Source organism: Verticillium nonalfalfae (genome assembly GCF_003724135.2).
Source record: "Verticillium nonalfalfae strain VnAa140/NRRL 66861 chromosome Unknown scaffold_31, whole genome shotgun sequence".
In the NCBI taxonomy this organism is placed as follows: Eukaryota; Fungi; Ascomycota; class Sordariomycetes; order Glomerellales; family Plectosphaerellaceae; genus Verticillium; species Verticillium nonalfalfae.
The window spans coordinates 1-261,054 of NW_021167256.1; the positions used below are offsets into that span (position 1 = coordinate 1).

At 55.0% G+C, this 261,054-nt stretch overlaps 89 protein-coding genes across 89 annotated transcripts; 42 read left to right on the top strand and 47 right to left on the bottom strand.

Annotated features, from left to right (window-relative positions):
• Positions 1–2,038: 2,038 nt before the first annotated feature.
• Positions 2,039–4,673, top strand: D7B24_005195 (uncharacterized protein; the record flags this gene model as incomplete). Its single annotated transcript, XM_028639354.1, has 2 exons — positions 2,039–2,347; positions 2,460–4,673. 2 exons carry the CDS (start codon positions 2,039–2,041, stop codon positions 4,671–4,673), a joined length of 2,523 nt encoding a protein of 840 aa, XP_028496208.1.
• Positions 4,674–4,861: 188 nt separating this feature from the next.
• Positions 4,862–5,884, bottom strand: D7B24_005196 (uncharacterized protein; the record flags this gene model as incomplete). Its single annotated transcript, XM_028639355.1, has 2 exons — positions 4,862–5,661; positions 5,782–5,884. 2 exons carry the CDS (start codon positions 5,882–5,884, stop codon positions 4,862–4,864), a joined length of 903 nt encoding a protein of 300 aa, XP_028496209.1.
• Positions 5,885–6,973: 1,089 nt separating this feature from the next.
• Positions 6,974–10,556, top strand: D7B24_005197 (uncharacterized protein; the record flags this gene model as incomplete). The annotated part of the gene is made up of 5 exons (XM_028639356.1): positions 6,974–6,997; positions 7,130–8,747; positions 8,799–9,181; positions 9,261–10,394; positions 10,479–10,556. 5 exons carry the CDS (start codon positions 6,974–6,976, stop codon positions 10,554–10,556), a joined length of 3,237 nt encoding a protein of 1,078 aa, XP_028496210.1.
• A 630-nt stretch (positions 10,557–11,186) lies between these two features.
• D7B24_005198 (uncharacterized protein) lies at positions 11,187–12,260 on the bottom strand (the record flags this gene model as incomplete). The annotated part of the gene is made up of 2 exons (XM_028639357.1): positions 11,187–11,942; positions 11,991–12,260. The coding sequence occupies 2 exons, from the start codon at positions 12,258–12,260 to the stop codon at positions 11,187–11,189; spliced, it is 1,026 nt and encodes a 341-aa protein (XP_028496211.1).
• Positions 12,261–13,300: 1,040 nt separating this feature from the next.
• Positions 13,301–15,150, bottom strand: D7B24_005199 (uncharacterized protein; the record flags this gene model as incomplete). Its single annotated transcript, XM_028639358.1, has 4 exons — positions 13,301–13,927; positions 13,981–14,454; positions 14,509–14,823; positions 14,875–15,150. 4 exons carry the CDS (start codon positions 15,148–15,150, stop codon positions 13,301–13,303), a joined length of 1,692 nt encoding a protein of 563 aa, XP_028496212.1.
• Positions 15,151–24,509: 9,359 nt separating this feature from the next.
• On the top strand, positions 24,510–25,990 carry D7B24_005200 (uncharacterized protein; the record flags this gene model as incomplete). The annotated part of the gene is made up of 5 exons (XM_028639359.1): positions 24,510–24,713; positions 24,778–25,009; positions 25,270–25,387; positions 25,440–25,535; positions 25,588–25,990. 5 exons carry the CDS (start codon positions 24,510–24,512, stop codon positions 25,988–25,990), a joined length of 1,053 nt encoding a protein of 350 aa, XP_028496213.1.
• Positions 25,991–26,960: 970 nt separating this feature from the next.
• Positions 26,961–28,463, bottom strand: D7B24_005201 (uncharacterized protein; the record flags this gene model as incomplete). The annotated part of the gene is made up of 2 exons (XM_028639360.1): positions 26,961–28,199; positions 28,260–28,463. The coding sequence occupies 2 exons, from the start codon at positions 28,461–28,463 to the stop codon at positions 26,961–26,963; spliced, it is 1,443 nt and encodes a 480-aa protein (XP_028496214.1).
• Positions 28,464–31,468: 3,005 nt separating this feature from the next.
• D7B24_005202 (uncharacterized protein) lies at positions 31,469–33,340 on the top strand (the record flags this gene model as incomplete). Its single annotated transcript, XM_028639361.1, has 4 exons — positions 31,469–32,326; positions 32,377–32,610; positions 32,673–32,969; positions 33,029–33,340. The coding sequence occupies 4 exons, from the start codon at positions 31,469–31,471 to the stop codon at positions 33,338–33,340; spliced, it is 1,701 nt and encodes a 566-aa protein (XP_028496215.1).
• A 205-nt stretch (positions 33,341–33,545) lies between these two features.
• On the bottom strand, positions 33,546–35,388 carry D7B24_005203 (uncharacterized protein; the record flags this gene model as incomplete). The annotated part of the gene is made up of 5 exons (XM_028639362.1): positions 33,546–34,524; positions 34,582–34,642; positions 34,698–34,772; positions 34,826–35,104; positions 35,175–35,388. 5 exons carry the CDS (start codon positions 35,386–35,388, stop codon positions 33,546–33,548), a joined length of 1,608 nt encoding a protein of 535 aa, XP_028496216.1.
• A 1,810-nt stretch (positions 35,389–37,198) lies between these two features.
• Positions 37,199–39,413, bottom strand: D7B24_005204 (uncharacterized protein; the record flags this gene model as incomplete). The annotated part of the gene is made up of 3 exons (XM_028639363.1): positions 37,199–37,398; positions 37,466–37,655; positions 37,725–39,413. 3 exons carry the CDS (start codon positions 39,411–39,413, stop codon positions 37,199–37,201), a joined length of 2,079 nt encoding a protein of 692 aa, XP_028496217.1.
• Positions 39,414–40,599: 1,186 nt separating this feature from the next.
• D7B24_005205 (uncharacterized protein) lies at positions 40,600–42,003 on the bottom strand (the record flags this gene model as incomplete). Its single annotated transcript, XM_028639364.1, has 2 exons — positions 40,600–40,795; positions 40,874–42,003. The coding sequence occupies 2 exons, from the start codon at positions 42,001–42,003 to the stop codon at positions 40,600–40,602; spliced, it is 1,326 nt and encodes a 441-aa protein (XP_028496218.1).
• A 610-nt stretch (positions 42,004–42,613) lies between these two features.
• On the top strand, positions 42,614–43,293 carry D7B24_005206 (uncharacterized protein; the record flags this gene model as incomplete). Its single annotated transcript, XM_028639365.1, has 2 exons — positions 42,614–42,833; positions 42,905–43,293. The coding sequence occupies 2 exons, from the start codon at positions 42,614–42,616 to the stop codon at positions 43,291–43,293; spliced, it is 609 nt and encodes a 202-aa protein (XP_028496219.1).
• Positions 43,294–43,557: 264 nt separating this feature from the next.
• On the bottom strand, positions 43,558–44,874 carry D7B24_005207 (uncharacterized protein; the record flags this gene model as incomplete). The annotated part of the gene is made up of 1 exon (XM_028639366.1): positions 43,558–44,874. The coding sequence occupies one exon, from the start codon at positions 44,872–44,874 to the stop codon at positions 43,558–43,560; it is 1,317 nt and encodes a 438-aa protein (XP_028496220.1).
• A 5,196-nt stretch (positions 44,875–50,070) lies between these two features.
• Positions 50,071–56,048, top strand: D7B24_005208 (uncharacterized protein; the record flags this gene model as incomplete). The annotated part of the gene is made up of 8 exons (XM_028639367.1): positions 50,071–50,102; positions 50,272–50,344; positions 50,422–50,630; positions 50,692–50,828; positions 50,888–51,051; positions 51,118–51,604; positions 53,035–55,147; positions 55,619–56,048. 8 exons carry the CDS (start codon positions 50,071–50,073, stop codon positions 56,046–56,048), a joined length of 3,645 nt encoding a protein of 1,214 aa, XP_028496221.1.
• Positions 56,049–57,054: 1,006 nt separating this feature from the next.
• On the top strand, positions 57,055–57,948 carry MET8 (Bifunctional dehydrogenase and ferrochelatase; the record flags this gene model as incomplete). Its single annotated transcript, XM_028639368.1, has 3 exons — positions 57,055–57,156; positions 57,224–57,705; positions 57,753–57,948. The coding sequence occupies 3 exons, from the start codon at positions 57,055–57,057 to the stop codon at positions 57,946–57,948; spliced, it is 780 nt and encodes a 259-aa protein (XP_028496222.1).
• A 787-nt stretch (positions 57,949–58,735) lies between these two features.
• On the top strand, positions 58,736–60,872 carry PEP7 (carboxypeptidase Y-deficient; the record flags this gene model as incomplete). The annotated part of the gene is made up of 4 exons (XM_028639369.1): positions 58,736–59,011; positions 59,065–59,806; positions 59,900–59,935; positions 59,992–60,872. The coding sequence occupies 4 exons, from the start codon at positions 58,736–58,738 to the stop codon at positions 60,870–60,872; spliced, it is 1,935 nt and encodes a 644-aa protein (XP_028496223.1).
• Positions 60,873–61,931: 1,059 nt separating this feature from the next.
• On the bottom strand, positions 61,932–64,544 carry SWI6 (transcriptional regulator swi6; the record flags this gene model as incomplete). Its single annotated transcript, XM_028639370.1, has 3 exons — positions 61,932–62,548; positions 62,603–64,307; positions 64,401–64,544. 3 exons carry the CDS (start codon positions 64,542–64,544, stop codon positions 61,932–61,934), a joined length of 2,466 nt encoding a protein of 821 aa, XP_028496224.1.
• Positions 64,545–65,792: 1,248 nt separating this feature from the next.
• D7B24_005212 (uncharacterized protein) lies at positions 65,793–66,980 on the top strand (the record flags this gene model as incomplete). The annotated part of the gene is made up of 1 exon (XM_028639371.1): positions 65,793–66,980. One exon carries the CDS (start codon positions 65,793–65,795, stop codon positions 66,978–66,980), a length of 1,188 nt encoding a protein of 395 aa, XP_028496225.1.
• A 48-nt stretch (positions 66,981–67,028) lies between these two features.
• On the bottom strand, positions 67,029–67,641 carry D7B24_005213 (uncharacterized protein; the record flags this gene model as incomplete). The annotated part of the gene is made up of 2 exons (XM_028639372.1): positions 67,029–67,558; positions 67,605–67,641. 2 exons carry the CDS (start codon positions 67,639–67,641, stop codon positions 67,029–67,031), a joined length of 567 nt encoding a protein of 188 aa, XP_028496226.1.
• Positions 67,642–68,420: 779 nt separating this feature from the next.
• Positions 68,421–69,914, top strand: D7B24_005214 (uncharacterized protein; the record flags this gene model as incomplete). The annotated part of the gene is made up of 1 exon (XM_028639373.1): positions 68,421–69,914. The coding sequence occupies one exon, from the start codon at positions 68,421–68,423 to the stop codon at positions 69,912–69,914; it is 1,494 nt and encodes a 497-aa protein (XP_028496227.1).
• A 144-nt stretch (positions 69,915–70,058) lies between these two features.
• Positions 70,059–70,367, bottom strand: D7B24_005215 (uncharacterized protein; the record flags this gene model as incomplete). The annotated part of the gene is made up of 2 exons (XM_028639374.1): positions 70,059–70,195; positions 70,253–70,367. 2 exons carry the CDS (start codon positions 70,365–70,367, stop codon positions 70,059–70,061), a joined length of 252 nt encoding a protein of 83 aa, XP_028496228.1.
• Positions 70,368–71,964: 1,597 nt separating this feature from the next.
• On the top strand, positions 71,965–74,431 carry D7B24_005216 (uncharacterized protein; the record flags this gene model as incomplete). Its single annotated transcript, XM_028639375.1, has 3 exons — positions 71,965–72,567; positions 72,620–74,275; positions 74,363–74,431. 3 exons carry the CDS (start codon positions 71,965–71,967, stop codon positions 74,429–74,431), a joined length of 2,328 nt encoding a protein of 775 aa, XP_028496229.1.
• Positions 74,432–75,847: 1,416 nt separating this feature from the next.
• Positions 75,848–76,957, top strand: D7B24_005217 (uncharacterized protein; the record flags this gene model as incomplete). Its single annotated transcript, XM_028639376.1, has 3 exons — positions 75,848–76,367; positions 76,429–76,471; positions 76,525–76,957. The coding sequence occupies 3 exons, from the start codon at positions 75,848–75,850 to the stop codon at positions 76,955–76,957; spliced, it is 996 nt and encodes a 331-aa protein (XP_028496230.1).
• Positions 76,958–77,611: 654 nt separating this feature from the next.
• On the top strand, positions 77,612–79,202 carry D7B24_005218 (uncharacterized protein; the record flags this gene model as incomplete). Its single annotated transcript, XM_028639377.1, has 5 exons — positions 77,612–77,656; positions 77,729–77,849; positions 77,956–78,646; positions 78,702–78,903; positions 78,981–79,202. 5 exons carry the CDS (start codon positions 77,612–77,614, stop codon positions 79,200–79,202), a joined length of 1,281 nt encoding a protein of 426 aa, XP_028496231.1.
• A 73-nt stretch (positions 79,203–79,275) lies between these two features.
• Positions 79,276–80,709, bottom strand: D7B24_005219 (uncharacterized protein; the record flags this gene model as incomplete). The annotated part of the gene is made up of 1 exon (XM_028639378.1): positions 79,276–80,709. The coding sequence occupies one exon, from the start codon at positions 80,707–80,709 to the stop codon at positions 79,276–79,278; it is 1,434 nt and encodes a 477-aa protein (XP_028496232.1).
• A 511-nt stretch (positions 80,710–81,220) lies between these two features.
• D7B24_005220 (uncharacterized protein) lies at positions 81,221–81,520 on the bottom strand (the record flags this gene model as incomplete). Its single annotated transcript, XM_028639379.1, has 1 exon — positions 81,221–81,520. One exon carries the CDS (start codon positions 81,518–81,520, stop codon positions 81,221–81,223), a length of 300 nt encoding a protein of 99 aa, XP_028496233.1.
• Positions 81,521–83,621: 2,101 nt separating this feature from the next.
• On the bottom strand, positions 83,622–87,666 carry D7B24_005221 (uncharacterized protein; the record flags this gene model as incomplete). The annotated part of the gene is made up of 5 exons (XM_028639380.1): positions 83,622–86,422; positions 86,492–86,708; positions 86,831–86,959; positions 87,038–87,416; positions 87,587–87,666. 5 exons carry the CDS (start codon positions 87,664–87,666, stop codon positions 83,622–83,624), a joined length of 3,606 nt encoding a protein of 1,201 aa, XP_028496234.1.
• A 491-nt stretch (positions 87,667–88,157) lies between these two features.
• On the bottom strand, positions 88,158–89,018 carry D7B24_005222 (uncharacterized protein; the record flags this gene model as incomplete). The annotated part of the gene is made up of 3 exons (XM_028639381.1): positions 88,158–88,364; positions 88,426–88,692; positions 88,749–89,018. The coding sequence occupies 3 exons, from the start codon at positions 89,016–89,018 to the stop codon at positions 88,158–88,160; spliced, it is 744 nt and encodes a 247-aa protein (XP_028496235.1).
• Positions 89,019–90,324: 1,306 nt separating this feature from the next.
• Positions 90,325–91,095, top strand: D7B24_005223 (uncharacterized protein; the record flags this gene model as incomplete). The annotated part of the gene is made up of 1 exon (XM_028639382.1): positions 90,325–91,095. The coding sequence occupies one exon, from the start codon at positions 90,325–90,327 to the stop codon at positions 91,093–91,095; it is 771 nt and encodes a 256-aa protein (XP_028496236.1).
• A 901-nt stretch (positions 91,096–91,996) lies between these two features.
• On the top strand, positions 91,997–93,117 carry NMRAL1 (NmrA-like domain-containing protein 1; the record flags this gene model as incomplete). Its single annotated transcript, XM_028639383.1, has 3 exons — positions 91,997–92,170; positions 92,222–92,359; positions 92,428–93,117. The coding sequence occupies 3 exons, from the start codon at positions 91,997–91,999 to the stop codon at positions 93,115–93,117; spliced, it is 1,002 nt and encodes a 333-aa protein (XP_028496237.1).
• Positions 93,118–93,208: 91 nt separating this feature from the next.
• On the bottom strand, positions 93,209–95,173 carry D7B24_005225 (uncharacterized protein; the record flags this gene model as incomplete). Its single annotated transcript, XM_028639384.1, has 4 exons — positions 93,209–94,140; positions 94,195–94,537; positions 94,593–94,863; positions 94,926–95,173. The coding sequence occupies 4 exons, from the start codon at positions 95,171–95,173 to the stop codon at positions 93,209–93,211; spliced, it is 1,794 nt and encodes a 597-aa protein (XP_028496238.1).
• A 936-nt stretch (positions 95,174–96,109) lies between these two features.
• On the bottom strand, positions 96,110–96,935 carry D7B24_005226 (uncharacterized protein; the record flags this gene model as incomplete). Its single annotated transcript, XM_028639385.1, has 3 exons — positions 96,110–96,364; positions 96,448–96,516; positions 96,570–96,935. The coding sequence occupies 3 exons, from the start codon at positions 96,933–96,935 to the stop codon at positions 96,110–96,112; spliced, it is 690 nt and encodes a 229-aa protein (XP_028496239.1).
• Positions 96,936–98,272: 1,337 nt separating this feature from the next.
• D7B24_005227 (uncharacterized protein) lies at positions 98,273–100,213 on the bottom strand (the record flags this gene model as incomplete). The annotated part of the gene is made up of 5 exons (XM_028639386.1): positions 98,273–98,719; positions 98,772–99,220; positions 99,277–99,382; positions 99,429–99,818; positions 99,875–100,213. The coding sequence occupies 5 exons, from the start codon at positions 100,211–100,213 to the stop codon at positions 98,273–98,275; spliced, it is 1,731 nt and encodes a 576-aa protein (XP_028496240.1).
• A 1,578-nt stretch (positions 100,214–101,791) lies between these two features.
• Positions 101,792–103,042, top strand: D7B24_005228 (uncharacterized protein; the record flags this gene model as incomplete). The annotated part of the gene is made up of 1 exon (XM_028639387.1): positions 101,792–103,042. The coding sequence occupies one exon, from the start codon at positions 101,792–101,794 to the stop codon at positions 103,040–103,042; it is 1,251 nt and encodes a 416-aa protein (XP_028496241.1).
• A 1,110-nt stretch (positions 103,043–104,152) lies between these two features.
• On the top strand, positions 104,153–106,190 carry D7B24_005229 (uncharacterized protein; the record flags this gene model as incomplete). The annotated part of the gene is made up of 2 exons (XM_028639388.1): positions 104,153–104,509; positions 104,562–106,190. The coding sequence occupies 2 exons, from the start codon at positions 104,153–104,155 to the stop codon at positions 106,188–106,190; spliced, it is 1,986 nt and encodes a 661-aa protein (XP_028496242.1).
• A 191-nt stretch (positions 106,191–106,381) lies between these two features.
• On the bottom strand, positions 106,382–109,015 carry D7B24_005230 (uncharacterized protein; the record flags this gene model as incomplete). The annotated part of the gene is made up of 3 exons (XM_028639389.1): positions 106,382–108,766; positions 108,843–108,914; positions 108,962–109,015. 3 exons carry the CDS (start codon positions 109,013–109,015, stop codon positions 106,382–106,384), a joined length of 2,511 nt encoding a protein of 836 aa, XP_028496243.1.
• A 698-nt stretch (positions 109,016–109,713) lies between these two features.
• Positions 109,714–111,173, bottom strand: D7B24_005231 (uncharacterized protein; the record flags this gene model as incomplete). The annotated part of the gene is made up of 4 exons (XM_028639390.1): positions 109,714–110,017; positions 110,131–110,318; positions 110,404–110,804; positions 110,873–111,173. The coding sequence occupies 4 exons, from the start codon at positions 111,171–111,173 to the stop codon at positions 109,714–109,716; spliced, it is 1,194 nt and encodes a 397-aa protein (XP_028496244.1).
• An 816-nt stretch (positions 111,174–111,989) lies between these two features.
• Positions 111,990–113,622, bottom strand: D7B24_005232 (uncharacterized protein; the record flags this gene model as incomplete). Its single annotated transcript, XM_028639391.1, has 4 exons — positions 111,990–112,028; positions 112,085–112,549; positions 112,602–113,345; positions 113,464–113,622. The coding sequence occupies 4 exons, from the start codon at positions 113,620–113,622 to the stop codon at positions 111,990–111,992; spliced, it is 1,407 nt and encodes a 468-aa protein (XP_028496245.1).
• A 927-nt stretch (positions 113,623–114,549) lies between these two features.
• Positions 114,550–117,022, top strand: D7B24_005233 (uncharacterized protein; the record flags this gene model as incomplete). The annotated part of the gene is made up of 2 exons (XM_028639392.1): positions 114,550–115,668; positions 115,718–117,022. The coding sequence occupies 2 exons, from the start codon at positions 114,550–114,552 to the stop codon at positions 117,020–117,022; spliced, it is 2,424 nt and encodes an 807-aa protein (XP_028496246.1).
• Positions 117,023–118,214: 1,192 nt separating this feature from the next.
• D7B24_005234 (uncharacterized protein) lies at positions 118,215–120,587 on the top strand (the record flags this gene model as incomplete). The annotated part of the gene is made up of 1 exon (XM_028639393.1): positions 118,215–120,587. The coding sequence occupies one exon, from the start codon at positions 118,215–118,217 to the stop codon at positions 120,585–120,587; it is 2,373 nt and encodes a 790-aa protein (XP_028496247.1).
• A 2,590-nt stretch (positions 120,588–123,177) lies between these two features.
• On the bottom strand, positions 123,178–124,953 carry D7B24_005235 (uncharacterized protein; the record flags this gene model as incomplete). The annotated part of the gene is made up of 3 exons (XM_028639394.1): positions 123,178–123,828; positions 124,071–124,673; positions 124,732–124,953. 3 exons carry the CDS (start codon positions 124,951–124,953, stop codon positions 123,178–123,180), a joined length of 1,476 nt encoding a protein of 491 aa, XP_028496248.1.
• Positions 124,954–125,949: 996 nt separating this feature from the next.
• On the top strand, positions 125,950–127,165 carry D7B24_005236 (uncharacterized protein; the record flags this gene model as incomplete). Its single annotated transcript, XM_028639395.1, has 2 exons — positions 125,950–126,664; positions 126,717–127,165. The coding sequence occupies 2 exons, from the start codon at positions 125,950–125,952 to the stop codon at positions 127,163–127,165; spliced, it is 1,164 nt and encodes a 387-aa protein (XP_028496249.1).
• A 125-nt stretch (positions 127,166–127,290) lies between these two features.
• On the bottom strand, positions 127,291–128,684 carry D7B24_005237 (uncharacterized protein; the record flags this gene model as incomplete). Its single annotated transcript, XM_028639396.1, has 3 exons — positions 127,291–128,232; positions 128,303–128,437; positions 128,511–128,684. The coding sequence occupies 3 exons, from the start codon at positions 128,682–128,684 to the stop codon at positions 127,291–127,293; spliced, it is 1,251 nt and encodes a 416-aa protein (XP_028496250.1).
• A 1,121-nt stretch (positions 128,685–129,805) lies between these two features.
• Positions 129,806–130,336, bottom strand: D7B24_005238 (uncharacterized protein; the record flags this gene model as incomplete). Its single annotated transcript, XM_028639397.1, has 1 exon — positions 129,806–130,336. One exon carries the CDS (start codon positions 130,334–130,336, stop codon positions 129,806–129,808), a length of 531 nt encoding a protein of 176 aa, XP_028496251.1.
• Positions 130,337–132,512: 2,176 nt separating this feature from the next.
• On the top strand, positions 132,513–134,896 carry ST1 (Solute carrier 26; the record flags this gene model as incomplete). The annotated part of the gene is made up of 2 exons (XM_028639398.1): positions 132,513–134,141; positions 134,192–134,896. 2 exons carry the CDS (start codon positions 132,513–132,515, stop codon positions 134,894–134,896), a joined length of 2,334 nt encoding a protein of 777 aa, XP_028496252.1.
• Positions 134,897–135,283: 387 nt separating this feature from the next.
• Positions 135,284–136,714, bottom strand: D7B24_005240 (uncharacterized protein; the record flags this gene model as incomplete). The annotated part of the gene is made up of 3 exons (XM_028639399.1): positions 135,284–136,288; positions 136,388–136,568; positions 136,656–136,714. The coding sequence occupies 3 exons, from the start codon at positions 136,712–136,714 to the stop codon at positions 135,284–135,286; spliced, it is 1,245 nt and encodes a 414-aa protein (XP_028496253.1).
• Positions 136,715–137,504: 790 nt separating this feature from the next.
• D7B24_005241 (uncharacterized protein) lies at positions 137,505–138,551 on the bottom strand (the record flags this gene model as incomplete). Its single annotated transcript, XM_028639400.1, has 2 exons — positions 137,505–137,841; positions 137,917–138,551. The coding sequence occupies 2 exons, from the start codon at positions 138,549–138,551 to the stop codon at positions 137,505–137,507; spliced, it is 972 nt and encodes a 323-aa protein (XP_028496254.1).
• Positions 138,552–140,057: 1,506 nt separating this feature from the next.
• On the top strand, positions 140,058–143,873 carry D7B24_005242 (uncharacterized protein; the record flags this gene model as incomplete). The annotated part of the gene is made up of 1 exon (XM_028639401.1): positions 140,058–143,873. The coding sequence occupies one exon, from the start codon at positions 140,058–140,060 to the stop codon at positions 143,871–143,873; it is 3,816 nt and encodes a 1,271-aa protein (XP_028496255.1).
• A 249-nt stretch (positions 143,874–144,122) lies between these two features.
• Positions 144,123–144,413, bottom strand: D7B24_005243 (uncharacterized protein; the record flags this gene model as incomplete). The annotated part of the gene is made up of 1 exon (XM_028639402.1): positions 144,123–144,413. The coding sequence occupies one exon, from the start codon at positions 144,411–144,413 to the stop codon at positions 144,123–144,125; it is 291 nt and encodes a 96-aa protein (XP_028496256.1).
• A 2,805-nt stretch (positions 144,414–147,218) lies between these two features.
• D7B24_005244 (uncharacterized protein) lies at positions 147,219–149,559 on the bottom strand (the record flags this gene model as incomplete). Its single annotated transcript, XM_028639403.1, has 3 exons — positions 147,219–149,209; positions 149,264–149,447; positions 149,512–149,559. The coding sequence occupies 3 exons, from the start codon at positions 149,557–149,559 to the stop codon at positions 147,219–147,221; spliced, it is 2,223 nt and encodes a 740-aa protein (XP_028496257.1).
• Positions 149,560–155,294: 5,735 nt separating this feature from the next.
• D7B24_005245 (uncharacterized protein) lies at positions 155,295–155,519 on the bottom strand (the record flags this gene model as incomplete). Its single annotated transcript, XM_028639404.1, has 2 exons — positions 155,295–155,424; positions 155,479–155,519. The coding sequence occupies 2 exons, from the start codon at positions 155,517–155,519 to the stop codon at positions 155,295–155,297; spliced, it is 171 nt and encodes a 56-aa protein (XP_028496258.1).
• Positions 155,520–163,776: 8,257 nt separating this feature from the next.
• D7B24_005246 (uncharacterized protein) lies at positions 163,777–166,579 on the top strand (the record flags this gene model as incomplete). The annotated part of the gene is made up of 5 exons (XM_028639405.1): positions 163,777–163,902; positions 163,959–164,281; positions 164,506–164,648; positions 165,697–166,271; positions 166,460–166,579. 5 exons carry the CDS (start codon positions 163,777–163,779, stop codon positions 166,577–166,579), a joined length of 1,287 nt encoding a protein of 428 aa, XP_028496259.1.
• Positions 166,580–170,375: 3,796 nt separating this feature from the next.
• D7B24_005247 (uncharacterized protein) lies at positions 170,376–171,776 on the top strand (the record flags this gene model as incomplete). The annotated part of the gene is made up of 1 exon (XM_028639406.1): positions 170,376–171,776. One exon carries the CDS (start codon positions 170,376–170,378, stop codon positions 171,774–171,776), a length of 1,401 nt encoding a protein of 466 aa, XP_028496260.1.
• Positions 171,777–172,406: 630 nt separating this feature from the next.
• SSC1 (Hsp70 ATPase ssc1) lies at positions 172,407–174,435 on the bottom strand (the record flags this gene model as incomplete). Its single annotated transcript, XM_028639407.1, has 2 exons — positions 172,407–174,112; positions 174,168–174,435. 2 exons carry the CDS (start codon positions 174,433–174,435, stop codon positions 172,407–172,409), a joined length of 1,974 nt encoding a protein of 657 aa, XP_028496261.1.
• Positions 174,436–176,503: 2,068 nt separating this feature from the next.
• D7B24_005249 (uncharacterized protein) lies at positions 176,504–180,613 on the top strand (the record flags this gene model as incomplete). Its single annotated transcript, XM_028639408.1, has 3 exons — positions 176,504–176,860; positions 176,949–180,016; positions 180,076–180,613. The coding sequence occupies 3 exons, from the start codon at positions 176,504–176,506 to the stop codon at positions 180,611–180,613; spliced, it is 3,963 nt and encodes a 1,320-aa protein (XP_028496262.1).
• Positions 180,614–181,230: 617 nt separating this feature from the next.
• Positions 181,231–182,475, bottom strand: MDH1 (Malate dehydrogenase, cytoplasmic; the record flags this gene model as incomplete). Its single annotated transcript, XM_028639409.1, has 3 exons — positions 181,231–182,069; positions 182,135–182,252; positions 182,425–182,475. 3 exons carry the CDS (start codon positions 182,473–182,475, stop codon positions 181,231–181,233), a joined length of 1,008 nt encoding a protein of 335 aa, XP_028496263.1.
• Positions 182,476–183,011: 536 nt separating this feature from the next.
• On the top strand, positions 183,012–184,619 carry D7B24_005251 (uncharacterized protein; the record flags this gene model as incomplete). The annotated part of the gene is made up of 1 exon (XM_028639410.1): positions 183,012–184,619. One exon carries the CDS (start codon positions 183,012–183,014, stop codon positions 184,617–184,619), a length of 1,608 nt encoding a protein of 535 aa, XP_028496264.1.
• A 1,308-nt stretch (positions 184,620–185,927) lies between these two features.
• D7B24_005252 (uncharacterized protein) lies at positions 185,928–187,701 on the top strand (the record flags this gene model as incomplete). The annotated part of the gene is made up of 2 exons (XM_028639411.1): positions 185,928–186,623; positions 186,673–187,701. The coding sequence occupies 2 exons, from the start codon at positions 185,928–185,930 to the stop codon at positions 187,699–187,701; spliced, it is 1,725 nt and encodes a 574-aa protein (XP_028496265.1).
• Positions 187,702–188,174: 473 nt separating this feature from the next.
• On the bottom strand, positions 188,175–188,879 carry D7B24_005253 (uncharacterized protein; the record flags this gene model as incomplete). Its single annotated transcript, XM_028639412.1, has 1 exon — positions 188,175–188,879. One exon carries the CDS (start codon positions 188,877–188,879, stop codon positions 188,175–188,177), a length of 705 nt encoding a protein of 234 aa, XP_028496266.1.
• A 1,050-nt stretch (positions 188,880–189,929) lies between these two features.
• CEL3A (glycoside hydrolase 3) lies at positions 189,930–192,247 on the bottom strand (the record flags this gene model as incomplete). Its single annotated transcript, XM_028639413.1, has 2 exons — positions 189,930–190,381; positions 190,459–192,247. 2 exons carry the CDS (start codon positions 192,245–192,247, stop codon positions 189,930–189,932), a joined length of 2,241 nt encoding a protein of 746 aa, XP_028496267.1.
• Positions 192,248–194,026: 1,779 nt separating this feature from the next.
• On the top strand, positions 194,027–195,395 carry D7B24_005255 (uncharacterized protein; the record flags this gene model as incomplete). Its single annotated transcript, XM_028639414.1, has 2 exons — positions 194,027–194,132; positions 194,182–195,395. The coding sequence occupies 2 exons, from the start codon at positions 194,027–194,029 to the stop codon at positions 195,393–195,395; spliced, it is 1,320 nt and encodes a 439-aa protein (XP_028496268.1).
• Positions 195,396–195,905: 510 nt separating this feature from the next.
• Positions 195,906–197,290, bottom strand: D7B24_005256 (uncharacterized protein; the record flags this gene model as incomplete). Its single annotated transcript, XM_028639415.1, has 2 exons — positions 195,906–196,111; positions 196,162–197,290. The coding sequence occupies 2 exons, from the start codon at positions 197,288–197,290 to the stop codon at positions 195,906–195,908; spliced, it is 1,335 nt and encodes a 444-aa protein (XP_028496269.1).
• Positions 197,291–200,038: 2,748 nt separating this feature from the next.
• Positions 200,039–201,518, top strand: D7B24_005257 (uncharacterized protein; the record flags this gene model as incomplete). Its single annotated transcript, XM_028639416.1, has 2 exons — positions 200,039–200,410; positions 200,514–201,518. The coding sequence occupies 2 exons, from the start codon at positions 200,039–200,041 to the stop codon at positions 201,516–201,518; spliced, it is 1,377 nt and encodes a 458-aa protein (XP_028496270.1).
• A 693-nt stretch (positions 201,519–202,211) lies between these two features.
• D7B24_005258 (uncharacterized protein) lies at positions 202,212–203,174 on the bottom strand (the record flags this gene model as incomplete). Its single annotated transcript, XM_028639417.1, has 5 exons — positions 202,212–202,242; positions 202,296–202,726; positions 202,786–202,847; positions 202,900–202,909; positions 203,076–203,174. The coding sequence occupies 5 exons, from the start codon at positions 203,172–203,174 to the stop codon at positions 202,212–202,214; spliced, it is 633 nt and encodes a 210-aa protein (XP_028496271.1).
• A 329-nt stretch (positions 203,175–203,503) lies between these two features.
• Positions 203,504–204,602, bottom strand: MIA40 (Oxidoreductase; the record flags this gene model as incomplete). Its single annotated transcript, XM_028639418.1, has 3 exons — positions 203,504–203,921; positions 203,971–204,346; positions 204,398–204,602. The coding sequence occupies 3 exons, from the start codon at positions 204,600–204,602 to the stop codon at positions 203,504–203,506; spliced, it is 999 nt and encodes a 332-aa protein (XP_028496272.1).
• Positions 204,603–205,544: 942 nt separating this feature from the next.
• TPK1 (cAMP-dependent protein kinase subunit) lies at positions 205,545–205,880 on the top strand (the record flags this gene model as incomplete). Its single annotated transcript, XM_028639419.1, has 1 exon — positions 205,545–205,880. The coding sequence occupies one exon, from the start codon at positions 205,545–205,547 to the stop codon at positions 205,878–205,880; it is 336 nt and encodes a 111-aa protein (XP_028496273.1).
• Positions 205,881–205,982: 102 nt separating this feature from the next.
• BOS1 (protein transport protein bos1) lies at positions 205,983–206,879 on the bottom strand (the record flags this gene model as incomplete). The annotated part of the gene is made up of 2 exons (XM_028639420.1): positions 205,983–206,744; positions 206,814–206,879. The coding sequence occupies 2 exons, from the start codon at positions 206,877–206,879 to the stop codon at positions 205,983–205,985; spliced, it is 828 nt and encodes a 275-aa protein (XP_028496274.1).
• A 684-nt stretch (positions 206,880–207,563) lies between these two features.
• D7B24_005262 (uncharacterized protein) lies at positions 207,564–208,688 on the bottom strand (the record flags this gene model as incomplete). Its single annotated transcript, XM_028639421.1, has 1 exon — positions 207,564–208,688. The coding sequence occupies one exon, from the start codon at positions 208,686–208,688 to the stop codon at positions 207,564–207,566; it is 1,125 nt and encodes a 374-aa protein (XP_028496275.1).
• A 1,829-nt stretch (positions 208,689–210,517) lies between these two features.
• D7B24_005263 (uncharacterized protein) lies at positions 210,518–211,507 on the top strand (the record flags this gene model as incomplete). Its single annotated transcript, XM_028639422.1, has 2 exons — positions 210,518–210,610; positions 210,662–211,507. The coding sequence occupies 2 exons, from the start codon at positions 210,518–210,520 to the stop codon at positions 211,505–211,507; spliced, it is 939 nt and encodes a 312-aa protein (XP_028496276.1).
• Positions 211,508–212,300: 793 nt separating this feature from the next.
• XYL1_4 (NAD(P)H-dependent D-xylose reductase (XR)) lies at positions 212,301–213,391 on the top strand (the record flags this gene model as incomplete). Its single annotated transcript, XM_028639423.1, has 2 exons — positions 212,301–213,209; positions 213,263–213,391. 2 exons carry the CDS (start codon positions 212,301–212,303, stop codon positions 213,389–213,391), a joined length of 1,038 nt encoding a protein of 345 aa, XP_028496277.1.
• Positions 213,392–215,262: 1,871 nt separating this feature from the next.
• Positions 215,263–215,678, top strand: D7B24_005265 (uncharacterized protein; the record flags this gene model as incomplete). Its single annotated transcript, XM_028639424.1, has 3 exons — positions 215,263–215,322; positions 215,377–215,590; positions 215,650–215,678. 3 exons carry the CDS (start codon positions 215,263–215,265, stop codon positions 215,676–215,678), a joined length of 303 nt encoding a protein of 100 aa, XP_028496278.1.
• Positions 215,679–216,377: 699 nt separating this feature from the next.
• On the top strand, positions 216,378–217,664 carry D7B24_005266 (uncharacterized protein; the record flags this gene model as incomplete). The annotated part of the gene is made up of 1 exon (XM_028639425.1): positions 216,378–217,664. One exon carries the CDS (start codon positions 216,378–216,380, stop codon positions 217,662–217,664), a length of 1,287 nt encoding a protein of 428 aa, XP_028496279.1.
• Positions 217,665–219,483: 1,819 nt separating this feature from the next.
• D7B24_005267 (uncharacterized protein) lies at positions 219,484–220,435 on the top strand (the record flags this gene model as incomplete). Its single annotated transcript, XM_028639426.1, has 4 exons — positions 219,484–219,613; positions 219,668–219,776; positions 219,826–220,169; positions 220,233–220,435. The coding sequence occupies 4 exons, from the start codon at positions 219,484–219,486 to the stop codon at positions 220,433–220,435; spliced, it is 786 nt and encodes a 261-aa protein (XP_028496280.1).
• A 686-nt stretch (positions 220,436–221,121) lies between these two features.
• Positions 221,122–222,864, top strand: D7B24_005268 (uncharacterized protein; the record flags this gene model as incomplete). Its single annotated transcript, XM_028639427.1, has 1 exon — positions 221,122–222,864. The coding sequence occupies one exon, from the start codon at positions 221,122–221,124 to the stop codon at positions 222,862–222,864; it is 1,743 nt and encodes a 580-aa protein (XP_028496281.1).
• A 699-nt stretch (positions 222,865–223,563) lies between these two features.
• Positions 223,564–225,641, top strand: D7B24_005269 (uncharacterized protein; the record flags this gene model as incomplete). The annotated part of the gene is made up of 7 exons (XM_028639428.1): positions 223,564–223,817; positions 223,866–224,233; positions 224,290–224,380; positions 224,435–224,715; positions 224,778–225,161; positions 225,212–225,456; positions 225,615–225,641. The coding sequence occupies 7 exons, from the start codon at positions 223,564–223,566 to the stop codon at positions 225,639–225,641; spliced, it is 1,650 nt and encodes a 549-aa protein (XP_028496282.1).
• A 1,049-nt stretch (positions 225,642–226,690) lies between these two features.
• D7B24_005270 (uncharacterized protein) lies at positions 226,691–227,976 on the bottom strand (the record flags this gene model as incomplete). The annotated part of the gene is made up of 6 exons (XM_028639429.1): positions 226,691–226,714; positions 226,762–226,889; positions 226,939–227,276; positions 227,324–227,595; positions 227,648–227,807; positions 227,870–227,976. The coding sequence occupies 6 exons, from the start codon at positions 227,974–227,976 to the stop codon at positions 226,691–226,693; spliced, it is 1,029 nt and encodes a 342-aa protein (XP_028496283.1).
• A 936-nt stretch (positions 227,977–228,912) lies between these two features.
• D7B24_005271 (uncharacterized protein) lies at positions 228,913–230,252 on the top strand (the record flags this gene model as incomplete). Its single annotated transcript, XM_028639430.1, has 4 exons — positions 228,913–229,073; positions 229,133–229,317; positions 229,369–229,753; positions 229,823–230,252. 4 exons carry the CDS (start codon positions 228,913–228,915, stop codon positions 230,250–230,252), a joined length of 1,161 nt encoding a protein of 386 aa, XP_028496284.1.
• Positions 230,253–230,365: 113 nt separating this feature from the next.
• Positions 230,366–232,147, bottom strand: D7B24_005272 (uncharacterized protein; the record flags this gene model as incomplete). Its single annotated transcript, XM_028639431.1, has 5 exons — positions 230,366–230,372; positions 230,448–230,539; positions 230,688–231,396; positions 231,480–231,659; positions 231,834–232,147. 5 exons carry the CDS (start codon positions 232,145–232,147, stop codon positions 230,366–230,368), a joined length of 1,302 nt encoding a protein of 433 aa, XP_028496285.1.
• Positions 232,148–234,798: 2,651 nt separating this feature from the next.
• On the bottom strand, positions 234,799–235,908 carry D7B24_005273 (uncharacterized protein; the record flags this gene model as incomplete). The annotated part of the gene is made up of 1 exon (XM_028639432.1): positions 234,799–235,908. One exon carries the CDS (start codon positions 235,906–235,908, stop codon positions 234,799–234,801), a length of 1,110 nt encoding a protein of 369 aa, XP_028496286.1.
• A 2,688-nt stretch (positions 235,909–238,596) lies between these two features.
• D7B24_005274 (uncharacterized protein) lies at positions 238,597–240,008 on the top strand (the record flags this gene model as incomplete). The annotated part of the gene is made up of 5 exons (XM_028639433.1): positions 238,597–238,749; positions 238,806–239,262; positions 239,316–239,622; positions 239,672–239,751; positions 239,800–240,008. 5 exons carry the CDS (start codon positions 238,597–238,599, stop codon positions 240,006–240,008), a joined length of 1,206 nt encoding a protein of 401 aa, XP_028496287.1.
• A 1,102-nt stretch (positions 240,009–241,110) lies between these two features.
• On the bottom strand, positions 241,111–242,038 carry D7B24_005275 (uncharacterized protein; the record flags this gene model as incomplete). The annotated part of the gene is made up of 3 exons (XM_028639434.1): positions 241,111–241,505; positions 241,556–241,949; positions 241,997–242,038. 3 exons carry the CDS (start codon positions 242,036–242,038, stop codon positions 241,111–241,113), a joined length of 831 nt encoding a protein of 276 aa, XP_028496288.1.
• Positions 242,039–242,403: 365 nt separating this feature from the next.
• On the bottom strand, positions 242,404–243,407 carry D7B24_005276 (uncharacterized protein; the record flags this gene model as incomplete). The annotated part of the gene is made up of 3 exons (XM_028639435.1): positions 242,404–243,054; positions 243,104–243,273; positions 243,389–243,407. 3 exons carry the CDS (start codon positions 243,405–243,407, stop codon positions 242,404–242,406), a joined length of 840 nt encoding a protein of 279 aa, XP_028496289.1.
• A 1,140-nt stretch (positions 243,408–244,547) lies between these two features.
• D7B24_005277 (uncharacterized protein) lies at positions 244,548–246,275 on the top strand (the record flags this gene model as incomplete). The annotated part of the gene is made up of 4 exons (XM_028639436.1): positions 244,548–244,682; positions 244,741–244,811; positions 244,861–244,974; positions 245,027–246,275. 4 exons carry the CDS (start codon positions 244,548–244,550, stop codon positions 246,273–246,275), a joined length of 1,569 nt encoding a protein of 522 aa, XP_028496290.1.
• Positions 246,276–246,969: 694 nt separating this feature from the next.
• On the bottom strand, positions 246,970–248,689 carry D7B24_005278 (uncharacterized protein; the record flags this gene model as incomplete). Its single annotated transcript, XM_028639437.1, has 2 exons — positions 246,970–247,061; positions 247,120–248,689. 2 exons carry the CDS (start codon positions 248,687–248,689, stop codon positions 246,970–246,972), a joined length of 1,662 nt encoding a protein of 553 aa, XP_028496291.1.
• A 1,700-nt stretch (positions 248,690–250,389) lies between these two features.
• On the bottom strand, positions 250,390–251,910 carry D7B24_005279 (uncharacterized protein; the record flags this gene model as incomplete). Its single annotated transcript, XM_028639438.1, has 1 exon — positions 250,390–251,910. One exon carries the CDS (start codon positions 251,908–251,910, stop codon positions 250,390–250,392), a length of 1,521 nt encoding a protein of 506 aa, XP_028496292.1.
• Positions 251,911–252,243: 333 nt separating this feature from the next.
• On the bottom strand, positions 252,244–253,123 carry D7B24_005280 (uncharacterized protein; the record flags this gene model as incomplete). The annotated part of the gene is made up of 2 exons (XM_028639439.1): positions 252,244–252,810; positions 252,875–253,123. The coding sequence occupies 2 exons, from the start codon at positions 253,121–253,123 to the stop codon at positions 252,244–252,246; spliced, it is 816 nt and encodes a 271-aa protein (XP_028496293.1).
• Positions 253,124–254,005: 882 nt separating this feature from the next.
• On the top strand, positions 254,006–254,922 carry D7B24_005281 (uncharacterized protein; the record flags this gene model as incomplete). The annotated part of the gene is made up of 2 exons (XM_028639440.1): positions 254,006–254,382; positions 254,439–254,922. 2 exons carry the CDS (start codon positions 254,006–254,008, stop codon positions 254,920–254,922), a joined length of 861 nt encoding a protein of 286 aa, XP_028496294.1.
• A 1,033-nt stretch (positions 254,923–255,955) lies between these two features.
• On the bottom strand, positions 255,956–256,849 carry D7B24_005282 (uncharacterized protein; the record flags this gene model as incomplete). The annotated part of the gene is made up of 2 exons (XM_028639441.1): positions 255,956–256,285; positions 256,340–256,849. The coding sequence occupies 2 exons, from the start codon at positions 256,847–256,849 to the stop codon at positions 255,956–255,958; spliced, it is 840 nt and encodes a 279-aa protein (XP_028496295.1).
• Positions 256,850–258,346: 1,497 nt separating this feature from the next.
• Positions 258,347–258,624, top strand: D7B24_005283 (uncharacterized protein; the record flags this gene model as incomplete). The annotated part of the gene is made up of 1 exon (XM_028639442.1): positions 258,347–258,624. A coding segment is annotated over one exon (278 nt), but the record flags the coding sequence as incomplete, so codon positions are not given.
• Positions 258,625–261,054: the final 2,430 nt, after the last annotated feature.

Here is a 261,054-nt window from a genome sequence, read left to right on the forward strand (position 1 = left end):
GGGGGGGGCGATAGACGGCCGTTCGTTGGTGGCCAGTCGTGGAGAACGACTCGCCTGGTCGCGTCCTGGTGGGGTGGTGGCCACCAGCGAGTGGGTGCGGGGCCTGGGCGGACGCCGAGGCAGCCTCGCAGGGCAAGATGAATTTGATCCAGTGGACGGGATCGTCGGGGCTCGGGAGGGGGGACAGAGCACACAGGCCGCCAGAGGGATGCAGATCCGGCCGGGACGGACAAAACAGTGCGTGACGCGGCAGCGATCTTTCATTGTTTTGCTTTCCCTGATCGTCAAGGCATCTCGATCCTAATTTTGATCCGGGGGGCTTGGGTGCCATAAGGACGTGGTGTGCTGTACACAGCGGGCGCGCGCTGGAAAGGCGAGGGTGAGATGCTGCGTTGGTGCTGATGCTGTCGGGAAAGGAGCTGATGCTGTCGGGAAAGGAGGGGTGGACCGCGTCAGCCCTTGGCGACAGATGACACAAGGAAGAACATGGAGACATTCGTGGCCACGCTGCGTGAAGCGCCTGCTGGCGATGAGAACGGCCTGCCGTCCGTGAAATCGGTGGTGCACATGTCTTCCCACTCCAAAACAGCCAGTGTCCAGCCAAGGATGACAGTGAGCGCACAGCTTACGCAGCGAACACCAGACATGGCAGTGATGAGCAGAATCTGATACCGCCCTTCTGTGGGCTGGATGGAGAAAAACAACGGGCCAGCCAGATTAGTGTTACTGCAACGGTGCAGTGAATCAGGATTAAGGTCACAGAAAATCCTGGTCATCGGAAAGGGTCCGGGTCGATAGCATGGCTCTAGACCACCTAAAAGCAACGTTGGGGAGAACGGAGCTAATGACAGGTCATCAGAAAGAGGGAAGCGGAGCGTGGACAATAGGGGGGCCGTGGTTGCACCCACCGCTAACAGCAGCGAGTCACGAGCCCGAGTGGCTGCTGCTGGCTGTATTTTGTGTCCCCCCCTCCTTCCAGCGCAGCGAGCCAACGGCCTTTCTTGGTTGTGGTTGGCTGCACTACCTAGGGTCAAGTGCCGCCCTTTCCTTGCCTTTTGTAGGGAAGTGTGGCTGCCACGCCTGATTGACGCTTCTCTCTCGGACCACCGACAGGTATTATCTCGGGTACCAGATAGCACAGCGGACCTCCCACTAAGTAAGTACCTGGGTACCGACAGCATCTTAATTAGGCGGGCACCTCAAGGTAAAATACGTTAAGGTACCTTTTAAGGTACGTAGGTAGGTAGGACAAGCATTCAGGAGGTGGAGACCCGGTGTTTCGACCAAGCTGTCGCCGACATCCACCCACCCTTTTGTTCTCCATCCACGCCTGCTCCTGCCCTCTATCCCCGCCGAGAAGCCGTCTCTCCGAATCATCCTGCTCCCTTCTCTGCTTGGCAGGCCCAAAAGCCCCTTACTCCGGCAGCCACTACCCTGTTCCTGGTACCTTCCCCCATCCATGAAGCCAAGGGACGCCAGGGAAGTCACCTGCAGCCTGTCTTGGCCATGATGCCCCCCGGTCTGCATGTGCTTGGTCTGTTAAATGTTCTTCTCTGCCCTACCACGCAGCGAAACTTTGATCTACCCATCTTCGACTTCGGAGGGAACGGCCAGCCTTTTTCTTTGCCCTTGTTTATTGTCCGTCGGGATCCTCTCGAATCTGTCATTTTTGTTCTTTCTTTCGTTCTTCTCGCGGCTCGTGTGACAACCTGCCAGCTGTTCTGTTTTTCCCGTCTGTACATCCGGACAGCGCATCTCTTGCCGGGCGAAACCGACCGATACCAAGCAGCGAACTTGGTCTGATGAAGGCGGTGCACACTTTCTCTTCGCGGGCAACCCGATATTCCCGAATGCCACATTGACGACACTTTCCATTGATCAAAGACGTTCTTTAATTTATACAGCTCCTCGCATCACGGACAGAACGTGCGGTCGACCCCGCCCGAATACAAGCACCTACACCCGACGTAGTCACCCCTCTCTCTTTCTCCCACGCTCGCAAGCCACAAACGGAACCGTCCGAGACAATCCGCACGACATGGCATCCAACTCCAGTTGGCCCCGCGTGGCCACTGTTCTGTTCTCCGCCGTTTTCCTCAGCACAATCTTCCTCAACAGCATCTTCTCTGTTGACCCCTACCGCTGCGGCGCCCTCATTGGCGATGGTCAGTGGATCGACCCTGTTGATGCCAACGGCACCCGCCGTCCCTTCAACACCTGGCAGCCAGATGGATGCATGATGCGCAAGTACACGAGCGATGACATCCACCGCTGCATGGAGGGCCGGCACATGGTCTTTTCTGGCGACTCGACCACCCGTCAGGTCTTCTGGGGTATGGCCCGTCTGGTATGTCTAGCTAGTCCTCTCCTGCCGCCGCAAACCTTCCAGCGACTGTCGCTCGAGCTATTTCTCCAGCGGCCATGCGTAAACCCATCTTGCTTTTTTCTGACGTGACCAGCTCGACAGGGAACTGGCGAACAAGACTCGCAGAGAGTCGGCAACACATGCTGCCTATGACATGAAGTTTGGCGGCATCCGGATGCGCCAGATTTGGAACCCCTTCATGGACCTCGACAAGGACGGCGTTGAGCTGAAGAAGGAGCTCGAACTTTTCCGCCACGAGCGCGAGAACCCTGTCCCCGTTTCGGAGCAAAAGGCAGCCGCCTTGACCATGATCGGCTTCGGCAGCTGGTGGGCTCTTCGTTACTTCGAGGAGGAGTCCCTGCAACAGTTCAGCTCGGCCATCGACAACGTGACTGCTATATTGCGCCAGCAGGACTACCCCGAATTCGGCAAACGCCCCATGATCCCCGGTGATGGCATCGGCAACGAGGTCTTCATCGCGCCCATCGCCCCTCCCTACTATGACGATCTTCCCAGCAAGCGCAAGGGCCCCAAGGGTCTTCACGTCGGTGAGGTGGAATCGATGGACGAGTACCTCGACAGCGTCCGCGATGAACGCAGCCTCAACCTGCTCTGGGCGTTCCCCGCCCTCTCCCGCACCGAACCCGCCGCCATGGTCGACCGTCACGAGACGGGCTTCCATGTGATTGACTCGGTCGCCGAGACCAAGGCCACCATTCTGCTCAACGCCCGCTGCAACGCCAAACTCGATGCCATGGATGGCTACCCCCACAACAGGACCTGCTGCACCAACTACGGCGGTCCTTCATTGGTCCAGCTCATGTTCCTGTTCTTCGGCACCTGCTATGTCATTGCATGCGTCGTCTATGAGACCTACGGCATCCTTAAGGCGCGCGTCGGCCGCCGTGCCCCCTTCGACATGGAGACGGGCCTGTTCGTGACGGCTCTGTTAGCCTGCTACCACGCCGACCGCACACAGTTCCTCGCCAAGGCCTCGAAAATGTTCGTGTACGATGAGTTCACCGTCATGACCGCCATTTGTGTCCTCGTTTTCCTCTTCACCATCCGCCGCTCCAGGGCTGCTCCTCAGCCTGACACCATTGCTCCGCAGAAGGCCCTCGAGGTCAACGTTCTCCTTCCTCGGGACCAGACGGAGGAGTGGAAGGGCTGGATGCAGGCCGCCATTCTCGTGTACCACTGGACCGGCGCCTCCAAGGATCTCGGCATTTACATCTTCATCCGTCTGCTCGTAGCCTCGTATCTTTTCCAGACCGGCTACGGTCATACCATCTTCTTCCTGAAGAAGAAGGATTTCGGCTTCAAGCGCATCGCAGCTACCATGTTGCGCCTGAACCTGCTCAGCTGCGCTCTTCCTTACGTCATGGGCACGGACTACATGTTCTACTACTTTGCTCCACTTGTCAGTTTCTGGTTCATGGTGGTTTACAGCACTCTCGCCATCGGCCGCCAGCACAACGACAATCTGGGCGCGCTGCTCGGGAAAATCGTCATCTCTGCCCTCATCACATATCTCGGCATGATGAAATCGCCCGTTCCCGAATGGAGCTTCACTGCACTTCGTCTACTCTGCAACATCAAGTGGAATCTTCACGAGTGGACGTTCCGTGTGGGCCTCGACGCCTTCATCGTGTTCGTCGGCATGCTGACCGCCATTGCACACGTCCGCTACCCGAACGCATGTGCCTGGGCATTAAGCTCGTATGTTGGCGCTGTCGGTGGTCTCGTCGCCATGTATGGCTACTACCACGCTTGTGGGGAATATTTCCCGACCAAAGAAATCTACAACTCTTGGCATCCATACATCTCTTGGATTCCCATCCTCAGTTTCATTGCCGTCCGCAACATGCCCGGACCCGCTCAGTTTTTCACCTCGAGCGCAGCGGCGTGGTTGGGCAGGTGCTCGCTTGAGACCTTTACGCTGCAGTTCCATCTCTTCCTCGCGGCAGATACCAAGGGCGTGCTCCGTCTGGGCATGTTCTCTGGCGACAGCACACTATTCAACGACAGGTGGCGAGACCTCGTCTTCATCGTGCCCATCTTCCTGTGGGTCAGCAGTCGCCTAGCCGAAGCTACCGGAGCGTTGGTGAAGCTGGTGACGGATGGCACTGTCGGCCAGGAGGCGGAGAATGAGTCGGAAAAGCTGTGGAGCGTCAACTCCAAGTTTGACGAGCTCGTCCTGGCCCGGGTGCGGCCTTTGATGCCGGCCATGCACACGTGGGCGAATGACCTGCGGGTGCGCGTGGCGATGATGTTTGGTGTCATGTGGGTGCTTAACCTGCTTAGTTGAGCTGGGTCGGGTTAGGTCAGCAACATGATGGGTTTGCAGGGTGAAATTGATTTGAAGCGTGGAGCGTGGACATGTCTATCTTACATGGCAGTGTTTGTCATCAAGGTGTATTATACAATATAGGCTACATAATGAACTTCTTACCATTTCATTGTCATGATGCGCTATGCAGTCGTATGGCGGGTGGCCTAGGCCGCCTCCGCTGATGTTGTCTTGTGCCCGGCTGACTTCTCCCCGACGCTCAGTCCGTCAACACCAGCCGCCATGCCGGCAAACGGGCACGTTGGTGCACTGCCAGCACTCGCACTCACACTCGCGCTCGACGGCCTTGGCAACCTTGACGGAGATCCCTGCGCATGACCATCGGAGGCGCCCTCGTCCCCCTCGTCATCGCTTCCGTCTAGAATCTTCTTGCCGTTCAGATACCCCTCCCTCTCAATGACAATCTCCTCGTCACCCGGCGGTCGAAACTCGTCACCGTCCCGCACGTGCCACTTGGCCATGAGATCGTTCTGGATCCAGATGACCTTGCCGAGCGCCTTGACGAGGGCCATCTTGCGCGGCAGGGCCAGGCGCGGGTGCGACAGGATGGCCTCGGTCATGACGTCCTGGATGAAGGCGAGGCAGACGCCGAGGTGGACGTACTCGACGTGCAGCGGATGGGCGCGGCCGAGCCCGACGTGCATCATGCCGACCTTGTCGAGGTAGGCCCAGAAGTCGAGGCGCGAGGGGTCGGAGCAGAGCTTGGCGAGGTAGGCGCGGAGAAAGTGCTTCCTGTGCAGGATCTGGGGCGAGTCTTCCGAGAGCCGCTCGGCCGCTGCGGACGCGGCGTCTTCTGCGGGCAGGGGCCCCGAGTAGGAGGTCGACCGCGTCGTGAAGGCGCGCGCTGTGATGTCGTATTGCAGCAGCTTCTTGTAGACTATGTTGACGATGGCTGGGATCAGGGCCTTGATGTATTTTGCGCCCGAGGTCAGGGCTTCGATGTCCTCTGCCGGGGGGGGGCGTGTCAGCTTGTTCTACTTCTACTTCTACTTCCTCTTCTCTTTTCCGCAAGAGGCTGCAGCTCAGAGGTGAGGGGCGTAAAGGGGGGTCAGGATGTGGGACGTACTGCTGCTGAAGTCGAGAAAGGAGTGCAGGTAGCGGATGCGGGCTTCGAGATTCGTGTAGAGGTCTTCGCGGTCGACGTGGACGATCAAACGGGAGGGCGCCATCTTGGCCGGCATCTTGGAGTCTCTTCCTTTGTGTTGAGTGATGGCCTGCTTCTCGATATTGATCTCTTCTGCGTTGCCGGCTTGATCAATCGCGGAATTCGGAGGTGCGTTGTTTCAGCCAGTAGGTAAGGACGCGCTGAGCAATGCTGCTGTTTGCCCGGCAGAGGCGCGCGGGCAGTGTATTTGAGCCATGGCTTCCCGTCAAGCGACGTCACCGAGATGAGAAATATCGAGTGGGCTATTGGGCATCCGTCTGCGGAAAGTGTGAGCTGATGGTGAGCGAAGACCGCATGGCACGAGGTCGTGGTGAGGATGGGCTGATGGTGGGGCGATGAGGCGATGGTGCGCGCCCCTCGGGTGCGTCCGTGAGAATGGTGACATGGGTATCAGGGTTGACGCGCCGTTACGTCGCCAGCAGTAGGAATCTGGTCTTCATTAGGACACTGATCTTGGTCCACGTGAGCAGCATCCCTTCTGTTGTGATTAATGGCCCTATGTAGCTACCTGGTTTCCACACATCATCCAGAGTGTAGCAGGCCCTTTCATAATTGAGCGACTTCCAATACCACCCGAGAAGTAAGAATCGGGGCACTCTGCAAGGATGAGCTAACCAACCTTGCATCTCTGTGACTGAAGAACCAGGTCCCCAAAGTCGTGAGCATGGATGGTGGACTCTTAAGCTGAGGAGAAGAAGCTAAAACGGTTCTTGTCAACGGGCGGCAGGAACTCAGCTATCAAGCGCTTTGAAAGGCCATGACTGGTTGGTATGATGCATGCCATCACGCATCTGTGACTGGCCAGAGTAAGGCCGCAGCCAGAGGCAGAGACAGTGACAGAGTGAATTAGGTAGTCAATGATAATGGACCAGCTAAAACTGCGGTGATCTTGTGTCTACGTTTCTGAATGCATCAGCTGGATCGGACTAGTGGACTCACCGCCTATCGGGATCTGGCTGCATTGCCTGCGCGAGGCGGTAGCCTGGCCGCGGATATCCTCATCGGGCAAGCCTTCCCCTCGCCATGGCGATGTGGCGCATGCTCAAGGCAGATTTCCAGTCGTGTACGCGTGGGATTGGTGGCCTTACCTACGATGTTGTCCCTCTGGAACCGCCGAGTCAACATTGGTCCCAAGTTCCTATGATCTGTATTTAATTAAAAAGCAAGTCCTATGGATGATGAAGCAAGTCGCTTTCTCAAATGCACAGTCAATCTTATGCAGCATAGCCGCGACCATCAACTTCTATAGGTGGTTCCCCAAACCCGGCTGGCCTACAACACGATCAGGATGGCTTCAATCGGGAAGATCAATTTTTCTGGTGCCTCCTTCACGAATGAGAACACGGTAGCTCTAGTGAACCTGAACGTCGACGTTTGCTTCTGGCGCTGTGACCCATCGCCCGAGTTCGTCCCAGTCGGTTCGGCGTTGACCGTCAAGAGAAGGGTGGAAGCAGAGAGCGGATCCATCCACAGAACGGCCTGCAAACTCGGCTTTCTCTTCAATGAGGTGATTCCTGATACGCCAAATCTCATCAAAGCATACGGCAAACGCGTGTCGGAGATTCTCGCGCTCCCCAAAGTCAACCCTCAGGGCACGGATGAAGACGGACCATTCCGACCGTTCATCGGCGCTGACTGCACGTCGATTTGGGCTGCTGCCACATCGGGATCTCCATCCATTGGCGTTTTGCTTCTCGCATGCATGCTGGCCGATGCTTGGGATGCCAAAACCGCCATCTCGATCTGGGTGGAGCTTATCGACGAGCGAAAGGAGCAAATCCAGGCCCAGCAGAAAGACAATAAGATGTTGAGTCTGCAGACGCTGGCGGCGGCAAGGCAGGAATTCGCCCGGGCAGAGCTGGCTTCCTGGGACGCGAGCGTGAGGTCCTGGATCAGAAGGGCTGGTGAGTCGATGGCGTCCAAACGGGTTCAGTTCGCCCTCATATCCAATAATCTCACAATCCCGTACCCCAGGGGCGGGTCGACCTACGGCACGGTCATCTTGACGTGGACGCGCGCGATGGAAGTTCTCGAGAAACTTTTGTGCAACATCCCTCAGCAGGCTTGCGATCGAGCCGTCATCCGGGGCATTTCTGCTTGGCATCTTTACCCGGAAATGATTGTTTTTCAGGAAAAGGCGACCAAGGTGTCTTTTCAAGACGGGCTGTTTCCCAGCTCGGGAGTACTCAGCCTTGGGTTGGAATACAACGGCACGCCCTCCGACAATTATCTCCGATGGTCACTGGCTCTGTCTCACTTGCGCTATTATGGCGCGCCAGTTGCTGTTCGGAGCGACGAGGAGATGCAGAATCGGATAACTATGCCCCAGCTGTGGCTTGTGACAATTGGAGCCATCTTTCGTGAGTGGAACGTACTGTATGGACAGTTCGAGGTAAGTCTGCTTTGGTTCCAGGAACTGGGCAGAACGCTTAGCCGAGGCCTGGTTCAGCTGAGTCGGTTAAGGCCAAGAGACGGAAAGGATGACCGGTTGTCCTGGCTTCTTCGTCTCTGTTCAGCTGTGACTGACATCGGCGAGGGTGAGCAAAACCTCGTCAAGTACGGCTGGAGAAGGGGTGCGAACTTTCTCGGAAAAAGCGGACCTCATGGAAGTGATGAGATTCAATATACGGCAGCAGCGCCATATTTTGGACTCAACAATCCGCATATCATGAGAGCTCTGAGCCATTCTACGGATATTGATTCCGCTATTGACTACCTGCGCCACATCAGCTCCCTTCTTCAGCTCGAAGGTGACGAGGCCATCGTAGCATATTACCATGGGACTCACAGAGAGTATGCGACTACGAGCCCCATTGAAGAACATCTTGTCAAATCCTACCCATCAGTAGAGAACTGTGGATGGGTGGGTAAGCGCCATGTCACATGGCTATTTGACATCAGGCAGTCTGATGACGCAGATGTCGCCTCTCCTCAAAAGCATTATTTACAGGAACGACGCCAGTTCATCGAATCTAGGGGCGAGATTTGCAGAATCATCGTTCAGGAAAATGACACAATCCTGTCGACAGCCAACACCGGATCCAACATTGAGATAAGTCTTGACGCACTGTTCTCTGAACGTGCAGAGTTCCTCGGCTTATACCCGTTGGGATCTTCTGCCTATCATGATTTTGGGCTGTGGGTGCGAGCTGAGAAGCACGCAGCTTGCACCCTGGCTTTGGAGCGCGAGCTGCGCCGTCTTCAACTCAACCAAGTTGAATCACTAGCAGAGAGCATTTCATGGCTCAAGAACAGCGTGTCTGCAGACAAGGTTTACAGGTATCTAGTCACGTCTCTTGTGGTGAGTCTCTAACCCGAGCTCTGAAAGAGCCAGAAGTCCATCTTTCCAAGACTCACCAATGATATTTCGACGTTTGTAGGAGTCGCCGGGGGACATAAGCGCTCGTCTATACGCTCGTCGCCACACCAAAGCTCGCATCAGCAGCCAAAGCTTGAAGCGAAAACAACCTCATTCGACTGGCTCGATCGATGAAAAAATAGCATGGACGCCAACAAACAAACGTGCGATCGACTACGTGTTGCAGTCAGAACACGGTGATCTCGATGCATCTTACGATCCGTCTGGGTGCTTCTCCGTGATCACAGTTGCTTCTCGCGTCTCACCGCTGTGGACTCTTTCTCTGCAAATCCTCGAGGTTGCGAGCCACGTTTATGAAGCTCTTCCCCGAGCTACTGTCTCCCTTCGAATACTGGAACAAGAGTTGCTGAAGGCTCTTTGGCTGCCTCCGCGCATGAAAGCCGCCCGCGACTCCGCGCATGATTCTTACAGGGCTATGCGCCACCCCGCTTCTTACATGGATGAGATGAAGCGCGCCAACATGTTTGCTTGTGTGGCCATGTTCGAGTCTGGCCGCTTCAATATTGAGCCCGGCCAGTTGGCCGAGGTGGTCGCTTTATGCTCGGAGGATTCTATTTTCGTATCAGAGATACTCCTTTCGGATCCCAGCGACGTGTCGCGGCAGCTCGGAATCAGACACCTGGTGGGCAATGTAGGCCATGCGGGCATGGTCTTCATGGTATCCCCGAGAGAACCTCGAATACGGCCGCCAGGTTTTGACGCATCCAAGGTGGCGCACCTTGAATATGATGGCGTGGAGGTCAACACGTTTGAAGGAACGTCTCTACACCTGTCTTTCACCACGTGGAAGATTCCACTAGATTGGGAGTGCACTGGAGAAATCGACCAAGAAATCTTCCTGCTCGAATCGGTTGTTTCTGTCCAGCACCAGGGCGCGTGGGTCGCCGATATTGATGTCCTGGGCATCGAGACCGATCGTCCGGACATCATCTCGTTTCCCTGCGATTGCCCAAGGAATTTCAATGCGTCCTCCCGGAATCAGAGTACCGTATCGATCAAGTCCTGGGATGAATTTCTCGATCCACCACCTTGCATTGGTGTACTGCAGACGAAGCGCAATTGGGTGGCTCGTCTGGCCGCGGTTTCCATCTTGATCCAACAGGGCAATGGACACGCAGCACTGATACTGGATGACGTGCAAGGGAGCGTTTGCTGGGAATGTCTACGTGAGCATTACGCATATCCTGAATCGCATTGGCCTCAGCGGATCATTCTATAGCCCTCGGACGGCCTCCTTGGCGAGCCTCTCACGGCTGAGTTTGAAACTTCCAGCGTTGACATCCGCAACAAGGTTTAATCATACAACGTGCCTAGACTACCTGTTTGACGTTTACGGCGCATGGACTAAAATTATCGTGTCTCTTCAAGGTTAATCATTTGCATTGATCGCGCCGGCTCTTCAGCTCCGGCGGGCTGCAACGATGGCATGAGTGACAGGAGGCACTTACGGAGCTACGGGCTTGGGATACGAGAGGAAGTATATAAGAGCTGCGGAGGGCCCTATCAAATGACCGCGGATATCCCCTCCGGAAGACCTCTTCACTCTTCTCACCCTCACGCTCCGGCAATGAGATATTCCATACTTGCATATAGCCTTCTTAAACGGACGACGGAGTGTGGCGGCGCGGGCGCCTTTTTGCCTATATAGGATTTACAGTGGCGTTGAATGATTCATCATCATCATCAATGAGATATTCTGTTCCGAACAAAGACATGAGATCCGCACTTCATCGTGACAGCAGCACCTCCCTCAACAATTTGATTCCTTCGATGGAGCGTTCAGGGAACATCTCAACAGATGGAACGAAAAGGAGGGAGCAGTACAATGGAGTAAGGTACTATTCTATATACCCTTCACGGCATCTCACCTCTCGCCATGGAGTAAGGCGCATCCTCCATCAAAATCGAGCCCTGGGCCGTCAAAGCCTCACGACTCAAACTCAGCATTCACACACGACCCCCCCTCCACACAAGCCTCATACAAACTCATCCACCCCCTCCCTCCGCAAATCTGCGCCCCGTCTCCCGCGCAAGGAAGCCGACACCCCGCCAGGCTCGCGGCCGTCGTCCCAGGCACCCTCGTCTCCGCCAGCGTGTTCCCGCACCAGCACTCACGACGGTACTCGGACCCGGCAAACCGGAACCCACGGCCCCGGCAGAACGCAACGCAGACCTCGTTCGTCAGCCCATCGTCCGCGTGCAGCGCCCCGCCGAGCGTCCGCCCAAGGCCGTCGCCCGCGGGGCCCTCTTCGGGCGCACACCCGACGAACCGCCAGCCCAGGGCCGTCACGTCCCGGAAGGGAGCCGGCGCCGCCGTGGCGGACGGGACGACCGGGGGACCGGCAGTCGTCGTCGTCGTCGTCGTTGTAATTGTTGTAATTGTTGTCGGCGCGGGCTGCGGGGGCGGCACGTCGCGCGTGAGGGCCAGGACGACGGGGATGCACGGACGGGAGGGGTCGTGGGCCGGGTTCTGCGGCGGCGAGTAGCGGAACTCGTGCCTGTTGCCCGAGGCGAGGCGGACGCAGATGTGACCGCCTGGAGGGGACGTCTGGCGGCCCGTGAAGGCGAGTTCGATCTGCGGGGCGGTCGTGTCGGGGTTGCAGGCGTGGGTGGGCTCGAAGATGGCGCGAGGGTCGCCGCGCTGCGTGGTGAAGAGCTTGGTCGTGTTGTCCCAGGCGGTGTACTGGGTTCATTAGAGCAAGACGTCAACTAGGACAGGTCAGGAACGCACCTCGCCATTGATGACGGCAAAGAGAGGCCCCAATTCGAGAACGCCGGCGTCGAGGGTCAGCGTCGTCGCGGGAACGCCGGCGGGGTTGAGATAGAGATGTTTGTCGCCGCCGCCGGCATCCCAAAGATAGAGGTAGCGGTTGTGGATTTCGGGAAACGCCGGGTTCTGAACCTGGATACCAAAGGGCTCGGTGATGGTTGAGGCGAGGGGCGTGGTTGGCAGTGTGCACTGCGCAGCCACCGCAGCGGCGAAGAGGAGGAGGGACAGCATTGGAGGCGTGGAAGCAGGTGACAATGTTCACCGATGGCCTTGTTGCGGAGGCGTTGGGAACCGGACGAAGAATACTTTGAGAGCTTTATGTAACAGTCTTGAGACCCGCTGAGAGGGACATCTCCAGCTCTTATATCCCCGTTTCGTCCCGCCGACATGCCTATGGTGCCGGATCTGCGGCCCTCCCATGGAAAACACTTCAGCCCGCACTTGTTCTGCATGGATTCGGCAGGCGTCAGCAAACTACTGCACAAACATCCTGATTCCAATCTTCTCACCTCCCGTAATCATCCTCAACCGCAGTGCTACCCCTCATCCTAAGCAGTGAGAATATTGGAATACGAGGAAAGGTATTCTACCCGTCCTGCGCCAGGAGGCCGTGATTAATATGGCCTGACGCATCTCAGCCTCGGCGGGGTGTGGCCCGCCAGGGGAGCGGCCCAATGGCGGCGGCATGCCGCGTCTTGGCGCAGGAGGGGGTGCAGAAAGCTGGCGGGGTTGACGCCGTGCCGTCCTGCAGCAGGATGAGCTGTGGTGCTGGGAGGGCGGTCTGAGGTTGCATTCTTACGAGAACCCTGCATGGCGTAGGCTCGCGGGGTTTGTCGGTGATTCTGAGGAGTTGCCTGACAGGAAAGCATCTGAAAATGAGCTCACCAAGTCCTCGTTTGGTGGTGGATATGAGGACAAATTTTGTTCGACTTCAATGCTTTCTAACGCCCAACGTGGATGGAAACTTCATCAGGACAACTGCATACAATTGCATTACTGGACATCCTTGACATATCGTATTCATTATTCATTACACTATTGACAGTATGGATTAGCCATAAACATGCCCTGACAATCCAAGGTGTTGTAGCATGGGTGATATCCAACGTTCATTTTCATGTTTCCCATGATACATTTCAAAGAGCCTCGCACTCGGCGGTTGGAAGATACACGATGGACGAAACACTGGCAGTATCGCCAGGTCCGCTAATCACCTTAGGATACTCATCCCCGGATACCGAAGCGGACATCTCAGTCGCCATTTCGACCGTCTAAGCCGTTGTGGGGGCCGCGGTAGGCAGGCACGAGCACGCCGAGCTGACACGCGAGATGACATTGGTAGGGCACGCCTTCTGGGCGTATTCGGGGACAGCGGTGACCTGGGCGTTCCAGCCATCGAGGAAGCCGGCGCAGAACTCCTGGCTCTCTTCGAGACGGCCCTTGACCGAGCTGGAGCGGAGGGCACGAAGACAGTTGTCGGCGTTGCAGCTCTTGGGCTTGCACCTCTCGCGCTTGGTCAGCTTGGCGAGGAAGGCGCCGCGCTCGATCGTGTTGATGAAGATATAGCCCGAGTCGAATTGCGCGTAAGAGGCCCAGGTACCCGAATATTGAACGATACCACCACCGGGCTCGTTGTCATCCTCAGGGTAGATGTCGAGGAAAGCAACTTCGCAGACCGAGTCACCAGTGGGGTCCTCAGGCACGGAGCTGACATCGTAGACGCGGACACCAGCACCATAGTTGGACTGGAAGTTCAGGCCGTCGCGGATGTACTGGTTGTGGTCGATGCCGCGGACCGCAGCCTTGTACAGGCCGGTCTGCTTGGGGTGTTCGAGATCGCGGATGTCGAAGATGTAAGTGACAGGGTAGCCGTCAGCAGCGGGGCCAGCACTCTCTTCCTGTAAATGGGTCAGCACGGAGTCTTGAGAAAGAAGAGTGAAGATGAAAGTACCTCGTCAATCTCGTCGTCAAGGAACAGGTACTCCTGGTTGTTCACATCCAGAACCCAACCCTGGTGGGTGTAGGTCGCGCCCTCGTACGAGGTGATGGAGATGATCTTGGAGTTTGCCTTGTCGGTGACGTCGTAGATGGTGAGGGTGTCCTCGTTGTAGCCGTAGCAGATGTCGCGGCCCTCGTACTTCTTGTGGGGACCACGGTAGATGAGGCAGTGGGCGTCGTGGACGTAGCCGTCCTCGCCGTTGCAACCAAGCCTTGTGGGCTTGAATGGGTCGGTCAGGTCGAAGAAGATGAGACCGGCCTTGCAGGTGCCGTTGCGGGGCGCGGCGCCCACAGCGACACCGTAGTTCGCCTCTTCGTTGATCACGACGTTGTGGCTGCGGCCCACGGGGAGGTCGGCGAAGTGACCTGTGAGATCTTTCTCGTTGGAGAAGCGCACGGGGGCGTCGGCGGCCTTGATGGTGAGGAGCTGTGTCTGTCAGTACGATACTGCTCTAGAGGGTGTATCGGGCTAGAAGCCTACCTTCCGCATGTCGAAGATCTGGATGCCGTGACCCTCAAGCTCGGATCCGATGAGCATGTAGTTCTTGTACGAGCGAATCTCCTTCCACAGAGAGCGGGGGCCGGTGGGGGCATATGACGGCAGGAAGCCGAGGTGAAGGAGACGACCCTCGGGGAGAACCTCGAGGAAGGCGGCGCCATCGTACATGCCGCTCGTGACGAATTCACGGCCAGACTCGGGGTCGGTCCAACCCCAGGCGGAGGAGCCGGTGCGGAAGGAAGCGTCCGAGTTGGGCGATCCAAGCTCGCTGTGGTTGATGAAGTCGTACAGGTCGATCTGCCATTGTCAGCACGTGTGAACAGATAGAAGAAAAGAGCAGAGACTCACGTTCTTGCACTTGAACTTGTGCAGAGGGTCACCCTTGATGGCCTCGGCGTAGCCATTGACACACTTGGTGTAGTTGAGGCGGGGCCACTTGGAAGACTGCAGCAGACCGGCCTCAAACTCGGCGGTCCAGTGGGCCATCTTCTTGGCCATCATCTGCTCGTGGATGACGCCTGAGTCGTAGAGCTCGGCGGCCAGCTCCTCGTTCTTGGGCAGCTCCTTGGCCATGACGGCCGAGCTGGCGGCCAGAGCCGCGCTGGCGAGGGTGTTGAAGCGCATAGCTTGTAGTAGATGACCAGAGGAGGGAGCGGGAGGTGTCGGGGGACGGGAAAGGGCAGGGAAAGGGAATCCGATGGCCTGGGAGCGGGCAATGGCTTGAGGCTAGAGGAGGAGAGCAAGAGAGGCTGTCCATAGCTGAGGGGGGGCTGCGAAGGGTGTATTTATGTTTTGTTCAGGCAAGTGATGCCCCTGCTACTCTTGTCGCAATTGCCCCCGAATGGCCCTTCCCGAACCAACCTACCCCAGCTAGATAGCTCGAGAGGTAGCAACGATGACCATGGCAGACACCTGTGTGACCAGCAACCAGGGAGGGGCAAGCGCCAGCTGGGAGCAGCATGCTCGCGAACCGGCAGGCGCCACTCACATGAAGGATTTCCGTAGTATCCAGTTCCACCTGCCTTCGATGGAACCCAATGCCACCAGACTGCATCGGAAGGGGTCTGGATCGCTCGCCGTGTTCGCGTTGACTTGTGGTGCTCAGAACGATGCCCCGACCGAGATGCTGGGCGCAAGTCTCGCCCCGTCGTGTTCACTATTGCGTGATAGCCACCACTAAGCAACGGCCCCATGTGTAACGCGGTTTACCCACCAAGCCGTTGTGCGGGTGGCTGCCGTAACGGGAAGGACAGTAATGGCTTGGCATGACGATGACTGGTGCCCCCTGCTTAGGCCCATCAGGGTCATTTGCAGCCCATTGAATCTCTGTCCGCCAACCAGCGATACGATATAGGCCTGACGGCTGATTACGACCCCAGCCGGGCCTTACAGCTTGCCCGATCGACAGAGCGCCATCATTGCGGAGAGGGGGGAGCTAGAATCAATGTGGAAGCTCGAGAAGAACGAGCCGGGGCCCATTTGTGAGGGGCAAAATCCAGTGCCGTGTTGCCGAGACGTTTTTCTTCTTCTTCAGACGAACTGGCGCGATGCTGATTCTCACGAATGTCGGTCTCGCCATCGACGATTGGATAGCTGGTCTGAGGTCTTCGTCGGACGGGCCGGACAAAGACTGCAGTGTAGCGACTACAGTGTAGCGACTGCAGTGAAAGCAAGGTAGACGCCAGCGCGGAGATCCCAAACCTTGATGGAAAGCTCGTGGCGGAACCCGAGCAGCAAAACAGGCGCAAGGACCAACGGCTCTGTTGGTGGCGTCCTCTCAGGCGAGTCAGACGACGCGTTAAGGTTTGGCTGCCCCGAAATTGAGAGCCACACTGGTCGCGCTAGCTGTGACTGTATTCTTGAGCTTATTGTTACCTTCCTCTTGTTCCATGAGTTCGTCCTCTGACAAGCGCGACGCGAAATTCCTCTGCTCAACGAAGAATCTTGATCCGTTGAAGGAGCCATTTGATGCCAAGACGACTAAATACCGTGGATGCGGCTCCCGATCGCCCGTCAAGCTTGCTTGCCGTCTTGGCTACATCCTTTGGGTCCTTGGCAACTCCCTTGTTCTACTGTCCAGGCACTGCTCCACTCCTGGCACAGGACTGTGTATCTGCTACATAGCGGGGTCTTGTTCGATGCCTCGTGTCATTGGAATCTCATGACCGTCGAGCTGAAACGCCGCGTCGGGGACATAACAGTGGACAACAAGATGCGTCTAACTTCCGTTGAGGTTGTCAAATGCAAAGATGGAGAGTCTCAGGATCACAAGCCACCAAGCCAAGAATTGGACTCCAATGCGTGAGCCAATACGTGAGCGGGCGTGCCTTGCAGAAGATTCAAGATCGCACTCTTCTTGGCAGTCCTAGTTGCAGAGAGGTTGAGAAGGTATTTGTGTGCATGATTGGGGCTAAAATTTGGGACTGGAAACTGGAACATGCTCTTTCCGCACCGACGTACTCGCTCTAGGCAGCCCCTACCACACAGCAATGCCATGGACACAGAACGGTGATTTTGCCAACAGCCAATGAAGGCGACGCGATGCCCCTGGTACGAATCATGATGTTTTCAAAGGCTGTTCCTATTATTTAAGACAATGTCGCTGGAATACCACCATCCTTGACATAGGATTTCTATTCAACATCGCAAGAAACGCCTACTCATGACTCAGGAAATAGCCCCGAGCCTATGGCTGAACGAGACCGACAGCACCTGGAGGCCAAGAGGGCTCGTGATGAACGGATCATTATATGATTGATACCCAGGTATTTTGCTTGACCGCCGATACTAACCGTTGTCACGTGCCGAGCTGCCAGTTTGGATCTCCAACAACACCAGCCGACGGGTCGAGTTTTCCCCCCAGACTACGTACGTCCTTCACGTCATGCTCATCAGCGCAACAAGGATGATCCCGCAGGAGCAATATCAACGGTCACTGAAACAACATCTTGATCGAAGAAGACTTGATTCCGGATCGCAACAAACTCAATAGCGACAGACCGATTTCTAAAGTCAGCCATGAATGCCACTCTCGAGGAGCTAGGATGACCCTAGCGAAGAACCCACCTCTTCCTCTCGGCCACACCAACAATCAGTCTCACACATGGATGGTCCATCGACCGATCATAGCCCGCCGGGCCCGGGTCAGTGTTGGTCTCGTACCATATACATTTCACCCGGATAAGTGCTTTTTCAAGTACATCAGGGCATGACGCGAGAGACTATTGGAAGGACTGGTCGCAGATCAAACTTGACGGGAAGAAAGAGTGGGCGTACTGGGGGAAGAAGACGGTGTACACCAGCGATATTCACATGATTTAGGCATTGATCCAACCAATTCCTGCCTTCTCCTTTCATTCATTCCCATTCGGAGTACCTAGGTTTACTTTGGCGCTGCGAAAATAACCATTCAAGTCTCCCATGCCAAGGGATGTCCATCCAGGATAAAGAGCCCGAATTAGGTTTGCCCAGCTGTTGTAAGCCCAGTTCTGCAACATACAGTAATCGGCTCTTGGTCCTGTTCAGACCTACACTCAGTATCATTGAACGGTACACGGAAACGGTGCCAAGTGCCCAGTCCAAGTGATACTGCCCCACATAGATTCTACGACGACTGCCATAGCGCTGCAACATGCCGATGATAGGTCGATGAGGGGTTGATTGGTCGATACAGACTGTGACTTCTACAACATCCTCTGATCAGTCTATGGCTATAATGATTCAACCACAAATTCCAGCACAGAGTCCCGATAGCTGCTTGGAGAGCGAATGCGAGTAATTTGGAATGTCACTTTCTTTGAGCTTATACGTGAAAACTCACTTATGCTTTAACTAGCGCTGCCGCCTAACTAAATATACTTAAATTAAATAGTTAAATAGTAAAATAAATAGCCCCTATAGATCCTACTAAATAGCTAAATATAGGCCTATATTATAGTTTAGATTTACTAAATAGCTAAATATCTATATAAGGTCGGAATATATATATATTCCGACCTTAGTACCCTTAAAAAAAATATTAAGTTCTTAATCGTAAATAGAAGTTTACGATTAGAAATATAAACGCTTAGAACGGGATTCGAACCTATTATCTCTAGATATATATCTAGAGATCCTATTAATTAAGCTATAAATACCTCTTTTAGAAATAGTTCTATTAACTTAGTATTATAAAGTCTAAGACTAGCTTCCTTAAGAATACGAGACTTTTTAAATCGGAATTCGTATATATATAAATATAGGTATAAGTATAAATACTTCTATTAACGTTACTCGACTCTTACTTAATTAACTTACTTATATTACTATTAAAAGAGCTTTTATAGCCCTTAAATTATTATTAACGCTTCTATTATCGTTAATATATCCTTTACTTTATTTAAAGTACGTCCGACCTCCTTAATCCTCGCTTAGTTCGCTAAATTAACCTCCCTCCCTCTAAGCGACTCTAAGCTCCTAATTATAATATAGCGTAAACGTTACTTTACTCTTAACTCCTTAATATCTAAGAAAGGCTTAAGAGGGTATATAAGCTAGATTAAAGATTATAGTACTTTTATAATAGAGTTTATAAGATCTACGAATATATTAAGAGAGAGCTTCTAAATATATTATTATTACGATAAGAGGCGAGAAGAATTAACGTTATTTAGAGCTTCTATAATAACCTCTATAACTAACTATTTAAGGAAGAAGTATAAAATATTCGAAAAATCCTCTAAAGAGTATAGCTCTCTAAGTTTATTAGATATACCTTTAATAAGACTTTTTTATATTCGCCCCCTCGTTATCTTAAAGAATTAAACGAATACCTTTAAAGAGCTTATTTTTAGCTTTATTATTATAATAAATTAAGCTTTTAACGTCTTTAGTAATCCTTTCTTATAATAGTTAATATAAAACTTAAATCTTAATATCTTTAAAAGCTTTCTTTAAAATTAAATAAATATAAAAATAAAGTTTAATATATTATTTATATAAAAGAAGAAATAAATATAAATAAAACTATAATATTCGATCTTAAATATATATATTATATATAATTATTAGATTTCCTTAAATCGTTTTATTATCTTTATAATATTTATTTATTTTATTAATTAAGCTAAAAAGTAATAATAATACCTCCTCTCCTTTAAAGAGTAGATAAATATTTATATAAATAGGAATATAGTAAATATCCTTCTTAAGATTATTTAGGACTAAGATTTTATTAATTATTTAAATATTTTAATATTTAATAATACTATAATAAACGATATTTATAATTAAAAGCTCTTTTAATCTCTTAATCCTTTATTAAGCTTTAAAGATACTATTAAATAGTAAATATATTATTTTAGTTATATCTTTAACTTAATTAATTATATATTCTTTTATAAAGAGGATAATAAAGTATTTAAATAAGAATCCTAATCCCTTAAAGAAGTAAAAGATCTTAATAATATCTTATAATATTAATAGAAAAAAAGCTTTATTAGAAAGCTTTATAATATTATTAAATAGATTAGATTTTCGCTTTAATATAGCGAATACTTTAAACGTTTTATAATAAAGGAGGATCTTAGTAAAAAAGAGATTCTCCTCTATTAATAATTTTCTAAAGAATTCTAATTTATCTTTAATAATAAGATATAATAGAATTTAATATATTTTATAATTAAATATACTTTTTAGAAGAAGAGTAATATTTAATATTTCCTCGCTAAGAATTAGCTTAAAGCTAATCTTTATAAATAAATTCCTTTAATTAATTATCTTTTATTAAAAGACTAATATCTTTTAATAAAGATTTAAATTATATTCGAACTTCTCTATTAATAAACGATATAAATATAAAGATAAATTAAATAAAGGAGTTATAAAGTTTTATAAGAGATTTTTATTAAAATAGAATTTATCCTCGAAAGGATAAAAAATTAAAAGGCTTTCTTTAATAATTTAAATTAAAATAATTAATAATAGATAAATTATTTATACTAGGTCCCGCTTAAATATAATTATCGACTTTAGAATTAATATTTTAAATTACTTCTATTTAATTAAGCCCTCTTTAACTATATTTATCCTAAATATATAGAAGTTCTTTAATATTTCGAGGCTTTATTAGAAGATTTACGCTAATACTTCCGCCTCTTAATTATTAATATTTAATAGAAGCTTAACGAATATTATATAAAGCTTAGCGAATCTTTATTATATATAATTATTATAATTCTATACCTTAAGCTTAGAATTTAATAGCTTAAAGTATAATAAGTAAACTCTAAGTAATTAATATAGGTTTATAAAGTAAAAGAAGGTATATATTAATAATAAGATTATTAATATCGTTAATCCCCTTTATCTAATACTCCGTCTCTTAGCTAAGAGCTAAGAGACTTCGAAATCTTATACTCTCTATAAACTATAATATTAATTATAAGCTTTAACGATTAAATATATAATAGGTATTAAAGAATACTAATAGCCGATTTAGAACTTAATATCTATCTTCGCTTTAATCTCTTAAAAGCTTTAGATATTAAGGATCTTATTCTATAATAGATTAATTAATAGGAGACTTATTTTATAATTAATAAATTCGCCCTCGATATCTTTATAATATTAATAATATTAATAGACTATAAGAGGGTATTTAGCCTCTCGAAGCTAACTTTAACTTTATAAAGGATAAAGATAGCCTTAGAGACCTTTAAAAAGCTATAGTATATTAATAACTAGCTTCGTCGGGGTACTATTATATTAAGCGAATAGTATTTCAGCTTATAGAGCGGCTAAGGGGCTTAATATTACGGAACCTAGCTAATACGTAGGGCTAGACTATCGCGAGAGCTTTATTTCGATTAAAGGGCTTAATACTACGGAACTTAGCTAATATATAGGGCTAGACTATCGCGAGAGCTTTATTTCGACGTTAAATCGAATTAAATACTTATAAATACGACTAAATAGTTAAATCTACTAGTTTTAGTAGTTTAAATAGTTAAATATACCCCCTATATTTAACTTATTTAGTCGGGTAGCAGCGCCATCGTCGATATTCTGGCTAGCAGGCGTATGGCGAGCGTCTGCACCGGCCCTATATCTCACGGCATCAAATGCGCCTACTTACTCGCGTGAGGTATTGCTTTTTAATTAGTCTCTCTCGAGGACGGGAAGAGCTGCCAACAGGAGCACGGAGTCTGGACGTCGATGTCCGGATATAGTGACCTGGTGACCTGTCAATTGGAGATAGAGAACGGCATCCTCGCCTATCATGCCGGTGCCGCCGATCACTAGAACACTCATGTTTGTGGTGTTTTGCGTTTGACCAGGGAAAGGCTATATGTCATTGGGAATGGCACAACTTGATAAGTGAGGACCAGCGGCACTTCGTACTCATACTCGAACTCGCAGCATTCACAAGCCTGCCTATCCCGACAAACTTTGCTTTTGAAAACATCCCTAAGTAACCATTCTACCAGGGTTTCGAGCTTTTGACGCTATACGAGACAATGTGATTGTTAACGTACCTAGATACCTGGTTAAATCTTAACCAGCGCCATGACGTGGTAGTGAATGAGCCCTGTATCCAGAGCGCCCTTAGGTACCCCACCCCCTAAAACTTGTCTTCACCTCGTCGGTACCCTCACCAATCAACACGGATAGCTAAAAGCCAACTTGCCCTTGATTATTCTCCTTTGGGGCATTTCAACATTGTGTCATGCCGAACCGTACTTCTCGCATCTTCTCCAGTGATCTTACCGCAGCAAAAAAAATAAAAAATAGTAAACATTACGGCCTTCTACCAAGGTCAGATCGTCTATCATCAACTGTATCCTACCTACCATGCCTACTATCTGTGCAGTGCTCAGACGGATGATGCATGTTGCTCGACTGCTGACTGCTTCCTCTCCTTCCAAGCTTTTAATAGCCAAACTACACCTTTCTGAAAGAAAGCAGCAACAAATAGACATTGAGCAGTTATTGGAATATCTTTCAGGCCACCCGCCAATCCGTCGTTGGCGAAGTTGATACACATGTGCATGACTGTCATGGTGAGTATGGCATTCTGCAGATTTGGGCCGAGCTTGTCAAAGTGGGCGCGCTGCAACGCGACAGCAAAGATGACAGTGAATATGGCGAGTCCTACGAGAAAATACGGCGTGGTCGGGAAGAGAAATGGGCCATAGAAGCCGCGGAGGATGGCAGTCATCTTGCCGTTCTCTTGACGCGATGTACAGTGGTTAGTAATGGATCGCAACTCGCTGGATGCAATCGGAGGAGCTCTGTCACTGACCTTCATCATCTCTTTCCTTGTAGGAACCGATCGGGGGATACGCCAGGAATAGGAGAACTACAACCATCAGGTTTGTCAACCCTGTGCGTAGATCTCTCCAGTTTGCCAGTCTTGTCCCATGGCTCCCCCGATCCCCTCGATTGGGCGCTGAAGGAGTCCCAGGAGTGAACGAAACGTGCTGGATCAGCGACTCTCGTTCATCCGGGTGGATGGGAGATGCTGTCGTCGCGTGCATTTGTAAAGCCTTGACCGGTGATATGGTTGATGTTTGTTGGATCCCATTCACCCAGCCTGCAGCGGTCGGTGGTGGGGTAAGGTGTGTTGGAGCTGGTATTGTGACAGTGCGGCTCTCATCATGGGCCAGCTGAGATAAAACTGTGCCTCACTCGTCACTTTCCGTGGTAATGCCGGGGTGCCAACGCCTTCAGCTGGGTTAACCCCCCGGAATAGCCAAGCTCAAAACGCCCTCGACAACCGTGATTGACATTTTGTAGGCTGTCTTGAACCACCAGACACCTCGATCTTGAAATTCTTCAAACCAATCTCTTAAAACGCACACGCTCACACGACCCGTCTGCTGATGCAGCGAAGTCGCGGCACCGGAAGTCTATTGTGCCCGCCTCCCTTTGACGAGTATTTACCCCGTTCAAAACTACCGATTAGGCTTCCTTCTTTCCAAACGTATTCGTTGCTGTTCCAGCGATCAACCCACCGGCATCGGGTCCCTGAAATAGTCCACGTCGTCATTCCATACTCTAATTTGAGTACTCGCAGAGACGGATCACACCGGATGATCTGTCATGAGTGGCACGACTAATACAATTGCACTGGCCACACGATATGCCGTACATCAGCGACGTAGGTCAGCCTATACTGGAATAATCGCATTCATTCATCGTTGACACGCTACGAGCGGGAAGCTCGTCGGTGAAGAACAACAGAATATCGAGTGGCCTTTTGCTCAGCGAAATAGAAGTGGAAGAAACTCTGGTTAGAACATGATCCCTCACGAATAAAGTTCAGCGCTCTGGGTACGAGCTACAACCGATCAGCAAGTGCCTCGTTATGGGGGGAACAAACAACAACCGGCCGTCGAGTCCTCAACGCCCTCGTCATCCATACCGTTATCCTAGGAACATCTCAGTAGGCGACATGTTATTGCCATGCTGGTTGGGAGAACCCTGTAGACAGTACCTTCCCAACCGGCCACCCCCACGGGTGGCATGTCGCAAGATTGTGATGAAGAGAGCTTGTCTGCATTAGTGCTGCCTGAATTGGAACCACGGCCGAACGTGCCGTCACCGGCCCAGTTCCGGGGTCTAGGGGTCGAACTTGCGACCGGCGTTCGCTGCCCCTGGTGCCTGCAGTTCGTTTCTTGGCTTTTCAATCCTTCCTGGGCACTTCCGGGGACTGCATGTTCACCGTCACAGCCGTACCAAGCCTGAGACGACATCAAAATTGACCGGCATATGTGCAGGGTTCGCAGCAGAACTGTCTTCAAGTGTGCCGTCAGGAACCATTTGCCCACTTGTCGCGCCACCAGCGACGGATTTGTAGCTGTCATGTGAATCACATTGAGCACTGTCCCTGATCTGAGGAGACTTCCTTTCGTATACCAATTCGACAAACGGTCCCCATGAGATTGACTTTTCGCTCGACATGATCTTCTGTCCTTCTTAGTACGCGCAGTACCCTCGCAGCAATGTCAGCATCAGGTCCGCCGTCAGGGCCTTCTCAGGCACCAATCGACCCAGCAAGAGCGGCAGAGAGCAACACGGCTCGCATTGTCAGCATTGTCACAGTATTTCATGTCCTTGCTTTGACGACGATCGCATTACGCATCTACGCACGAGTATGGGTCATTCGGAGTCCTGGAGCAGATGACTGGGTTATGCTTCTTTGTGCTGTAAGTAGTTTCGCTCAGTTGTGAAGTCCATAGTTGAACTCGTTGTCTGACTCGCGAGTTGAAGGTCTGCGCTATGGGAGGCTGGAGCATCTTCATCATACAGGCACATTACGGACTTGGAAAACACCAGGATACGATTGAAACGCCCGACTTCAAGATTTTCCAGCATGCTGGTTTCTGGCAATCCATCATCTCGGCCGCTGGGGCTCTGATGTGGCTCAAGATATCCATTGCCCTGAACTTGTTGCGACTCAGTCAAAACAAGTGGTATACTTGGTCTCTGTGGGCCACGATCGGTGGGTATTCGTCAACTCTAATGCTAGGTTTCTTCGACTAATTGCTTTGATTGATAGGTTTGACGGCTATATATTGCATTGGAGGCATGTTTCCCTTCTTTCTACGATGCCGACCGATGGCAGGCTTTTGGGACAAGAGCCTCAAACCCGATTGCTACGACATTCAATTATTCATCACCTTTGGAATCATAAATACTGGTCAGTACGCATTCAAGTCGGCGCAAAGAGTGGACAGATGAACTGGTCTGACTTTTTCATAGCATTCAACATCTTCACTGATGTGGTATTGGCGACTCTTCCCATCCCCATTATCTGGAACCTTCAGATGAAGCGACGAGTCCGTCTCTCCGTCATTGCCATTCTCAGTTTAGGTTACTTGTGAGTTTCAAGGGGTCCGATTGGCCGTAATGGCCTTTGCTAACGATATCAGTGCGGTCGCAATGGGAGTCGTGAAGGCCATTTATCAAATCGCCTACGGGTCTAATCCTGACAAGACGTTCGAGCAAAGTGTTCAATTCTGGGGATTGTAAGGCGTCCGATATCCAGCCCTCTTATTCCCGTTTCTGACATCTACCTAGCCTTCAGCTCCAATTGGGCATTATCGCGGCTTGTGCACCAGCCCTCAAACCGCTCGTAAGCCGTTTCCTCAAGCTCTCCACGGCTGGAGACCACCGATATCCCTCAGGCCGCTCCCAGGCCCCGGGGAGCATCGGTCTGCAGACGATAGGCGGTTCAGGGCCCGCGCGACGCCACACAAGAAAACCCAGCTTCGAATCAGACGAGAGGGTCAGTGGGGGCAGTGACGGCGGCAGTCTGGGCGGCGCGGGCTCCAAGGGGCAGAACGAGATCTCTGTACAGGGAGCATTCTACAAGCATGGCGAAGGGGGCAGCGAAGAGAGGATCCTGGAGGATCAATTGGGGTGTATGGGGCCGCAGCGGGTAAAAGGGATTATGCGGACCACTGAGGTGATCGTCCAGTAATCAAGTCTTTCTCCTCGACGAACAAGCCCTGGTCGTCCAAGGCCAGGGGTGGGGATGGGGAAAGTGATGTGACATAGGGAGGTCTTGGTGCGCGGGATGTGGACTGGGAACTTTCTCGAGGCGTTTTCACCCTCGCGTTATACTCCGCTGACTAAAAATCCTGAAGAACATGTTGAAGGCCGGGGTCAGGCCTGCCAAGAGTTGTGGTAGTCAAGGCATGAACAGCTTGAGTCGATACGACCTGTTCCCGGCCTCTTTTCTTCTCGGAGGCTCTAGAATCTCGATTCGGATTTTTGAACAAGCGTTGTTACGAGCAGGGCGAACGTCCCGCGTCCAACTCAAGAAACGGATGTCAGTCGACTTTGTCAGGATAGAGATGGGTAGTATTGGTGGTGGCGCGCGTCCACGGCGGTCCCCCCCTCTTCCGAGTATTGGAGGATCGAGACTCTGTAGCGCAAGCACTGTGATCAAATGGTTAAAAGCCCCACCACCGCCACTTCCGAAGCCAGTAGGCTCGGCACCGGGCCGTGGTGATTCGATCTGCAAGAATCGTCAGGGGTCGGGGAAAACGGCGCGACAAGGTGGCGACGGACCCCGGTATCGACTTGTGCTAAGGGGGACGCAACCTGGCCAGGGCTCTTGAAGCCGAAGGCTGTGAGATATTCCACCGAGGTAGCGAGAATGGGGCCATTGAACAATTGCTTGTCGATGGAGAACAGACAGTACACAAGGGGGGGATTTTGTTCCGTAGTCCGCTGGGTCGCATGACTTCCCCTTCAGGACATGATTCCCGACGGCGAATTTGATAAATGAGTAGGTAAGATGGGGTTCCGAGCACCGTGGCATGACAGGATCCCATGCGCAGTAGCTTGCATGGTGGTTTACGGATTGGTTCTACCACATATGAGGATATCAGTGGCGCATGGTACAATTAATCTATTTCGTCCATGTCTAAAGGCAAGCTATCTCATCACTCAAGGCTGGCAACCAGCTTGGGGAGCAGATACTGATTGTTGTACTCCCAGAGAATGGTCGTGAACTGCGCAGACCAGGCACCACCTGTATAGAAAGTGGATGAACGGCCTTGCAAACCGTACTTCCTCGTGATGAATCCGTCCCGCAGCGTATCAGATGCGACATGGAGGTGCATGGCGCCATGGTCAGACCACGCCGCAAGCTGCAGGGTCTGGTTACCGATCGCTGGGATAGTCTCGGCCTCAGCAAGCGTCCGAAAGGCGCGCTTGACCATGCGCTGGGCCTCACAGCTGTCGGTTGAGGCTTCACCGGTGACTAGAACGCGGAAGTTTTCGCCGCCCATGTAGTCAAAGCGACCGACAAAGGGATTCACAGGCAGCTCGAGCCAGTGGTTGGGAACTGCGGCTGCAGGCGTGTTGGTCAGAGAGCCGCTGACGGGAAGTGATGAGTGCTTCGCGATGCCGACGTAGACAGTTGACCACTCCCACTCAGAGAAGACACCGCGCTCCTCTTCGTCAATTTCGATGCCGCGGAGGTTGGCGATAGTCGGCTCGAAAGAGATGAGCAGTCGCTTTGCGCGGATCACCGTGTCGCGCGACGAGCCACGGGTCCGCACACGCAACGTCACGCCGTCATCGGTACGTTGGGACTCGACAACGGTGCTCGAGTACAGTACGTCATTGTCCAGAAGCGCAGCAATGTTGTCATAGAGCTCCTGGTTCCGGCGAGAACTAGGAACCCATGAGCCCGCGAGGCCGACGAAGCTTCGGGCGATCGGAGCACCAAAAGCCTGCATCACATACAACGTGGAGATGTCTGCCATGTCACCCATACCGAGCCCAGTGACTTGGAATATGCGAGGTACAGCGGCCTCAAGGCCGTACTTGGTGACGAAGGCAGAAAAGGGAAGCACCAGGTCCTCGGGGACATTGCCAGCTGTGGGGAAGTTTGCATATGACGGCAAGATCATGTGCTCGTACTTTTCGCAGACCTCAAGGTACTTTCGGAGAGCCGCAGTCGTATCGGCAGCGGCAGGAAGGACGTATCCGCCTTGAACCTCGCCAGAGTTGAAGTTGGCATAGGTGGTTGTGAGAGGTACGCGAGTAGGAGGACTCAACGAGACGTTGAAACGAGCGAAGAAGTCTTCTGCGCCGGGATACTCTGTATAAGAGTTCACACCAAAATCGTATGGTACCTCGGTGTCCGGGTCGATGTAGGTCGCAACATGTCCTCCCTGAAGAGAGACCAGTTAGCCCAATTATCGATGAAGATAAACCAGAATGCGTCAAATTACCAATTGGGCCTTCTTTTCGACAACAATGACACTTTTACCGTAATCTTCACGTAGTCTGACGGCAGCATGCGCGCCGGACGCGCCTCCTCCCAGGACGACAACATCTTTTTCGATGACATTGTCCGGTAGAGCTGCTGCAGAGACGAGTGTCACACTGGCAAACACACTGCGCAGCGTGGTGGACAAGGACGGGAATAAAGACATGCTGGGTAATGACTGAACCGGCAACAGTCGACCAAAGGGATAACGAGAGTAGACAGGCTGGACTAGAAGCTGCCTTCCTGACGTCGCCCATAGAGGATTTTGCCGCGGGCCATGGTGCCTTTTATTCGGCCATCTCAAGATCCCAGGGACCAGGGAGCAATCCTCAGGTGAGATAACGTGCAGCAGGTGGTATGCTGGGCTGCTGCACCCACTTCGTCGGACTCCAAGACGACGGGGCATTAGCGCCAACCCCTCGTGCAGGAGAAAAGTGGTCTGCTGCCGGATGGAGACAGGGGTTCGCTACCAGGATGCCGTACGAATCCTGCGCATACGCTTGGCGGCACGCGTCTAGCGATGGATGAAATCAGTTGATGGTCTTGTCGACGCCACCGATATTCGAAAGCTCGGCAGTTCGGATGAAGGGTGACTGATGGTGCCCATTCTGCCTCGTAGGTGCTTGAAGTCAACCGCAATGGTGGAGTTCCTCAACCCCATGAGCAAATCTGAATAGCGTGGTTGAAACTGCAGACGGCGCATGCATGCCACTTCTATCCTGTTCCTTGTACATCAATGCCATGTCGACCATATCGGTGCCTTTCGTCTGCTCTGCCTTGTGGAGACCCAATCTGTTCGGCTGTAGGATACGTGTCCGATCCTGCTCCGTCCAAGCCGACGTTGACGACGTAGCCGAGTCGGTCGATGACAAGTTGTAGCGGTACAAGGTTCCGGGAGGCAGAATAATCAGGCGGCTTCGTTCTTACAAACACTTGCTAATACGCGTTACGCAGTGGCAAAACAGTCGTGGTAGGTGGCCGCTTACTTCGTACTTTGGACTTAATGCGCACACTTGTTCAGCGAACGATGATTTCGATTTTCAGGTTGGAGCCGACACATCGAGAAGTACTGTATAGACATTTTCAGGCATGACGTGCGCCGTCAGACGATGAGACGATGACTGTAGAGATCCTCCTTGCGATCAGTGTCTGCGATTCACGGGCGCCATGTCGAGTGGATTTCGTAGCCCTCAGTCAAATCGACACCAGTGATCGTTCCAAAACTTTGTCCCTCAGGTCCGTACATCGAGATCTTGTGGCGCTCTATCAATAAACTTGTGATATATTAGCGATATCGCTATAAACAGTATGTAAACCATCGTGCTGCGATGCGTCGTTGCCTTGTTGCTACTGCTGCCACCTCCGAGCCGGTATGGACGAATATCCCTCAGGTAAACCAAAGGCCAATCCAGATCGAGCGGCCCTGTCAGGTTCCTGTGGCAGCCGCGCAATTGGGGGCGAGATTTCACAACACTTGAAGTGTCGATTGTGATGGTACGTTTTGCGACATCGTTGTTCGGGCCACGCTTTGGACTTGTAAGGTCATTCGAGCGCCCAGCACGGGTCACAAGGTTTTGCTACGCTTACGGGAGGCAGAGAGGTCAATCTGACCCAGAGGTGGCCTTGAGATCATTTTTAGATGGTGATAGGTTTCGAAAGCCGTTTTGCGACCATGTGGGAATACAAACTCCTCGCATTGATGCTGTCTATGGTCAAACAAACGGGAAGAGGTAACAGAAGGAACAGATTAAGAGCATACGCGGTCCGCGCCACAGATGCGTGCTGGCCTTGGCGTCACGAGACATGACGGCTATGATGGACGAGGAGCAAGGTTGAAGCACTGTATCCAGGAGGTTGTCCAGGAAAGAAAAGAAGGAAACAGTTGTCGACACCATGTAGTTGGGACTGAATCATGATAAGGAATGATAATGTGATTTGCAGCAGGGGAAAGGTGGAAATGGTGGGCCTACGTCTATCCGCATAGACCCTCGCCGTCTAATGACTCGTGACATCCCTAGCACTCGTCACATGCCAAAAGGGTGAGGGTCTGTGATGTTCAGGCTCCCACAATGGAGCAGTCCGCCTACGTCGAGACGTGATACCCGTGACCTTTCTTCTCAACCTCTCGTCAGCATTCTGCTGGAACATCAATACGTTTAGGGGAGAATTTTCTATTCACATTCCAAGATCGAAACAGGACATGTCTCGTCGTGGATGGCCCCTCCTGTGTCGGTGGTGTCGGTGTTCAGCTGGGTTCAGCTCAGGCCAATCCAGCAGGGCGCATTTTACGACATGTCTTGACAATAGGCCGCTTTTGAAAGATTCGCTGCACCATACTGTCAGATGTTTGTTCCATTCACGTGGCATTCGTGAGACGCCATTTCTAGGCAAGGGATGACCTAAGGCCTCGCAGGTCATTTCAGTCCGACGCCGACATTATCCCTGGCTGATTCTGGTCAAGGCATATCCTGAACTACCTACCATTTGCAATACGATTACTCTACATGTTTCTCAGCTCGTGTCTCTTCAAACGTTGTGGCGCCATGCTTCGCCTACCAGCATTATCATGGCTTCAGCAGCTCACCAGTCATCGGGTTCCCGGGGGCGCAGTGTGCCTGGCCAGGCCCCGTCAACCATGTTAGCACATGGGATGGACGCCTCCGATTGATTTAAGCTTATTCGTTGGGCAACACCCAGCCAATATACGAGCCCATTTGTGTCTGGTTCAGCGTTGCTTGGAACAGCCACGGCCTGTTTCGGTGGCTCCATTTCCCCCAAGTCTAGGGTCCAAGTCATTTTTGAGCTTAGCTCTCCGCCGGCGTGACCTCAGCCGCAGTCTAGATGCACAGCTCACAGCAGAATGGCCCAGCTTCGCCCAAGCGCAGCGACTGCTCATTCGACGCCACCTCGCCTAGTATTTGACCTGACCGTTTATGACATGCGTGTAGGTGACGATGGCGTCGCGGGTCAATGGCTTTCCGGAGGCTGCGAACTAAGCTCTATCCCAATGTCAAAGCCCATCATCACAGGCCTCCCAGAGGAAGATTACCAGTCGCAAGGCTTGCTATAAGTGAGCCTGAACACCCCCATGAAAGCTGTACTGATAGCCTGTGTTCCAGTTACGACTACTTCAACACAAACTATTCGACCCCCTCGGTGTAAGGTACAATCATGAGGCTCCCAATCACTTCAGCTGTGTACTTGGCTGTTCTTTTGGGTTCGCGCATTGTCGTGGCCCAGTCTGAGGATCCTGGCGCCGCTGTCAGCACCATTACAGATACCACCACCAGTCCTGCGGAGCCTTCTACCACTCCTGATTCTGGTACTACTCCCTCTGTCACTGATGGTGACACCCCAGATCCTGAAGTGACACCCACGGAGACCGAAATCACCGATCCGACAGTTCCTGTAGTGTCCGAACCTACGGTGACAGAGTCTACGATATTTGAGCCTGCAGTATCGAGTATCTTGTCTGGCAGCCTCGACGGTGTATCAGCCAGCACAACAGACGATGCCTCGTCCGCCAGCGAATCGTCAGGGTCCATCTCGCCCAGCGCCTCAGCATCCGCCTCTCCTGACGAAGGAATGGACATTACGGCAGTAGAGTTGACCGAAGGCGAAGAGTCTACACTCGAAACACCACCGGATGTCACCACACCCGAAGAGCATGAGTCAGAGCTCGTGGAGAATCTACCCGAAGTGCCCATGACAGAAGAAGACGCCAGAGACGTCGCTGTTTTGGAAACAGTCATGTTTGACTACTTTGTCGAGAATGCGCCTGCTCCAGGCGACGTCGGAAAGCTTGAAATTCCCGAGGCGATTTCGCAGTGTGAAGTGGCCTTGACAAAGAGAAGCGTCTGGGCTTCGGGTGCTGAGGCCCCTCAAGACTTATCGTCTCGGTCTCTTCGAGGAGGCTGGGACCAGTGTCGATACGTCTCGTCTCTGCAGTTCGACGTATACGTTAACTACATCAAGGAATCATACGATGCCGTGAGGCCCAATACGCTTGCGGACAGAATCGACGGTAGCGTAAGTGGCAGCATGGCTCAAACGCATGAAACTTATGCTGACGTATACAGATTACATTCCTCAACTCCGTCTATGAACCTCTCGGAATTACCTTTAACCTCAAAGACAAACAATTCTGGCGCCCTCCGCAGACGGGCGATAACAGCGACTGGTCCGAAATCAACAAGCTCGAGGACAGACTTCTGCGATGGCAGCGAAATACCCGTGCTGGAAACAAGATGTCGCTCAATATCTGGCTGGTGAACACACTCAAGAGCGCTGATGGAAAGAGGAGCCTGAACGGGGTGAGTCCAATCCTCTTGTGCACACTGTCCCCCAAACGAGTATTCTCACTGACGATTCGCAGTATGCCACACACCCTGTCAGCTTGAAGGATTCGAACAAAGCCTTCCGTGACGGCGTGGTGATGAAGGAGGGACGCATGCAAAATAGTTACGCGCCGACTCTTGTTCACGAGGTGGGCCACTGGCTCGGCTTGCAGCACACCTTTGGAACAAAAGTCGCAAAGGCGGCGGACGATTGCCAGGCAGACGACGGTCTTCTGGACTCGACGCAGACGAGGGGTGCTCCGGATGCCATTTACGAGTGCTCCCAGATTCCTTGCGACGGAGACACTCCTCAAGACATCTCCAACTACATGAGCGTGAGCGATGCCATTTGAAAGACAAGATTGACAAGCTCTGACTAACGCGCCGGATTTAGTATTCATCCTGTCGAGGCCGGGTTCCCGCGGAAGGTCTCACCACGGACCAAAAGTCGGCCATTTTTGCACGCACGATGAAGTTCCGCAGGTCCAACTCTGCGGGCGAATGTGTGGCTGAGGATCCCGATCCGAATGCCCTTCAGAAGCGCTCTTCGATGCAAGACCTTCTCAATGGCAAATGCCCTAACATCACTGCCGAGGCCGAGCGAATCATCAACGAGAAAGTTAGCGTCGCCTCTGGACGTATGGCTACATCCAACTGGGCATGGGCTTTCGTCACTGTTGCGAGCTTTATGGCACTTGCTTTGTAAACCGCACAAGTATTGTCTTGTTGCACCGGTACTCCCATGGGTGGCGTATGCCACGTTGTGGTCTGAATGTCATGGTTGGAATACTGAAGCGGGATGGAAGTGTGAATATGATCACATGATTAATTATTGGGTTTAAATGCTATTTCATCTTGTACAAGGCGTGGGCAAGCTTGTAAGCCCGTGAAAGATTACAGAGCCTCTGCGCTTACTCGCGAATTCCGACAACATTGCCGACCTCGTCAACAGAAACCGTGGTCTTCTTGGTGGACTCCTTGCGGGGGTTGGGAGCCTCGAAGACGACCTTGAGCTCCTCAAGCGTCTTGCCAGCGGTCTCGACGAAGAAGAAGAAGATGATGACCATCTCAACGCAGATCCAGGCAATGTAGACGATGTACAGCTTCCAGCCAATCTTCTCCATGCCGACAGAGATACCATAGCTGTTGACCATGATGGCGATGTTGAGGAATAGGAAGTTGAGACCGGAGCCACGAGCACGGGTGCGGTTCTCGAGGCACTCGACCGAGTACAGGGTCTGGAGAGGAGTGAAACCCCAGGCGAAGCAGATGCCGAAGAGATAGATTGACACAATGACGCCGTAGGACAGGTCAGGGGTCTTCTCCGAGGAGGCGGTGAAGGCGGTGAGGAGGATGTACGAGATGAGACCACCGGTGAGACCAGCCAACATCATCTTGCGACGGCCGAGCTTGTCGAGGAGAGAGGCACCGTAGATGGCGGCGATCATGGAGAAGATGGGGTTGATGGCGTTGAGGAGGAGCTGGGTGTCGGTGTTGGTGATGCCGGCCTGCTTGATCATCTCAGGCATGAAGTAGCTGACGACGTTGTTACCGGACCACTGGCCAATGAAGGACATGGCGATGACCATGAAGAGACGGTAGCGCGCGGCGCGGGTGTTGACAAGCTCGCGGTAGTCCCACCACGGGTTCTCGTCCTTGGTCAGCTTGTTGTCCTCGACGATTTCGTGGTACTGGAGCTGCACGACGGGGGCGTTGGCGTTGCCATCACCGTGGTACTTGGCGAGAATGGCGAGGGCCTCTTCGGCACGGTCGTGAGAGATCAACCAACGAGGAGACTCGGGGAAGAAGAGAATGAGCGCCATGACGACACCGGGGAGACCGGCCTGGATGACGGTGGGGGTGCGCCAAGCCCAGGAGTTGTCGAGATGACTGGATTCTGTTAGCTACAGTTCTTCGTGATGCGAAGTGGAAATCAGGAATGCTTACAGGTTGGAGCCGTAGGTGGTCCAGCCAGCCAGAATGTTTCCGAGCCACCAGAAGTTGTTGTCTGTACCAAGTCAGAACATTGCGAAGAAAACAGAGATGAATGCATGCCAACTTACACATGCCAGCCATGAAACCTCTGTAGGCCGGGTGAGCGAGCTCGACGGTGTAGGCAGGACCAGCAGCTGAAGCGACTATTGGCGAGTCAGTATTGGGCTCAAGAGTGACATGGGCGAGTAGTACTTACTCGAAGCGCCGAAGCCGAGAACAAACCTGCCGCCAATGAACATGCCGAGGGAGGTGGCAGGAGTTTGGATGGCAGTTCCAACGAGCACGATAGCACAGCCGACAAAGATACAGATACGACGACCGTAGCCGTCAGCGAGCCAACCGCAGAAGGGGAAGGCCACAACCTGGCCGACGTTGTAGATCATGAAGACAATACCGGTCGTGGAACCGGCACCCGTGAGGCCGAAGCTCTCCTGGTATTGGGGCATGGCGTTGATGGCGCCCATGAGGGAACTGTCTGTTGGAGGCAGAGTTAGCGAAAATGTGTGTGACGTCGGGCTCACGATCTTTGGGGGGAAGTGTCGTACCGAAGCCGTTCATGGTCGAGACAAGGTAACCAATGCCCATGATCATGTACAGACGGATCATGTTCGCGCTCCAGATGTTGGGCTTCTGCTCGGCCATGGCGGCGGCCAGGGCGACGGAGGTCGCGTTGACCTCAGTCACCTTGCCGACGCCCTCCTTGCCGGCGAAGGGCTCCTCATGCTCATAGTGAGGCTTCGTCTCTTCGTGAGTCGCCATGTTGCTAAGTGGACGGTGCTGCTGCTCTGGAACCGACTGCTTGGGACCGGGTGAGGAGCAAGGTCCATCAATTCGTTCAAATCTGGGGATGTCGATCACCTCTTATACACAGCAGCAACGAAGACTGGGGCGGACCGTCTGTCGGGCATCGCTCCGAGCTGCATGTCAGAGAAAACGTGGGATTCCCCAACTCCATCCCCAGTTCCGGAGGGGTCTGCGGGGATGGTTGGAGTTTGTCTGGAGGGGAAATCATTGTCCCCTGGCTCTGTTTGGTGGTCCCTTGAATCTTGCCCCCCTCCTTCTTCTCGCCCACGGGGCACACGGAGCCGCCAAGCACACTGGTTGGTGTCCTGGGGTTGGCTAGATCGTTGGGGCAGCCGGGTCTAGCCCTCTTCGTCCCTAGACTCGGGTCTTCATTTCTTGCTGTGTCTGAAGTTGGTCCTAGCATCGCAATTCACTGACTCGGAGCCGAGTGCCGGGTCTCGTAGTCTGAACGCTCGTGGAGGATGTGGGTGGGCTGACCTGGAGCGTCTTTTTTTCTTCCTCCCTTTGGTGCAGCATGGCCCAATCTCACGAACTGGAGACCAGAGCGGAGAATAACACACAGGAAAAAGGTCGAGCTGGACCCCCTTGCACGCAGCGATTTGGGTTTGAGTTTGTCATGTGTAGCAATAATTGTTCCTTACAGCCAAGCTGGGGTCAGTTGCCTGATTAGCGACACACTTTTGCTATCAATGACGATGCATCGCGGGACAACGCCCAGGAGCGGGAGGATTGCCGGTCCGGGCAGGTGGCTGCGCCGCATCGGTCTGGCATGCAGAAGCTTGATCGGGAGGCGGCGCGGCTCAAACAGCAGCAGAACGCTGATGTTTAGCAGCCAAGAACAAGAACATCTCAGAAGGACACAAGCTAGACTCGATTGTGTGCAAGTGGGCTGCTGGTGCTGCTGAACGGGGATGTCAGTGCCGAGGCAACCCACATACACGAGTCAGCCAGGGGGTAAAAATCTCCGCCCTGGCTGGTCATAGACCGGCTGTTGCCGCTTCTTGAGTACCAAGAGCCTGTGTTGGAGGCCATGGCCCTGCTTCTGAGAGCCAGGTGAGCGGCCAGTATCCCGCTGCTATCCCGCCACGTTGTGGGGGCACCACTGTACAAGCTCGTCCAGACCTGGAGACGGTTTCGCGGGGACTCCCCATGGGCGTGCGTTGCTGTGCAAACATTGGCTGGCACCGGGCGCGGAGAAAATATCGCATCTCGGTGTGCGGCCGGCCGAGCTGCACGTTGGTGCGGCCTCTGGCGTGCGCCTCAAGTTATGGCTTTCATTTCTGGCGTCAAGGCATTGGGCGCCATGTGGCTCACCAGTCATGTCAACTTTCTGTGCTGTCTAATGTGGCCAGGGGAACCTATGTTGGGCTGGCGGCGCTGCCCTTGAATCGCACACGATGTGGCACTTATCTCCGAAGCGAACGGGTCCTCCGATGGAAGGTGGACAATTGAGCGCAGTGCCGACGGTAATTAGTGCAATCAAGTTTTTTCTGAATCTCTTTACTTGCTCACGCTACATCAAATCATGTACAAGAAATCCTTAGTCCGCCCTCGTGCATCTCCGAATCCGTCTCTGCTGCATCAATGGTCACCCACCACGTGTGAGACCATGGCCCACATGCCCCAACAATGGGCTTGTCATGTCCTTTCTCGATCGATCCTTATTCCCAAACAAGCTCGAACCAGCTGGACACGACGGAGTTTCCCAGAGACTGCACGGCCCGGTCTCTCTTGGCAGTCATTCCAGACCACCGCCTGTCGTTGCTCAGACAGCTGCTGTTGGGGCAGCCGGTGCAGTAGCAGCATCTTCAGGCACGAAGAAAGCCCACTCGCCGTTCACGTCAGCGACCGTCAGTTTCAGATCATCATTGTCGGCTTCGAGAGTTCCAATGGTTTCGTCAATGACAAACGTGTTGGTCTGAGTGTTGAGACGGCCAGCACGACCGCGACTGAGGTTGAGAGGGTCTGAGTGGTACAGCATCAGCACGTGGAGGCTAAGCGCTATGAATATTTGACAAGGAGAGAGACTCACTGTTGGGGTTGATGACAAACTCAACCTCGGCCTTGGTGAGGCCGGTGGTAACCTCGGGAGCAGTCACCTGGTAGGAGACATTCTCGAGGGCCCTGAAGCCCGCAGGTGCCGCGGGAGGGTTGGCGTTTGTCGTGACCGTCACCGTGACAGCCTTCGATGACTGGACGCCAAACTCGAAGCGGCCGTTGCTCTATAAGGGCTTGTTAGTCTCGAAACTGGATTTTGCCTGATGGTCAAGGTCTTAGCAGTGTGGACTTACACCGGCAGGGAAGAAGGTTTCGGTGTCCACGTTGGCAGCGATAGAAACAGGAACACCGTACTCGCCGCGCAGGTCGGCATCTTTGGTGTCAACCCTGTCGTTGGCGTCGTTGTCGGTGAGATCAGCAGCGCTGTCGTTGTCGGTATTGTTGCCAGCGGCCTGGCGCTTGCGCATGGCCTCGCGACGCTTGGTGATAGATCGCTTGCTCTTCTTGGTGGCGGGCCTGGCAGGCGCTGGCGCAGGAGCCTGCCTGTTGTCATCGGTCAGGTCGCCGTCAGTGGCGCTGCCATCATTTTCCGTGAGGCTGTTGACGCCGTCAGTCTGGTCACCGTCGGTGTCACTGACAGGGTTGCCAGCCGCCTGGCGCTTGCGGTTGAGCCTGCGCTCAGCGGCGGCGAGCGCTCTCTTGGAGTTGGACCTGCGGGCAGCAGGCCTCGCAGGTGCAGGGGCAGCGGGCTGTCTGTTGTCGTCGGTCAGGTCACCGTCGGTGGCGCTGTTGTTGTTGTTGTCGGTGGCGCCGTCAGTGACACCGTCAGTTGCGTTGCCATCGGTATCGGTGAGAGCACCACCCTGACCGGGAGCCGGGGCAGCAGCCTGCGCCTTACGGGCGAATTTGCGGTGCCTAGCGGCCAGCGCCCGCTTAGACTTGGTAGACCTGGCGGGCGCGGGAGCAGGAGCGGGCGCGGCCCTGTTGTCGTCGGTCAGGTCACCGTCGGTAAGATCATTTTCGGTGGCCGAGGCAACGCCATCAGTGGCATCGCCGTCAGTATCGGTCAGAGCACCACCTCGACCGGCTCCTTGGCCGGGAGCTGCGGCCTGGCGGCTGACCTTGCCATGTTGCGCAGCGAGAGCGCGCTTGGTGTGGGTGGACCGCCTGGCCGGAGCAGGTGCCGGAGCGGGCGCTGGGGCGGGAACTGGGGCGGGAGCCGGCGCCGGCGCCTGGCGGTTATCATCCGTCAGGTCGCCGTCGGTGGCATCATTATCAGTGAGATCGTTGTCAGTGGCCGAGTTGGCGCCGTCAGTGGCATCATTGTCGGTATCAGTGAGATTGCCTTGGCCAGCACCCTGAGTAGGGGCGGGAGCGGCAGCTTGAGCCATGCGAGCCACCCTCCGCTGCGCAGCGGCGAGGGCACGCTTGGAGTCGGCTCGCCTGGCGGGCCTAGCAGGCGCCGGGGCCGGCCTGTTGTCATCAGTCAGATCGCCATCAGTGGCACTGTTGTCTGTGACACCATCCGTGACACCGTCGGTGGCATTTCCGTCGGTATCTGTGGCGTTGCCTTGGCCAGGAGCCGCGCCAGCCTGGGCCTTGCGGCGGCTGACCCTGCGAGAGGAAAGATGGGTGCGCGAGCGCTTGGACTTAGTGACATAACGCTTGCGCTGGACAGGGGCGGGGGCCTGTCTGTTGTCGTCAGTCAGATCGTTGTCCGTGGCATTGCCGTCGGTGGCGTTGCCGTCGGTAGCATCGCCGTCGGTATCGGTCTGGTTGCCGCCACGGCCAGCGCCCTGGCCTGGCGTCTGACCAGGTGCTTGACCGGGAGCCTGCCCAGGGGCGCCGACTGCCTGGGCCATGCGGCTGACCTTGCGGTCGTTGGAGGAAGAGACAGATCGCTCGGAAGATTTCGAGGACGTAGGAAGGGCGTTGATGGCAGAAAGCTGGGCGGCCAGCACGACGACGGAGGAGAACTTCATGGTGAAAGATACGAAAAGTTGGATAGAGAGTCTACTCTGTGTATGAATTGAAAAACTGTCAAAGTTTGGAAGGGACTGAAAGTGGCGCCTGGAAATGAATGGCTGAAGTAACGTGAGAAAAAGATTGAGAAGTAGAGACTTGTAAAGCGGAAGTGATGCTGATGATGGAGAAACAACAACCACAATGAATATAGCGACAGCCAGCACCATTAAATACAATCATTCGTGATCGATCAAATGGTCGCGTGCTTCGCTCCCGCAACTGAAGCCCGAAGGCTCCGTAGGGGTCCGCCAAGGCTGAGTTGAAACTCGCATAGAGCTAAACGTTGAGATGAAACCAAGTCAGGCGCGGGACGATCATGTCGCTTTCCCCACAGTTTCAGACGACGTAGGCGACATGTGTATATTTAGCAACTAGACACCCTATCACGAGTCATCACCATGGCATGTCATCTGTAGATACCCAATCCGAGACCAAGGTGGCAGTGTCCACTTTGGATGGCCTACCCGTCCGCACCCATAAGGACCATTATCATCTGAACTCATCTCTCGCAGCATTACCTCATCGGAGGATAGATCGAACAGTTTGAGACACCGACTTGAGGCACACCTCGTCCGTTCTTTCATCCCAAAACCATCTGTTCAGCCTATTCGTCGTGTCCAACCGTCTGGTCGTCGGCGATCGCGAAGACGTACAACTTTGGGATGCTACCAGCCTCATCAGTTGCTCTCAGACGTGTTCGTCGAGTCAGCTCAGTAATCAATACAATACAGGCTGCGCCTCTTTAGATCTGTGCCTTGGTTGTAGTTTATCAACTAGTTCGTTGGCATAGCCATGATTCACGAGCCCCCGCATCAAATGCCTCATATCGATATCGCTAGGGTTACCGGCCGGAGAAGCTGGGTTCGTGGACGAACTCGGTGTCTGCAGACGTTGATCAAACAACCTTATGACCATTTAACACATTCCGTCTACCGGTGTACCCCGGTTCACCCGTGAGAGAGCCTACTAAAGTCCCCTGAATGCATACGTCAATGCAACGAGACGGAGAAGAGAAGGGATCCGGTGTATTGGAACCCCGTACCCACCAAATCGCTCAAGGCTACGTATCGTTCGACAAGGATGCATTTACGTCAGAGCTCGCAGGCAATGGGATGGTACGTTCCGACACGATTCACGGTCATGTTACAGCCTCTCTTGCTCCTCTCGTGACAGGTGCCGTAGAGCCGGTCCACCTCGACTCCCATCGCCCGCCATGACGAGCTTGCTCTGGCCAGGCTCAGCCGCCCTCAACGTCCATTTCGCGCGGACCTCCGCAGAGGCTTTTGCCTCGAAGCAGTCGGCAATCTGCTTGCCAATCACAGGCAAGAATTTGAAAGCGCTAGATTTAGGTCATTAGCAATATATCTGTATGCCCAGTGGGGCGGCGGCGCGTTGCGAAAGATCAACATAGACTTACTGTCCTGAGCCACCGGTAGCAATAAACAGGCCCTCTATCTCTGGGTGATCGTCCACAACGAAATTGCCCTCGGGTGTGTCATTATACCAGCATAATCTCGTCTTAATAAAAGGTCTCTCTGCATAAGCTGGCGCCAAGATGCGCAGGCCCTCGCGTGGACCTTCTTCGGCATCTTCCGGGATAAAATCGGCGCTGGCGTTGCAGCTGTTCGTCTTTGGGATGGATACAAGCCTCTCCCCGCTCACGCGGTCACCCTGCGCTGGGAGCTCGGTGGCGTAGCCAAAACCATGTCTCACAACCTTGAGTATGTGCGTGTCTGGCGTGGGGGGGAACGTGAAGACTCCCGAGTCCATGTTGATGATGACAGGTGTGCGCTCCATCGCTGCTGCTTCTTCAGGCGTCAACTGGATAAAGGCGACGGGCTGTCCTGAACCGCGGACAGCGTGTTCGAGGCCATCGACCAGACCGTTGGTCCAGGCGCCGGCCGCCAGCACGACGCGAGATGCCTTGAACGTCGCGCCGCTGGCCACTTGGACGCCGACAACTCGCTTGCCCGAATCATCCCGCAACAGCTCTGTCACGGTGCCGTGTTGGCCAGTGATGAACGAGACGCCAGCCGAACTGGCGCGCACGGCGAGTGCCCTGATGCTGGCTGCCGCGTCAGCCCAGCCGCCTTGGGTGTTATGGGCAGCGTTCAGGCCCGTGAGGTCAGCAGTAGCGCCAGGATAAGCGGACCTGATGGCGGCGTTTGTTTCATCTGACCCCCAAATGTCGACCTTGACGGATCCCGCCGACGTGTCCCTCGCCTTGACGAAGTAGGGATTCCCATCGTCGGCGGCAAGCATGACGAAACCACTCTGGTGGTAGAAGGGTGAGAAATCGGGCTCGCGCCATTCCCGAATCGCATCGCGCGCGAGTGACTCGTAGAAAGGATCGGCATACTCGCTGCGAATGATGCGCGAGATGTCGACGCTGCTGCCGTCCGGAACCGGGGGCAGATGGCGGTCGAGGACGGTGACGCTCTCGTAGCCGCGACGGGCCTTCAGCTCATAGGCAAGGCTGAGGCCGAAGACGCCGGCGCCGATGATGAGTACATCCTCTTGCGGAGATGGTGGGCGGAACGCGGGCATGACTGCGGGGTGTTCGGGGACAGACCGGGGGGTGGCGGGGCTTGAGGTGTTGGGGACGCTCCTGTTATCCAGAGAATTATGTGAAGCAAATTGCGCCCTTCGACTGAATTAAGCCAGTCTTTCATTCGCGAACCTTTTCTTGACCCATTGGTTTGCTGAAAATCGATTCGTGGGCGGGGAACCTTCGGCGTCTCGGCATGAGATGAGTCAAGTTGGTGGAGGAAGCCGTCTGGGAACCCCACGATTCGCTGCTCGGCTAAGGGTATATAGACCTACGTCTGTAGGAACGCCGATTGAAAATTCACTTCAAAGCTTCAAGTGAAGGCTCGAATATCCTGTACATCTAGAGATCAATGGGCCTGACATTGGGAAGGGCGAAAGGGGTGTAGTCCCCATCCGAAGTACATCAAGGTCTCGGTTTACGAGCCAAGGCCGAAGTTCGCATCATGACGAAAGTTCCTCTTATGCGGGGTCCAATCCTTCAACGAGATCAGCAGACAACCACTCCAAAGGGGATCATGGACAGAAGAAACACGATGTCGTAGCAACGTTCTTCACGCTTGAGCGCAATTCATAGCAGCTCGTTCCGAACAGCCGCGCGACCGAGGCCATGGCAGCGCTGAGCTCACAACCAGAACAATACCACATCAAGCCCACGGCGCACTGCCCAAACAACGTGCTGCCCGTTCTTGTCTATCGCGACGTGCTGCCTCGACCCCACAACGAGGCGACGACGAGCGAAGCGCTTGAAAAACATGGCTGGGAGAAGCGCGGCACGTTCGGCACAATCATCATCAAGCATTTCCACCCGAACACGCACGAATGCTACGGTCCGTTGCCCATGTCGAGCTGCACGCTGGCCAGTATCTGTAGTCACGCGAATCCTAACATGCCACCATAGGTGTCTTTCAAGGCAGCTCGGAGCTCGTCTTTGGCGCAGGCGGAGCTGACGATCCGGCCGCAGGCGTGACGTGTCGAGTTCACCCCGGCGACGTCATTGTCGTGCCGGCCGGGGTTGCTCATGCTTCGGTGCCGACTGTCGGGAAGGCGAAAGTCAAGTGGGATCTCGACGGAGACGAGCTGCATTACCAGTACATCGGTGTGTACCCCAGGGACGGCCCGATTTGGAAGGTTGAGTACGGAAAGGAAGAGGTCTCTCAGAATGACCCCTTGATCGAGGAGATCGCATTGGTCGACATTCCTGCCGACGACCCTATCAGCGGACCAGACGGACCCCTGTGCCAGATCTGGAGGGCTGCGAGGCAAGGAAAGTGTTCAGAGACGTTCTAGTCCTCGATCAGTCAGGCGAAGGGTTGGATGCCATCAGCCACTTTGCGAAGCGAATAACACAACCCACAAGATATGTCTAGACAGATCCAACCCTTTTTTATGCAAAGCGGCGGTGATACTACTGCCCAAAAGAAGAAATATCACCAACCTTCACAATCAACAGAACCAGATATTCAAAATAGCATTGCATACTCCACAACTCCTTCGGCTTTCCCAGGGTATCATAAGCCGCCCTTCATCATTCCGTCGTCACATCATAGCTCCTTAGGCTGCTCTGTCCACCAAATCAGACACCAGTGTCCACACCGCGCGGGACGCGGTAAGCATTGAAGAATCGTCCTCCCCGGAGCCCGTCGCGAAAATCTTGATTCGGTTCTCCGACAAGGCAAAGCCACCACAGGCGATCTTCGTGATCCGAACGCTCGGGTGAAAGAGGTCAATGGCCAGGTGCTTGTCAAAGTACTCAGCCGTGGCCTCGATAAATGGCTGCCTGACCACGCCAGCTTCCCGGTCCTCCCCATCGCGCCATGACCAACCCTCCTCACTGCTGCCGCCTGCCAGTTTACTTCGCTTGCGGGAGTCGTTCTCCCAGCTTTGAGACGCGCGCTTCCTCTTTGACCCAACGCCTCGTGATTCGCCGACCTGGACGAATCGGCCAAGGTCTGAGGGCGGAATGATAATATCGACTGACTTGATACCGAGACTCTCGACGGCGGGAGCCGAGCCTTCGAGCGCTGCGACAGGCTCTGTGGGCGGCGTCGTGAAGAATCCCAGCGTCAGCACGAGGTCCTTGGCCAGAGGACCTTGGGTCGGGAGTCCTGCCTGCTTAATCCATCGCTCCCACGACGCAACGAGGGTTTTCGTTCCCAGGCGCAGGGGACTGATGCGACAATCAAACGTCCTCGCGAGAAAGTCCGTAACAAAAGCTTTCATCGGCGTCGGCATGCGAAGAAGCAGCAGCGGAAGGTGAATGAATCGCCCTTGCTCAGCTTCCGTGTTCTTATCTATCCCAAGCCAGCCGGGCATGGCCGCGCCGTTGCGCCCATGAAATACATCTTCGGAAGCCCGGCCTTTGCCCTCGAGCCGAGGCAACATGATGGCCGTGCAGAGGGCATTCTCGTACCGCATCTCGATGCAAAGTCCTCTTGTCCCCGTCGAACCTACGCCGCCGCCCGCGCGCTCGAATATGGCGTCACTGCTGAGATCACGGCTTGCCGGCCGGTGTGTGTCGTCCGGCTCGTGCCTCAGCAGCGCACCTGCTTCGAACCACCGCATGACGACGCGCTCGAGGGAGCCTGCGCGTCCAAGCGATGTATCGCTGCCTTCCAGGCCGACCTGGACACCCCGCACAACATCGCCTACGAGAGTGTCGCGTAGCCTCAGAGCGAGATCGTTCAGCCTGTTTGGCGAAAGAGGCTCTTCGCCAACGTAGAGGGGCGAGCTGCGATAGGTTGAGAAGGATGTGTTGAAGAACGGGGGTGGAGGATCATGTAGCTCTTCATTTGGGTCACTGGTAGGCGGCGTCGAGACTGTCGTAGGGACATTCGCGCCCGAGGGGCGTTTGCGCCTCCGAGGCGGCATAGTCGAAGGTCTTGCGAGGATGCTCAGAACGCGATCGGTAGTCGAGGCAGAAAGCAACGTAAGAAAGACCCTTCGTTTCCCAGGCCCAGCAGTGGTATGAGTCGTGAAGCAGTGTTGAGATCGAACAGTGGGATTTTTGTATGGAGATTGGCGTCGCGCAGGTAGTTAGATTCACAGTAAGTGAAGGCGTTGTTCCGTCCGTTGACGAAGGCGGTTGTTGTTTGGAGAGCCGAGTCGCGATTGCACGAAACGCGTCACAGGCGAGAAGCAACATGCCAGCTGGCGCCAGGCTCTCTGCGAACCTGCCAGGTTCCCCTCCCCCGCATTCTCCAGAGATGCACGTCACCGCTACCACCACCATGAGGATCATCAATCACTTTCAGCCCATTGATTGAGCAAGTCGCACAGTCTTCTTCTGGTGAAACTCGGAAACATGGCGACTTTGTTTGTCAATAGCTTCGCTAGTTGCAAAGGCAGCAGCACCAGTTGCCTTAACCTCCTTACCAATACTTGAGCTCCACTGCTCACACAAGATGCCGGTTCACCGACTGTGTATATCTCCTGCTGTAGGTGGAGCTAACTGTTCTCGAGTCTTCCCCAAAAGCGAGACTCATCCCATTGGGTTTGACGATCCCTTATCATTTGTGCTCCTCCATCATATTATGGCCTTGTTTGCTTCCAGACATAGCAGGCCTTGACGTCGGCCCTGACGACAATCCTTTCTGAGCACTAGATGGACGAAAAGGCTGCTTCTGATTGAGAAATGTAAAGAATGGCAGACAGAGAGATATCCATACCCGGACGCGAGCCAACGAAGCCTGGCATGAAGACACCCCATCGCCACGAGGCTCACACCATTCGTGGAGAAGATCGTTGACTATGCTGAGGCTTCCCGCAACGATGATCCCAATATTCCAATGTCTGGACACGCGTGGCGCCAAGCGCTATTCTCCCAGAAATTCAGAGGAGAAGGCGCTATTCGATGTACCTTTCAATAAAGACAAACCCGAGGGAGCACGGCCAAGCCGCTCTGCTTCCCCTAAAATGACGACCGTGATGCGATTTCTCGGTCACGTTAATAATCAGAAACCCATGTGGCGCTCATTTTGGATGAGCATGTGGGCTGGTCCTGAAAGGCGTGATGAGTTGTCATAGGTCCAGTACATCATTCTGATCTGCCAGACTTTGAGCGCTCGGCATTCAGTTGGTTTAGATGAAGCTAGGTGAAGACACGGGAGCTAATGCCAGCTCGAGGGCGCGTATATTGCAAGTCATCGCGTGTGGGCTCTCTACCGTAACATCCTTCTGTGTGTGAAAACTCCAAGGTGCCATGTTCGATACGAACACAGCTGCTCAGCCAATGCTCACGTCAGACTCGTAAGGAAGCTTCGTATATGGACCCGTCGAGCGACACATGTACTGGCTGGTGCCGGGAACATGGATCTTTACAAGCACCTTAATGGCTCGCTTTATTTGCAATACGTACGATACGTGCAGCATCAGAACCCGAGCTGCACAGGAAGCGAGGTAGATCCGGCTAAAACTTTCTTTGACGGTCCGGAATTAGAAAAACTCAGGAGGGAAACAAGTCACTGCGGAGGCTTATCACCACAAAGAAAGCATCTGGATGTGACTTCATGGTCCCGAAATCCTGGCATCCCGGCAATAAACTTCGTGATGTGGGAACAGACCTTTGAGATGAAAGACTGGGCTTTTCCACTTGCGGCATGCTCGTCAACGGGTTGCATCGTTGAAGCATGGCCAAAGGTGGATCAGATTGCCATCGCTTGCGTGGTGGAGTTCAGAATACAATAAGGTAGGCTGAGCTTGTGCACCACGGAACTCTGTTCGTCGCGTCGTACCGGCACAAGGCTGGCGACTACGGAGAATGGCACGGGGAGGCCATCATTCCTGGGCGTGATCGCTGCAATCACTGGAGAAGCACACCAAGTCTCGTGTGTGCTCCACGCAACATGGTCACTGAATGCGAGAAATACAAGGAGGGATTACATGACGTCTTTCGACCAGGTTGTAAGCGAGGACCAGGCCACGAAGAGTGTCCGTTGTCGGACCGGATCTTTGTTTTTGATTGACTTTGCGATGGAGTCCTTCTAGGCATTAAAAACATCGCTAGTCATATAAGTGGTGGACTCGAGAAGCACTCGTACTGCCTCGTGAGCGCGGCGGGCAGTGTCATCTTTTACCTCACTATACTATTGCCTCGACGCTGTGATGGAATCTGAAAACATGCTGAGCATCCGATTCAAACTTCATCCGGAGATGCAAGAAGAGATACGTGACTAGGGCCTTCCCGCTGGCACACGTTGCATTGCCGATAGGCGGTCCAAGACAAGACCGTCTGATGAGGAAACGGTCGTCTGCGATGCTGCATGAAAAAAACGTGGCATCTGATGCTTCACGGTCATGGGTCACTACTTATGCGCCTCAGGTAGAGCAAAGTAGGCTGACAGTGGTCAGTTCTTGGGGGTGGGGTTCTCGTTTCTTTGACAAGGCTCCTGGATCGAGAACAAAGAGACAGGTGTCGTCGAGTAGCGATTGGCTCTCTTCCATATCTACTACCGAAGGCGATCAATGGATGACGTTTTCACCGGACCAGGTGTCGTCTTAGAAAGGAGGCTCGAATGACTGGATCATTCCTCAGGGGGCGTTTTCTGATATTGTCTTCGTAATCACCTCAAGTGCAGTCGTTGGATCAGCTGGAGTTCCTATCGCGGGACACACCCGCCAGTCACAATTCGAAGCAAACAAGAGAGACGCCGTCCAATCTGTCCCCAGATAAAGCGCTCCATACGGAGAAGGTGAAGCTCGGAAGATGGTTGTGGTGGTAATCGCGGCGATAAGCTGAAGAAGGTCAAGGGGGGCAGACCGAGGGTATTCCTGACAGTGGAGGCGAAGTATTGGGGATACTGAGACCAAGCCACGAGTAAAGCACGCGATAGGCATGAATCGTTCGAGGCATTCTGTCTGCGACACCATCTACACTCCAGCTGATGTTCCGCGACCTCAAATCGCGGCTCGCTAACTCTAGCCAATGGCCAGGCGTTCGCTGGCTGGGATCAAGTGAAGGTGGTGTGTTGACTCAAACTTGAGCTCCAGGCCCCCAACTGACATGAAGACTCGCCACGTGGAAAAGGTGACCCTGGTTATCGCCGGCTTGCTACACCTCTTGACCCTCAAACCAATGGTGGCCTTCAACTGCTTCGTCCCTGAGGGCTCATGTCTTGGGTGCCAGGATGAGCTTGCAGCGGAGATTAGTAGATATGTCGGAGGTGAGATTGGAGGCTGGCATCCGAGACTCGAGCCAGAGTCTTGGGATCGATTCCTCTCGTTGCCTGCCCGGTGTAGGGGCTATTGAGCGCCACCGAGCAGGGGCACTGTAAATCACTGCATGTCATGGAGACTTACATGGTCTGCATCGGCCTGCCATCACGAGACCTCTTCAAGCTGGTTCCGCAGCTGTCGGGGCATGGGAAGGTCGAGTCTCGTCCCCTTGCTTTGTCACGAACAAAGCCTCGACCTTCCAGCGTGCCGTGTCACCTCCGACACGAACACCTTCAGCCTTGAGAGTCTGGGCATGGGGACTCAACGCCGTCTCAATTGGGTTTCAGGGTAGGCCTGCAGCGAGTCTCCTGCTACTTAGGGTGCATCCTGCGAACTGCAACCTGCAGACTCTCTTTTGGGAATTATCGAACCCGCCGCTATTGGATGTTCATCCCGCGATACAACTTTGGCAGCCATCAACGAGTGCTGAGGCGGCAATCACGAAGACACGGCTTCGTGTAATGCGTCAGCTGGTTCTACCGGCCTGGGCCTATTTCTCGCTGCTCAGGGGGGGTGGCGTCATGCCAGACGACTTGTCAAGGGGAGGCGCCCTTTGCAATGGGTACACTCTGGCGTCGTTTCTGGGGCCGAGCGTGCATTTGGCTTTGGCCTAGTCAGGATCAGGCTGTGATCCGCCTCATGCTCGACTCATGCCCGTTAGACGCGATTCAGGGTCCCGCAGCAACCAGCCTTGGCCCGCTCCTCCCTCCTCGCCCCTTTATCAATCAATCGATCGAGCAGCCCTTCCCCAGCTTGACTACAGCGCCGAAACTCAAAGGTAGTGCTGCTGGAGCCGGCTAGATCTGGGCCCAGCTTGCAGAGGGGTCGCATCCATGATGCTTCAGGGAGGGTGCCTGGCAATGGGTTCTCACGACCACTTGGTGTTGTTTGTTCCTCTTGCTTGCGCATCTTATATTCTTCGTTGCATTTTCTGTGAGAAGGTTCCAATCGATTCTTTGATTAATGATGATAAGCGTTGCAAAGCACCCGAGAACTGCCAAAAGTCCTCCTAACGGCCGCCGATCATGCCACGACCTCGGCGCGGCGTGCCGTCACATGCGCCGTCTCTGGCCGCTCCCTGGTTGCTGTCCAGTGGCGTCCCATAGCGTCACAACTAAAGCAGGGGGTCCTTATTCTCGAACAAATGCTACTCTTCCAGAGGACGCCTATCACTGGTCAGTATGTCTCGGCATGTCGTGTTTGCCGACGACGAGCATGGGCGAGGATCGTCTCTCTCCAAACAGGAGCTCAGCAGAACATGGGCGCACAGCACGCCCACACGTGGCAATTCCTTCTCACCATGCATATGCGACCCGGGCCATGTCACAGTCTTTGCACAGGCGTCCCTTCGATGGAACGTCGAAAGAAAGCCACCGGGCCCTGGTCGCCGGATCGAGGCTACCGCTGAGGGCCGCCTTCACGGGTATTGGCAGAGATGGAAGGGTCGTCGGAGCCTCTCCAAAGGGCCGTGAAAGACCTTGGGTTGGCTAAGCCAGGTTCAGTCTTAATCCCCGCTCAGTCTACGACCAGTCCACCCCACTCCCCTATTCCCACCCACCACCAACCCACCCGTCAGTCCGGACGTGCTCATGGCCTAACGGGTAGTCCATTTCATAAAGATGGAGGGGGCACCAGTGTCGCTCGCGGTCAGATGCTGACGCGCCGTTGCTTCGAGTTTCTCGTCTCGTCCAAGATCTACACAACCAGCTTTTCTTGCCTCCTCCGCCAAAGAGTGTGTGCGATTGTCGTCTTTCCGTCTGGGTCCCGATCCTTGCTGGACCTGACGATTGAACGGTTAAGAAAAGGTGTCGATTGAGCAAAGCTGCCCGCTGGCAGGCTGTCTTTCTTCCCGCCATGTCGCACCTCGCTGTGGAAACATGGACGTGGTATGGCTTGACGTGGCTCGTGGTGATAGCCAGAATGTGGGTTCAATATTCCCCTCCCCCAGATTCCTGACTCTAGATCCCCCCATACCCTCTGCAATTGCACCCACTTCGTGTGACATCTGACGATAGCTTTCTGTTACTTCATCGGAATCTAACATGCGTGGTCCAGGCTTTCACGCAGGTTGCTGCAGGGTTCATTCAAGAAGCTGCAGGCCGACGATGCCCTCATGATGTTTGCCATGGTGAGTGCCTCGACCCCCGGAAAATCCCGCCTCTCCACATCATCCATGAGATGGTCCAGGACTGACCTCAATTGAAGCTCTGCGACACTGTATTGATCGTGGGCATGAACATTATCGCACGCACCAACAGTAACCTGATCGCACCTGGTACTGACCTCAATTTCACTGCCGAAGACATCGCCGAGCGCGAGTCTGGCTCGAAATGGGTCCTCGTCGTTGAACAGATGCAGTGCGCCGTCATCTGGTCGGTAAAGGGCTGCTTCCTCATCATGTACAACCGCTTGACGTTCGTGTCCCCTTTGCTCCAGAATTCGCCTTGGTCCGATACTTACTCGTGTTGCCTACAGCATGAGTCTTAAACAGAACCTGGCAGTCAAAATTGTTGCCGGCTATGTCGCCGTTGGCTTCATCGTCATGGAAATCCTCTATTTTGGTGTCTGGTGCAGACCATTCACCCAGTACTGGGCTGTCCCCCCGGACAACAGTCAGTCTATTCCACCCTTCGCCATCGCGTTCGATGATCATCCTAACATGAGCTTTCAGTTCAATGCTCGGCTGCCACGAATCACCTTATCACCAACGCCGTCATCAACATTTCGTCGGATGTCATGATCATTCTGATCCCGATGCCGTTGTTCCTCCAGTCCCAGATTCCCCAGAAGAAGAAGATGATCCTGTGCGGCGTCTTCGCCCTAGGTGCCTTCACTGTGAGTGAAATCCTCAGTCTCGCACTTTCTCCGTTATCAGTTGACTGATCAAACCCTCCGTAACAGATTCTCTCGGCCATTCTCAACAAATATTACAGTTTCAACGAACCCTTCGGCTCGGCCTGGACGTTCTGGTACATTCGCGAGTCCTCCACCGCCCTCATCGTCGCCAACTTGCCCATGACCTGGACAATTCTCCGACGTCTCTTCCACCTCAAGTCCTTCAACGGCAAGTCGTCGAACCAACGCTCTGGCTATCCTTCTTCAACATCGCACTTCCGCTCGATGGCCTACAGCCGCAACCCTCAATCCACGATACGCGGCGGCGATCACGACCTCGACCCATCTGCGAGCGAGGAACAGATCAACGGCGGATTCGGCGGCATCCCCCTCAAGATCTACCAACAACATAAGGTGGAAGTGACTTCTCATGAAGTGGGCCCACACGATGGGCGCCGTTCGTCCGACGGCTCTCTTCGGGAAGGCGTGACGGTCACTGTCACGACAGGCCACAGATCGGATCACGATACCCGAGACTTGGAAACCTCGTCCAGTACGTCGACTGTTGGGATTGTCAAGGCGTCACGAGGAATCTAGGAGGATGTTTATGTAGGAAGAATAATGCGGATGGACATGAGCTAAGGCTTCAAGATACCCCCCCCCCTGATTTGTGTCAAACATGGTGACGTGACGTCTTATGTGAGCGGCATCAAGTCTTCAATCGACTCGTTCCAGGTGTCGGACGAGAAAAGCCGCGCTGGGCGGAGTGCCAAAACCCTCCACATGATGAATAGTACTGGATGCTCTGCCCCAGCGACGGGACTATGGTAAGGCAGCGGCTCCATTTACCACAAAGTGGCACAAAGTGGGCGTCTGCGGACACACGAAAATGGGTGCTGCAATCAAATGTGATCGAGGCCTACCTGAAAGTGCCAAGGTCTACCTGGAGGTTCACCCAAGCGACAAAGACTTAGCTCCAAGCCACCAACATGTGTACGCTTTCTTCGCTTTCATAGCATTCAGGTGTCAAGTCTGAGACTAGGCCTTTGACCACCTGAGATTGTTTGTTGTTCAAGATCCCATGCATAGCTCGATCTCGATGTGGACTTGAATGCATAGCCTGGAATTCCCTGCTTTGTTTTTGTGCTCGAATTCTTTATCGTAGACAGCGAACTGCCTCAGGTGGCTGATGATCAAGGTTCAATCATAATCTAGATGGCGGTGACCGTTCCTCTCGCCCTTTCATTTATGCAAATGTCCTGTCCAAAGTCCTTGAATTCTTGTCACAGCAGCCGAAATTGTTGGTTGATGGGAGGCTGCAGAATTATTAGCCACGGTCGTACTGTACCCTCCTTGTTAACAACAACAACGGTGACAACGACGGCGAAAAGGTTTCGATCTTGCAGTCACTCCTACCAGCTCCAGTTGCAAGTACAAGTTTGTCTTCAAGCATCTCCGGTCAGTACTCAGCCTCTTGTCACCACTATGAACTATTGGACTGAACATCGTTCCGCAGGCGCACGATTCTGTCAACAAGCTATCTCTTCAATCAACCACTCCTTCCTCGTCCGAACTCCGTGACAGCTTCACCGAGGCTATCCGAAAAGCAGTCCAAATTCCTCCACTCTGGTTGATTATAGTAGCAAGAATTACGCGCGGCTGAATTCTTCACAATGTCCGAGAAGTCAGACCATTCCGAGATCGGTTCTCCGGTTTGGGGGGCAACAACTGAGCCAGTCTGGCTTGGAGAACGTTCTCGTCAGCCGCGTGAAAAGATAGACGACGCCGTATGGGGGTCGCAAGAGCTGAATGAGTTGCTAAAACGTGACAGTCATGTTTCTGTCCCCCTCGACGAAAACCTGAAGCATCCGGACGAACTTGAGGTTATTCACAAATATTACTTGACAGGGATGGGATATGGCCCTGGCACGATGTTTCCATCACCTCTCAATCACCGACCTCTTAATGGCACACACTCCTTAGGCAATATTTGTGACGAAGCCAAGTGTGTCAGCGAGGAAATCTTTCGCGAGTGGAAGATCCTCCGGGGCAGAATACATGACAAGGAACATAATGCGGTTCTCACCAACGCTTTGGCGCACTTGTTCGAACATAGCCCCCTGGATGCCCGGCACCTGTTCTTTGACAAGTGCTGGAAGAAAACACAGCAGTACTTTCTGAAGTGCGATCCGGGGAGCACAACGCCACTCCCCATTGCTCGCCTCGCCAGGCAGGATGTGGCAAACATGGTTGCCGAGGCCAAGGGTGTTGCAACTGTTGGGGGGTACCCGTACACTGAGGCAGGGATAGAACTATGTGCCGCTATCAGAGGCATGCGGTTCAAGATGCGGGAAACCAATACCATTGAGTCCCTGCGCTACCTGAACAGCATGCGCCTGGTCTACGAATTGTTCTTTGACTTACTGGCCCCCTTGCTCTGCCAGAAGAACCTGAACGATCCGGGCATGCTGGCAGCTTTCCTTGTGTCTCGTGCTGAAGACCACCCGGCAGCCTTTGCGAGGGCAGACTTTCGACAAATGTACGTCGGTCTCGCCAATCGATGGTTTTCGCCTTTTGCATGCTTTCTAGGGACAGAAATGAGTCTCGATGAGCCTGACTTGACCACCAATGCCTCTGGCGCCGGGAAAGAAGATTGGAAATTAGAGGCTACGCAGCTTAAAGAACACACTCAAACCTATGGAAGGCTATTCGATTTCTCTGCGCAATACTGGAGATCTAATGGTCATGCGGAGTGGGCACCCATTGGAGCAAAGTACACAAGGCTGAAAATGACTCCTGTCACTGGTGGAAACGACACAAAACGTCAAGAGTTCCTAGAGACTGCGGGTGAGGTTGAAAGGCGTCTCAACAAAAAGCTTTGCAATGCTCGGTCAAGAGAAGCCGCGTCGAAGATCGAGAGTGACAAAGCCGGGCGCACCTACTCCTTTCTCGATGGCTTCGCGGTCCTGTCAGCACAAAACTACATGCTTCACTTCCTCAATGTTGTTTGCTTCGATGCCATAATGAAATGGAGTAACCATGCGGAGCAATCGCCAGGCCAACTATCCTGGATCACTGAAGATTTGGCACAGTACCGAGAACTTCAGATGAGAGAACGATGTACTGGGACGGACAAGCCTTGGGCCGACCTTGGCCTGCATCTGGGCGATCCTCGCGGCATCTCTTCTGAGCAGGCTAGATACCAGCCTTATACCAAACCCCACCGCGGAAGTGATTCAACAGGGGCCAAGCCGTTGGTCATACCGAGCCTTGAGGCGCAGCGCCTAGAAAGCATCACCATGTTCCAGGAACTGATGAAAGACAGCTCAACATTCAAAACTATGTTCAAGATCGAGCTTGAGCATCATCATGGGTGGATCCGCGACAAGAAAGATCAAGTTCTAGAGAACCTTGACAAAGCCTCAAACATGCCGCAAGCTGTCGTGACGGAAGTGACTTTAGACATCATCGAGCGCGTTTTTCGAAGAAGGATTCTCGATGTAGAGCTCTTCCATTTCGTTCACGAGCAATACAATCGCTTTACGGAGAGTCCAGCCTCTTTGTCGGCTTCGGACTGGCTCTTCCTTCAGGTCCACGCCCGCGAGTTTGCGAGTCACTACTGGCATGATCTTTCTCGTCGCGGTATTTGGCATGCTCATCCCAGATGGAGGCAGTGTTTCCGCAGGAGCACGAAATTCAGAAGCATCGCCAACGGACTGCCCCAGTACCTTCTACCCGTCGGCATGGAAACGCAAGATCAGCAAAAGTGGTTCGTGCTCAACGACGATAGTGCCAACGCAGATGAGGAGCTCAAACAGCTGTTCAACCTTACTGGTCACCTCATGCATCGTTTCGTGACACAAAAGGAAGCAGCGTCATTTGTTGGACTGGGCAATCTTCTCGATACGCTGACGCCTCTGCTTCCCCGGCTGAGGCAACATGAGTTCATATCTGATTACGTCTTCAAGACCATTGAAAACCTCAATATTTGCGTCCAGATGGTGAAACAGCTCGACTTACACCGCGACGGCGAGCGGGATCTTCGACCTTACTTGGACAGCGGGCCTGGCCAGAGCTCTGAGCCACCCCGATCAGCGTTGCTGAAAAGCCTATCGACTGTACTAGGCGAAGTCTTCCCAAGGGCATCACACTATACCAGGCATCAAGCATTGAAGTCTCTCAGTCCTTTACTGCATGGAAAATCACCAAGTGAACGAGATGCGTCCAGAACCATTCGGGGCATCTGGTATGCATTTGTAGCTCGAATTGCCGGCTATGATACCAAACGAGAAGACGCTGTCTCTCTTGATGATGCTCCGCATACTAAGCTTGACCCTAAGAACAGACAGGAAAGTCTAGTAGGACCGGGCTTGATGGAGCATTGGGGAATCATTATTCAGGACCGGACGGACCAGCTTGAGACCCTTTCGAGCTCACCAAGCTCACACAAGTCAACACCACCGGAGCCGCAGACACCGCCCCCACGCGTTGAGCTTAGAACGACAACATCCCCAGCTCATCACCCACCAGGCTGGGTACCAGGGCAGAATACGAACCCACGCCCTAGGCTGCCTCAGGAAGCTGCTGCACCTGTCGTAGCTGAACCCCCACCTGTGCCAGCCGAACCGCTCCCGCCCCTGGCGCCCGACACCTGGCGGATATTTGATAACATTTTCGGTGGCTATGAGAACTACAGCATGTCGCAGTTGGTACAGGCTTTCAAGGCCATAGGATGGAGAGTGGAGCAGAGCGAAAATGGTCTCAATTTCCTGTGGTCTCCGGAGTGTCGGCTTCCCGCACCCGTCAACAGCATGGCAATGCAGATCCATCCGTACAAGCACAAGAAGCCGACAGCAAAGGTCCAGTCGGAGGCATGGAAGTCTGGCAACAGGAACCGGTTCGAAGAGCGCGGTGTCTCCCAGCAATCTCTCCAGACTCATTACAGCGGTTGTCCGGGCTGGCATCGGCCGAAGTATGATTTGGAGCCTGCGACATGAGTCAGTGGGGTCGAAGGTGTTGTATGACGAGGCGTGCAATTCACGTCGCTTAAACGATCGACAGCAGTTGATGCATTGAGTTTACGGCAATCGAACTCTGTTCCACGCAAATGAGCTGACATTCGCCGCGCTAACGCCATAAGGCCATTGTTAAGTGTACAACAGAGGCAGGCTACCGTGGGAACTCGGCGTAGGTACCTTCGGTCCGACGAGATCGGCAAAATTAGCCCGACATTATGTTATTTCTGACGCCGTGAACCCTGGTTATATCCCGCGCAGGTGGTTGATCGTCACAACCAAGGGATTCACCGGTGTCAAGGAACTGCCGAGTGTGACGGTGACGAGATGAGGATGCAGCGAAGGTCATGGCCTTGCAGGACAGTGATATTGAAGGCCACATACTATTTGATCACGCACTGGGGTGAGCGGATACATGAGTTGAGCAAAGAAGTGCTGGGACAAGTGCTGTGTACAATAAAACCGAGCCGCGACGTGTCCAGGATGGGAAAGCGGTTACTGCAATCAAGTCCCGTAGCGGTACCCGGCTCCATAATGTCAGAAGGGGTGACAGCGACACAATGTACGCAGCTTCAGCACACCAGACTCGGGGGAGGTTCATCACCATGGATGTCTTCGAGGTAAACCATCTCAACATAGGTAGGTCATAGACCGCGGTCGCGAGGTTACCTTCCGAGACTTGAGTCTCAGAATTGAGGTATATACTAGAGAAGTGCTCGCGACAAAAGCATCCTCCAAGGCATTCGGTAACATTCCTGAGATACCTTCGAAGGGGTAAGTAAAATCGTAAGAGGTGAGGTCGCTTCTCTGCGCGAACTACCTTACATAAGGTTAGGTGGGTCATACTGCACGTGACAGATGACATATCAATTCTATGCGCCATGACGCAGCCCTCTATCGGGGTGCTTTGAATGCCGCCCCGAAAGCGGCCTCGTTCGGCGGTCCAAAATTTGGGCCGCTCTTGCGATCGCCCACGTAACAGCATACGATGGCCGCATCGACAAAGTTCCCCGAAGTACAGGGCGGCGGTAGTCTGATTCTTGCCTGGCAGGTCAAGAACAAGAATGTCCTCGTTGTCGGCGGCGGCGAGGTGCGCCCACCCCCCCTCTAACCAGCGTATGGGCTTATCACCCTGCTAACATGGTGGTTCTCGTTAGGTCGCCGCAGGACGCATCCTCAACGTCCTGAACGCCGATGCCAAAGTCACATTGGTATGCCCTGCCTCGGGCCTCAACCCCGAAGTAGCCTACCGTGTCGAGCAAGGCCAAGTCACCCACATCGATCGCGTGTTCGAATCCAGCGACCTCGATGGAGCCGATATGGTCATGACGGCCATCGACGACCCTGCAGCATCGACTGTGATCTGGAAGCTCTGCAAGGAGCGCAAGATTCCCGCCAATATTGCAGATGTCCCGCCTGAATGCGACTTTTACTTCGGCAGCGTCCACCGCGATGGGCCTCTCCAGATCATGGTCAGCACGAACGGCAAGGGCCCTAGGTTGGCCGCCATTATTCGGAAGCAGATTGCGAAATCCCTGCCCAAGAATGCAGGCAATGCCATTGAGGCGATCGGGCAGCTGCGTCAGAAGCTGAGAAAGATTGCCCCGAACCCAGAGGCAAGCCCGAAGAGGATGGGATGGTATGTGGTGCCCTGCCCACTATGATGGTCTATCTAACAGCTGCCAGGATGATCAAAGTTAGCAATGCCTATGGCTGGGAAGACATCTGCGATTTCACGGATGAGGACATGGAGAACCTACTTACCTACTACGCGGACAACAAGGTCCCTACAGTGGATGATCTCCAGGCCATGCGGCGCCATCCTGAGCCATCCAAAATCGACATATTCGACGGATCTTTTGGCTTTTGCGTCGGAGCATGATGGGATGCAGGTGATAATTGCTTCCGGATGTGCTGCGGTGCCAGTATAGCTGTGCAGGAGTCAGGAGCTGGGAAAGGCGTTTTACACGTACAACTTTGAAGAAGATAGAGGGGAGAATGGTTTTGCAATCCAACATCGAAGACTATCACCATTGGAATACCGTCTGTTCTTGGCGCATACTAACAAACGCGAGGCATGCTAGCAGACACTGCAAAGAAATGAAGGAACGCTTGGGCAGCATGGTGGAGCAGTCACAGCATGGCATTTGTCAATTGTATGCACCCAACCCAACAACGAAGCCAGTCTCATCAGGGACAAGGCCATGTGATTTCTCGAACGTTGTTCCACAACGTACCTAGGTGAGCGCGGGAAATGCAGTGAACAACTGGTTGGAGGGGTTCAGCACGTGGGAGGAGGATTGTCGAGGCCAATATGCACCAAAACGATTTTACCCCTCAGACCCACACTCTTCCTCCAACCCAGAACCCACAGCTCGGCGGTAGGCAGCCAGGATGGTGGAGAGGCCATCGTAGCCAAGACCCCGAGAGACCACGAGTGCTCTCCATCGACAGCCCCGCCTGGTCGTCCTTGTTTGTCACCGACAGGCCAGCTTCGCAACTGCGACATACATCCACATAAAAAGCCCCTTAGCCTCCCGTTGCTACCGACTGATTGAGCGGAGGCAACGATAACCAGGCACTCTTCCGAAGCCGCCGTCAGACACAATCAGCAGTGCCTCATGATCTCCTAGCACGATATCACGGCCAGCCTCTCCCCAGTCTTCGCCATGTCCGGCCGAAAGCTGGGAGGTGGCCGCGTCCTGGGCAGCGGCAAAGGCCTGGCGCCGCCCACAGCCTCCGCCGTCCGCCAGCGTGCCTCGAGCCCCTTCGCGCCTTCAGAGAGCACCGTTTCCATCACATCGGCGTCCACCTCGCCGCCCGTTTCCAGCCCCGCTCCCGACTTTGCCGCACAAGACCTGACGTCCAACATCAGCCTTGGCGGGCCTTCAAAATCGGGGGGCAACAGCTCCAAGCTGGTCTGCCCAATATGTGAGGAAGAGATGGTACGCCTCGGCAACGTGAAACCTCCGACGTGGACGCGCTGACCGGATGCCAGATGACTTTGTTGCAGCTGAATCGACACATCGACGATGCACACCAGGAGCTGGCCGAGGTCGAGCAGGATGAAGTGAGAACATGGTTCGACAAGCAGGTCACCAAGGCGAAGCGATTTCAGCCTTTATCCATCATCAACCAAAAGTTGCGCGGCCTCGAGGTCTTCGAATCCAACGAAACCCTGCCTGTTGCTCCCGTCTCCGGCCCCCGAACACAGGTTGAGCAGCCGATCGATCCCGATGAGCTCATTACAAGATCGCATTGGCAGCGCCAGACTATGAATGACCGTTGCACCGACCCGCTTTGTGGCAAGAACCTCGGAGCTGTCAACGGGAGCATCAACTGCCGACACTGCGGACGCTTGTTTTGCGAAGAACACACAATGTACCAGATGAAGCTCTCGAGAGCTGCAAAGCACGAGCCGGTGCGAGGATACTGGGCAAGAGTTTGTGAGACTTGCTACAAGTCGCGCGAGGGATACAACGACCACAACGGCGTTCTCATCGACCACACAAGCGCATTCACCGAACTCCGGCGGAAGAGAGTCGAGAGGCAGAACTTGGAGGTCGCCAGGCTGGAAAAACGGCTGACAAAGCTGACGATGTTGCTCGCGAATCCGCCAGAAGAAGTGGCTACACACAACGGCGCGTTATCGGTAGCCAGCTTGACAGGGCAGAGGAACCCAAGAAAGTTGCTTGAACAAACAGTGGTGACCTGGGAGGACGATGCGTCGGTGCCGAGCTGTCCGTTCTGTCAACAGGATTTTGGGTCATGGACGTTCAGGAGGCACCACTGCCGGATCTGCGGCCGGGTTGTTTGCGCTGATCCCCAGACAGGCTGCTCAACGCTGGTCGGATTGAACGTGGCTAGTCGTATGTCTCGTCATGCATGCTGCCGAACGAAGCAAGATGAACTGACTTGATTCTAGATCTAAAATCTGCCACAGAAAAGCTATCAGCCGCTACCGATCAGCTCAGCATCGATGTCCGCATGTGTCGCGACTGCAACCACACCATCTTCTCCAAACGCGACTTTGACGCAGCCTTGGCGTCCAAACCGCCTGATCAACGCGCTTACGAGACCCTTCGGCAGTTCGAGCGCGGCATTCGTCAGATCATGCCCATCTTCCAGCGGACACTTCTTGCACTGCAACCCGAAGGAAGCAACGCCTCGGGCGAACACCCGCCCCCGACACACGCGCAGATCCAGGAGGCCTCCAAGATCCGCAAACGGCTCACCGACGCTTTTACGAAATACGACACGGCCGCACGCCGCCTCCGCGACCTCAAGACTACCTCCAAGATGCAGCTTCGGCTCCAAAACGCGATCTACGCCGCGGCGTCGACTTTTTTGCACACGCACATGCTCACGCTGAAATCAGTCCCGCAGATCCTCCGCTCTCGCTCCTCCCAGAGCTCGCAGTCTCGCCTCTTGACACTGCAGCAACAGAATCTGAATGGATCATCGTCGTCGCTGAGCCAGCTCTCTTCTTCCTCGCCACTGCGCAACGGCGAGGCCGTCGACACGTCAGAGACGGGCAGTCAGGCCGGCAGCGAGGCGAGCACGCAGGTCTCGGCCCTCGAAACGGAAGAGAAGGATCTGCGCGAGAGGCTGGTCGTGCTCGAGGAGCAGCGGTTCATGGTCAAGGAGATGATCGACAATGCCAGGGGGTCGAGGCGGTTCGAGGAGGTCAGCGCCCTGACGCGCAATATCGAGGAGTTGGACTCGGAAATCGAGGACGTGAGGAGCCGGGTTGGAGATGTGGAGGAGAGGTGGCAAGGGCTTTACGCTGGTGGTATTGCTGCCTGAGGGGTGACGCGCCGGAAGCTTCGAGACGCAAAGGGAGGGAGCGTGACGTTTTATGATTCGTGTTTATAGCATTGCAAGGCGTCGAGGAGCCGGTTCCATTTCTTCTTTTTGAATACTCGCAGTTGTGTTGGTTGAAGCAGGAGTTAAGATAGGGTTGGAAGAGTGATGTATTGAACAACGCGCGCCAGTCTCTGAAGCTAGGGCTCAGTTGCAGCCGCGTTCACATCTTGCATGTGAAGCGTCCAAGTTTCTGCATCGTGGCCACGTAGCGTCGGTCACGGGCGTGCTATACAGAATGCGGCGTGATGGTTCTTGTGCTGCTATGACCGTCCTGAGGAAAGTTTGTGCCTGGCTGGGATCGGCGTCAGCGGCCTATCTCCTTGACAGGGATGGCAGTTGGCAACTGAATGAATCCTTTACCACCCATCACATCTTTGATGGGAAGATATGAGGCCATGCGGAAAACCAACAGTAGACCTTTTGGCGCCTTGAATAAAAATATCCATATCAACTCTGTTCACAGTAGGGAAGAAGCTGGAGAGCTGTAAAATTACTCAGCGAGGGCCAACTGGACAGTTCTGACGATTCTGTCCCCTTGCAGCTCATCTCCAGGTCCTGGTCCATGGCTTCATGACGCCTGATGGACAGATTGATTAACCCCCCTTAAGGAACGACACCACACTGCTTGCGCAGGGAGGAACGTGGCACTGAAAGGTTTCAAGGCGAGCAGCGGCGGGCCCAGTAGCAAACTGCGTCATAGAATGAAATAGTGCATTCACCAAGATCACCGTATAGGCATCTACCGATAGGTATCATAAAAAGAAAAACAGAAAAAAGACTCATCCACCCGTCTCGGACGTGCTTTCCGCCCAATGATCCATCCAAAACGCCACCAGAAAAACAATCAAACAAGATACATCGCCGAGCCGCCTTTCACGCAAGGCGTATATACGTTCACGCTGTCGTCTTTCGTCCCCGGCTGTAGGCCACTATTGGCCGTGGCTGCTTCACCAGGTCCTTCCACTCCACAATGTCGGCCGTCTCGGTCTTGGGGCCCTTCTAGGACACACCGTTCTCGACACCGCCGAGGAACCTCCTGACCCGGCCAATTTCGAGCTCGCCCTTTTCGCTCTCGACGGCCCTCAGCAGGCCGTCGACCATGGCGTCCACCTCGCCTTCGGGCACGCCCGTGCACATGGCTACGACGCGGCGGTACTTGACTTCGACGTCTCGACTCCGCCCCTTTAACGCAAGGGCCATCTTCCGCAGCCCGTCCCTGCGGTTCTCCACGGCCTTGGATCGCGCCTTGAGCGTCGCTCCGGGCGGCAGAAGGCCGGCAGCGCCATCAGCGCCGCTCTCGCTGGCGGCCTCAAGGACGGCGGCCAGCTCGGTCTCCCATGCTCCGGATGCGAGGGCGTCGGGACGGCCCTGGCGCTTTTGCTCTTGCATGAGACGGACCTGCTCATCCTCGCGTGCGTGTGACAGGTTGGCAACCTTTTGACGAGCGAGCTGCTGCTTCTTATGCGTCTGCTGGAGGGTCTCGAGGGTGCGGCGGGCGTCGGCGAGCTGAGTCGTCGAGGTGCGGAGGACCGCATGGAGCGAGTCGATACTGGCCTGCTTGGACTTGATCTCCGCTTGAAATGTGCTCGAGGTTTCATGAAGGAGATGTGTTATTGCTTGAATGAATTAGTCTTGACCCTCACAGGCTTGCATCAGGGCAGGGCACTCACAGGAGATGATCTCATCACTGCTCTCGCGGGACTTCTGACTGCTGGGCGCAGCGCCGTTCTTTTCTGTGTTCGCGTCGCCATTCGTACCGTTGATATTGTCTTCTGCGGCGTCACCACCAATGCCAAAGTCGAGAGGCCGTAAACCAGCCTTGTTAGCGATGTGCGGATCTGCGTGAACTTCCAGAAGTTGAGAGATGATGCTTCGGTTGCCGATACGCGCCGCAATATTCAGAGCCGTATCGCCCGAGTTGTCTTGCACGTTGACAACCTCCATCATGAAGCGGCCGATGCCCATCTTTTGCTGCTGAGACTGCGAGCCCGACGTGCCACCTTCGGCATCGCGGCCTTTGGCTGCGGCGTCTGAAAGCGTTGCCCTGCCTTGGCTGCCTTGGCGTACGACCCATTCCAGTAAGCTCTCGAGATAGTAGCGGCTGGCTGCGTTTCGCCCTTTCACGGCGCTTGTCATGGCGATGTGGTGTAGCGCAGTGCGTCCCTTTGCGTCCCGAACCTCAATGGTCGAACCGAGAACCTCGAGCAAGTCGGGGAAGGATCCAAGGTCCATCGAATTCGTCACGACACAGGCCCGCATGAGAGCCGTCTCACCTGCTGCATTCACGCGGAAAGGGCTAGCGCCGTAGCTCAACAACGTCTTCAGGAGATGCATGCGAGACAGCGTAGCTGCCCAATGCAGAGCAGTGTGGCACTGCTGGTCGATGGGCATGTCGAGCTCGGCCGGGGTAAAGGATCGTAGCATTTCATGCTTGTTCTGGTCCGATGCGGCCGCATCCATGAAGAGACCCATGAGCATGCTTCGTTTTTGTTCCGCATCGGGGGAGACCTCGAAAGGCAGGGGTGACAAGGGGCTATAGCCGTCGTGTGGTTGCGCATTACTGACGGCTTGTGAGTAGATGAAGGACTCGTTAGGTTCTGTTGGTGAGCCGGGAAAGTTCTCTTGGAGCATGTCCATGTTGGAATGTGTGTAGCCAAAGCTGTCGGCCGGGGTCATTGTGACTCGCTGTCGCTTCCTTGGCGGCTCTGCGCTCGGTTCGGGAAAAGGCTGTGTCTGTTGGGACGACATTTGCGAGTTCGCCTGCTGACCATAATCGGAGGCGAAGCTCTGTTGCGAGTTGCCGGGGAAATCGTCTGCGTTCTGCATTGAGCTCTGGCGACTAAAACTCGGAGCGCGTGTCGGGCCATTGCGACTCCTGGGCCCCGGCGATTCGAAGCGTGCTTTGCTGATAGCAGCCACGGCATGCGATGCGGTGCTGGAAATGTTTTTGAAGAAGGTGCCGCTGAGACCGTTGCCCCTGGCCTCGTTGCCGAGGTTGTACATGCGCTTGCGCTGGGCGGCCATGGCCTGCTCCTTTGTCGGAGTGTTGATGTCGCCGCGACCCGCGATACCGCCGTCCTGGCCCATGTCGTAGGTCAGCAGCGGGCGAAGAATCTCCTCGACGCCATATTGGCGGCAGACCTCGACGGCTCGCTCAAACTTGATCCATGTACCCTGGTATTTGCCGTAGCCGCCCTGGACCTTTTCGTGCTCGCCGGTCTGGATCTCTTTCTCGAGAATCTTGGTGCGCTTTCCCTTTTCGACGCCGGCGACCTTGAGAATCTGGGTGGCATTGAGCCAGCTGTCGTTGCGCCGGCGCATCACGGCAACACCTTGGACCTCCATTTCGTACACGTCGACGCCAGAGTAGACGGCCTTTCGTATATGTTAGTCAATCAAGGGAAAAAAAAAAAGAGCCCGCGATCCAGGAAAGGGACATAAAAGGAGCGTTCTTGCGAGGAGACATACAGAGTAGATCTGGTGGTCGGCCGCGGCCATCTTGGAGCCACCGTCGTAAGGGCGGTACCCTGATGATGCCAGGCCCGGCTGGGATTGTTGGCTCATGGTGAAGGATTGCTGTGAGGAGGGTCTCGATTGAGATGCTGCCTGCATCGTGAACGAAGACAAGGCCAACCTTGCGGTGTCAGTGGGAAATGGCAATTACGAAGATCGGACCGGTCGCGACGTTGCTCAGGTTTGGGGGGGGGGGGGTCGAGGGGGTGCGGCGTCTAATCGTTGGAGGGATTGGCTGTGAGGGGGGCGCGAAGGGCGATAGCCCAGCCCAGGGGGTTCGAGTGTGACGTGCGTGGGGAGTTGGAGGAAGAAGGAGCGGATAGCGCCGTCGGAGGCTGCAGGATAGGGATAGCGGAGGTTTTGGGGATATCGCGACAGGTGATGTAGATGGTGGCGGACAATCGGATTGTCGTCGAGAACACAGTCGTGAATGGGGAGAAATCGTCTCTCCGAATGAATTCGCAAGACAGGAGGGAGAGAGGCAGCAGAAGAAGCCGGGAGCCTCTTGGAATCGTCGGGTGCGTCGCGCGGCAGCAGTTCGGATGCGAGTCGAGGCGAAAGGGGAAAGGTACCCGGGTTGGCGTCAGCTACATTATCGTCCCTTGGCGGAAGATCAGCGCATGGAGCCACTGTGCGTGTGTGTACGTGAGTATGCTGGGTGCCGCGCAGGGGTGGAGATGTTCGTCGGAGTGAGTTGAGGCTGTCGGTGAAGGCGGCGTTGCTGAGGGGGAGGAAATGATGCAAGGTTGTTTCGTGGCCGTCGTCAATTCTGGATTCTGGAGCCGGGGTCTGGCCGAGAAACGAGACGTAGATGTGGTAGACGGGGGGATGGATGGAGATGGGGTCTATGGAGCTGGACGCGTGAGTTTGGCCAGAAGAGGAATTTCAATTAACCCAAGACGTGTCGGTTTCGCGAGTTTGCGTGTCTCGAGCGTGTTGAGGGCGTGTCCTTTCGCGTCAGGGACGTGCCCTGGTGACCCTTCAGGGAGCGAGCACCTACCCTACTGCCTACACATCGTACTGCCTAGGCACCTACACATCGTACCTTACAAGGTACCTTAGGTAGGTACCTCACCTGTAGACGTGCTGCCGTGCAGCGTCCCAGACGTGCTTGCAGTGGGCACGTGCATGTGCACAAATGTCTTGCTTTAGGCCCCACTCAAGCTGCTTGTGCGCCTTCAGGGGACTTATGCAGGGCGGCAGCATTTTGATCTAGACGCCTGCTGTCCAGCTCCATTTCAACACTCGATCGGTTTGCCTGGTTTGCGAACGAACGTGTCTTGGTGACACCTTCGATGACCACACCCACATGATTTGGGCTCCTTGAGCTCCTTTTACACCGGCAACATGTCTCGACTGCCCCTCTCTCGACCGGTGCCTCCTCTACATCTCTACCGACACCTCCTCCGCGAGACCTCATACCTTCCCGAACTATGCAGACCGTACGTGTACCACCGTATCCGGGACCGCTTCCGATCTTCGAAAAGCTACTTGAAAAGCTTGAGATGGACAGGCAAACCAAACGATACCCTCGAAACAGCCGCCTGCGAAGCCAGACGCCGCACCAAGGCCGCTTTATGGGAAGGTGAGAGGCACCTTCGACGACTTCGTGCCGCCAACGCCGGCGATGTTGCTCGCATGCAGCGCATCCTCCGCCTGGCCTTCGGGCGCCTTGGCAAGCGGCGCCGCGAACTGATGGCCGACCTTCTCCACCAAGATCCGCCCTCGGACACGGCCGCGCTCGAGGCACGCCTCAGCAAGCTGGACCTCGCCCAAAACACGACCGACAAGTCCGCGAGCAGGGAGAAAGAGCCGCCCCTGAAGCCGCGAACGCCTGACCACTGGGATACCGAAAATCTTCTCGTCTATCTTCGATCGCAAAAACGCCACCAAGATCACACCACACCTGCAACCTGGCCGAAGAGTCCCCTGACCAATCTAAACCCAGAGCGAGACCTCGACACGCTCAAGACCATCCTTGGCCGGCCCATGCCAGAGAGGAGACTCCGCATCCGAAGAGAGAAGTGGTGGAAACACGCGGCTGACAGAGTCATGCCACCTCTAGCGAAAGCGGAGTGGGATACTCTGGCCCAGGCCGCCCTTGGAAACCTACCTGTCGACCAGTACAAACCCCTGCCGCGGCGCCCTTTGGCGCACTCCAGGACACCGGAATTCAAGCCTGCACAAAAGAGTTGGAACTGGACGCCCTATGCTGACAGGCCCGCATCCTTGGTGGAGAGGCCACGGGCCGTCACGAATGTCAGGTTGGTCGACGAGCCAGAAGTAGGACCGTACGGCGGAGACCTGGAGAGCCGAATCCGACCCCTGTCCAGTAGGCAGCTCCGGAGGCAATACAGGCAGATTTACGAATCTTCTTCATTCGCCGAACAACATCCGACTACGTTGAAAAAGTCGATCCAATGGGGCACACGCGGCCAACCTCCTGTCGCCACACCAGCTCAGCTTCAGCGCTACATCAACTCGACAGAGGTCACAGAGCCTGACCGAGACGTCAAGAAGAAGGCCAAAGCATGAGGCACAATACCAAGGCGTCTCAATTTACGAATGACATTATTTTCCCTGCTACTGCGCTCCCAGCCCGGCGAGGCGGGGCAGGGTGTCGCCGTCCACGCGCATGGTGACCCATTCATCCATCGACTGCGCACCGATGCTCCTGTAGAACTGGATGCTCGGTTCGTTCCATTTGAGCACGCACCACTCGAGACGGGCGCCGCCCGTTTCCACGACCTCCTGCGCCAGCGCCGAGAGCAACTTCTTGCCGTACCCCTTGCCGCGCTCCGTCTGGCGGACGTAGAGGTCCTCGAGCCAGATGCCGTGGCGCGCACGCCAGGTGCTGTAGCTGTAGAAGTATAGCGCCATGCCTACGGGCGTGTTGGACTCGTCGAAGGCGAGCAGGCAGCGCGCCGGTCGCGCGGGGGTCGTCAAGTCGGCGCCTCCCGGAGCGGACAGCTTGGAGTCACTGGGCGCAAAGGCAATTGTGCTGGCGAGGGTCTCTTCTGTGGCCTGCACCGCGGAGAGCTCCTTCTCGTAGTCGGCCAGCTCTTTGATGAGCTCCAGGATTGTGGAGACATCTGTCCAGGTCAGTGCGTGGTCTGTAGAGATACAGAGTAGCTTGATTCAAGGTCAAGGCACACATACCTTCACGACGAGCGTGGCGGATGGTGCAGGGCGACATGGTGGTGGAGGGGTGGCTTGATGAGGGTAGACGGTTTTTGTGTGAATAGGAAGATCAAGCTCTTGAGGAGAGCTTCAAACCAATGCTTTATACACCAGAAATTTGTGCTAGACTGACTTCGGCGAACGGAAGGGCGACACGAAGGGCGACGCGAAGGGCGTTGTTCATGACATTTCAGGTGGGACGACTGGCAGAATTACCCCACATTGGACCCCTCGGCGCTGACCGCTTTCCACCCTGACGATCACCATGTCGGCTTATTGTGAGTGCCGCTCGTTCGTGAGTCTTCGGATTCTTTCTTCGTGATTCTCGGTCATTCTGCAACACGCGACAGTCATGTCTTCCATTCATGCACGGCTGTTCAGTCTCTGGGCCACACAGGGCTCCGTGTCCATTCAACGAGCTTGGTATCGATTGTCGCCACATTCACACGATTCAATCTCTGTGAGCTGCCCATGGCGCAACGTATTGAATTCTGAACGGACCCGTCCCGACTTCGTAACTATTCCTGCCCACACCTCTTATATCGAATTCAGATCGAAAGCTGCTTCGATTGTTGCCGACACAATGGCATTGGTATACCCAGCTATGGCTTGTGGAAGCCTCGGGGCGTCTGCTACCGAACTACGCTCTTGCACAGGTTCATGATCAAGATCAGATGCCCAAATCGTGGAACTTATTCACCCCTTTCACATACGTATATATAGGTTGAGTCGCTTTTCCAGTGTTGGCGTGCGTAAATCGAGCAATATCGCAAACGACGTCGACTCTTTTCCACCATGGTCGATTTCACCGTTCCCGTGTACGAGAAGCTGGCTTCTTGGAACCAGAATGCTCCTCGCGAATACATTAGCGCTTGCCTTTGTTTCCCTTACGACAGCGTCCATCCTCGCTCCGGGGTCATGCAACACCTCCAGGCCGCCGTGTCTCGATTACAGAAAAAGCAACCAATCATTGCCTCAGAGATTCATCTATATAGACAGTCCGGGATGTTGTATCTGACGTATAACCCTCCGAATTGTTTCGAAACCGAGTCCTCAGTGGTCACCGTAGAGGAGCGTCCTGTTGATTCTCTGGGTGATGATTTCCCTCGTGCCTACCAAGAACTGCGAGATCTACAGTGGCCACCGGGGTTTTTCTTGGACAAGCACCGCGTTCTTGGGCTGGGCGACCTCAGCAGCTTCCCTCGTGCCAGGGCCTTTCGCCTGCAGGTCACCTTTTTGGAGGACGGTTTGCTTCTGTGGATGCATCTCCACCACTCCATTGGTGATGCCGCATGCCTAAGTGCCGTCCTGGTCAGCATCGCTGCGGAAACCTGCGGGGTCCACGACTCACTGTCCCCGCCCATGACGCCCTTCCAGCCAGCGAAATTGACAGCTTCTATCGCGCCTGACATTTCCTGGCCTGATCTGGCCACCTCGTGCCCCGAGCTCGGCCTCTTTCCAGAGAACACGCCCTTCGACAGAGTCGCCACAGCTCTGCCTCGGCTCAACCCCCCTACCCCGGCCGCCCGGCCTCACACGAGCGCCATATTCGTGATCAAGGTCGACGTGCTGAAGAATATCGGTGAGATGATCCGCCTCGTGAGCCATGCGGATGCACCCCCCTCGGTCTTCGTCGTCTTGTCGGCCCTGACGTGGGCCTACATCACTCGTGCGCGGTACAAGCACGAAGTGGCATATACCATGGCCACGCCCGAGGTCGCGACGCTGGGTCTGATCAGGCAATGGCGACAACATGCCTTCCAGGAAGAGGCGGCACCATACTTCGGCAATGCGTCAGCAGACGTGATTACAAGGGTTCCGCGAGATGTCCTTCTCGGGCTTTCCGGACACCCTAGCGCGCCCGGCGGTCTGCCGGCTTGGGTACCTGCCGTGACGGAATCGATACAGGTGGCCTGTAAACACGTAGATGAGCCCTTTGTTGCCGTGAGAACGGCCATGATGGACAGGGCAGTAAGAGAGGGGAGGGTCTTGGGACGCACGACCTCCCCCATCTACGCTGGCGATCTCGAGATGGACTCATGGCGGAACTTAGGGGCGCACGCCCGGTGGGGGATTCCTGGGGTAGGTGTTTCCGAAGCTGATCGGGTGCGCATCGTAGCTGGGAACGCGGACGGTGGTAAAGGGGCGCTCGTTCTGCCAGCGAAGCACGACGCGGAGTATCTTGAGCTCTTGGTGACCCTTGCCGAAGGGTCGATGAAGGAACTGACGGCGTGCCAGGAATGGATGACCCTCGTAGACAGGGTGATCAGGGCAAACGGGCAAACTTGAACTTTGTTCATCCAGGTGATGTCACGCAATTATTAGGCAGGTGCACTATTAGGTCAGACTGTCGACAACAGGCTATCGGAAATAAAATGGCATCATTACACCCAGTATCTGAACAACAACGGGATTCTCTTCCGAGAGAAGTGTTTAAACGACGCGGCTGCCCTCCAATGCATCGGCCGCGCTCTTACTGCGTGGGCCGTCCTCCTTGCCGTAGTGGTTGTCAGGTCCGCCGAGCTCCTCGATCGCCTTTCTGCTGTTCTCCTTGGACTCCTCGCTCGTGTCTACCCTTGTCAGTGGGCGATTCCCCGTAAGCTGAGCTAGGACCTATGTCCACGTACTGGGGTTGGAGAGGTTGGCCTTGTGGCCAGATATTTTATTGGAGATGTCTTCCTTGCCCTGACCCAACTCCTGCATGTCGTTGGAGATGACGGACTTGGCACCGGCGGCAGACATTGTAAATAGATGTTTGAGGAGAGGTTTTGTGAATGGTATTGTGAGTGTTCAGAGTTGTAGATTGATTTGCAAGGAATTTGTGCTGTAGAGCAGAATCCCAGGCTCATATACCTTCGCCAGGACTGTTATCATATGACGTTGAGTGACCGTCTGGCTTCCCCGCTATTACAACACTGCCCAGCTTGCATGTTGGCTTGCTTGCTCACGCTGGCCATCTTGCCAAGAGGATCACAAACAACACGGCCATCGCGATTCAACGGCCAAGCCACCGCCGACGGATGACCATGTCGCAACGTGGGTTCGGAAAGGCTGGACCTATGTGGCTTGTTGAAGGGCCGCCACACCGTAGACGACGTGGGTGTGCGAGAACACGTCTGGAGTTGGCGAAGGTCTGGTTGTTGGCAGGGGGCCTGACCCCCTTGACATCATGTCGGCGTCGAGTGGCTTGGCGATCGAGATCGACAGCGCACCACTCAAGTGCTGTTTGGCTCTGGCAATTGGCCTCCGCTGGTTTCACGAACCGAGATACTGCCATACGGTGACGTCGGATCGCCCAGTCGCAGTCGCCAGCCTCGCGCGTCCAAGGTTGGGAGCTGTGATAGAGCGGTCCATCTTTAGCTGCCTCAAGCCGCCGCTCGGTTTGAAGGCAAAGACGTCACACGTAGGGGCTCGGTCTTGAATGACTCTAGTGCACCGGCGGACTTTGCTCAGCTTGGCTAAATTGCCAACGAGCGGCTCAACGTGGTGGGAACATGTCCCCGGCGGCCGGCGTGCCGAAGGTATCCGCCAAGCCCGTGACCGTGCCGTATCGAGGTTTGAAAGCGCGACGCCACTCTTCGGGCCGTCAAGAAGGCGGGCGTGGGGCATCATCTGCGATGCGTCCTATGCCGGCGATCGCGTGGCTCTATGTAGGGAAGGCAGCTCTGGCGACGGAGACCATGCCACCAGGCCCTTACTGACGCTCGAAATCCATCCTACTACCAGATTGCCTTTGCCCATCCCATCTTTCAAAGACCAAGCTTGTCTCGTACGACCCATGGATCGGATATTGACGGAGCCATTGAGGATACTCTTGCTGATCAAGAGCTCGGGCAGTTCGGCCAGTCGGGGATAACGACGGATCTCGGTGAATTCAGATCAACTTCTCGGCCTTTTCGTCCAATCGGAGACTCTAAATGCTCGGTCTAAGGCGCGCTGTTACAACCAGCGGCGTTACATCCCCACCACTGACACGCTCATCGCAACAATTGCGATGGACTCAGACACTCTGGCCACGGCGCCCGCAAAAAGTCTTCATAGCTTTCTTATCAGATTGGTTAAGTCTCCAAACGCAATTGCCGTCTGGTTCAGGGTTAGTTGATCGTTGCTGGTGCGGGTGCCTAGTCGCATGCCCAGTTTTCCTACCTACCTACTTTCGGATGTCGAATTTCATTCATGGTCCTCGCCTCCACTCTCTGGTGATATCTCACGTAGACATCTAAGCCAGCAAATTCACGACATTACACTGCTACGTACGAAGGCCTGAGTACTTCAGGCCTGGAACACATCGCAGATTCTCCACCAAAATCCGGTCGTCGGCCTCTCAACTCAATTCACCATGCCCATGCCCACAACCGAGCTGGGCGGCATCCGTCCTTCCCAGGCCGAAAGAAAACGCCGACGTCCGGCCCTGGCCTGCGAGCAATGCCGTATGCGAAAGGTCAGGTGCGATAGAACCATGCCATGTGCGACCTGTACTCGGTCACGGTCGACTGTCTGCACATACGCACCCCAGCCGCTGACAGCAAAACGACCAGTGGTGCCGAGACAAGTCGCGCCGGCCACAACCAATCCCGCCTCCACTGCTTCCGACCACGTTGTGTCAGATGTTGTTCGGCCCTCCCACGTCTCAGCCTCAGGCTCTATCCCCCCTCACACAGATCCCGACTGGTTTACCTCCTACCCCTCAAACAGGCCGGACCATGAACCGATCTTGACCCCGGAGAGCCTCCCTAGCACGTCCCCCACGGTCACTGCTCTCCTCGACCGGGTCAAACAGCTGGAACAGCAGCTCAACGTGGCACTCCAGAAGAACGATGCGTCGCGAGACTGCGCTGCCATGTGCAGGGACGAGCCACGCGAAGACGATCACACTCATCGTGGTCTTGTCAACAAAACGCGTTTATTTGGCCCCAGCCATTGGGCCAACGGGGTGACGATGGTAAGTCAAGGCCTCGTATTTCATCTCCTCAAAAGGAGCTGACCAGCTGCAGGTGGAAGGAATTTTCAAGTTCCTTCATGGTGTCGAGGCCGATAAGACATCAAAGATGTACCAAGACATGGAGAGGTGCAAGAGCCTCGGCAGGCTTATCAAAGGCCAGCGTGTACCAGCTCTGACGAGCATCGTCATCGGGAAGAGTATACCCCAAAAAGACCTGGCGGACCAACTTGTCGACGCATACTTGCGAACGTTCGAATCAGTGTACAGAGTCGTCCACATACCATCCTTCAAAGCCGAGTATGAACGATACTGGGTCGATCCTTCAGCCGCCAACGAATCTTTCGTGGTACTTCTACAGCTCTGCATGGCCATAGGTGCCGCTTTCCAGGACGACACGTTCTCCTTGCGAACCATAGCCACTCAATGGATCTATGAAGCTCAAGTCTGGCTCATGCTGCCATGCGAGAAGTCAAAGATGTCCATCGTCGGTCTGCAAATACTTTGCCTACTACACCTTGCCAAGAACACCACCAATGTCGGCTCAGATCTCACATGGATCAGCGCTGGCGCGCTGCTACGCACAGCAATGTACATGGGACTGCATGAAGACCCTAAGTGCATCGCCAAGATGTCGGCATTCCGTGCCGAGATGCGCCGCCGTCTCTGGGCCACTATCCTGGAGATCCTCCTGGCGTCCAGCATCAGCTCAGGCGGACCGCCCCTCATTTCTCCCATGGATTACGATACGGAACCACCGGCCAACGTGGACGATGAACAGCTCATTGAGGACGCCGAGTCAGCCTTTCCGGTACCCAAGCCGTCCGAGGTCTATACGCACATGTCGGTGCCGCGGGCCATGCTCGAGACCTTTCAGGTCCGTCTTGTCGTGGCCAAGCACATTAACGATATCCGCGCCAACGCCTCGTACAACGAAACGCTGCGCGTCAATGCCGACTTGACGGCCTCTCTCCAGGGTATGATGCGTCAGCTCAAGAAGCTTCACGAGGGCGGCGAGTTAAGCTCTTTCCAGCTGCGCTACGTCGAGTACACTACGTGGCGCTTCTTCATCGTCCTACACCGCCCAGCCCTCGCTCGGGCGCTGCGGAATCCCGTCTACTACTTCTCTCGCAAGGTATGTGTCGACACGTGCCTCCTCCTCGCCAACAGCATGTTCGTTTCGCCCAAGTCTCTCGCACGCCTATCCTCGCCAGCCACCGGACGCTCGGACATGGACGTACAGCGCCTCTTCGTCAACTGCGCGGGCAGCTACCGCTCAACAATGGTGCAGGGGGGAATGATCCTCGGCATGGAGTACCTACTGGTCCTCCGAGAAAATAGCGGCTTCCACGCCACTGGCGCGGTAGGCGGAGGCACCGCCGAGCTGCGCGAGACGATCGATGCCGTGAAGCCTTGGTGCGCCAAGCGCGTGCGCGCAGGAGACACTAATATGAAGAGTTATCTCGCGTTCGTGTGGCTATCCGCTCAGATTGATTGCTTTGAAAGAGGCCTTTCATCCGGAGAGACGGACGCGTTCACGATCGAGGCAGTCGAGACAGAAATCAGCAAGTGTCACGACTGGCTGAAGACGCTGGCTGGGTGTGAGGAGACGCCTGTAGCGGGCGAGATAGCGTTTGACATGGCGCAGGACATTGATTTTGACGATCTGGGGGGTTTCGACAAGATGAGCGATTGGGACTGGGGCGATCTGGTAAGTTTAGACACCAGTGTCGCGTTGCGCACACCCATTGCCGTGCTTTGACCTGGGTGCGTGAGATTGATTGACTAACAAAACTAGTCCGCAAGTCAAGGTTTCAACTCGAGCTTTGATGTTAATGGCGCGTTCGGCGACGACAATATCCCCTAAACAGGCTGACCGCCATTATTACTTCTTTTTACGGATCCTTTCTGCCTGTTGTGTCAGTTGTAGGCGTCAGTTTGGCTTTGGACGAACAAAAGTTTTGACGGATGAGCCGGCGGTCTTTCTTGATGGGTATTTTCTTCTGCGGGGAAGGCCACTTCTCTCGTACACTGAAGTACAATAATACAGTCGAGAATTGCCGTGAAACCCTCATGCTACTTTGACTACCTTGCTTACAATGGGCCTGTTCCCGTCATGCACATGTAAGCCTCGACCACCTCACAACGGTCAAATTTTGACAAGCTGACTCTCGAACTGACCTCAGGCGCAGGGCTCAAGACCCACACCCACGTCGGATATTGCTTCTCATTGACTAGCAGCGAGGTGTTCTGCCCAGGTCTGTAATATGATACATGTGGAATTGGTAAATTGTCGACTATTCCAGTCAACTCTCCGCTGTGTTGATTCCAAAAGTTGAGATGGCTGCTTGAGCGAGCCTTCGTTGAACAGGCGAAGCCCTCAAATTAGATCTTGCCTCAAGCGCGGCGTAGTCTGCGCTGAGAGTCTGGAGCTCGAGGTCCACTGCTCTTCTTCTCAGATTTTCGCCTGATATCATAAACGACGCGAAGAACCGAGTGCTTTCCTATTTTGCCAGAGGACTTTATCTACATGATACTGCTGGACGATAATCCTTGATGCCAACTTGGCCAGCTAAATATCATCCCCCTTGACCTGGAATTTAATTGCTATTCGCGCCTCGATGTTTCAGATGTTTCAAGACAGCAGGAGGGTCCCTGCAAGCGAGTTTCTTACAACGCCTTTGGCTTGGTCACCTCCACATGAGTGACGCACGAGCGGGAGGCTGATCCAAACGATCCTGAGTAGTTGGGTATAGGGCTGAGTCAAAGAGGCGAGTCAACCTTCGCAAGCGGTTAGTGACATGCTTTCTGGGGGGCGCGGAAATAGGAGGGACAGGACATGAGCCCGTGTGCCGGCCTAGACTTACGAGTTCCGCGAATCGGAAAACAGGTGTCTCTTGTACCGTGGAGCAGGCCCCTGGAGTGGCTAGAATCGAGATCAGATTTGTTATGCATCGCCAAAATGATGCCGAGATGAAGGGCAGCGATGTCTTCGTCAACCCAGGTTATAGAGCGGGCGCCAATGGTAGGGGGCGAAGAGAAAAGATATAGAAGAGCTCTAGATCCAACTCCAACATGTCTCTGCTTTGGTCTCAGAGCATTACCAGTTCTTTGCTACACTCTTTCGTTTTTTTTATCACATTCTTTTACACTACGTTACTTTCCTTTCCAATAACACGCTAGCCTTTTACGTTTGTTCGACTCGAAGTCATCTTCAGCAAGAATCAAAAACTATCACCGAAAAGTCTGCCACGGCTATTTACCCTTCGCATCTACTGCAACAATGAGGTTCTCCATCCTTGCCGCCGCGGCCTTGACGCCCCTCGCGTCCGCTCACTATTTCTTCGACAAGCTCATCATCGATGGTGTCGAGACTCGCAGCAATGAGTTTGTCCGGTCCAACACTCGTCCGGCCAAGTACAACCCCACCAAGTGGGAGAATGTCCGTGACGACATGACGCCCGACGTCAACGACTTCCGTTGCAACAAGGGTGCGTTCACCTTTGCTGGCCAAACTGGCACTGCTGAGGTAAAGGCTGGCTCCAAGCTTGCTGTAAAACTCGCTGTTGGGGCCACCATGCAGCACCCCGGCCCTGCCCTCGTCTACATGTCCAAGGCCCCTGCCACGGCCAAGGCCTACGAAGGTAATGGTGAATGGTTCAAGATCTTCGAGGAGAGCGTTTGCAACGCCAGCGGCGACTTCACCAATGATGCTTGGTGCACATGGGACAAGGACACGATCGAGTTCACCATTCCCAAGGACACTCCTGACGGAGAGTACCTGATCCGGCCGGAACACATTGGTATGCCCACTATCAACCCATATCTTGACAGGTCAACAGCAGCTGACAATGACTTGTAAAGGAGTCCACGGTGCTCACGTTGGGCAGGCTGAGTTCTACTACACGTACGCTATTGCAGTTCTTCTAGATGGACTAGCGGAAACTGACGTTGTGACAGTTGTGTTCAAGTCAAGGTCACTGGCGGTGGCAACGGCACCCCGGGCCCCACTGTCAAGTTCCCTGGTGCCTACAAGAAGGATGACCCCTCGTTCAACTTTTCCATCTATGGAGGTGTGAAGGATTATCCTATGCCTGGCCCAGCCGTTTGGACTGGTGGTCACGGCGTCGGTTCCACTGATCCTGCTCCTGGCGAGAGTGAGCCAGTTCCCTCTGCCACCAGCACTCTCGCTCCCACCCCTGTCGAGAGCGAGCCTGTCTTTGCTGCTCCGAGCGATGTCGCTACCACCGAAGCCGCCAGCCCTGCCGCCGCCCCCGGTTCGGGCTCCGGCTCGGGTGGTGACTATGAAGAGGTCTGCACACGCACTCGCCGCCGCCGCCAGCGCGGCCGCAAGGCTCGCCGTGCATTCCGCGAGTCTCTCCGCAAGCTGTAAAGCCGTATGCATCGGCCAGCTTACTTAGCAGGCTATGAAAAGCAACTGAATTGTGGAGCTGTAGGAGCGTGTTTTTCATGGTGTATGTCGACCAAAACCTGGTCGAGATAGACATCATGGAGACCGCTGTGAGGATCGGGATGTTCCTGCAGAGAGGCGTCGCCTGGCGCGGTTCGGCTCTTTTTTCTTTTTTTTTGGAAGACCCTGACACCCTGTTCTTCGTACATGGTCTATTCTTCTGTATATTTGTTGGAACAATATCATTCCGTGCTGCCGCAATTGTAGCCGCAGTACATTTCTACCTGGAACACTTCGGGCTCAGTTCTGCTTTGCAAGCTGGAGCCGAGACAAGGATCGCTCAAAGTCGCCATTGCTCGCCCTCATCCTAGTCACTGCATCGGAGACCGGCAGCCGCCGGATAGCCTCCGCGGCGCAGGTCGCTACAGGGGTTCATGTAAACAGGAACCCAAATGCTCCGGGTACTCCGATACCGTGCCGTGCTGCATGCATACAAAAGACGTTGGGGGCATGCATCAGCAAGACGTCTTTGATCATATATGTGCAGCTGGCATTGATTTCTATCGACCTTGTTCCGCTACCTGTCTGAAAGCAATGTTCCTTGCCCATCATCTAGCTCTGTTGCTATCTGCTACTATGTCTCTTGCTGCACGCGATTGTAGCGACGAAGGGGTGGAAGCTGTGAGTCCTCAGCGCCGCCTTAACGTTTCTCACCACTGAATGAGAGAAATTTCTGACACCTTCAATTTACAGTGCGAGACGCTCCTCTCGGCGGGGCTTGGGGACCAGGTCCTTGCTGTGGCCGACGCAAGCATACGAAGCCCGCCTCGAGTCATGGTGGTCAAGCAGCTCGAGACTTCGACCCGCTTGCATAGTTCGACCGAACAATGCACAAGATGTCGCCACGATATTCCGTGTCCTCGGTCAAAATACGACAAGAAACTTTGCTGTCCGCAGCGGCGGACACAGTCATTGGGCAGGAGGCAATAACATCGACGGCAGTGTGACTATTGATCTTGGCTATCTGAAGGCTACGACATACAACACAGAGACAGGTATCGCCTCGATCGAGCCTGCTTCTAGATGGGGTGATGCATTTCTCGCACTTGAAAGGTCTGGTGTTGCCGTGCCCAGCGGACGCGATGGAAATGTTGGCATCGGTGGTTTCCTGACTGGCGGGGGCAATTCGTACTACACTGGCCTGTACGGCTTCGGCTGCGATAGTGTTGTCAATGCCGAAATCGTTTTGGCCGACGGCAGTATCATCAATGCCAACAAGTACAGTCATCCTGACCTCCTCAAGGCGCTCAAGGGTGGCTGGGGCAACTTCGGTATCGTCACTCGCTTCGATCTCGAAACATTCCCTTCGAAGCCTTTGTGGGGAGGTATACGTGCATCAGAGAACTCTCACACAGCGGCTGTCGGGGCTGCCATGGTGAACTTCACAGCAAATTACCACAAGAATCCAGAGGCTGCGTACCTTATCAATTTCACCTACAATCCTGGAATGTCTCCAGACATCCTTGTTGCCCAAGTCGTCGTTGACACGAGTGGCAAAGAGGCACCTCCGGCTTTTGACCAAGCCTTGGCAGTGCCAGAGCTCTTCAACGACATCAAGATCCCATCCATGGGTAGCATGTCAAATGACTACCTTCTGCCTCCTAGCCTACAGTCAGTCGAGCGTCTTCAATCTTGGTATAGGTAATGCTAACAAGATCCGTCACAGCAATGTCTGGTTTACCTTGACTTTCAAGAATGATGAGCGTGTCATTCAAAAGTCTGCTGAGCTGCACGAGAAACTCGTAGCCGAGATGCTCCAGACTGTGTCGACGAACGAGCTGGGCACCCAGAATCTTTTCCAGCCCATTCCAAAGTTTTTCGCCGAGATCGGGGAGTTTCGTCGTGGTAATGTCCTCGGTCTCGACCAGGTCGAGGGGACTCCCCCATGTGGCTCCTCGCTTGTACCGTCAGGGAACCCAAGCATGAGACGCTGCTACACGAAAAGGGATTGGAGATGAAAGCAGCCCTGGAGGAGTTTGCCAAATCGATTGACGCGCTTCAACCATGGGTCTACATCAATTATGCTGATCCCACGCAAGACCCAATCTCGAGTTATGGCAAAGCCAACGTTGAGTTCTTGCAGAAGGTTTTGGCGAAGTATGACCCCACTGGTATGTTCCAGCGCAGAATGAGAAGTGGATTCAAGCTTCCGACTGCTGCCAACTAGATAGAAATATCTAAACAAGTTTTCAACGTTCATCCCGATCATGGTCATCTGTATTAAAAGGCCTACCTTTGTCTTAAACGAAGGACTCTTGAATGACGGCCGTGGGCCATGCAAGCCACTTATGTGCTGCCCCGGAGGCCTGGCGTACCTCGTTCAGTATATGCTTACCCCATCCATCTATGAACCAGTACCGGTCGAGAGTCCGCAACAAAACAGCAAAGTGACCGAGCAGAATCAGGGCGATGGGTTCTTTCCTTTCCAGTCGCTCCACGAAACCCGTTTCGATCCGGTATAGCCATGATACCACATGCTGCACTTCCCCCTTGATGAACGACTTTGGCTCGTTCATGGTTCCAAAAGTCGTCCGGAATGCATTCGATAGCAATTTGATGTCGTGTTGGTAAACGTCTCGGTCCTTGGAGTCGGCCAGTATGCTCACGAGACTAGACACTTCATCCAGAGACTTCTCCCACTCGACAAAAGAAGGCAAAGCTGGAACTTGATGCTGAGTTGCTATGTCTGCGGCTTCGGGCTCTGGTTCTTGGGCGAGGACGCCTGTCAGGATGGTTGGCCACCCAAGTGTATCGACAACAAAGCGCACCCCAGAGATGAGCGACACCCAGGGTACTTCTCCATTTCCTGCGACTACTAAAAGGTTCCCAGGACTGGGACCTCTGGCAAACGCTGTGAAGCAGATCATTACGGTAACCATGTACAGGGCTTGACCGTTTTCCCGGCTGATGAACGGGAGAAGATCGGTGGCCTGCTGCAAGGCAGTAGTAGAGTGCCGGTCGGCCAGTGCGAGGAAGCGAAAGGCATCCTCGGGTTGTAACCTGACCTGATGAAGGGCGGCCAGGGCCAGCATGCCGTTGAGGACACAGGGATGGCGGAAGCCGAGGGCGGGTGCTTTATCCCGGTAGAATTTAGAGCTGTCCCCTAAGGTAGGTGCCGTATGGACCATGAAACTGTGAAAGAGCTCAATATTCTCGACATCAAGATGATTTGTGAGTGAGTTTGAGAACTCTGACGGTTGCGTTGACGGCGGGGTTTGGGAGGTGATTCCGGATCCCACTTCGGGACTTTGCGCTGAAGGCGAACCGGAGTGGACCTGTTCGGCCCAGGAGCTCCAGTCTGATCGGGGCCGGCCCCTCCGTCTTAATTCAGGGATCTGGGGCTCCTCGGTATGCTTCGTCTGGGCCTTGAAAATGGCCGTTGGCAGAAAGTCGCAGGCAACTCCAAAACGTTGACAGTTGCCGCACTCTGGTTTGGCTTCATCACACTGCACGGTGATTGTGAGCTTGGCAGTTACTTTTGCTAGGTATGCAAGCAAGCGGTGGGGGAGGCGAACCTTGACTTTTCTCCTCTTGCACGTCTTGCAACCGAGCCGCGATTTGCGATGGTGTCGTCTCCCCCCCTTTTTGGACGTGTTTGCACACTTCCCGCAGCAACAAGTCTCTCCTGCAGCGGGCTCTTGTGAAGCTGTGCAACGCGACTCGCTGTCCGACATGGAGGCGGTCGCAAATGAATACGGTAAATAAGCAACGACGGAACTTGCTGGCGAATGGGCTTCTCCGGGTTTCATCAGTTATGAGGGCAGAATAAGTTGGAGCATTGAGTCCGACATTTTACGAATCCTGAAGGTCACAATTCTTGAAGAAGGCGGATGTCGAGTGGTCAAGCAGACGCCAAGCGTTCCATGGCTAGTCCTTCCCCGGGCTTAGGCGCTACAATCTTGGGACCTTTGGTCGCTAGTACCATGGTGATCCCAGTCCCAGGGGACGGATTTGCAAGCGCTGGCGAATGAGAGCCCTGCCCATGGTCTGAGTTCAGTGTAGTATGTCACGATTGGCGATAAGGTGGAGAGCTCGCCGTGGATTTTCGCACCGAATGCGTAAATGCATTGATTGGTTATTTGCTACCAGTGGGCCAACACGAATAGCGGATGGGAGAGACATAGAGATGGAAATGCGCAGGCTCACAGGATTAGGTGATATAACTCAAGAGGTGATCGATATGGCTCAATGGGACTCGATTTCCCAGTTCCCCTCCATGGTGTTTGTGTTTTGGGCCTTGATGAAGAGGGCCTTTGTAGGCTTCTCTGGGTACACTGCCAGAGCCCACTCTTGACGAGGGGCCTTGCAGTAGGTGACAGATGCTAGAGGCGTCTCTGAACTGATGACGTCTTCTCTCAGACAAATGCGCGGCTCAGCTGGTGTCTCGCTAGCCGTAAACAAAGCCACAGCATTTGTGTAGCCTTCATCCTTGGTGCCCCCAGAATCCGGCCTCAATGTCGCACCGACACCATAAGCCGACAACATGCTGGACCCGCCTTACGATCCCTCACTCCTGTGTTGTAACACGCTGGCAGGATGAAGATTGAAGATCTAGCCAGGCAAGACATAAAATGATAAACTGGACTTGAATGATTCGTGGCGAGTTTGGCCTCGACGAAATGGTTTTTTTGGGGGAGGGGGAGGGGCTGAAAACCTTCACAAGAATTGAAGAAAAGCAAACACGATCCAATGTTTGTTTCTCATGGTGTGTTCTCCATGGTGCGACGCACGACCAACCAAATCCCGGATGATCACTGGGATCAAACCATCTTGCGGCTTGTAGCGTGTCATGTCAAGCACCAGCCATAATCCGGCCCTGGCACGAGCCTGCTGACCGTTGATTCCCGCTGGTCGCCGCAGCAGAAATTGGTGAAAGCGATTGGCTCGTGGGCGCTGATTGATTGCTGTCAGGGATCGCCAAATGTGCGTCGTGGGTTGGGGGACGGGAACGACCGCAGCTGGCCTCGCGGATCATCGCCAAGACCCATGGGCCATCGTCGTTGCACTGCTTTTACTTATCCGTCCAAGGGTCCGTTGCTTGCCCACTTGACGCGGAGCCGCGTTGAGGACATGTGCGAAACGGCCCCCAATTCCCAGCCGCGCGTCTTTGCGGCCAGCTGCGAGCGTTCCACTGAGATGTCTCCAGGGCGCGTGTTGGAGTGAAAAGGGGCGGGAGGCACCGAGCGGCTTCATACCGAGCAAAGCTGATTTGGTCGGGTACCAGGCCAACTGTTGACATGTTGTTTCACTGCACACAGAGTTCACCTACTAAATGTCACTATGGCTGGTCTGCTTGCCTCGGCCAGCGCCCCAAGGTGGTCGAAGGCACACCTGAGCTTGTGCGGTGCAGAAGAGCACAGACAGCGCTGTGACACGGCCGCCCGCCACTGAATAAAGAGACATCACACCTCGCACCGCTAATTGGCCTCTTGGTCGGCTCACAGAGCCGGGAACGGGGTGTGCCTGTGCCTGGGCCATGAGAAGGGCTTGAGGGGGTGTCCCAGCTGGACCTCCACGTTTCGACCCGTCCTTTGCATGCATGTACATGCCGCCTCAGCCGGAGCAGCAGGCAGCCGATGTGTTGTCACCTAGAAGGAGGCGAACTCATTGTAATGGGTCCCGAACCAAAATCAGGGCCTTGGCAGATCACTGCCGATGATCCTTACAAGGCATCACTGCGATCTGCGAAACGCCGCCAAACATTGCCATAAGACGCTATCTGGAGAAGAACACCTCCCAATACAATCGTCTGCGATTGCGATTGCGCCCCAGGGCCTTGTCCTCAGACAGGCGGTGCCGGCCGGACGCCAAGACATGTGTCGTATTTCGCTGCCTCTCAAATTCAGGCGGCTCAAATGTGTCGACGGGAGGCACATCGGCATAGACTACCAAGCCGGAACAGGCACGGTGTGGACGGGTTACCGCGGGAAGAGTCATGAACAATGATTACGGGCATCGCTCAGCTCAGCAAGCCACCGCCAGAGCTCCGTGTATCTTCGGGAGCCCTGTCTATATTGACCAGCGCAGGCTGGACAGATTAAAGCATGAGCCAATATCAAACAGACTCAAGCAGCGGCTTAGCTGCCATCGAAAGCTGAGCGTCCGTCCTTGATCGACGAACTTCAGTGTAATTTTCCGCAAGAACCATCTTTGTTATTGAGATGAAAGCAAGACTACATCTCAAGCCAATGCCGGTCCCGTCCCTGCTGTAGTCAGTGGCTGACAGGGTTCTCGGTTTTACCACCCCCCATAGTGATGGCCTTATGAGGTTAGCGTCCTTGCCGTTTTTACTCTTGATCGGCTCAGTCCAAGCTCAGTAACGCCTCAGTCGAGGTTAATTCATGTATATTATGTATAACAATCGAATAGTCGCCTTGTATAGTAATCGCACCACACATGACTCCCTTTTCGTGATCGATGGTGGACGTCTGTGCCTTTAGGCTTTTTGGACTTCCCAACAGGGCCTCTGGCGTTCCAGTCAAAGGTAGATGTCTACATTGAGATCTTTTTCATAGACGACTGATCATGTATGTTGAGGCGCTGCACCAGTCAAGTTCTCCTCACACTCTGGAAGAGACTTGAGAGGCTACTGCTGTGCATAATCAGCAGGTAGCTGCGAGCCAACGTCAATGTGAGCCAAGCCACAAAGTAACTTTAGCAGACTCCGCTCCATGCTCCGCTGCTGCTCCGCATCGATACTCCCGAAGTTGATACTCGCCAACAACCCTGGAACCTCTCCGGCATTCAAAGAAAGCACGCTCTGCGGATCGGCTCTCCCTACCGTCACCAACATATGACAAAGGGCCTCGTTCCCGTTCATGGCCGCACGCAGCAGGGGAGAAGGGGGCCCGGGACCCCCGCGGACGTCTGCGCCGCCCACCTCGAGCAGGAGCCGCACGCACTCGAGATTGCAGTTGTGGTCAAACGCGTAGAGGTTGAGGGGTGTGTCACCCTGCACTGTCTCGGCATCAACGCCGACATTAGAGTAACTAAGAAGCAGCGCGACCGTCTCTGCGGAGCTTTGAGACTGCGCGGCCACGTGGAATACGTTGAATCCAAAGGAATCGCGATGGAGAAAGTGCGCCTCGATCCCCGGCCAGCTTAGGAGGAATTTTATGGTCTCGACGTGACTGAAGCGTGCGGCGCGGGCTATCGACTGATGATATGCCCACGCGGTGCCCTGGTCCGCTCCGGGGTGTTCGCGCCAGGGCGTCAGCACGACCTCCATAAGCATGATGTTCTTCTCGGCGGCATCGAGGAGGTGTTTGAGCAGTGGCAAACAGCCGTAGCGAGCAGCGTTGCACATGAGGGCGTTCCCTAGTTTGTTCCTGGTCAAGGAAGCGGTGATGTCATGGACGATGCCGAATAGGGTATCCCATTCAGGGGCGAGCGGCCTTTGCTCTATCCCTTCTCTTTTTCTGTGGTAACAGGCTAGGGCTTCCTGGAAGAATTTGTCGTATTGAACGCTTGGGTGCTGGAACAAGACGTGACATTTTGCAAAGTCTTCATAGTCGAGCGAAAGTTTCAGAGCTTCGACAAGCGAATGCTGGTGAAACGTGTAGTGGTCGTCAAAGTCGCTCTCTTCCACCATCGTCATCAGCAGGGAGAGGGGTCCAAAAAGGGCCACAATACCCAGGGGATCCTGACACAGCATCTCATGCTGCTCCCTTTTGGTGCAGTCCGGGCGGCGGTATTGATCGCGCCAGTTGGAAAACCTCCTGGATCGAAACGCGGAGAGCTTTCGAAGCTGGTCAATCGAAGGCAAAGATTCGGCTGGTGCCGACTGCAGATGACTGGTCCAGAAGCTCGCCGTGTAAGCGAAAAGGGGCCCAAAGCCTTGTTCCACCGGATCGAAGAATCTGTCTTCGTTCACACTCATGGCGGGTTCGTGGTTCTTGTCCTCGTCATCCGGACATGGGCTATTCAGCAGAGAGCCGTCAGGTATCGCTGCAGCCTGCTTTTGTGAGTCGTTGAAAAGCTCTAAGTCACCGAATTCGTCCAGCAGAAGGTATGTGGCACATATTCTGAGCATTTTGCCCTCCATCGCTCGTTTCCGGTGTCCTTGGAGGTCCTCCCGCACGCTTGACTTTGAATCAGCCAATTTCAAGTTATCCTTCCAGTCCGAGGGCTGCACAAGTAGTATCCAGTCTGTCAACGAGGCGTGAAGCGGGGCAAACCGCTCCCTTGCAATCGGCCTGCCGGCTTCGTTGGAGGGTGGATTATCCCGCAGCGACGCTACGAAGGGCCCAATGAGATCTTTGAGACGAAGTACATCAATGTCCGGCAAGGAAGCCACTGAAGACAGTTTCGACAAGGCTGGCCGGCGGGCTGAAGCGTCTCCAGTTGCCAAGGCTACTGCCGTGGCATAGGTCAGCTCCTCCATATCGACCGGACGTCGAACCGTGACAAGTATTTCAAGGGCGGCGGAAAGAAAGCGTCTGTTTTCGTCGAGCCCGTCCACGACATGCTCGAATAAGCCCGTATACATATGGGCGAGGTTGCGTGGCGCGTTCATCAATAACCCGAGCGCGGCCTTATTTCTCATCCTGCTCTTCTGGATGTTTCTAATCACCATGTCGATCCAGATCGCGTTCCCGTCTGAAAGGGCGGGCAGCTTTTCGAGTAGCCAGTCTTTGACTTCCTCAGTTAACATGCCGTCCAACTTCAACTCGATGTGACGCCTCACGATGATTGAATCTCGCTTCCGAAGCTGGTCATCCGAGCCTGAGCGCGACGGGAATGACGATACTGTGGCGCAGTCACGTAGTAGTTGGTATATTGGCTCCTGAACTCTTGAGGAGACCAGAACTTTGACATGTAGAGGGCTCGGGCTTGCTTGGTGCTCTGCACACAACTGGTTGAAGAAGTCGATGATGCGTTTGCAGGTACTGCCGTCACATTCGTCGAGACCGTCGAGCACAATGTATAGCGGCCGAAGAAAGAATTTGAGGCCTTCCCTTAGGAGACTTTCCAGAGCAGGCGTAGAGCACATAGGGTCGACAAAGAGGCTCAACCGTTTCTCTTCGTCGTACAACCTTTTGAACGCCAACTTGAGACGCCGCTCCCTCTCGACCAGCTGAATGAGCAGACTCATGTAGATGCTTTCGAGAGTGTTGGTGCTCGCCTGCGTTCTGCTGTATGTGTACAGCACCAAAGTCCGAGGAAAGACTCCCTGTAAGTAGTCGATGACATAAGATGCGGCGACCGTCTTCCCGCACCCCATATCGCCATAGAAGGTCAGGAATTGAGAACTATCGGATGCTAACCAGGCGCGGAATTTGCGGTCTTTGAGGATCCACTCACAAGCCTGGTCGGCTCGAAGCTCTTTCATCTCGAAGTGGAACATCTCTATGGCCTTGAATTTGGTGTGACCGAGCAGGTTCCCCACTAGCAGCGGGACGGAAATCCGGTTAGCGTGGGGGCCTGCGTTCAACTGAGAGTGAGGTGGACAGATACCATGATGGTCCTTGAGCAGGTCATTTGTTTGCTGAAGCCTTTGGTGGGTGGCAATGCTGATTGTTCTTGAAAGACGTTCAGCAGCTGCATTGAAGCGGCCGGTCGCCCTGGCAAGTTCGCCGCCAAGTTGCTCCACGGTTGCCCTAGCACTCGAACGGAGCGATTTCGAAGTGACGAGATAGAACTCTATCAATTCTTTGTAGACCTTAACTAGTGCCTGGATGAGGAGTCAGGGAAGAAGACGGCATGAGGCATCCAGAGGTGGGGTATGGTGGTGGCAAGCGAAGATGGAAATGTGACGATATATGGCTTGTTACCGGAGCTGATCCTGGGACATACCTGATAAATTGCTTCCGACCCTCCAGCCTCACATAGATCATCGCATTGTTGGATCATTGGTACATAGTCCAGCATTTGCTGGATGTTATCCTTGATTGTTTCCACGGCGCCACAAGCGCCGACAGCAATCTGTCACAGTTTTGTTAGTGTAGCTCCAAGTTTCATCCTGAATGGGGTCCTGCTAAGTATGGGGCGATAAATCCTTACGCCGATGACAGTTGCCACGATGCCAAAGGCTGTGGCTGCTGTGGGATCTAGGCTGGCGAAGGCTTTGCCCAGAGGAAGGAGAAGATTTAGTCTCCTCAGAGGCTCATGTAGCAAATCCAGGCCTCTACGGAACCACGAATCCTTGCGCAGCTCGTCCCGCTTCTGGTCTAGGCTCTTGATCAAATCCCCCACCCCGTCGGCCTGTTGAATAGCTTCGACTGCTTGTTTGTTGAAGCTATAGAGGGCTTCTTTGTAGGCGGCAGTGAGCCGGTATCCACCATTCTCTGTTGCGGGGCGGGCATCGTCCGTCGTTGGAAAGTGATTGAGTTCCGTGACACCGTCTTCGGTCTTCGACGTGTTTGCGAAAGCTGCCAGGTTTCTAGATCTGGTTAAGGGAAAGACTCTAAAGAACCGCGAAAGGGGGGGTTCTTCATGTACTCAGCTCTCTGTCCCTTGGTTCCGCATTTCTCCTCTGTAGCCGCCGCCGATTTGCTGTTTCTGTGCAAGAGTCGTTTCAAATGGCGCAAAGGTGATCGGGACCGAGCCGACCGAGTATGTGCAGACTCAGGCGGAGACAGTCGTGAATCAGAATCAGCTGCCGAAGCTATTTTGGCTGAAGAGAATGGCATGGTGGAGGAGGTCTCTCAGCTGTGCTTCTCTATCACGATAAAAATGTTGAAGGAGACCAACACCAAGAACGAACAAAAAAGCACGGCTGGCATGAGTTTGGCGGCTGCCATGTCGTCCATCGCGCGGATCTGTTATTGATACGTCAGATGCAGACAAGCATGTTGGTCAATGCACTGCACACCTGCGATTGATTTCACGTATGTATGCTGGTGAACTCTCCGTGGTGAGAGCGCTGGGCCAATAGGGTGATTCTAATAGCCCCCATAAATCAAACAGACGCACTCTGGAATTATGAAGCTGAAGGCATGATTGGCGTGAGTGATATGATGGGCGTGAGTGACCCAAGCGACGGGGTATGATGAAGTACGAATTGATTCACGAATTCTCCTTCCAAGGCGGGTCCGGGACGGCCTCCAAGTTGCAGGCTTTGCAGGTGCTTCGAGCCGCATGAAATTCTAGGTATCTTGATTGATGCCGGCTAGTATTGAGCTTAACCCTCTGAATGGTCTTCTGCATTGACAGCTGACGTCAATTTCTTCACAACAAATCCATGATAAGGGAGGCTGGCATCCCCTCCCAGGACGACGACTTCAATGTCCCAGTCGACGCCTGGGCAATTGAGCCGAGGCATGATGAAGTGCTGGGGACGGTATGTGACGTAGAGGAACACGCCGTCATTTTTGAGGACACGGGATACCTAGACTGAGCGTCAGCGATGGAAAATTCCTCATAGCACTCGCCAGGCAGTCACCACTGACCTCCTGGATATAAGCGGCAGTCTTCTCCACGACGTCCTGAGGGGGGCTCCACGGACTACCGTGGATCATGGCGTCGAGAGTCCCTTTATCGAATGCGACATCTATGGACCCTGAAGGGACGCTGTCCATATTGCAGACGTCCAGGAGCCTCCATTCGATGCCCTTGATGTCGCTATGTCTCTTGGACATGAGATCTACGACCACATTGGAAAAGTCGACGCAGAGTTGATCATTGTATCCACGCTCTGCCAGGTCTCGTGGTATGGTCTGGATCGATCTTAGCCGCTAATACCCGAGAAGACATCGTGTCAGGACCAGCGTACACTGTCCCCGGATCCGAGGTGAAGAATCTTAGGGTTGGTCAAGGGTCCCCGCGACCCGAACAAGTTGGGCTCGAGGAAAGGCAAAAGCTCGTCGAACGTCCGGAACCATTCGTGCGTCGGCGTGTCAGCCTCAGCCGTCGAATAGCGCTCGTCCCAAAATTCTGGATGGGCGAGCTTCTCGAGTTCTTCGTTGCTCATCATGTCGAATTGGTAGTCAAGTTTTTTCACAGTGACTCCAGCTTCATGGGGTTTGCTTTTTGCATCAAGCATTGGTTGCAGGTCCTGGACTGTGGAGGCAGGCGGTGTGTGCCCGATGGCTGCGCTACTGCGCTTCGGCGCTATCGAGCGGGGGCGCCCAAAAGAACCCATAATGATGTATCCCTTTGATGCCGAAATTCGGCCTCAGTACATAAACTGGCCACCGTCTGCTTGAACAGCTCTACTATGGACCTTGATGGGTACTTATTGGGTATACGATTGTAGTAGATAGGTCTATCAGGCATAAGTAATGTATAGGTATATATATGTACTGCTCGTTCTACCCTTGAACACAATTGCCGATACCTATTTTCTGCTACCTGGCTGTCGATGATGTGAAGTACTGAGGCCGCATTTCAGCATCAGAGGGATACGCAGTTGCCAGCTCTGGTTTGTTCGCCTTGCTCGCTAATGAGCCACCACCGAGCTCAGGGCTTGCTTCGTCTCAGCTCAGCCTAAAAGCAGCGAGGCTCTGGGATAGATCCGGCTTGGATGGGGCTCGGTAGACCCCATCTCAGAGGTTCTCCCCGCCTCACTGAAGGCTCCGAAACGGACCCATATGCAGCGAACCGCACGACCCCCAACAATGTCAATGCCCAGCATGGGCCAGGGTAGGCCTTCCCGGCATCTTGGAGATTCTCAAACACCACGCTCCGTTCGTCGAACGCCCTCGGATTGCTAGTGTTTGCTCCCGCCCCGCGCATGAATGTTTCTTCGGCTGCGCTACAAATGATTTCCGATACCCTGTGTGCTTCCCGGTCGATTACCTGGGTCGCGATTGGTTCGTCGCACGGTCGTACCAAGAGGCTCTCTCGTGCCCTGCGCTACTGAGCCTCATCTCATCTTCCAAGGGGGAAAGGCCCAGTTTCGGCGCCAACCACCTCGTGATGCTGACGTTTGAGTCTCATCGCATTGTTCTTTCGGAGCTGAGCCGCGCCAGGACCGCCATTCTGAGGCAGTCGCACTAGGACTGTCGTTGCTGGGCGTGAGCCGGGCAGCATCGCCGAGCATGCTGCTCGGATCAGCCTGGGCATCAGCGGCCTTGTCGTTGCTGGTGTCTCTCACGATGGACTATAAAGAAACACCATCCATCCTGTCTATCGTCTGTTTTTCTTTCCTCTCCTCATCATCAGCATCAACAATCACCTCAGCTCTTCTCCTCGACCTTTCTCTCTTCGCTTCTCTTTTTCCTCTGGCAGGTCATCTCCTCTGGTTAGGAGATCGTTTCCAGTTTATTCTCTCTCTCTCTCAGCTGCTTCTTCCGCTTTAATTATTCCTCTAATCCATCAAAACTCCTCAAACCCCTTACTCCGACATCATGTTCACCAAGTCCGTTCTCGCCGCCACCCTCCTGGCTTCCGCCCAGCTCGTCGCTGGTCACGGTGCCATTATCGCCGCCACTGGTGACCAGGGTGGTCAGGGCATGGCTCTCGGTGTCGTCACCAACACTCCTCGTGACGGAACCCGTCGCGACCCCTTCCAGCAGGATTCCACTCGTTTCCGTGGCGCGTCCGCTCAGACCTTCGGCGAGACTGTCGGCGCCGGACCCAACAGCCTCGAGTCCGGCACCAAGGCCATCATGTCCGAGATGGGCGGTCAGCTCCCCCAGGTCTCTCAAGGCGGTTCCGTCGACATGACTCTCCACCAGGTCAACGGTGATGGTGGTGGCCCCTACGAGTGCATGATCAATGCCGACGGCACCGGTGCCACTTGGGAGAACATCCAGGTCACCACCACCCCTCCCGGCCAGAACTCCCGCAACCGTGGCGGCGCTCAGACCGACTTCCCCATGGTCGCCGCCATCCCCGCCGACCAGACTTGCACCGGCACCGTGGCCGGCCAAGATCAGGTCTGCCTCGTCCGCTGCCAGAACGCCGCCCGCGCCGGTCCCTTTGGCGGTGTCGTGCCCGTCCAGATGGCCGGTGCCGCCAACGCCACCGAGGCTCGCCGCCGCCTGGCCCGTTCCATTCTCGAGACGGAGCGCACTCTCGCCAAGATGATGAAGCGCGCCTCCACCTTCCCCGCGAGCGGTGAGAAGCTTGAGGCCTTTGAGCTCGAGGAGGAGGCCGAGGAGGAGGAGGAGCAGTAAGTGATGCGCGCACCCATTCGAGCGGGCAAAGCTTGAAGCGCACTGGATTGCCAACAGCTTGAGATTCTCCATTTGAAAATGGTCAACCGAGGACGGAGTTTGAGGGTATTGAATTCGGCGGCGGTTAGAGACGGGGATGAGATCCTTCCTAGAGGATAGCGCAGTGGACTCGATTCAAAAGGGCACAGGGGCTAGAAATTTGATCCTGTGCCGGACAAGAGGTGCTTTGATCGGCTCCCTGGGTAGCTTTACAGTACTGGCCTACTGCTTAATGAGATCACGGCTGCTTGAGTCTTACTTCGGCGTCCCACATCATCTTGTGATCCAATTTCTTGTGTCTCCGTCTATAACATCGATTGGCAATCTAAGCGTCGCCCTAGGATCTTCTCGATCCTGTCCTCCCCCGTTTATGGTGGGGGCTTTGAGTAGCTGCATTCGTTCTGGAAGAGCTTTCTTCTGGTGAGAGTGGAAAGTCTCCGGTTGAAACACGGCGTTTGCATTCAAGTCGTTACAATAAGGCACCCAGTCGGAAAGATAGCCAACCAAAAGACTGGAGTCAATCGGTGTAATTTTGAGGCCTGCAGAAGCTGCCATTTTCAATTGCTGTGCACGGCTCTGAGTGGGTGGGGGGCGGTCAATTGTCTCCGTGAATGGGCGAAAATCATCCCGACGCCGAACCCCGAGAGGCTGACTGCACGCGATTCAATAACTCAGGTCTGCGCCGTCAGGACCGCGATCTGGTAGCAAAAATACATTTAAGAAGCTGATGCACGCGAATAAAAATGACACTTACAAGTCTCAATCCACTTCAGATTTTGGGTCATCTTTCCTCATTCTACCCGCACTGCTCGATTGTCATCCCACGCTACCAAGTTAAGTGCGCCAGAAATCATCGCCTATCATGCACCAGCAAGTCATCACTATTTTCGGGGCCACTGGCCTCCAGGGAGGAAGTGTTATCAAAACTTTCCTTGGGGACCGCAAGCTGAGCGGGTGGCTCATTCGTGGTGTCACTCGCAACGCGTCTTCCGAAAAGGCCCGGGACCTTGCGGCCAAAGGCGTTGAGGTCGTTGAGGTAACAACTCAATAGTACGTGTTGGAATTTCGTCAACTGACTTACATGAAGGCCAATTTGAACGACCGAGTATCTGTTCTTAAAGCCGTACAAGGGTCGACAGTTGTTTACGGGGTCACGAATTATTGGGAGAGCTTAGACAAGAACCTCGAGGTTCAGCAAGGGAAGAATATTGCCGATGCAGTAAAGGTACCTTACTACCTTTGGGAACGCTTGCGTTTGCCCTCGGGTAACCTTGGCTGATCACCACACTCCAGGAAGCCCAAGTTCAGCATTACATTTGGAGCTCATTGCCCAACATCACCAAACGTAAGCACAATGCCATCGGACATTTCGCACGGGCATACTCACATGGCTTTGCAGTATCGGGTGGTGTCCTGTCTCGTGTTTATCATTTCGACAGCAAAGCAGAGGTTGAGAGCTACGTCCGGTCGCTCAACATTCCCGCATCATTCTTCATGCCTGGACTTTACGCATCAAATTTGACCACCAATTTGATAAAAAAGACACCTCTCGAAGACGGATGGAGATTCTTCCTTCCCGCACCTTCGACTGCCGAAATCCCCTTCTTCGACGTCAACGGCACAGGCAAATTTGTCAAAGGTATGATCTTGAACCGAGAGCAAGTTCTGGGCAAGCAAATCCTTGGTGCCTCAAATTATATGACGCCGGCTGAGGCCATCGAAACATTCAAAAGCCTGTTTCCCAAAGCAGGCGAGAATGTCGCATTTGTTGAGATGACACATGATGCCTACAGGGGAGTCCTAACAAGCCAAGGCCTCCCAGCCTTTGCAGCAGAGGAGTTGTTACAGAATCTGCGACTCCTGGCTGAGTTTGGCTATCACGGCAGGGCAAAATTAGACGAGTCGCATGCTATTCTGGATGATGAGCTGATGACCTGGACACAGTTCGCGAGGTGTGCAAAAGAGTTTGAGGGTCTGGAGTAAAGCCATTGCTTGACCAAAAGGACCAAGGTTTCTGTCCAGAGTTGTATAATCCAGGTTCTATAATAGGATTCATCGCCTTTTCGACTGCTAATCAGAAGACATTGCCCATAGTCTGCCTAATGGTTCCAACGTTGATGTTGCGGATGAGAAGGACCCAGATGAATGACAGTGCCATGATACCAGTGCCCGTCGCAAGCATCCTGGTTTGTGCGTATCCATACGCCTGCTGGATACCAAGTCGCTCCGGGGAGCCGACTTCGTAGCTGAGCTGCGTCTCGAGGCTTTCGTAGATTTCGGCCAGATCCGGCAAAGCCGTGGCCGGGAGATATCGCTCGAGGGCCTTGGCAAAAGTGTTGGTCCAGATAGCGCCAGAGATAGAGTTGCCAACAGCACCGCCAATATTACCAACAACGCTGAGGAGTGCCAGAGCTGCAGCGACATGCTGGTGGTCAACAGCGGCGAGAATCGACAGCTGTTGAACGATGATGAAGATACTTCCACCAACTGAAATGAAGATTTGGCACATGACAACGTATCCAATATAACCGTTGGGTTGGCGGAAATGAATCATTAGCCCCTGTGCAAAGACGTAGAGTGGAATGGCAAAGTAAAGAAGCCACTTGAAGTATCCCGTCTTTCTGATGGAGAAACCAACGATCAAAAGAAGGATGCCGGACACGACATCAAAAGTACTTGCAACATATCCCGCCTCTGAAACACTGAGGTTATTCACAACCTGGAGGAACGAGGTGAAGTAGCTGTTCCAGCAGTAGTAGGAGACTTGGTATGTCGCGCAGAGGGCAAGAGCTCCAATGATTGTTCTGTCGGTCATGAGGTGGACGTTGAGGAACGGTGTGGGGGCGAGGAATGTTTCGTAGAGCGCAAAGATTACGAGGACGATAAAGCCCACGACAATCATGGCGATGATATAACCTGACGACCAACCGTCAGGCGCTGAGTCGGCGAGTGTGAAGGGCAGTAAGAATGTAGTGAGGCCGCCGGCGAACAAGATGACTCCGGGAACTATTCAGGCCAAGTCAGTCAATCTCTTCTGTATCCAATTGAGGGTTTTCTTACCATCGAATTCCGTCACAAACATCCAAATGTTCTGCGCCACTGTTCTTCCGCTCTTTTCCCGGAGGATACGTCCTTGCTGCTCGGCTTTTCGAAGGTTGAACTTTAAGATTGCGAACAAAGGAGCCGCCACACAGGGTAGGATAATCGAGAAGCATCCGAATCCCCACCGCCAGTTGACGTTCTCGTAAAATCCTTCTGCAGCCTTCGGGCCGGCGAATGCAGTTATCATGTAGGGAGAAGAAGTGAACGCAAACGCTAGTCCTCGATTCTTCAGGCTCGTGGCGTCAGCCGTAATAACATCCACACTATAGATGATGCCTCCAAATCCAATAGAATAGAAAACCTAAAAGTCGAAAGTCAGCTCCCGTCTTCTCGTCGATTCTTTTATTGAGCCTTACTTGGGCGGCGCAAAAGGTCGAGAGACTGTTGCATGTAGCCATGAGGACCAGTCCCAGCGTGGCGAAGCTCGTCATGACGAGGAAGCCTTCAGCACGACCCCAGACGTCAAGCATTTTAGCGAGCGGTATGTATACGGCAGCTGTCATTGCATTGGCCACAATATTGATGACCGTCAGAAGCGAATGCGACTCGAAGTCACTCGTAACGAACGGCATCAGGTTGTACAGAATTGAAGACTGAAAAGCATTGACCAGATACAGACACCATATGCTATTAAACAAAGACAATGTCAGCAATCAATTGAGCTCTGGAATCAGGGCTATAGTACATACTTGACGAAAACGGCTACCAGTGACCGCTTCGACCAGGTGAGTGTGACGGCCTGCACGCTTTGCACACCATGTTGCACGTTCTCGCTGGGAAGCACTGGTTTCTCGTCTACCTGTGCACCCGTTTCATTTGCTACGTTTTCGGCACCCAATTTGGCGTCGTCCGTCGCTCTTTCGGCAGCGGCAGGCACGATGGCATCGTCGACTTGCTGCCGCCCGAGGCCTAGGCGAATCTTGGGCAGGGTAGGCATAGCTGTGATCGTGGGCGAAGGTTACTTTGGGAGCGGGCTGCGTTTGTCGCATGAATGCTGCCGTGGCAGAGCTTAAATCAAATCTCTGTACTCTCTCTTCTCGGGTCTCCCCCATTTTCTTCCTAAGGGGGTGCTGCACATTTCTTCGGCTGACGACCCACTGGTGCAATATCCGATCAGATTAGATTTTCACGACTAACAAATGTCCCCATCAGGTGTTCTTTTCGGATAACACGGCATGTTTAAGTAATAGGCATATGAATAGCATGCCACAACCTGCACTTAGGCACGCGAAGGATCGATGGCGTCCACCCGTGGCCCCATCAGCCGGCACATCTGATAAGATAAGATCTCTATTTGTCCGCTATTCCCAGCTTCCATGAGCCTGATTGACCGGAAACAACGACCTAGCGGTCGGGCTACCCGGCTATCAGGCACATAGCTTCAGTTGCAGCAGTCAGGGCTGCATGGGCCACGCGGAACAAGTGCGAAGAGGCTTGCGCATGAAAGGGTCTAGACTCCACCTACCCGCTCCCAGCCCATCCTGTATGCTGGTCGAGTTCTAGCGTTCATGGACAATGCTGGCGATGCCCCTGGCAATTCGCAAAAACATTACAGGTCTGCTGGTGCTAACGAAGGGTTCCCACACTCTCGGGACCGAGAAAGCACCGCTTCGCACCCTGGGCCTCGGGATGATGTCGTGAGTATTTCCTGACTTCGCCATGATATGTTTGGATGAGCAGTGAAACTTATGCAGGGCTCAGCGACCAGATCTTTCCACCTATATGCTTCAACAATTGTATGTTGGGTACATGAAACCACCTGATGCCACTTGACGCCGAGTAGCATGGAAACAACCATGCCTGCCTGCCCGGACTTTGGTTGCCACATTACCCATGAGCTACTGCATGCAAATCGCGCGCAGTCGTTAGCTGCTTAGCCAGAGCAAGGACGAACTTTCTGAGGGGAGCAGCCACCTGCACAACCATCATATATCCAGCACGCCTCTTTCGCATCTGTGCAGACATTCCTCAATGTGGCAGTGTCACCGAATGCCTCGTTGATGCCAACAATCTCGCCACCATTGTACGCTGTCACACCTTCGACGTAAACATTGCGTTTGCACTGACTGCTACAGTTCCCGCACGAGCGATAGACCTTCCCATAGTCTTCGGCGTAGAAATTGATAATCTGTGAGTCGAGTCAGCATTGTATCGCCATTATGTTTTTGGGGTGAAACTTGCGTTGACAGTCCCGCAACCATTATGTTGTACGATCTTATCCTGGGCCTTAAAGGCGCCGCCGCCAATGATCCAGGTCTCGTCGCCAGGTCTGTCGTTCTTCTGCACATTACGTCAGTCAATGGACCATAGATCTTCTGTCTGGTCGCACTTACTACCGAGATACCATCTTCGCAAACATCTTCAAACCAGACAAACTCAAGAGTGCAAGGACCATCACAGTGGACGCCCTCAGCTTGGTCCTTGCCTATGATGACGTTCTTCAAAGTAGCGCCACGGCGAAGGTAGAAGACGGCATCACGCCAGTCTCCCTCATTCTGTTCATTGCAGGCACCAGATCCCCGGTCATATTTAGCCCACTTCCCGTCATAGACCTCACCAGCTGGGACCTCGATGACCTGCGAATTGGAGTGGTGGTTGTTGTGGGAGGGGAGGCCTCCTTCGTAGCCGTTACAGGCATAGACGCTTGGAACAGCTGCAAGCGAAAAGAGAAGGCTTAAATAAACAGATGTCAACTTCATCGTAAGAGATTTTCGAGAAGTTCCAAGTTCAAAAGTGCGAGAGATTGAGGAAGACTGGCGTCGTGGTGAGATATTGAACAGCAAGATCTGGGAGAGAAAGCTACTGATATAGACATCAATTCAATACTAAGACACGTGAAAGACCATACGGTTTGCCTCACCCTTCCAAACCAAGACCACGTCTATGGAGTCGACCCTCGGAGTATTATTGGTGGAGAAAGCCAAGTTCATGCTTGCCCTTGGCGGGCAAGGAGATCAGCGTTTTTCTGTTCAGATAGTCTACCAGGCACCTGAAATCAAGATGCTTGGGTTTTGCTTATATTGATTACCACCCCCCTTCGCGTGAGCAGTACGCACAATGTCAGCCAAGTATGAGGTTCCAAGATCCTTTGCCTCAGGCGCGCCAATGATCTCGCTTGTAACTTCGGTCCTGGAGACTGACGTACTTGGAGTTGGCAATGCCAATGTCCAAGTTGTTGTGGAACCAGGATCCTGGTCGTATTTGCAGCTGTTGGACAAATATCAGACGTTGGACGCGGGGCTAGATATGCCGTCTGGGGTACTTGCCAAGAGGCCAAGGGCCGGCCGAGTGCCGGCCAAGCAACATTAACCCACGTGTTACTGATGAAAGCAGGAAACAAGTCGTGGGATTTAGTGGTCCACGGAAGTAGCATTCCGAGTATCTGCGTTCTGTATTCAAGAGCTGATCATCGCTTAAACGGTGTCTTCACGACGAGTCATGCCGTGTTGCGCAGAATTACATATGATATGTGATCGTTGTTATCATTGAACACGAAAAGACTATCTATTGAATCGTTTGGTTTTCATGGTGCTTCATCATATTAATCTATGTCTCTTCGCTTTCATTGGTAGAAGAGCATTCACTAGATTGCAAGCGATGCTCAGCCACTGCGAACAAGAGTCTCAACCAGCTTGACGAGTCGCCATGGGAACCGAATCATTATAGCTTAGTATTAAGAAAACCATCAAGAAAGCCTTTAATTTTCATGTCTTCTACATTGATCTCTAGTGGTGAACCGTAGTCGGAAACGTAGGAGCGCGGTCGGCTTCGGGGACAAGACTTGGCCAAGACAACGGCCCCACTCCGCCAATGCAGGACCCGGAGCAGGCAGGCCGTGTGCAAGAAATTCCAAAAGTTGCGATCACGTCTGATTGAATTACAACATACTCTAAAGTTTGACACCGCAGCAGATTCGCTCTGAGAACTTCTATCAACGCTCTCGTCTATAGTGATCCTCCCAATCATATATCGTCAGTCGTAAAGCTTCTAACATCAAGAAACAGTTGTGAACATGAACCATTGCCAAACACCGCTCTTAGCCGGAACAATACTGGCTCTTGCTCCTCAGCCAAGCACCGTACTTCCACATGATGGTTGGCACCACAATTCCCAACAAGGCTGCAACGCCGGCCAGAACACCGTTACCAGCCGCAACACCGAGAGCGTCATACAGCTTGGGTGCGAAGAGAGGGAAGCTGAAGCCCGCCATCGTCCGCACAAAGGCTGCAGCTCCTGTTGCGCTTGCTGCATATCGTTCGTAGGTGTCAATGGTGTATGTCTGCACGCACTGGAAGGAGAGAATCAGACCCGCAGCGAAGATGGCGGCGCCGATGTTGGGAACGATGAAATGCGTGCGGTTATGGGCGGCGACGCCATAGATTACCAAGCCGATGGGAACGATGACCGCTGTCGGGTACATAAGTGGGACGCGGAATTCGGGCCGGCCAGGATGGTTATAGCGGACTTTCAGGGTCCGGTAGACCTGGGAACGTTAGTGCCTGTGCGATGGTGAAGCCAGTAGTTACAGCACTTACTTTGTCAATCATAGGGCCGGAAACTTGGAGGCCAATGACGAAGCCGACGCCGAGAGAGATGTAGTTAAGACTCGCAGGTCCAGCCTTTTGGCCGTATTGTTCCATCCAGACCATTGGGAATGAGGCCAGGACAAGATACATCAGGCCATAGAGATAAGCCCGGTAGAGAGCAGTGACCTGCAGTGCGGGCTGAGTGAATAGCATGATGAACGGTCGGACGAGGTTCTTCCTCAGAGTCTGAGCAAATGTCTGGTCCGGGTTTTCGTACTCAGTACGCAGATTCTTGTTGCCAGTCTCCTTTCGGAGCTTCTTGGCCTTGACATAAAGAATCTTAGGGGTGTATGTTTCGGAAAGGAAGAAGAAGCAAAGGATTTGCACTAGGGCGTCGGCAATGGAAACAGTCCAAAAGATCCAACGCCAGTTGAGGTATTGAGTGAGATAACCAGCAGCTGTAGAACTTGACATCAGAATAGCCCATTCAAGTATGTCGTGAGGAGTGACTTACCGATCGGGCCAACCGCAGGGCCGAGGAAGGGGGCCAGACTGTAGATAGCAGTGGCCATGCCACGCTCCTCTTTGTGCCAGCAATCACTGAGGACACCACCACCGAGCTAGGTCTGTTAGATGCGTCATTTGATGGCAACGGATGGAACTTACAGCCTGGGGGGCGCTACCGCCTAGACCGCTGAGAAATCGAAAAGCTAGCATCTGCTCCTTGCTTGTCGAGAAACCGCAAACTGTGTTGAAAAGGAGAAAGACCATATTCGCAGACTGCAGCACAACTACACGGCCATACATCTCGGAGAGTGGACCGAGGATGAAAGGACCGACGGCGTATGCAAGGAGGAAGATAGACATGAGGAGGTATGTCTCAATGTCGGACTTGATTTTGAACTCTTCGGCAAGTGTAGGAAGCGCAGGGGCCAGCATCGTGGACGAAACCGGAGAGATGAAGGTAAAGCAGGATACTAGAATGGTGGACGTCCATCGTCGATATTTCGGCCAGTTTTTCGGGTTTGCCGGATCTTTGGGACCATCCCAGGTTACCTACAAGGGCTGTCAGCACACAATGCAAGTGACAGTCGGGAGGCGGGTTAACTTACAATATTGGAATCACTCAGGAGCTCCTCCTGGGCCTCTTCCTTTGGGCCCTCTTCAACATGTGCAGGGTCAAGTTCTTCTTCAGGCACACACTGAATAAGTCGTCGACCATCAACAGAACAGTCTGTCTTTGGGACTGCCGCATACCCACGCTCCATTTCCTCGTCGTCGCTTGAGTCTTGTTCGAGCCAGGGGAATTTGTGGATGGACCTTTCATAATTGTTGACAGACGGAAGACCTGGAGTCCATGGCCGCCAGAGGGTCGAGCGGGAGCTGTGGAGGCCACGATGCATTGCAACCTCTGGGCTAGGGATCGGCTTGCGAGGGATATTCTGAGACATGATGTGAGCAAGCGAATGAAACGTAGAACGAAAGTGGTGCTTAAGCGAGGGGATGAATGAGTTTGGAACGATTGGAAAAAGTGATGTGGTTGGACAAAGTTGCAACACGGACCGCTGGCCTTTGCGTCTTATACACTTAAAGAACTTAGACTATGTCGCGTGTCTTGGTTCTGTCCTCTTCTCCCACGATGTGCCACATGGTAGCTTCGCCTCAAAAGTCGAGCGGCCAACGCACCGTCGCCTCCCGACTTTCGCGTGAGCGTTTGCGACGAAGGGGCAGAAATTCTGGGCCAAGCCACCGCAGCATCCAAGCCCGTGATCGGCAAAGGGGGGGCTCATACCGGAAGTAATGACCGCAGTGCTCGGGAAGCAGGCCGGAGTATCCAAAGATAACTCCCTACAAAAAGTGGCGCACGTGCTTGTGTGAGCGGGCCCTCTAGAAGCAAAATGATCGGCGGTTGTATTTGCCTGGTCGTGGGGTTAGGGTCATAAGATGGAAGCTCGCTCGAAGCTTTCTTGGCAGCTGGAATCGACTGAGAATCGGAACCCTTGGCTCCTAAGGGGCCCCACTACGTCAGTCTAAGTGGCTGTGCGTGCGGTGCCAACGAGCACTTCGGGCTGTGTCGTCAAAGAATTGCCCCTGTCCAAAAGCTTCGAGAGTCTCTGTTTCAGTGGTGGCCTTGAGTTCCGTTGGGCCGTGTCATTGGAAGCTGTGTGCCTCAGAGGCTGGCTTGGCACTTGGTTTCAGCCCCGACCATACGAGAAGAGGATAAGCTCGCCGAAGCGGTTGTCGATGCCGAGACTTCCAGAGCCAGGGTTTTCGCCGGAAAGGGTCCAATGAATAGGATGACTTGCTTTACTGCTCGCGTGCCAGGCCATCATGGTCATGATGCTCGTCATGGAGAGACCCCGCCTGGCAGGGCTATGCGGTGACTCGTGAAGCCCTGACATCAAGCGCATACCAGGCACGATCGGCACGTCTATCCATGATCAAGCTCTGCCCAGAAGGCCGGACTGGTGCTTGTCCCCGCATCATACTTGTGAAATGAGTGCATCTCAAAATAATCCTATCACACGAGCAATTTCCCGGTTGCGTCTTTCTCGCCGTGTGGTAACCCGACAGCGCCTCCTCTAGCTTCTGCGCGTGAATGGCTTCAAGCCGAACGCCGACACACACCGGGCAGTGTAGTGGCTCAAGGTGTCTAAGAAAAGATCTTCGCCATGAGATGAACTGTTTCTGAAGCTTGGCTAAGTCAGCTTTTGGCAAGTGTCGTGATGATGCGTTGGCGGTGACGGCTCAAACCTTGATACCATATAAGACGAGGACTTCTGGTCGAGTATCGAGCACAAGAAGATCATTATCATCACCATCACAGTCAATACATTCGCTTTCTCACTACTACCATCCAAAATACACCTCACAATCGCTACACCATCCTCATACCTTATTTACATCATATACCTATTCACCTCACCGACCTTCGTTTGAACAAATACCTTCGTTCAAACATTGACAAATATACATTGACTTACATTGACTTACCAACGCAACACACAACCCGCAACATATCATCCCCAATGAAGCTCACGATGACCACTCCTGCCGCTCCCTCCGGCATGAAGGTTCTCGTGTGCCCCTCTGGCTTCAAAGGCAGCCTGCAGCCCCAGACGGCAGCCGATTGCATCGAAGCCGGTATCCTCGCAGTGCTCCCTGACGCTTCTATCCGCAAGGTCCCCCTTGTCGACGGAGGCGAGGGTTTCACTGGTGCGCTGGTGACCGCTACCGCTGGCAAGCTCCACCACGTCACAGTCACTGGACCGGTGAGCGCGCCGGTCGAGTCCTTCTTCGGCATCCTGGGCAACAGCAGCAACGCCTCGGCCCCTCGCACGGCAGTCATCGAAATGGCGGCTGCCGCGGGCCTGAGCCTGGTGCCCAGCCACCTACGCAACCCAGCGCGCACGACGACCTACGGCGTCGGCGAGCTGCTCCTCGCCTGCCTCGATGCTGGCGCCAAGCGCATCGTCATAGGCTGCGGCGACTCTGGCACCTGTGACGGCGGCGCGGGCATGCTCCAGGCCCTGGGCGCCCGCCTGCTCGACCAGGACGGCAGGCCGCTGCCGACGGCGGGCGGCGGCGACTCGCTGCTGCGTCTCGCCAACATCGACCTCAGCGACGTCGACAAGAGGATCCACGAGACGTCGATCGAGGTGGCCGTCAACTGGAGCAACGTGCTGTGCGGCCCTGGCGGCGTGGCGAGGGTCTTTGGCGCGCAAAAGGGCGCGTCCGAGGAGCAGACGGAGCGGCTGTCGGCTGCGATGGAGGTGCTCAGCGTCGTGGCCGGCCGTCTTCTCTGCGACAACAAGGTGGGCAAGGCGCCCGGTGGCGGGGCCTCTGGTGGCCTGGGCACCGGTCTTCGGTTGATTGGCGCCAGGCTCCGGCCAAGATATGAAGTGGTGGCGGAGTACGTCGACTTTGAGACGCTCTTTGACGACTGCGACCTTGTGCTCACGGCCGAGGGAGGCATTGACGACCAGACACCCCGCGGCAAGATCCCTGCCGAGATTGGCATGCGGGCAAAGAAGTACGGCCTACCCGTCGTCGCCATTGCTGGCACGATTGGGCCTGGCGCGCGGGTCAACTACGATGTTGGCATTGATGCGTACACGTGTATCTTGCAGAAGCCGACGACGCTGGCGGAAGCCGTGCTCGAGGCAGAGAAGCTGACGCAGGAGAGTGCCGAGGGCGTCATGAGGATGATCGTCGTCGGACGCATGTTGGCTTCAAGGAAGCTGTACCAAATGGCCGAGCCTAACGAGGTCTGGGTCTGAGGAGGTGACGCTGGCACGCAAAGGGGCGGCGACGTGCCAAGGGAGACAGCACAGCAGGACAGCACAGGGGGACAGCACATCAGTCCAACAGGGTTTGCTTGGTTCCGCTTGCTAGCCTGTCATGGACCAGGAGCAAGAGCGCGCTTGTACATACAAGAGACCGGAAATACGTTTAGTTAGCAAGAGTCACGAGTGTGAATGAGAACATGATTTGACGAACGCATGAACCCAATTATCAACGATCATGCCACCAGTGGGGTGAAGTGGCCGGATAAAAAAGAAAGCAAGGGCAAGGATCAGCGCTGGCGCGAGCAATTTAGAGCGGGTGTCGGTTGGATAAGCTTAAAAAGCCAAGACGCTTGGATAAACCAGTGGGTGGCTATGCTGGTGGTTTTTGGTGACCAGGATTTCTTGGTGTTGTGAGGTTGGGCCAAGGGAGAAGTCGAGCACGTGGGGGCTTTCTTAGGGGGGTCTTCTCTGGCAGAGGGGGTGAGGTGAGGTCAGCAGAAACGCCAGTATTGATTGGCTGTTGACGGTATCCCAAAGATGATGAAGAGCAGGCCAATCATTGGCACGATAACTGCACCTTATCAGTCCACATCAGGACTAGCCAGGCACAGCCCCGCCCCCGCACCAGTGCCTTCCCACAGTGTCGAACGGCCAAGTCCACGACTTCAACGCGTGGAGGAAGCAGTGTCTCTGTCCTTCAACCACCGAACAGATTGCTGCCCATCATCGCGACCCTTGAGGCACAGCACAGCCTCTGAGCTGAACCAAATACCCTTCTTCTTTCCCTTCTCCGGGTTGCCATCTCCCGCCCCCTTATTTCCGATTCCCCACTCACATCTCCACCTCCGCTCCTATCCCCTTCGACATATAGGCTTGATTTTGATCGCCGTCTCATCTCCCGTGGTTCGATCCCGCTGCCACCCATCAACGCCCTGTGTGCTATTTTCAGAAACACCCACCGCCACCCGCAGCCCGTATCACCCTTCTCGTGCCGGGGTCCCGAACGCACGCTGCGTTCCTGAGCCGCAGTCCACGCCTGCCATCAACCTCGTCGACCAGTGCTCGTGCTGGCAATCACGGTAACACCCTTCACGCGCCGAGATGCCCAAGAACGCCCCCGCAGACGACAAGCCAACCGTCACATTCAGCTCCGGCCGCACTCAGCAGGACGGCTTTGCCTTCTCCTCACAGCCCGACTCCCCGCCCGACCTGCGGCTTTTACACTACAACGATGTGTACCACCTCGACCCCTCGAGTGCTGAGCCCAAGGGTGGCATAGCCCGTTTCATTACCGCCGTCAACCAGTATCGGAGCGAGGACCGGTTCCGCAGCGAGCCTGAGTTGATCACGCTCTTCTCGGGCGACGCTTTCAACCCAAGCCTCGAGAGTTCCGTCACCAAGGGTGAGCACATGGTGCCCGTGCTCAACTCCATCGGCACCGACTGTGCCTGTGTCGGGGTGAGCGCATGACCTCGTATTCAATAAGCTCTCACGCGCTGACACACGGCAGAACCATGATCTCGACTTTGGCGTCAAGCAGTTTGAGCACCTCGCCCGCAAGTGCACCTTCCCCTGGCTCCTCGCCAACGTGCTCGACCCGGCCCTCGGCGAGGACGTGCCCCTCGGTAATGCCAAGCGCACCCACTTGCTGACCGCCTCCAACGGGCTCAAAGTTGGTCTCATCGGCCTGGGTGAGCGCGAGTGGCTCGAGACCATCAACTCTCTGCCGCCAAATCTCATCTACAAGTCCGCCACCGAGACGGCCAAGCAGCTCGTCCCCGGCCTACGCGAAGCCGGCGCCGACATTGTCATCTGCGTCAGCCATCAGCGCGAGCCCAACGATGACAAGCTCGCTCGCCAGACGGATGGCCTCTTCGACCTCATCCTCGGCGGCCATGACCACTTTTACGCCCACAGCTTCATCAACGACACACATGTCCTCCGCAGCGGCACCGACTTTAAGCAGCTCAGCTACATCGAGGCACGTCGCAGCATGACGCGCCCCGGCCGCTGGGACATTGACATTCTCCGCCGCGACATTGTCTCGTCCATCCCCGAGGACGCTGAGGCCCTACGCATGACGTCGGCGCTGACCGACAAGCTCAAGCACCAGCTGTGCAAGCCCGTCGGCTGGACGGCGGCGCCGCTCGACGCCCGCTTCAGCACCGTCCGTATGAAGGAGAGCAACATGGGCAACTTCGTCTGCGATATTATGCGCAACTACCACCACGCCGACGCCGCCCTCATGGCTGCCGGCACCATCCGCGGCGACCAGATCTACCCGCCTGGCGTGCTGCGCGTGCGCGACATTACAAACTGTTTCCCCTTTGAGGACCCCGTTGTCGTCATTCGTGTCACGGGCACGCAGCTGAGAGAGGCCCTCGAGAACTCGGTCTCCATGTACCCGGCGCAGGAGGGACGGTTCCCGCAGGTGTCGAACCTCGAATTCGAGTTTGACCCCAGCAAGGTGTCCGGCGCGCGCGTCAACTGGGTGAAGCTCGGCGGCGCGCCGCTCGACGAAGGAAAGAAATATGTGCTCGCGACGAGGGGTTACATGGCGCGCGGCAAGGACGGGTACGACTCGCTGCTCGTGGAGCCCGAGGGCGGCACGGCCGAGGAGCTGATCAGCGAGGAAAACGGCATCCTCATCTCGGCCATGCTGCGGCAGTATTTCATGGGACTGCGGACCGTCGGGCAGTGGAAGAACCTCAGCGAGCACTGGGTCAAGGTCGCGAGCGAGTGCACCACGCCCATCGAGACGAGGAAGAATCCCTGGGCCACCGCGCCAGGCAACAAGCCCGAGCAAGACACGGCGCAGTCAAAGACTGGCGCGGACAGCAAGTCGTGGAGCCAGTGGATGCGGAAGCGGCTCGGCCTCGACGCCCGGCCCGCCGAGTCGGACGAGGAAGAGGATGACAGTGATGAAAAGGGCGGCAAGGGCATCCTGCAGGACGCCGACGAGCTGGCGAGCGTCGACCTCGAGCTGCTGTTGATGCGAAAGTTCTTTGGCCGGTGGGCCAAGAGGATTGGCGTTTTTGGAAAAGCTGTCGATCCCCTGGTCGAGGGCGACTTTTCGGTCGACTGGACGCGGGTCATCGCTCCTGTATTGGAAGGGAGGATCAAGATGGTGGGCGCATAGACAGGATATCGAAGATGCCTACGAGGAGGAAAAGAACCCACCTGGAATAGATGTCGTCACGGCCCAAAAATAGAAAAAGAAATGATGAGAATATGAACCATACAATTTCGTACATTCAAACAGAGATGCTCGCTACGTAAAATCTATATCGCCCATCTGCCTGATCCACCCACCACTGTCTCTCTTTCCCCCTACGCCTCGTACGACTTGTCGCTGATCTGCACATCCGACGACAGCACCAGCTCGCCGGCGCTCTTGCCGACGCTGATCTTGTACTCGCCGCCCTTGATCACCCACTTTTGCGCCTCCTCGCTCCACGAGGCAAAGTCCCGGACCTGCACCGGCAGCTCGACCGTCGCGCTCTCGCCGGGCTTGAGAGTCACCTTCTTGAAGCTGACGAGCGCCTTGATGGGCGTGTCGTCCGACGGCGTCGCGGCGCCGGCGTAGATCTGCACGGCCGTCGCGCCCTCGACGGCGCCCGTGTTGGACACCTTGACGCTGACGCTGTACGCGTCGGCAGACGTCTCCCTGACGGCGAGGTCGGCGAGGGCAAACGTGGTGTACGACAGGCCGAAGCCGAAGGGGAAATGGACCTTGTCGGCGGGCAGGCGGTCAAAGTGGCGGTAGCCGACAAAGACGCCCTCCTCGTACTTGACCTTGAGCTTGCCGTCGACGTACGTGCCCGGGAAATTGCCGTAGGCGGGACAGTCCTCGAGGCGCTTGGGGAACGTGCACGTGAGGTGGCCCTCGGGGGTGCGAGCGCCGGTGAGGACGTCGGCGATGGCGTTGCCGGCCTCCTGGCCGGGGAACCAGGCCTGGAGGAGGCCCTTGATCTCGGACAGCCACGGCAGCGCGACGGCGACACCAGTCGAGTTGACGACAATGGTATTGGGGTTGGCCTTGGCGACGCCAGAAACGAGGCGGTCCTGGCTGCCGTCCTTGGGGAGGTGGAAGCCGGCCTGGTCCTGACCCTCAGTCTCCCAGGTGGGATCGTGGCCGGTGAAGACGATGGCGTAGTCGGCGGCCTTGGCGGCGTCGACGGCCTCACTGAGAATGTCCCGGTCGTGCTCGGTCGCGGACATGGCGCCGAAACGGACACCGGCGCGGCCCTCGAGAATGCCGAGATCAGTGCCGGGCACAGGCGCAGGGGGCGAGCTGCGAACCTGAAGCTTGTACGTCTTGCCAGCCTCGAAGGGGAACTTCATGGTCGGCACGGGCACGCCGCCAAAGAGGAAGCCCATCGAGTCGGAGCAGTTGTCCTTCTGCTCAAAGACAACCTTGTCGTCGATGGAGACGTAGGAGGGGCCAAGGCCGGTGAGGGTGTAGTAGTAGGTGGCCGTCTCGGGGGGAGTGAAAGTACCGACGAGCTCGATCTCCTTGTTCTCGAGGTCAAAGGCATCGAGGATACCAACCTCAGACGTCTTGTGGCCTTGGGTAGCCTTGATGGGCTCCGACTTGCCGGGCTCGTAAATGCTGTAGGTGAAACCAGGCGTCGTGCCGTCGGTGCTGACGACGTTTTCCGCCAGCAGAGGCAGCTGGCGGAAGGTGTGGGCGCCCTTGCTGTACGTGATCTCGACGTCGTCTCCGAAAGCCTCCTTCAGCGCGTCGTAGGGGGTGATCTTGTAGTGAGCGTTGACCGAAGCACTGCCGCCGCCGTGGGCGAGACCCTCCTTAGCATAGCCCAGGAGAGCAATCTTCTTTCCCTTGACCTTCTCCTTCGTCAGAGGCAGAACGCTGCCCTCGTTCTTCAGGAGAACGATGCCCTTGCCGCCAGCCTCGCGAATGAGGGCCTGGTGCTCGGGCTTGTTGACGGCCTTCTCGTCGGGGATGGTTGGGTCCTCGAAGACCTTCTGGCGTTCGAGGAAGCGCAGAACGTGAAGGGCGCGGTCGTTGATCGTCTCTTCCGTCAGCTTGCCTGCCTTGACAGCGGCCAGAACGTCCTCCACCTTGCGCCAGCGGGTGGGTCCGGGCATCTCGAGATCGAGGCCAGCGTTCAGGGAGTCAGCAGTCGAGTTGACACCGCCCCAGTCGCTCATGACGAGGCCGTCCCACTTCCAGTCGCCGCGAAGAACGCGCTTCAGGAGAAACGGGTGAGAATCGGCGTGGTGGCCGTTGACTTGGTTGTAGGCAGTCATGACGGCGCCGGGGTTGGCCTCCTTGATGGCAATCTCAAAGGGCTTGAGGTAGATCTCGCGCAGGGCACGCTCACTGATCTCCTCATCGACGCTCAGACGCTGAGTCTCCTGCTCGTTGGCGGCAAAGTGCTTGATGGTAGCCGAGACGCCCGTCGACTGGACACCCTCGACATTGCGCGCGGCCAGCTTGCCAGACAGGAAGGGGTCCTCGGAGAAGCTCTCAAAGTTGCGGCCGCCGAGGGGGTGACGCTGGATGCACATGGTAGGCGCCAGAAGGCACCGGGCGCCCTTGGTCTGGGTCTCCTCGCCTAGGGCCACACCGATACGACGGGCAATGTCGACATCGAAGGTGGACGCGACGTTGCAGGCGGCGGGGAAGCACGCAGACGTGATACCTCCGGCGAACGTGGCACCTCGCGCGCCGTTGGGGCCATCAGACGTCTACGAGGGTTAGCCTCGTCCAACTCGAGTAAACGGAGACGAGCTCGCAGGAGCAATCTCGCGGACTGGCGCTCACCTTGAGGGCGTGGATCCCCTTGTCTGCGATAGAGACGGTCTCCCAGAAGTTGGCTCCGGCTGTCAGGGAGATCTAGGTCTGTCAGCGGACGTCAGTCGGGGGCCTCTCGGTACGTTTACCTTCTCCTCCAGCGTCAGAGTGGACAGGATGGCCTTCACGTCGGTGGTAGACATGATGGAGGACTAATGTGGATGGGGGATGATGGGATGAGAAAGTAGAGGCAAAGGGCAACATGTCGACGAGGACGAGGCACGTCCTTTTGTACCTGGACGCGGCGCCATGGCGAGATGTCGATTCATGTCTGACCTGGAGACCAAAGTGGATCAACCTCTAGACTCTCCCCGGAGACTCGGATCGGGACAGCGAACCGACGTCTTGATGGGCGTCTTCCATGCGTCGATGGCGGCATGAGGGGTCCCGAAACGACGTAACTTGGCTGTTGGATCCTTGATCGAGGGGTACCGAGTGGTGCCGAGTGGAGCCAGTTCATCCCCTAGCGGCCCGTTAGTGACTCCGAGGTTTCTCCCTATCCGGGGTTCCTGCGCGTCAGGCGCGGTTTAGCCGTGGCCTCTGCCCACGTCGCCGCCTCGAGACGTTGCCCATTGGTTTGGGCGAGCCGATGTTCACCCGTGCTCCCATGATAATTGGTGTGCAGTCCCCGCGGCCATCGATCTCGGCCCCCACAGCCATAGGTCAGACCTTCACACCACCCCGCATTGACAGCTCGGAGAATCCAACATGGGCTGTCGCGATTCTCCGTCCTCGTCGCCATGCCCGAGAATGCCTTCGCTGATTAGCCTTTGCTGATGAGAAATTGGAGCTATGGAAATTTCAAATGTCCGATCTAGGCCCTTCCTCGACGAGCCTTCCGTCACACCTCCCTCGTGGTGTACGCAAACATGGCGTTGGACTCGACAGCCCCTTCGTCCGCCAGCTTCGCCGCCGTCTCTGTCCCACCTACCGGCACCCGGTACTCGAACCGCCGACCCTCTGCCGGTGTCTGGCCATCAATGGCATATGGGAAGGGCAGGTACTCTGGCAGCAGTCCCAGCTGCCGCAATGCCGTCGCCTGGTCCCACGCAATGTGCTCGTGGTGAAGCCGGTCGCCCCGCACGTTGACGACGCTGGTGAACGGTATCGTCAGCGCCTTGCCCGTCGGGGGCACCCCGGGGAGCCTGTCAAGTGTCAGCCTCTTGTCTCCAGGAAACAGGAGAGGAAAGATATGGGTTCGACGCCATGAAAAGAAAAAAAAGAAAAGAAAAGAGAGAAACAAGAGAAGAACACGTACAGCCAGTCAATCACCCTATCATGGGTGCACTTGAAAACAAACTCGTCAATCACCCTGTCAATGCCCACCGTTCGGCTGACGAGCTCGAGCTCCGTGTCCTCCGGGTTGCTGAAGATGAAGTGATGGCGGTAGAAGTCTGTGAGACGCTCACGGCCGACGCCTCCTGTCAGCGTCGGGACGTGGTTGACCTGTTACCGCCCTTTGCGTCAGCTTCCCTGGCTTCCTTTCGGCGGTCCTCTGCGTCGAACGTGAAAGGCTCCATGCCAGACTTACGTAGGGCTGTTCGACCATGGTAGCCATGGTCTTTTCGACGCTTCGTTCGCCGAATTCAAACTGCGTGTGCTCCTCCCATACAGCTTCAATGTCGAAGTAGGGCCCCCCGAAAAGGGGCTTGAGGAAGGACAGCGTTCGCGTGTGGGCGAGGGAAGCCGAGGCCGCGTGATAATCAGCGTGGGCGGGAATCCCGAAAAAGGGCCTCGCAGAAGGGTACAGGTAGTGCTTCCCACCGTTTGCCAGGCTCGCCGTCTGGCCGGCGCCCGAGCCGGCCACGTGCGCCAGCGCAGGGCCGTGGCCGTAGGCGACGCGGGCCCCGAAGAACACCACGGCTGCGATGCTCGCGATGGGACCTTCCTTGGCGAGATTTGCCAGGACCGGGCTCGAGGCAGCGGCATAGACTGCGAGAACATGTCAGCACGCACTGCAGAGCTGTCACACCGGGTAGAGGGGGCTCAAAGGAGCTCACTGATAAGACCACAGCGGCCTTTCTGATCACAGACGTCGAGCTCGTCGAGCTCGTCAGCCGCATTTTGCAGAACCTGTTTCAGATCTACAGTCTCCGCGTCTGCGCCGATCGTGACAGCGGCAATCGCATATCCCTCTTCGGCCCATTTCTGCGCGGGCGGGGGGTCAAGCACACCGTCCTTCGGAACCCCATGGCCTTCCTCCGTCAAGATGATGAGTCCGGGGCCGTGGCCTCGGCGCGTGAGCGGGCGGTGGATCGCTACGGCCCAGGCCGCGTCTTGGGCACCGGCAGCGGTCGTCATGTTATGTTGCAGTCGTCACTGGAGAGCCACAGCACTACACAGATGCGAATGCAAAGGCTGACACGATTTTGACCGACTGGCTGCTCACCCCCGCACCTCGATGCAGATCGACCAGCACTCGCCGCTGCCCCACACTGCCGCTTCGCCCCCGCCGCCGATGCCGCCTCACTGTTGGTCCGTTGTGCCTCCGCACCGGGGGTCTCAGATGCCGTGCGTGGCTGGCGCATGCCGGTGTTGGGGTTCGTTGCCAGTCTGCATGAGACACATTGTTGAGTCACTGTTCGTCGCATACTGGCCAGCACTCTTTGTGCATTGAAAGGAGACAGAAGAGGTAACCGCGAATATTCATTGCCGCCCATCCTCCCCATACCATTACTACTAAAGCCGGGCGGAGGCCAAGCGTACATCGCTCATACAGGTTGGCGATGTGTGCAAGACGGTCTCCTTCGCGGTTTGAGCAGGCACCGGTTGTCGACGTATCCGTGTGTCACGACACCACAATTTGGGATACACGTGACAGGCACCCCTGACAAGTCACTTGGAATGCATTTTGCGAGCGCCGTGCCACTGGTGAGCCAGATACAGCAGCAGGTCAGACGGATCATGAAAGTAGGTCGTATTGTGGATATATACCCGTTGAGGGGAGTCAGTCATGAAGGACGATACCGCTGGTCAATGTTACATGTATTATCATTAAATCCTGTGCTTTTGCGTCTACATAGTCCCGGACTACAAGACGATGCCGTGCAATCGGTATTTGCAACACTGCGTGCACGAAGCATGTTGTGACGGGGAGCCGTTAAGGGTTCCTGACCACTACGCATGTTGCAGGGCCTTGTCAAGGCACGCAGAGAGCTGAGGCTTGTTGTTAGCAGCGTGCTCAGTAGCAGAAAATGTTAGACATGACTTACGACCTCTCCGTTGACGAGACCTTGGTTGCTGAGGTAGCGGCCCAGGCCCGTGATCAGCTCCTTCTGCTCTTCGTGCGTCAGGCCGGTGATGGCCAGCTCCAAGACAGCACCGAGGCTAGCCTCCTTGTTGAGAGACACGAAGGTGTGGAAGTAGATGTATGTGAAGAAACCCATGATGAACTGGCAGTCCATGCGATCAGTCATGCCGCCGTGACCGGGAATCGAATCGCCAAAGTCCTTGATCTTGAAAGTGCGCTTGAGGCCAGATGCGAAGAATCCGCCAAAGGGCGCGATGAGTGAGGCAAAGGTGGCGAGAACAAGGGTATGGAACTGAATAGGGGCAACAGTGAAGGAGATATCGGTGTTGGGCGGAAGGAAAACCAGGTCGGGGAGCTTGTACGTCTTGGGCAGGAAGGCCGGGTTGGGGGTGCATTCGAGTCCGGTGAAGATATTCGAGGCGAGGTCCTGTTATACATTAGCATTTTCTTGCGCGCTTGGTCAAACCAGGTCAACTCACGTGGGCAGGACAGATGAAGTAGCTGGAACGCGTCAAGATGTTGGCCAGGATGATGCCAAAGACAATGGTGAAGACCCAGGCGCCAACGAAGCCCTCAACCGTCTTCTTGGGCGACAGCTTGATCAGCTGGGTACGCCCAAAGGTCATGCCCACAATGTAGGCGAAGATGTCGTTGGTGATGACGAGGGCCGCGGGTAGGAAGAACCAGATGAGGCCCTCAAAAACGTTGTTCATGACGAAGTGTGCCTGGACCACGATAAGGTACAGCGCCATGTGCGTCCAGGCGAACTGGGTGAACTGGAACTTGAAGTGGCCTGCGTGCAGGGTAGTGACAAAGAAGACGAATCCGAAGATGTAGAGGAAGAAGCTGATGAAGCGGTGGTGGGTGGCCAGCGGCAGGAGGACCTTATCGACCAGCACAATGTGCTTGAAGTAGTAGATGACAGATTCGCCGTAGAGGAAGTACATGGTGGTGACGAGCCAGTACCAGTTGAGGCTCTTGGAGGGGCGCAGCTGACGAGCCCGGCTGGGGACGCTCGCGATGGCAATGACCTCCTTGAAGCAGACAACCTGAATGACCGTCATGACGCAGATGATGTACATGTGGCCGGAAAAGAGGGCGGCGAAGAAGCCAGCAAACATGACAAAAGTCCAAAAGGTGCGGACCTTGAAGTCCGTCTTCCTCTTCTCGTGGGCGACGCGCTTCTCCTCGGCGGCAGCCTCGGCGGGCGACAACTGTGGCTGCTGTGCACAGGGGTGTTGGAATCAGCAAAAAAAAAAAAAAGTCATCTCAAGGCTACGAGTTCGAAGCAGGCGGATGAGCACGTGTCGATGCCCTGCCCAAGGATTTGCGTCGACGTACCTCCGCGATGCCGTCTAGCGGCGCCTGCTGCCCAGATCCCGACCTCTGCTTGATAGGAGAGCCATCCTCGCTGTAGTCGCTAAAGCTGGAGCGACGGCCATCGGCGTTGCCGTTGTTGGCCTTGTGGGGGAACTTGACCCCTCTCTTCCCGCGCGGCATCGTGCGGAATGATTCGCGAATCGATGACGGTTCTTGGTCTGGCGGCAACCGTTCGACCCAGATTGTTCTCAACAGGTGGTCTTAAACAACGCGGGATGAGGAACTGTCGCTGCGGACGAAGAGGCTGCTCTGGCCCGGTTCGTTTGGGGGCAGCTCGTCCAGTGCGTGCGCGCTCGGGTTGGCCGGATCGGGTAGGCGCGCAAAGTCGACGAGACCGATACCTAAAATTTCAGGTACAGTGAAGATGGCGTCGGGCGATGCAGGTGCGGAAAGCGCTGCGAATCGTGGAGGCGACGGACGAGCAGAGTCGTCAGTTGGGTCGCCGTGATGGATGGGTGTGAGGAGGTAAGATTGGCAAGGTGAGGTAAAGCAAGGTCGCTGGTTTCGGGGAAAGGAAGCGTCGGGGACTTGGTTCTGCGCTTACCTACTACCCCAAGGGCTGTATGCTGGGCGCTGAGTGCTGGCCCAGTTCTACCAGCTAGGTCCCTTACGTAGGGGGCCGCTTGGCATTTCGCGCCTTGCTCCTGGCTCCTGCTCCTTGAATCAGCCGTCAGCAATTGGTTTTTTGTGGCAGCCACGCCAGAAAGCCCGTGCCTACCCACCATTTCGCTTGCAGAACCCGGCCTGGTCTTTGGGCTGCCTCTTGGTTACGTCAGAGCCTGCATGGCCTGATTACTGATGTGCTCTATTAGATAAGCATACCGTACCTAGGTAGGTACCAAGGGTAGGCACCTAACGAAGGCACTCTACAAGCACACGCCAAGTCGCGTTGCAACGCGAGCTGGGATCGCCTGATAAGCGATAAGGCTGTACTCGAGATGGCCTTCGTCGAAAAACATCCTTGGCCACTCTGTGTTGGAGAACCAGGCTACGTCCCCAATCCTATCTCCCTGATGGCGCCATAGTCGTCAATCGTAGCTACTGGCGATGGACAACTACTCCGACGACGGCTTTGACGACCTCAACCCCAATGCTCTTCAGGAGCTGGAGAACAATGCCATACAGTTCACTCAGGCCCAGACCCAGGCCCCGCCACGGACACAGCAACCTGCCGACAACCCCTACAATGACCTCGAATTCGAGGACGACGACCTTGATGATACCGAATTGATCGATGGCCTGCTTCCGCAAGCCCCCGTCGGTACATCGACGAACACGGGACCGAGACCTTACCATCAAAAACCACCCTTGCCAGTAGCGAACCGACCCCCGGCGGCCCCGATCCCGCCATCGTCACGATGGGACATCTCCGCGAAGTCAAGATACACCGTTGTCAACACGACGCACGGCCAGCCCCTGGCCTCACAGATACCACCTCCCATAGGCGCATCATACAGACCACAACACAGCCAGTTTGCTCGTCCTGCGCTGCCGACAGTCAGGCCGGCCTATCAGCAGCCGCTCGCTTCTCAGGCGCCGCGGGAGTCGGGAAACGATGTTGTTGCTGCTATGCAGCAACGCCTGAAGGCTCTCGAATCAGAACTCTACTCGGCCAAGGGAGAAGTCGCCATCATCAGGGCAAACTCGTCCAAGGCGCAGCAGGAATACACCACAGAGGTGGCCAGGCTGAAGAAACAAAACGCTGAACAGGAGGCCAAGCAGCAGAGGCTGGTCGAGCAAGCCGTCGCTGCTCAGAACAATGCCGCTACCGAATTGCAATTTCTTCAGCGAGATGTCAAGGAAACCAGTGCTCGAGCGAGGCGAGCGAATGTGGCGCCCGGCGTGCAGAGGAACGACAGTGGCGGCTCTGCCACGAACACGCCGAAGAAGACCAGCAAGGCCTGGGGCATGGCCGACGGCTTTGACGAGATGGACATTGTTCTCAGCCCCAGCAAAGGACGAGGCAAGTCGAGGGACGCCGGGCCCGTGGCCATCCCACTCACCGAACGGACACCAACAAAGAACAAGCGGAAACGGCCTGTGGTGGACAGTCCCGTCATGGCGTTGGAAACCCACGAAGGCGACCTCGTACAGTCGAATGCTGATGCAGGTGCCACGGCCCCGAAATTATTTGCGGTATCGTCCGCGAATACCCTCCCATTCGATGTAAGTCGGCCCATCGTCGCCACGGTGCCAACTGCTAACCCCGGCCCAGTTCCTTCAGCTCGTTCTCGACCATGGGTCTCTGCACGGGGAGCCTCCAACATTCGATATTCTCTCGCGCTATGCCTTTCCATCAGACCCAGACACCTCGTTTGCCGCCCAGATTTATCAGAGCTTGCCGCGAATGGGGAACGTGCATGATCCCCTGCAGCTCCTTATCGACTTTTCTCACCTCATTCTGACAATGTGGCACCAGTGCCTGGACGAGGCGTATTATCGACCGATCTGGGACCTGGTGTCGCTTCTGGCGTTTACACTCCAACTCCAGACTGTGTCAGTGGCACCCAACCTCATCCACAGCCTGGTGCCAGCCGCAGAGAGGTCCATGTACATGGTGCTCGAACTGCGCTACAAGAGCACAGACGGTGATCTTTCCGGTGACCCCGCTGCTGACTCGCTGCAGCAGCAGATCGACACGACGCACATCTTGTCACTCCTCCATCTGGCAGCCATGGCAAGCGTGAGCGCAATCGTTCAGACGGAAGAGGGCGCTCAGACGCAGCAGGCCAACTTTTGGAGCATGATGCCCGTGGACTTTGTGCTGATCTTCTTGACCCCAAATCAGCGGCTTGACGACATCCTGGGTATGATGGACCTATTGTGCACCTCCGTGCTATCTGCCTCGGTCGGCCCTCTAGAAATGGGCAAAGACCCGGAGACGGTCGCCTATATGATCATCGAGAAGCTCACATGCAACCTGCTTGACCTGCCACGAACGGCATCAACGCCCCGTCTGATTCACACGGTCGGATCGGGGGTCCTGCGCACGCTCACCGCGTTCACTCAGTCTCAGTTTGGGGCGCTCCAAGTTGCGAATCATGTTAACGCCATACCCAGACTAGTGACGACTCTGAGTGGTTTAGTGGACGAGCTGTACGATGCCAGTGATCCTGTTGTCACTGATTCTCCGGCTGGCAGCGGCGGGAACCGTGCGGCAGCCCATGCACCGGCGGGAGATCTGGGGGCCGACAAGGCGGACGACGCGGACGACGCGGACGACGCGGACGACGACCTTGGGGGTCTGCACCGACTGATCAAGCAGATCGTACTACTCCTGCACCGGCTCGTCGCTGATCCGGCGACAGCAGACGCGGCCAACATTCAATCCAAGCTGGCCATGGCATATGGAGGGCCGCAGCGGTACATCCTCTCGCTGTCACGCATTCATTTCGCAGAGGAAGACTTGGTGTACGAGGCGGGCATCGACGAGGAGACGGCCGAATTGGCGCGCGAATTATGTGAATTCGTCGTGACCCCTGACGAAGGAGAGGGTGTCAGGGAGGCCTTCGGCGTTTGAGGGGCGCCTTCATACCACAGCAAACCATGGTGGGCGGCGGCATGGACCTCCTCTCTGGAGGGCTGAATGCACCGGCCGGAAGAGGACTGATGACAGCGATCCGGTGGTCCGTGGGTAGGCACGAGACAGACGACGAGCGCCGAAAAAAATGGACGTAGAAGAACGCCTCCGACGCCCAAGTTTCGCGACTTTTCCTCTCTGGGCCGTCCAGCTCCCGCTCCCACACGTGGGCCTGTGGCATTTTCAACCTGCCGAGTCGGATGATCGACGCACTCGCGGGCCATCACAGGAGGTCCGGGATCTGCTGAGGTCAACGTCCCCGTCCGAGCTAGTATGTCAGCCTAGGTGTGATTCTTTGACAAAGCTGAATCGCGGTGCCTGGCCAGAAATGGTCCGGCCACAACCACCGGTCCAGGGACCAACGAACCAGCCCTCCGGCCATCTCAAGGTACCCGGACCAACGACCATTCGCCCTGAGAGAAAGAGGCCGAATAGCAGTCAGGGACTGGACCAGCGCCAATGAGATACCAGCTGGACGTGTCGCCTTGCGCCCTAACAGGACTAGACGAAGTATTCGCTCGAAACAATCCCCCCTGGACGATCCAGTCAGCGCGCTCTCTATCTCTTTCTCCGCAATCCATTTGTTAGTCGTTGCAACCAGCAACCATCTCTGTCGCACTATTCCACCGAAAGGTAGACGTCTAGGCCGGGTTTCCCTCATTCCACCTCAACCACATGTCCCGATGTCCGAGTTCCGCAACGACGCGCGCACAAGTGCACACTCGCGCAATAAGGAGCTCCATTCTTCATCCGCGATAACCCCGTGGCCCGAGTACGGATGCTCCTCTATTTGGAAGCACCAGAAGAAGCATGACAGGGCTTGATTGGCGTAGCGCAATCCACAACTGAGATGGCAGCGTTCATCTGGTCTTGGAGCGGATTAGTTGCGCGTCAAAGCGTTCGCGCCATGGTGCTCACCATCACTTCACGCGCCTAGCTGTTCCTCAATGGGCCGTCTGTTGCAGTCCAGCCCGTGCGCAAAGAGATGTGTCGAACTCATGTCAAGCGCATCTTGAGGCAACCGGCCGGATCATGTCAGGCACATTCTTGCTTGCTTCTTAAGCTGCCGGTCGCGCCACGTCCAGACTAGCGATACAGTACGCTCCTTAGGGTCTCGCTCTTAGACACACCAATGATACCATACCCCCCTTCAGTGTCTGTGAAGCTGAACCTTACCATGGCACTCAGTACAACACATAGCCGCGCTCTTCTATATGACGAGAGGCTTTCCACAATGCCCGAAGCTTGGAGGCGAGCCTTCTGCCACCCCCAGCAGCTACCTCGTTCCGCCGCCAAGATGAACATTCTCTTCCTCTGCACGGCGCACAACTCGTTGTCACAACGCCTCTACCTGGCCCTGGCCAAGACACACTCTATCACCATCGAGTATGCTCTCTCCGACCAAGCCATGGTCGAGGCTGTCGCTTTGGCCCAGCCCGACCTCATCATCTGCCCGTTCCTTACATCCCGGGTGCCCAACGAGATTTACCTCAACTACCTCACACTCATCGTCCATCCCGGCCCGCCAGGTGATGCAGGCCCTAGCGCCCTCGACTGGGTGCTCATGGGCGACGACGGTTCCGAGACATCAGTCGATTATCTCCTCCAGTCTTCGGCACCTACACGGCCGGGGCGCTCCCACTGGGGTGTCACCGTCCTCCAGGCCGTAGAGGAGTTCGACGCCGGCCCCGTCTGGGCCTTTGAGCAGTTCCCCATCGATATCGATGCCCCGGACGCCACCAAATCCAACCTCTATCGCGGGCCTGTGACACGAGCAGCCCTCACCGCCACTCTGGCAGCCCTCGAGCGCATCTCAACCGCAGCCTCTCGTCACACCAACGTCCTCACGCCTCCACCATCGCCAGGACGCGAGAAGTCGAGTCCGTCGGTCCGCCCCAGCGCCATCTCGCCCCGCATCCAAGCCGATCCCGTGTACCGGCAACTTTCGGTCACACTGCAGCAGTCTTTTCTCGGCGGTGTGACGCGACATCGACCACTTCTCAAAGCGTCCCAGCGCGACTTCGACATGACGAAACACACAGCGCGCGATATCTCACGCAGAATCCGGTCCGCTGACTCTCAACCCGGCTGTCTCACTGGGCTATTTGGAAGCAACCTATTCGTCTACGGCGGCACCGTTGAGGAAGCAGGTGACCTGCTCGAGGGACAACCCCAAGCGGGCACCATCATCGCCTGCCGAGATGAGGCCATTTGCGTCGCGACGTGTGACGGCAAGGGCATCTGGATCTCGCACATCCGGCGCACCAAGCGAAAGGTCGACGCCATGCTGTGGCCCAAGGTGCCCGCCGTGTCGGGACTCCGCGAGCTCGGCCTCCTAGACGATGCCACCTTCAGCCGCACCCAAGTACCGCGTGCCACTGTCGACTGGTCCAAGGCTGCGGCGTCTACGCATCAGGAGATCTGGGTCGACTTTACGTCCATGCCGGGCGCCCGACGCGTGGCGTTCGTCTACTTTGAGTTTTACAACGGCGCCATGAGCACGAGCCAATGCGACCGCCTCGTCGAGGCCCTCGAATTCGTCGCGCGTACACACCTTGTCGAGCGGCCCCTGAGCGCCGTGGTGCTGATGGGCGGCAACTCCTACTTCAGCAACGGCATCGCGCTCAACGTCATTGAGGCGAGCGCCGACCCTGGCCAGGAGTCATGGCGGAACATCAACCGTATCGACGACGTGGTGCAGTGCCTGCTCGACGACTTCCCCAGGCGAAACATCAAGACCGTCGCAGCGATTCGAGGGAATTGCGCCGCTGGCGGCGTGGCTCTGGCGGCCGCTTGCGACGTCGTGATTGCTGGCTCGGAAACAGTACTGAACCCGGCCTATCGCGCGCTGGGTCTTCACGGGTCAGAATATCACTCTCTCTCGTACACTGGACGATGTGGCGTCGACGGCGCGAGGAGGCTGCTGCGCGACATGACGCCACTTTCGGCCTACGACGCGCGAGCTATGGGCTTGATCGATCACAGCCTGCCCGGCTCTGGCAAGGTCCTCGACGCCAGGGTTCGAAACCACGTCAAGGCCATGGTGTGCGGCAGCAACGCCTACACACCAGGCAAGTGGAAGCGCAACGTCGACGTCTCGCCGGCGGGCCACGCCGCGGCGCGCACACAGGAGCTCGGCGAGATGGCCAAAGACTTCTGGAGCGCTCGTGCCGCGCGATACCACGAGCGCAGGCGAGACTTTGTCCGCAAGATCAAGGCGCGCAGGACCCCGCTGCGCTTCGCGGGTCACAGGCGCCTCGCTGGCGTCCTCGACGAGGAGGAGTCCGACTCATTCGACGACGTGGGTGCGTTTGAACGGCGCGCCCTCGACAGGCTCGTCGAGGAGCGTTTGAGGCAGGTCATGCCCATGAGCCCCACGGACAGCGCGCTGGGATCCGTGGACGGCGACCACCACGCGAAGGCGCTGGTGCCGGCGGTCATTTGCGCCGATGTGCCGACGCGAGACCTGGGGCCCGTGTTCTCGTGTTACTATGGGTCGGCTTAAGATGATTCACTTTTGTTTTGTGTTTCTAACTTTTCTTTTTCTTTTTTGATTCTTCAAAATTCCCTCTGCGGTTCGGGACGGCTCTGCGTGGTTTTCTCGCGAGCTGGCGTTTGGTGGGCAAGAGAGTTTTGGTAGCCGCAGAGGCATACATCGGCGCTCGAGAAGCTTTTATTTCGCGGCGGGCTGACGAGATACGAACGTGATTGGGTTATTTGAGGTGTTCGGGGGTTCATGCATCAATGAGATAGTTCCCCCACCGGATGGGGGGTTCGATGTTTGCTTCTTCGCCGTTCAGGTTACTTTAGGTGGCTGTTGGTTTGGCTACTACGGCGGGTGGAGAGTGTTCTGGTTTGACTGCGAGCTTTGCAGGTTTCGCGCAGCTGCATCTCCGCTAGCGGGCAGGTCCGTCGAGAGTGTAAGCAAGCCTAGGTGTGCGCTCTAGTCCGTAATTAGTCTGATGAACATGACTGGCAATTCTTCACGTCTCGGAAACCCCCATGCTGTTGTCTGAAAAGGGGACCAAGTGATTGACACAGAGAGATGACGGGTCGGCGAGCGACTGGCTGGGACTCTGGCTCTCGCTCTCCCTATCGCCTGTCTCGGAACGGCAGTTGGCTCCAGCCGCTGGACCTGAATACCAAGCTTTGCGGGGGGGCCAGAGAGGGCCTTCGCCGGGGGGGGATGGTAGGATGCCGGGTGCCCGGGCGTGGGGGAGACCGGCCCAATTATGGGGGCATGTCTTATCTGGGACAGGGAATGCTGTGAAGATCCCGATGACGTACGGCCCAGAGCGCGTCGCCCCCCCGGAAAGCAAGCGGGTGCTTGTTCCTCTTTCTTGAGAAGGGGAGGACCCCGTTTCTCGACCGGGCGAGGGCACTGGCGTCTTCTGTTTCCTCTTCTCTCTCTGCCCAAAAAGTCTAGCCTCGCCGCTCAGTTTGTCTGGGCATTTTCTTGGCACCGTCCATCCACTCCACAACTTGAAGATGAGGACAAGAGCTCACCATGGACGGACGTGATATCGATAGCAATCGGCGACGGTCCTTTGGTCGCGGTGGAGCGGGCAATATACGTACGTGGTGCACCGCCGCTGAGGCACCCGCTTCGTACACTCCGACAGACAAGCTGACCTCGACATCTCCAGGGAGCTACTCCAACGCGAGGATACCGGACCAATGCAACGAGGATGGAACTTGGCGGAGGAGAAGCAGTATTTTGAGTTCCAGGTCGAGTGACAGCGCTGAGAGGAGACGAACAAGCTTGTTACATGGATGGACTGGGTTCTTCCAGAGCAAGAGGGATCTCAAAGCAGATTGCATACATGAGGAGCCGAAAGTGGAAGAACTCGAGGGTCAGTCGGTGGGCTCAACGTGAGGCCGGTACCATTGGCTCGACCGTGTGACAAATAGGAGAAGCATGCGTCGTTCGGTCTTTTTGGAGTGCCTATTTTGGGAGTTGCACAGGATGCTCGGGGTTTTGAGGTGCCTCAAGATTGGGTATCGGCAGGTCACCATATTTGTTTCACAGGGCAGGATGCCTTAAGGTTGCGGACTTGTCACATATTGGGAATTTGGTTGGACTAGAAGACTCATGCTCGGCGCAAAAAAATTGGCAGACCGGGGAGAATTTTACCACTCTCAAGAACGACGTACGTCTTTCAGGCGGCAGTTTTGAGTCCCTACTCTTGTACTACGAGAGAAAGATCAAAGCTCACCATCGCGACCAACATGTACGTTTACAATGGTCAGCCGAGACATGAAGTCTCCCATGATACCGACATCGTATGGAGTGACTAGACAGTTGAATGTGGAGCAGATATGGCTCGCCTGCAGCTCCTCTCACGCCAGTGGCTTGGCTCGCTGTTTTCCTTTTGACGGCGCAGTACCGGCACCAATCTGTCTCCATGACTTCTACTAATGCTAGTATGCATAGCAAATGACAACAAGAAAGATTTGGTGATAGTAGATACATGGCATATGACGCTTTTGACGCCCACTGCACTCAGTCATCTGCACAGACTTGTAATACAGGAAACCTGAGAATCATGCATGGTGTTTAGGAGGCTACGGAAGCGTATAAATAAGGGCTGCTCATGGCCCTCCTAGCTGTAGAAGTCTGTTTCCAGACGAGCCTGAGATCCCCCGTTGTTTACTTTTCAAATGACCCTAGAAAGCCACTTGACCGCCCAGACAGACAGAAACCGGCCTCTCGCTGTAACACATGCAAAGCAACATACGATACTTCTAAACTTGGTGCTAAGTCTGACTGAAGTGGCTGCTGCGATGAATAGCAACGTGGATGAGCATGGGCGACCTTAATCCCGAACCCCGAAGAATCAGTCTAGACTGAACTAAAAAGGATAATTCGTTTGCGGTTGATGAGATCACAATAAGCATTGGACCGCAAAAATACATCGGCAGCATTGACATGATTGTGAGTTCCCGACAGTGTGAGCTCGCGACAGCTCGACATGGAGAATGCTTTGATGGCGCGATTTCTAATCCCTCCGTGATCAACTTCAACCATCCAAGTGCAGATTTGTTTCCAATAACCTCGTCGGCTCTCTCCAGGAAATCACACCGTGGTTCCGATGTTAACGAATCCCCTGAGAAGTATTCTTTCGCAGGGGCGTCAGCCTCAAGTACATCCCGTTCTCCGGCTTGATGGTGATGACGCCCCTTGGCACTACCTTTTTATCGTCCATGGCCAAATCCCATGTGAAAGACATAGCCATGGCCGCCAGGAGACATCGCATCTCCGCTTTTGCAAATCCCTGGCCAATGCAGTTGCGCGGTCCGCGCGAAAATGTCAAAAAGTCGTAGTTGCTGCTCGCTCCCCCGTTCTGGTTCGGCTTCAGGTCGTTCGTGACCCATCTCTCCGGTCGGAACTCGCACGCGCCCGGGCCCCAGAAATCAGGACAGCGGTTAACGTACCAGATGGAAATGGCTATGGTTGTACCCTTTGGGATGAATTGCTTTCCGATCTGCGTGTCTCTGATCGCTTGTCGCTGTATCATGGGCACGGTAGGGTATAGGCGCAGTGTTTCGTTGATGGTGCCATTGAGATAAGGCAACTGCTCCAAATTACCAGCAAGGTCAGATATGAGCCCGCCGGTGACGCCTGGTGTGATACTCTCGAGGACTTCTTCTCTGACTTTCCTCTGAATCTCCGGCTGCTTCGCTAGCAGGTAACAGGCCCATGTCAAGGCCGATGCGGTAGTCTCGTGTCTGCTTGCCGTATTAGCCTATGTACCAGCAGCTACCAGACACATACGAACCCTGCAGCTAAGAATGTCAGTAGCTGGTCCTTCAATGTCGTGTCCGAAAAGTTGTCAGACTTGATCAATAGTGACAAAATGTCAAAGTGGTCGTCACGTTTCTCCTGGATTGCGATTCTCTTGTCTTCAATCATCTGCCCGCAAACCGAATGCAATGCGTTCGTCGCCTGCATAAACATGGCATTCAGCTTCCAGGGCAACAATCTCACAAATTTCATGCCAAACCCCAAGCCAAGCATTGAGTAGACCAATTTCTCGGGAGTTGGATCGAGGAGTTTCGTGTATATTTCATGAAGCGGATCGCCGGACTTCTCGATAGTATTGATGTCGTGACCCAACCCGGCAACACCGATGATATCAAGCGTGATTTTGCTGGCCCAGAATGTCAGATCCACAACCGCAGAGTCTTGCCCTTCGTCGATGGGATCTGGAGCAATTTCCTGGGTGAGGGCGTTCACCAGAGCCTCAGCTTTGGTCCACATCATTGGATACAAATTCTTGATATGCCGGAATTGGAAAGCAGGCATGGTGTTTTTGCGGAGAAACTTATGTTCATCTCCTTCCACAATGATGAGGCCGTCGCCAAGAATGTGCCGCAGGAATGAGCTGACCTTGGTTGGCTTGGTGAAATCATAACAGTTGTTGACCAGCACGTCGGCCAGAAGCCGGGGGTTGGTGACGAATATCTCGGTTCCAGCGACATTGAGCACTATCATGTCTTGTGCTGAATACTTCTTCGCCAGTCGGAGGAAGCGGTTCCCCGAAGGGCCATCTTTGACAATTATGGCTCGAAGGGTATCGCTGAAGAACGCCTTTCCCAATATCAGTGAGCAAGAGTTCGTAGCTGCTGCGAGCAAGATGATGACTGACCCTGGGACCTGGAATGTGCCGCAGGGGGCTTAGAAAACGCGGGTGTAGGAACAACCAGAATAGGAGTCCAACCCCATAATTTATGAGAACGACAACAGTCGTAAAGATTAAACGACTCTGTAGATTGTTGGGGCACTGTAGCACCTTGACACCCAGAATTGTCTCCGTTGCTGCCAACAGCGTAAGGATAGGGAAGCTGAACAAAGTGGACACGATACTCATGGTGATTGACAAGTACCTAGTAAAAGTGAATGGCAAAATTCGCGGTGAGTTTTGGGTCTGAATGTTCCGCCGCCTGAGCTGTGAAAGTGATTCATCACATTAATGCCGCCTCACAAGCAGTCTGAAAGTCGTGATTCCCCTGGATACTTATGTGCATTCTTTTCTTAATGTGTCTGGTCAGCCAAGATGCTTTAGCTTATGCGAGAAGCGCTAAGGGTCCCATCAAGTACATTGAAGAAATCACACATTCAACATCAAAAACATCCGCTTGGCCAGGATGCGGCCAGGGGCCTTTCTTGAAAACCTGCCTCACGCGGTTCCATGTGCGCTTACAACATGTCAGTGACAACAATTAGCTGCAAGCCAAATTGCAAAAGTTCCATTGTTGCTACCTCAATATTTCCTGTGAGGTGCTCATGTCCAGACCTGACAAGGCCTGACTCGAAGCCATCACGATATGCAGGTCGCAAAGTCCATCTCCATTAGGTTTAGCTTGCGAGCTAACTACAACCTCGCACTGGGATGCCCCCCTTCTGCCATCGACCGACTGGGATCGCCGGCCGCTGGAACTCACCAACGTCAGCAATCCTCCGCTAGAGGAATCTGTCGGCCGAGATGAATCACATGTACGCACATGCACATGTATGGATTGCCATCCTTGGATTTGACCGATCCATCTGTACCGCATTGCTGGGGCTCAGCACCTCCTCGCCTCACCTGACCCGTCGCATTGGGGTTCTCTTCCCAATGAGTAACCACTTTCCGAGCCAAGCCTACTCCGCGCTTGCGACTCAGGGCGCCCAGACACAAAACTAACGAAGCGACGGCTAAATAGTACCCATAAAGTCGGCCTCATGTTTCACAAGCAATGACGATGCCTTCTTCCGTATACAAACCTGATTATTCTTCGCTCCCTTCTTGGAAAGTATATCGCCCTACCGCAGGCGCCTAGACATTCCCAAAAATCCATTTCATCTTCGATTTTGAACAGCCACAATGACGCAGACCGTCGAGCCCGGAACCCTCGGCCACTTGACCGCTGACGAGGAGAGCAAACTGCAAGAAGCTTGGAAACTTCTACTCAAGCTCAGCGGAGTGAAGTCGTCTCACGATGACCCGGCGTCAGACGTCAGCAAGGACCACCAGTCCAAGAGCACACCACCAGACGTCTTCCGTGAACGCCTCTGGGGCTCCGTGCGCCAACATCACCCAGACGCCATTGTCCTGCGATTTCTCCGTGCGCGAAAGTGGGACGTCGAGAAGGCCATGGAAATGCTCATATCGACAATCGACTGGCGTCACGAGCGACGAATGGATGAAGAGATCGTCAGGAAAGGCGAATCCGTCGCGTTCATCACATCGCCCTCTGAGGATCAGAAGAATTTCCTCGCGCAGTACCGGTCGGGAAAGAGCTACGTGAGAGGCTCAGATATGGAAGGTCGCCCCGTGTACATCGTCAAGGCTCGGCTGCACAACCCCAGCTTTCAGTCCGCAGCAGCGATGGAGGCGTTTGTCCTTCACAACGTGGAGACCATCAGCCTGATGGTCAAGGCTCCGAACGACAAGACGTGTCTCGTCTTTGACTTGAGCGGCTTTGGTCTTCGTAACATGGACTTCCATGTCGTGCAGTTCCTCGTCCAGGTCTTCGAGGCTAGGTATCCCGAGTCTCTCGGACTGGTGCTGGTGCACAATGCTCCGTTCGTCTTCTGGGGTAAGCGATGCGATGTTTCATATCCACGGACGCCCACTAAACTTGATAATAGGGATCTGGAGTGTCATCAAGCACTGGCTTGACCCCGTTGTTGCGTCGAAGATTACCTTCACCAGTGGTAAGACGGGCCTGTCAAAGTACATATCTCCAGAGAATTTGCAAAAGTCGTACGGCGGGAATGACTCGTGGGAGTACAAATACATCGAACCTGTCGTTGGAGAAAACGAGCGATTGGACGACGACGAGAAGCGATCCAAAATTCAAGCCGAGCACGATGATCTCATTTCTCAATTCGAGAAAACGACGGCCGAGTGGGGTCGTCATGGGGCGGGTTCAGATGAGGCAAAGAGAATTGATGGGCGGAGAGTCGAAATCGCCAGGAAGATGGAGGCGAACTATTGGAAGTTAGACCCATACCTGAGGTCGAGGACGCATTATCATCGAGCGGGGGTCATCGATGCTGGTGGAAAGATTGATTGTAGGGCAACAAAGGTGGTGTAGGACGAAAGCATCAACCAGCTCGAACGGCTGGCAATTTCTTGTGCAACCTAAAACCTCAGCACGTCATCAACTCGTAACAATGGATGACAGGGCAGCGATGGACGGTCGACTCTAATCCAAAGAATTCAGACTGTCTCTCCCAAGTCCCAATCCACCTCAGCTTGACCGAGATCACAGTATGTTGGAGCAATTCGCATGTCGCTAACCAATAGCAGATCCTCTGAACGGGCAGAAATCATGGAACGCAGGAATTCTTGCTCGGCGATCCAGTTGGATATCTTGGCTGTGCCACCTTCTTCCCATCCTAGGGCTGATCTGATCCCGATTGTCGTATTAATCCTGTTGAGTATGCTCTGAGCTTTCTGAAGCTGATCTGGCGTGCTGTACGCGCAGTAGGCGACGAGTCTTATGGATTGAACAATAATGAGGGCACTAGCTCCATCATGTGGCATTGAAGCCGGCAGTCCATTTGAGGAAAGATCCCCTAGTGCATACGGTACGCTGTAGAGGATATCGTCGATGGTCTTCCGAACATCATCCTCCAAGAATGAGACGCATGCTTCCCATGCAGCGCTATCTTCTTGCGTACTACGGAATTCAACAGGGCCGGTTTGCGTCTTACCATAATACAGAAGCATAGTCAGCAGGAGTATCAGGCGCGGAGATCGGATCAAGATGATGATACAAGCCGTATCAGCATCGTAGGATGTCATGCCCGATGCAACCTGGCCTAGCATAGTCGGAACGGTACGTCCGACAAAGCTTTGTTCCCAGTATGCGCCGGCTTCGGCATCCCAACAGGCGAAATCCTCAAGTGCCTCGAAACACTTTCGTATGGTCGATGTGATCTTGTTTGGGGTTTGATCCTCAGGGGAGCCTGCAGAAACACTCTGACTTGGTCTCTGTCCGTGATTGAGGGACAAATGGCGCGTCAGAATGTTTCTGAGCGACAGTACTCTGGACATCATAGACATTGCCCGGATGAGGGGATCAAACATGCCTAGCAATGATGCTATTGCTCCAGGGTCGCAGTATCTGTCGTCTTCGTTCAGAAATGAGTAGGTTTGCTACAAATAAATGCACATTAGCCCCGATGATGACGGCTGGCTCGTTGAGCTGTGAGAAATGACTACGTACCAATCTCAGATGAGCCAGGAGGAACAACTGAGCACCTATTTTGGAGATGATCTGGCCCGGCCCCCTTTGTTCCAAGAGGTAGAAGAGCCCTGGTGCATGTTCCTGGGAGTCGCCAGATCCCTCGCCGCTGATGTCCTACCATATGTCAGCAATGTCCTCAGTAAGGATGAGAATGTCCATCTGCACTTTTGGCACGACCTCCACTCACCTTGAGCATGCACATGAGTAAGATGGTTGTAACGATCTTGTCGTCAGTCGCAGAGCCTTCTACCTGCATTGCTTCCTGCAACATCTTAATGGTGCGGCTGTAATATCTGTACGACTGCAGTCGGAACCTCGCGCTTCCATGGCGGTTAAAAGCTGCGTAATGAGCAACACTCATGGTGGCCGTCTCAAGAATACCACGATTTGAATGATCGTAGAGGGCAGGGAGGAAACTAAGGTGGCCTGAGACTCCGTCTGTGTCGTCAGGTGATACGAAGCGTTTGACAAAGTAGCAAAGTGATATTTCGTCGTCTGGCAGTTCTGGCGAGCGATGGATGACCTCACTGCGACTTTGAGAAAGCAAAGCTAGCTTCTCGCTGCTTTCTGAGCTTTGTCGAGTCAAAGTTTTGGAAACCACTCTCCGTTCATTCCTCCCGGATACTGATGAGGTGATTGCTTTGGAGGGCGTTACCTCAAAGTCGGTCTTCGTCAGACCAACTCGAAAGTGAAAGGTGTCGGTGTAGCCCGGGCAAGCTTTGCCATACACCATGCATCGTTGACACGTCGGCTTTTTCCCATCGCACTTCGAAATTAGGTAGTTAGCTCCTGATTCTGAAAGCTTTCACGAGAGCATGTGCATCCAAAGAGACGACCGTTGACCACCTCTCCGTCGAAGACTGCCCCCACCTTTATTTTTCGCTGGCGACATCGCCCGCAACCCGTGCTGAAGTGACCCGGAAACACCATTCTGGCAAGTGAAACGATCGCATGTCAAAGCGCATGGGTGGCGTCGAGTGCCCCGAGGAATACGGATAGATCGATGCGGTACGGCAATACGGTGATGCGACGAGAATAGTCTTCCGCCATAGTGAAAGGCGAGATGGAGGAGGCACAACGTCGACGGCTGGAGGCGGGGAAAGTCTGCAGTCAAACAAATCGTGGCTGTCAGCATTGCGAACGCGCGTGCCAGGCATAAGCAGCAGGGGTGGGGGCCAGGGATTCAGGCTATGAGGGGGTGCACCCAATATTGCTGGAGACAAAATGAATGCCACGATGACCCATGACATGGTTATTTTCCTAACCTCTACAGACCAATATTAATGGCCTTCTCAATTTCTCTGGCCCAGCCAGCATATATTCCTCTCGGCCACCAAGTCCCCTCTGTGTCTGCTTGACCTTGTTGTCGCCTCAAATTACTTGTACTCTTGTTGTATGAGAGTACTTGTATGGCAGCCATAACCGTAACGCCTGCCCTCTCAAAGAAAATAATAAAAAAGTCAGTCCCCTCGCGCACAACCCCTAAACGGTTTTAGGCGTCCTGATCAAGCCCCAGATGATACCCTTCTGTCCGTCGCCGTTGAAGCAGGTAACCCCCGCCCTGACACCAAGCCTGCCGTTCTTCGCCAGCCGCGACGACGAACTGATGTAGAACCTCACGTCATTGGTGCCGACGAGCAGCTTTGTCCGCGCCGCCGCCGTGTCGAAGCGGACGGCAAACGTGCAGGTACCCTTGGCGGCGACCCAGGCCCAGCCGTCGTGCTTGAAGTCGGCGGCCGCAAACGTGTAGGCGCCTTGGCGCGCACCGACATCGTCGGCGATGAGGTTGCAATCGGCGGCGAGGGGGGCGGCGGACGAGGTGTCTGGGGTCGGAGTGACGGCTACCTCGCCGCAGTACTCGAAGCGGCCGCCGGCTGTGTAAACCGGATGCTGGTAGTCAAGGGCGCGACGGGCGAGGGAGCTGGGGTTGAGAGAGGTGTTGATGGGGGAGGCTGAGGCGAGGAGGGCGAGGGCAGAGACGATGCCGAGGAGGAGGTGGAGGGGGGAGCGCATGGCGGCGGTGTGGTTCAGGTCTGCTGGGTTTGTCAGAACATGTCGACTTCGGGGTTCTTGATGAAGGGGGGACTACCTGTCAACTTGGTTTATGGGTTTGTTTGATGGGTTTATTGGTCGAAGAAAGTCGGGAGGTGCTGGAGATGTGGGTGACAGAGATTAACTTGGATGAAGTTCGGGCAGCAAAGAAGGGAAAGAGCGAGGCAGGTCCTAGGTATTTTATAGACAACACTGACGGAGGGCAAAGGCAGGCTCGAAAGTAATCGAAGCTCAAGGCAGGAGGACCGGGTAAAGAAGCAGCAGCAGAAGCAGCAACAGCAGGATAGCGTCTTGCATATAGGCCGCATCTCGTGAATCACAAGCAGCCCCTTTTCTCTCTCCCCCCCCCCCGAAGTTAGGCCTAGGCATGATTCGCCCACATCACGACCTGGCCGCGGCGGGGTACATCCCAGTCATTCATCCGGGGTTGAAAGAGAGACAGAAGAGAGAGGGGAAGGCATCGTGGCAGTTTTTTCTTTGCTCGATTGGAGATGGCCTGCAGATCGGTCATGCTGTTGGTCTGCGGGCTTCATATTGGGACGTGGTGCACGCCGCACGGTGACGAGTGCCCGCAGGTCTGCATGGATGGGCTGTTCCGTCAGCAGGGGGCCGGGGGGGGGGGGGGGGCCGAAAAGGCCAACCGGTCGATCGTTCGAGATCACGCAGCGAAGGAGAGGGTAAGATGGGGCTTCCGAGCCTGACGTTACGGAGCGATAGTTTCGTGATAGTGATGAGGCACCTTGGACCCGAGGGAGAGGATTGGCGGCCAGAAGCGCCGGCCCTATGTGATGTCTTTGACAATGGTCAGGGCACCAATCACGACAATGCGACAGGGGGGACCGACTCTGGCGAGGATTGGCCTATGAGCCAAGAGAATCGGCAGCCGAAGTGGCCATGATGGGCTTGAAGTGCACCAGTCATGCGCAGGACCATGCAGCCCCCGACGGTGATGGAGGGATGCGACCTACGCGACCTATGGAAGCCGACGCGGCGACACATGGTCGCATCGTGGGGCCAAGGCGAGGGTCAGGCCGAAGGGGCTCCAGGGTCGGGGGCCGGTCCGCCCCCCACACGGGTCGCCGATGGTCGGCCGGCGCAGTCGGATGCGCGACAGCGGTGAGGGCGAAGGTGGGCGATTTGTGGTGTTGCTGTCATGGGTTGGGTGATGGGTGGTGGGGGATGAGCGACAAGGCTTGACTTGTGAAAGAACAGGGCCATGGATCACGATACATGGTCCAGTGAAAGACGTCAATGGAGGAAACATGCTACCTACCTGCCGACCTAGGTACCCTTGGTACCTTACCCTACCTAGGTAGGTACCCTCGGTAGGTACCCTCGGTAGGGAAGTATGCCACCAAATTGAAGACAAGCAGGGTGATCAGTCGCCACACGAAGGAAATGTGATTGGGGTGACCTAATAGAGTCCTCCAGACAGGCATCTCAAGGACAGAAAGAGCGAGACATTACGTGATGCCATTCTCGTCAGTTATGCGCCTCAACAGAAAGTCAGAGTCAAAGGAGAAAGGCCACGACGAGGAGCTAAAGATCACGTAAGGACCCCCCAAATGGCCCAAATGGCCCAACTGGGGTCCTTCTCGGCACCCGGCACCCAATCGAAGCCCCCCAAAACAGTCGCTCTGACCAATGCCGAGCACTGACCGTGATGTCAGCCTCCCACCAGCTCGCTCCAGCTTGCCTCGTCTGTCCTTCTGCCTCCTCTTGTGCCTGACACACGGAATGCAAGTGACCTCTCTGGTCTTTGGCCCCAATCTCTGCGTGCTCGCCAGAATTTTACCTCTCCTTTCGTCCACCGGCCAATTCTCACTCCCCATTTGGAGCGCACGGGTTGACGGAACATCATCAGGACAAGCATCAGCAAGGCATAGTACAACCGACTGCCCATTGTCCAGCTTCAGCCTGCCATTTCTCAACCAACAAGCTAGCCCCCACGCCCTTCGAGAGCATCGCATCGCTTAGCATCGTATACCTTACTGTAGCAGCAAGGCTTTCGCCAGCACACTTGACCTATCCGGCCTGTCACAACAGTTGATGCATCTTGCCGCGACCTGACTCCCGACAAAGCAGCCCCCATCCAGGCCTCGCGCCTCGCGCTCTCCCCGTCGCCGTCCTACCGACTATGGCGGCCCATCGACCCGCCAACCCTAGCGGCTTGCGAAACACGTACAACGCTGCCTCCAGAAACTCCTCCATTCACGAAGACGACCGGGCAGCGGGGGCCTCCAGCAACGACGATGGCGACGCGCCTGCCTCGCCTTCAACCGAAACGCCTCAGCCCGGACCAAGCGCTCCTTCTCGACCGCCTCCTCCTCAGCACACCGAGTCGACAGGCCTCCTCCACTCGGTCCTACGCGACAACATCAACGAGGGCCATGGCGGCCATGGCACCTTCTCCCCCAGGCCCTCGAGCCCTGTGACGAGTTTCAACAGCTACGAGAACGATACGGCCTCCAACGCCTCCCAACGCGGCGGCCTCGACAAGGTGATCAACTCGATCACGGGCAGCGAAGACTGGAGGAAGAGCTGGCACAAGTCTGTCATGTCAAGGAGCATCACAAACTCGGACCGCCTCGCTGCCGAGGCCGGCTTCAAGGCCAACACGCGCATGTACCTGTCCTATTACTTTCCCTTCCTACAGTGGATGCCCCAGTACAAGTGGTCCTACCTCAAGGGCGATTTCGTCGCCTCCCTGACCGTCGCCTCTGTCTACCTGCCCATGGTCCTGTCGCTCGCCGAGAACCTCGCCCACGTTCCGCCCATCAACGGCCTCTACGCCTACGTCATCAACCCCCTGATCTACGCCATGCTCGGCAGCTGTCCGCAGATGATTGTCGGTCCAGAAGCCGCCGGCTCGCTCCTCGTTGGTACAGTCGTCAAGAGTAGTCTGGGCACAGGCGAGGATGACGACGACGACGTGCTGCAGGCGCAGATTTGCGGCATCGTCGCTGGTATGGCGGGGGCCACCATTCTGCTCGCCGGTATCGCTCGTCTGGGATTCCTTGACAGCGTGCTCAGCCGGCCATTTCTGCGCGGCTTCATCTCGGCCATTGGTTTCGTCATCTTTGTGGACCAACTCATCCCCGAGCTCGGTCTCAGTCGCTATGCGGATGAGCAGGGTGTTGGCCACGGCAGCAGCGTCGACAAGATTGACTTCATGATTAAGAACCTCGGCCGCACGCACAAGTTAACCTTCTTGGTGGCTGCTGTCAGTTTCACCATCATGATGGTCCTGCGCGAGATGAAGAAGCGGCTCCAGCCCCGCTACCCCGGTGTCGCCTACCTCCCGGACCGGTTCTTCGTCGTCGTCGTCTCCATCATCCTCTCATGGCAGCTCGGCTGGGAGGGCAAGGGTGTCGAAGTCCTCGGCACCGTTGAGGCGGCGTCCGGTCACCTCTTCACCTTTCGCTGGCCGTTCCAGCTCTCCCACATGAAGCACATCCGCGAGGGCATGAGCACCTCGTTCCTCATCGCGCTTCTCGGCTTCTTCGAGTCCTCGGTTGCCGCAAAGAGTCTTGGTGGTTCAGACAGCATCCAGGGCATGCAGCTCAGCCCCAACCGCGAACTTGTCGCCCTCGGAGCGGCCAACGTCATGGGCGCCTGCTTTATGAGTCTGCCTGCGTTTGGCGGCTACGCGCGAAGCAAGCTGAATGGTTCGACCGGCGGCAAGAGCCCCATGAGTTCCGTCTTCCTCAGCGGCATTGCCCTGTTTGCCATTTTCTTCCTGCTCCCCTATCTGTACTACCTACCGGTGAGTTGTCTCTTGTTTGCCGCCATGTGTACCGTGCGCTGACCCCACAGAAACCTGTCCTCTCGGCCATGATCACTGTCGTCGCATGGTCGCTTCTTGAAGAGGCTCCCCATGACATCGCGTTCTTCCTCGGCATCCGGGGCTGGAGCGAGCTTGGCCTCATGGCCATCATCTTCCTGGCCACCATCTTCTACTCCCTCACGGTCGGCATGGCCATAGGCGTCGGCTTGTCGGTGCTTCAAGTCATTCGACACTCGACGCGCCCTCGTATCCAGATTCTCGGCCGCATCCCGGGCACGCACCGCTTCGAAAACGCAGAGGCCGACCCCGAGCGACTCGAGTTCTTCGAAGGCTGCCTCATCGTCAAGATTGCCGAGCCCATGACCTTTGCCAACACGGGCCAGCTCAAGAACCGGCTGCGCAGGCTCGAGCTCTACGGCACCAACATGGCGCACCCGGCGCTGCCACGCCTCCGCCACGAGGAGAACAACCGTAACATCATCTTTGATATTCACGGCGTCACCTCAATGGATGGCTCCGGCACCCAGGTCCTCAAGGAGATTGTCGAGAGCTACCGCGAGAGGAACGTCCGCGTCTTCTTCAGCCGCGGCCCCGGCAACAAGAAGCACCACATCTGGCGGCTCATGCGGCAGTCGGGCATTGTTGAGCTCGTTGGCGGCGAGGGCCAGTTTGTGGCCGACGTGCAGGAGGCGCTCAAGATGACCGAGTTTGAGGAGAGCGCGACCAACGCTTAGTGGGTGTTGACGTGCGCGTGAAGGGGCGAAGGGGAGCGCAGTCATTGTGTGATCGAAAAGCATCGATCGGCGTTTCTTTCATTTTTGGGCATAGCATGCATGTTTGGGGTGGCTTGACTAAAGAAACAGCACTAGATGGGGCAGGGGGATGATTTGTAAGTACACAATGTTCCATGATTTTGGCATGACGAGTCTTGTCGGAACGTTGAGGCGGGGGGCATTGGGCGAGCTGGATGTTTCCCGTTGGCGAGGCTGTGGAGCAAAAAAAAAAAGAGAAATGGCTTGGAGCAGGCACATCATGATTTCACTCAAAAAAGATGCATAATTGGAAAAGAACAAGGCTATTTTTATTTTCACATTCCCTTTGGCTGCTTCCTACATTTTTCTTTACAAGACCTCGTTGACGAACATGCCGGCCATGCCCATGCCGGTACCGATGCACATGCTCACGACGAGGACCTTGCCCTTGCGGCTGCGCAGCTCGCTGAGGCCCGTGACGACCTGGCGGGCGCCGGTGGCGCCGAGGGGGTGGCCGAGGGCAATGGCGCCGCCGCGGGGGTTCATCTTGGCCCAGTCGAGCTCGAGCTTGTCGCGGCAGTAGACGGCCATGGAGGCAAAGGCCTCGTTGACCTCGAAGACGTCGACGTCGGCGGCCGAGACGCCGACCTGGCTCAGCAGCTTGGGGATGGCGACCGAGGGGCCGATGCCCATGATGCGGGGCGCGAGGCCGGCGACGGTCGAGGCGACGTACTTGGCGAGGATGGGCTGGCCGAGGGCGACGGCCGTCGAGCGCTTCATGAGGACGAGCGCGGCGGCGCCGTCGGTGACCTGGCTCGAGTTGCCGCCGGTCGACGTCTCGCCCCACTGGGGGAAGGCGGCGCGGACCTTGCCGAGGGACGCGGCCGTCGTGCCGGGGCGGATGCCCTCGTCGCGCGTCAGCGTGACCGTCTGCTCGGTGCCGTCGGCGGCCTTGACCTTGGTCGTGATGGGCACAATCTCGTCGGTCGTGAGGCCGTCCTTTTGCGCGCGCTCGGCGCGCTGGAACGACTCGGCGGCAAAGGCGTCCATCTGCTCGCGCGTCACGCCAAAGTCGCGCGCCACGTTCTCCGACGTCCAGCCCATCGGCTGCATGCAGTCGGCCGCCTCCTGCGTGCGCGACGTCACGGCCTCGTCGAACGGCTGGTCGAGCGCGTCGCCGCCGATCGACATGGACTCGGCGCCCAGCGCGATGCCCACGGCGATCGACCCCTGCGCAATGGCGTGCGCAATGTCCGCCGTCGCCTGCAGGCCGGATGAGCAGAACCGGTTCACGGACGACGCCGCCGATGTGTTGGGGAAGCCGGCGGCGAGGGCCGCGGCGCGGAGCTTGTAAGCGGCCTTGCCGTCAGAGACCTGTTTTCCCCCCCATTCGTCAGTACACGGATGCCAGGCTGCGGGGAGAAGCAGGAGAGAAGGAGGTGGGCAGAGAGAAAGAGGGGCGAGAAAACATACATTGCCCATGCGAATGTCCTCCACGAGAGCCGGGTCGAGGTTGGAGCGCTCGCGGACCTGGTCGAGGAGCGCAAAGATCATGTACTCGAGCGAGGTGTCCTTGAAACCACCTTTGCGAGCCTTGGTCAGAGGTGTGCGCGCAGCGAGGGTGATGACCACATCGTCGGGGTTCTTGGCCTGGCTTTGGGTCTGTCAGCTGAGAGCCGGGAGAGGGAGGGGGATGAGCATCAATTGGGGGATGACAAGAAGGAGGAAAAAAAGGACGTACATCTGGTTCAGAGCCGAGCCCGGGTTCAGGTGCTTCACGATGGAGGAGATGCGTTCCATAGTGCTGACGTTGATGTGGATGATGATGTGGACGTCGGTTGATTGGGGGGGGAGATGGCAGATTAGGGGAGGGAGCAGGAGGAGTGAAGGAGGAAGGAAGCAAAGGAGGCAGGAGATGGGGAAAACGTTTCAATAAGAAGCCGTGACATCGTCGAGAGAGAGAGGGGGCCAAGGACCTGACGGTGGCACGCCTCGGGAGTCGAGTCGACGTCTGGCGGCGTTTGCAGCTGGGGTGTCTGGATGGGGTTTGCCGCAGCCCATGAGCCGAGGCATCCAGAGGTCCAAGGGCAGCCGCAGCCTGGGGTAGCCATGACTAAGGAGAAGGGGGGGCGCGGCCCACCCCTCCTATTCCCCCACATCCGTCAGGTGACTAAGCCGAAAGAGCCCGGCCCCAGAAGCAAGGGTCGTGAGCGAGACACGGCCGATACCCGAACAGATCTTCCCGTCTCTCTGCGCGCGCCAAACCTCTGCACGCTGGAATGCCCTGACGTTACTTGGCCGAGGTGCAATGTGGCAGTGTCACAGTGTCGCAGTGCGTGCCAGGCGAAAGCACACGTGGATTTTGAGTTGACCAGTGCATGCATTCAAAAAGCAGCCCTACTGGTAGGTAGTATGTCCAATGAAAAGAATATAGACCTGGCCTAGTGTAACAGTTTATCCATCTCGACCAACTACCCAGAAAACAAAAAACGCCTGGTTCGGCCCCAAAGGTCTGTCGTGAAAACATTACGCAGTATGTGCCCAAATCCGCATCTTTTGCATGCCGCCACATCTTCTGCATGCTGCCGCACTACGCACCAAGCAGCCACATCGCAGGCACGACACTGGCTGCCATCATGCCCAGAGACACCCGAGCCACACCGGCCGCGCTCTGCGGCTTGACACCCTTCGCCTGGACCCCAAGGTACCAGGAGCCAATGTCCGTCAGCTCACCAGCATTGTTGAGGAACGGCACGTTGGGGCCGACGTTGCTCGCCGCAGAACGGAACGCGCCGTAGTACGAGTAGAGCCCAATGTCCGGGACGCGCTCAAAGTAATCACTCGTCGTGTTGTAAAACTGCTCCGTCGGCTGCAGGTCCTGGTGCGCATAGGCGTACTCGGTAACCCAGATGCTGGTGTTGGGGAAGCTGCAAGACACCTGTTAGCATGCGTCCGTGACCGTGCGCTCTTCTCGTGTGTGCGTGTGTGAGTGTGGAACATACTTCTCAATGCGTTCGCCAATGTGGCTCGCCAGTCCCTCAAAATTGTCGTACCAATGGACGGGCAAAAAGTCATACGTGCAATTCTTCTTCGTGTCCTCGCCGACGCTGATAAAGTCGGAGCAGTTGCCCAGGAACTGATGCAGCCACTGCAGGCCGTAGGGCTGGCCCGTCATGGCGGGCAGGCCGACCTTGATGCCCCTCTCCTGGAGCGGGATAAAGTTGGCGACCCAGGCGCGGGCGGCGAGGGCGGGCGGCGTGTCGCTGCCGCCGTACTGGAAACCCATGTCGGGCTCGTTGAAGCCCAGCACGCGCGTGATGTTGCGGCCCTCGTCGTCGATCATCCGGATGACGGCGTCCTTGAACTCCGTCTTGTTGAGGTCCTTGTGGTCGACACCCCACATCATGGGCACGTACTCGAGCTGCTCCTGCGTGTAGTCTGCGAACGTCGGGCTCGGCCGGAAGCCATAGTTGTAGTACCAGGAAATGTCGGAGCCATCTTGCATCCAAATCTTGTGGTCGCTGGGGAAGTCCGTCTCGGCAATGAAGCAGAGGCCACGCTTGTTCGAGCTGCTCTGTGCTGTCGATAGTGGCAGTAGCGGGAGCAGCGCCAGCAGACCGACAGCCCGGGCGATCATGGCGGGCGGTTTGTCGGGTATTGTGGATAGCAAATCAAGTAGAAAAAAAGACTGTCGTTTCGAAACGGCGCGCAGACGACGGTGAATGAGGAGTACTGCTCGAGATCGTGGCAGTGTCGAAATGCGGCACAAGGTAATGAATGTCGGCGTCGTAGGGGGGGGAAAGGAGATTGAGCAAGCTGGTCGATTGTCGCTGGATGGGGGAACAGGCGATGAACGAGTGGACGCGCAATATATTGAATGCGCTGTATATGCAGGTCGATGAAGAAAGGGAAAAATGAGTGACGGAACTGATAGACAGACAAGTGCAGGAGCTGAGAGGAAGGAAACACGGCTGGTGATGGTCCACGGCTTGGCGGCAGGAGATTTCGCTCTCGCGTCACCAACAGGATGCCCACCGGCCATTGTTAGCGCCTTGATGTGCTGTACCTCAAGCTGCGCCATGGCTGGGTTGCGCCCGCCGTCGAGGATACGAGGTCCCTAATCATCCAGGCAACCTACCTAACCTCAGGTACCTTTCGGTGAGGTGGCCAATGTTGCGTCCATTGAGCCTGCCCCTAGGTAATCACCCGACTAAGTCGTCCTGCCCATGAAGCCATTTCACCGCTTGAATCTATCTCGTCCTGAATGGGCGCGAAATACCATCGCCCAGCGACTCATCCTCACGTTCAACTCGTTGATCGCCCGGCCGTACCGGCGGTTAGAGATAAGATAGGGCGGGACAACCTAATGCACGCCGCCCCTCTGCTTCAACGCAAAGAGGCACCCGAACTCCACCAGAACAAGGACGCCCTGACGCTAGGTGCGCCGCCAAGCCGCCGTCGTCCTGGTCGTATCCGCTACGGGTCTCTCGTGCTTTCGGAGCTCGAGCTCCTGCCCTTGATCGAATTGACCGAGATGTGCTGAATCATCAAGAACATGTTTCAATATGGTTCAACAGTGTCTTGAGGTCGACGACGCGCCAACCTCGCGACCTGCATTGTCACCTCATCGACGACTTTCCCCGTCTTTCGGTCCATCTCAGCATACCTATTCTTGTCTGCCACCATGGCAGGCGATGTCGTGGCCCTCTGTCGACGATGGCAAAGCCTTGGTCAATGTCAGAGACCCAGTCTGAGATGAGGCCCAAAAGCGAACGGCGTCAGGTGAGACGGGGTCTTCGCACGCGCATGGCGGGACCTGGCGAGGACGACAAGAGGATCTTCCTCGTGAGATCGTCTCCATCTCCATGATTGTTGTCGAAACAAAGGACAATCCAGCCGGCTGCTTTCGACTGTGACAAAGCCCTGAAGGCCTCGGAATGTCACTCTTTGTCCCCTCGATGCGTGTGTTCCGCCCAATCATACTGTTGAAGGGAAGAATGAACATATCGCATATCATGTAAAGCGCTCTACATGCCCAACATTAGGCTATCAACCTCGACTCGTGGCACCTTCACCCCTTTCCCGCCTAGACGCCCGGCTGCTGTCATCCTGCTCCAATTCTGTCACCATCACTCAGTTCGCCATGAATCCCCTCTTCGACGTGCCCTCTCTCGGGACCTCTCGCCAGTACAATGTCATGACCGACGAGGAGCGCAAAGCTCTGTTGACTATGAGCGCTATGGACAAGACTGGGTGGGCACCTGAATCGTTCAGAGATGGTCCTTGGGGTATCGCCGACGATCCGCAGCACCCGTGGCGACACAAAGACGTGCCAGGCTTCTTAGGCAAGCTTGGCTACGGCACCGTGCATAGAATGCCTGAAATCATCGACGAGAGGAGGGCTAGAGCATTGGGGAAGCTTTGGAGGGACGAGGTTTGGAGCGCCTTTCTTCCTCTGAACGAAAACATCAGACGAGATGGGGATCTCATCATCTATATCCTGGCCAACGAACAAGTCCTTCCCGACCACGAAATCTCCACGTTGCTGTCCAATGCCTGGGATAAGACCAAGAGAATGCCTCTCTACGCACCACTGTTTGGTCAGACTTCGGTCACCGAAGACGCTCCCGAAGGTTACCGCGATTACCTGAGTCACTGGCGAGGCACCGTCCGACATGATTGCAAGGCAGAAGCTGATCCCAGCAGCAACAGCCAGAAAGCAGACAAGGCTAGCTGGACACGGCCGCTGCTTGATGTCAAGATCAAGGAGCCACAGATATTCAACGACTTTGTCGCTCGCAATATGATCGCACTCACCATCCCGTGGCTTCACACAAAGCATCTCCTCAATCGGCACACGCTCTGGAGGGTCATCATGGATCGAAGTACTGCGCAGCCATACGACTTGAGTCGAATAGACTGGACTGCATCCCACCTTGCTCGCTCAACACATCTCGCCGTGCCACCGTATCGAGATGGATGGTTCATGGGGTTCCCGAACTTAGAGATTGGTAACAAGTATTGGACCAGCCTCGAACAGATCAGCACCCAAACCATCCCCACTGATGCTCGGGTGCACTGGCATGGTCTCAATATTATTGACCCAGGCCCTAAAGAGCTTCGAGATCCTCGCTTCGTGGCCCTGCGTGATAGCGGCCTCGTGTATCCTTGGGGCGAGGGTCTCCTTCTTCTCCAGTGTCAAGGAGCTATTTCTCGCTTCATGGAAAATCTAGTCCCGTCTCTTCTTGAAAGACTGGCGTTATCTAACGAATGGCCAAAGAAGATGCTGAAGCCGCTGATGAGCATAGATCCCTATGCGAATGAGGCCGAGGAAGCATCGCTCATTGAACCTGGACTCTTCGGCCCCGACACTCAAAAGCGCATGATGAGCTTGATTTTACTGGAGAATATCCATCTGAGACGTTTCGCTACCAAAAGGCTAGGTTGGCTTACCTGGGATGACCCTGATTATCGACCTGTGGGGGCTTCGCCTACTTCACGAGCTGCCGCGTTCAGAGACTATTCCCTATCTCTCTACCGCGCCTTAGCCGAGCTCAGGCATAATCCGATCGTATTCAGGAAATTCTTTGCCGCTGTGATGGAGGCACATCCCGGCGGCGTACCAGAGAATGTAGCTGCCGCAGCCTCATGGGAAGCGAAGAGGGACAGAAAGCTGAGGGAAAAGGCAAGGAAGAAGCGCGGTGGTGCCGGTGCTGGTAATGCCGGCACTGCTGCTGTCGCCAGAGTGTCTCCTGAAGCTCCTGCTGGTGGCGAGCTTGCAAAGGTTGACGCTACGGAAGATGGCGATCGGGTAGTACGCGTACTGGGCCACATCACAAGCACTGATATTGACGCCAAGAAGAGTCTCGTCAACGACGTGCTGAGGCGAGGCATCAGGGCCATGATCTACCGACTCGAAATATCTCATGCGATTCATTTACTGTTCCAGGACTTTGCGAGTGCCACAGCAAAAGATTGTCTCGAGTTAGACAAGGAGGTCAACTTCCTGGCCGATCCGCTTCCAGGCCCTAAATCGCGTGTGTCGTGGGATTCTCTACTGGCACACCTACGACGATTTGCGGAGATTCTCAAAACGCTGCTTGTGGACGATGGTTTGCTTCACTCGTCACCTTGGATTAGGCAGAACTTTCAACGCGAGACTTGCAATGGAGAGTGGGAGTCGAGAGCTGCCGTGGGGATGTCACACATGACCCCGTGGGCACTTCCTACTACTTTTCTTCCTTTTGAACATCGTTTCGCACGCAACATCGGTGCACTCCAGCGGGACGAGCAGGCCCTGGTCGACGATTTGCAGCTACTCAACCACGGAGACGGAGAGGCTGCTGGATTCATCGGCATGTGGCGTGTCATTCATGAGATGGCCAACAACGTGGGAGACATGTCGGAGCGTGGCTACTTTGAGAGCCAAAATACTAGGGGTCTTGCGAATACTCTGCACCATGTTTTGAGATGGAGCCGCATCATGGAAACGATCCATCCACTTCGCCTCAGTCCTCAGCAGTACGATGCGCTGCTCAACGACTCAAGGCATCTTGACTTCTTCAGAAGCTTGGACAACTTCGATTTGGAAAGTCATGTTGGGGCAGATACCATGCGAGACGTCCAATGGCTTCTGGGGATAAAGTACGCTGACGACGATAAACCTCCGGTGATGATCGCCGAGGCTCGCAAAACCTTGCAGTCGTTTTGGGACGAGATTGACAAGTGGCTTCGCCGCACCCGTATCGCCCCCGCTTACGTTGACGGCATAGAAAGGATGCGGTTTCCGGAGAAGTTCCAGACACCCGAGCAGATGGAACAGGCCATCATCGATGGAAAGTCTGACACGGCCACAACGGAGCGGCAAAAGTGGCAGCCTTTCAGGGTAACGCAGATTTGCGGTAAAATCTCCACGCTCAAGCCAAGAGAGGTAGACGAACCTGCGCCAGCAGAGCCTGAGCCTCTGCCAGCCGCTGTCATTGCGGCCAAGGAGACGATTGAGTCGGCCAACAAGCGATGGATCATGGAACGGTACGGTGGCGCCGGACGGCATACACCAGGACGTTTCCGACCGTCCACGAGCCAAAGCCACCAAGAGCATGAGATTTACAGGGCCAGAGTGCGCACGAGGCTCACCCAAACCGACTGGCTGACGGTAGAGCGCACCTTTGGCCACGACACTGGCGGCATCACGTGGCACGACTGGTGCAAGCTTGTCACGCACATGGGCTTTCAGATGCAGCCGATGGGCGGCTCTATTTTCAAGTTTACCTACACCAGCGCCAGCATGCTTTCAAATGGCCAAGGCCAAGCAGGATGGAGGGACCATACGACCCTTCACATGCAGCATGGGTCGGGCAATACCACGCTGAGGCCCCAGGTGGCGCGCAGCTATGCCACTCGCTTCTATGCGTCGTTCGGTGTAACGAGGGACACTATTGCTGAAGCATACGGCACCCACGCCGATCCCGACCCCGAGCCAGACGCCGAGGAGGATGTCGACGAGTCGGATGGCGAGCGCAAGCGGAACAGGAAGCGGAAGAGACAGAAGGAAAGGTTTGACAGGTGGCTGAAGGCGCAGCCTCCAGTCGTTCATGATGGTAATGGGCCACCAGCCAGGCAATTGGAGATCCCCATGGCCATGCTCGATGCAGACATCGAGGATGGGCCGGACGACGAAGATGGGGGCGAGGAGGAGGCTACCGGACTAGCCGCTCCCGATATCAACGCCAGGATGGCCAGGATGCACGCCGCGCGCGAGGGCGGCTATCTGTCACGTACGAAACGGGGGCGTGAGGGGGAGGAGGAATACGATGAGATGATCGACGAAGAGCTTGCAGAATCTGACGAGGTGGATGGGTCACCTCAAGAGAACGTTGAAGGGGAGTACGAGGATGAGGAGACAGATGAGGAGGAACGCTCACGAAAGAGAGTGCGATTCAGCTCGGCGACGGGCTGACACATTCGCAGCATACGCTGTCTTCCGCAACATGAGTAAAGCGATGACGATTCGGACAGTTTTTTTCAAGTTTTTTTTTTTTTTTTACAACGTATCACAATATGTGCGCTGGGTCCCTGTCTGCATGAGGTCATAAAGTCTTTGTATTCCAATTGATCGAAAGCCCCCTTGCCCCTGGAATCTCTTAGTAAACGCCAGTATCAAAAAAGTATTGCCCTCTCCCGTGATCAATTTTCGACTAGACGCCGCTCAGACTGCGAAGAAGACCGTATTTCTCACCCCATTGTCGTCACGGCTGTACACGCTCGACGTCGCACGCGGCCGGTTCGGCGGCGGTGGCAGATCCCCCATCTGCGACAGCGGGGAGACGGGTCGCAGCCACAGCATTGGCTGCTTCAGCCGTGGCCGGCTGGCCATGGGCTGTTGGCGGCTTGGAGCTCGACTGAAGACTGTGCAGAAGAGCAGGGAGGCGGCTGATAGGATGATGATGGCGAGGGCGCCAAAGGCGAGGGCGATGATATTGACGCTGTGGACATCCATTGCGTGGCTTTCTTATTGTCTCGTTCCAAGGCACGGTAGGCAAGGAGAGGAGGGGGGCTGGGATCGGCGAAGGCGGGAATGGGGGCGAGGGGGCGAGGGAGGGTGCTGTCCTCGGTTTCTTGGGCTCTCGCTCGTGCCGTGTCTGTCCCCGTTTCCTGTGAACAGATCGAATCCCCGTGCTCACACCCTGGGGCTGCATCGTCTTATACAAGTGTCCCAACGCCGCAGATCAAGGGGTGTCGATGAGGTCAGCCTTTCCCGGTCAGGGGCGAGCCTCGACGAGGTGTGCTGTCGCATCGCGAAACAGACAGCGTCGACGACAGCCAGCGGTCATCCGTCAGCAGCGTTTCTTCTCCTCCTTGCTGTAACAGCTAGAGCTGTTGACGTTCAGCGCCACCCTTTTTTCTTTGTCCGAGAAGGGGGGCAGCGCGCGTTCTACTGGTTGTGCCGTCCGCGGCGTTCACGGCTCAGGTGTAAGCGGGATGCCGTCCATTGCCAGCCCCTGGCTGAATATGGGCATCGGGAATGAGTTTTAAGTACGCCTGTACGGGTTATCATCTGCTTGTGGAGAGGGGGTTGGGCGTGGTTGGTTTTCGTCGGACGGACCCCTTTTGACGTATTGACCAGTTCATCGGCCATTGCCTGCGATTGTCCAGGCCGTCAAGCCAACGTAGCTCTCGTTCCTGAGACATGAGGTGGAACTTAACCAACCATCATGGTCGTGGTAGGTCCACCACGGATGCCAGCAACCTTTTCAGACACCCAGGCAAGCGGGTTGCAAAACAAAATGAGACGTGCTAAGTCCTTCACCGCAGCCCATCTACCCAAAAGGCCTGCACAACACTACTGCGAGACAGCTACCAGATCTATAATCATTGTGGCTATTGAATACATAGATCAGTGTATTATACTCTATTTCAAAGGACGGCTTTTTCCGTAGAATGAAGTTCTGGGGTCGTTGTAGAAATACAAGGCCGGATAACTGGGAAGAAGGAATGGTTATGGGGGAGGGACTCGGTACGTCGCATTGTTTTTGCAACCCTCTTGCCAGGATGCTTCGAATCGGATGCAAGGCATACATCTGATGGGGTGGAGCAACAGCGGGAAAGCGTAGACCGGCGGCAAAGTAGCAGCGATAGCAAGCGGGAACATTGGTAATGATCGTATTATGATTAGAGGCTCTCTACCTCGTGTTCCGACATGGACAGACCGGCCTGAGCCTCAGATCCGGTTGAGAGGAGTATTGGGGAGATAAAAGAAGGGTATAATGCTATGTGCAAATCAAAACGCAAGCCCAAACCAGTACGCAGACCCAGGAACAATTCATCCACTTCCCGCTTCCCGCTTTCCGCCCGCCGTTTCGTCCTTCCGTGTCTCCAGAACCCTTCACTCATGAAACGTCCTCATCCCCGTAGAGCCCGTCAATCGTCTATCCGAATCCATCAAACCGCCACGCGCCATTCTGTGTAAGAACAAGCTGTAAATATGCCCAAAGTAGCCTCCAAGAGAAATGAGAGAAAGAGAAAAAGAATTGCAAGGATAGAGCATGACATTCAAGAAGGAAAAAGCGGCATGACGCCACGCAAATAGAGACTCTAGACAGCGCAAAGACATGTTGACATGGTCACGAAGTCCAATGATAGTCCGTCCCGTGTGCTGCGCCTTGTGATGAATTGTCGTGGTAAAACCACGCCACGGGGGTCGCAATGCTGATAGAGAGGTGGGATGTGCATGAGTCAGTGTGCTGCGCGCAGAGGGGAACGCGGCCGACGTGTGAGTCTTTCGAGGTTTCCATGTCTTGACATGATGGCGTGGGGGAAAAAAGGAGTCTTTGCACCGCCCGAGGGTCGACGCGTCGCGCAACGAAAACCTGATCATGGAAGACGTTGATCCCGTGGCGATACTAGGCCTGGGCTGTAGTGCAAGGGGGGCAGCCATCCGCGCCATGCGATGGTCCTAGGGCATGCAGTGGACGGGTGATTGACGCAGATGATGGGCACTGCCGGACTGGTGCTGCAGTAGGAGAGAGAGGGAAGGAGGGGGTCCGTCCAACCAGAAGACCCCCTCCTTTGGGCAGATCACCAGATCATCCCACCTGCAGCGGCAACCCCAACCCAGGGAGCCCATGATTGAAAGACCGGCCTATCAAATGGCCATCGGAGCAAAACTGCTGCGCCCGGAACGAGTCGGATCTGAACAGATCGGCGGATTGTGCATACGCATGCCTCAAGCTCAAGGTTGTCGTTTCGAATGGCGGCAGTTGATGGCGAAGGGGTGTATGGCGTGCCTGGGACCGTCCATGCTTGAAGGCCATGGTCGAGCCAAGGGCTTCCTGACAATGTAAACAACTTGTGGAGCATTCGATATGCAGTACCAGGTACGATCCGAGAGGCAAGGGTGGCCATGGCGACAAGACGGGAGCGAAACGGGCGGCGGCGATGGTGGTGATGATGATGATGATGGAGGACGGTTAGCGAGGGCTGGTGACTGCTGTATCGGGACGTGGTGGAGGTCGATGACGCATTCCCATTGGTTTGCGCCTCAACCAGCTGACTCGCCCACTCACACCGCTGCCATCTCGAACCCCTCCCCGGGCTCCCTCCTTATTCTGTCGCAACGTCGAACCTTGAAAAGCCAGGCCCTACTCTTGCGACCTTTTCGTGCCGTCGTATGGGTGTGTGCTCAGGCTCACGCGAGCATCAGCGTTCGTTCTCTCTGACTCACTTGCCGTCACAGGCTGCGTGAGATGTCGCACCTCCCCAGTAAGCTCAACATGGGACAACGGCGCGGCGCGACGGAAGCTTACTAGGCCCGCTGCGCCCCGTCGTTGTACCCGTTGGAACTGTAGACCTGCGGGTGGCTGGGACCGTGGTGTGCACTGATCGGTTGGTACTGCTCAGCATACGTCGCCGGCGGGTGCATCGAGGGCATCGCCGACGGGTCCCAGCGACCGGGTGCTGTTGGTGCTGTGGGCTGGTGCACGATGGAGGAGTGCATGCTCGGTCCGGGATAGGCATGCGGTGCCATGGGTCTCGAATCGTACGCGGAGACGCCTGGGAGTGGACCCGACAGCCGTCCGGAAGATTGACGAGGCGACTCTGTCGTGAGCGCTGGTGACAAAGCACGAGAGTGCGCTGGGGCACCCGTGTAGGTCGGCCAGTTGTGGTTGCCGCCCGAGAGAGATCGAGGTGAGGTCAAGGTATCATGATGATGCATGTGGGCCTGTACCCCGTAGACGTTGACTCCATCTGAAGCCACCGTCGGCGCGGGCGGAGTCGGCAGCGCCGGGTACGAGCTGACGGGTGCCGGCGTCAGCATCTGCCCTGTGGGCAGCGTCGACGAGGGGCTCGCGCTGTACTTTCCAATGATCTTCTTGAGCGCCGACTCCAAGATCTTCCAGGGAAACACCTTGACGTCCTTTTCAATGTTTCGCGGCTTCGGGTTGGGGAAAGCCATGATTATCTTGAAGAACTCCTCCGAGTCGCTCTTCGCCTTGCTGACGGTCTGTGGGCGGAATCCCTCAAGATTACGTCTGATGCGGTTCTTCTCCTCCACTGAAAACCGGTTGGGTGCAACGACGAGCTGCTCCAGCAAGTAGATTGTATCGACCGACGTCACAAAACATTCGTTCTTCTCAGCCCACCAGATGCAGCTGATACACACAGAGTTGGGCGGGCGTTCGTTCACGTTGACGGCGCGAAAAGTTGTTGTGAGCGTCGAACCCGTCTGCTTCTTGTTGAACATGACGATGCGGCGACGGTTAGACCATTCGTCCGGGGTCCAGTTCTCGGCCATGTTGTCGAGCTTGCCCATGATGTTTAGAACCGCCTTGTTGGAATAAGAGCTGGATCCCCAGTTGGGGTACGCCGGACCTTGGCTACTGCCCGGAGAGGTCTGCAGCGAAGTCGTACGAACCAACGTCGGCGTCGTGGGCGTGGGCATCGGCAGCGGTGTCAGGCTGGGACGCGAAATATGCGTGTGTGTCATGGGGGGACCCGCAGTCCGTCCATACGTCTGCTGCCAGCCAGCCATGGGCGGCCGCAGAGGCGGCGGCGCGGCACGAGGAAAGTGCTGCTCCGTGAAAGAAGCGCTGCGATATGTGCTGAGCATGTTGTTGTCCTGAGGAAATGTGGGTTCATACGGCGACTGAGATGGCTGTGGTGGTGCAGTTGCGAAGTTGTAGGCATTTGTAGTCGAATCGTAGCCGAGCTGAGTTGTTGCTGACCTGGGAGACCTCTGGTGCTGTTCAGGTGACTTGGAAAGCTTCCTCGTGATCTCGTCGGGGTTGGCACCCGCGCCTGCGAGCGACGCATCGTGATAGGCAAACGTGCTGGCCGCTGTGCGCGAGACTTCTTCTCCGTTCGCTGCTTCGATCAGAAGTGTCAAGGGCACACTGGGTCCTTGGCAGCCTGTGACCATAATGTCTGGTGCCTCTGCTGTAAAGGTCAGCGTGCAGCCGCTGCCGTCACGGTTCTCCTTGACATTCTCTGCAAGGACTTTGTGCGTGCCGAAGACGAGATAGAGGTAAGGCATGGGCGATGTCATTGCGAGCAAGTCATCCTGTGAGGACACCTTTGCCATGACCTTGGCACCGGCCATACCCGTGCTGGGTTGGCATGACACGACGGTAGGTCCGACGGACATGTATTGCCCAACGGCGCTGTTGGCAGCGAACGCTCCCTGGTTGAGCTGGCTGGCGCTCAGCTGCGCGCTGCCGTCGTGGTGCTGACCATGGTAGGTAGGCGCTCCGTAAGCCTGGTACGCGCTGTCTTGATACTCCCGACCAGAGTCATACCCTGCCATCATGTCAGTTGCGCTTGATTCCCGCGGTAGACTGCCCAACAACGCACCATGGAGCGGGGTCGGCTGAGGCTTCCCGTATTGGGACATGGGAAGGAGACCCTCTTGCGGAGAACCACCGCGAAGGTCTCCGTTCGCTCTGGCGACTGCTTCTTCGTACTTGAGCGTCACCGTCTCAGGCGAGTCGAGCCCCTCTTCACCAACAATGATTGGCCGTTGGGGGTGGTAGTCGGGCTGCACGTGGGTTAGCCTGCCTCCAGACGTGAAGTCGAGAAGCCGGATGTCCGTCATGACTTACCTCGAAAGGCTTGTAGGGAGCGCACTCAAATTTCGCTGCTGCCGACATTCAAGCTGTCAAGATGGAGAAGATGGGAAAGCTTGGAGTAGGATCGGGGGAAGTGCAGTCCACTTGTTTCGGGAGTGGTCCGCGACTAAGGCCTTGTGGAGTTATTTTGTGGGAGAGACAACGGGGAAGAGAGACTAGCAAGACGTCCGAGGACAATGCTGTGGATGTTGTAGAGGGTCGAAACAGCGGCAGTAAAAAGGGTCAACGCCGGTGGATATCAATGGAATGCTGCGCGAGACAGCACGTCGAGAATTCCTGGTGGCTAGTTCATGAGTGGCGTTGAGATAGTTTCGGTCCCAGCGGCGAGGGAGGAATGCTGAGGTATTCGAGAGACACGCGCTGAACCAAATCGGGGTGACAGACGAGGGAAGTCAGGATCCGAAGGTGGTTGGGACCTTGGAGTAGAAGGCTCTTAAACCCTGATGAGGTTTCTTTGACGAGAGATACTCTGCGGCTGGGGCCTCAGCGAGTGTTGGTTGTCATTGGATGCCGTGTGATGAAGCAAACCCAAGGAAGCCCGTTGGCTGAGGAGGGTGTAAGGAGATCTGAGAATGTCTCCAGCGTGGTCCTCGCGCGTTAGAATGGGCTGTAAGCCCGACGTGTTGATCTAATGGAATGCGTCAGCCGGATGTTCCAGGCCCCCAGCCAACCTTGCAGTGCAGCGGATATTCCAACACAGGAAGACTCTGCCCTGCGCACAGAGGGTTCATGGCCACGTAGCTGCAGCGCGGATAGTGGAAGGGGATCACGCACTCACCCGTTGAAGGGAGCCGAAGTTCCTCGCTGACGAGATCCAATCAAAGGTCAGGGGACAAACGCTCTCGATGGGGTGTTCGCAGCTCAGCGACGGTGGAGCTGCAGAATCGTTCGTGTGCCGGTATCCTGTGAACCTGTTCGCACAATGTAGGTCTGGGTTCGTTAGAAACAGTTCTCTGACGACATGCCAGGTCCCGCGGGTGATGCGTGGGAGGATGGAATGGAAGCCGGATGCCCAACAGGATAAAGAGGGAGAGCAGAGAAAGAAGGGAAGCAGACAGGGCTTAGGAAAGTCAGACTTGTCGCTGATTTTGTTTAGGTTCTGCCACTGGGTAGAAGACAGCAGGAATGCGGATGAAGTAGACGGACAGATGTTGCATGTCTCCCAAGGGTCGGCCCTTTCTTGTGGAGGCAAGCTCGCTGTTAAAGTGTGGCGATCCAGATCCACTCGGGATGTTCCAGCGGTTGGACTTGGGAGCTTGCTTTTTTCTCTCTCTCTGCCGCTCATACATGTGCCAGAGGCACCAATAACCCGTACCGCGTACCAGAAGTGCCCCTCCCTTGCAGCAGGCAGTCCCTCGCACCCGTTGCTTTTGGGTCTACGGGGCTCTGCTAGCAGATGGCCCTGCTGCAGGTGACGCTACGGACAGTGGGAGCTCAGAAGGCCTGGGGGCCATATGACAAGTGTGGGGAGGCAGCGGAAGGGGTGGTTTACCAGCAGGGATACAACTGGAGTTGGGATGCAAGATTCCAGCGTCCCTTGAGCTTGCAAGGATGGCTGATCACCGCACGAAAGGGTGGGGATATTGTGGAAGATGGCGAAAGGGGGGGACAAGAACGGCAGGGGGGACAGATGATGTGCGGACGGGTGTGCAGATTGAAAGTTGCGGTAAGTTGTGGTACGCTACTGACGGTGCGTGCTCTTGACCAAGGCTGTTTCGTCTAAGACATGCTCATGTGTCCGATAGGCACATCATGTTCGTTGCTTCGCAGGTGTCCTGAACAGCCAAGCACAGAGACAAAACGAACGGAACGATGTCCTTCTTTCCGTGCTTCGTGTGATAGGAGAGGGGGGGCAACGAAGGGCTCACGCAGGGAGAGCCCGAAGGGGAGACCGGGGGGGCAGGGAGAAAGAAGAAACGAAGGGGTGGCAGTCCCACGGATGATAAACGAACACGGAAAAAGTGTGTAGGGAGCTCACGTAACGAGAGAAAGGGTACGGCAGTGCACCGCTTCAAGATGGAAAAAAAAGCAACGACGAATGATGATGGTACAGACGTACGGAGATCGGAGGTGGGATGGACGCCTTGGTGAAGACGCCCAAGAGCCAAAAAAATGTTGTGTAAGTCGGCAGAACCCTTGTCGGGCCTGTGCTCGCAGGTAGCCTGGTCGCCTGTCGCCTGTTGCCCTGTGCTGCTGGGCTGCAGCAGATGGAGGGGCGTGTCTGATCGACCTGTAGGGGACTCGGGGGTGGCTGTAAGGCGGCCTCCCGTGTGTCTTCGTGTTTACTGCGAACCATGTGTTAGCGTGATTGGCCATAGCTTCCAGCGCCAGCCGCGACAGCCCAATCGAGCGCACACCAACGGCCAAGGATGGTATGGCTTAGGAAGCCCTGTGTAGTCCGTCCGCCGTCCCTTCTGCCTGACTCTCTGCTCTGTCCGTCTCCTCGCTTTTCTTTGCGTGTCGTGGCGGGGTTGATTGGTGAGCGGGAAGGGCTTAACGGAAACGAGGGAACGCCCGTATCCTTTGCGATGGGCAACACAAGCGTCGTCGAGTTCCACCGAATCTCGCCGTCCATCTGTGGGTGATGTGAGTGCCAGCCGCCGGCTGAACCCTTGTGGCTCTCCCGCACTGGTCTTGGTTGCTGGATATCGGCGGAGTAGGTGGCGAGACACTGATCAAAGGAGGGCCGACGAGAAGCATGCGAATGCCAGACATGAGGAGATGAGACTGTTCTCACCTTAGTTTCTCTTTGCTCTCCAACGGTGCGTGCGTGGTTCGTGCTGCGTTGTCGGCTTTTGCGTTTCTGCTATACCCTGCTTCCGGGCGACTGGTACAAAGTCGGCGGCTTACAAGAGATGCCCGGAGGACACGACCCAGAAGGAAGTAACAAAATGAAAGATCAAGATATTTGTTTCGTTGCCTGCGGGACCAGCAGACAGTCGTGAATATGAGATGAATCGCCCTACCCACCGCCGTATCCGGAGCATATGCTAAATCGTTCAGGCTCCTGGGCAAAACCCAAAATCTACTCGATGGCGTCGTTTCGGCTCCTTGAAGCTCCGGGACGCAGCTGCCAAATGACGATCTCTTGCTTGGGGCTACCGGGGTAGCGCGAATTGCCCCGAGCTGGGCTCAGATGGGCGAGGCGGCTTTTGGGCGATCTCTCGTCTCTTCGGCGCGGCTGGCTCGCTCGCTGGCGTTCTGAATGACAGGGGGGCCCCTGAAAGCTGACACTGGATCTCCAGGGACTTGGTGGTTTTGCTTTGGCGGTCCTGCCCACATAATTGGTCAGTCAGTCATGAGTGATCATAGCGCAGGTTACGGTGAGTGAGGTACGGAGCACCTCCCAGGGCGATCAGTGGATTCGTTTCTCCAAGGGTGTCGAACAGCAAGCACCACGGCAGTCCGCCTGCAACATCTGCGGTGAGCGCACCGGCAGAGGGGATGTGTCTTGCATTTAGCCTCCCAGATCGAGACGCAGACATCTCGCTAGGGTTGAGAGCGAGTGTCCCCCATCCCATCTCGGCCTCATCGTCGACGCCAGATGAGACGACTGATCACCCACTCCCAGCAGAGCGGCCGACGCGCCATGATCCGCAGAACTGGCTGAGCCAGGGCCAGACGACACAGTTTGTGCAAGGTATTCTCAGGCTTGGCTGTCGTCGGCACCCCTGGCTCGAGGACCTGGGCACGGGATATACGTGACAATCCCAGCCAGGCCTGGAAGGCCTGCTATCCCAAGGATCGTCACCCTCTGCCTTGACTCCCTCCGGTTGCATGAGCCATATGAAGAGCGAATCTACCAAGCCCTTGTGGCCTCAAGCTGGGTTACGGATTGCGTCGGAAGGTGATTGATGATGCCAAATACGCCGCCAGTGAACAAGCAAGCGCTGTGGGGGGGGGGGGGTCCGACCGACTGACTTGGGAGCGAATGCGGCAGGTGGGGGGAACGGTCTGTTCATAACTTACAGATCGAGGATAGACGTCGTGGTTTGCGACTTGAACTCGTGGTATTCGTTCTCCTGGGTTGGACAATACAACGGTTAAGTTCCACTCCCTCAGGTGCTGCTCCTGCCAGGCACAGACGTCTCTGTCTCTCCCTAGACGACGTTATCGAAAACTAGTACCCAACTGGCGTTGAGCTACGGGAGAATCGACAATTTGACAGCAGATCTTGGGGGAGGCTAATCGTAAGACTCGTTCGCCGGTAGTGTCTTGGATGATGGGATGATCAGCACTCAGAAGCAATGACAATTCGTGTCCTGAACAAAGCGTGACTTACGGCACCCACGTTCGTAATTATATGATTGATTTCTTGACCTTCGCAGAATTTAGGATAGGATGGCGTCCGTAAGAGGACCGGGTAGATATACCTCAACTCAGTCGTGTACGATGCTGCATCTCCAGCATGGCCTCACTCTCTCTCGAAGCACACTTGCCTACAAGCGATTCCCATTCATCTGTCACTGAGCTTGATTACTGGTGTAGCCTCATCGCAGAGAGTCTGACGACTTATCAGCAAGCATCTCCGATCGTCCATGGACAAAGCTCAGGATAGAGTAGGGTACGGGCGCAGGAACCGGAGTGAGAGCCCTGGGTGGCCGATATTGCCCTCGGTAGGCGGAACCTAAGCGTGAGCAGGGATCTCCCTGCTGACAGGATGACGGGGAGGTCTGCGAAAGGGACCAGGGTCTGTCTTGGAGGGGGCTCGTTTGGTGTTGCATCACGCCTGTCAGGACTCGGTATTCGAGGTGGTATGGGGACGTCCTTGGGATGGAGATTGTGAGAGTGTGGGTTGTGCGGTGCGAACGTACCATGTAGCACTGCTAATGAGCATCGGATTCCTACACCCACGCCCTGCAAATGGCCAGGCGATACCAAGATCTTCGCCATCCATCCTGTCTGATCCGCACATGGAAAAACCAGGGGCTGCCATCTCAGCAACGTAGGACGAGGGAGTCAGTTGCCGTTGGGAAAGGGGGCGGGGGTATTCACATTGGAGGCTGGCGACTCCTTACAAGCGACCGACAGCGAAGCGGCATGTAGGGGCCGGGATGTGCCTTGTCCTTCAGAAGCAACAGTCTCATGATTTGACGCGACTGTAAGCATGGTCAAGGTTGTGCCGGACGGTTGCATGTCTGAGAGACAAGCCGTGATCCCAACAATCCAGCTTGATGAGAGACGGCGTATTTTGCGGCTGTTTAGTCGATCAGAGAGGACTGGCAAGCAAAAGCATCTTTGGCCCTCGACGCAAGGCCTCAAAGGTCGTCCCCCCACATCCAAATGGGGCTGGATCGACAGCTAGTCGCCGATTACAGGGGCGGTCCCCTGTCAAATCATTACCGGTTTGGCCTACGCTGGACAAGCATGGAGGTGCCCGCGTAGCTTGGCGTAGGGCAAACCACCAAAGGTGAGAGACGCCTGACAGGGTGTTGCCAAATTCGGGTGGCCAGGTATTCAAGGCCTAGCCAGCATCTCGAGTCAGGGTGGTCGATCTGCTCCCATTCGGAACCGGGAGAGCGGCCGAGACGGAGATGGGTGGTTGATGATTGAGATGAAGTGCGGAATCCGTACCCATGCACATTCATGCCCGTGCCCCATCCCCCAGATCGACACAACCACTTTTCATTTCGGCAGGCCTGTCATGCCAGCGAGATGGGTTGGGACGAGATAAGGGGCTAAGAGGATGAGGAATAATTGTTTTGTTGCTAGGCGCTGCCTTGAGGGAGGGGGACGCAAGCCAAGACGCAATGGCGCTATTGGTACCCGTGCGCGGTCAAAACGAAACGAAACGGAACGAAAGGAGCGTAGAAGAGATCACGGGACAGTCGATGTGGGTCATCTTCGGTGATGAGGTTCGCGGCGATCGTGGGCGTAGGCGCATGCCTGCGAAGACGCATCAGTCTGATCGGTACTCGGCTGTTCGCGATACTAGCTGACTGATGACGTCCGGCTAAGCGCGAGGTGACAAATACCGACATGTAGATGCGTTCGTGAGTGAGATGAGGGACGTGTGTGGCAAGATGATGGTGGGAGCAAATGGAGGCCAAGGGCGAGTGAGCTGGCGAAGAGTTGGTGATGTCGTTGCGCCCCGCACTGCTGCTTGCGTTGGTGATGTTGAGAGAAACCCTCACCAAGTGCCCATGGAGCATCGCCTGCCTACCCAAGGTACCTACCTGCCTTACCTTTCAACCTACCTAGGCTGGGCAACAGCGCCCTCGAGGCATTGGCACCCACTCTTGCTGTCGGCGCCATTGGCGGAAGTGACGTCCGCCGGCGCAAGTGCCTAATGATGGGTGACTCCTCCCCTGGTTCAACTGCCCCTCCCGCACAGGTTGCCTTTGCCCCCTGCCGGCTCTTGCGGGGTGCTGCCGCGCTGCCATCACAGGCGCTAAAACGCCCTAAGACGCACTAAAACAAGCCCTCGAGCCGCAGATTCAGCAGTCTTGGTGGATCGTCGACTCGATCGAGCCTAGCCTTGCGTCATGGATGCTCCTTCCAGCTTTCAGCCCTTGACGTTTTCGCTCAGGCAGCTGCGGCCAGAGCACTGGGCTCGACTGGATGATTCCTCGGGCGCGAGCGTGCGCAACTGCTCCATCCACGCTTCAGTCACCACATCAGTCAACACATCAGTCATTTCTCACTTCAATCACCAGGCGCAAAACAGCCCGGCCCAGCGCAAGTCTTCAACTACCTCATCTTGGCTCCCTCCACTGGGCATGCCAAACCCATGATGGCGCGTTCGCCTCGATGCAACCTCAAACCCACCAGACCTACCCATCATCCAACGATCTCTTTCGAGTCCCGCCGAGGTTCATCTCACACCAATCTGACAGGTCGATCACTGGATGAAGGTTGCGCGGTCTTCGTTCTTCAAACCAGGGCTTGCCATCTCTCCCAACCATCCCCTGCAGCTTCGGGCTTGACAATGCGGTGGTGACATCGGCTCCCGGCGTCCGTGGACATGGTTTGACACCTTGGCCTAAGCTCAGCCGCCGCCCATCGTTCCACATGGCTCTACTACCCACTACGACACGATCGTTCGTCGTGAACAGCTGATGTTGCAGGGCATCATCTGTCGACCTGGTCGACGGTGAGCGGCAACCTTTTAGCACTTGGCTTCAGCTGGGTCGGTCATGCAGGTCCCAGTTCGTTGTCATCCCCTGCCCTCTTTTCCCCCGTCTTCCGTCCGAACTCCGTCCGGCGTCATCACCTGCCATCACGGTCCCACCGTTTGCCGCTGCTCGCCAAGTTACAGCGTCACATCGAGCTTGGGGTGGGCGTCTGGGGGGGTTACAGCATGTTCGCTCCATCGCGTTTCATGATTTGGGAAACGAAATACCTTCAATGCGCGCCGTATGAGCGTTTCCCTATCTAGCCGTAGTCGCGATGGGATCTTCAGAGCTTGGCCCCATGACGCGCCCGTACGGATGGGACCATCGTGTCACACGACTGCAAAATGAATGACGATTTTCGCATTGCAGCGACGCGACCTCGCCTCTTGCGCCTTGTTCCCTGTCTCCTTTCTACACGTTAATAAAAAAAATCTCAAACGAGCTTTTCATGGTCGGCTGGCGACAATATCTCCTCCCAGCCCATGGGAAAGGATGCAAAGGCGGTGGTCACAGGCGTCGGTCGGTGCCTCTCGGACACAACACACAGGCGGCTGCGATCATCGCCAGAGTTCGAGGGTGAGCCATGCTCATTTGGAGTACACGTTGCGTCTTGTACCACTCCCCGACTGCTCACCCTCGTACAGACTCAAGCAAAACGCTCATTCGGATTCTGAGACTTTTGATTGCCATTTCTTAAACCCCTGCCTCCCATCCCCAACAACATTCGTCTACTCTCTACTCGCCACGAGTGGTGCGCGGTGGTGTATATGCGCTGCAGTCGTTGCCCCCTGGCCTCAACTGGCTCGCCACCTGACAGTGTCGTGGAGTCAGCTTTGCACCATCGAAGAAAGGAGGTTGTCAGCCGAACAAGTCACTCAATCACATGCCGGTTTTCCAACAATCCAGCCGTTATTTGGCGAGGGGGGACAGCCAACCTACCGGGTTCTAACTCCGCTTGAAGGGTGACAAGTGAAAGCCGACTGGACTAGAACAGGTCTTACTTTGTCCAGATCATGCACGTCTGGGGTGCTGTTGTGGCAGATCTCGTGCCTCGCCCCCGTCGCGTCAGTATCCTTGGACTGAACACCATCATAATCCCCAGTAGGCCTGGTGCATGGGCTATATCGTCTTGCCATGGTAATCAAGGTTGCACGAAGGCGCGCTGCTGCGTACGTTGCCTCTCTGGGAGTCTTTATTTTTTTTTTCAATTCCTTGCCTGGCATCACGTGGACGAAAGACGGCCTTCAGCTGGAGAACGAAAGGCGTCGCGTGTTCATTCTCTCTACAGCATCTGTGACACTGGCCTCAAGCAAGCTTCCAAAAACTCTCGCTAATCTGTTCCATTTAAAGCCCATTTTTTCATGCATCACGGCTATCGACATGACCACCGCCACGCATCCGCTCCTACGGGTCTGCGAAACCCGACTCATGTCACGACTCAGGCCAAGCCGACTCATGCTGCCTTCCGACGCAATGTGTGCAGGATTCGGAAGAGGGCTCGAAAGTTATCCTGACCTCCACCCAACGAGCGATGGCTCCTTCTGTTCACACATACCTTTTATTATGAACGGACATAAGTTCGCCACAAATGCTTCGCTGGGCACAGGGATTCCCAACGCCGTCTGCCGCGAACACAGTCACACTGCTTGAGCTCTTGTGCATCGTCTCTGCGAGCTCCTCGTATCTCTACCAAGATTCTGCCCACGCCCACCAGGCAGAAGATCGAACTTTCACTGTCCAGCAGATTGCACCTGCTCCCCTACCGACCTGTGTTGCTCCACGATTCTAAACAAGCCCGTCAATTGACGAGTCGCTTCAAGACCGGCCATGCACGCTGCCGTCTGAGGTTAGCATCCTCCGAAGCTCCGAACGGCGGGGCATGCGGCTGCAGAAAAAGTCCCTGACCTGCATCTCAGCAAATGTGGAGGTTTATCGTCCTCATTGAAGATGATGCTGGATGGAAGACTCTGACGAGCAAGGTTTCGACACTGCCACGTCTCAACGATGGTCTACAGTATTTCACATTGTGCAAGCCCTGCGTAGTACAGACAGCTTCCCGACAAGCGTACATCATCTAGTTTCTCCTACGATCCTGCAGCGATGCGTGTCCAACACAGTGTTGTTCGGAAACCGTCACTGCGCCCGCCCTCTAGCTATTCCATGCCTGTCCATAGTCCAGGCACGGTGCCACAAAGTACGACACAAGGGTGACAATTGCAGAGTTACATGGTACTCCTGCCCTCCGTTCCCTGATTCTCCATACCAGACCAAGTCTTCTTTGACTGCGACTCGCCAAAGCTGAGCTTCTGCGCCCGCGGCATCGCCTAATGGAACATTGTGTATTATCGTGGCGGTTGCGGCTTTCGATCGACTACGCAAGGCTCAGCCTACGCTGACCCTTCAGAGCGCTTCTTAGGTTGCGATTAGAACTATCCTAACATCGCGACAAATTGGGCAGCCCTTCAAGGCGTCCTCGGACACAATGCACTGAACCATGCGACAGCTATTTCAGTAAGCTACCCCGTTATTCCTGAGATGCCCACAGTCGCCGGGCTGAGTGTATCACAGCGACTCAAAGTCGTTGTCGCGACTGCACTATCGCAGGCGGTCTCAATTGTCACCAGCTAGTTGCCCAAGTCAAGCGCCGTTAGCCCACTTCCACGTGGAGTCTGAGATGACGAGCTGATGTTTGGCCCTTAGCGCCCTCATCCACTGTGGCTTCAGGCTATTGTCAGAGTCCCTGTCGCGATGCTGCTCTTTTCAGTCTGCTGGTCCTGGCAGACGAAAGCCCCTTTCGATATTGCGAATTCTTGGCTTGCGTTCGGATGAGAGATCTGCCGGGCTGCGCAGTGGGCCGGCACGCTCTTTCTTCTCTTATTTCCTTTTCGCCCCCATCGCAGTTGGGTGGCCCCTCTTCCGAATGATCGTTGCTGCAGCCACAGGAGAACCCAAATGAAGGAGTCTACCCAAGAAATAAAGGGGGCACAGCGATCTCCTGCAGGCCACAACTCTGCTGTCGCAAGCGTTTCCCTCTTGTCGGTTCCGATCGCCCAGAACCAGGATCTAGAACCCGGCGGGCAGAAGGAAACAGCCAAGTCTAGCGTGACACTCGGGGTAGACTCAGCCTCTTCCGCGAACCTGCCACCCTCCCTCCAGTAGATTATAGCGCCGGGACTGTGGCCTCCCGTGCCTTTTGGCCACGATGATCACGGTGCTTGCGTTCTGTGGCAAGTTCGCAACCGCTGGGTCGAAGCGGGAGTTTGCATGATCTCAGACGCTCATACGGGCGTAACCCTGCCAGGCTATTTACAGTTGTGCTTGCGATACACCAACGATACACCAATAGATCTGGTCTCTCTACGGCCTGGGTCGTCTCCCAGCTAGTCTGGGCTCTCCTTTAGCCAGCCAAGCGCGATCAGCATTTCATCGTACTTTATCAAATGAGCTGAGTCGATAGTGCATTGCCCGGCTACACCAGGGAGATTTCGGTGGATTTGGAAGTTGCCCAGGTTTTCGGACAGCTGTGCCATTTTGGGTAAAGCATCACGGCCGCTAGGGGGAAAACCCCCCCATTAGAGTCAATCGAGGCGACGACACATCCCTAAGTTAACCTCCACTCAACCCTTGGGGCGGCGACAGAGTCTGCATGGAGAATTGGCAATGAGGAATCCCATGTGAGTAATCTGTCAAAATGGCACACCTACTTCCAAATGGCGGTTTAAGTTCTCCCCGCCCTGCGTATTGCCACCGGGTATTCTGACGCCCGCACGTGCGCCTTCTCCTCATCGACCTGGAACGGGGGGGGTGCCGAACCAACAGCGAATGTTATGGGAACGAGGAGGACGAACGACGAGTTCCCACCCTGTTCAAGCCACTGCGTTACTAGCAGCTATTCAGCAATGATCTCTGATGTCGCCGCTTTGTGGTGATGGGTGATATCCGACATGTTGCTCTCTCAAGAGACTGTTGCGCCCCCTGAAGCTTGTGAGAACAGGGAGGCCAAAAGGGCGCTTGTGGCAACGTGGAAAAGACCAGCGGCCTGCTCAATAGGCTTTCGGCGACGCCCTCAAACGACGAATACACGCACGCCCTCGTGCGTCTCATCTGTCATGTCCAAATGCAGCCCTGAACGTCCCGGCCAGATGGGAATGTCTCGCACCGAACGGCGCTGATTGGTTTCACTGGCGTTTTGATAGCCGAGCGCCGATGGGCCAACCTTTGTCGTGCTGCCCCAGCTGTTCGGCCTCGGCGGAGACGGTACAAGGTGCAGGGAAGCTATCTCGAGGCTTCTATCATCAAGAAATATCGAGAGCCGGTTAAGAGGATCCAGTGTTACTGATACAGAGCAGCGGAGATGAGGAAGGGGTGTGTGGCTTGGATGTACTACACACTTATCATTGATTTCAAGACGTCAAGCAAATACTCGTTATGAACCCGTCGGAAACATGTATTGGTACCTAACACTTGTACATAAAGAGTATCACTGGCTTTGTTTTCGACGATGGCCACAACAACCTACCTCGCGTTGTGACTTCATCGCGTGCCACGGTCCAGGGGCACGCGATGGTGTGACCCGAAGATGGCTGCAATTATACCTTCGCCCCAGCATGCTTGATGGCTGGCTGGCCCTTCTAGTATGGAGCATGGCAAAAGATGGTTTTGGCATGGGGGTGTGTCGGTTGCTATGTCGTCGCCCATTTCTTCAGTCCAGTCCCGGTCAAACGTCACGATGTAGCAGATGATTGAGGCCGAGGGGGCTTGTAGTCAGCTCATCCGCAGCGTTTTACAGACGATGTCGTTGGGTGAAAGACATTACTTGCTCAAAGTAGAAGCTGCTTAGGCATGGCATAGCTTTTCGACTTGTCGTTTCATTGGACCTTCGTCTCTTTCACCGGCGAGAGTAGGGAGTGAAGGGGGGCAATCGCCATGCCCATGGGCAGTGAGGTTTCAGGGCGCGGCCTGCCTACGCATGCAGACTCCATCACCAATCTCGTCTATTCCTGTCGAGATGGCTCCAGTACTGGTGCTCGATCATGGAATAGGCCAGATGAGGTGCAATGACATGATTTGGTGGTAGTTCACTCGCCAGCCCGGAACAACACCCACGTACTTGAGAGTGAGCCGGTTTATTTTACCAAAATGTACTGATGTGCAATGTACCGCTCCAACCGTAGGAACAGGCCTTCCTTAGGAGTCTAGAGCATTGCTACAGTGTTAGGTTTTGACTCGTGACTGCTGATACCGAACCATGGGTCTACCAAAAGTAAAGGCTCTTATCACATGTCATGTCTTCAGACCCTATTGCAGATTGAGATAAGCTGTACGCAGTGAGGCAAGATACCAAGCAAATAAAGGGCCGCCTTCTGGATCCGATAAAGGCGAGATTCTTACGGAGTTCATGTATAAAATGTTAACAGCCGCAGTCACGACGGGATACGAGAGTCGCCGACGGAGTCCATACAAGATCATATTGCAGGGGCAAAACTCATGAGGAGGCTGCCATCATACAGCATACCTTATATCACGATCAATTTGAGATTATGTATTGGCCTTTTGAGGGCTATAGATGAAAGATCACTTGAAGTCAATAGAACTGACGCAAACATGCTCGCGCAATTGTTCTCATCACCTGCCAAGTCCCTACTGGAGCGACGGGGGGCATGCAGACGATATCCAGGCCGAGCAGGCGGGACGCGTTGATGCATTGATTCTTTATTGTATGTAAGGTAGCTTGGTTGGTTAATAAAAAGTATACCGATTCACTCCCTGAATCAGTTGATATGGTTTCGTCGTGGCACAAAAAATATAATGCTCCCTCATATCTAGCCACAATAGTAGACCTCGAGGCTAATCAAGAGTTAGTACGAGTGCTTAAATATGACCGAGAAATACATTACAAGTGGTTGTTAAAATCAATGAGGTTGGAACTCTTATCTGGTTCGTCAGATCCAATGATACTCGGTGCACGTTTTGTGCTTTGCCTGGAGGCTCTTCCCCAAGATCTTACTTACCTGACAATAACAAGTTGATGAAGTGCATATGATCTACTATTAATGAAAACCTCGGCCACGATATCATGACACCATCAGAGATTCCCTGATTCGAACCTGGTAGTCATCTGGTCAAAATCAAAATGCTTTGGCCCGAGAATCACGTCAATAATAAGTTCAGCAGGAACCGATAGTCCATACCAGCCGGCTACATTCGCCTTGATTATTTTGGCTACACTGAGAAAATAAAGCCTGATTCCAGATTGATTGGTTCCCTCACGATTATTGCACCTCTGCAGCGAGCTGAATAGACAGAAAACCGAGGTTCGAGCCAGGAATGTTCTGTTGAAGTGCGAGCCTCCGACGAGTCCACGAGCCCCACCTTCAGCTTATCTGATGAACTGGGCTTATCGCGGACCCACAGGAGCTCTTGCGGCGCCACCTCCGCGTTTTGTTCAAGTCAATGCAGGCGGCTTGGCATGCATTGGCTACCTAGTATGTAGGCATCGCGCCGTGATCGTTCTGGTACCGGCGGCGCCCGCGCTTCACCACAACATCAACCGACGCCAACCTCCGTCTCTGACGACGACCTTCCGTTCGAACGCTTCTCCTCGCCCTGAGGTAGACGCCGCAAACTCCTTCACAGCAGACTCTAGGTAACATATTGGGCATCGCATCTTTTGCATACTGTTTGGATTTAGCCCGAGAGCGGGTCACGACGCGTCAAGCTAGCCACCTCCGTTTCTGATCTCCCATCAGCACAAGCTGCCGACACAACAATCAATCGCCGAATAATAGCCAACAGACAACCGGGGTCCTTCCTCTTGAACCATTGCGTTTCTCAAATCCCGCCCTGAACAACGCGTTCCCAACCACAGAGTCATTCCTGACGCGTCACTGTACCCGATTTCGCTTCGACTTCGACTGGAACCCTGAGGACTCATACATTCATGGCCACTGTCATATTCGCAATACTTTGAGAATTAGCGCCTCGAAGGAGCTGGTTCTAGACTAAAGTCAAAGCTCTTGCAGAACCTAGGCTCATTTGGTTTTGCAGCGCGTCTTGAAGGCAGGAACCAGGAGGAGGACAACAGGCTTTTGTGGGAGGCCAATGGGACGCGGGATCGCCCAGAATGCCTACTATCCAGGTGTCGCCAGATGCAGATGAGCTGCTACAGAGTGTCGCCAATGGAATTTTGAAGTCGAGAAAGATCATTGTTGTGACTGGCGCCGGCATCAGTACCAACTCTGGAATCCCCGTAAGGAGGCGCAATGGTTCAGAATATCTCGAGAGCACCGGCTAATCATTGCCCAGGACTTCCGATCCGAAAATGGCCTATACGCACTCATCCAAGCGCAGTTCGACGCTGCGAACAAGGATCCCGCTTCCCCGACTGCCCTGACACGATCAAACTCTAGCACCTCTGTCGGGTTGACGGAGTTGCAGGAGGATGGCCCTCCAACGAAGAGACGCAAGCTTGAGCAAACCGACGATACTGTGCGGCAAGCTTCGCCTGGCGCTGTTTCCTCGCGAACGCAGGATGATCAAGTTGAATGCTTGAGGAATGGAGATTATGTCAAAACCGAAAGCCTACGTGCTGAGGAGCCTATGCCCGGTCAAATGACTGAACATCATGGGTGCGCGCTGCGAGATCAAAGGGGAGATGCAGATCAGACCACGGAGGACAAGCCTAGGCACACTACTATCAGTGGTGCCGTATCTGATTTCATGTCCGAAACTCTGTGTTTTTCGACCACCAATCTGGGCATGACGGGGCCATCGCGAGCGAAGCGCCATCAACAGTCACGCCGTCGCAGCAGTTGGGGCCATTCCTCGATATTAGCCAGCTTTTTGTTGACAGCAACATCGCCGAAATCAGACCAGCACCCGCGGACGGCGCATATGTTGCCTCATCACCCAGCCCTTCAGACGAGCAGCACGAGGGCAGCATCACTCTCGCCTTCTTTGAAGCCGCACCACGATGCCAACTGTGGGCGCTCAGAAGTATGGAATGCAGCACGGAGAAGAAGGGTATCCATGTCATCCTTGACGCGCCCGCTTGATGACGAAATTCTGCAATGGGCCTGGCATCTGCAAGATCAACCCGAGTGCCCGTCCAAGGAAAATCCGAGTAACGAGCAGCCCCAAGATTCATCACCCCAATTGCCAAAACTTCCACCATCTATGCCTTCCTCCACACTCCCGGTCTCGCGCTCAACACCAAAACAAATGCACCTACCCTTCACGTCTTCACCCTTGTCATCTCCACTAGCAAGTAGTCAAAGACCCAGGTCTTTCCTTGCCAGGAGGAAGGCCAGCGAGGTCCACACGCCTTCACGCTTGGTACAAATACCAATGGCACATGATTCTTCGCCTCTTTCGTCGCCCCCGCCAGTTCTTTTTGACCCATTCAATCAGGTGTCTTCGTCAACAAGCCAGCAAAGCTTGAGCGCAGCTGGTAGCACGACTTGCTCAGAGACTGACGAGACGCCGCCATCATCCCGTCCATCCTTGGTATCTCAAACCTCGAATCCCGTGCGATCTACTCTCCCCAACATCAAAGGGCGAGATCTTTTCGATGTTTCTATTTGGTCAGATCCATTGAGGACATCGGTGTTCTATACTTTTGCCACGACCCTCCGACAAAAAGCTCGCGATGTGCAGCCCACTGCATCGCACCTCTTCATTAGCCATCTCCGTGACCGCGGTAAACTCGTCCGGTGCTACACTCAGAATATCGATCAGATTGAAGAGAAGGTTGGACTTTCCACGTCCCTTCAGCAGGGTCCAGGAAGCCGCGGTCGATTCTCGCGTAAATCTGCAGGTGGTTTCTCAGCACCGAGCTCGCAAGGTGGAGAGGGTGAGGCGAACGAATCAATCGTCAAACGAGACGCTGCCAATGGTGGAGTCGAGTGCGTATTCCTCCACGGATCTTTGCAATCTCTTCGGTGCTTTCTCTGTGGGCGCATTTGTGAGTGGGATGAGGGCGGACGATCTGTCGAGACGCTATCCGGAAGACAGCCCGAGTGCCCACACTGCGTCGGGGCCACAGTCGCCCGAGAGGAAAGGGGCAAAAGAGCTCTTGGTGTGGGTAAGCTCCGACCTGACATTGTTCTTTATGGCGAAGAGCACCCCAACGCGCACCTGATCGACCCCCTCGTCAAGCATGACCTCGCCCTTTATCCGGATTCCTTGCTGATTCTCGGCACGTCGCTCAAGGTACATGGTCTGAAGGTTCTCGTCCGCGAGTTCGCAAAATCGGTACACAGCAAGGGAGGCAAGGTCATATTTGTCAATTTCACCAAGCCGTCGGAGAGCTCTTGGGGTGACATCATTGACTATTGGATCCAGTGGGACTGCGATGCCTGGGTATCGAATCTTCAAGAAAGAGTCCCTTTGTTGTGGCTGCCACCAGGAACCAAGCTTCCGGTGCCTGGCAAGAAGAAACGCGAGAGTACTGGTGAGACCAAGGCTGCAAAGAGGCGGTCTAGTGGCGATGTTGGCAAACCAGTAGACACGGGTGATTCAATCATGCCGGACATAAAAGACACGGACGAGGACCCTCATCATGATCCTCTTGGCCACCTGGAACAAACCTCCAAGACAGCTGCGCCACGACGACCGCAGGTCATGCGAGAAGATAAGCATAATGCGGCATTCTTGACTTGGCAGATAGCAAGGAACCTTCGAAAGATCACTGGTGACGAGTCACCCTTGGTATCTTTCTCTTCATTACAAAGAGACGCGCGGCTAGCTCTCTTTAGCGGATCGACTCCCTCATCTCCGACACCACTGGTACCTGAGTGCTCTTTGAGAACGCCCCTGCCGGACATGGCAAGAACAGCGGCTTCGCACAGAACCTTGTTGCCGTCGTCAGCATCATGTTCTGCGTTGCCCTCGACTACCATCCTGTCCCGAACGCCTCTGCCCACTGAACCTCTACCAACACCGGCGACAGCGCGGCGGGCATCAGATGCTCATCAAGAAACGAAGGAGGAGCAACCACCGGAGCCTGAGTCGTCCGTGGCTACAAAGAAACGCAGAAGAGACTCACGCCGTACCCATAAGGCGCCGTCTTCGGGTGCTGAAGCGAATGTTTCTGCGAGAGCTGTGAAAAAGATAGCAGGCGCCAGAAAGCAAGGGCCCGGTTGGATCTATGTCTCGGAAGAAGATGTTCAACCTGCTGAGCCTGTGGCTCAAGCAGTAGGGCAAGGTCTGGTTGCAGATTCTGTCATTGAGTTATCGGCAACCATCGGCGCAGCCATTAAGGCCAACCCACGCAAACGGAAGCGCAAGATGATCGATGGCGAGGAAGTTGTCCTTCCTGGTTCTTTCCGACGTACTGCCCCGTCGACGCCTCGAACGATCTCGTCCAAGGGCGTCAGCAGGCCACCTCTTACGAACACATCCACCCCTCTGGCTCTACCCTTGCCATTGAATCCAGCTGCAGCATCGCCGCCTAGGTTTCAGAGCGCCATGGGTATTTCGCCCAACATCGTCTCGGACCTTCGGCGGGTCTCCATGGACACGATGGAGCTGGCGCCTATCTACACTCCTGTTGACCAACATCATCAGGGGCCAGTTCAGATGCCTTTGACACCTGCAAGACTAGTCCCCTTGGAGCCACGTTCCCCGCCGTCGGGACCTCTGAGCAGGATATCGCCTAACATGGGGCCCTTCCAGTTGAATCCTTTTAAGTACTTCGATTCTCTGGTTTTAAAACTCCGTCAGCCACCCGCATGGATGGGATGGACACCGGGCCCCGAGGAACAGCTGAAAAGCGAGACTGACGCAGCCCTTGCGTTGGGTCAAATGAGAATGGGGTCATAGAGCTTGCATATAGCTCATAGTAGGCCACTGGCCAAGCGTAAACCGTCGCCCACGTTGCGAGTAGATGAATTATGACACTGCTTTTCCCGATTCTGGTTCCAAAGGGATGCGATTTCCCATTTGTATCTCCGAAGGTCATTTGATAACTCTTTGCTCTACATCTGTACTTGCTCGGGTTTCTAGATGCGCACCCCGTGCTTTGTGTAGGGATAACATCACTTCAAATTCCATAGCAGTCAGACTGAAAGGCTCATGAGCTCAGCGGTGGATCGCTAGGTGTTGGCACCTGGAGCCGGTACTGGCTACCGTGATAGTAATGCAGAAGGAGATGAACGACGACAAAGGGCATTGAAGTGTTTAAGGCTGGGTAAGCAGCGAATCGCTTTATCGGAGCCAAATAAATTCCTCTTGTGCTGCGGGTGAATAATATCGACAAAAGAAGGGATGAGATGTTACAATGTCGCAGGGACACGACGTGGATCAATGGTGTGCAAGTAGTTTAGTGGCTTGCCCATGGCAGCCGACCTGGACATCGGGACTCTGGCGCCCTCTTCTGCTGGACGAGACCGACGAAAGGACGCCTGTCAGGGCGCTTCAGGGATTCCAGGCCCCCCGATTTGAGACGGCGGAAGGCGACCTACGGGGGCTGCGAAGCTTTGCTAGCGAGGGACGCCTCCACTTTCCTAGCACTGGTACCTGTTACATGGTAGTTCAGGTACTGTGGTTGGCCTGTCTCGAGATTCCCAACGAGTTGGTTGAGCCGTGGTCTGGCCTCTGCCATCTCCGTGATTCTGAAATTAGCACCTTGTCAAAGCGACCCAGCACTCTGTCTCTCATCTACGCACTGGGACTAGGCACAGATCTCTTCTTGTTGGTCTTGCTGTGTCTTCCGTTGAAGCGCCGATGCCGAACCCTGGATGCTGGTTATATCGCTCTTAAACCACTGGTCTGGTTCGTCTCGGTCTCGGTAAACGACATTCTATCATTCCCAAGGCGCCTCTTTGGCTATGCTCAATCGCAATCAACCTTGGGCATGACGAAAGGATCTACAACAGAGATGAACCGTGTATTAATATTGTCTTGGTGTCCAACCATTTGAGGATATCCCAAGTGTCACCCCCATACACTAGAAACGTGACCTCTGGGTCGGGCCCCGTTAGTAAACCTTTAGGGATCGCTTGCACCACTGGGCTAAAGCCACGAAAGTGAACCAGGCTGTGAGCGAGAGGACCATCTTGTTGATACTATAGCATCGTTTTGGGCTGTTCGGACTTTGATCTCAAAGAAGGATAACTCCCGGACATGAACACATGGCGTTTGAAACATACAGGCCCAGGCTGAAGCTATCAACAGTATGGGCCCAATCAGAAATGCCGTGGTTCCGGGAACGTGGGTATTCGATTTCCCCACTGGGACTCTTTGGCATTATTCTCCGATACAGGCCATGTACATTTGTTTCCTGTGGCAGCGCTAGGCCTGATAGCTGAGGTCTTCGCTTGGAGAGCTGTGACTCTCGAGCCTCCACCACAGTACGTGTACTTTTTGGCTCTTGACTCGTCGAGCAAGCTCTCGGCTGGCAGGGCAAAACCTAGGACATCTTGCCCATCCATCTGTGCGACCGCTCTTTCGCGCTACTCTTCGGAAGCTTAAGTTGTCCGGCAAGACCCGCGGCAAACTCGGCATTCGCAATTAATACACATGGCACCAGGATCCAAGGCCCTCAGAACGCATTAATGACTGTATCTGGACGCCTCAGTAAATAGTCCTGACCCTCTAGGGGACGCCTTACCTAGAAGGGCCCTGCTTGGCTTTCATCAAATCACTGGCAATTGTTTTTGCGCCCATCCCTTATCCCACATCGTTCCATTCGCTGTCTCGCCAATGACCCTTATTTGCATGACACCAGGACCCGGCTGGTGTCATCCAGAAACCCGGCCAGTCTCTTTGTGACCGTGCACCCCCGTCCTCTTCATCTTCGGGGCGTGCTTTAGACACACCTGTGCAATACGACCCATGGGATTGGAAGAAAGCTGCGGTGTACGGGGACAGCGTCTGATGCTAATGCAGGCTGGTCCCGACAGCTCTTCTTCATCCAGTAGGCCTATGCCACGGTATTAAGTTTAGCGTGGGCCCACGGGCTGCCCCTTTGCTGCTAGGGAGGCTTGAAGCCATTGCCGGGATGATCACCGTCCGAGACGGTGGGAACAGCTACATCTCTTGACAAGACCAAGTAGACTCCCTCTTACATGTATAACGTATGCCCTGTCATTATCGCCTCCCCGGCTCAACCTCCGATTTCTGCTCTCGTTCCCTAGCCCTCCTCGATCTCTTGTCAGCACTCGTCCTGCATCTGGCAGTCTCCTGACGTGGTGGGAAAAGCCACTTCACACGCTAGGCATCAACGAACGTGGGCCACCGCCACAAGTTTCCGAGCAGTCATAAGCATAAGAAGCCGTCGTAGGGCCGTCAGGAAGGACGTCGCCGGCGACACCCTGCACTTTGTTTTGACACTTTCCATTACCGAACCGCACACCCGTACACCCTTAATCCTTTTTCAAGCCCATTTTGGGGCCTTTTCCCGTCAACCGAAGGCTTAAAGCTCGAACTTTGGCGCCCTGGCTCCGAAGGTCGTTTGACGTTACATCCGAAGATCCCTCCAGCTTTGGTCAGCTGTGTACGCCAAAGAGTCGTCTTCTTGCTACTCTGTCTTCACTGGTATTTAGACAAGAATGGATGCCCACAACACGTACATATACGTTTGAATCCTTTTCGAAAAAGCCCCAAATTACTTGGCCTCTCATCATCCAAATCAAGTAACTCAGTACCCATCCGGCTCCGGACCCACGGCAAACAAGCACAGGTGCAAGCAGCCATCCCCTGGAACGACAGCAGTCAGCAGACATGGGACCAGCCACGACTTCGTCATCACCCGCTGGCGAGCCGGGGTTGCTCAGCCGCCTCATTCGTCGCGCTTCGATGCGGCGGAGCAACGGTAGCATGGCTGCCATTAATAACTTCGAGGATGCTTCTGCAGCTGCAGCAGGAAGAGGTACTCCGCCTTCGAACACAGGTCCGACGCCTGGCGGCGCCAGCGAGGTCCAGGGCGCTGCACCTAGCAGACGAGCGGATGATGTCTATGCACTGCGGCCCGTTAACATAGGGAGAAGCAAGCTTCATAAGATTAACGAGGGCCCGGCTGCGTCGCCCTTGTCCGCCCCAAAAGACGCTCCTCTTCCCGCTCCCGTCGTTGTAGGCGACGGCCTTCCCCCACGAAAGAAGTCCATGTTTCGCCCTCAGTCCCTGCTGCTGACAAAACCGACTGCTACTCCTGCGGCCACCAACATGGCACTGCCCTCAACCATGCAATCGACGAAGCTGCGATCCAAACCCAGCTTTCGAAATCGCTTCTGGGCCGCCTCATCATCCAATGACTTTGGCAACGACAATGACAACAAGGAAAATTTCGCCGTCGCAAAGTCAACGACGCCACGCACGGCCTACGTGCCCCGCCACGCGGCCTCTGACTTCTCCGAAACGACGGCAGCTAACCGTCGTCACCGCCGAGCCGTGTCGCACGACAGTGCCGTGGGGTCAACAGCACAGGCGTCGATGCCCGTTCTAGTTGAACATACGCCGATGCCGGCCCTCACCGAGAGAACAGACGACGAGAGGAATCGACAGCAACAGGATGTAAAGTGTATCGATGCGCGGAGGCGCAGTCACGGCTCGCAATGCGAAGCAATGGCGCACCGCGGTGCGAATTTCCATGCGAGGGCCGCGGCGGACACGTTCGTTTATGCAAGCCACCAAAACCAACCCGACAAGCAACATCACCAACATCAACATTCCTTCGAGAAGCGCGAGAATGAAAATCCGTTCCTCGATGCGTCGGAAAAGGCGTGGGCCGGGCCAGCCTTACAGCATTTTAATGTAATCAAGGAGGGGGAAGACACTTTCACTGACTACGACCGCTTTGTGGCGAGGGCGCACGCCGAGGAGATGGCCATGCGCGTCAATGCCGTGCGGCGCAATTGGCGTGAGAGCAAGCGGGACAGCGCTTGCTACTCTGGCAAGAGGGATAGCGCGCGCACGAGCGACGAGGAAAGTAGCAGCAGCTTGACTGACGATGCCGCCGTCGTCAAGAGTCCCGAGATCGTACATCCGGTTGCTGGGCCGGGCTTGAGGCGGCAGAGCAGCACCGTTGCACAGAGGATTTCTCAGTACATCAGGCCACCGAGAGAAGAGGCTGTGGTGAGGGTAGAGAGACCTGCGGGCCGAATGGGAACTGTGCGGGAAGATTGAAGGACGGCGTGTGCATGGGTGCGTGTTTTTCTTGTTTTTCCAGCCGGCGTTGGAGGTGCATATACCATGACCCTCGTGTTAGAGCTTGATAGCTCACTACCTTTTGATTTGTACATATTGAGAGTCAAGACTAATTTGTTCTAACTTACGTTCGTTGCTTTATTCAACCTGGCTGACATCCTCCTAGTGATGCGACGATCTCCCTATCCAGGTATCATGTTCGTGTGTTTGGTCATCAATGTGAACCCTGGGCAAGACAACGGTCTACATGACTGCCGCCCGGATGGGCCGAAGCGGGCCAGCCATGTCGCCTTCTAGATCCGGGAAGATGGGTGTCGATCGGAGACGCCTGTTACTTATGTTCAGATGTGAGTTGAACTGATCATATTTTTTCGGTCACGTTTGTCGACTGTGTCTTCGGGCAATAAAATCGTAAAGTTTAAGGATGAGCTGAGCGACTGTCATCATCTACCTACAGCAGTCTCATCTTGACAGTCGACAACTGCTGAAATGATACAGACTCGACAGACAAGATGGATATGAAAACATTGTCACGTCAATTCGAATGGCGATGTCGCGTTTCCCCCCTCTTTCTCCAAGGGTATATCCGATAAGTAACGGCAATCAACGCTATTCCTTCTTCTCATCCTTCACTGGGGTATCAATTTCTCTCATTCTCTCCACACGGCGTCCTCTACTTGCCCCCCGGCCAGGACTCATTGAGCCGTCACCCGATCTCTCCATGTGACGGCCCCTCGTGGGACTCAAGGGCGTATCGTACGTGACCCGCCGCGTCTCAATCTCCGGCACCGAGGAGCGGATCCCAGCGTCAGCCTTTTGTTCCGCCTCCTCTGCGGGCTCCGGCAGCTTAATCATGGGCTCCGAGGCACCCAGCACCGGCCGCTTCTCTGCACTTTCGTCATTGATCGTGCCGTCAGATGCGGCTGCACGCTTTCGAATGGCGTTGGCGAGGGTCGCGGCGTCGAGCAGTTCTGATTTTCTCCGCTCACCTTCCTCGTCACTTCCACCGGGACCCCTCGAAGGGGCCCTTGACGCGGCCCGGCTCCTGGTCCGCTCACTGGCCGCGCGGCTCACGGCCCTCGAGTGTCTTCGGCTTGCCCAGCGGCTTCCGCGCCCACCCTCTTCCATGGTGATGGCGTCGCTGTCCCACCCCTCAAAGAGATCGCATGTCTGTAGGCCCCAGCGCTGGTCGTCGCTTATGGATTGGCCATGGCGCTTCAGCAGCAGACCGACGACGACAGGGCCGACAATGGTGCTCAAGACGGTGGCCCACGTGGCTACGATGAAGGCGTCCTCAGAGAGATATGGTGTCTCATTGAGGCCGATCTGGATGATGAGCAGACCGATCTCTCCGCGGGCGACCATGGCGACACCGAGGAGCATGGCGGGCTTCCAGGTCGAGGAGGCGAGCTCGCGGGGACGGAGCATGGGCTTCTCGATCACAAAGTCGCGGACGGAAACGATAGCCCCGACAACGAGCTTGCCCGCGAGCATGAGGAGTGTGAAGACGACGCCGCGCCAGATAGCCTCGCCTGTCCAGAGCTTCTTGAAGGGGATGGCGAAGCCGATGCTCGCGAAGAACATGGGCTGGAGGATGTATGTCTGCGCGCCGAGAAAGTACTTTTCAAACGTGTGAACAAAGGTCGGCGTTTTGTCGGGGTCCGACTCGCCATGTTCACGGTCAAAGACCATGAAGGGTCCGTCTGGATGGATGCATGGCAGGGCGCTAAGGAAAGTGCCGGCTAGGAAGGATCCGTAGAGGGCTGAGGCGCCGGCGAAGCCTGCGATGCTGACAAAGGCACAGAGTGTGACGACCATGAGGAAAATGTTGGAGGTATGCTTATATCGCGCGAAGATGTCCTCGATATACCAGCGGAATATGGGTCCGGCGACAAACTTGGCGACGAGCGGGGTCAGGATGCCGAGGAGGGCGCTCGCGAGGATCGGCCTGCCAATGAGCCAGCCGAGGTTGACGTCGTCGCCTCCGTCTGCCACGGAACCCAGGTTGTGGATGACGCTGGCCATGATGAGGCCTGTCACGTCGCTGACGACAGCTGCGCTGATGAGCACCGTTCCGACCTTCGTCTTGGCAAAATCGATGCCTTTGGCGGCGCTGCCGATCACCACAAAAGTCGTGCCGAGCGATGTCACAGAGAGGGCGGCGCCGATGATGAAGGTCTCGACAGCGCCGTAGCCGAACCCGATGTGAAGAAGAGCAAAGCACAGCCCTATTGGGATGAGGATGCCAATGGCGGCTGCGCAAAAGCTGAGGAAGAAGTTGGCCTTGAGAAGGCCGAGATGAACGGTCAGGCCGCCTGTGATGTCAGCCAGATCCGTCACCGCATGGCAGCTCCGTCAAGGGTGATGTACCTTCAAAAATGATCAGAATGAGCCCGATGTATCCCAGGCTCACGAAAGTCTCCTGCCACTCAATGGGCATAACGTTGCCGATGGGCATGCCATATAGCAGACCGACGATCATTTGGCCAATGAGGCCGGCCTTGAAGATTTTGTCGGATATCCATTCTGCGAGGGCGAGGAAAAAGAAGAACGAGATAATGATAAGAATCTGTTGAACCTGAGGCTCATGGTATTCGAGAAAGCCCGCAGCAGCAGCAGCGTCGGCGTCGCCAGCCATCACACAGATGCCGTGACGTCAATAGCCTCGTTTCTGTTTGCCTGATGAATCGATGGAACAAGGTCGCGGAGTAGTGGTAGGACTCGGTCTGGTCTTTCAGTCTGCACAGACTACGAAGGCTCAGTTCTGGGTCGAGGGGACACGCAAACTAAATAAGACAACCCGCCAGAAGTCATGTACTCCCTGTATTATGAAGTAACAGTCCGTAGCGTCCCAGTCCCATGGTCTTGTCCCCGGCTGGCTTCGGGCAGGACCCGTGTAATGATGCCAAGGTGGCCGTGACCCCAGAAATGTGGACGTCGACAGGCTCTTCCCACCCAATTTCAGCTACAGCCCTTGAATGCTTTTTGCACCCTGGGTCCCTGGGACGGGAGCCGTGCCGGACCAGGGTGTCTTCACGTTGCGGGCGGGAAGGCTCGCCACGGACGACTGGGCGATAATGAGCTATGATATCAGGGCGTCTGGGCGGAACTTCGCCTCAACGCCGAGACATGGGGCGGGAGCACTAGAACGGTGCCAACATTGCACATGTTGCATGGTAATTTGTCCCGATTGGTGCAGAGTGGAAAACACTACGCTTTCGCGCGGTACTTCAGGCCAGTCGATGGGTTCCCAAGAGATTCTATGGTCCCCCCTGACGCGTCATTGAAAGCAAACAAGCATGAGGCCATCAAGCGATCCGAGCCTTGAGATGGACGCCTGCTGTAGATTTGAGAATGAGGACGCCCGAAACAAGGAGACAATGGTGCACCGTCATTCAGTGTTTCTTAGAACGCCAAGTGAAAGAGAGGGTGTGGCCTGTGACGATGAGATGTGACAGAGGTGAGAAATGCAAGACAAGTACTTACGCTTGGCCAGAATTGACAGCGGGTAGGATGTGTAGCTTAGGACAGGTCTCTGGTTTCAGTCCAACGTGCTGCGTTGTAAGACTCCAGCTGGTCTTTGACGCACAGACCGAAAGACAAGCAGTGAGTACAAGCACAAGCACAGGCAAGCCAGGGCACCCTGACGGCGAACCATGTGCTGTCAAGGTCCCAATCTCGCGGGCTCCGTGGCCTGGTGCTGGTGTAGCATTCCCACTGATGAGACATGACCAGATACGGGAAGATTGGGCAGCCCCCCTCTCCTTTGCAAGGAGCCGCACTGACGGCGCCCCCTTCCCGGGTGACATGGGTCTTGATCCGGCAACGAAGAAAGAACATTATTTTGATGCCATGTCAGAGACGCGAGCTCGCGACATCTGGTCTCGTGGTGCCGGGGACAGAGGCCAATAGACGAGCAACTTGATATCTTCAACGAGTCCGATGGGGCGATTGGTATCACATTGACCTGATGCAATGTAGATAGTGGTACAGTGCTGAAGGTGAGACAGAGATGCGTCGGAAAGGGTTCAGCTGCCAGAAAGAAAAGAATTGAATAGCTTCCTGATTACATTCACCGCCGAATCGAGAGGCGGTCTGTTGTTTGTGTGTAGTGATGGATATCACGATGCCATTCATTGGTGTTGATGGTGTCTGTCGAGACAGGAGGCTGATGAGCCTGTCAAGCACGAACAGAGCCCCAAGCTTCAGGGGATCTGGGGATCTTGACCAGGCTTCTAGTCGGGCCCCTCCACTTCACGCTGATTGACGTGATTCAGCCGATAGAGATGCTGACCTAATCAGCCACAAGGCAGCCAGCCAATGCGACGCTTTTCTGCTACTCTCGAATTCGAGGTGGATCCCCCCTTTGCCATGAACGGCGAAAAAAGTACACATCTTCCTCTCCCGCTCTCCACACAAGGTCTGGTCGCTCCACCACACATCGGACCCTCGCCTTCGACGAGCTTCTGTTCCGTGCCGCCCGTCAACAGGCCACGATACGACTTGTCTCCTGAACCTCAACGGACCACGGAGCCGACACTCTGCGACTGCAACCCGCGTATCCCCCCCGAAGACGCCGATGCAGTGACGAGCCGAATCACCCGCATTCGACGAAACACCTCATAGCTTTCGTCGCGATACTTTTTTCTTTTCTCTTGACGCTCCTCCTTGCGCGACCGGCAACCGTCAGGGCATCATTGCCCACCATGGCGCCCCTTGTCGATAACTCCCAGATCAAGGCGGCGGAGCTGTGGAAGCCGCTGCCTCTGTATCTCCACGCCTACATCTGGCCCTTCGCCGTCATCTGGCCCGTCTTCCTGCGCTACTACCTGACCACCGACCTGTACGACAAGTACATTTCCTCCGAGGAATGGACTTTTGTCTGGATCGCCACCATCACCACCCTGCAGTCTCTCGTCTGGCTCTGCACCCACTGGAGCGTCAACCTCCAGACTCTTTTCACGGCCACCCGCGCCAAGACCATTGAAGATGCCGAGCTCATCAAGGTCCTGCCCGTCGCCAACGCTGGATCGCCCGAAGTTTGCACCATTGTGCGCGACACTGTAGGTTGCTCCTCCTCCCTTCCTCCCAGCTTGCTGCTTGCTGGCCTTCCACCTCGAGCCTCGAGCATGTGCTGACCCCTTCTTCTAGACCAACGGCCGTACGAACACGTCGTTCCTCTTCCAGAAGCGCCGATTCCTCTACGTCCCCGAAGAAAAGACGTTCCGCACTCTGGTATATGCCATCGACGCTGAGCCAAAGCCTAGCATCGCCCAGTTCCAAAAGTCGAAGGGTATCGCCACCCAGGCCGAGCTCACCCGCATTCAGGAGCACTATGGACCCAACACGTTCGACATCCCCGTTCCCACCTTTAGCGAGCTCTTCAAGGAGCACGCCGTCGCCCCTTTCTTCGTTTTCCAAATCTTCTGCGTCGGCCTGTGGATGCTCGATGAATACTGGTACTACTCGCTGTTCACCCTCTTCATGCTCGTCGCCTTTGAGAGCACCGTCGTCTGGCAGCGCCAGCGGACCCTCATGGAGTTCCGTAGCATGAGCATCAAGCCCTACGAGATCTACGTCTACCGCCTCGGCAAGTGGACCGAGATTATGAGCGACCAGCTTCTGCCCGGCGATCTTGCCTCTGCCGGCCGTACCAAGGAGGACGGTGGCGTTGCTTGCGACATGCTCCTCGTCGAGGGCACTGCCATTGTCAACGAGGCCATGCTGTCTGGTGAGAGCACCCCGCTTCTCAAGGACTCCATCCAGCTGCGGCCCCAAGATGCCGCCATCGAGCCCGAAGGACTTGACAAAAATGCCTTCCTCTGGGGCGGCACCAAGGTCCTCCAGATCACCCACGGTAACCCCGACGAGGTCAAGCCCAAGCTGATCTCCGGCGTCCCCCCCCCTCCTGATAACGGAGCCATGGCCATTGTGCAAAAGACTGGCTTTGAGACCTCGCAGGGCAGCCTCGTCCGCACCATGATCTACTCGACCGAGCGCGTCTCCGCCAACAACGTGGAGGCCCTCTTCTTCATTCTCTTCCTCCTGATCTTCGCCATTGCCGCTTCCTGGTATGTCTGGGACGAGGGTGTTCGCAAGGACCGCAAGCGCTCTAAGCTTCTGCTCGACTGTGTCTTGATCGTCACCAGCGTTGTGCCCCCCGAACTTCCTATGGAGCTCAGTCTTGCCGTCAACACCAGCCTTGCCGCCCTGGCCAAGCTTGCCATCTTCTGCACCGAGCCCTTCCGCATCCCCTTTGCTGGACGCATCGATGTCGCTTGCTTCGACAAGACGGGTACTTTGACTGGTGAGGATCTTGTTGTTGAGGGTATCGCCGGCCTCGGTCTTGTCGGACACACTGGCGCTGATACCCCTCGGGAGTCTGACGGTGCCCACTCTCACATGACCGCTGTCAAGGACATCGGCCTCGAGACGACCCTGGTTCTGGCTTCTGCCCATGCTCTCGTCAAGCTCGACGAGGGCGAGATTGTTGGTGACCCCATGGAGAAGGCCACTCTCACCTCGATTGGTTGGACTATTGGCAAGAACGATGTGCTTCTGGCGAAGCCCGCCACTGTGGCCACTACTGGCATCAGCGGCAACGTTCAGGTTAAGCGTCGTTTCCAGTTCTCGTCCGCTCTCAAGCGCCAGAGCTCCGTTGCGACCATTAGCGGCATTGACAACAACACTGGAAACAAGCTCCGTGGCACTTTTGTTGGTGTCAAGGGTGCGCCCGAGACCATCATGAAGAGACTCACGACTGTCCCCGCTGATTACGAAGAAACCTACAAGTACTTTACACGCCGCGGATCCCGTGTCCTCGCGCTGGCCTACAAGCAGCTGAGTACGGAGGGCGAACTGAGCAGTGGCAAGATCAACGACCTCAAGCGTGAGCAGGTCGAGTGCGGCCTTACTTTTGCCGGCTTCCTCGTCCTGTCCTGCCCTCTCAAGGAAGATGCCAAGGAAGCCGTTCAGATGCTCAACGAGAGCAGCCACCGTGTCGTCATGATCACCGGAGACAATCCTCTCACCGCCGTCTATGTCGCTCGCGATGTCGAGATTGTGGATCGTGACGTCCTCATCCTCGACGCTCCTGAGGACAACGACGACGGCGACAAGCTCGTCTGGAGAAGTGTGGACGACAAGATCAGCATCCCCGTGGACCCTACCAAACCCATCGACCCCGAAATTATCAAGACCAAGGATCTCTGTGTTACCGGTTACGCTCTCGCCAAGTTCAAGGGCCAGCAGGCCTGGTTCTCCATCCTCCGTCACACCTGGGTCTACGCTCGTGTGTCGCCCAAGCAGAAGGAGGACATCCTTCTCGGTCTCAAGGAGATGGGCTACTACACTCTGATGGCTGGCGATGGCACGAACGACGTCGGTGCTCTCAAGCAGGCCCACATTGGTGTCGCCCTTCTCAACGGTACCCAGGAGGACCTTGTTCGTATTGCTGAGCACTCTCGCAATACTAGGATGAAAGACATCTACCAGAAGCAAGTCGAGATGATGAAGCGCTTCAACCAGCCTGCCCCCCCCGTCCCTGTCCTGATCGCCCACATGTACCCTCCGGGCCCGAGCAACCCCAACTTCAACAAGGCTGTCGAACGTGAGGCCCAGAAGAAGAAGGTTTCACCCGAAGAGTACGTCAAGGCTCAAGGATACGACGTTGAGACCATCACTTCGCCCGCCGCTCAGCAGCTCATCAACTCTGACCCTAAGAACCGCAATGCCCAAGCCCAGAAGAAGGCCGCCAACCTCGCCGACAGGATGACCACCAGCCTCATGGAGAATGAGCTCGACGACAACGAACCCCCGACTCTCAAGCTCGGCGACGCTTCCGTTGCTGCGCCCTTCACGAGTAAGCTCCGCAACGTCATTGCCGTTCCCAACATTATTCGCCAGGGCCGTTGCACACTTGTCGCCACCATTCAGATGTACAAGATTCTCGCCCTCAACTGTTTGATCACCGCCTACAGTCTCAGTGTCCTCTACCTCGAGGGTATCAAGTTTGGTGACGGGCAGTACACCATCAGCGGCGTTCTCATGAGCGTCTGCTTCCTGTCCCTGTCCCGTGCCCGTGTTGTCGAGGGTCTGTCCAAGGAGCGCCCTCAGCCTAACATCTTCAACTTTTACATTATTGGCTCGATTCTCGGCCAATTCGCCATCCACATTGTGACTCTCATCTACGTTGCCCGTCTGTGCGACCGTCTTGAGCCGTAAGTTTCTCACTATTTTTTGGGTGACTGCAGTTGAACCATGCTAACCTAATTTTCAGTCGCTCCGACAACGTCGACCTCGAGGCTGAGTTCTCGCCCAGCCTGCTCAACAGTGCCGTCTACCTCCTGCAGCTCATCCAGCAGATCAGCACCTTCGCCATCAACTATCAGGGCCGTCCCTTCCGCGAGTCCCTCTCCGAGAACCGCGGCATGTTCTGGGGCATCCTCGGCGTCTCGGCCCTCGCCTTCTCTTGCGCCATGGAGCTCGCGCCCGAGATCAACGAGCAGATGAAGCTTGTACCCTTCACCGACGAGTTCAAGACAACCATGACGTCCGTCATGGTGTTTGACTACGCGGCCTGCTGGACCATCGAGGTCGTCCTGAAACGCCTCTTCTCCGACTTCCGCCCTCGCGACATCGCGGACCGCCGGCCCGACCAGCTCGAGCGCGAAAAGGTGCGCAAGGCCGAGGCCACCCAGAAGCTCATCGCCGAGCAGGAGAAGGCTGAGGAGGAGAAGATTGCTGCGCTCGAGAAGCAGATTGCCGACAGGCGGCAGCAGGTGGCCAACTGGCGTCGCGGTGGCCCGGCGCAGTAGACACATGTACATGTGCGCCCCCTCCCTGGAGATGATGGGTGAGGGCATCACTGCCTGATGGTCTCCCTCTAGCCGTGTATAGACCTTTTTTCTCTAGATGTTGTTAGTAGACATGCATGGCATTCTAATTGATCTATCCCGCTTGTTCAATCCCATAGTTTCGAAGTGATGTTTGACCATGTCATCTCTAACATCAAAAGCCGTCTTCATCGAGATCAAATATCACGAACGGGGCGAAAAGCAGGGACAGAGGATAGGGTACGAAGCATGTTAGACTATGGTACAGCGAGCAGACCCGAAGTCGAGCTCAAGAGAAGAAAGGGAGAAGCAGAGCCGTTCAAGGCGATTTCGCCCCCTTGCCACTATTTTTCTCTCCCTCCCTAGGCATGACCATCCAGCTCTTGGAATGGCGGCCGCGGGACGGGAGCAAGATCGATTTGCTTCGAATCAGCAGGTTTCGCACCGTTCGTCATTCCCGATCCGTCCGTATATCATTATGACCATCACCATCTTACACTCAGCACCAACAGCAGCCCCTCCCCCTTTTGCCAGCCCTCACCCATGAGGATAAAGAGGAGAGAAGACGAGAAGGGGCAAGGGGAGAGGGAGCGAGACGCTTATTTGGGGGGGTTAGAAGCGACAAAGGCGACACCCTTGGCGATGTTCTTCTTGAGGTCGCCGAAGCAGGCCTCGAGGAGGCGCTCCTCGACAGCGTCGACGGAGCCGACGGGGTGGATCTTCTCGACACCGTTGGGGCCGAGCTCGACCTTGGAGGAGAAGAAGTCAATGCCCTGGTCCTTGTAGAGGGGCGAGTCGACAAAGGTGGGCTCGACAATGCCCTTCTCGCCCTGGGAGGCGCGGAGCAGGGACTCGGCCATGCGGGCACCGGCCATGGCCATGGAGAGGGTGGCGGAACCGGCACCGTCCTTGGCCTTGACGACCTCGTCACCGCCGAACTGAACGCGGTTGATAAGGGCATCGTTGGAGGACAGGTCGGGGTGGTTGGACTGGCTGAAGAGGGGGACAATGGTGACACCGGAGTGGCCGCCGACGACGGTGATGTCCTCGTCCTTGGGGTCGGTGCCCTTGATCTCGGAGACGAAGCGCGAGGCACGGACAACGTCGAGGGTGGTGACACCGAAGAGGCGCTTGGGGTTGTAGACGCCAGCCTTCTTGTAGACCTCGGCGCAGATGGGGACAGTCGAGTTGACGGGGTTGGCGATGATGAGGAGGTTGGCCTCGGGAGCCGAGTCGGCGGCGGCCTTGGCGAGGTCGCGAACGATGGAGGCGTTGGTGTTGAAGAGGTCATCACGGGTCATGCCGGGCTTGCGGGGAACACCGGCGGGGATGAGGACAACGTCAGCACCCTTGAGGGCGGCGGCGAGACCGGCGGGGGTGGCCTCGTAGCCGGTCACCTTAGACTTGGTGTTGACGTGGGAGATGTCGGCAGCGACACCTGCATTGGTTTGGCTCGTCAGTCATTTGTGCATGTAGGCATGGTGACACGACAGGAGTTCGTACCGGGACCGCCGCGAATGTCATAGAGGGCGAGCTCAGTGACACGGGGGTTGAGCTTCAGGAGCAGAGAGAGAGGCTGGCCGATGCCGCCGGCGGCGCCGAGAACGGTGACCTTGGAGAGCTGTGGCGGATCTTGTCAGCATGTGTTGCCTTCAGAGACCGAGGTATATTCTCGGGAGCTAGATGCCGAGCTTCGCAGCAACAAGTGCTCGGAGCTTTACTGGCTTGCTGCTTCGCAGCTGGGCCAGCTCTCGGCTTCCGAGCGAGGGAAGGGGACAGGGAGGAAGACGTACGTCACGGGCGGTGGCCGAGAACATGCGGCGCTGGATCCTAGGGGCGAACATTGTGACTGAAGGGGCTGCTGAAGACGGCCTGGAGAATGTGCTGATGACGGACGGGTTGGGTATAGAAGTGATGGAAGGATGTAGAGCGCGAAATAATAAGGACGAGGAAGGGGGATGGTGTGCCGTGAAAAAAGATGGGCGCCGACATAGGATGTCTGGCAGCCATTCGTCGCTGTGGTTCGTTGAGCCGGGAAGGCCACTAGCGCTACCCAAAGTAGAATAGCGCCATCTCACTCGTTGGCCTTCCCATTGTATCCGGTTGATTCCGGGGGAGGGTCGGCGAAATGTCGGGTTGCCTGGAGTGCCCGTCGTCCGACAAAGCCCCAGCTTGACTATTGACCGGGGGGGGGGGGGGGGGGGGGCAGCTTGGCCGGCTGAGTCTGTCGGTGACGTGGGGTTGTGGCCCTGTGCATCACAATGAATCACTGAAGCTTACCTAGCTCGTCGAGACGCAAGGGACCTACCTATTGATAGAAAACCAAGCACCTCGCCGTGATCAACATCCACCACCAGCTAAAACCGACCAGCGGATCATCATGTCGCTCGTGCAGCTACAGCGACTGCTACCGCTGCCGGAAGAGGAATTGAAGCAGGTCCTTGACTATGGCGCGACATTATCCAAGTCCGAGGCCGCTGAGCATTTCGGTAACCTGTTGGGTGACTCCCCGCAAGCCATAGAATTCATCTCGTCGTTCAACTCGCGACGCAAAGACACCAAACCCGTGCCAACCCCAAATTACACCCCAGAAGCAAGCTCTGCGAACAACAGCGATGCGCCAAACGATGGTGTCCCCAGGCCGAGGCGAGGGCAGAAGAAGAAGAAGCTGGCCTTGCACACCCCTCCTCCCCGACAAGTCGAGGCCTTCCCCACGCCTGGTCTCAGCTACAGCAAGAAGAGTCAGCAAGAAGACTACATTGGCAAGCGACCGAGTCCCGCGCCCACTGCGGCAGCCAGCTCCTCGGCATCCAAGCCTCCCGCGAAGGGGGCGACACCCGCTCCTGCTCCTGCTCCTGCCCCTCCGGCGCAGAGAACAGCCGCCGGCTACCTTATATCAGAGGGCCCGCAGAAGGCGAAGGCCAAGTCCAACCCTGTGAGCCGCTCGTCGACACCCAAACCCGGCGCGACGACCAAGGTGTCCATCGCTGGCGGCACGCCTATGGCTGGTGCCTCGACCGCCCTCAACGACCTCGATGCTGCCATCAGAACGCTTGAGATGACGACAAACCCCACATTACAGGACAACGTCAACGCCCGTCGGTGCAACTGTGTTGGTGCACGCCATGGCGTCCAGGCGGCAGCTCCAAACTGTCTGTCCTGCGGCAAGGTCATCTGCCTTAAGGAGGGGCTTGGTCCATGTACTTTCTGTGGAGCGCCGCTCCTCAGCTCTGCAGACGTTCAGGCCATGGTCCAAGAACTCAAGCTTGAAAGAGGTCGGGAGAAGATGGCGGCCGATCGGGAAATTCACAAACGTGCCGAAGTCAGCAAGAAACCGGCGCCTTTCAGTCAGTTTAAAACAAGCAGCAGCAGCAACAGCCCTACCGATAATCCGCAGTCGTCCGAGGCGGAAGCTAGGGCCAAGGCACATAGAGACAAGCTATTGAACTTTCAGGCTCAGAATGCGCAGCGGACAACGGTGCGCGACGAGGCGGCAGACTTTGACGTTTCCGGGGCCGTGGCCGGGACGGGGGGCAACATGTGGTCGACGCCAGAGGAGCGGGCGAAGGAGCTAAAGCGGCAGCAGAAGATTCTTCGCGAGATGGAGTGGAATGCCCGTCCCGAGTACGAAAAGCGACGTCAAATCGTCAGTATCGATCTTGTGGGCGGACGGGTTGTGAAGAAGATGGCGGCTGTCGAGCGGCCGCCGTCACCAGAGCAGGAAGAGGATGACTACCAAAGGGACCAGGAGAACTATACACCACAGCCTCGAGGTGGCGGGGGTGCTTTTAGCCGCAACCCCCTCCTAGGCCACATGATTAAGCCCGTTTACGAGCTGAAAGGAAAGGCAGCGGAGCTTCAAGGCCGGCGGGATCGCAAGACGCAGTGGCGGCGGGTGCAAGATGACCTTCGGGATAACGAGGCTGTGATATTAGATGGAGGCGCGCATGGACACGCATCGACAGCGGATGAGCCGGCATGCGGGTGAGTTGAAGGCTTTGATGCCCCATTAATACCAGCATCCGAATATGACAGTGACGTGAGGTGAATCATTCTCAGCAAAGCGAAGCTGATGAACGTGGTGTTTCAGACAAAACCTCGTCGCTGGGAGAGTGTGCTCCAAGTTGACAAAACACGACTTGACCAATCATTAGAGCGATTGCTGCGGCAAAAGCAAACAAGATTTGGTGCACGTGACTTCGTGTCGTCCTGATCCCAGCACCCGCAGCACGCCATCTGTAGAAGGACAAGTGGGCCGCGAGTCAGGGACGGATGCGAAGGCGGCATAAGCGAGTCGGCCGGTTGCAACACCTTGAAGATCTTTGGTCTGGGTTCAAATTACAGGACGCAGGAGTGACCGAGGCTATGAAAAGGCAAGACAATCAGAGCGATGCTTCCACTGATGCCAGGGAATTGAGAAACAATGAAGGCAATAGGACTGAGGTTGTGGCCATTGGTACTTGCCAAGTTCTCGTGACTCGTTTCGGCCACGCCTGCCCCAGAAGGTCAGGCGTCAAGTTAGCCCCTGCACTGGTCTTGGTCCTCGGGCGGAGAACCCCCAGTGGCAGGCCGCGGTTCGCTGTGCTTGGTCGCTCCAGTGGACCTTGCCAGCCGGTCGCGGGCAGGCACACCCTGACACCCCCAAAGCACCAGCCGGTCGACGCAGTGTGCTGCACCCCCCTCAGGCCCGCTCCTGCCTACAGCTGTCTGGCTGGTGTGCTGCGCAGCGAAAAACGCGTCCGCTGAAGAGTGAGGGGAGGCACACCGCGTTAATCGCTTGCGCCTTCCCCCTTCCCACCTGGATCCGGCTCACACTCAGCGTCTGGACTCACCCAGTGTCTGGACTGGAGCCCACCGCCGCTTCCAATCCAGCTATTCCCTCCTCGTCGTTGTCGTTCTCGTTCAGGCTTACCTTGACGTCCTCATCCGTCCCTTCCTCCTCATCAATTCTACGTACCCAATTCACCCACCTCATCCCCGACAGGACAGGCGTCAACCTACAGGCCGCGTCACAGCACGCTCGCCTTCATCATTCGCCCTCCCGCTCCGGTCATGATCGTACATCCAAGCCCGTCATCCTGACCCTCCACCTCACCCGTCTCGGCTCAAACCGCCTCGCCTGGGACGTACACGTATGCGTTTGCCAGGCTTCCACATTTGTACCTTGGACAGCAGCACGTCGCAGCCGGTTCACCAACTTCCCATCGCCATCTGAGACACACTCGCAAATACCGCGACCCATCAACGTCAGTCCCAGCATACCCGTACTCGCATGCAAAGTACGACGACCAGCGTTATGGACGCAGTAACCCGGCCGCATCAGCTGGGCCATGCACATACGGGTACAGGCACCACCACTCATGACGCCAACGCCTCCTACGGCCGCTCCCAAATAGGCCACGCCGGTTCTGGCCACGACGGGAGGTTACTGTCGGATAATCTGCATCGATACGCCTCTTCCACCTCGGCGCCCGACGCGCCTGCTGCGGCACCACCCACCCGAGACGCGCCATCACGAAATCCCGCTGTCGCTGCCCACCTCGCGCAGCCACCACAACCACACGGTGTCGTCGATGCTCTCCATACCCTCGCACATCTCTCGGACGCTGCCGCCGCCGCTGCCGCACGACGACCACACGCTCCGCCTCATCAATTGACACCCGACGATACGTCCCAGGACACGACACTGACCATCGAGTCGGACAACGTCTTTACCCCGCCTACCAGCCAACCGAGCCAACCCAGCCAGGGCGACGTCCCCAAAAGCCACATGAGCGGACAATCGTCGAGCCAGGAGTCCCAGCTTCTCCAGCTCTCTCGGATTGCTGCTGCACAGGACAAGATGTACAACCCCGAGGCGACTTCTCTATCGCGCAAGAGGACAGCCGACGGCGCAGTCAAGGACACCAACGTGTCGCCCGTGCGCGGCGGTCACTCCAGAAACACGAGTGCAGTCTCTTTAGCGTCGACGACGACAAGCACTATTGGCGATGTAAGTTCACCTACAATCTACGCTATGGGAAATTGCTAACCATGTGCAGCTATCGAGCGACCTCAAGACGCGTCTCTCGTACGCCATGGTCAAGTTGAATCACGGCTGGCAGTCACATTCTATCGACGAGGTCGAGTCGATGGCTTCACAAGCCGCTTCACCCACATCCAGTCATTCGACACTGCACGGCCGCTACGAGAACTCGGCTAGCCCTCGAACCGCCATGCTGGCTGCAGCCCGAAGTGGTCCTCACAGCGCGACGACGAGCAGCTCCAACCCGAGCCCGGCGGCATACGATACGTTTTGGAGGGATGGCGCGCAGCCTCTATCTCGTCGTGGTCATAACTCTGCGTCACCGCCAGGCGCCGTACAGCCAGTTCTGAGCCTAGCACCTCCAGCCTCTATCCAGCCTTCACGATCGACAGCCGCCCACAACCCGCGTCGTAATTCCAACCCCCACTACACGCCGACGCTCCTCTCCCATTCCCACAGCGCCTCTCCTCATACGCCTGCCCAACAGAGCTCGCTGCAGGGAACCCCATTACAACGCGTGGGTCGGACGCCCCTGGCCGACCCCATTCTGTTTTCGCCCCACCAGAATGTGCGAGAGCAGGACGCTATCGAAACGCTGCTCTTCATGAGCAGCCCCGGCAACTCTACCAACATGAAGCACGGCTACGCACCTGCGACATCATCGTCACAGCCGCTTCCAGGCACACGCCACGCCCTGCCAACGTCGCAGCCCCGAAAGAGCCTACCCAGCCACAGGCCACAGCCGCCTCCGAAGCGTGTTGGCTTTGAGAAGAGCACGAGCATGATGGAAATGGATGTGGATGCTGATTCGCAGACGGGGACCCCTCGAACGGCCGTGCGGAGACGCGTGAACGGAGGATTCGGTCATCGGAGCCAACTGTCGCTGCCGGCGGGCTTGGGGAGCGGACACTCGCGACCGCGGCCAAAGCTGGCGGACGAGGACATTGAGCGGATGCTGGACCGCGTGGCGCAAGCTGACAACGATAGCTCGGACGACGAGGAGATTCTACTGCCAAACCGACGTGAGGGGGAGATTGTAGGTTAGTGGTCAACGGCATCTGGTGGATTTGTAACGAATAATGACTGGCGTTTGGGACGATTATGCCGTTCCTTAGGAACAGGCTCGTTATGTCTGGTGCCTCGAGAAAGAGCTTCGTTCTGGGCGGGGTAGAGTGCTGGGCCTAGCCTAGACGACTTGAAGCTGTGAATAGTAAAGACCAGGAGACACGGCTTGTACGGCGGGCGATGTGGCAGTTATCTGAATGAGCGAGATCGTCTAGCAGTAAAATCGGGTCAGTATTATAACAAGCACATGTGCTCGTGGATTGGCTTGGTTTGCAAGTGAAGAGGTATTCATTCGTCGAGGGGCTTTGCAGACCCGACGCAATCAAGAAAAAAAGGTGTATCTAACAGTTGAAAAGACCCAATGCCTATGTAAAACAGTACCCGTCGTTCGTCATTACATCATGCAGCCGTCATAATCAGCACACGCGCCTCCTGCCTGTCCTTTCCTTTCTTTTACCGCTTGCCGAGCAGATTCTGGACGGAGCCCATGAGGCCGCCACTGCTGCTGCTGCTGCCATGGTGGCTCTGATACGGGGCACCGTAGCCCTGGTTGTACTGGTTCTGCTGCGGGTACTGGCTGCCGTGGTGGCCCCCGTGGTGTTGCTGCTGGTGGTGGGACTGCTTGTGGCTGTTCTTGGAGCTGAAGCGGTCCTCGACCTTGTTGGCGACGATGGAGCCGACGACGGCGCCAGCCATGGCGCCGAGCTTGCCGCCCATGATCTTCTTGCCAATGAAGCCGCCGGCGGCGCCGCCGCCAATGGTGGACATGATGCCGCGGTCGCCGTCCTCGCCAAACTGGGCGTCCGAGCCGGCGGGGCCGTCGCGGCTGTGTTGCTGCTGCTGCTGCTGCTGCTGCTGGTTGTGGCCGCCGTAGGAGGAGTTTTGGTCGGCGTAGGTGGGCTGGCCGCCGCCGTACGAGTGGTGGGACTGAGCGCTCGTGGGGCGCGAGTTGGGGTTAGGCGCCGCGCCGTAAGGCGCTAGGTGGTTGTTGTTGTTGCTCGAGGGGGCGGGGGAGCCGGCGTACGAGGGCTGAGAGGGGTAGCCCTGGGTTTGGGCGTACGTCGGCTGCTGCTGGGCATACTGGGGCTGGGAGGGGTAGCCTTGGGCCTGGCCGCCGTACGAGGGCTGGCCGTTGCCGTAGTAGTCTGAAGCGGACATTTTGAGGTGTGAGTTGTTGTGAGTTGATCCGATGTGAAAGCTTGAGGTTGCTGCAGATGATGGAAGTCTGGTCTTGTAGGTGATTGTGTTGGTGAGGCGATGGGTGATATGACTTGGTTCTGGTCAGGTCAGGTGTGTCTAGCCACGAGGAACATGAACGGCGTCATGGGAAGGAACTGTTATATAACACACACACTCAAGGCTGACGCGGACACATCAGAGGGGCCGAGCAGGCCGGGTCATGGGGACCATGTCCACGGATGGCGAGCTACAGACACCGGCGTCCGAGGCGGGGGCGAAGCTACGGGTTTAGCTGGGCTTAGCACGGCGGGGTGGGTGGTCGTCCGCCAGCAGCAGCAGCCAGCAGCAGCCAGCAGCAGCCGCAGGTCTCTGGGGTGTTTTGCGATTGGGCATAGAGCGAGCTCGTCTGCTTCTCTGCTGCCTGGGCGCTCACCCGCTGCTGGCTGCGTGCTCACGGTTCTCGTAGTGCAGGTGCGAGGCAGGCGCAGCGCTGTGGCAGGCCCAAAGGCAGACCCACAGGCAAACCTGAGGTACCTTACCTTAGACAGTATCTCTTTTGCTTCGGGTGGTACAGGGCTGGCTCCAGCGCAGCGGGGGCTGTGACTTGCAAGCTGCGGGTGACGTGCTCCGCCACTACGCCCCCCCGACAAGCCTCAGCGGGTGGAGGTTTCGGACAGCCCAAGTGTCATGTGACCTTGGCGGCGTGGCTCTCCTTCCGCGTATGCTTCTCCCCCCTCCTTGGCAACATCACTATTTACTAAACCAGAGACTCGGAATACCAAAGACTCGGAATTCGGCCTTGGCTTTCGGTCTCGCGTCCCACCCAATGACTCGCATCAGGCACGAGTATGCCTTGGCGAAGATCAAGCTTCTCATCCACCCCAGCCTCGCATTCGTCAAACCATGAAGCGTTAAACATCCCGCAACGTCACCAGCTGCGGCCATTTGATTCGACGGCTCTATTTTTGACTACCGCTATCACGATCGCCATGCATCACGCTGGAAGCCTCTCCCGCTTCTAGTGTCAGATCACCTCACGATGCGCGCCCTCTTGCGGCACGCCGGTGGTCCGCCCGTCACTTCAATCTCGCCCTCAAGCCTGATGTCCCGGCTCGACGCGCCCACCTTGACGCCGATGGTGCCCTGCGGCACGATCCAGTTCTGGCTGCTGACGTCCCAGTAGCTCAGGTCCTTGCGCCGCAGCGGGAACGTCACCGTGCCCGACGCGCCAGCCGCGAGCTTGAGCTTGGCGAATCCGCGCAGCTGCTTGGGGGGCGTGGCCGGCGCGCTTGGCGGCAGCGTGATGTACAGCTGCGCGACCTCGGCGCCGGCCACCTCGCCCGTGTTTGTAATCGTTGCCGTGACCTCGGCGACGTCATCAAAGAGGTCGATGCGTCCGCCTGGTCCCGTCTCGCCAACGGCTGGGCCGCCAATGGCCACCGAGTTGATGGCGATGTTCGAGTACTCGTATTTCGTGTAAGCTGACTTAGATTAGCAGTTGCCCATCCCTTTGCCCATCACCTACAAGCAGACACAGCAGAAAGGAACGTGAACTCACACAGCCCGAAGCCAAACTCGAAACGCGGCTCAATGTTCTGCGCGTCAAAGTGGCGGTAGTCGACATACAGCCCCTCGCTAAAGTTGTCATCGCCGCCGTTGCGAATCACCTTGCTGCTGTAGTCATTCTCAGACTTGGCAATCGTGTAAGGCAGCTTGCCGTTGGGGTTGGTCGAGCCCCAAACAATGTCGACGACGGCGTTACCGTTCTCCTGCGACGGCAGACCGCCCCAGACAACAGCCTTGACGCTGGGCAGCGCCAGGATCCTCTCGAGGATCACGGCGCCCGTGCTGTGCACGACGACCACAACGTTATCGTTGACGGCGGCCACGGCGGCCACCAGCTCGTTTCCATTGTTCCAGGGGTCCAGGTTGTTGCGATCGCCGACGTTGCCCTCAACCGTGAGGTAGCCCTCGCCCGAGTTGGCCGTGATGAAGACGAGCGCAACATCGGCACCAGTGGCTGCTCTAGCACCAGCTGCTGTGTCATCCGTGGTACTCGACACAATGTCGGTTCCGTCGGCCGCGGCCTGCACCTTGATTGCGTCAAGTGGCGCAACGAGGTACGGGTACTCAACAGCACCCGAGCCCCAGCCCATGCCAAGGGCGCCCTCGTTGCAGCCCTGGTCGACGCACGAGTTGATGCCGTTGGGGTTCTGGATCGATGATGATCCAATGACGGCGATGCTGCCTGGGGCTTTGAGAGGCAAGATGGCGTCTTCGTTTTTCAGGAGCACGGTACCGTCGCGGGCGCAAGCGCGCACGTTTTCGGCGTGGTTGGCCTGAACGTTGGCCTGGATGTCGACGGGCGGATAGCCGCCGTCCTGGCCGAGGAGATACCAACCTGCAAGAATGCGGCGGCCCATGTCCTCGAGCCTCGACTGCTCGACTTCTCCGGCGTCAATGGCAGCCTGAAGCTTGGGGCCCCAGAGCTCGTCGCCGCCGCCCCAGCCGGAGCCGGGCATCGACATGTCCATACCGGCGTTGGCTGCACCCGATGTCGTCTGCTGGGCCACGAACCAATCGCTCATGACGTAGCCAGGGAACCCGAGCTCCGTCTTGAGCAGGTCGTTGAGGACGCCGCTGTTCTCGCACGCGTGGGTGCCGTTGACACGGTTGTAAGAGCACATGACAGCTGCCACGTTGGCGCGCAGCGTGTCGGCAAAAGGCCACAGGTATAGCTCGTGCATGGTGCGATCGTCGACATTGCTGCTGATCTGCTCACGGTTGATCTCCTGCTCGTTGACGATGAAGTGCTTGGCTGTCGCCTGCACGCCGCCCGCCTGCAGAGCCTCGACGGTCACTTGCGACGCGATGCCCTGGAGGTATGGATCGGGCGCGAAACCCTCCCAGTTGCGGCCGCCCTCGGCGTTCTTGCCGAGAGCGCCCGGGGCCGGACCAAGGATGACGTTGACGCCGGTGCCCTTGAATTCGGCGGCGAGGTAGGCGCCGCGCTGACGGATGAGCTCGACGTCCCACGTCGAGGCAGCCTGCACGGCGGGCGTGAAGGCCGTGATGCTCTTGCCCCAGCGCACTCCGAGGGGTCCATCGTGCAGGCAGAGCGAGGGATAGCCGATCGAAGACACGGGGCTCGTGTTACCGATGCAGGGACCATTGGGCGCTTGATTCCAACCAATGCCGGTGACGATGCCAATCTTCTCTTCCTGCGTCAGCTTCTCGAGTGCCGCCTCGGCTTTAGCATAGGCTGCGTCCCAGGCTGCATTGTTCGTTTGCGCAAGGGCCTGAAGGGTCGACGCCGCTAGGACGGCGAGGAGCTTGTTGACGTGCATGGTGGGAGAGGGGGAGGGGCTGAAGGCCAGATGGTGGACGACCTGGGCCTGTCTGTTCTGCTCCAGAGATCGATGCCCTTGGGTAGAGGGTTGAGGCGCTTTGATGTCCTCAACGGAGCCAGTGCTCGCCTTATAAGCAGATGGACGTCCCCGTTGCGTGGGTCAAGGTTTACTCAGGCGTCCACGCCGCGGTGTCTGCATCCCCGTACCCCACGCCTGCTTGCCGCCAAATGCCGTCAATCAAAGGCAGTCGCTTGTGTGGGCTACCAATGTAAAGGGCCGAGTGATTGCAGCTAGAACCTGGCAACGTGACGTCCGGACGGCCTTGGCCCTCGTCTTGGTCCCGCGGCCAGGACAGGCAGGATGTGCGCCAGCAAACAGCGTCGTTGCGGTTGTGGGCTCGGGAGACTTTGCGCCGGCTTGGTGCGGTCGTGGTCCGCGGGCCGGGTTGCCCTCGATTTGATTGGGAAGGGTATATCTTGCAGCTTGGAGAGGCAGCACGGAGGACCGCGGAAGGAGACTCCCGCAAGGGGTGGCCCCGGAAGTCAGAGCCAAGGCCAGGGGCAGGGCCATGGCCAGGGGGTGTTAGAAGGGATCGTCAATGCGGGGGATAGCGAGCCAAGAAGAGGGGGAAATGTCTACTACACACTGGACTTTGTATGCGGGGGAGGCACCCAGGATAATTAAACGTGGATGACGACCTTGGGGGCCCTACATGTGGTTGTGCCTCTTGTGCTGGCGCGAACCGGCATTTGGTGTGCCTCGGTTTTGAGGGGCGCCCATAGGCCCAAGTCCATAGGCTCCTCCTCATGAGAGATCCCTGCTTGATTCAGGGGATGCGCTGCATGTTCAGAGTATCCTTCTACGCTTTCCCCACGGTACGTCGCATCGCCGAGGTCTGCATAGCGTCGCATCGTTCTCTTGCCTCCTGTCCGCGCACTATCTATCTCGCAGAAGCCGGAATGAGGCCGATTCGCATGGCTTGGCGCGACACTCGTGAGCTCTCCCCTGGCCCTGATCTAGGTGGCACTGACACGCTCACTGACACGGCTCGGTAATCTCGGAGGCTTCTGGGAGGGGAGCTTCTCCTTTTTTGGGTTTTAGAGTTATCGAGGCTCATCTTTCCTCAGAGGGACCCGCCTACCACCGAAGAAGCCGGTGATCATCGCACGCCGGCAGTTGGTTTGAACTTGAACACCTCGGGCATGGCTGCTTCGCTTTGACCTTTTGCCCTCGTACAAGTATGGTGATATCTTCGGGTCGGTGGGTCGCAATCGCAAGCTGTGAGCCCGGCAATTCCAGCCAGCTTTGGGCAATCCTCTTATTCCCTCAAAATCACAATTAACTGATCTGAAGCTAGCTGACCAGGGCATTTGCCAAGTCCCCCGCGCGTTGAGCGAAACCGATTATCGAGATAGTGTCTACTACCACCTCGAATGGCTTGCATTTGTAATCGCGTAGTTGCCAGACTCACATAAATGTCAGACGCCGCATTCAGAGACCGGGTTGGTCGCGACGCTTGTCCTATCGTCGTGTCGATGCGGTCGGGTAGGTACGCCCTTCGTGATGACGAGCCGCGCGGCGAATCATGTGTCGTCCTCTGTGCTGAATATGGGGTTAGGAGGATGACTCTGCAACACGACAACACTGCGTAAGTGAGTCACGAACAACGCTGTGAAGCTCGTATAAGCTGCGAGTCAAGCCTCAGGGACGCAAACAAAAAGTCTGCTCAAACTTGTTGACTAGTCCACCCGTTCTCAAACCCCAATCGCCAGAGCCATGACCACCCTTGTGGACAGGACCGTGTCCAAGACACCCGTTGAGTTTGGCCCCGCCTTGCTCAAGGACTTTCTCATTGACCCTGAGTATCACAACCTCAACCATGGTCCGTGATAACGTCCCCTCATAACGGATGAATGTTGCTGACTGGATAGGCTCCTTTGGCACATATCCCAGGGCTGTGCATGAGAAGCGCCTTGAGTACCTGACCCGTGCCGAAGCGCAGTCTGACATCTTCCTCCGCCACCAGTACCCCGCTCTCCTGGAAGAATCCCGCGCTGCTCTCGCTGAGCACCTCAACGCTCCGGTTGAGACGCTCATCCTGGCAGCCAATGCCACGACGGCTCTCAACATCATCATTCGTAACTTCACCTGGGCCGACGATGGGAAAGATGAGATCATCTCCTTCAGCACCATCTACGGCGCGTGTGAGAAGACGGTCGAGTACCTCATCGATACGAACCCGGGCCGCCTCTCGTCGCGAACTATCCCGCTGACGTACCCCCTCGAAGACGACACCATCGTCGACCTCTTCCGTGCAGCCGTTGAAAAATCCCGTAGCGAAGGTAAGCGTCCGCGTGTCGCCATCTACGACGTCGTCACGTCCCAGCCAGGCGTGCGCTTCCCCTTCGAGGCCGTCACCAAGGCTTGCCGCGAGCTTGGCGTCGTCAGTCTCGTCGATGGTGCGCAGGGCATCGGCATGGTGCCCATCGATCTCACCGCCCTCGACGCCGACTACTTCCTGAGCAACTGCCACAAGTGGCTCCACGTGCCCCGCGGCTGCGCCGTCGTCTACGTGCCCGTCCGAAACCACGCCCAGATCACGAGCACGCTGCCCACGAGCCACAGCTACGTCACCCAGACGGGGCCCAACGCCAAGCCGCGCGCGTCCACCGACGAGGTCGACCCCGCCGCCTTTGCCCAGCGTTTCGCCTTCATCGGCGCCTGGGAGGTGAGCCCCTACTGCTGCGTCAAAGACGCGGTCCAGTGGCGCAAGGAGGTCCTCGGCGGCGAGCAGCGCATCCTCGACTACCTGTGGAAGCTGGCCAAGGAGGGCGGTCGCAAGACGGCCGAGATCCTGGGCACCGAGGTGCTCGACAACGTTGCGGGCACACTGACCAACTGTGCCATGGTCAACGTGTTCCTGCCCATCGAGGCGCCGGCCGAGGATGAGGCTGCTATCGCGGCGTTCGTCATCAAGGTGCTCAGGGAGGAGTACAAGACGTTTGTCCCTGTGGGTGTCCATGGTGGGCGCTGGTACGCGCGCATCAGCGCGCAGGTCTACCTTGGTCTCGAGGACTTTGTCTGGGCTGGCGAGACGCTCAAGGCGGTCTGCGAGAAGATTGCCAAGGGCGAGTACAAGCAGTAGCTTCTCTACAGGTGACGAACCGTGTCATAATATCACCAGACCGTCGTTTACTCGCTACCTTTCCTGTTGATAAATCACTATGAAATGTGTTGCAGGATACGCCTTGTCATGTTAATCTCTCTGTGAACACATTACTCACCGCACTGCTAAGTTTTTCAAGACGAATGTCGATAAAGAGCAGAGGTAGTTGTGTATCTCAGATTCACAGGATCGAGGAGCAAGTCGCTGGCGTAAACGCAAGTCATGACTTCAGACGATTTGAGACATGTTGGGTGTGGCAAAATCACAACCTCGCGCACCGGTCTATTTGCCAGTCATACGAGGCCGACGTCATGTATTCATAAGGATAAATAAGAAGATCTATATGTACCACCCGAGTATCACCGTCAACGCCGGCACGGCGCCAACCAGAACTAGGCTCGCAGCCCTTGCGGGCCCAGCCGAGCTCTCATTGACCACACTGCGCGAGTATTAGCTCGGCTGAGGGTTGGTCGCTGGCACTCTCGCGACTCACCCTCTTAGGGGTTGCGTTTCGCCCGTCCCCTGTTGTTGCTGCTGCTGCTGACCCAGCTGCGTGGGTCGGGCTTGGCCGTCTGCGTGCTCGGCGAAACCGAGAGAATTGTTGCCGCCATTGAAGGCCACGAACTGCGTCTTGAACATGACGTCGCCGTACACCTGAACGTTCGAAGTGGTCGCCTGAAGAGCACCGAAGCACACTGTAACATATCAGTTCCGTAAACAGGCATCATATGAACAGGAAACCTACTCGTGTCGCTAACTTGGGCGAAGTTTATGTCGCTCCCCTTGACGCGCGCCATGTACTGTCCGCCAATGTCCAGTGCCAGGTCGGGCAGCTGCGTCGCACAAGGGAACGTGAAACCACCCTGCTGCTGGTCGTTGGCGGCGCCGGAAACTGCTGCGTAGTAGCCCTCGACAGTAGCGGGATTGGCGAGGATGATGGTTGTGCCCGTGTCAGCGATGGCCTGGCCACCGGCCTGGCCGGGCTGAGGGGTGCCACCATCGACCGAGAAGCTTTCGCTCGAGAACTGCCAGAAGCCGTTCGAAGTGTTGACCGGAACGTACGTCATCTGACCAACAAACTTGGCGGGGTCGACACGGCCGAACTCGTACGCACCGACGGCGGCCTTCTTCAGGTCAGCCGTAAAAACGGGCTCGGCGAGGCTCGGCATAACGTTGTCGAAGAAGGTCTTTTGCTTCTGAGGCTTGACTGTGTTGAGTTTGGAAAAGGCGAGGCCCATGAGACCATTGTTCGCGGTATCCTCGACAAAGGAGGCGGACAGGGCTGTCGCCATCTCAATGGCCTGCCGCGTGACAGTAGCGCCCCCAATATCGACGACGTCCGTGCCGACGTTGCCTGCGGCTCCAGATCCGTCGCCGTATGAAATATCAAAGCTGTTTCCGCGAAGCATAGAAAATGTTTTGCTCTGGGCAGGGTCGTAAATTTCGTGACCAGCCTGTGCCTGTCTGCCGAGTTGTGAGGTGAAGACCCAAAGGTCAGAAGACCCGGTATCAAAGTCGACAGTAACCGTCTGGCCGCCAATCTTGATGGGCGAGACATATTCAACGTCGTTGCGGATAGGAGTGGCCTTGACAACCCCCGTGCCGTTTCTCCGGCGAGCCTTGAGCTTGGCTTGTGCCGTCTGTCGAGCAACAGTTTCCTCGAGACCCTGCGGCACAGGCATGCTGTACTTGCGGTAGGCTCTCAAAAGCTGACGGGGCCCATTGTGACCTTGAAAGTTCTCGTTTTTGACACGCGGGACGAGGAAGGAGCGTTTCTGGATCGTATTCCGGGTGTCGGACCGAACAGGGGACGCCTCGGCGAGGAGGACAAACAGGCCCAAGCAGAAGAGCAGTGAATGGACCGGTGAACGCATACTGACTAGAAAAGATGCAAGTGAGTGAAGTTCTATGGTCAGATATCGGAAGGAGAAGATGTCATGCCACGCCAGGTGGACAAGAACAATGAAATGGAGCGAACCTTGTGAGTCTATCACGAAGGTTCCAAAGAGTGAATGAAATGGGTGGAAATAGAAGACAAATACGGAGCGTGGAGAGAAGGGAAATGGGTCAAAACTAAGAAGTAACACCCTCAAGATATCACCAAACCCGACAGCTCTGGGGCCAAAAGAATGAGTAATGGTAGCAGCGCCTCAAGACCGCGGGGATCTGACGGCTTTACATATTGCAGGAATCGGACGAGGTGGTTCGCCCAGAAGGGAGGCTGACGACCGCCAAGTCTCAGATTGGACGACCAAGCGGGCCAGGACCACGGACTGTACTTGCGGCCGTATTGCGTGTTTCTTTTCGGTCCATCAAGGATTGTCGTTCGACGGCAGAGCCTGCTCACCCAGTCAGCGTCGAAACAGGGGATCAGGGAGCCGTGGGAGGGCGGGGAGGGTGTTTGGGATGTGCATCGAGATCGGCTAGCCAGGGGTTGGCGCCCCCCACCATGGGAGAGCCGCTCAGGGGTTGCAGCGATCTGGCTGGGCGGCCGGCGTGCGGGCTGGATGCAAGTGTTCAGCGCTAGAACATGGCGAGCGGTGATGGATGGCCAGTCGTGAGGTGTCTCTCTGCCCACCTTCGAGGCAGATTGTTTAGTGCAGTGTAGTGTAGTGGATGGCGATGAAAAAAATCTCCGAGTGGGAAATGCTGCACGGCGATTGACTCGCAACTGCTGTTGCTACAAGCAATGGAGCAGAGCCAGGATGCTGAGTGTCCCTCGTGTTGAGTCGGTATCGGGGCTCAGCGGCGGTTCTCACTGTCGACCTGAAATCCGCTTCGGAATGGGATAGCTAGCCTTGTCAAGTCCAGCAAAGCATCCGATTATCTACTTCCTTCGTCATCGAGAACAGAGAATTAGTACCCTTTCTTCTACGCGGCATCGATCAGGCAGGTTAATGTGACATTGACATGAGCTTGGTATTCGGCCACCTGCATGCGTGGTCAATCTGTCGCGAAGTCGGGATCCCGTCGAGAAGCGTGTTTGAGGGAGCCGGCTAGCCGCGACACACGACCAATGCCTCTGTTGCGTGGGGCTGGCCTCACGCAAGGCCGTGACGGCATATGGCCTCGTCATGCTTCCGAAACTGTTTTCGCTGACAACCGGGCTCCAAGCATCATGGCCTTTGCCGTTCTATCCAGCACAAGGCCGAATCCTGTGGGAAATGCATAGTCAAGAATAACAGCGGCGGAAACGAGATGCCGTCGTAAACATGTGGCAGCTGGTCTCCCAGCAGTCAGTTTCGCACTGACACTTCAACAGGAGGCCTCGGCATGGCCCTTTTTTTCGGTGATGCATGCTCTTCCATTGCTACTCGCAACCATGAAGCGACAGGCATCGTTGTCGAATGCTGCTTGACCGCAAGTTGGTCCACGAAGTGGCCTAAAGGACGGGCCACCAAACGCTTAGCAGACGCCCTTGACTGCTGGCGGCGCACGAGTTCCTTTTCCCCCTTCTTTGTCTTGACTCAGGCTTGCCTGGCTTGAAACGACGAGTTCCAGCTCCACGGCAAGGGAAGCTTTCGCTAGAACACTTCTCACGGAACACGAAGTAGCAGTTGCCCCGGAAGCGTCATGCAGTGGCTGGCGCGGAAATCGATAGCCTCGACGATACAAGCCTCAACGATGAGGGATCGAGGTGGGGAGAAACGAGCCGAGTTGAGTTGAGACGAGACCTGCAGGTATCCCATCTCCAGCGAACAACCGACATTCTGCCGCTCAGCCGATAGGTACATGTAGTGTTGCTGTCAGCCCTTCGTGTCAGCCACCCGAGGGCCACCAGAAGGAACTGACTCCCGCCTTCTGATTCGGCGTTGACGCAGAACGACAAGGTGGGGAGTGCAAGGAGAGCAAGGAGAGCAAGGAGAGGCAAGCGACAGCGGAGTTCCGGAGAGAAAACATGACCGGCCACGTGATTTCCTCTGACGCGTCCAGTTCTCTCATTGGTCGATTTCATACCAGCCAACCACATTCGTTCCCCGACCGGGGCCACCCACCCCCCAGCGTCGGCGTCCGTCTGCCGGGGGTCCTTTCGCTGTCTGCCCCGCTCGCCTCGCCGCTGTCAAGCCTCTCCAGGCGGCTCTCCTCAGGCCCTCAGGCCTTTCAGACAGACAGACCCTCGGACCCTGCCCACCTATTCTGCCTCTGCCTTGCCTTACCTCACCTGTCCTGGGTGGTACAACTGAGGCATTCAAGGTGCTGCGCGCTGCAGGGAACGCTGACAGGGCTCCATCCGGACCAGCCTCGCTGATTTCGCCTTCAACAGTCTCCGTCTGACCCTGCGACCCTACGACCCTGCGACCCTGCAACCCGCGACCCTGAAGAGCGAGCTACGGCCACGAGACCCTGCCTGCCACATTGCGACACGGTGCCCCCCCCCCCGAAACGAATCCCCTCCCCCCACGACCCGCGACCCAATACTGCATCGCCACCGGTGTCCCATCCATCTCCTCCACTTCTTCGCCACCATCGACCGACCGACGACCGCCGCGCGTGCGGCTTCGGTCCCGACCTGCGACGATCCCTTTCAGCAACATCCACATTGAGCCTCATCCCGCCCCGTTCGCCCTTCGCCGGCACTGTATACCGGCATCGCGCCTCGCCCGGTGCTCCCTCGCCCCGTCATGTCGGACGACGAGTTTTCCATCGATGGTCCGTCCGGCCTAGCCGCCTCGTCCGATCGCGACAAGCGTGCGCCGCGCTTCAGCTGGACCCCAGCCTACGAGGCTACCTTCTTTCGCGCCCTCTGCGAGGCCGTCCAGCTCGGCCTGCGCGAGAATCACAGCTTTAAAGCAGAGGCCTGGGATCGCGCCGCCGCCGCTCTGCAGGAGAAGCACGCCGCCTATCCGACCAAGAACCACCTTGTCAACAAGTCCGATAATGCGCGGAAGAAGTTTCGTCTGTGGAGAGGTCTGCGCGAAGACCCCGAGTTCCTCTACAATCCCAATACGCGAACTGTCACGGCGACTGAAGAGGCCTGGAGGTCACATATCGAGGTGAGTTGCGGTGCACTCTGTTTTGATTTTATTTTTCTCTCTCTGTTTTTCGGTCATGTTTTTGAGGGTTCTCAGTTGGAGTTGTCGCTGACTCGCCATCCAGAAAGAGCCTCTGTCGCGCGCTTTGCGCGGGCGCTCATTTGAGCACGAGGAGTTTATGGAGATTTTATACCCCGACGTCATTGGGTCGGGCGGCGCACCGAAGCGCATCATGAAACCCAAGCGGAAAGGCCCAGACGTCATTCAGGGTCCCGAGGATGGCATCGAGATGCCCGGCACCGGCGTGCTCGACTTGCAAGTCGACTCGCCATATCGCCCGCCCTCGCAACCCGCCATGCCCCAGCAGCCTCGATCGTCGATGGGCCAGCCGTCGCCTGTTGTCCATCATCAAATGTCCATGCCCCAGCAACAGCAGCAGCAGCAGCAGCAACAACAACAACAACAGCAGCAGCAACAGGCCCAACAGCAGGCCCAACAGCAGGCCCAACAACAGCAACAAGCGCAGCAGCAAGCACAGCGTCCGACATCCACCGCCATCCCGCCTCGTAACCACATTGCGGGAACCAGCGCACTAACACCACCTGAAGAGACGGCCGTTGGTCGCAGAAGATTCCCCGGCAACCATGCGGCCCAGCAACCACCCACTGGCGAAGCCAACAAGGCTCCGGCAGCCCCCATGGGCCCGCCCACGACGATCGGCACCGGCCAGCCCCCCGAGAAGCGACGTCGCATCTCGAGTTATTCCAGCGCCAGCGTCTCAACACCAGGAAGCTCTGCGAATGCCGCCTCGGCATCCACTCCGGCCTTCACGACGCAGAGCGACGCCATCACTGCCTCCATGGCAGCCGCCGGAAAGCAGCTCATGGAGGATGGCCTGCTGCGCATCGCCGAGGCGCTCAAGGCCCGCTCGCCGCCGCGCTGGCCCGAGCAGGCCATGGACATTTTCTTCCGCGACTTTGCCGACGAAGACATGGACCTTCAGCTCAAGATTGCCGAGAAGGCCCTCGCCGACGAGAACAAGGCCATGGTCTTCTGTAAGATGCCCGCCACGTTGCGGAAGCACTGGGTCAAGCGCCTGCGCGAGGTGCACAACAACCGCGTGACGTGAACCCAGGGCCAGGCCGTTTGCTTCAAGGGGAGCGCAAGTTGCCGGTGCCCGTGGAAGTGCGCGAGCTGGAGAGTGTCGCCAGCGTGGTGATTGTATTGGGCAGGTCTTCGGGGATGTAAGGATTATCTCGGTCGGGCGCGGCAGGCGTATGGGCGTTCGACTCTTTTTTTTCTCGGTAGCCAAAGCGCTGAACTATATAGTAGCAGATCAGCGGTTGTTGGAATTTTCTTGGAGATGGAGAGACAGAGAGAGAGAGAGAAGAGGCAGGAAGAGGTGGAGAGGGGGACTGACAGATAGCAGGACTCTGTCGCTGAACTTTTTCATCAGTGGCTTCGTGTCAATGAATTTCACGATTTGTTCTTTAGTCTTCTCCCCTTTTGTCGTTCTGACCAGAGGCAGTAGTCCACGGCAATGTAATCGGAAAGGCATGAATTGTCCTGAACACCTAGTGTACACCGAAAACCCAAACAATTGACCGAGTAGAAAGTACCTGCCACCCAGGCTCCAAATTACGTCAAGCGTCACCAAACTGAGAAGAGTGCTGGTTGTTGTTGCACTGTGCCGTTTGACACCGATATAAACGGCAACCGACTGCTTTCGGACGTTCATCTCAGTCTCGGGTCACATGAGGCTGCTCTTCGCTCGGCTCCTCTTAGAGCCCCTATTATGCCACCCATCGTGTGCGTGCTACTTCTATTTCTTGCCCTTCGTCTTGTAGAGATAGCTACGAGGGTCAGCGCGGTTAGGGAAGCAATGAAACAGAATCGGGTTACTCACCCTCCGAAAATGCCCTCAACGACGCCAACCACACCCAGGACGCCCAGGCCAACGCCCACGTTCTGCCAGCTCAGGCGACCGCGCTCGTACAGACCCCAGGCGCGGTAGCCAAGGAAGCCACTGAGGCCCACGACGCCGACAAGATTGACAATGGCGAGGGCGCCAGCGCTGCCGTCGCTGAGGGAGGAAAACTGGCGCGTCAGCCAGCTGTCGGCACGGCGGGCCTTGTGAGCAGCCTTCTTCTTGGCGAGCTCGGCCTCGGCGCGAGCCTTCTCCTCGCGGTCGATACGATCGGCCTGGGTCTCGGTCTGCACCTCCTGCTGAAGGTAATCGGAGGGGACGGTGCGGACGGACTCGCTGTCGACGTCGACGAGGGACGAGGTCGACGTCTCAGCGTCGGTCTGGACCTCGACGGGAGGGGGCGCGCGGGCCTGATATGTCAGTGCCTAGACCAGAAGAACAGCGAACGCAGATATATCACGCGACTTACCTCTTCGGCGGTCTGCTGGGGGCCCTTGGAGGCGACGTCGGCCCACGATTCAGATCCGGACACTAGGGTGCCGTCAGTAGATATTTGACCATGACGTTGGACGCCACCACATACTCTTGACTAGCTGGGTATATCGGAATTGCTGGAGGGTGTTTTGGTATTGCGGAGGAGTGGCGCGGTATGTGACAGTTGAGAGTGATGGTGATGTGATTGAGGATGAAGATCACAAGAGCTCCCACGTGAAGGGGAAAACCGGGACACGACGTAGGTGGTGTGGTGCGACTGGCTACTGCCAACTTGCTGCTTTCGGGCACATGTGATGACGTCTGCGGCTCGTGCAGCTTGGCGAGCTGGGTGGGCCAATCAGGTGGGGCGACGGGGCATTGCATCCGCGGAATAGCCCCTGTTGTCTTCCATGATTGAGGTACCTACTTCAGTTCATATGGAATTGATAGACAGATTTCAACGGCGGCAAAGGCTTTATCTTAGTGCTCCATATTGAAGCCCAGCGCTTCGTTAGCGATCATCGTTCTATATCACTTTTTACAACAAATGGTTGAATCGCATAGTCTGTCCAGAGAAGGTGTCGAAAGGTGTTGTCTATCGTGGCTTGTTGTTACAGTTGTACAAGACTGTACATATAATACATTATGTCCAGGCTCCCCGCCGTATAATGCATTGCTTTTCCGTGCCCTAGTCCCCATCATATATCCTCGTCTCACAGCTTTGCAACCTCGTCGTTGGCCGCCGTCGCATCCGAAAAGGCGGGCTTGATGTCAGCCTTGATAGCCTCGTCGGCCTGCTTTGGGTCGGTGTCATCTGTAGACTGGATCCGGGTCGGCTTGGACTTTGTGGACACCTTGTCCTTGGCCTCGGTGGCCTTCTCGATGACCTTCTCCTTCACGTCGGCAACCTTAACCTTGGTCTTCTCAATGACTTCTGCGGCCTTCTCGGTCGTCTTCTCGACGGCATCATTGACCTTGGCCGCAATAGTCTCGGTTGTCTGGTTCTGGGAAGCAACCTCAGGCTCGTGCTCGGCGCCAGCGTTGCCGTCGGCGACAGGCTCGTCTTCGCGGTCATCGGAGAGTTCGGGGTCGTAGATTTCGGGATACTTCTTGAAGCAGTCCTGCATGCCCCTGTTCATCTGTTAGATTGAATCTCGCTCGTTCAATGTATTTGACTCACTGGAACTTCTCGATGCAGTCGATTCCCTTGGGATCCTCATTCGAATATACGAAGCAGCTAAATGCCGTCTTGAAGTCCTCGCCGCAGGGTCCATCAGCCATACCTCCAAGGCAGGGGCAGTCCCAGTTGATCTCGCCCGTTTCGGGGTTGAAGGCGCCCTGCTGGCCAGCCTCTTGCTCGAGCGCCTCAGGAGACCCGGGTGCAGCTGTCAACTGTTCGGAGGCAGTTTCGCTTGACGGAATGGGAGCCGCGGGAGTCGCGGCGGGGGCAGCCTCCTTGGGCTTGACAATCGTCTTCTGGCGCTTCTCTTCGATCACGGCGTCAACCGTCTTGAGATCCGAAGCGGCAAAGTCTGAAGGTGCCGGTATCGTGCGAGCTATTCCTCTATTAGCAGGGCCAAAGGCCGATAGGAGACTGGGTTCCATACGCGCCGGCTCATCGGCAAAGACGGGACTCGTGTTGTAGTAGTAGACGGCGGCACCAGCCAGACCCCAGCGCAAGGCGCTGCCCTTCCATGTCCGTGGCTTGTCGGCGGGAGCTGTGGACGCAAATCGGCGTGGCGTAGACCGCAGAGTCGTCTGGCGGAGGGCGCTGGCAGCGCGAGGTGCTGATCGGACGGTGTGACGATACATTGTGCAAGATTTAGTAATGAATGTCGGGTGAGGAGATGTCAAGGGGAGCTCTCAATTCTCGCAAGTACGGATCGAAGTATAGCCACGGAGGTCCACGGTTGGTAATCATCATCGATACATGGCTCGGGGAAAGAAAATCCCAGCTCCATTCACCAGCCGATATTTAGCCGGCGCAAGTGTGAATTGCCTTCATAAGGTTAACGTGGTGGGGCAGGCCCCGCGAGAATACGCTCAATATTGGGATTTCACTTATTAGCTGCCACTGTACCTAGACAAGAGGTAAGATTGCGGTCGAGTTCATATTCAACATACATGACGTGGCGAGTGGATGACCTCGATTGAATGCATCCGTTGCTTGTGTGTCGCCATATGTAGCATCCGCATTGCCCTTTTTCACTCAAGATGTCACAAGACTTCGAGTGGCATCCGACAGTGCTCTTTAGACAACCACCAGACTCACAGCCACGGGCGCCATTCTCGCTCGTCATTCTCAACCAACCCCTCAGACAGAATCAAGCTTTTGGAACGTTGTGGGAAAATGGTACTTCAATGTTAAACTTCTGCAGTCCAGTACTAACGTGATGAAGCACTCGTGCGCATAGCGGCTGATGGTGGGGCGAACCGTCTATTTGACTTGGATGGGCAGAATGCTACAAGACGATATGTTGGTTTTTCAGACCTACAAGCTCCTTCACATACTAATATGGCCAGAACAATCTCGATGCCATCATCGGCGACCTAGACTCCCTTCTACCGAATGTCCGCCACCACTATGCATTCCAAGATGAGCCGGCGGAAATTATCCACGACAGCGATCAAGAATCCACGGACTTTACCAAGGCTGTCTCTTGGGCTCGGTCAAAGAACGGCGCAAACGTCGATATAGTAGCACTCGGTGGTCTTGGTGGCCGCGTTGACCAAGGCATCAGCCAACTACATCACATGTATCTCTTCCAGCCGGGGCCCCGTTACGAACAGGGCCGCGTCTTCCTTTTGTCGGGCCAGAGCCTGACGTTCCTGTTGAAGCCCGGCAAGCATGCCATTCACGTCCGTGACGGCGGCGGCGGCGACGTCTTCGCAAAGCATGTCGGTATTGTGCCTCTCGGTGAACCCAGTGTCATCACGACTCATGGCCTTGAATGGGATGTTGAGAACTGGGAAACACACCTTGGCGGTCGCATCAGCACCAGCAATCACGTGCTGCCAGAGACCAAGACGGTAATAGTCGAGACGACGAATCAGGTCATCTTCACCATTGCACTTGCGGGGACGGAGTAGGGCGCTGACTTCAGAGTCGCAATGGTATTGTATCGAGAAAAAGCCTGCCTTCAAACGCCGTGCGCCTCGCTGCCCATGCTGTCGAAAGCAAAAGAGCAGCCATTACCTAAGGAAATGCAGGCAGAGCCAACAAAAGGCGAAGAAGATTATGACGCCCGCCCAGAATATCCACTTGTCTTCCCGCGCCCGGCGCTCGATCATGCGGATTGTGTCGCCGGATATGCCCAGCGTGTTGCCCACCGAGTAGAGCTTCTTTTGCGTGTTCTTGAGCATGTCCCTCTGAGCCCCGAGATCTCCCAGCACAGCCTGCCCGCGGGCAATGTACTCATCGAGTGCGTTGTTCGTGTTGGCGAAGAAAGTTTGCTCCCGGAAGGCGTGCTGCTCCCTGGACGGCTCGCCGCTGCCCATGCCGTAGCCCCCTCCGCCTGCGCCCCTCTCCGCACCGCCGATCGAAGCACCCCTCGCGTGCAAGGATGAGGATGTGTTTGCGGCGCTGTTGTTGGCGTAAGGGTTCTCTGGCGTGGCGTCAGAGTACGGCCGCCGACCAAGTAGCTCGGCTCGATTATTTTGGTGGGCAGCATCTTCGCGTTGTCTCTTCAGGGTGTCGATGCGCGATCGAAAGTCTGTCAGATCTCCCTTGAACCGCTTGACTCGCTCCAGTGCCTCCTCTTGTTTCTTTGGCACAAGCTCCTGCCGCGCCAGACCATTGTATTCATCGACCGTCTTGGAGAAGGATGAAAGCGAGGCAGAGAGGCTGCCAATCTCGGCTGGTGTAAGCACTCGGTCCTGGGTTGCTGTTGACAAGCGGTCGATGTCGGCACGGAGCGCCTTGCTCTGCCGAAGCGACGAGTTGTAGGAGACGTTCTGGAAGCATCAGCGGGAATGCCGTGGAGTCCTCAAGTGGGTAGCATACCATGGCTACGAATATTGAACAGGCGCAAAGTCGAGGGGTATGGAAGTTGGAGTCCTATTTGGTAGCTTCGCTGTCCTCGAGAGCATGTTCCCAAGAATGAACAAGTGTCTTTCTGCCGGGCTGCCAGGTTTATCGCCCACCGCCTTCCTTATCGTAGGGTCATTGTACCGTGAGGGATGAATGGGTCGCACTGTGAATTATTTTACCCGAGATGCTCGGTGACACCCAAGTCTTGGTCCGTATGAGTCGCTCGTCACTTGTCGGTCAAGAGGCCGTCATTTCGCACGTGCATACGTGAAAAATGACATATCGGTTCCTTACAGCTTCCTATAACCACCAACACGGTGACCAGATCGCGAGCAGAAATCCCGTAAATTTCAACATCACCTCTTACCTGAGGTGCCTTCAAGTTTCAGGGGTTCGCAACCACAAGTAGGGTTACAACCTACTTAGTGTCCTTAGGATACTGTTGTTCTTTCGCTATTCAACTCTGGTCGCCACGGGGTGGGCTAATGCTGACGTAGGAGCTCATTGCGAGTCACAGTTCGAAGCGCCGCACGCAGTGTGGGTAGGTAGTAGTAGGACAACAGAACGGTTTTGATCATTGATGCAGGACGAACGAATCAAGATTCCTATAGTCCATCCAGAGAATGAGACCCGTAACGAGAATAACCTTGAAAAAGAGACCAAAACACGAAACCATTCCATAGCCATGCCAATCGAAGTCCCTTGATTCAGTGACAGCCTCGCAAGACATTTCTCGACAGCCCCTAGTAACCGTTCTTCATCTCCTCATACAGACGCTTCTGTTGGCCTGTCGGAATTCGACGCTGAATGCTGTTGAGAGCTTGCTGCCCGGGCAGGCGATGGAGTTCAAACTGTTCGTACACCCCGCCCAGCCTGTTCTTGAGAGTCCGTCTGCCAACAATACCGTACAGGCCATCGTAGCGAATGCCGATGGAGGGGCACCACGAACCACCACCGCTCGAGGACGACCTCAGTACGCGAATGTGATTACCCTTGTTCTGGGCCGTACGCATCAGCTGGGTTCCGCTGGTATCTTTGATGACGGTGGGGTTCGTATTGTCGTGGCTTCCCGAGCCCGAGTAAAAAAGAGTGTCCCCGTCGTCTCGGTCAAGGTCTTCGTAGTAGCCCGAGGTGACGATCGAGACGGCGCCGCCCTCCTTTTTGCCCGCAATACCGCCAGACCACGAGCCGTGAGCGCCGTTGAAGACGGCCGCCGACTGAAGAGGCCACCAGTCGCCGGCGGTGAGCCCGTTGTCGCCGATTTGGGAGGAGTCGCGCTGTTCGTTCTTGTAGATAGGGTTGATTCCGTATGTCTTACGCTTTGAACCAGTAATGAAGAGGCCATGCATGATGCCATTTCGACCAAAGATGGGATGGGCGCGATGGGGCAGACGCAGGGTTTCGGTGTTGAGAGCCGTAGAGGAATGCTTCCTGGTCGAAGAGGCTACGATAACCTCAGTGCCGCTGCCATCATCGCCGTCGTCGTCGGAACCAGTGGCAACGATCTCGTCTTCGAGGTTGGTGGCTGTCCAGCGTGTATGGAGAGCCTCGGCTCGAGTCCGAATCTCGGGTGTGAAGTATCGCAGGCCTTCAGGACGGTTATTGTTGTTGATGGCGGCAAGACTATTGATGAGCTTTTTCTTGATATCTGCCGTAACGTGATACGGTCCCCAAGTCCGGGTCTCCAGCCAGTTGAAGAAGAGGATCACTCGGCGAACCTCATCGGTAGGCGCTTGCTGCCTCTTGGAAAGAACGATGAGCTTTGCAATCGCGTTGCTACACTCCCGGATGATGAAGTTCTGGTCGTTGTCCACGATGGGAAGCTCGATCGAGTCTCCAGTGGCAGCAGGAGCTCCCGCAGAAGCCATGATCAAGGTCACGGGGAGGTGGAAGTGATGAAGGAGTAGACGAAAACAGAGGAAAGCTTTGTGAGAACTGAGTTTTGGAGAGATAGAGACAGAAAGGGAGAGAGACAGAGAGGGTTGGGTGACTTCCCATTTGCAAGGGTGATATCAAGACCGAAGAAGGTTCCCGGGACGACCGCCGGACGGGGATCAAGATGGTAGTTGGGCCCCGGACCGGACTCCATAGAAAGAACCGGACAACGATAACGAGAAACTGGGCACTGGAAAGCGGGCACTGGAGGATGGACGAAGCGGGATGCATGATCAGTTAGTAGGCTGAAAGACCCGAAGACGAGCGGCCAGTGAGCTAGAGAGTTGAATACAGGGTCATATATCAACCTCTAAATATGCGTGACGTTGGTACTGATTTTTCCCGTGATAATATCAACCATTCGCCCAGATACATCGCGCTTAAATGCGATGAAGTCTCAGGCGCTCAGTGATTATACCTAATGATGCCAGCACTGAAACTCGTCAATGTAGGTCTGTGATTTCCTAGCGCACATTAGTTCTGCTGGATACGTCGTGATCTTCGACAACAGCCATCATCTTGGTGTGCAGGGTATCTTGATCATACATATCACTGTTCACGGCGGGCGAACAACACGCTTGGCAACCTAAAAGCTTCGCATGAGATGATGTTCTGCCTTTGAGAGTTTGCTGATAGCTTGAGCTGGGCTCGCTCTTCAATTACCAGAAGTAAACAACCAACAAAAAGGCAGACATAATGATCCTGATGGTTAAAGACCAATCGAGTGTAGCGGTGAGTGAGACAATTCCTGTTGTTCGCTGGGCCAGCCACATGCCACCTGAGCTACATAGTTCGAAGTCCATCACCAGCAATGTATCATGAGACCTCTCGAGCGGTTATGTATGCAATGTTCAATCGGGGTCAAGGGAGTGGCCAAGATGAGCGAATAGGTGCTTGAGAGAAGCTGGTCTGTTCAGCGATCATGGGAATTGACAGTTTTCAGCGTAGCTTATGGCCAGGTGGAGTCCTTTGAACGTAGTGTTTTGAATTATCATGAAGGGTCAAATGCTTTGACGATGGCTTCAGAAAGGGGCCCTGTGAAGTCTTGGAGTGCCTTCTTGAGACAAAGGGACAAATGGAATCAAGGTCAACCTCTAGAAATTCTTGTACTTGAGAAGCCCATGTACGATTTCTCTGTGCCTCTGTCGGAGTAGGACTCGACGGCGGACTGTTCGTCGCGATGTCCGACGGAGAGGCGTCAGTTGAAGAAAGGTGGGGAGGATGACGCCAGAGGGCGATTTTCAACAGATTCATTTCTTGATGTGGCTGCTCAATTGCCGAGTCGATCCGCAAGCGCCCGCGCATCCCGAGCTGGCGTGGATGGCGGGTTTTACGATGGTAAAGCTATGGGACGCCGTCGGATGGATAACGGATAGACGGCACCAACAGTGGGAATGCCCTCACTGACAGCATAGGCACATGCTGTGGAGGAGAACGTGTCAGGCCAGTCGACCCAGCCCCCGGAATAGCAAACAGTTCAGAGGGGGAGCTTTTAGTGGGTGTCCAGCAGGGCTCTGGCGGGACCTTGCGTACGGGCTACCCGGCCATCGGACATGTGACGTCACTGGCTGTTTGCATCATCAATTGAGGATAAACCCTTGTCAAGCCTCTTCTTCTTGGAAACAAGCAAGGCTTTCGCTCCTGGCTGATCTCACACACTATAGTAGATCACGCTGCCTCGTTTTTATTTTCACTCTTGCAACTCTGCGCGAAAGCCTCCTACTTTTATCCCGCCCTCTTTTCCTCTGACGGACACGACACAATGGCGACTAAGGACGAGCTGCCGACTTTCACCATTGGCGACTATGTCAAGTTCTTCGGGGCTGGCGCCCTCGCAGCCACCTCTACCCATGGCGTATGCTTCCTGCTTTCTCTCTATTCCTCCGGCTAAGGCTAAATGTATCAGGCTGCCACGCCAATCGATGTCGTCAAGACGCGAATCCAGGTCGATGACGCGCTCAAGGGTTACAACATGCTGCGAGCCGGAAGAACCATTGTCGCGAAGGAAGGCGCATCGGCGTTGTTGACTGGCTTCGGTCCTACAGCCGTCGGATACCTCGTACAGGGTGGCGGCAAGTTCGCCGGCTATGAGTTCTTCAAAAAGCAGTTCATCTCGGCGGCCGGTGGGCCCAGCCAGGCGACAGAGAAGCGCACGGCCATCTATCTCGGCGCCAGCGCGGCAGCCGAGTTCTTCGCCGACATCCTCCTGTGCCCCCTTGAGGCCACGCGCATCCGTCTCGTCTCGCAGCGTGGCTACGCCAACGGGTTGACTTCTGGGTTCGCGAGACTCGCACGAGAGGAAGGGTTCAAGGGGTTCTACTCGGGCTTCGTGCCGCTGCTGTTCAAGCAGGTGCCCTACGCCGTGGGCCAGTTTTCCGTGCACGAGGCCGCTGTCGAGGCCATCTACCGCACCATCGGCTCCGAACGCAAGGAGAAGCTGACACACCTGCAAAACACGGGCGTTGAGTTGTCTTCTGGCATAGTCGCTGGTGTGGCCGCCGCTGTGCTGTCTCATCCAGCCGACACACTGCTCTCTGCCATGAACAAAGGAGCCGGCGACCCCAAGCAGAGCGCCACGAGCCGCATGTTCCAGCTCGCCAAGGAGTTTGGTCCGAAGAGGCTGCTGCTGACGGGACTGGGGCCGAGGGTCTTCATGACGTGCGGCCTCGTCGCTGGCCAGTTTGTCATTTACGCGCAGTGCAAGACGTTGGTGGGAGCCCCGGCTGGCATCGAGATACACAAGGAGGAGTGATGTCTCCCGCGGTTGTTCGGAGGAATGATATTGGAGGCGTGTTCTTGAATGGCGTTGGAGGCGTGTAGACTTTCTAGATCTGGATGGCATTGGCGTTGGGCGTAGATTTGGTAATGAATACGGACTTGCATTCCCTGCCCGCACTTCATGACGACAATGTAGGAGAGCCGAGGTCAACAAGCGACACAAATTCAGGACCAGGAACAAACAAATAATGCGTCTCTCGTGCGGAGAAGGTGCCAGGGGCAGTGTGGGAGCCCGACCGCTCGACTGGGTCTCAACGTGGTCAAAGACCAACCACACGGCTTCTCTCGTGACCTAGCAACATCACCATTTTCAGGGGCCGCGTATTGCCTAAATAGAGGTGGCATGGCTAATTGAGGAGCGGGCCCGGCAGTGTGACATCGCCCCAGACTCCCCCATATTAGCCAACTGCATTCACCCGGACGCCGGCGCAGAAAATCCCCAACGCCAAGCGGGCTTGTCCCCTCTCCATCGACTCCATCGACCCCATCGCCATCCCCAGATTCAGCAATGTGCCCCGACCTCGACTTTATCCCACGCTGGGCAGCGACCTGGCTGGACGGGCAGGGGGCAATCTCTCGGTACCAGCCGATGGCAACATTACAGCCTGATGTCTGTCGGTGTCGAGAGAGCCCCGCAAGACCAAGGCAATGCCGGGCCTACAAAGAGGGCACCTCCTGCTCATCGTGACAGGTTCTATTCTAGAGTCTGAGCACCGACTCGACTTGCCTCGCATCATCGCCCTCCATACCTGCCCCTCTCCCCCACCATGCACTTCTCCCTCCTCACCCTCGGTCTTGCTGGCCTCGCGGCTGCCAAGCCCAAGTGCACCGGCCTCAATGCGGCCATTCGTGCCCAAGGCAAAGAGCACGTGGGCTCGGCCCTGACGCTTCGCGATGAGCCCCTCGAGAACGCAATCCTGGAGAGCGACCTCGAGATCGGCGCCGTCACCCCCGAGAATGCTCTCAAGTGGGCCTACACCGAGCCTGCGCGCGGCGCCTTCGAGTGGGCTGATGCCGACCGCCACGTCAACTGGGCCGTCGAGCACGGCAAGGACCTGAGATGCCACGCCCTTGTGTGGCACAGCCAGCTCGCCCCTTGGGTCTCCGAGGGCGGCTTCGACAATGCCACCCTCATCCAGATCATGGAGGACCACATCAACGGCGTCGCTGGCCGTTACAAGGGCAAGTGTACCCACTGGGACGTGGTCAACGAAGCCCTCGAAGAAGACGGCTCGTATCGCAAGAGTGTCTTCTACAACACCATCGGCGAGGCCTACATCCCCATCGCCTTTGCCCTTGCCGCCAAGGCCGACCCTCACGCTCGTCTTTGGTACAACGACTACAACCTCGAGTACAACGAGGCTAAGACGGCTGCTGCCGCTCGCATCGTCAAGCTCGTCCAGTCCTACGGCGTACGGATTGACGGCGTCGGTCTCCAGGGCCACCTGGTCGTTGAGGAGACTCCCACTCAATCTGTTTCCACTCCAGACCAGGACACCCTGGAAGGTGCTCTCCGACAGTTCACCGACCTCGAGGTGGATGTCGAGTACACTGAAATTGACATCCGCATGAATACCCCCGCCACGCCCGCCAAGCTCGAGGAGCAGGCTCGCCAATACGAGCGCGTTCTCGCCTCTTGCATGTCCAACGACCGGTGTATCGGTGTTACCCTCTGGGTAGGTTGCGTCTGGTCTCGCCTCTCCGTCATGACATTTGCTGACCTCTGTAGGGCATCTCGGACAAGTACTCTTGGATCCCTTATACCTTTGACGGTGAAGGTGCGGCGCTTGCCTGGGACGATGAGTACAACAAGAAGCCTGCCTACAAGGGCATTCTTCGGGGTATCGCTTCTGCGTGAGGAACGAGGCCTAAAAATTGATATTTCAACCAAGTTCGCATCCAGGGAAGAGACATGTTGCATGATCGGGCCATTTCGGTGTTTTTGCAGCGTCGCCTGGACCCTGATGGTTCTGAATTGTATGGTGAAAATTTTCTTGCAACTTGTGACCAGAACAGCGTATTGGATTCAGAGTTCCAGTGTGTCGACACCTTGCTGTCAGCGTCTCCGAAGGCGTACAAGACCCGCACACATGTACAAGGTATAAATGGATTTCCTAGCTGCTGATACTCGTCTTGAATTGTTCTTATGGACGTAACAACTGTGCAAATCGATTATCTTGATACAGAACTGTACGACTTGGCCGAAAACACCTCTGGTTTCGTTTCACAGCTGGTACAATGACACAGTGGTCATCCTCCATGCCATTACAGGACTTACCCTGGCAACAAACATGGTCGAATGCAAGTGGCTTCAGTAACGCCCGGCATCCAGCGCCTCGCCAGCCACCGATGTTGACGCCGGTGCAGGCCCAGATGCAGGAGCAGATGCAGGTACCAGCGCCTATTCATAATCAAGCGCCGTACCATGTCCAAGCTCAGGTTCCCTTTCAGCATCAGCAACAAAATTATTTATCCCTCCAGCAGCCGCAGACAGAGGCGCTAGGTCCGTTCCCGTCCCGAATACCATGCCAGCAGCAAGCTCGGGTATATCCGCAAGTTTCAACGCAGGGGCAACTACAGTACCTAGCACACAATTTCCAGATTGGACATGGGATTGCCGTCAACTACGCACTACTACCCCCGTTGGCCCAAAATGCACCCGGTCTTCCAAGCTTACACCCGAACCACAGCCCACAGCACCACAATCTAGCTATGCCTGTGGCGTCGATGGGTCCACCAGATATACCGCCGGGTCCCTCATCAGGAGGAACTATTAATCCAACTGTCCCGCCACCGGCTCCATTTCAAACACGGCCTTTTAGCTGCCCAATATGTGGACTCAGGTTTCAAAGAAAGCATGATAGAAAGCGCCACATGCATGTACATGGTCAAGGGAAACGTTTTGCCTGCAGCCTTTGCCGCGAAGAATTTGCGAGAAAAGATGCTCTGTTGGTATGTTGGCCTTTTTCCATCCTCCTTATACCACTAGGTTGCGGCCCTAGATACTCTATCTGAAAAGACCTGATCTAATCGACTCGCAAATAGAGGCATTCAAGGAGGGCCCGATGTCAGGGTCGTCAACGGCCCATCTCCAGGCCACATATTGGGTGAATGGCCGAATCGAGTTAGAAGCAATGATGAAGTGGTAGACGTAGGCCGTGAGTCCGGGACTTTGCAATGTCTCGAGGGCTACAAAGGACCGTACTCAAAAGTTACTGTACAGAGGGTTGGGAATGGGCAGCAAAACGGCAAAGAATCCAGAGTTGTGGTGTTGGAGCTGCAGTCGTGCAGTCAAGAGTTTTAGAATAGATAGGTGGGTGTATGACAAGAGCCATCATCATCTGAGAGGTGGAAAATGATTATACCAAAATCAAATGGAACACCTAGGTAGGCAGGAATAGGAGCGGCAATTCTCATCAACACGAGATACCTTAGTCAACATCTGGATAATGTGCCAATGCTCTTAGTCTCGGGACTCACAAGACCTTTCAAGTTCCTGCTGAACCTGAAGTACTTATCCAGGCAGCACCAAAAACTGGAACCCCATAACGCGACTGCTTGTCATTACTCCAGGTCCTCTTTCCCTTTCCAACCATCCCCTTCCTGAACCTTCAGCAAAGCTTTCTTCATACCATTATTTCCATATTACCTTAACTACAGCGGTCGATACTCCCATTAGACTCTCACAAGCAATAACTAACCCATCTAACCACTTTTCGCCATTCAAACATGTCGAGTAACGCTCCCTCGGAGACTCCCAAGTCCGGTAGCTGGACCGATAAAGAGCGGGTACGAGTTCATTCTCTCCAATGGTTCAACTGCACGTACTCACAGTATCCCCAGGTTCAACTCCTCATCCAGATCATCCTACAGCATCCTCCAGCAAGAATCGACATGGCGAAAATAAAGCTTCCTGGTCGTACGCCCAAGGCCATGCAACACGTATTTGGTCGTATCAAGAGCGAGGCCCAGGCTTGTCTCGATAACAACAGCTCTACTGTCAGTCGGGAATCCCGGCCAGCCAGTAAGAAGCGCACCCACATGGATGATGAAGAGAGTAAGTGAGATGCTCCTCTGCCTTTCTCAGAACAAGCATTTACTAAGGTATGTCCAAAGCTGCGGCAGTCAACAAGAGGCGCGCATAGGCCACCACGAGCACCGGGATGAGGAGGCTACGGAGGGGTGGCACTTTCCCCATGCCCCCCAAATCGAGCATACTTCGTAAGGCGCTGGTCGGCATTAAAGACTGGCTGGACAGAGTGGAGTCGATAATTTAGCAGGAGCCACATCCGTAATGGCGAATGTCTGCTTCACGGGGCAGCAAGTCGATCTTGCTTAGTGGTGGAAAACAGGTTGCTCTATATCGGCCTTATGATTGATGCGCCATACTCAGACGCCAGCTTGCGAGATATTCGATAGTCTTGACTAAACACATTCTGTCATGCATCATGCCTTGTTGCTCATGCTTGGTAGGTACGGACGACAGACGTGTTGGTAACAGGGATACGCGAAAGTTCGCGGTGTGGCGCGTAAACTGCCTGGTCGACGCGTGTATCTGCTGAGTCAGCTACAGTCCTGCAATTTTAGGCCATGAATCTTCATCCGACGGCGAGCAGAACGTGCCTGACGAGGTCATCAAACGGCCACCCTCATGATCGCCTCGACCCCAATCACGAAGACTAAGCGAACCGTACATAGGCGCTTCTGAACATCACTATCGTATTGTGCTTCGAGTCATTATTTTAAGAAAATTATCTTCGCTAGATCTCACTGCTCGAGCTACACCCCCTTTCAGGCATCTGTTGATTGCTCGCAACACCTCACCCAGATCTGCCGCTCACGACATGAGCTCATACCTCGGTGGACTGAATGAAAGGCCACGCGGTAGAAGCCTCCTCTCTCTTGGTCGCAACGACGACGACGACGCCAGTGACGCCGAGTTGGAATTTGAGGCCCTTGCCTTGTCCTCCATTCAACGACAGCCATACTCTCAACGCGCCAGCACATTACCGCTCAGCAAGCCACAAACACCGCCCTCAGTCATGGCCGTGGCGTTGCAAGAGTCAGATGAAGCCAAGCATCTCATCCCGAGAACCCTCAGCCAGCGTTCCAGCGCCGAGCGCAACGTGCGCAGCCAGTCTGCGATTCTCCGCGAGCAAGCCGGCGCTGAGGACGAAGACGAAGTCTCGATGAGCATCGAGCACCTGGACGAGATTCTTGAGCCGCCGAGAAGACCCGGCCGTCGCAGTCGAAACAGCAGCAGTAGGGACGCCATCGAGGAAGAGACGCCCAGCGGTCGCAACAAGCGCCAGCGCATTGACAGAGCAGGTCGCACCCCAGGTGCCGTAATCCCTCCACGTCTCTCAAGCGCCAGACCCAGCCTCACGGCCGTCTCATCATCTCCAATGTTCGCCAAACCCCCGGTCCGCCGTCGTGAGTCCGGAACTGTGCCGTCTTCTTCACCTCTGGTTTCGATACCCGTGTCAGCTCCAGCCCCAGTACGAGAGAAGACGAATGGGACCAACGATAGTGTTGCCAGCGACTCGACCCGCTCAACTGGTGCTTATCTGGCGACAATTGATCCCGTGTTCGGCCGACATATCGCCGCTGCCGCTGCGAGGCTACCCATAGTCGTCACAGCGATCGAGTCTCAAAACACTGACCTTGATCTGAAGATTGATGTGCAGACTCGTCACCTCGCGCAGCTGTTTAGTGATGCCGAAGCTGAGACGGTTGATGAGCTCCAGGACCGACTTTCCATTACTTCTGCCGAGCAAGCGGCAGCGCAGACGGAACTTGACGCGCAGGAGCAGAACGTGGCCTCCTTGCGCGGTATACGAGATCGCCTAGTCGGAGAGTCCCACGGACTGACGGATAAGACACGGAAAGAGCTTGCAGGCTCTATGGAACTGGCGCTCGCACAAGCCACGGATGATTGTAAGGCGGCCGACGCCGCGTTGCGCGCCTGCCAAGCGCGGGTTGAAAAGCTCGATCGCTCGAAGTCTGAGATTTTGCAAGCACAGGATAATTTGGAGGATGATCATGCTCGGCGGACAGAGAGCCAGGCCGTGTATGATGCGCTTAGGGTGTGCACTGCTCGGGGCCTTTTTAACATGGGGGGAGTAGCATGAAAACTTTGTGGTGATGAGTTTTGATCTATATCTTAGGACCGGCGCACAGCGTAGACTGTTGTTTCTTGATACCTTCCCATTGTGGCCCTATATTTATTGAGCGCGTAAAATCATCAGGTGTGAAATTCCGTAGCACCACGTATCCTACCATATATATCATGACGACGAGGTGGCGCGCGAAGAACAATATCAACCATGGAGTTGAGTTTGACGTCGGTGTTGTTATTTGTTATACATTCACTACTTATTTATACATGCGACCCTCCTACGTGCAGCATTGAGGGGCGAAATCGCAAGAGGGTTTGGTCATCAGATGTCCAGTGAAATCCTACGCCTTTTCACAACTTTGATGCCACCGGTAGACAGACTATCAAGCGCTATGCGACTCAATGGCATTTTGAGCAGAGGAATTGAATGTCGTGCGTGATATGTCAATGCCCATCTCCGATGACAAACACCACACCAGTCAACCTCATGCTTCAATAATTTAAATGTAATGATCGACGCGAAAAGTCCGTGATGCAGGTGGAGATGTCCGCGATCAAGCTCGCCCGTGCTCCCCGCTGCTAGACCTTCGGGCGATTTGTAACTATCCGTTGCTCTGTGAGAGGGATAGTGGTGCTTGTATATTGCACGATTCATTTCAGTATTAGCCTTCATTTCTAGCAATATAGAATTCGAAGCCCAACAATATGGCTCGAGCCACCCATTTCCAGTCAGCTATGGTCGCTCACGGGGAAAACAGCCGTCGTCACAAGGGCATCACGTGGTATTGGCGGGATATCCCTCCCTACTGCGTGCACAAAGGTTTTAGCAAGATTGCTGTCACTCGTGGTACGAGCCGCGATCGGCCACAGCTCATCATTGCCGACTGCAGAAAGCTTCGCACGGCGCACGTAACAGCAATACAAGAACACTTGCTCGATCTCAGGTTTGGTCTTAAGGTCTTGACACAAGCTCTTCAAGACCCTAGCAAAACGTCAATCGACACTTTTATCCATGGTACCGTTTCGCGAGGCCCAAGCACGGCAAATTCAGTTAAAAAAAAATGACACATGGAGACTTCTTGCGGGTGATACAGGCTCACGTCTACGCGTCAGTCTCTCTCACTACCATGCTCCTGCCCTATTCAGTCCGAAGGAAGGCATTTTGCGGGTGAGCTATAGGCGGCAGAGTATTGGCACTTGAGTCTTTCGATAAGCTGTAGCTTATGGATGTCTTGACTTGAAACATGAGGATTGAATTACCAATGACGTAGCCAATGCTGGACCATGAATGCATGCCCTGTGGAATGTCAGCCAGCATCCTGAACGTATGGTGTGATTTGCCGTGAGTAAGACCACAACAGACAAGCCGCCACCGTGTGCCCACTCCGGCATCAGCCAGCATATGTAGCTTGGTAGCCAGTCCGTACTTGGCATGGGAGCCTTGGCATGTGCCACTTCATGGATCTTCGGAGCAGCGCGCGGTGTTCTATCCATCTGCCGAAGCACGCACGGTAGGTACCGTTGCACATTCTATGGTGGCCGTAGCGAAGTCACCTCGGGAAATACCTTTTCTGGTAAAAGCGCCGAGCGCGGAAAGTGATTTTCCGTTGCGGGGTTTAGTTTATCTCGAGAATAGATTGAGAACGTCATTGAGTCAAGCCCCGAAGAGGGATGCACTTGCACTGCCGGCTCACTCGGTGGACATTTGTAATCTGCAAGCTGGCTCTCACTCAAGCATGCATATAGAGCGGCCCTCCCGCGGCAGACTCCTACACTGGCGCTCCGTCACCGTCACGGGAATTTTCATAGGCGATACATAGCGACAGAACAAGATGAGGTCCTTCCACACACTCACCATTCTCATGGGCATGGTGGCGACTGTCCTTCACGGGGCTTTGGCAGCTACAGCCTCCGACTTACACCACGGTAAACCTGTCGGGAAGGAAGTGACATACCAGGGTGGTAAGCTTCACGCGACTGTGTACAAGCCGAACCCCTGATTAAGCGAGTGTCTAGTCAAGTTCTACGTTTCAATGCCCAGTGCAAAGCATCGTGGAAAGAGCGTCGCTGCCGCTGTCTTGTTCCTGACAGACATCACTGGTATCCAGGCACCCGAGAACAAACTGTTAGCATCATCCAGCCCCTCTTGTTTAACGGCCACTGAACCGTTGCAGTCTCGTTGACGGCTTCGCTCGCGAGGGTTTCGTGACTGTAGCTCCCGATCTATTCGATGGTTCACCAGCTGTCCTGGGTGACCCCAATTTCAACGTGACCAAGTTCCTCAGCGAACATCCTCCCGCTGTCACGGATCCGATTGTCGACGTTGCTATTTCCTTTCTCCAGGATAAGCTCAAAGTCAAGAGGATTGCATCTTCGGGATACTGCTATGGCGGACGGTATGCCATTCGGGTGCTCGATGGCCAGCACGCAGTGAACGCTGGATTTGCCGCCCATCCAACAGCTGTCACCACCGAAGAGGTCAAGGCAGTCCAACAGCCTCTCGGCCTCGCTAATACCCGTAAGGCAGACCGCTCCCAATGTCCTTGCTCCGCATCTCCTGCTCTATACTGACATTGGGCAGAGAACGATCCGGCTTTCACCTTGGCTCAGCAGACCGAGACGAATATCATTCTGGGCGACCTTGGCCATGGCTTCGCGGCGTCCCTGTATAGTGGCGTCAGGCACGGCTTCGCGGTCCGTGCAAATGTCTCCGAACCCCAGCAGAAGTTTGCCAAGGAAGAGGCCTTTGCACAGGCATCTCGGTTCTTCAAGGCGTGGGCTTAGGTACGACGTCTTCACGCAGCGAACCCAGCCGTGCAGGGCGCCTCAAAGCGATTCCGCCGCGCCGCGCCGCGCCAACGCATTGCTTCCTCAGATAGGTCATATGTCAACAGGGCGCTTTCCGTGAAGGTTGAGATAATGAATCCACAATTCAGACGCGTGTCAATTGATCCATCTCACGCTTCCTACCTACCTACCTAGTTGTATGTCGCGCAACGCGAATTGACGTGGGCACCCCTAGTGCCACGTACTTGTATGGCCGCCGATAATGGGAGCCCAGGAGCGGGTAACTATTGGCGGCGCGCCTGGAGCCCAGAGTTGGTTTTAGTGGCAAGAAACGACTTGACGATGTTGGAATATACTGTAGCGCGCGCTTGGACCCTCGCAGGTGCCTGCTTTGGTTCCCAAGTTCCAGCGGACCCCATCGCTACTGGCACGCCCCGTGCACGAGCCAAGGGTCCAGAAGCAACCTGCCTAGCCCAATCAGCAGTAAGTACGTCAGCTACGGGCTTTTTTCTGTTTGGGAGAAATTTCAGATTCCCTTGCAAACGAGAGTTCACTGCCTGTTGCACCTATTCCTTCTCTCTACTCTCTTTTCCGATTGCACAGCCATCGACGCGAATATCACGACGACGACGAATCTCTCTCACTCAATCAACAACACTCGCCAGCCAGCCTCCTACTTTCATATGGACCAACAGAAGCGCCGTGGCGATCGCCGCCGCGGGGGACGCGGACCTCAACGTGCCCGCGGTCCCAGAAACACAAATGGCCATGGTGGCAGGAGCAACAACAACCATGCCAACGAATTTCAGCAGCCGATCCAGCCTTCAGCTGAAGACTCCGAGCCTCAGCTAGGCAGAGAAATGTCCGTCGACAACGATAGACCTCCTTTGACCGAGCCTGTTCCCCAGGACACCCCCCGCTTCGCCGACCTGAACGTTGTTCATCCCACCATCGTCAAGACCATAACGGAGGACCTCAAGTTCGACCACATGATGCCCGTTCAGGCGGCCACCCTTCACGAATTACTCCCTCCCAACCGAAGCGACTGCCTGGTTCAGGCGAAGACTGGCACCGGCAAGACGATCGCCTTTCTGTTGCCCGCCCTACAGACCATGATCACGCAGAACCGTGGCGCCGATGCCGGTATCTCCCTGCTCGTCATCTCGCCTACGCGCGAGCTTGCCATGCAGATCGCCAAAGAGGCTACCAACCTGCTCCAACGCCTGCCGAAATACCGTGTCCGCATTGCCATCGGTGGCACTAACAAGGATCGAGAAGAGAGAGCTATCCTCGGCGGCTGCGACATCCTCATCGCCACCCCTGGTCGCCTCTTCGACCACATGTCTAACGAGAATGTGCTCTGGGCCTTGCGTCATCTTGATACTCTCGTCCTCGATGAGGCTGACCGTTTGTTGGATATGGGATTCATGAAGGCTCTCCGCGACATCGTTGGCCAGCTGCCCGACAAGAAGGCCACCAACCGTCAGGGTATGCTCTTCTCCGCGACCATCGCCCCACACGTCGAGCAGGTCGCTGGCCTTGTTCTGTCTCCCGGTTACAAGTTCATCTCGACCATCCCCGTCGGCGAGATCAACACCCATCAGCGTGTACCTCAACTGCTCATCAAGGTTCCCTACTTCTCATCCGTCTCTGCCGCCATGGTTGGCTCCATCCGTGAGGAGGCTCGCCAGCATGAGGCTTTCAAGGCCATTCTCTTCGCTCCAACAGCCGCCCTGGCCGATCTCTACGGTTTCGTGCTCGAGAAAATTGCCGGCTTGCCGCCAGTCTCGATTCTGCACTCACGCATCTCCCAGAACAAGCGCACCAAGGTGACGAACGACTATCGTGATTCACGCTCCGCTATTCTTGTCGCCACCGATGTAGTCGCTCGCGGTATGGACTTTCCCGGTGTCACCACCGTCTTCCAGGTGGGCATTCCCGCAGATAAGCAGAGCTACATCCATCGTCTCGGCCGTACTGCCCGCGCTAGTGCCGAGGGTCGCGGCATCTTCATTGTCTCCGAGGCTGAAGCATGGTTCCCCAAATGGACACTCAAAGAAATCACCTTTGTGCCGCACGATGCCGATACGTCGTCGGCTGTTGAGGTCTCGGCCATCATTAATACTATGGAAGAGGGCGAGAAGGCCAAGATCTACCAGGCTTGGCTCGGTTATTACAACAATCACATGAAGGCTCTGAAATGGGACAAGGAGGAGCTTGTTGCCCAGGGCAACATCTATGCCCGTGATGGCCTCGGGTGCCCCGAGACGCCCGCCATCGCCAAGACGACGGCTGGCAAGATGGGCCTGCGTGGTACACGCGGACTCGTTGTTGTTCCCGACCCTCCCAAGCAGGGCCGCGGCGGCGGTGGAGGTGGGCGCGGCGGCGGCGGCGGAGGACGCGGACGTAGGGGTGGACGGGCTTAAGACGACTCTCACGGTTCATCTGACTTGATACTGGGCTGGCGCGGCGTCTGTTCATCATGTTGATACCCAACTTCCATACCTTGCTGGGCGCAGCTTGACGTGCTTCGCAGGATAGACTGGTAATGAATACTGAATGACTTTTAACATCGGTCCTTCCTAAGCCCGAGCGAGAAAACGACAGGTCTTTGTCAAATTTTTTGGGTAATTTTCACTAGTCCTGTCACAGGCGTCTGTCTTTCGCACTAGGCCAGCAAGCAATAGATGATAGGCATGGGGTTCGAACACATCCTAATCACTGCCACCCAGCATCAAAAATAACGTAGCTTCGCAATAATTCCGTGCTTGAGAGAATAGCCGCAGTTGAACAAGTCCACTGACAGGGGCAGTCAGGTGGTCGCATGTATGTAGAACTGGATTTTGGCTGTTTCATTGGTGAGATTCCAGTGATTCCAGTGCCCAACCTAGGGGCCTGATTCTGCGCCGGTCCGGATTCTGTGGTTTCCATGGCCGGCTGACTACTAACCGGACCTCCGGACCGCGGCTGTCCCGCCCAACCTTTCGCGGTTCAATGCGAATTATATGTACCACATGGTCCTAAACAGCGATTACTGGCAGGCCTAGACAGCCGCGTCTATATTCTCTTCTGAAGCACCCCCCGCCTAAACCCCTCCTGCACACAACGCACATCACTAGCACAACATGACAGCGAATGAGATCGCAGCCCCCCTTGGGCCCCTGACGAATTCGAATTTTGCCATCGATGTCGTAGATGCGCAGGCACTGTCTACACCAGACCGCCAGGCCATGCTGTGGACGGATGATGAGTCTCGAACTCTGGACTTATCATTTCGCTACTTTTCTCAAAAGTCGCATTCCTCGGCACAGCTGCTCAACGATCTCGGCATCCAGAAAGGCGACATTTTGATGATACTTCTGCCGCGAGTGCCAGCATGGTAGGAAGCCTGCTCGCGACCATGAGAGCAGTGGCTGACAGTAGGCAGGTGGGAAATAGCAACGGGAGCACTGCGAGCCGGCATCGTTGTATCGCCATGCACCACTTTGGCCACCCACAAAGACATGGCTTTTCGTGCGCAAGCTTCAAAAGCTGCTGCATTTGTCGGTGATACAGAAACTATTACGAAGTTTCTGCGCGTACGCGACAATTGTGCTTCCATGAGAACTATACTGCAAGCCGATGGACTACCCGTGCCAGGGATAGCGCAGTATGATGAGTTGATCGGAACCTATGATCCAGATGTCCGATACTTGGGAGACCAAACCAAGTCTACAGATCCCGCATTCCTGTTCTTTACCTCTGGAACTACCGGTCCACCAAAGATGGTCGTCCATAACCACCTTTACCCCTTAGGTACGCAGCCCCTGTTGGGTCACGAGCTGCTTCAAGTACTCATCTGACATCCCTAGGTCATGTACCAACTGGGCAGGCTTGGCTTTTGCTTGGTCCTGGCAAGCTTTACTGGTCGTTGGCCGAGCAGGGATGGGCCAAGGCAGCTTGGTAAGTCTGGTTACTTCACATGTTCATTTTTAACAACGTTGACTTGCCTGTTAGGGCTTGGTTTGCGGCCTGGAATACTGGTGCTGCACTCTTTGTACAAAAGATGCAGGGCGCCTTCTCGCCTCAAGGTCTCGTAGAAACCTTGCACAAGTACCCTATCACAACGCTGTGTGCGCCTCCAACGGCCTTCCGTCGACTAGTGCTGCCGGAAACCCGAGCACTGATCCAAGACCTTCCGCCGTTGCAGTTGGAACATTGTGTAGCGGCCGGAGAGGCGCTTGAGGGCGAGCTCGTCAGAACATGGGCATCCATCACAGGCATTGAAATCAAAGATGGTGAGCTATGAACTGGGGCAGGTTGATCTGCAGGGAGCACAACTAATGAGAACTCCTCATAGGCTACGGTCAAACCGAAACAACATTGCTGTGTGGCAACTTTCCGGGGAATAAAGTCAAGCTGGGTTCCATGGGATTGCCTACTCCTGGCACTCAGTTGTGTGTCGTGGATAACAATGGCGATGAGTGTGACGCCGGTGAAGAGGGTGATATTGCCGTGGCGACACACGACATAGATGGCGTACCGCTCAAGGGTATTTATGACGGCTATCTCCAAGCTGATGGTACAACGAGTATCAAGCTGCAGCGAGAAGCCCATCCCAAGGAAGGAAGGAAACCCCGCCAATGGTACCTCACAGGCGATAGAGCGAAACGTGATGGCGAAGGTTACTTCTGGTTCATCGGCCGTGCAGACGATGTTATCAACTCCGCCGGATACCGAATTGGTGAGTCTTTAGTCCATCACACTGAGACTGTTTGCTAATAGAGGCTCTAGGGCCTTCCGAAGTCGAGGCAGTGCTCCAGGAGCATCCTGCTGTTTTAGAGTCTATCGTGATTGCATCACCAAGTGCGGAACGAGGTGATGTTGTTAAGGCATTCATCGTCCTCACGGATGCTGCAAAGAATGATCATCTTGAGGCGCTGGCCAAGAAGATTCAAGACCATTGCAAAGAGACAGCGGCACCTTACAAGTATCCTCGCAGGATAGAATTTGTGGGCAAGGACTTCTTCCCGCGAACTGTGAGTGGAAAGGTGCAACGAGCCAAGTTACGTGAGAGGGAACGGAGTCAACAAACCAAAGCAAAGATCTAGGCAGGAATGCAACGCCATGAAGTTCATTAATATAAGTGATGTGGCTGAATAATTTGTAACTATCCCAGCAAATCTAACATCAACAGCGTGTCTTGTTGCATCTCTTCCCGTGAAGGTTCACCATCAAGAACAGGGTCTGTCACAGCTGGGAAAAAATGGCCCAAGCCCTCCTGCTGCATGGCATGCATGTCAGCTGCCGATGGAGCCCAAGATGTAGGAGATGGTGGTCTAGTTTCGGCGGACCAAAATCCGTCGGGTGCACTCGAGCAGGTGCTGTAATCCAAGATAGACCACATCAGGTCGCAGTCAGCCTGTCTCAAGGGCTCGGCAAGGCTGGCAGGATTATTCAGTCGAGCGTAGCGATGGGCTCGTTTTGATAATTTCTTAAGAGCGTGAACCTGTAAACCATCAGAAACGGGTCTTCGAATTTATCAGGCGTGAACCTACCATTGACTGGCAGCTCTCCCAGTATGGCGATAGGTCGTCAAGAATCTCGCGGCAGATCGAAAGGCAAGCGGCAGACTCTTCTCGAACAGTTTCTCGGGTAGAGAAGAGACCTATGGCGTGTATGGTGCTCGCCATCAATGTACAATACCCGTAGAAAGACCCGTGGGCGGCGTGACCAGCTAGCTTCGCATCCCGGATCAAGTGCGTTATCCTCTTGGCATAGTCGTATCCATTGTCCAAGGCGCGAGACAAGAAAGTGCTCGGGGGTTTCCCGAGGCTGGATCTCACTCGCTCACACAAGAGGAAGGGCTGACTTAAGATGCAATGACTCAGCATGAAGAGGATATGTGAGAAAACAAGAGGTCCGGCCAGAGCAGCATCAATATCAGACTCGCTGCCAGTACAGTAAAGTGCGAGTGCTTCTTCGATGGGTTGCTCAAAGTACCCCTCGCAGGTGAGTAGTTCGGATGATATTGTGGCATAGTCCGAGCTTCCGTCCCACGGAGCTTGGCGAGGGCGGACACTCACATTCTGCATCATGCATTGTGTGCATCGGCCGAGGATAGATGTCATGGCCACGACAAGGGCTGGGTGGCCGGGATGCTGGCCAACCAGGAGCCTGTTCTGAGTGACATCCTCGAGCTTGTAACCATTTGAAGGAAAGCCGGCTCTCCAGAGATGTTCTTCACATGGAAGGGACAGGTGACAGCTCGCCTCAAGAACCGCTGGCGGTCTTGCTCTGGCACAAGACGCAAGTCTGTCCAGCATGTAGACCGACCAGAATACGCGCCGTCTCTCCTCCTTCTCCGCGTTATCGAGGGTTGTTTGGTCATCCATCATGAGGCGGAGGTCTTGAGCCATGCGGACAGCGAGCCCAATTTTCACCCAGGCCGAGTCATGCCGATCATGACCAGCTAGCAAAGCGTCAGCCGAAGGAAATACAGGCTGTATTCGGAAACGTACCAGTAAAGTCATAGATGGACAATAACGTGATTGTCTGGACGGTGGCAAGATCTGCGTCCCCTCGCTCATGGAAGTAGAGATTGACAATTGCCTTCCATGACATATTCGCGAAAAGTTTAGCCATTTGCTTGGTACGACCCCTGAAGAATTGATCCTCCGAGAATCGCAGGGCGTGGGCGAGCACGGCGAGGAGCAGGTGGTCAGGCCAACTGCCTCCGTCAAGCTTTTCCCAGAATTTGCTCTCATGAAAGAACGAATACGGCTGGTTATGTGCGTACTGAAAGTAATTCCGAAAGACTACCCTCATAACGTTGTCGGGTATGAGATGTTTCATCTTGCTGGTACTGTTTAGCCTCTGTGCTGAGGGGCGAGACGTTGCTCTTACACGGTCCAATGCTGCGGGTGGAAGGGATCGTTAAAACTGCCATATTCAGCATGTCTCGCCGCGATGGTCCTCGTGAATTCTGACCCAGGCGACGAGTGATCGAGGCTCCTCTCGCTCATGGCACCCGCAGTGACGATGGGTCCGCTTGCGACCGAGAAGCCTACGCCACCAGAAGCACATATCTGCCTGGTGAGCTCTGTCAACTGGCCAAGCTGCTGAGATATGCCATCCAGTGCTGACTCGAGCACGCTCAGTCTGTCGGCGACAGCGAGCTGAAGTCGTCAGCAGCTGACTGAGTCAACCCGGGACTTGAGACGGACTCACAGGGCGTTCTGATGTGTCGGAAATCTGTGACGAGGGATCGTTTGGTAGGCGCGACGATATCCGCACTCGAGGGACGCCGGGGCCTGGATATTGGCACGGTTCTGACAGTCGTCTACAGCTTCGGCATGGGTGACCACCTGTGCACCGAGACTTCTTCCTTCTGGAAGAGAAGTCTCCAGTCAGCAAGATGCACGCACTTCTTCTCAACTCGACAGATCATACCTGCATGCGATGCAGGCCTGGTTGATGCGTCGTATCGGTCGGTATGCAGGCCCCGGAGCGGCACCGGCAACGCTGCCGGGGCTTTCGCTGCGGCTGCTGTTTGCCATGCTCAAAGGTTTCTGTCTCTAGGACAATATCAAAATGAGTCGGTCCGTGGCGGATGGATTGGGTATTGGGAAGGGAACCCACTCCTTCCGGCAATATGGTCCTCCGCAGGTGTGGCGACTGCAAACCCCGCGTTTGATCTCCGCTCTGCTGATAAACCTGGGGGTGGGCCACTCAATCGATAGCGCGATCAACCTCACGCCCAGGCTGCGAAGAGACGTACGGATCTCTTCTAGATCATTCGGCTGTTGGAATCATGAGAGATTGCGTACCCGACCAGCGAAAGCGATTACCCCGCGAAGTGAGTGGTCCCTAGGTCGACACTCCAAGCCGGCCGGTCCGAGGCTGAACCCGGTGGCCCATGCGGCTTGGATGCTAATCCGTATGAGGAAGCAGGTCAACAGTATTGGAAGCTCCAAATGATGTCAAGCCACCAACCTGTCTCAGCCGGTCCGGGAACTTTGTTTTCAGACCGCCGTGCCTGGCGTTCGAACCGATGATAGTTTTAAACCCTTATGTTGTCAGTTGCTGAGCGGACAAGTTTCTAGCAACGTGCCTCGCGACTTTTTGAGTACCTGACATATTTGTTTCCCACCAATAAATATCCTCAACGCCAGCCAAAAGTTCCCTCGAACATGGACAAATCGACTCAAAATGTGGAGCTTGCTGAGTCCTCTGACCAAGGTGGGAACGCCTCGGGTTGTTCAAGCCTCGAAGAGGCAGTCGACACTAAGAAACTTATGAGAAAGATCGACTGGACCCTATTACCCTTTCTCACTCTCTTGTACCTGCTATCTTTCCTCGATCGAACCAATATTGGTAATGCTCGACTCGACACACTTGAAGCCGACCTCAATATGACAGGAATCATGTACAACAATGCCTTGGCAATCTTTTTCCCCTTCTACGTGATTGCCGAAATTCCTTCGAATATCGCAATGAAGAGGTTCGCGCCCTGGCTCTGGATCCCATTCATCATGCTCTGCTGGGGCATAGTCTGTACCCTAATGGGAATTGTACAGAGCTATGAAGGACTCCTGGCTGCGCGAGCTGTGCTTGGTCTTGCTGAGGGTGGTCTTTTTCCAGGCATTGCTTACTTGTAAGTGTTGCCGGTTGCATCTCTCGCATAAACCGAACTGAAAATCTCTTGGAACATAGCATCACCATGTGGTACCGTCGTCACGAGTGCGGTCTCCGACTAGCAATCTTTTTCTCAGCTGCCACGCTCGCTGGTGCCTTCGGGGGGCTCTTGGCTCGTGGAATTCTAGAAATGGGTGGTGTTGCTGGTCTTGCCGGTTGGCGTTGGCTATTCATCCTCGAGGGCATTGTGACAGTTCTCGTCGGTCAGTACACCACTTCTTTTACCCGAGTAGTGCTTTCTGACGGGATACTAGCGTGCGTCGCTGTTAAGGTTATGCAGGACTACCCCGAAAAAGCCAAGTTCCTTACCGAAAGTGAGCGGAAGGTGGTACTAGAACGTCTTCAACAAGATCGATCCTCACTTGCGAACGAGTTCGACATGAGATACGTTCGTCACGCATTGTCTGATTGGAAGATTTGGGTCCATGTCGTCACAACCATCTGCGTCTATACTGGAGTCTACTCGTATTCGCTATTCTTGCCGACCATCATTCGCGATCTTGGTTACACAAGTCGCACAGCTCAACTGATGACTGTCCCGCCATTCGTGGTAGCCTGTATCATCTGCGTCTCAGCAGGGTGGTATGCAGACAGGCTCGGTCAACGCGGAATCTTTATGATAGTCTTTATGTTTGTTGCGTAAGTACTTTTCTGTTCCTCTTCTTTCACGGCTTGGTGCTTGTCAATATGTCGCTGATATATGTACAGAATTATTGGTCTCATAATGCTTACCGTTGTGAGAAACGTGGCTGTGAGATACGTCGGCTGCTTCTTTGCTGCAGCTGGCATCTATCCCAGCGTCCCCCAGGGCGTAGCTTGGAATGGCAACAACATCGGTGGTGGGCTCAAGAGGGGGATTGGTATTGCTATGCATGTTGGATTCGGTAACATCAGCGGCATCATCTCGTCGTATCTGTTTCTGCCAAAGTATAGCCCGAGGCACTTACCGGGGCTCAGCAGTCTTCTTGGTCTCTATGTTGTCGCTCTTGTCCTTTGCGTCTGTATGACAGCCTATCTCCGGCGAGAGAATGCGCGACGCGACCGCATCTATGCATCTCCCGAGGAGTATACAGAAGAGCAACGAGAACTCGAGCGCGAGAAGGGGGACAACGCTACTTTCTTCCGCTTCACCATCTGACGGACATGGTCGTTGATGAAATCGGACGGTATCATACCTATTAGTTTTGAAGAAAGACTGGGAATTGCTACGAATCACAGGCATAATTATAGCATAATCACAAACCCGTCCAGTTAATTCCTGTAAAATGACAATTTCAGGAGCGAAACAACATTCGAGCTCATCTTACATGAAGCGGTCATAATCGCTACCTACAGTCGCATGGTCCGAGCGACACGAGAGAGCCCGTGGGCCGGACCGGCCGGACCGGCCTCCAGCTGCCAAGTGGGAAGGTCCTTTGCCGGAATCTGCACCAATCAACCAAGAGTCTATGTTACAAGCTGCCTTTAGGTAGGAACTAAGCTTCTTAGAACGTACAAACTATGTGATGCCAAATTTCCCGAAGCCTGGCTGGTGGTGCCGGGAGGGGGTTAATGTTAATCGTCAAGAACAGACAGACCCTGTTTCCCAGCTCGTCAAATCGCCATCTATATCAACTGTAACATATGTACGTCCACTGAGCGGGTCCGTCAGGGTACTTTCTCCAGCCGTCCAAATGGACAGAGGTGTCAAATCTGGCGAATCCATCAAACCCTCCTGAGCTCCATTCTCGGTGTCGTCCCCCAATTCAGGAATGGACAGATCGATGACTGTATTTTCTGAAGGAAGAGGAGTAGCCCAGTCAAGACCAAGAAAGGCGTCCAATTCTGTCCAACTCAAGATGTCGGTTGGATTCATGCTCATGGCGTATGAGTATCCTCGGAAGCCTTCGTCGATTCGAGGTTCCTCCGATGTCTGTGATAATTTAAGAATCTTGGACAACTGATCTCTCTCAGGACAGTTGCCTGTGCTCAGACTAAGGTCTGCTGTAATGACAAGTCGTAAGAATGGTTCTGTGGATGGTAGAGGTATTGCGACTCCATCGTCCGAGTCACTGCTAAACTTATCAAGGGCCCATGGTTGAGCCAGCTCACTAGCTCGGCGTGCGATAGCGCCAAACCAGGTAATACCACCGTACTGAGCACCTATAGTTCTCATGGCTTCAGTCAGAAGACTTAGTTGGCTGTTCTGGCGCAGCTGGTCCCTCCCGAGCGCTTCAGAACATGCGCAGTTGGGATGTCTACCTGTTTGTGAATTCACAGTGTAGATCATCAGCGGTAATACGCTGAAGGCAATTCTAGGTCTGCTTTTAGCCTGGTATCAAAAGTCGAAAGCTGGAAAGAAGACCAAGAATAAGAGGGCTCTTACGTGCTCATGGGTAACCAGCGAACCAGTCGCATCTCTGTCAAGCCCTGCATGCAATCGGTAAAGCAGGAGACGGCATACTGTAGCTTGCGGAATCCTTCTGCAGTCGGTGGCTTCTTGGGTGGTGATGTCGCCATCATCGCTCGAACAATAGAATTTTGACACAGGAGCGCGAGAGCCGAGCTGCGATGACTTGTGAGTGCTTTTGAGATACAATCGACCAAAACTCTAGCTTACTGATAGTATAAATAAACGGTGTGGCTGAAGAGTCTGACGCAATTCGCCTGGAACCCTCCAATCTGGGATTCTGCGCCGATGCCAGATACGGGAGGGAATCGCTCACTTGTGTCCTCGTACCAAGATTGTAGGTCTTTCTCAAGTCGCAGTGTTCTTTGCGCGTCCCTCTCGGGGTCGTGACTTGGCCGCAGCGATTTGTCGGATTCTTGAGAAGCCATCAGGCTGAGCAGGTCGGTCACGATGATACAAAGGCTTGCCAATCTGCAAGTCACTTCGATGAGCTCATTTTTGGTGTCGCTATCGTATACCTTTGATTTGTGAACTTCGTCCAAAAGATCTTTGGTCTCTAAGCCAGGAAAGATCTGGAGATCGAGTGTCTCTTTTGTGATGAGGGCCTGCCTCCGCAGAGCCAGCGCGATTACGCGGTCACGCATGATGCAAGACCACCATAGTCTTTTAAGGATGTTTCCATGGCTTGTGCGTTCAAAAATGGCTGGTTGTTCATCCTCGCTCTCGGAGGCGTCAGGATCAGCTGCTGCAAGGCGTGCATGATTGATAGCACGCCTGAGCCATGAGGTATTGGACTGACGACTTCGGGGATCCTCTGGCGTATAGGAGAAGGATAGGAGAAGCGAGGACTGGCCAAGGACTTCCGAGGACGGCTCACCCCCTAGGTCATACAAAAGCTTCTCAATGTTATTTTCGTGCGTATTTGGCTGGGAGTTCGAATCTTACCTTAGCCTTCCGGTATAATTCAGCTCGTGCTGATTGCACAGAGTCATAGCCGAGCGCCCGGAGTGTACTCAGTGACACAAACTTCCAGTCATCAGCCTTACTCAGTAAAAAGGTATCTGACGACATACGTTACAAGACGCAAATAGCATAGCCTGAAGAAGCAGCAGCGATATTCCATCTTTGAAGGCCCCCGTGGGAATGCTATTGCAATATTTGCCCCAAAAGTCGCCTTCGTTAAGTATCGGGAGAAATGGGTGCACGTGGCGGAAGTACTGCTCAACGAACTCGTCGAGTATGCTGCGAGTCGCAACTCTTAGACATCCCTGTGCTTCGAGCACATTGACATCACGTACAGGGAGCTTCGGAAGATGCTCAAAGTTTAAGAAACAATGATGGGTGTAAAGGACGTCTGAGCATCGCCTGGCTGAAGGCAAGAACATGGCACCTAGTTCATGATCCAATCGCGAAGCACAGCCATCTGTCACTAGACTGTGTGCTCCGGCCGTTGCCTCGTGGGAAGAAGAAGCACCAACATTGACAACACCTTCAGTGATGTTGTCCTGTAGACAACGATTTCTGATGGAGTCCTGCTCGTTGAAAGCTTGCCCGACGGGCCTTTCTCCTCGAACTGAAGCTGTTCGGTTTGCGGTCGACAACTGTGCATGGCGTGGTGAACCATGACATGTCTCAAATGGGGATGGTGCCTTAGCCTGTGATGTAGTATCGGCCCTTGAAAGACCTTGGCTGCAGATTGCTCTTGTTAACATGAAATCGGGTGACCATCATCCTTCAGGTTTGCTTACTTTCTCCTGTTTGCTCTAGGACGAACTTGACAGTCGAGGTCATCAAGAAAGCAGATAGCGCAAGGTGCACCGCGTTGAGATACATCGCATCGGACCTTCCGTTTCCGGCAGTGCACGCATGCCACGCCCGCTCGCCTGCGAACGATTCTGCCAGCCGCATTGACTTGTGGTGTTCTCATGGTGTAATTAGATGAATTGTTCTGTTTCTGGGACTCTTTCGGCTGAGTGAGTAAAATTATGAATCTGGCCGGGGAGATTGTAGAGGACAGAAATGTTGAAGTGCACTGACGGTGGAAGTGTGAGTCTTGTGAATAGAAGAAAATGGATGCTTGGATCTTTGCATCACTTTGATCATGGCATCTGTCTTATCGCCACAGATATCGGTCCGGCCAACTGCCGGCCGGCCGGACCGGCAGCGGGAGCCTGAGGAGAAGTGGGGTCACTACTTTGCACCAGCCGGCTGCTCGAGGTGGGTGCCCTTGCGCCAGACGAAGACCAAGAATTCATACAAGCAAGGTGGGGGTGGTGGCACTGTGACGTATAGAGGTAGATGATCCCCCATATATAAAGCCCTCATAATTCCGATCTTTGTTTCTTCAGTTACATACAATCATGAGCCCTGTCGAGGAAGAATATGATCCAAGCTTGGCCTACTAGCCAAATTAAAACTTCAAGCCGGGCACAAATCACTGACTGTCCCCAGTTTTACACCATCAAGTCGTATTAATCAATCTCTAAACAATCAAACGGCTGTTGATTATCGACGGTTGTTTAGATCCTCGTTTGCACAAACGGTTCACCCAAGCCAGTGGCCGATGGCTGTGAAGCACAGATGTGTCGGCGATGTACATGTGGGACATCATATACAGGATTCTCCACCACATCGTATTACTGCTGATCCGGCATATCGGATGCCTTGTTCGAATTCGACCCATGCTAGATGAAGATTCCGGGGACGCCCTGGGCTTACCCCAGGCAACAACATTCGTCACATTGCGATTGTTTCATGTAGGGTGGGGATAGAGGCGGGTCAGCACCTCGTAGGCCTTGCTCAATATGCTAGCCCAGCAGTTGCAGCTTGTACCTGGCTGATGGAGCTATTGCATGTAACACAGGTCCCTTTTCACATGGTTGCGCGCATTGCCTTTCTGATGACTGGGAACGGAAGTCATTGTTCAGCCTTGTTGATTCTTGAGGGGGTTCCTGAGCCATTCAACGCAAGTCTTCAGCATCCGTTCCAATGCAGACACGCATAAGCTACGTCCAGCGCCTGACTTAGATTACGCGATCAAGAGGAGTGAGTGCCCACATTGGCCTAGTCTCGCCATCCGAGCCTGCTCAGGACGGGGTCAGGCCGCCGGCGGCCGGAAGAGCTTCAGAGCATGACCACTTTCGAAGCTTGTCTTCCTCAAGCTCAAAGGGGTCAGCTGCAACAACGGTTTCAGTTGTCAGAACGCGGTCTGGGGTGTATCAAGGGCCAGTATAAATGAAGGAACTTCAATGGGTATGATAGTGTAGTCAATCAGCTACTCTTGGTCTCCGCGGCATCAGTTTCCAAACTTCGCAAACTGTACCTCCGATGATGCGGATGAGGCACTGCCTCGAACTGGGTCACGCGTCTGTGCTGGACCTGTATCACCAGTCGCTCCGGACCTGCCATCCAGACTTTCCATATCCATGTCACTGTTTCTCCGCCGTCGGTGGCTATGAACTGTAATCTCCGTCGTCTTGATAACGTTGGAGTCTTGTCCAAAGCTGGGCTCCCCATTCTTGCCCCGTCCAACATGAACTTCGTATTCAGCCGCTGCATCTCCCTCATCGCCCAGCTGCTTATTTCTCTCGCCATTGAACGTTTCAAGGGCGACACCGTTTGTCGCATTCCGACTGCGTGTATAGGAGCTTCCGTTTCTCGAATTCCGTGTAAGCTGGACGAGGCGATTGAGGATACTAAATTCGAGCTTGAGCTTGGCGCTGTAGACAAGCGGCTTCCAGGCTGTTTGGATATCGAAAAGGTTCGCAAACTCGAGGGCGAGAATAGAGACGTCGAGAAAAACCACAAGAAGGTTGACGTAAATTAGATGGTTCATGACCTTTCGCGTTCCCATGTTACCGATGCTCTTCTCTAGCCTGAGACGTTTCGTGGTTTCCCAAATGTACAGTGCCGAGATGATGATTTCTTGTAGAAAGAAGACACTGAGCTGGATCTTCTCGTACACTGAGTACGGATGAACGAAGGGTCCAGGGTTGGCCGAGTTGGAGCCATAGACGAGCACAATGATGGGTAAATGCAACCAGACAGCATTTGTGATGATCATGATCAGCACAAGACGCAGTCGAGTCTGGTTAAGCATGACAATGTGCAGACGTGAGTACAGCACAACCGACTGACCGGTGATCATGGTGCACCAACCGATAAGGATCAGTGTCGCGTACACATTGGGCTGCACGTTCTTGCCAAAGTGCCTGAGGAGGTAGCCGACTGCGTTGAATGCGATGCCCCATGTTGCTACGACGAAGCTCCAAAAGTAGAGACCACTGCGTTTATTGAACGTAGCGAGGATGATGAAGTTGAGCTCCAGAACATTGTACAGCGCGATGCTGATGAATACCGCAATAATAAAAGCGACGGTGCCGCTCTGAGTGTCGATGTTCACCATGCTGGCTGATGTCTCTGGAGTATCAGTAGCTTGGCTAGCAACAGCACCTGTCAAAGGGAGGAAGTCGTCGAACAACAAAGAAAGGAAGGAATGAGCGGCAGAAGACGCAGAATCTCCGAGTCCTCCAAATCAACGGGTGTTCCATCAATTTGACTTGTTGAAAAGGGGGTCTCTGACCTTCGCACTAAAGAATTCGTAGCTGAAATAACTTCCACCTCCATCCCAACGCGCCCACCCACACAATTCTACTGACACACTACGCTGAGAAGACCTTCCTCACAAGGGAACATCGTTCTGCGTTCCATCTGGTTGTGCATCATGCGCCACTCAAAAGATGCGGCACCCCCCGGTTCCCCGCTCGTGCGCCCATATGGTGCCCGGCTTTTAAGTTTCCTCCGTCAATGGCCCGGACTCGCCCTAACGAACGAGTCAGTGCCATACGGGACAACATTACCTGACATTTCAACCAACAGAGGTTACCCGAGAACAAATTGGATCGAGTCATTGCACCAATTTCGATCAACCAAAAATGGTTTCCAGCGGGTTCCTGTGCAGCATGCGTGCGGCATTTTGACCCACAATCCTACCATCCTACGTGTAAAAACGTGCGAGGACCTTGACAAATGGGAAACCAAAGCTTCTATTTCGCTGCATATGTCACCATACTCGTGATTACTAAATCCGCTTCCAGTCACGGCATCTAATACCCTCGCCGCCAGAATTGTCCGGTGTTCAAGACGGCTAGCATCGTATCCCACAGCCAGCCGCCGGTAGCTGAGCCCACCTGTCCCGGTAAATAATGTCTTTGAGTTTGAGCTAAGCAGCCGGCCCCCCTTTTAACCTTACCCGCCCCCCAGGTTTCCTAGGCTGTATGGAGCGATCTGATGTCGACTTGACCCTGCCACCCTGCTAGTGCGTTCTGAAATATCAACTAATTCTGCGACCTCCTCCTCATCTTCAGGACCAAATCGCCAACATGTCAGGCAATTCGCTTCCACTCAACACTGACGCAACCCTGATGTCTCAGGAGACACACATAAACGGAAGCTACATCACCACTAGCAGACTTGCTTCGGGTTAATAACGATGTGCCAAGCTTCTCACGGACCCTAGGACCTGGCAACCTGAGCTTGGCAGATGAGCAAACCACAGCTCGCATCATCCATGCCGTCCTGGAGGCGCAGCCTAAGCTCGACAATTGTACTCGGCAGGGATCGCCCAATTCCCGCTCGTCGTCCATGGAGAACCTGTCAGGCTTTGTTCTGTGCCGACTCTCTTGCCTACCCCATCGAACGACCGTCGCTGACGTGAAAAAGTGCAACGAGCCAGCCGCTGGACAACCCGCAAGCCAGGAAGTGCGCCTCGAAGCCTTCCCACGATGATTATGATCAGTGATCAGGTGTGCTGACTTGGCTTCTCCCTCAACTCGACTGTGCCTCACCTTTGAATAGCCCACTTTGGTCGCTTTCAACTTCCAATCCACGTTGTTTGTCTGACCCCCCGCATAGCTGAGCGTCTCCCTCTTGCGGTCGGAATTTGCCGTCAAATGGTATTTGTTCTTGCCAACTCTTTCTCCCAGATTTCTAGCACCGGGGGAGGGAAGTGGACTGTATCTCGCTTAGGAGCATGGTGATATAGGTAACTCGACCCGAGGAACTGCTCATGCGGCCTCCCTTACGATGAAGGTAGGCTGCCTGTTCCGGTTATCACGGAAACGCGACAGTTGACTTTGACTTATTGAAGCAGCTTCGGCCTTCGGGGTGCAATATTGCTGGGCTTGGCAGTGGTTTACGCAGCTAATTTCGACCTGACCTTGAAAACGACATACCTTCCTCACATCAGACGAACATGGTTGTAGGAAACTATTGCCTCCCACATCGCAATCCAGAATAGCCCGTTCCATGTTCTTTAGGCTACTGCACCAAGTTGACCCTTGGGGCTGCATGCGTGAGCCCTGGATTGATGGCCCAATGCGAAGGCGCTTGTTTTGGTACCACGCGACATGCACACATTATCTTCACGTGGGAGTCGAGATCACATTCATCGAGCAACTATGGGTGGGCCACGTACTTTTGAGCACCCACAATGCAGCTTGGTCGCTGTTATGTAGCAGCACTGCATTCCTTTCAGGCGGCCTAGCTGCTCCATCAACCCCAGCGGCAGCCCCATCGCATTGAGTTGAAGCCCAGTATTTGCGACAGTAGTCACAAATTTGCTGCTCGTATAATGCCCCTCCCCACAGCCATCAGTCGATCCTCTTCATCCCGAACCCCTGAGCCGGCCAAATTTGCTGGGATGCGTGGCGTGCTCGATTAGCCAGCCAACAGACCCACGGATGTTTGCCTGTTCAACCCCGACTCCCCCGCGCTGCGCCCATGCCAACGCTGCTGAGCGAGCTTTCCGACCGGTTCCAGGTGCCTGCGCCCGATAGCGGGTCAGCCTAGCACGCAATAGCCCTGTCGGCCCTGAACCCAATTGCCCCCCATGAGTCGTAGCCTGGTCGTTTCCTGCCGTGTTCTCAATGTGATGTCTTGGTGCAGGCGAAGCTACACTGATGTCACTCTACCAGGCCGAAGTGAGCTAGAAGAATGCTGGGCACACCTTGTGGCCAACATATTTAAATGTAACCCATCTACCTGCAGGTCTTACATGGCAAGCCAATTGTCACGGACGACCATCTTGCCCACGATGCCTTCTGTTGTCTCTGTGCTCGCCGCTGGCCTCTTCGCCCATACGGGCGTACTGGCCGCCAAGCTCCCGTCCACGGCTCAAATCATTGACCAGAAGACATTCAATGTCCTGCCCTCGGTCCCCCCTCCGTCGCAAGCCAACGACTCGACGGTAGGTTCTTTCCATTTCCTTAGAGGCCCGAGTGCACCGCTTACCTTTCGCCGCAGGTGTTCCTCTGGCCTGGCGTGACCCAGGAGTCGCTTACTGCCAGACCGTTTCACGTGTATGACGAGGAATTCTACGATATTATCGGCGATGCCCCGTCCTTGACCCTCATCGCCACGTCTCAGTCGGACCCCATCTTCCACGAAGCTGTCGTATGGTATCCTCCAACTGACGAGGTCTTTTTCGTTCAAAATGCTGGGGCCCCCGCCGCTGGCACCGGCCTGAATAAGTCATCCATCATTCAGAAGATCTCGCTGGCCGATGCTGAGGCTGTACGCCTGTCTGCCAACACGACCGACGAGGTCAAAGTTACGGTTGTCCCATCCAACCCTCAGGTCATCAACCCGAATGGAGGAACCAACTACAAGGGTCAAATCATCTTTGCCGGCGAAGGGCAAGGCGCCAACGTTGCGTCTGCGCTGTATCTGATGAATCCGGTGGCTCCGTACAACACCACTGGTGAGTTATCTAGCATGTCTTCTTTGTCATACGTGATGTCTAACAAGGCACAGTCTTGGTGAACAACTACTTCGGACGTCAGTTCAACTCGCTCAACGATGTTGCCATCAACCCCCGCAATGGTGAGCTGTACTTTACCGACACCCTCTACGGCTACCTTCAGGACTTCCGTCCTGTTCCCGGTCTGAGGAATCAGGTCTATCGCTACAACTTCGATACCGGTGCAGTGGCTGTCGTCGCTGATGACTTCACCTTGCCAAACGGCATCACCTTCGGCCCGGGTGGTAAGCGTGCCTATGTTACCGACACCGGCATCGCTCTTGGCTTCTACGGCCGTAACCTTTCATCTCCTGCCTCCGTGTGAGTCGCCTACCGCTAAAAGACCTGCCCACATATCTGACGAGATTAGCTACTCGTTTGACGTAAACAGTGATGGCACTTGGCAAAACCGCAAGACGTTTGCTTACACCGCCTCTTTCATTCCGGATGGTATGTATCTTGTCAGTTGACCAAAGGCACAAGCTAATGTAATCAAAGGTGTTCACACCGACTCCAACGGAAACGTCTACGCTGGGTGTGGCGATGGTGTACACGTTTTCAACCCCTCTGGCAAGCTCATTGGCAAGATTTACACAGGCACCACTGCCGCAAACTTTCAGTTCGCTGGCAAGGGTCGTATGATCATTACTGGACAGACCAAGCTCTTCTACGTGAAGCTAGCTGCTTCCGGGACCAAGTTGACATGAGCCGTGGACTGAGAAAGCAAGCCTATTGTGGTGGGAAAACCTCGCAAGCACCTCATCAGGGCTGACGGGGTGGGATGCCAGATCAACGGGCACAGAGTAGACATCTAATTGATAACGCTGTTTCGGCGTAATCCGAAGCTCGTGCTATTCACACTCGAGGTGATGATTTCGAGCCACAAGTGGATGATGACCTTAGGTTGATTGACAAATTTTGCACGACCACCATCGCTATGGTCAACGTTTATTACCATATCTTGAATGTAATCTTGGGAGACACAGTAAATCTGCCCCAAAGACGCTCAATCGAGACAGCCTGAGCTTCGGAGTCAACCTTCTCAGAACAGAAATTTATCAAGCTTTCTTGGTGCCACTGGCGGTTACAGCAACCACTAATGACGAGACAATGTCGGTGAGAGAGTGCCCAGGATGTAGACTGCAGTTGAAGGGTAAAATTTGTGTTAATTTGGTCGCATGGTTCCTATCCAAAGAGCATACAAAAGTCCAACCCCATAGCCCACGTCGCGGGCTGCAACGACGTTTTGAACCCATTGTGGCCAACTCTGCATACCATAGATACAGCAAAGGGCGCGAGGGCTGACGTGTGGAAGGTCGATGGCTCTCCGAGCCTAAGGAACATCATCACAACAAGCAGCAAAGAAAGGTACTGTCGTGCTCGGAGAATGAGCCCGCGCGTAATACGATCAGCGTCGTGCCCCCCTGGTTACATCGAGGACACTTTAATGGGACCAGCGAAGGCCGAGTGACGCACGTAGGCGGCATGATGCTCAACTCTGGTAACTCCTACCATCTCTCACTCAGAAAAGGCCAATTCATTGCGTCGGAAAAGACGACCAAGCTTCCGATCGCCAGCTCCACCGTCGTCGTCCCATCGGCTGATTCATCTTCGCCCTAGCAATGTAAAAGTTTGATAATCTTCACCCCCTCCAATAAGATTGATTTCCGATACAGACAACGATCAATTGTAGACAGTTCTTTCTCGCAAGCCAATAAGAATTTCGGAAGGACCCCAATGCGCTGGGAGCAACCTAAAGGTTCACCAAGAACGGATTGCACTTCAATGGGTGGCAAATTTGACTTGGACTCATGGCCACTTCCAGAACATATTTGCGCCCTCTACTTCAGCCAAAGGATTTCCTTCGCCCTGCCGGGCTGAGCCGTACTGTTCATCGAAGCCACACTTGGTGTAGAACCCGTCCTTCCCCTTGGCGCTCACAACTGACGCGCAGATGCCTTCTTCCCGAGCTCGTTGAAGACCCCATTGCACCAGCTTGTAGCCGACGCCTTGGCCTTGGAAGTCAGGCCTTACCGCCAGTGCTTCAAGATACCACGACTCGGCGCGCTTGCCCGTCCAGATATCATCAAAAAAAGGGTACGCCCGCTCGATGATGTCTTCTTCCTTGACATCGACGGCACGGCTCGGCCATAACCAAGCATGAGCCTTCATCGCGAAAGACGACAAGGGTCTGAGGGCATTGCCTGGGATGGAACATCAGCATTGTAGATTTCCGGAGAACATATATACATACGGGGATCCAAGTACCAGCAATCCATCTTCTGGCCGCCGTCTCCTAGTCTGGCCCACTGTGCGATGCCGGCGATGACCTCTTTTCCGTTGACGTCTTTGGTCGTTGCAACCAGCCACTTCCAGCGAAAGTCCCAGAAGTTCACGCGTGCTCGCCTCAGCCAGTAAAGATCTACATCATGTGGGTGTTTGTCGCGATGGGGGTGGATGAGCTCGCCAAACAGATTGTCTTCCCAAAATGCTGTAGCCATGACATGAGCGATCTCGACCAGCTCAGTGTAGCGCGCATCGCGCAAAACAATCTCGCGCATGGTGTTGCAGGACCAGGCTTTGTGTGTGATACGTGGAGGGAGAGAAGCCCGCCAGAAAGCTGCTTTCCACAATGTCGTAGCAGCTTGCTCTGAGCTTTGGGAGGCTTAGGGGAAGATGAGACGGCTCGGCATACCAGACTATCAGGTAACACTGCCGAGGCGAGCGCCAAGCGCATCTGGCGACGATCCGCTCCGTCCCGTGAAGAAGGATGTTCGATGGCCAGAACCACCAGCAATCAGCTCATCGTCAGGGGCCCCAGGGGCTTCATGATTCGATCCGGCATTCCGGTTGGTACGGGGGGACAATCCCTGCGAGCCGCCCAAAAAGTCGGCTGCAACCACGGACATAAACCCTGAATTGGTAATCAGCATATCCACAGTATGTGCGCACGACGGACGATGTTAAACTTTGATCTCTGGGGCAGATCACCTAGGCGCTTCATCACGAGCCAGAATAGAAAACCAAGATCGGCTAAGATTCCTATCAATTTCGGTTATGATGCACATGCCACCCCCACTGCAGGCTGCTTGTTGATGCTTGCTATGCACGTTGGGTATCATATTCGACCCTCCAGACCACTTCCTTGTTGATAATCAACTCTTGACTGCCATTCCTCGAGCTTCGTTCCTCCTCGTCGGGCCTACCATCAGTGTGGTTAATGACCGTAGTTCGTTGAGCCAGTTGATCGGGCCTCCAAGCCTGAGGTCGGGCGCGGTGCTCTGTGTCCACGTCGTCTCTCATCAACCCTGACGACGTGGCGGTGATGCCCCCGACGGCCGATGACGTGGCTTGAGATTTGCTCTTCAATGGCCGCATAGCGTATAAGTTGCTAGATCCGTAGCCGCTAATGTCAAAAGCCACCGGAAGGCCCATCCCAATGGAGAAAGATTTCATGAAGTTCTTCAGGTTGGGAACCGTCGCCGAGATTAGGGACCATAGGATCATCGTCTGTTGGAACAACAGACTACTGTTAACTCCGAACTGGGGCTCATCCGACTCCAAATATTTGTCAAAATATGACAGATGAAAGGCCGAAAGTGCAATAAGTGGGAGGCGGAATGTGAAGGCCAGCACCACCTGACACTTCCGTTCGAACGACATATTGACGGCCCAGCAGAGCTTCACCACAAGAAGCCAGCCGAGGATTTCGGTAAGCATATCAAGGGCTGTGATGGCCAGCCATCGAGCTTTCTAGATATTAATTAGCACATGTATTCGAAATCGCAAGTTAGTTCCCTACCTGGTTGGGGCAGAATAAGGCATTCTCAAGCGTCAACAGTGTGTCAGGGCGGCATTTGACCAGCAGGGTAGCACATGCCCCAGCTCCCCACAAAGCGCTGATGGCCATGAGGCCAAGACAGATGGATCTGCTCTTCCCCGTCTTTGACCCGATGATACGAAGCACGAGAGCTAAGACAGAACATTTGGCCAAGCTCAGGGCGAGCACACATAGGACCTCGGAAACTAGGAAAGCCTGTTTCGGCAGCTATTAGTATTTTTAATAATATGTTATAGGCTATCATACCTTGGAAGAAAGAGTCCATTGGGTCTCGGAAGTGTTGGAGTTGAATTTACTCAGTCCATTGTTAAGGCCAGCGAAGACAGCAATTGATTGACCCAAGTGCAATGCTGTAGCTGACGCTATGAAGAGGTCATCGAGCCCATACATGCGAAATTTGATGAAAGCCCTGGTAGCCGCCACAAGCGCGCTGTATATCAAGGCCAAGATGGAAACAATCCAGAGTTGGCCCGCATGGTCGTCAAATGCAACTGGAGAAAAACGAGGCCCATCCATGGCCGACAACCGCGAATACTATACTGAAAGAAATTGTAAATGTTCGGACTTCTGGCGTACGTCAATGTAACAGAGGTGTCCGCCGAGTTGGGCTATGCGTCTCTTCAAGTACTGAGAAGCCCGATCCTGTCGCTCGGGATGAGGCCCAAAGAACGAGCTCCTGACTGAGACGCCACTTCCATTCTACTGGCGGACCAATCTCGTGGCTTTTCAACGAGACACGCGCCGATTAGACTTTGGTCTCTCGACAGGGTAGCTCGCTGTTCCGCGAGGCCGGGAGGTGGCGACTTGCCATGTACCATGTATACATGGTATCCAGTCACTACCCTTGGCCGCCGAGCTCCGGTTCTCCAATAACCAACTTTGCAACACTGAAATGACAGTAGAATCATCTTGCGTAACAAAGGTGTCAGCACCCGATCCAGAAGTCGACCTGGAAGCCAGGGTGCCCAGCCCCTGCAGGCAGCAGACGTTCCAGGACCCCTGTTGTGGTTCGGCTGCTTCACAAAACGGGCAAAGATGGATTTCTCAGGACTCCACTACCGACGCTATCCATCCACAAGGCGCAATGCTGGACGCCAACCACACAGCACCAAAGGTTCTATCGCTGGCCAGAGTCCAACACGCCATGCAGCAGCCCAGTTCTGGCCAGAACTGTGACCATCACAACAAGCCGGCATGTTTTTTTTGAGCCAGGATCCTGGTACACTGAGCGTGGGGGACCTGTACATCAGCTTTCATCCCAGTGCGACCGTCTGCTTCTCCATGACCTTTGGCCATTTCCCCCTTCCCTGCCGTCGTGGTTTCCCCGGGTTCTCCTACTGCTCTGTATATTCGTTTCATTCTTTCGTTGAAGAAGTTCGGTTTTTGCTTCTCTATCCAAGAAACGATGTCTGCTGATAAGGAAGATCGTCTGGCTTACGGCTCAGCCGCCGACCTGGACGGCGATGGCATCGACGAGAAGCGTGGCAATGCTCATGATCGGGCGGACATGTATCGCATGGGCAAGAAGCAGGAGATGAACGTAAGCAACAGAAAAGGTAGAACTTCGAGCCTAACAGCTACTAATGAGGGTACCGTAGAGAAACTTTCGCTTCCTATCGATCTTTGGCTTCTCCATGATTCTAATGGCATCGTGGGAGTTCTCTTTGAGGTAAGGTTATTGCTGTCATGAGGCCTAAAGTAGCTAACATGTCATACAGTGTCTCGACTATCGGCCTCATCAACGGAGGTACGGCTGGCCTCATCTGGATGTACTTTATTTGCTGGGCCGGCTTCATGTTGGTCAATATATCCATGGCTGAAATGGCTTCCATGTTTGTTGCCGCCCAACTCAAATTTGAAGGTTTTTGTTAACACAGTTCTTAGGGCTCCGACAACTGGCGGACAGTACCACTGGGTTTCCGAATTCGCGCCGCCTCAATACCAAAAGTTCATCAGTTACTTGATGGGGTGGATGTGCGTCCTTGGCTGGCAAACGTCTTGCGCGTCCTCGGCATACATTTCTGGCACGCAGATCCAAGGGCTAATGGTCCTGAACTACCCCGATTACGTTCCTCAGCCATGGCATGGTACGTTGCTCACTATTGCTGTCGCCGCGTTTTCGGTCCTCTTCAACACGATCTTGGCAAGAAAGCTACCCCTCATTGAAGCTCTTGTGCTCATCATCCATATCTTCGGCTTCTTCGGAATTCTCGTAACGCTTTGGGTCCTGTCTCCTCGGGCTGAGCCGAAGGCCGTCTTCACTGAATTCTTCGATGGCGGGGGCTGGGGAAGCCTAGGTGGCTCTGCTCTCGTCGGCATCACCGCTGGTATCTTGCCTCTGCTTGGTGCCGATGCCGCCGTTCACATGTCGGAGGAGGTGCGTGACGCCGGGCGGACGCTGCCCCGATCCATGATCATGACTACCGTGATCAACGGTGGACTAGGATGGATCATGATCATCACCTACTGCTTCTGCATTGGCGACCTTTTCGAGGTCCTTGAGACCCCGACCGGTTACCCCTTCATGCAGGTTTTCCTAAACTCGACACAGTCGGCAAGCAGCGCCACGGCTATGGCCGTCTTTGTCGTCGCTATGGCCATATTCTCCAATCTCACCATGGTGGCCACTGCCTCGCGCCAGCTGTTTGCTTTTGCGCGTGATAACGCCGTACCCCTGAGCCCTTGGTTTGCTAGTGTTCCCGCTGGCTGGGATGTTCCCCTGAACGCCATTTTTACGACTTTCCTCATTTCCAGTCTCCTCTCGCTCATCAACATTGGGTCTGCCGTCGCCCTGAATTCGATCACATCCTTGGCCACAACTTCTCTTCTATCTAGCTATATCTGCTCCATCGGCTGCATGATTTGGAGACGCTGGACCAACAGTCCTCTACTTCCCTCAAAGTTCAGCCTCGGTCGATGGGGTTTAGCTATCAACATTGCCTCTGTTGTGTTTCTCGTTACCATCTTCGTCCTTGCTTTCATGCCGCCAACACCAAACCCCACTCTCGACATGATGAATTGGAATATTCTCATCTACAGTGTCATTGCCTTGTTCTCTCTGGCCTACTATCTGGTGCGCGGCAAGCATCAGTACGAAGGTCCCGTAGCTTATGTTAGGACTCTAGCACAGTAGGAACAAGGCGTAAAACCTGGCCTAAGCATATTTCACGACTTTGCATACGTACGTAGCGAGAGGATAAAAGCTTAGGGACTAAATGAAACCAAATCTAGAAATCAGTTCCTGTTACAAAAGAAAACCTTTGCTGTAGAGAGCCCTGTGAATTATAGCTCCCAAACTTCGACAGTTCCAACCAACACACTGAGCTGGAAAGCCAGGAGGATTATTGGGTCTACCAAGGCTGCCGTCCAGATGTCGTGGGCCTCGCAAAGGCCGACACCGCTGCCTGACGTAAGTGTTATGACTGCAAAGACAATGGTCTCATGCGATTACGATCACCAGCCCGGCCCCTTTCCTCTACCGATCAGCTGCCAACAGAGATTGGGAGGGATGCCTGACCACAAGCAAGTCTTCTAACTCCTTTGCTGTCCAGGCTAATCAGAGAAGTGAATTCGGATCGGAAGCAATTACAGTATTAAAACTTCGTCACCAGACATACATAGCCCACCCATCCAACCCACCAACTGTCAAGGCGTCAATGTTAGGGCCTTGCATCATGTATGTCCGAAAGTAATTGCAAAATATGGCAGACAGAATTGAGCGGGAAATGTATGATTGAACAATGCATTAACTGTTCTAATCCACCGCACTTCGAATCAAGAGCACTGCCTGTGTTTCGCTAACGATAAACTCCCACCCCTGTAGAAATCTACTGACGCTTGTCCTCGCGAACCTCAACAACGTCAGCGTCATCCTCCTCCAGCTTGTGGTTGGTCTGGCCGATACCAGCAAGGTCGTAGACTAGGAAAAAAAATGTTAGCAGCGTTACAAGCAGCCATGGGATACATGTTGAACTTACTGTCGATGGGGGTAGTGGCGAACTTTCGGGCAGACACCTTCTTCTGGAAGAGGTAGTCGATATCGGCAAAGCTGCGGTTCCTCGTCTCGGGCAGGCAGAAGAAGATCCAGACAGCCCAAATGAAGCAGAGACCAAAGTAGAGGAGACCAGCCCTAGCTCCCCAGTTCCAAGCATCGCCTCCCTTGTTGAGCATGCGGGGGTTGAGTTGCTGGACACAAATGACACCCGTAACGTAGACGGCGCGGCCGAGGACAAGAGTCTGAGCGCGGACACGGCTGGAGCACATCTCTCCGACAATGACGTAACAGGCGGGACCCAGCGACAGCTTGAAGGTGAGCTGAACAAAGATCAGGATGACAGCAACAGCAATAGGAATGTTGTTAGTCTTGATGAAGCCCAAGATTCCCATAATCAGCATGCAAAGGCCGATGAACGAGGAACCGTAGAGATAGAAGGTACGACGTCCAATACGACCCATCAGAACAATAGCAATAATAGTGCCCACGATGTTGGTCGATTGAATTCCCATGCTGAAGTTGAAAGACTGGTGAGTGGGCATACCACCAGCCCGGAGGAAGACGGCAGCGTAAGCGGTAAGGGCCTGACCGTTGAGAATCTGGACAACCCAGGTCATGCAGGTAATAAGGGTACGGCGTAGGTTGGTGCCGTGGAAGCAGTCCTTGTAACTAGCGCCCTCGGCTTCGATCTTCTCCATCTCGTTCGTGTGCTTCATGAACGCGATAAGCTCGGCCATAGTCTGGTCGGTGTAGTGTCCCTTGCGAGCGAGACGGCGAAGCGACTTCTCAGCCTCATCGACACGGCCACGACGAATCAGGTACCAGGGGCTCTCAGGGGCAAAGAGGCCGACGAAGAACAGGGGCACAACCCAGATCCACTGCAGGCCATATGGCACACGCCATCCAGCGTCTCCTGGCAGGTCGAGAGAACCACGAAGCACACCTGCAGCTAGGAAAGATCCGGCACCCCAGCACATGGAAACCCAGGCAGTGAGGTATCCACGGATAGCGGCGGGGCAAATCTCGGCAGCGTAGGCAGTTGTCAGAGTCTGGAAGATACCCCAGGGAATGCCGCAGAGAATGTTACCCGCGAGGAGCATCTCAACGTTCGTAGCGAAGAACAGGCAGAAGATCGTGGCGCCCATGGCGACCATGGCTCCCATGTAAACCTTGCGCGAACCGAAGCGAGACTGGAGCCAACCGTTGATGAGAAGGCCGACAATGGTGCCGGCATTGTTACCGTTGCCGATAGCCGCCTGCCAGGTCGAAGAGATGTGGTTCTCACCAGCCTCGTTGGGCCAGCCGAACCTCTTGAGGTAGGCAGGATGGGCGAAGAAGTTGTTGATAAGGCCGACATCCATACCTTCCATGACCAAAGCCAGACTCAGCAGACCACTGTAGATGACGGCTGGCCCGTAGCGGGAGAAGAGCTCCTTGCGCGACAGGTTGGCTTCTTCGTCACTCGTCTTGTGTGCGGCCTCGATGAGAGCCAGGTCGGGGTTGTACACGCCATTCTCAGCGTGGGCGAGTCCGGGTTGCTCCTTCTCAGACATGTTGTCGGTTTGTGTATTGGTTGGCGACGCGAGTTGAGGTGAAGGGGTGAAGAACAGAGGCAGTCTGACAGGAGGGAAAGGCCTTCAAGATAAACATGTTCGCCATGTGGAGCAGATCCCCAGGGCGTCCGCTCCCACATGGCCCCCATGGGGTCCACGAATCAGCCTCCCCTTCAGTCCATCTCCTTCTCCCCGCATTGTCCCCCCGCGGGGGTGTCCCACGAATCACTTTTGCCCCAGCTTCGGGTCCAATTCCTTCGAAAAACCGGATATGGTAGCCGCTTAGGGTTTGGTTGACACCATACTCGGCCGTCGCGTCAGAGCCTCCCGAGTCAAGACCCAACATGCTTGGCACTACTGGCCAGTAGGCGTTGGCCTTCATAAACTGCTGTTTGACTTCCAGTCGTGATTGGCATGGCCCCACCGCGGACCTGTGGCACAGCCCCGGCACGTTGCCTGTTTCAATCGATGGCCCATCACAGTTGCAGGCGAGCAATCCACCCGAGACAACCTTCATCTCATACGCCAAGACTCAATTAACCTTATTGCAGCACGGCGAGATTGCCAGGCCTGGATTGGCGGCATGGCATAATGCTTCGCGCCGGGTCATCAGTTGTCTGTCGGCACTCGTTCGTCCGATGGGCTGTCACGTTCGTAGCGTGGACCACCAATTGCACTTGCAGTCTAATCGTCGCAGCCGGCCACCTCTGCTCATCCAGCATATCGCATCAACAGACATAGAAGGTTTACGAACTGCTGCATAATGGCTCTCGAATACTTACAATCAAGCCCTCAGTTGTTGCCAAATCGCTCCTTTGGAAGATGGGAGGTCTTTGGTCCCGGCCCTCGCCTAGGCCCGCACCAACACCCATCTGCTCGGCTCTGCCTGCCAAGCTCGGTCCGCGCCTTTAATCAGCGAACAGGCTGCATGTGGCGGCGATGGACGCGCTTTCGGGCCACCTCGCACGCGTCGAATCTTGCCGACGGCGATTTCACCCTTGGCGTATTGCCTTGGCGTGCGGGCACTTGATCGGTACAACATGTGCTGGCTCGGCACGGCCGGCAACGACCTTGTATGCAGCCTACTGAGCTGACACAGCCCGCTTATTATGGTCTTACAGGTAGTACCATTCAGGTAGGGCGAGATCTCTTTCGTGACTTTTGCTTGCCTGTCAAGTGGGTCGTTGCCATTGGGTCGGGACAGCTGATGGACAACTTGGTTTCCATGTGCTGTCGTGACTCGTGACATGCCAAATGCAAATTGCCACCATGTTCCAGGCCACATCACGTGGCACATTCAGAAAGTGTCTCGTCTCGTCAAGCAACCTTGACATTGTCATTGAGGTCCAAATAGCGGCATATTACCCACCGGCGGGCCCTGTTCCCAGGCCCAGGTCCAGTCGAATGCGCCGAACCCAATGTTCATGAACGGTGAATCGGGTTGTCGAACGACTGACGTAACAACACCCCACCCCAAGTCAGCGCCCCGGTCTCGGAACGCGCGACGTTCTTGATGATTCACACAACCGCTGTGCGGAAAGAGGCACTCCAACAGTCGCCTCGCTACCGAAAAGGCTGAACAAGGTGTCAGAACCATGCACAGGTTTGCCCTCCAAGCCGTCTGAAGCCGGGGCGCAGGACGTTGATGCGCTGGACATCGATACCGGTTGAGCAGACGGAGTTCGATGAAAGCCTGAAGGTTATGCCGCCTTGAATACTTTGCCGGTGCTGGCGTTGATCATTTGCCAACGTGCTGTTCTCAAAGACCAGGCAAACTGGACGGGCCAGTAGACGTGATAGAGCCACCAAAATGGCCACGGGTCACTTACCTCGAAGGTTGCATCCTTCCAGTGGCAAAGGTGATGCCAAAACTTGCACCACGACTGCTGAATTGAGGTATCACCGCCGTTGGGCATGAGTAGTGCTCGAATGGTGGGCAAGATAGCCAGCTCGACCAAGTCCTGGCCCAACCAATAGTACTTTCGATAAGTTCTAGGATACCGAGGCTCCACCGGCTGGTGAGCCACATCTGGCTCCAGTACACTTAGATAATCTTCTACCAGTCCTGGTGTTTCGTTGAAGAGCACAACGGCCGTGTGTACCCTTGGATTGCACTCTATCGGGTAAATCTCCGCATGCTGGTCTTCCTCTAGGTTGCTGCTGGCTTTCGACCTGACGATGAAGTCGAAGCTCAAGTGCCCCGTCCAATCCGTGGAGTCCTTCTCAATGATCGATCTCGTGAAGTGCAGCATTTTCTGGCTGAGATGTGAGGATGGTGATAGTGCCGAGTAGTGCATCAGGACGCTTGCAGAAGGACAAGCAACGAAGGCACGAATTTGGCCTCGAATCACTAGAGCATGTGTGCAGTACTCCCTGCCCTGAATGTATTCTTGGACTTGGAAAGACGGAACCCGATTTCCATTCTTGAATGGGATCGTGTTGATCGCCTGTATTGTGTCTTGCTCGATATCCCGGGGCACCAAAGCCATGTCGAAGCGAGCAATGTCGTTGACATCAACCGGTTTGACCAGGTATTGCGTACCGCCGGATATGCTGAGTGACAAGCCGCCTCGAGCTGATAGAAACTCGACAAGCTCTGCAGCGCTTGAGACAGTTTTCGTTTCCGGAGCCCTGAGACCGATTGAATGAACATGGTTCATAAACAACGCCTTGTTGTGCAGCATTTTGACTTGGGTCTCTTGCAATTGAATAACCCTCGTATTGGTACAGGTCTCAATAAGCTGCTGAGCCTGTGCATCTTGTATGGCCGCGTTGACGTCTGACACTGATACCCAGAGATCGACCTTCTCTGCTGTGATGATCTGCAAGAGCGAGGTTACGTACGCCGTCGTGTGAGCGCTGAGAGGCTCAAGCTCCGTGTCGCACGGCTCGGGAAGGACATAAAACTGGCTAAGAGCCACGGAAACCCGTGCCGGTGACAGTCGGTGCGTGTCTGCCCCTACGACTCGATGGCCCTGACTGTGAAATAATCTAGCCGTCGAGAGGCCTTTATTCATGTTGACACCAGTTACCAGGATGGTCTTGGCGACTTCTGGCGCCCCACGTTTTGGGTTCAGCCATGTTGACAAAATCGTGTACACCTGGCACACCAGAACGACAAGACTGGTGAATGGCAGGAACGTTAGGCTCAGGCAGAGGAGGGATATGTTCTTAATGACGTGCCGGATCATTGGCGTCACTGATTTGTGATGAAGACCCATTGACGATGCACTGTTTACTGGAGGATGAGGTAGAATGTGAGAGTGGCACCATCTGAAGGAACGCCTGTACTTGGCCCAGGTAATAACGGCCACAGAGCCTAAAATTTCTTTTCCAGAGAGGGGAAGTGCGCGTCATAGACATGTAGCGTTCGCAACTCTAGGCAATGCTCTGCACCTTGGTCAACTGCATGCGCATTTGTGATCTTGGCAACATTTTGGCACATGGGTTGTTTATCCGATTGATTAACTTCCTAATCGCTTATCAATCCCGCTTTCACGCTTTCCCGCTTTCATGCTTTCACGCTCACGACGTGTCTTTCCCAACACATTTGGTTATCTCCACACCATCCTAAAAGTCCGCAAATGAGCCAGTTTCCATAGTATAAGGTAAAACAGACTCACAGGTATCCCAGTAGGCTCAAAGCTATGGATGAGCTCGCTCTGGTATATAAGACTAGGATCACCACGTGCTGCAGCGTTCTCCATCGTGCTGTTGCGCGCCGCTTGTTGCTTGTCTTCCACTGTGCTCCTCACATACTCTAGGTATGGCGGGTTGCCTGGCTTGATGACGTTGTCCGCGGCCAGTACGCTGCCAGGGCGGACCAAACGCAAGCTTTCGCAGGTCTTCAAATCCGGGAGGTACGCTGGCTTGATGTGGTCCAGAAATAAGAGATCGATGGATTCCAAGTTGCCACTGGAATGCAGTCGCTTGAGAGTAACATCTGCCGAGCCAACATGGATTTCCACGATGGAGCTCAATCCTGCCAGCTCGACCATGGACCTTGCGACAGCGGCAAAATCGGGATTCTTCTCGATGCAAATGAAACGCTCCCCACCTGCATTACGCATGGCATCGGCAAATAAGACTGCCGAATAGCCTACATAGCCTCCCAGCTCAACCTATTGCAGTGTCGCAGTTAGTGACCATTAATGTGCATCAGAATTCAATATCGGCTTCGCTTACCATTATTTTCGGCTTCAGGCTGGCGATCAAGTCGGCAACGATGGCGCCTTTCTCAGACCCAATGTTCATAAGATACTTACGCTGCCTGCCAAATTCGTCGATGGCTGCCAGAACCTCCTGAGGCGATCCTTTCAATCTCTCGAGACTAGGGTGAGAACACACGTAGCGCTGGAGCTCGACCTCGCGTCCATCGTTGAAATATATTTCCTCTTGCTCGGCATAAGCCTTGGAGGAATCGAAAACGGCCATCCTTTCGGCTGAGAAGTCGCAAATTGTAAGTAGTATGATTTCTCGAAAACCAAGTGATTACGCGAACAAGGCCAAAATACTCAAATCAGGAGAATGAGATGCGAGACGAGGTTTCGATTCAATACGAAAAGGACGAAAAGAAAACAACCCAATCAATCCAGAAAATAATGGGAATTCCCTTCACCGCCGATGCGAATTGCAGAAAACATTGTGATTTTACAAATTCGATGACGCGTATACATGCAGATTTGCATCCGTCCAACATGGGCAAAACATATCCATGGGCAATAAGCACGTTCACCTTAACGCGCGATGATTCATCAAGATCATATTCTGCTCCTACTTCGGCAAGGCTGCGGGTCAAAGATGCGGGAAGATCGATCTAGACAGTCTGGTCGGAGTTCCATCGAATCAACTGCCGCAAGCGTCCCATGCCCAGAGTTGGGGTGATGTCACAATTGCATACACCGCGAGACTCCCCGTATAACTTGAGCGAGCTGAATGCAGATCTACTGCGGGGTTGCACCAATAACCACACCATCGCGGGTGTGCCTTCAGGTACCAGATGGGCTGTACACGCTACCCTAAGGATTCGAGCTTGCACCCGATCTACTAGGGAGTTTTTTTTTGTGCCAACGATGTGGAATTTATTGAGTTTCGCTTTAGTCGCCCTTGCATTTGTAGTGACTCATTGGGATTCATACTTGTTAAGATCATGATGCATCATTGTCTAGCTTCAGTGTAAAGATAGTCGATGACATGAGCAGGGTTAGTTACAGCGACAGCGCCTATATAAAGCCTGATCAATCGTGCTCCTTTCCCGGGATAAATCTCTCAGCCCTACAAAAAAACAATCTACAGCTGCTACAGTGTACCGCCACAATGTCGGATATGAATGCGTCAGTCACGGAGAACGCCAATGGCTTCCAGGTCTGTGGCTACGAAAAGATTGAGTATGATTTTGAGTTTCTTGACGGTGTTTTCGACACGGCAAACGGTAATCTCGCAAACTGCTACCGGGTTTGGAATCGATGCCTCGCCGTTATGGACCACAACATTTACACATTGTATGGCGAACGCATCGAACGCTACTTCGCCCACCACGGTCTCGAGCTTAGGATTCACAAGACCATGATTGGCGAGAAGGCCAAGAATATGGAAACGCTTCTTGCCATCGTGGACACCATGACCGACTTCGGGATCTATAGAAAGGAACCTGTACTGGTCGTCGGAGGTGGCCTCGTGACTGATGTGGCCGGGTGAGCACGCAGCGCTATGCTTTCCAACCTGTGTGATTACTGACCTTTGCTGCCAGCTTTGCATGCGCAGCATACCGACGGAACACAAACTACATTCGCATTCCTACCACTGTCATTGGCCTCATTGATGCTTCCGTCAGCATTAAAGTAGCTGTCAATTACGGACAATACAAGAACAGGTTGGGAGCATACCACGCTCCCATGCACACGTTCCTCGACTTTACTTTCCTCCGCACGCTGCCCATCTCACAGATTCGCAATGGATTTGCCGAGCTCATTAAGATCTCATCTTGTGCTCACAAGGATACGTATGACTTGCTAGAGAAGCATTGCGAAGATCTCATCAACACAGGCTTTGGACGAGCAGATGGCGCCTCGATAGAGCTCATTGCCACCGCCGATAAGATCTGTCGTGCTGGCATTTTCGAAATGTTGAAACTTGAGTCCCCCAACCTTCACGAGATCATGCTCGACCGAGTTATTGCATATGGTCACACGTCAGCTAAGCTTCTTATGTCTCTTGTTCGACGTTCAACCTAACACCTCAGCAGTTGGTCCCCGTTGCACGAGCTTGTACCCGAGCCGCCTCTACGCCATGGCCACGCCATCTCCATCGATATGGCCTACTCGGCAACTCTTTCTCGTTTACGAGGGCTTATTACTGCCGAGGAGCACATGAGACTGCTGATGCTCTTCTCTCGAGCGGGGCTGTCAATGGATCATCCTCAGTTCGACACCGCCGTACTTGAAAAAGCTACAGCTGCCATCCTCAAGACCCGAGACGGCAAGCTTCGCGCCGCTGTACCTGTAACCCCCATGGGAACCTGCGTCTTCCTTAACGATGTTTCGAAGGAAGAACTGGCAGCTGCACTTGAAAGTCACAAGGCCCTGATGAATAAGTTTGCCCGGCGAGGTGCGGGTATTGACGCTTTCGTGGACGCCAGTGACACCGGATATACTGTTCAAGGAGAGACGACAACGTTGTCGAATGGCCGTGCGCCTGCTGCTGTCGACTTCGTGGCAAATGAACAAAAGTTGAATGGCAATGGCAATCTGTCATCTGATGGATCTAATCATGGAACAGCTATGGACGGCTTGATTGATCAGAGACAGGCAATCAAGGTCGTAGATGGTGGCTCTTCTTGACATGGCCTAATGGCTTGATTCTCCATCATAAAATATATGTATTTTCCCACATACACTTTGTTGAACCTTTTCCCATTCGGGGAGTGGCATAGCAACGAGTAACATGATGTGTGATATCTTGCGTCCGGGTGCAGAGGTTGTAGACATTCTTAGGATAAAAGATCTAGACTAGGCAGATCGCCACCCTGAGCTGCGTGCGTACAAAAAAGGACAAATTTCCGCACATAATATATAGTCTGAGAATGATGATCAGCCAACCCTTCATATCGCACTGTCATAGTTATTGGAGCCTCATTATTAACATCTTCCGTGTGACCTCACTCAATATCAGCATTCAAGGCTCCCAGGTCAAAAACTCCAAAATGTAATTGCTGTGCATGAAGATAAATAACCCATTTCATCCGGTCCATCTGCTGACGACCCAGGTTCAGTTATCAACGGCCTGAACAAGAGCACCCGCTCGACCTTGATCAAGGCCATCCAGTCCAACCATATCATCATTATCGAGTGTGAACTGGACAGTGAAGTTTGCCTCAATCCTGGCTGGATTGTCGCTTTTGGGAAGAGGTACCCAGCCTTTCTGCAAGCTGTATTTGATTAAAATCTGACCTGGTGCAACATCGTGCTTCTCGGCGACACGTTGCAAGGTGACATCATCAAATCTCTGGCCTCTTGCCAAGGGGCAATATGCTTGAACAGTGATACCATGGTCGTTGCAATAGGACACAATTTCTTTTTGCTGAAGCCAAGGATGTAGCTGTCACGGCTTTAGCGTTATGCCATACATCGAGGGAACACATAGTAAATTCACCTCGATTTGATTGACTTGCGGCGGCCAAATCTTCGCGGTCTTTTTAAGACCCTCGATGTGCTGGATGCCAAAATTGCTGACACCTATACTCTTTGCCTTGCCTTCCGTATGAAGTCTCTCGAGGACCTGCCACAGAGTTTGTCTTTGGGACTCCCCGCAGTTTGGACTGTGTATCAGAAACAGATCCACGTATCCTTCATTCGGGTCAAGATTCGAAATGCTCTCCACACATTTACGGTAGCTCTCGTCAAAGGAGGGACCGGCTGTGAGAATCTTGGTGGTCAGAAACAGCATTGAGCGAGGAATGCCGGACTGCTGCACCGCACGCCCAACCTCTCTCTCGTTTCCATAATATTGGGCAGTGTCAATATGGCGATAGCCGATATCAAGAGCCTTCAAACACGATCGTGTGCATACTTCGGGAGGAGAGAGATAAACGCCGAATCCAAGTTGCGGCATCATCTTCCCGCTCAGAAGGGTGACAGCCTCTGTTGTCGGCATGATCGGCATGTGTTGGGGAGTGCGCTGTGAGGGCTGGCGTTTAGAACAAGCTATATGACTTTCGGGCAAAAATTGTCTTCCCACACAGTATAGGGAAAATGTCTCAATCGTAGGTAGAGGAAAGTAATTGCCCAGGAAATAAGATTGGGATGTGGTGTAAAATTAACAGCAGATGCTACTAAATCCATGACGCGTATAAATGAGTTGAACAACACGTCCAAGTTGGGCCGACATGCATCATAGCGCTCAGCGGTCAGATGCATGCAGTCATGACGCGTGTATTGCAGCCTTGATCCGTCATCCTCTTAAGCGCATGCAACCAACACCAACAGCCAAGTCATGATGCAAATTTCCTGGAGAGATTGTGTCGAAAGCCTGAATCTCATCGCGGCTTCCTAAAACAACATTCTTTCTAGTTCTCGCCATCCCCGCGCTGTCGAAAATATCTCCAAATTCAACCAACATGTATCATCCGGCGCCAAACTACTTCACTTGCACCCTTGGGCAGTCCTACTTGCTTAAGCAAGATGCTCAGTCTCTTCCGTCTTTCACAACAATCACTGATATGATTGACGAACAAGCCAGCAACTTTCCCGACGTGCCAGCTCTAGGGCTTGCTGCATGCACTGAAGAAACGGAGAACACCCACGGTAATCTCCCCTCTGTACGGGCCAGATCAATCTGGAGGTCAGGTGGCAATCAGCTGAGCTCAGATAGGTTCTCGCCTCATAACCTTTCGCCATTTACGTGATCGCTCGGTCCTCGCAGCCCGGGCATTGCGGCCACTTCTGAGCTCGTGCAACCGAACAGTCGCGCTACTGTCTACTAGCGATCTGAACTTCGTGGCAGTCTGGGCAGGCTTAATTCGTCTTGGATACAGTGTGCTGCTTTTGGCGTAAGCTTGATCGTGCGGAATCGAACTATTCACAATTCTTAACAGCTTGTAGGCCACAGTCAAACTCGCAGTCCATCGAACATCTTTGCAAGGAATTAGACATCAATTGCATACTAGTAAACACACCCCACACTTCGATAAGCTTCAAGCTCGGAGTCAATGTTCAGGTAATGAAGATACCACGATTTTCGATGCTCTCAGAGGCCCAACTCCACGCCGAAGGGTCGGATCTGGAGACTGAACTCGGGGATCGCGACCCACCATTCTACTTCCATACATCGGGTACATCAACGGGATTGCCAAAGCCCATACCACAAGCAAGCAGTATTGTGAGTGCCTTGCCTCGTCTAGACACTGCAAGTCAGCCGGCCACCTTCTCCACTACACCTCTGTATCATGGTGGGCTCATCGACTGTCTCCGATGCTGGAGTAGCGGCGCGATGCTCTGGTTATTCCCCGAAGCTGAGCTCCCCGTGACAGCTGGAAATATTGTGCGTTCGATTGGCGCTTGTCGTAAATCCTGCACAGTTCCTATCCAGTACTTTTCTTCGGTTCCGTACGTGTTGCAAATGCTGGCAGAAGAAGACTGCGGCATTCGAATGCTACAAAGTATGAAGCTCGTCGGCGTGGGCGGTGCCGCTCTGGCGACCGTTATTGGCGACAGACTCGTTGCAGAAGGTGTTAACCTTTTGTCTCGTTTTGGCAGCGCCGAGTGCGGATTCCTGGCCTCATCACATCGAGACTATCCTTTCGACAAAGAATGGCAATACCTACGGTTTGATGATGCCAAGGAGTTTGTCAAGTTTGAAGGCCGGTACGATGACCTAGCGGAGCTTGTGATTAAGCCTACCTGGCCCTCCAAAGCTAAGACAAACTTGGACGACGGCTCGTACGCCACATCTGATTTGTTTTCACCCCATAAGTCTCTCCCCGATACCTGGATGTATCACAGCAGATTGGACGCTCAGGTAGTTCTATCTAACGTCAAAAAGTTCGACCCATCAACAACGGAACTTGACATCTTGGCGAGTCTACCACAGCTGCGGGACGTCTATATCTTCGGCGATGGACGTCCACAGCCTGGTATATTGATATTTCCTTACAGAAGCCTTGCTCCAAAGAACCAAATTATTGCCGACGTGTGGCCAGAGATTGAAAGAGTCAACTCCACGCTTCCCATCCATGGTCAGATTGCCCTGTCAATGATAGTCGTGATCCATCTCGGCCAAGATGAAGTTACACTAGAAAAGAGCAGTAAGGGAACGACTTTACGACAGCAAGCCGAGAAGAGGTATAATGCGACCATAGAGTCTGCCTACGAACTGAAAGACTACGACCGTAAAAGCTCTCATATTGTGAAAGATTCCGATCTATCTCTGGCCACTATGCGATGTGTGTCTCGGGTTGTTGGTCGCGATATCGACCCCGACGCCGATCTCTTTCGTCAGGGCATCAACTCCATGACCTGTCTTCAGATTCGGAAGGCCTTACAGTCCTCGCAATTGATACAGTTCGATTTTATCCTTCCGCTCAACGTTGTATATGACCAAAGAACCATTGCAGGGCTCGTATCCTACCTGCGCCGTGTTCGAAATGGCCATGGACAGACAAATCGCATCGATACGCAGTCACAACAGCAGCATGCCTACATGCGGCATCTGGTACAAAAGTACCAAGTCCTGCCTGGTTCTGCAAGGCCACGGACACAATGGAAAGAAAAGCCCTGTAACGTTGTGCTTACTGGTGGAACTGGCTTCCTTGGAAGTTGTATACTGAAACATCTCAGCCAGAGAAAGGATGTCGACAAGATCTACTGTCTCGTCCGAGCCACGACAGAGGAAGAAGCAAGAGCACGCATATCACGATCAATACTGAGCCGTTATGGAAAATCTTTGGAACCACTCAACACCTCGTGTCAGATCATATGCCTGCCTTACGATGCAGATAGCTGTCAATCAACTCTGTCAACGTCAACAATCGAAGAGATTTCCCGAGATGCCACAATCTTCATCCACGCATCATGGACAGTCAACTTCAACGTCCCGTTGGAAGCTTTCGAGGGCCAGCTTGCAGGAACCCAAAGATTGCTTCAGCTAGCTGTACAAGCCAATGCTAGGTTCGTCTTTGTGAGCTCTGCTGCATCAGTAGCATTGTCTAAGGAGGTTCCAATCAAGGAAAGGGTATACGATGACCCGGAGGTAGCCTCGCCTTTAGGCTATTCTGCTTCGAAGTGGGTAGCTGAGCAGCTTTGCGCGTCAGCTCACCATCAACTCCATGAAGCCCATGGCCCCTTGTCAGCTTCAATATCAATTATCCGAGTGGGGCAATTGTGTGGTGACCAAAATGGCGTGTGGAATATGAAGGAAGCATTCCCTCTTCTCTTTTCTGCAGCGATCCTAATGAAAGCTTTGCCTGACATGAGAAGAGGTGAGGCACTGACATGGTTGCCTGTGCAGCTGGCTACGAGAGGGATCCTGGATATTGCCTTGAAAGACACAACACCTGAAGCCACATCCACGAGAGGTCTGCAACCAGCAGTCTACCACATTCTTAACCCCGATACATCGGTGAGCTGGGGCGATTTGTTGCTATGGATCATGGAAGAGGAAGCAAACCTTGGTAAGCAAGAGTATATTGTTCTTCCGTTTCCGAAATGGCTCGATAGATTGGAAGCGGTCTCGCTATCCCATCCGGCACTGTCGCTATTGGGACTCTGGAGGTCTACTGCATTTGAAGAAAGGGACATCCATTACGAACCCGCACCGTCATTTGATACTTCTAGATCGTAGGAGTGTTCCGTATCTATGCGAAGGGCTCGCCCTCTTATTAAACAAGATATCGTTGCAATGTGGCACTGGATTTAAGGTCAGGGTATACTATAAGCTGGCTATAAGCTAAGTTTATATAGGGCTTTAATTAAAAATCTATAGAGTTAATAAGAACTCTATTAAATTAAATTAACTTTTTACTTATTATTAGCTCTATTCTAACTATTAAACTAATATTAAGGGGTTCCTTAGAATAGTAATCCTAATAAAGTAATATATATAATAAGTAAATAAGCTAGATAAGTAAATAAGCTACCTAATTATAACTATATAATAAGAACTTTATTCTAATTAATTAGACTTACTTAAACTAATTAAAACTAAAAAGAGTACGGGTTTTATAACTCTTCTAATAGCTAGAATAGAAGCTAAACTATATTAATATATATATTATTAGAAAGAGAGAAAGTAGGCCTATAGAATAATATAAGTCTTATAGGGTTAGGGTTAGGGTTAGGGTTAGGGTTAGGGTTAGGGTTAGGGTTAGGGTT